Below are 288,358 nucleotides of genomic sequence, written 5' to 3' on the forward strand. Positions count from 1 at the left end.
TGAATGTGATGAAACAAATACACCAGTAGAAAAAGCAACTGAAATTAAAACAGAACATGATGAGGACAATATAAATTATCCAACAAATACAGAAAAGTTTACTGGGATTTCTGTTGGATCTGAGAGGCCAGAAACTGTTGAAGAACCATTTTCAAAACCTCTGGCAACAGAAGAAATTGAATTGGAGGCAGTGAAAACAACACCTTCCACTGCATTTGCAGAAAGGACAACAGGAAATGCAGAACATGTATCCACAAGATATCCAACATTGACCGAGGTACATCAACTTGAGAAAGGAGACGACTATAGGCCCAGTTCCACAACCATCCAAAAGCTGACAATTTTTTCAGGTGAACCAGCTACGTCTGTTCAATCTGAAACAACTCAAGGTTTTCTGATGTTACCGACGACTGAATGTGATGAAACAAATACATCAGAAGAAAAAACAACTGAAATTAAAACAGAACATGATGAGGACAATATAAATTATCCAACAACTACAGAAAAGTTTACTGGGATGTCTGTTGGATCTGAGAGGCCAGAAACTGTTGAAGAACCATTTTCAAAACCTCTGGCAACAGAAGAAATTGAATTGGAGGCAGAGGAAACAACATCTTCCACTACATTTTCAGAAAGGACAACAGGAAATGCAGAGCATCTATCCACAAGACATGCAACATTGACAGAGGTGCACAAACTTTATGAAGAAGAAGAAGACTATACGACCAGTTCCACAACCATCCAAAAGCTGACAATTTCATCTGGCGGCTCTGCTACTTCTTTTCAATCTGAAACAACACAAGGTTTTCTGATGGAGAGTACAACACTGTTACCGACGACTGAATGTGATGAAACAAATACATCAGAAGAAAAAGCAACTGAAATTAAAACAGAACATGATGAGGACAATATAAATTATCCAACAACTACAGAAAAGTTTACTGGGATGTCTGTTGGATCTGAGAGGCCAGAAACTGTTGAAGAACCATTTTCAAAACCTCTGGCAACAGAAGAAATTGAATTGGAGGCAGTGAAAACAACACCTTCCACTACATTTTCAGAAAGGACAACAGGAAATGCAGAACATTTATCCACAAGATATCCAACATTGACCGAGGTACATGAACTTGAGAAAGGAGACGACTATAGGCCCAGTTCCACAACCATCCAAAAGCTGACAATTTTCACAGGTGAACCAGCTACGTCTGTTCAATCTGAAACAACTCAAGGTTTTCTGATGGAGAGTACAACACTGTTACCGACGACTGAATGTGATGAAACAAATACACCAGTAGAAAAAGCAACTGAAATTAAAACAGAACATGATGAGGACAATATAAATTATCCAACAAATACAGAAAAGTTTACTGGGATTTCTGTTGGATCTGAGAGGCCAGAAACTGTTGAAGAACCATTTTCAAAACCTCTGGCAACAGAAGAAATTGAATTGGAGGCAGTGAAAACAACACCTTCCACTGCATTTGCAGAAAGGACAACAGGAAATGCAGAACATGTATCCACAAGATATCCAACATTGACCGAGGTACATCAACTTGAGAAAGGAGACGACTATAGGCCCAGTTCCACAACCATCCAAAAGCTGACAATTTTTTCAGGTGAACCAGCTACGTCTGTTCAATCTGAAACAACTCAAGGTTTTCTGATGTTACCGACGACTGAATGTGATGAAACAAATACATCAGAAGAAAAAACAACTGAAATTAAAACAGAACATGATGAGGACAATATAAATTATCCAACAACTACAGAAAAGTTTACTGGGATGTCTGTTGGATCTGAGAGGCCAGAAACTGTTGAAGAACCATTTTCAAAACCTCTGGCAACAGAAGAAATTGAATTGGAGGCAGAGGAAACAACATCTTCCACTACATTTTCAGAAAGGACAACAGGAAATGCAGAGCATCTATCCACAAGACATGCAACATTGACAGAGGTGCACAAACTTTATGAAGAAGAAGAAGACTATATGACCAGTTCCACAACCATCCAAAAGCTGACAATTTCATCTGGCGGCTCTGCTACTTCTTTTCAATCTGAAACAACTCAAGGTTTTCTGATGGAGAGTACAACACTGTTACCGACGACTGAATGTGATGAAACAAATACATCAGAAGAAAAAGCAACTGAAATTAAAACAGAACATGATGAGGACAATATAAATTATCCAACAACTACAGAAAAGTTTACTGGGATGTCTGTTGGATCTGAGAGGCCAGAAACTGTTGAAGAACCATTTTCAAAACCTCTGGCAACAGAAGAAATTGAATTGGAGGCAGTGAAAACAACACCTTCCACTACATTTTCAGAAAGGACAACAGGAAATGCAGAACATTTATCCACAAGATATCCAACATTGACCGAGGTACATGAACTTGAGAAAGGAGACGACTATAGGCCCAGTTCCACAACCATCCAAAAGCTGACAATTTTCACAGGTGAACCAGCTACGTCTGTTCAATCTGAAACAACTCAAGGTTTTCTGATGGAGAGTACAACACTGTTACCGACGACTGAATGTGATGAAACAAATACATCAGAAGAAAAAGCAACTGAAATTAAAACAGAACATGATGAGGACAATATAAATTATCCAACAACTACAGAAAAGTTTACTGGGATGTCTGTTGGATCTGAGAGGCCAGAAACTGTTGAAGAACCATTTTCAAAACCTCTGGCAACAGAAGAAATTGAATTGGAGGCAGTGAAAACAACACCTTCCACTACATTTTCAGAAAGGACAACAGGAAATGCAGAACATTTATCCACAAGATATCCAACATTGACCGAGGTACATGAACTTGAGAAAGGAGACGACTATAGGCCCAGTTCCACAACCATCCAAAAGCTGACAATTTTCACAGGTGAACCAGCTACGTCTGTTCAATCTGAAACAACTCAAGGTTTTCTGATGGAGAGTACAACACTGTTACCGACGACTGAATGTGATGAAACAAATACACCAGTAGAAAAAGCAACTGAAATTAAAACAGAACATGATGAGGACAATATAAATTATCCAACAAATACAGAAAAGTTTACTGGGATGTCTGTTGGATCTGAGAGGCCAGAAACTGTTGAAGAACCATTTTCAAAACCTCTGGCAACAGAAGAAATTGAATTGGAGGCAGTGAAAACAACACCTTCCACTACATTTTCAGAAAGGACAACAGGAAATGCAGAACATTTATCCACAAGATATCCAACATTGACCGAGGTACATGAACTTGAGAAAGGAGACGACTATAGGCCCAGTTCCACAACCATCCAAAAGCTGACAATTTTCACAGGTGAACCAGCTACGTCTGTTCAATCTGAAACAACTCAAGGTTTTCTGATGGAGAGTACAACACTGTTACCGACGACTGAATGTGATGAAACAAATACATCAGAAGAAAAAGCAACTGATATTAAAACAGAACATGATGAGGAAAATATAAATTACCCAACATCAACTGGAAAATGCAGAGGTATTTCTGTTGGATTTAAAAATACACAAACAAAGCAAGATTCTTTTTTAATACCTCCTGCAACACATGATGTTAACAATGTAATAGAGGAAGCTACAAGTTCCATCACATTTGGAGAAAAGACAACAAGAACTGCAGAGCTTTTATCCACAGGATATCCTACATTCACAGAGGAAGAACTTGATAAAAAGGATGGGGAGGTCCATACGATCAGTCGCACAACCAACAAAGAGGTGACAAATGTATTCATTGAAAAAACTACTCCCGTTCAGTCTTTTGCCCAGTTGATTCAGGAAATAACAGAAGGTGTTCAGAAGGAGCTTTCTACGTTACTGGCCACTGAAAGTAATGAAAAAAATACACCATTAGTAGAGATAGATGAAATTATAAAAGAGGATGAAGACAATATAAATTACATAAATTCTGGAGGGATCACTCCCATGTTTAGTGTATCTGAGAACCCTCAATTGTTTGAGCAACATTTTACAAAATCAGTGGTCAGTAACATGGTTGAAATATTAGCAGAGACTGAAATCAGAGAAAAAGAGGATGAGGACCATCAGATTGCCATGACAAAAGAAATCAATGTTTCAGAAACTCCACCAGTTGAAACACCAGAGGAGTTACAGTTTCCTGCCTTGAACCTAGAGGACGTTTCACCGCCAGAGAAGAATTGTAATAAACCTGTAAATGTACACTCATTTCAGTTGCTTCGATGTGTTGGATTAATTCAGCGTACAGCAGCAGGTCTAAAGAGATGTTTAGCCAGGATTTCTGCACACTATGAGAGCCCCCAATCTAATGGGAAAACAAATGTTTCAGAGACTCCAACAACAAAAGACAGTCAGGAGGAGTTATTGATTACCTCTTTTGAATCTGGTGCCTCTATTCCTGGACATTTTGAGATGGAGAGTACAATGATTCCACTGGCCACTGGTTGTGATAAAACAAATATAGCAATAGCAGAAACAACAGGAATTATAAGAGAAAATAATGCAGACAATACTAATTATAAGAAAACTACTATAAAGAGCAGTGTGGTGTTTATTGGATCGGAGATTCCACAAACTGAACATTTTTCAAAACTGCCAGCTACACAAGAAATTGACATGGAAACTGAATCAGAGGAAACTACAACTTCCACAACATTTACAGTTGAGTCTACAAGAGATCCACGCCAACTATCCACAGAATATTCAACATTGACAGAGACACACCAACACAGAAAAAATAATTCAAAACCAATGATCACTAAGGTAGTTGACACCAATATAGGTACAGAACTATTAGCAACAACTGATATCAGAGAAAAACAGGATTTTGAAAGTCAAAATGGCACGACTACAGAAATCAATGTTTCAGAAACTCCACCCATAGAAAAAAAACTACATGATTTACATTTGAACCCACAGTTAACTAATACCTCAAAAGAAGATGTTTCACTGTCTGCAAAGGATCTGAAAAAAACTGTTGATTCTGACTCATTTCAGTTTAATCTATGTGTTGGATTATTTCAGCGTACAGCTGCAGGTCTTAAGAGGTGTTTAGTCAGGAGTTCTGCTAACATAGAACACAATATTTCAAACTCTTTCCAGCGAAATATTCCGGAAAATGCAATAAATGATTCAGCAGCAAATATTCCAGGAAATACTATTACTGATTCGACGATAAATACATTGCTAATTAAGCTTTCTGAAGAGGATAAAAGTAAAAAGAACAGCCACTTTTATTATTTCAATGGGAAGATTAGGCAACCTGATGATTCCCAGGCAAGTTCAGAACACATGCAAGCTAAAATTGATGTAAAAAAGAGAACTAATCATAGCACAATTTTATCAATGCTTGTAGCTAACATAAGTGAGAAAAAGGGAACATTAAAAAGTGAAAAAGATGTAAACAACAGTCACTTCTATTATTTTGGCAGTAAGACAAAACAAGCTGATGATTCAAATCAAAGGACAGCTCACCCATCTATTGACCAGCCTGGGTTGAACTTTCTGGAGAGTGTTAAACAGCAATATTTCAATAGGACATTTCTCAAAGACCAAGGTGTGCCCTTTTATAGACATCTAGGAACTACAAAAGTGAAACGTGAAACTCATGAAAAGTATGATCCAAAACTTGACAAGGAAACACATATATCTCTCCAACAAATGATTAAGGTAACTAATGTAAAATTGGACACAAATGTTTGCAGAGGGCTAATTTATCATGGCAGATCTTTGGCAGAGTGTTTATGGAAGCAGTATAAAATGCAAAAACATAATCAAGAATCTAAAAAAGACCCATCCCTTATAAAATCAAAAATGGAAATATTTTTTCATGCACAAGATAAACAACACAATATGCTGGATATAGTCACTTTTAAACATGAAACACATAATTACATCAAACAAAAATTTATGGAAAAATATGGAAAACCACTCATTATGGATGGATTTAGGATTTGCAGAGGACTTGCCATTCGTGTAATATTGTCTTTAAGACGCTGTGTTGGGAGAATGACATGGGCCAGAGATGAATCTCTTTCTTGAAAAAACCCATTTACTAATAGCTTACATGGCTTTGAACTAAAAACCTTTTCAGACATGCATCACTGAGGGAGCACCCTTGGCGCCAGAAATCTAGAAAAATATCCTGCGACTTCTGCAATTGAACAAAAACAAGGCCACATCTTATCTCCTCCACACTGACTGGATTTGTTGAACAGTGCAGGAGAGAACATCCCCTAAAAGTTATTATATCATTGTCAAGATCATTATGTGGGAGATCTAGGGAGGTTAGTCATTAATTTAACAAGTGCAGTAGGAATGCAATAATGGGAGTCAACTGTAATACTTCAGAAATACTCCAGTTATCCTACCCTGCTCTGACTGGAGAGTTTACAGATATTACAGATAGACAAATGACTACTCTATGCAATAACTACTTTTGTAATTTCTTTCTGCAGTGAAAATGTATCAGTATAGAACAAACAAGCGATTCTTAACAGAATGTTAAGTACAGTATTGTCCACCTCAGGAGTGCTGCTTGGATTTACATTCTTTACTGCTATTGTACATGCTGCCAGTCTCACACAGGTTTAGCAATTGTATGCTACTGCACGCAATTATTTGTTGATTTGGATTGATTTGGAGAGGCTTCATGTCACTAAAAAAGGAAATATGCATGTGGGGTGAAATTCTGTCACTTCATTGAAATTATACCAGTCACTTAGAGTGAACTGACTCTTCAGCAAACTCCATTTGGCACTGGTAAAAATATGTACTGTTTTAACACTGAATGGTTGCCCAATATGAGTATGTTTTCCCTCTATAACTCCTACAGTAGTTAAACAGATACAATAGCAAAGTTCAAATCTATATATTGTAGTTATTTTTAGTTTTTAAAATAATGTGTGTATTGTCGCTTTCTGCACAAGAACTTACAGTACATTAATAAAGTGAACATCAATGAACAGTCTGACGGTGAGTCAATTTGCTCATTCTTCAGTACAAATTAGCAATCATTGATATTATCAAGAATATTGAAGGACACAAACGTCAACTGACAGCTTTGGCATATGCCTTTTCCTTTTCCTATTTGTTAGATATACGTTAGGCTAATAGTTGTTCATGTAGATTTGTATAGGTGAAAGAATGAATCAGGTTTAGAGGCTTCTTCGATGTGTATTCAGCAGTCATATTAGTCATGTCTCCAGATGTTACAATCACAGCTGTCAATTCCCACATGTAACAATTGACCTTGGGGTAGCTTGTATTATGAAAAAATGCCCCAAGATGGTCTGTCTAGCACCTTATTTGTCTCCATGGAAACGTAGGAACAGATATAGGTACACCCAAACACGGAACACCAAGCCCCAAGAAATAGTAACAGTTATATCATGCATATAAATTGAACTAACAAACTAACATTCCTTGTGCCTCTATGCAACAACTAGAACACCCCTTGGCTCCAACATATTATTTCCGTTGGTTATCCTTTTCATTCTCCGTTTTGTGTTATCAACCAGTCATTTTACAAGCCTTTGGTTGCGAGGAGATACTGGACAATAAGAAAACACCCAGTCAGCAGACACTCTGGGGGCAAAAACAGTAGTCCACTCGTAACTGCGGGAAGAGTGCTGCAGCTTCCATGTTGCAGTGTTCTAATACAACCAGCCTAAAATCCCCAAAAGCAAGCAACAAAATATTAAAGCACAGTGGCTAGGAGGAAAATGTACAGGGGCTCTGATATCTGTCCAGTACATTTCTGACTATGCTGGGTGGAGAAGATAAAAGTACATGACCATACTGTTACACATTCAAATGACCAGTGGATCAATATATTTGGTCATTAGCCAGTATTCACGCACAATTCAGATCAGCAACACAGTCAACATAATCAATATACATTTATAATTAACCTAGTATATACAGAAGCAGACTTTAACCAAAGAGAGTTGAGTGCCACTGCCACCTAGTGGATTGTTCTGGAAAACCACTTAAGTCTTAGTTACCTCTCCGGGATGGCTTTGCCAAGACCTTCCTCCAAGTCCAGTCCAGTTCCTGAAGTGCACTAGTTTCTTTGTATTTTCCAAGATAATCCCAGTCAGCTGAATGAGTGGCCTGGTGGTGCTGCGTCTGAGGACAAATTCCCATGTTCTTTGCCATCCTCATACTGAATACAGAAGCAGAAGAGACCCTTCGAACAAGTTTTCCTTCTAACAATGTATTGAATAGAATGACATTTTGGAATAACACAAGTACGACATCACAAGACAAGTCAACCAAGAACAACCAATGTTGTTTCATCTCCAAAATACTTGGTCATTGTGACATCATGTAAGTGATTCATCAGCAACGAGTGTTATCTGGTGGAGACATTTATAAAAGGGCACAAAAGATAGAACCAACCTTTATTTCAAAACATGAGCATTACCATTTAACTTCCAGCAATAACACAGGTAAATTCATTTTTGAATACAAGAAAAAATATTATAATAATAATTAACAAAAAATAAACACTGCCACTGGCAACTGCACATAGGATCTAAGTCCAATAGACCAGTTCTGTAAACTGTAACATGAGAAGTAAAAATGTAGATATTGTCAAAAAAAAGACAAGATGTCATTATTGTTGAAAAATATGATAAATCAATTCTAAAATCACCAAATATATTTACAGGCTCATGTAGACAGCGAAACATATTTCCATAAATAGTCTACAATAGGTGGAAATATCCACTCTAGATTCACGAGATGTTTGTGGAACCATTTCAATTCATAAAATGGAAATTCCATTCACCCTTAAAAATAACATTCTCCATTTAATAAAATTAAGCAAAATCTCTCTTAACAATATTTGCTTATGCAGCAAAATTTGAATTTCCGCATTATCATGCATATGAAGTTCAACCGCCATAAGCATTCTTTAGGCAAACACCAATTAGAGTTACTAAGGCAAAGTTGCACTTGAGGCACATGATCAGTCATTAAAGTTACCAAACCCCTCACTGGGACTTTTCAGCTGGAAAGAGGTTTCAGATACATGATCATATAACCAGAGTGCACCTTTATTGAAAAGTGAGAAAGTCCAGTTTGGACACATTCAGCATCAGTACAAATAAATACCAGTACAAATAAATTGTATTTGTTTTTAAATCCCAAACACACAAACCAGCATGTGTTTAACACTGTTTGCAGACTACACCAGTGGGTGGCACATCTGACTTGGTACCCCATTTCCAGTTTAGGGCATTACTTTTGACCAGAGACCTGATGACAAAAACATTCAGGGAGGCCCATGTCATGATCAGTGCATTAGAATTATGTCCTGTTTACCACACTCTCTATAGCAGAGTAGACTCAATCCAGTGTATATTCTTGCCTTCCCCTGCAGTTGAGTGGTCCCTCTAAACATCCATGAAATACTTTTACAGTTGATAGCCTGTGCATGGCTGACCAATAGATTCTGTAAAACTGTAAAAAGGGAATGCTCAAGAGCCCAACAATAGGCTTGTCACAAGTACCTGAGAACATTCAACCAGAAACAAATGTCTCCGTTCTGACTGGCATACAGTGTTTTGTATTTTTCCCCAGAACTCTAGAATCTGGAAGACATTCACTTTTCTGCATATGCATAATAACCTTTTTCAATGGCTTTAGAAATAATATTTTCTGCTGATAACCTTTGGTCAAAATGAAGTAATGCTTCTATTAGGTTGTTCATGTCAGCCTGCATGCCAAACTTTTCCAACCATACTTTCAATAGTTCATAGACTTTGTCTTCAGGATGAAGATGGGCAACACTATTTATAGCGTTGTCACTGAGTCCAAGATGCCGGAAGAATCTTTTATGGTGGTAAACATCCAGCTCTTCAAAGAGTTCAAAACATTTCTTCAAGGACTCATCGCCTGAAAACAAAAAGGCATGTCAACACTATATGGAGGCACAGAAGTGTGGGTCAAAGAAAAAGCTAAATATTATTTTAGGTTGCCTAGTCTAACAATATACAGGATATATCCTCACCGTTTAAAGGAGCAAGTTTTCTGAGAAGATGATCATCCTAGAAAGATAAAAGAAACATGTCAGGCTCCTAAATGAAGGTTGAAGTACCTCAACACCAGCTCTGGGTTTCTTGTTCAAGCTTTACTCCCAACTGTGTAACATCCATTCACAACAAATAATCATAGTATATAGACATCTGAAAAACAATGGCTTTCAACAAACATTACACAGGTATTTAGCAGAAATTGTTCCTTTAGAAGTCCTAAAAGGAATAATGTTAATGTGGTTAGGAAGAAGCTCAGGGAAAGGTTAGCATGGGCATGTCCTATGCTGCTGCCCTCACCCTAGCCACAATGTCAAGCCGCCTGTTGGCCAAAGGGCTGGAAAGCAGGGAAGATCTGGGAAGGGGAGCTGAGGGTATTGCAGACAAACTGGACTGGGAGGAGTTGGCGGTGTTGGGGAGGCTGTCGCCCAGTCCATTGTCCTCATCGTCAGTGGGGGGGGAGACATTGGCACCCACCGCCTGGGTCTGCCCCAGCAAGGGGCGGAGATGTTTACCATCCAGCAAAGCATTACTGTTGTTTTGCTCCTCCTCAATTGGACGGCTGTTTTTATCGTCCTGCAAGATATGAAAAGTGATACCTAATCTATTGAGGCACACAGGTTTATGTTCAGTTAATGTTTTTCCATGTTCTTGCCATTTTAATAAGTTCATCCCAAACAATTTTAGGAAATCACATTCAAAATGCAGTGCTGATTAAGTCTCAATGGGAATATAAAAATCACTTGAATTAGACTAAATAACTCACCACCACAATTACCAGTGTCTCCCTGGGATTATTCAGACAGCCTGTAAAATAGGAATTGTGACTTAGACTGGCACTTTAATTTCAAGGAACAATATTGAAGTTCTGTAGACAGATTTAGAAAAATACTAGCAAACAATACAAGGCTGTTTGAACAAAACACACATGGATCAATATTAACCCCCCCAGCCTAAAGGCTACTGGCACAAACTGAATTTTAACATGCCCGGACAATGTCTCTTATTTGGGTCAGTCTACTCTATTCTACAGCTTCCAAACTTTGTGAGAATATATGGGTGTACTAGTATATTATTCATGGCACTTCTGATACTTTCTTTAACAAAATAAATAGAAAATTTCTCCAAGGCTGTCAGCTTCTGGAGTTAAGGAAATCACTGTAGTAAGTAAGTGGCAAAGCATTCAGGTTTTGTGCCCTCTGGATGGCACCTCTTCCACTTATAGTGCACTACTATAGTTGTATAGAACACAATTACATTTAAGTAAAATAAAGAGACTTTCCATTCACCTTAGCAACACGTTACTTACTCCACACCATTTGGTGACACACACACATCGTTTTAGCCAGACTACTGACCTTGAAAGCGAATAAAATCACGGACAGTGTTTTTTACCTGGTAACAAACATGCCACTCACCGTCAAACAAATGCTGTTGCTGGCTTCCCAACAATAAAATTACATTATTTCTGTTAATTCACATAGCAGGAAGGACTTCAGAAACAGACTTTTTACGAGAAAAAATAAAGCTAGATAGACTTATCTTAATTAGCATAATTTCCATAGCATCTGAGTTTATACTGTCATGTTCGAGACGTAACATGCAGAATTGAGTGATGTGTGCGCACTGCACAGATACTACATACAGTTCCAACACAATTGTCTTCACACTTGCAAACCTCCGAGGGGGGGGGGGGGGGGGGGGGGGGGGGGCTTTGATCGAAGAATGTGGCACACACTACCTTGGAAGGTGGCATCTCAAACTATGGATATCTGCCAATTTACTCAACAATATAATCCAGCATCTTCTGGTCTTCAATGTCTCAGAAAATGTATTGTAATGTAAATAAGCCCATAGACCCCAGGAGCCACAGGGAGTATCGAGCAGAAAAGTGGGCCACACTACCTTGGAAGGTGGCATGTGACAATTAAGATTATCAACCATTCACATGATTAACTATTTTATTTGACTAAAAATGCCTTTACATATTTTGTTATTTAAATGAAATTGTGTTCAACAAAAATTGAGGTCATCTAAATAGTCTATTACTAAAAGTACTGCACAATGGAAAAGGGTGACATTTAAAAGAGGTAATAATAAAAAATGTAAAAAGTTTACTTACCTCTCTTTTTATAGCTCTTTTGAATCTTCCAAAAGACACCAGCAATTACAGCAGTACAAATCAGTACTGCCCCCACAATCAGAACTGCTGTTTCAAAGGAGACAAAATGTTATTAACTTGGGGTGCAACACTAGGCCTAACACACAGAGCAGGACATATGTATCCGACAGTCTCTGGAGATGAGTTTCTAAGGTTAAGAGGCAACACTATACATTGTAACATTTTTGACATGCGTTTTCCTGGATTTTCTTTTGTTATTCTGTCTCCCACTGTTCAAATAAACCTACCATTAAAATTATAGACTGATAATTTCTTTGTCAGTGGGAAAACATACAAAATCAGCAGGGGATCAAATCCCCTTTCCCCCTTACTGTATAATAAAATAAAGCTTAATATGAAAGCACGGCACAAACATTGTTTTACAATTATATTGTGTGGGTAATACCGGTTTGCTGAAATAGATCGGACAGGGACATTTGTAACATGGCTCGAGCACCTTAAAAAGGTACTCAAACCCTCTAATCTCAACCACTGTCCTGGACTACACCTGCAGCTATATACACCAGCCATTGACAATTTCTTTAGCTCCATTAGACTGATGCTAAAAGGTCTGCTTAAATGCATTATGGGGATGAAGTTGTGTTCTTTCTCAGGGTACATTGATACTGGGGTGATTCAGGTGTTGACATGTTTGAGGTGTTAGCAGCTGTGTAGGCTACTTGTGTCAAGCAATGCCAACTCCACCCACCGTTGCAGTCAACTGGAAAGCCAAAAGGCTGGCAAACTGGAGATTTAAACAAAGTTGGATGATTCTACAATGTTGATTTTTGAATACAACCCACCATTGTAGAATAAGCTGTTCCTCTTCGAGTTTGTCTTACAAAAGTTAGAAAAGCTCAAAAAATTACTATAATTTTGATTGAAACATGTGCAAAGGCTCTCATTTAAACTGAATAGAAAGCAAGGTGTGACTTTGTTTGTTTGCCAAATAAGTCATAGGGTGATTGTAAATTGTAATTTCAAATGGTTTCTTAAAATTCGGAAAAAGTAATTTACAAAAAGCATGCAACAAGAATAGTTTTAAGCCAAAAAATAAATCAACTACATGAATAACCAAAGACAACAGTGCATGCAGCGATGTAATGTCTGCTGCACCTTGGCTTGGTGTTGTACCGGAGATGGTGCTTGATGTGGCCGGCTGGGTCGTACAGATTGTATTGGATGTACTGTTGCATTGGCTCTCCAGAACCTCATTTTCTTTACATCTGGGGGAAGAGGGGGTTTTAACAAAAAGCTTTCAATTTTCTGTCTAATTATAAAACCATTTTGCAAAATGATAAATTTTTCACTTTGTTTTACACCATGCAATAAGGACATTCTAATGAAGCTCAACGGTAAGTACATTTAGTTGGAGAGTCTCAGCGGGATACATTCTCTCGACGACGTACCTTGAGCACTTTTTGCACACCTCACAGGCTTCGTCAGAAGCACAGAATGACCCAGGTTTACACTGGCACTCTGTGTCCTGAGTGATGGTGCATGCCCTGTTGGTCAGCTGATCTGAAAGAAACAGTTTGACATTTTGAATTCATAAAGCATCTCGGAATAGGTCTGCTTAAATAGAGTAGGTTTTGTCACTCATTTTAATATATTTTGTTAAGTTTGAAAAGGCATCGTTTTAAAGTGAAACTAAATTTACCTGAGCGACATTTAGTGCACTTTAAGCACTGTGGCAGTCCATTTTCATGTTCTGTGTATGTGTCAAAGTCACAGGTCTCACACACTCCTCTCTCAAATGCACGTGTGCAGGATTCTTTCACATATGTACCTGGGGCCAGAAACAACAATTACTGGGCAATCCGAACAAGTGTCTATATACTATATAAGGCAGACTGTTGACATTCAGCAGAATATTCATTAGTGTAGCCTTTTACCCATAGTCATTAGAAGGCTAAACCTGCTCCAGTAGTTTCCATGATTGATTTCCACATATGACACATTGGATGCCTGCTAAATCACACACTATCTTAGAATGTTAACTACTTTTGGCCCAAGACCCATAGAGGCACTATAGAGGGAGGCATACACTGGGGTCCCAGTGGACTGTGAATCTTAACTCTCCATTTGGCTTACCAGCTGGACAGTATAAACAACAGATGTTGTCATGTAGGTACCCCGGTTGTTTTTGGCATGAGATGTCCCGCTGTGTCCTCTTCCTGTCACTGCCTCCTGTTTGTGACAGCTCAAGGACAGATTGAGCTACTGCTGTAGAGTAGAGCTCCAAGATAAGGAGGAAAACCTTAAAAGAAGATTAACATATTAAAAACATACTGTTATGCAGATCCATTTTTTTTCCATTAAGGTTTTCCCTTGCTTACTTTAGACACCCATACCATCCACTTAGCAACAAGTTAGGATGACAGGCAAAAGTTTGGTCATTTTCAAGAAAACCTCATTAACAATCGTGCTCGTTATATTTAGGGAGAATTATTGTTTTAATGATCTATTTTACTTACTGCAATAAAAATAAAAACTTGAGAATTATGTCTTTTAAGATCAACGGAAACACAGGATTAGTTAGCTTGGATGACATTCGTTTGATGTTTAAAGTGAATCGAATAATAAAAATATAATTACAAAAATTCTGCATCTCATACTATTGACAGCTATTGGGCAGTGATAACAGCAGTAATTTCCATAAACAGTTAAGCGCTAGAGTACAGCCGGTGGGGAGCAGGGTTGGGCTCAGACAGTTTTCTCTGGTTTTTTTCATCTTTATTGCACATAAACTCCCACCTCCGAAAAGGTATTTACAAACCAAATATAAAAAGATGCATACTGATAAATACAGAACATATAAAAGTGTTCGGTGGAAGTAGCACAGATTGTATGTTTATTTGATTACATGTACAGTGTAGAACGGAGATAATCATCTATAACGTTTTTGAAGAGAGAATTGAGAGAATTGTCTCTTACTGGGTGGGCATCAACGATCACTTTTTATTGCGGGCTGGCTGAACTAGGCTTGCCTGGTTTCTTGTTCTTAGAATATGCCCCCAAGTTTAGTCTCCATAGAGGAGGAACGCTTGTCACCTCTCAAACAGGGCCAATTACAAGGCTCACAAGTAGGCTATTGGCTTTTTAGACACGGTTCCCAACCAACACTAAATCCTTTTGAAAAAAAACTAAAACAGCTGGCACTTCAGAGCCCACTGAATGTCCATCTTATGTCGCTAACAAGTCAGCTTGAAACAATGACCTAACTTGTGGCTAACAGGCATACGACAACAATTATCTCACGTGTCGGACAGAAATACACAATGTTAACAAATGTTTTAAGCAAATGCAAACATTGTTTTCATATTCCAAAAGCACCAACTTATTGTAAATTTGACAGTGTTGACCTTCTCATAACACGCGGAGTCAAAGGAATTTGTCCGTGTGTTTACACACCCCACAGTCGGTAAACTCAGCATCACAACAAACAGGAGGGGCAGACACCGGTAGCTATGTCGAATAATAATGTATTCATCTCCATGTCATTTGACACAAACACGTCTCTGGATTGCAGCTCGAGAATCGGGATGTTAGATTTACTAATCGGGATTTATTTTTTGTTAAAATGTAAAAAATTGATTAGAACTTTGTTACTCAGCATTTTGAAGGAAGCTTGCCCTATTTAAACCTAGCGTACAAGTGGAGGACATTTAAAACAACTGCCAACATGCCCAGGACTGGCTGTCCAAGCAAGTTCACTCTGAGAGCAGACCACAAGATGCTAAAAGAAGTCTCCAAAACCCCTAAAATGTCATCATGGGACCTACAGCAGGCTCTGGCGACTGTTGATGTGAAAGTGCATGCCTCTACAATATGAAAGAGACTGGATAAGTTTATTCTTCACAGGAGGTGTGCAAGGAGGAAACCTTTACTCGCCAAGAGAAACACTAAGGCCAGACTGAAGTTTGCCAGAGAGAATGTAGACAAAGAACTTCTGGAATAATGTTCTTTGGACAGATGTCTAAAATTGAATTATTTGGACACCAGCACAGAGGACATGTTTGGCACCCACCAAATACAGCATTCCAGGAAAAGAACCTCATACCAACTGTGAAGCATGGAGGTGGAATTGTCATGGTTTGGGGATGCTTTGCTGCAGCAGGACCTGGCCAGCTCACCATCATAGAATCCATCATGAATTCTACAGTGCATCAGAGGGTGCTTAAGCAACATGTGAGACCATCTGTGAGAAAATTAAAGCTGAAGCGAAACTGGACCCTGCAACATGACAATGAAGTAAATCCACCAAGAACTGTCTGAAAACTAAGAAATGGAGAGTCCTGGAATGGCCCAGTCAAAGCCCAGATCTTAATCCCATTGAGATGCTGTGGGGTGACTTGAAACAGGATGTACATGCAAGAAACCCCTCAAACATCACACAGGTTAAAGCATTCTGCATTGAGGAGTGGGGCAAACTGATGTCAGAGACTGGTAGTGGGTTACAAGAAGCGTCTCACTGAAGTTATTTCAGCCAAAGGGGGTAACACTAGGTATTAGGGGGTAGGGTGTCCTAACTTTTTCCTAGAATATGCATTTATGTTGATGTCTTTTGTTGAATGAGTAAAACTGTTATTTTTTGCTGTTAACTGCAATTAGATCACTTTCTTTTCCAGAGATGAATAAAACAAGATCAGACATCGATGTGTGAACATTTCTTAATGAATAACTCAACATTTAATGTCCTAATTTTTTGACATGACTGTATTAATATAGGTGACAACTGAATTTTTAGTCAAATGAAAAGACGAGAGTATCGTGTAACCAGCGAAGTGTTTGTCTATCCTGAACAAATCCTAATATCCACCAGAACTGTTTTATTTTAGGATCCTATTTATTACATAGCTAGGATGTCGGACCGTCCTGAACAAATCCTAAGGCATGATGTGTTTTGACTGTGAGGGGAGTCAAACGCAGGCCCTGTTCTGTAATCCGCGTCTCTAACCACTACACTATTTAAAAAAGGGTAGTCAGTCTGTCCGTCAGTCAGCCAGTTGCTCTTCTTGGCCGGCTCCGCTTAAGCGGTCCGGCAATAATAATAAACCAGCCCAATTAATTTCTGCGTACTTCTAACTCGGATCTTGTACCTGCGTACATGAACAGAAAATTGCGTAGTTGGTACACAAAATGCGTGCTTGTTGACAGACCTGCAATACGTAAAAATAATTATAATAAAAATAACTCTGAGTCAGTTATTTTATTCAGTACACCTCTGTTGTAAGGAGCTGTATTGTGGCCTTTCATGACTTCCTGTTTCACTGGGGTATAAAAATTCAACAAATTAGAAAAGTCATTACAAACACAAAGTAAAATTATTGCTGACCTTCATACATTTAATACAATACAAATCTTCCCACAATAGGGCCATAATTAAATGTAGCTCTACAAATTGAGGACGTAAGATATGTCAAAACCTGTCCTTGTTACCACTAAACCATAAGTGAAGCAAGCCAAGTGATTAGTCTGAACTACTGTCATTTCTAGAGTTAAACGAAACATTTGAATCTGTTCTACTTAAATGGTTTCAACTTGTTCTTAAAGTAGAAACACTGAATGAATAGGGTCACTACTGGGAATGCTGCCAGTGTAAACTGGAGGTGAAATGTTCCATTGCTTAGGTCTTTATCTGGTAATAGTGGGTGTGTGTTTATAAACTAGTGACAAAGGGCACTGTGATGCAATGTCCTCACTAATCCCTTAAAAACATCTGAGTCACAAAATATGTACCATGGGCACACCCAATTCAGTAACCTGTATTCACCTGTACAGTAGAGTATGTCCATATATGGGCCAGCCTACAAACCTAGTGATGAAAGAAATAGTGTCGCTAATGATAACAGGCTGTGTTACATCATGACATGGCGACTGATCCACAAATAAAATATGTAGTAACAAACTGTAGGCCTAAATGTTTTTAAAAATGACCAACAGCCATTTAGGTTAATGATCATGAATGCAATTCACCTTACTGATATGTCATATATGCAAAACAGGATAAAGCCCCATATGTTGGGGGCATTTCCATAAAAATATCCTTAAAATAGTTGCTAATATGTAGAATAATGCAAGAGGCATATTGCATTTTTTCACCTTTGAGTATCCATTCAGAATAAGAATATCCTTAAAATAGTTGCTAATATGTAGAATAATGCAGGAGGCATATTGCATTTTTTCACCTTTGAGTATTACAATGATTACATCAAATTCATAATTAGGTATTTCTGTATAAAAGAGATCAAGCACGCAATATATAATTCTTATGTAATTCCGTTACCAGGTTTTTACCTTTGCGTGAAAGTTGTTGAGCAGGAGAGTTTGTCTTTAAGACTAAATGCGCTCAATCTACTTTTTAATCTGAGGGATCAAGTGTGTAATCTTGGTGTTCTGATAGACCTCACATTTAACGGTCATATCAAAGTGGTCCCCAAAACAGCATTCTATCATCTAAAAAAATATAGCCAGAATCAAAGGCTTGGGTGTCCCAAAAAGACCAAGGGAAGCTCATCCATGCTTTTATCTCTGATAGGGTTGACTACTGTAATGGCCTCGTAACTGGACTCCCGAAAATAACTGTAAAACAACTGCAGCTCATTCAGAATGCTGCTGCTAGAATGTTAACCAGGACCTAGAGAACAGAGCACATCACTCTGGTTCTTAAATCTTTGCATTGGCTTCCAGTCAGTTACAGAATAGATTTCAAAGTGGTGCTTTAAGTTTATAAATCTCTGAATGGTTGTTTCTGATATGTTTGGAGAATATAAACCCAGCAGGGCTCTTAGATCCATGAACATAGGTCAGCTAGTAGAGTCCAGGTAGGCCTATGTTCTGCACAGGCTACTGAAATGTAATGTAAGAAAATACTGTAAACCCTCCCCAAGACTGAAATTAAAAAGCATGAGAGTCCCCCATTTCCATCCCTGTCTGGCAGGGTTGGGTAGGTTACCTTTTAAATGTAATCAGTTACAGGTTACCTGTCCGTATTTGTAATCAGTAACGTAACTTTTTGATTACTCAAACTCAGTAATGTAATCGGATTACTTTTAGATTACTTTCATATGAAGAGGCATTGAAAAACAAATAGGATAGCCTATAATCAACTGAACACCTTTTGCGGAATCAATCAATGTTAGATTTTACATCGCTGGCCAAAAATGGAATTCACATTTTACCTTATGGGTTGTGTAAGCTACATTGCCTTTGGAAATGGGTTTCTAAATCATTGCTTTTAATTTCAATAAGACTCGGTTACATCTCTACATTAGGCGCTAAAGGTCTGTCAGATATTCAGTCATTCCAATTAATCCAATAAACCTTGATCTTCCAGAATCTGACTATTTATCTGAATATAACCCAAAATCTAGTGATGCTATTTGTTTTATTCATGTTTTTAATTGCTTCAAAACATTGTTGGAAAATAAATGGTAATTACTCAAAGGGTATTGACATTGTTGTATATAAAAAATTAAGATATCTGCAGTAGTTGATGATTTACTCCACAACCAACATAGTCAAAATGTTGCAGTAAGCCCCGTACGCGAATGTATGTTCGCAATCGTGAACACCCGCATATAAAGATTTACCCGCGCGAAAGTAACCTGCGATTATTATGGCCACCAGTGATGGATTTTCGAAAGCAATAAATTGGGATTATAAATATGCACTCTTAAAGTAAATAAGGTCAGCAGCCAATGATAATCAATTAACCCAATTTTCTGATTTGCAAAGCAAGCAGAATCACATGGCCTACCTGTATGGATGGAGTTGATGTGGCTGCGTCAAATGCAAATAATCATCCTTTGTCAGAGTGCTTCCCAACACACCCTTTCTCCTCAAATGTCGCGGTAAATTCCATATATGTTTTATCTTGAAGGCAGCGCCATGTTACAGCTATCTAACAAATAGTTGCCTAATCTATTAAACAATTCCTGTAAAAGTTATTCGGTGCAACTCATCCTGGCTTTGTTGTTCGTTGCATTTGACAAATATACATTGAAACTTGAAAAAGATATAACACCAGGTAGGCCTTTTACCTATAATTTTTCTAAGAATTACAAGTAAAGTAGATAATTAAATAACATTTTATATCACTCGGCTAACATTATCGAAGATATACCAAAACCTGAGAAACGTAAACTAGCGGTCCATAAACTGGTTATGCGTCCACCTTTGCCCGCATGATGATCTCTCACACAGACACGTTTTGTACAGCCACCCTCATGGGGACCAGAAAATAGAAATGGAATGCTCCCTTGCCCTAAACCTAATCCAAAAGTTATCATAAATTATCATACAAGTGTCTGTAATCAGATTACAATATTTTTGTTGGTAACGTAACGGATTACAGTTAGTGTTTTTTGTAAACAGAAAATCCCCAACTCTGCTGTCTGGTCATGTTGAATTCCAATCTCTCGAACAGTTCAATAACTTAGAGATTTATTCAAACCTAATGTTTCACAGCTGGCAACAAATCTTTTGAGCTTACACCTTTTTAATATTAATTCAGTAGAAATGTAACTCAGTTTTGGAAAAAAGTCTGTTGGTCACAAACAGCGGGAGGTTGTCAAAAAATGTGTATTCAAATCGGGCAATGTATGATTTTCTTTTAGGCATACGATTTTTTACTTTCACGGTTCTCCCCAACTAAGTGACGTCCATTGTTATTAAGGCCCGATTAATTGCTACAACTCCCAGAGCCCTCCAAATCACATCTGATGCCGCTCGAGTTACTGTTACTCTTATCACCAGGAAGTCTAAAACGGAGTCCCTGTGGGCTAGAGAGAATACACACTCGGGTGTTCTACCTTGATTGAACTCACATGTGCCAACCAGCCACAAGAGTCGCTAAACTGCAACCCAACAAGAGCCCGCCCCCCCCCCCGCGTTTGTTGGGATATTACTATCCCAACAAACGCGGATGGAGAAGCCAATTTCACTGCCCTTCACATGGCCCCGGGCTAATCCGCAGGCAGGCTACAAACCATGGTCTCGCAAAGACAACAACGGTGTCTCATTCTGTCAATATAGGTTTGAACATGGTGAAAACATAATCCTAACCATACCATATAATATAATATCAGGTTTAGAATTAGCAGGTTTGGATAATCCTAGTAAAACCAATGTTTAGATTTTGTTTTACAAAATCTGTATTCGCTCTGACCATGAACCACATGAATAGATCTCGGAATTAAGATCTCACGGTTTGAGAATGTATTACAGGTAGAACGTGACGAAAGACCAAGTAGCCGAACACGTCATTACGTTAACTTCGTGACAACAAAAAGTAAATATCCCTATCCATTCAATACATCTCTAAACAACTGGTAATGTTGGTTTTCAACAGATGTACAGGTAATAGAAATAAAGGCCTAACTACTCAACACAGCCACTCCTTGTCACAGACGTCTTCAAACTGTGCCACATAAGAATTTGGCACCTTTACGAGGTCTTTCCCTTGACATGTTAACGCGACATTCTTTTTTGTCGTACAAATGGTCGATAGATTGAGTCACAACAACGGCTCGTATTTTAGTATACATAATAACATTAAGTGGTTATTGGGTATATAATTCAGTGTGGTTATTTACTACATAATTCTACTGACCGGGTAAAGATGAAGCGCGCGTGCCGGTGTATGTTTCAAGTTGATGTGCTTACTTACCAAGTAAAGCCGCCGCATTTTGCTCATTTTTTAATCCAGATTCGCCAAATGTCTAAAGTGGAGCAGACATTTATGCTGTACGAAACCTCAAAAAGTAGCGACACTTCTCCATGAATTAGAAATGTTATTTAGTTTAGTTGAAAATCGACGGACAGGTTTCTAGCGACTAGCCCTTGAGAGGAAAAAGTTCCAAATGACGACTGGTTAAGTCTCTGTCACGCCCATTTATTGAAACTACAATAGAGGCTCAATCCTGGGTCCCTATTTTCCCAGTAAATTAACTTGTGCGATAGATGCAAATAGAAAGCATATGGACTGAGTTAATGAATTCTTATTCCCAACGAAGAAGTTAAAAAGTGGTTTGGATGGGGGAAACCCACTCGATTTCTGGAATTAAAATTATCATAGTGAAAAACATGCTGTTTGTCTCTGTGTGTGTGTCAGTTTGACATTATCTATTTAACAGTCGTCTGCAGTACTTCGATAGCGCTGACATACACAGCAACCGTCACAGGAAAAGATAAGGAGCATTACATTGACAATGACAAGGAATTCCACCGCAGAATCCATCTTATACTATTCATTGTGTTGGTGAGTGGGAAACCTAAACATGTACATGACATTAAACTTGAAGTACTACTAACCCGACACACAATATGAATGCTTATTAGGTAAATAGGTTAAATAAAAATCATTGAGTTACACCGTCAAAAATGTTGTCCTGTTTGTTTTGTGGATGTTTTGGTCTTGGGAAAATTGCATTAAGGTCAGTAAAACACTGTAATGTGACTAAGAAGACAGCCTATGTCATGCAACACTTCTTAAAATAACATCACACATACAACACCATATCATAGTATATTCCTTCATACATTCATAGCACTAGTGAGTCAGACATGTATGGCTAATTCATTCTGTGCTTCTTGATAAGGGAGGGAGTGGCAAGGCTCTCTTAGCAGCCAATGTCTAGATAAAAGAGCAAGTACTTGTTATTGAAGGTAACTCACTGGTTTCTTTAAGGTTGCGGATTGTTCTGGGTCTAGTCTAACTTGGAAGTAGCCTAAGCAAACACTTGACCCTGGAAATGAAACTTTATAGATCAGTTGAAATGTAGATATGTTGAATGGTCTTGAACTTCGTCTTCTCCCCTCCTATTTGTCTTCTCCCCGCCAACTCTCTTACCATTTTGGGAGTCAACAGAACTGAATAGGAACTTACCTTCCTCAGTGGCAGATTTTTTATGTATTCCCATGTGTCCTTCACATTACTGATTAATTCTGTACTCTGTAGCGCAGTCTCTTGTTTGGAGAAACAACTTCCTATGTGCCCAGGATTACATGGTTGGCAATGACTGGTTGGTCAGGGTATTTTTCTGAGGTGGTGTGACAACACTCAAAGTCAAAGAAGCTACAGTCATCTTTAGAGATAGCAGTACAGCCTCAGAGTAAGAGAAGCTACTGTACATTAATGAAGAAACTAGTAAAAGAAAACAAGCAAGGAATATGCAAAGCATTGTCAAAGAAAAGTAATAAACATTACCTTGAAGTTAACCTAGTACCAAGAAAATAAGATTGTGTATGAAGTATATATTGTGTCAGAGATGCACAGGAAACCTACTCATACTCAACTTGAGACTTTTCAACTGTACATTTTATTTCCAAAAGGCTGCATATACATTTGCAAATTCTACTGTACAGAAAACATCCAAAATGTCCATAATTATATAGATACAATATACCACAAAGCTGCCCTGGCAAATACCAAACATACAGTATATGTTTAGCACTATAAAAGCTCTGCAGCCTATTCAATTATATGATTGTAAATACTTCTTGAACTAATACTTTCTTCACATGTATGTTTGTTTTTGTTTTTTTAGCCCCATCTGTACTTTACAACATTCACCATTTAAATTAGTTAAACAAGGCACAAGAATAGTGATATGAAGCCAAAGGCCATGCGTGATATGAGAAGGAGTAAGATCATATCTGTGGACCTGGGGGGTTAGTGTGGCATGACAACATTGAGCCAGCCGCCAGCTAATGCCCTTTAACACAGCCAAGTACTGTAACATCCATCCCTGATGTAAATCAGGTTGGAGCAACAGATACCAGAGTTATGTCCAAATTTTCACCCTATTCACAATTTAGTGCATTACTCTTGTGAAAAGTAGTACAGCGCACATTACTAGAAATAAGGTGCCATTTGGAATACAACCAAGCTCAGGGGACTTGAAATTAGGGGTTGAACTATCTTCAGCCAGTGACACAGCAGTAGTCTAACACAAAGCATTTACGTGTGTGTGTGTGCGTGTGAGTGTTTGTGTGTTCATGGTATGAAAGCCAGTGGGCCTAGTAACCATTTACAAAGTTAAATTCAACTCGTAATAGGTTCTAGATGACTCAGCATTTCTGGATTAGGCTAGGTTAAAATAATTCAAATGCAATGTTTTGGTTGATATGGTGTATTTTACAGACAATTGCTATCAATGCAACATCAGCCAATGTTAAGCATTACAACAGCACACCATTCTTTTAACCACTCATGCTCACATTAGTACAGGGAAATAAAATTATTTAACGGTTATGAAATCATATTTAAAACGTAATGCTCACTCAGTCACCACTCTGTTCTATTGTCAGCTGTATTGTATAATGATTAACATTTGATTGATTAAAAGACAATAGTGGATGTGTATACTAACAGCAGTGTAGGTTTCACATACAGTATAGTGTAACTTCTGCTCGTGATCCGTCCTCCATGAAAGCAATATAAACAGTATATGAAAGGACTACTATAGGTGAAACAATCTCAAACATATAGGTGAAACAGCTCAAACACTGTTTGAATACTAGTAAACCATTCAAAAGGACTATAAGGAATACTTTTCCATTTAGGAAGCATCCTGTTCATATATGAAATTGCATATAACAAACTCAGTTTTAGATATTTCAGAGGAGATTGCAAAAGGTGTAAAATAAACAAGTACATTTTTATGTAATTGGAGGAAGACCCCTCTCAGACGCATTCAAATGTTAATTTCTGATACTTTCAAATACTTTTTATTATGATTATTTTCATAATATTATACCAATGAAAGCAGTAACTACAAAGAGACATGGTCCAAGCTTAAGAAATCACCTTGAACATAACAGAAAATATGCACCAGAAGAAGTACTTGACATCCATCTCATATGGATAAGGATATGAAATAAAAAAATATCAGTTGAATTAATTTAAAGATTTTTAATACATTGCCTGTTGTTCGGATTTGTAATTTCCAACCCCGGCTTACCTGGTATATTTAAAATGTATCCAATATGTCACAATATCCCACATTTAGTGCACCACATTTCATTATAAAAACAAGATGTTAAGCAGGCCTTTCATTAGTGTACCATAAAATTATTCCATAACACATTCTACCCTCAGTCATGTCCCATGTAGCTTTGAAGTGCTGTGCCTCTGTTGGGGGGCTTGTGTGGCAGATCGATGATGTGCAGGTCTTTGAGAAGTGTGAAATGGATGGAAGTAGGTGATAAGATGCACTGATAAACAAGGCATAGTGCCAGGAAGTGATGTCTTACAGCTCCCTCCAGCTATGCTTTTCTCCCTCAGGGTTGCCAAACCATTACTACAGCATGCATGCACGCACGCACGCACGCTCACGCGCACACACCCACCCCCTTTGCAGGATAATAGCTAAGACATTTCAATATTCAGGGGTTTACTTTTAAAGATAAAAAGATTCAGGCTAGCTCCTTTAACAGCGCATTTTCTTCACTCAACCAACCACTCAACCATAGGATGTATTTTACAATGACACACTGAAAAACAAAACATCACACAACATAAGGGTTAAGTCAATTTAACCAATTGCTTAATCCACGTTAGTCTGACAGTTGGGTGCACCTTAAAAGTACAAGAAATGTAGCAAACTTGCACATTTTTGTTCACTCAACAAACTCTGCTGAAAGTGATGTGAATTCGAAATAGCTTGAGTAAAATGTATATATCATACTTGTTGGAGGCCAACACTGTCTGGTCATATGTTGTGCAATTTCACAACCCTATTGAAGTTACAATTTCACATTGAATCAACAAACTTTTTTTATTTACTTGCATTCTCCATGGATTTTTTATTGTTTGTTTCATACCTTTTTTTTTTGCATGTAAATTGATTAGCCTATTAATCATATACTACAAAACATAAATACCATACGGGTAAATGTGCCTAATATTTTGCAGAGGTGGGTAGAGTGAAAGTATTGTTTAAGAGTAAAGTGAAAGTACTATTACTTCGATTGTAATTTACTCAAGAGTAAAAAATGTGTCCGGTCAGAAAACTACATAAGCACTAGAGACAATCATTTTATATCGTATAGGGGAACAACAGTCACATGATCACTCCATTAAAAAGGCTCCTTTATAAACACACTGACAGTGTGAATTTACAGACTGAAAGAGATTTCAGAAAGGACGATAATGTGACACTTGTACCCATTTAGGACTAAATAACACAAAAACAAAAAGCCACTTATTTAGCAATCATAAAACTTAAGCATGCCAGATTGTTATTCTGCCAGATTGATTGTTCTGTTGTATGTATTCTACCAGCATTTTACATTAAATTCACTTCTTTACAGTGCCCCTCATTCATATGTACAGTATGTAATTATTACACTGGCAAAATTATCAATATAAATAAGTATGGTTAATAGTTGTATTCCTATCTTTTAGCCCATGGCTAAGACAAATTGCTCTTATAACAAATGTAATGAAATTCATAATAAAATATCCTGCATACATCATACATTTCTCCATACCCTAAGCAAATGACTATTTACTGTCCCCCATCTACAAATAAACATATATTCTAGGGTTATTTTATAAACTCATATAGCATTGAAAGAATGTTTCTCTCTCTCCATTCAGCCAAGTTTGTTTGCACCACTGGAATATTGAGGGTGTCTCTTTAAAACGCTCATCCAATCCCTTGATCCTTTACATTAACAGACCAATCGCAGATTGTGGTTCACAGTGCTGTGTCAAAAATCTTAGTAGCTCTGTTCAATGCTTTTTTAAAGATGCATTCCAGGCTTGATGGCCACTGGTTGCAAATGTGGTGAAATCGAGCCAAAACAGATCCTCAAACATTGTGTACTGTGTCATGTGTGTGCATATACATATGCCCCATGATATCAAAACCACTTGCTTTAAAACTTGGAGTTCCTTGGGTATCTGAGGTATGTGATTCTCCAAAAAGCATGCACAGGGAAACTATATATTACACATCCAGCTCAAAATGGGAAGTTAAAAAATGTCCCAGAATGCATCTTTAACAGTAGTGCTCAATGCGCTGGCAGAGTAGGAATCAGCAAGTATATTGGCGTATCGGCATATTGTACATTTATATATTTCTATGCTATATAATTAACATCACTAAACTTATTTGATAAAATGTAACTGAGTAAAAAGTTAGTTACTTCCTTCAAATTACTTAAGACTGTAAGTATAGCCGAGAGAGAGAAAATAGAAAAGTAGTCATTGCTCAAAGACTGTACTTATGCATTGTAGCACGTTCCTGCCCACACCTGGCGCTTTGTGACATTGAGATGGCTGTTCCATGATTTAAGCAGGCTCAATGTCCAACCCCGCAGTCACTCAATGCAGGTTTTGACTGATTAAAATGTAAAAGTTTAGGGAATCCCCTCAATTGACTGGGTTCTTATAAGAATTACACATTACTTTGCCAGCCATCATGGAGGTTGATTCAGTGTATAATTGCACAGCATCAAGCTACAAAAGAATTGTGTTTGCACAACAAAATGGCATGAAGGTTGATTCAATGTGCAATTCTAAGGCAACCAAATGCAAAATGATTGAGAGTTTGCTCAACATCTGAGAGAAAGCTCACAATCCTATCACAACTGATTTCCTTACAATTCTACACTGAATCCACACATTTTTTATTTCTTTTTTATAGTGCACATTTTTCAACTCAACCAATTAAATGTATTTAGAGTACACATTTGGGACATCATCTGGGGTAAATAACCTAGTATTTAAATAAAAACAAATAACATACAGCTGTCTTACGGCTTCTTCCTCAACAGTGCAGCCTATTCTCAATTTAGAGCACTACTTTTCATTAGAATTGGTGGAAACTAGTGCACTACATATGGAATAGGGTGCCATTTTGACAACCCCTGAAAAGCATTCCTTCCTGAAAAGCATTTGTGGGTCCTTAAAAGTGCAGTGCCCACTCTGTCCTGAATAATAATAATAAAGACAACACAAATGAAGGGCAGTCTGATTTAAGAAAAGCATTAAGTAAAAGCAACAGGAGGGAGGGAAGAGAGAGGAGAAAGGCTGAAGAGATTAGCAGTACATCATCAGAAAGGGGTGAATACAGTATACACACATCAATTACAGATCTCTTTTTTCTCAGTGATAATTTTTCCTAGTCCTGTTGTTTTGCTCAGTGAACAACAATCTCCATCTGCATACTGACATCTTATATAACTTTCAATCAACCACCATCAAGTTCTCCATTAACACACAGATTTATGCATTAAGCTTGGCTTTTCGGGATCTACGTAGACAGTGAATTCCTTGGGAATTCTAATGGGACTGAGTTAGCAGACTCATGATTGGTCAGTTCACCCATTCCACACACTGGAATGCCTGGGTTTCCTGTTTCTAAATGATGTACTAAGTCAGGGTCCTCCTGCCTCTTTGTTGCAGGGCTTTTGGAGTGGATCTTGTCAATTTCCTCCAGAGCGCATGCCAGAGAGTCAAGGTCACCAGTGTCTTGGTGTCGTGCCTCCCACAGGCTCAGTATGACCGCAGAGGGGCTCTGTTGCTTAGCAAAATACGACAGGTTTCTATAGGAAGAATGGACAGAGTGGTCATAGTACAATTGACAATGTCAGAAAAATTGTTGTTTGTTTAAAAAACATATTTATAGGTGTGCCTCCTATGAGATACAACTCTGTGTTTTAGCCAAGATTATTATAGGCTTAGTTAGTCTGTTTCACTTGGAAGGTTAGAGGCCATTTATGTTTTGTAGGTCTATACAGTTGTATTTTTTAAGGGGGGATGTCACTTCTTGCCAGTGGGGGGCAGTAATTCAGAAAGCAAACATGGAAAGACATGAGTGTTTTTCCTGAGAGAAAATAAGATTTTCTGGATAACTGTATCTTCAGGAAGATTCTACGTTTCTGAAAGGTTGTTGCTCAAGCCTGATGAGAGTTCACACACAAACACCGAATATTCTCTCCACGAACATTCAAGACGGACATTTCTGACAAGGTCAGAAACCAGACCAGCTACCTAATTATCCCCAGTCTCCAATTGGATTGAATACCCAGCATCCTATTGGTTCAAATTCCCCTCTTTTTTGCCATCTAATAGTCATTTGGCTATTTTTACATTAGCAGCCAACAGGGATGGAGGTCGCACTATTTGACTTTCAGGCACCTGTCATGGGGGATGGGGAATGAATTGTGCAGCAGTGCTGGGAATTCCGAATCACTAAAGTGAACTAAATAATTCAGTTTGGTTCTTTTAAAAGATTCACCTCCTTTGAATCACTGATTCATTAAGAAAATATTTTTGTCCAGTTGGTGAATTCATTTACATTGACGTTTTAGTAATTGATTAAAACCAACTTACATACGTTAGTGATTACATTCATTTAGTACTTCACTATAGGTTTTGTTACAGGTGAAGAGAGGGGATGAATGAGGCAATTAGAATCAGGGGAAGATTAGGTGGCTATGATGATATGGGATTGGAATTATAGCCAGGACACTGGGTTTATCACCCCTACACTTACAGGTGCTAGTCATAAAATTAGAATATCATCAAAAAGTTGATTTATTTCAGTAATGCCATTAAAAAAGTTAAACTTGTATAATGTATACATTCATTCCACACAGACTGATATATTTCAAGTGTTTATTTCTTTTAATTTTGATGATTATAACTGACAACTAATGAAAACCCCAAATTCAGTATCTCAGAAAATGTGAATATTGTGAAAAGGTTCAATATTGAAAACACCTGGTGCCACACTCTAATCAGCTAATTAACTCAAAACACCTGCAAAGGCCTTTAAATGGTCTCTCAGTCTAGTTCTGTAGGCTACACAATCATGGGGAAGACTGCTGACTTGACAGCTGTCCAAAAGACGACCATTGACACCTTGCACAAGGAGGGCAAGACACAAAAGGTCATAGCTAAAGAGGCTGGCTGTTCACAGAGCTCTGTGTCCAAGCACATTAATAGAGAGGCGAAGGGAAGGAAAAGATGTGGTAGAAAAAAGTATACAAGCAATAGGGATAACCGCACCCTGGAGAGAATTGTGAAACAAAACCCATTCAAAAATGTGGGGTCAAAGAGTGGACTGCAGCTGGAGTCAGTGCTTCAAGAACCACTACGCACAGACATATGCAAGACATGGGTTTCAGCTGTCTCATTCTTTGTGTCAAGCCTCTCTTGAACAAGAAACAGCGTCAGAAGCGTCTCACCTGGGCTAAAGGCAAAAAGGACTGGACTGCTGCTGAGTTATGTTCTCTGATTAAAGTAAATTTAGCATTTCATTTGGAAATCAAGGTCCCAGAGTCTGGAAGAAGAGAGGAGAGGCACATAATCCACATTGCTTGAAGTCCAGTGTAAAGTTTCCACAGTCAGTGATGGTTTGGGGTGCCATGTCATCTGCAGGTGTTAGTCCACTGTGTTTTCTGAGGTCCAAGGTCAATGCAGCCATCTACCAGGAAGTTTTAGAGGACTTCATGCTTCCTGCTGCTGACCAACTTTACGGAGATGCAGATTTCCAACAGGACTTGGTACCTGCACACAGTGCCAAAGCTACGAGTACCTGGTTTAAGGACCATGGTATCCCTGTTCTTAATTGGCCAGCAAACTTGCCTGACCTTAACCCTAGAAAAACATCTATGGGGTATTGTGAAGAGGAAGATGTGTTACGCCAGACCCAACAATGCATAAGAGCTGAAGGCCACTATCAGAGCAACCTGGGCTCTCATAACACCTGAGCAGACTGATCGACTCCATGCCACGCCGCATTGCTGCAGTAATTCAGGCAAAAGGAACCCCAACTAAGTATTGAGTGCTGTACATGCTCATACTTTTGATGTTCATACTTTTCAGTTGGCCAACATTTCTAAAAATCCTTTTTTTGTATTGGTCTTAAGTAATATTCAAATTTTCGGAGATACTGAATTTGGGATTTTCATTACCTGTCAGTTATAATCATCACAATTAAAAGAAATAAACATTTGAAATACATCAGTCTGTGTGTAATGAATGAATATAATATACAAGTTTCACTTTTTGAATGGAATTACTGAAATAAATCAACTTTTTGCTGATATTCTAATATCTTTATGGAATTAACATGACTTGTGTTCACACAGTAGTATTGATTTAGGCCTTCAGTGTACAAGGCCCTTCTGTTGGACTGTTGTGAAAATATTTACTTAGATTTTTCACTTTGTTACAGTAGACAAATTATATTTATAAAAGTATGTTTTACTGTCTTTGTTCAACAGGTATGCTAACATCAGAGGTTTTCATAATGTTGTGGCCAGAGGACGTGTCATTCACAGGAAGTATTACATTGAAAATGCCCACTGGCCAGGTGAAATGCAATGAGGAATGACAGAAAGAGAACTGGCATTCCATCTCTTCAACTTGAACTAAGGCCACCTGGCAACATCAACAAGACCCAGTCAGCAAAAAATGACATGTTTTCTCTCTTTCCTGTGATATTAACCGGACAATGTTTAATCAGGGAGGATAGCTATTTGTGTCACTTTGTGAGGAAAAGACGTAAAGTCATTAAACACAGTTTGTCAACATAAAACTGAACTGAAGTGGTATTCTAAGGCTTTTTGCAGTGCTATGCAATTGACCGTTGACACAAGGCAAACAATATAAAGAAATCCCTGAGCCTTGGTGGTTATACATTTATAGTTTCACATTTTTGGTGAGTGTAACGAAACTAGATGGGGCTATTCAATTGGTTACTTTTGTATAGCTGAATCAGTTGGAATGTAGTCAAGAAGGGCGGTCACATGTTTTGTGAAGCAGAGGACCATGGGTAATGTTTTCTGTCAGTGGAGGAAACTAAACTACTGCTAGCAATAGCACGTTTGACGTCAGTTTCATTGAGATGTCAAATTTGCCAGGAGAAATCAGACCTGTATAGGGCCTCAACAAAATGTGCATGAATCTATTTGAATCTCTGACAAGTAGATATCCCTGACAAACAATTTATAGAGCTTAGATTCTCTGTTTGTCAGTGTGAAAGTAGTCTGTCATTTTGATCCTTTAACAGTATTAACATTTTCTAAGACATGTACGGTTAATTGTTATTTTGGGTATACGGGAGTGTCACATTTTACCCAAGTGGTCAGGGAGGGTCACATGAAAAGGTATTTGGCAGAATGGCGGGCCCTCCATTTTCATTTCAGAGATATCCAACTGCCTCCAGATATCCCTAATAATAAATAATATACACTCCCATACTATAATAACCTTGCTTTTCCAAGTCATAGCAGTTAGGGACTGAAATTACACAGCACTATAACATTGACATGATCAGTGATTTCTTAAAATAAGTATAATTTCAACATCTCATTGGGGAAAAGTCAAGCATATAAGCATATGCATGTGATACACTCTGAACGGTAACTTTGTAGAATCAGCAGGCAACATGTGTACTTCACTAAGACAATAAATCCAGTGGAGGGCAGTGTTTCACTACAAAACAATGGCTCACCCCTCCCTGTGAATGCAGACGTGAACGTTCCATCAGACTCAATTAAAATCAGCTTAACATGATAAGATATTATATTAAAGCAGCTGATTGGGCTTATTTGGACCCCCAAAAGTCTCTCAAATACTTTCTGCTGTTCAAGCATTTATTGAAACAAACAGAGATATGATGGACAGTTGGACTCTGTTTTCTGCCAAGGGCTCCTGATTAAATGAAGTGCTCCAAGGGAACAGGATGTTGCTAGGGATTACAGCATTGGACACTCACATATCTAGATGGAGTTTCTGGGCTAAGAGCTGCCAGTCCTTGCCCTTGGCGTTGGCAGTGTCGAAGGTGGCACATATCCTCTGGCGGATGGAGAGAGGGATTTTGAAGGCCTTGGGTCCCGTCTGTGAAGTGATGGTGCAGTCCGACTGCATAAAAAATGGGACGGACTCCTTCTCGCTCTACAAGGGCAGAACAGACAAACGGGCGAGCCAAAACACAATGCGCCACAGGAGTCAAATATAATTATATTACATTTTTATTTCACAGAGGGGCTGTAGGGATACACAGGGCCAAGAACAAGTCAGATCTCAATGATTGAGCACAGCCCTGTTTAAAAAAAAAGAAGTACATCACGCGTCCTAAATGGCACCCTACCATGTATATAGTGCACTACCGTTGAACAGTCTTATTCTAGAGAATAGTACCACAGACTCCTCACAACAGACTGTCCAGCCAGTGCCAGCAGAGGACACTGAATTCACTGAGGTTAAGTAAAGGTTGTTTGGATTGTGGAAGTAAAATACTCTGCACAGGAAGAGGAAGAGACAGGCTCACCTGCACCACAGATGTATAGACCTGCAGAATCTGTTCGTGACCTTTGACCTGCCGCACACTGATCTTGCAGGAAAGCTGGGTGGTGGCGGGGCTGTATCTCTCCAGGGAGAAGGCACAGTGCAGGGGCTGCTGGTTGCTGCACCATACTTGGGAAAAGGAGAATTCCTGCATTCGAGAGAGAGAGAGATAGAGAGAGAGAGAGAGAGAGAGAGAGAGTGAAAGAGAAACAGCAGTAAAGGTTAGGAGACAGAGAGAAATACAGAGGAATGGAAAGAGAAAAAAGGAAAGGAGAGCAAGAGACAGAGAGAGAGATGGGAGGAAAACAAAAGCAAAACAGGATGAAGTCTGTAGGCTTCAACTGTAGAAGAATTTCCATCCTATCCTTCACGTGGGCAGTTCTCACATGAATATGAAGACAAAGTAGTCTGGTTTGAGGATGGTCTTTGAAGTAGCACAGCTCTATGCAACGACTGCATTATGCATGGAAATACACATTTGTACAGCAAGAAGGAGTGGGAGGGGATCTAAAATTGTCAGGGAAAAAAAAAACTTGCCAAATTCCCACTTAATTTTGATAATGAAAGTCAGCTTGTGAGCTAAGTATTACACACGATATCCAGAAGCGAGGGAACAACGAACTGGGAAATTATTGCCTTTGATGTATAATTAATTTCTGCGACGGGCACATCTGCAGGGAAACGTCCTTGACCTACCGCACGTTCCCTTCTTCCATCTCCGCATAATAAAGTGACCTGCAAAGGATTCACATTAATGGCTGCCATCCCAAATGGCAACATATCCCCTATATAGTGCATTGCTTTCAGGACAAGCTGACGGGTCCCCCCGTCAAAAAAAATAGTTGACTATAAAGGGAACAGGGTGCCACGTGGGAGCGTGGTGATGGGGACCCGCGCTAACAGTAGAATGAAAAGCCTGTCTGGCTTGTCTACAGAGGACTTAACCCCTTGGCTTTGATAAGCCGATCCTCCCCGGTGCGAAAGATAATGGTACGCTGGGGGAATGGAGGACGTGCGGAAGCAGGTACTCTTTGCTAGACTTGACGTATGGTGCATGCAGGAGCCATTACCTGCTCTGTGAAAGAGGGAGGTTCACAGAGGCTTGTCTCCTTTCAAAGATCCTCATGAATAAGTCCAAAGGAGATGCTTGTCTACCAGCCCGTGTGAAGCATGCCACTATTCTTCACCACACTTGCACACGTATGAGGGCAATGCATTTGGTTAGTGTGCACGCACAATTAGCAATACATGTACAGTGGGGAGAACACGTATTTGATAACCTGCCGATTTTCCTACTTACAAAGCATGTAGAGGTCTGTCATTTTTATCATCGGTACTCTTCAACTGTGACAGACGGAATCTAAATAATTTATATGCATTTTATTGCATGACATAAGTATTTGATCACCTGCCAACCAGTAAGAATTCCGGCTTTAAGAAGCCCTCCTGTTCTCCACTCATTACCTGTATTAACTGCACCTGTTTGAACTCGTTACCTGTATAAAAGACACCTGTCCACACACTCAATCAAACAGATTCCAACCTCTCCACAATGGCCAAGACCAGAGAGCTGTGTAAGGACATCAGTGATAAAATTGTAGACCTGCACAAGGCTGGGATAAGCTACAGGACAATAGGCAAGCAGCTTGGTGAGAAGACTGTTGGCGCAATTATTAGAAAATGAAAGAAGTTCAAGATGACGGTCAATCTCCCTCGGCCTGGGGCTCCATGCAAGATCTCACCTCGTGGGGCATCAATGATCATGAGGAAGGTGAGGGATCAGCCCAGAACTACACGGCAGGACCTGGTCAATGACCTGAAGAGAGCTGGGACCACAGTCTCAAAGAAAACCATTAGTAACCCACTACGCCGTCATGGATTAAAATCCTACAGCGCACGCAATGTCCCCCTGCTCAAGCCAGCGCATTTCCAGGCCCGTCTGAAGTTTGCCAATGACCATCTGGATGATCCAGAGCAGGAATGAGAGAAGGTCATGTGGTCTGATGAGACACAAATAGAGCTTTTTGTCTAAACTCCACTTGCTGTGTTTGGAGGAAGAAGAAGGATGAGTACAACCCCAAGAACACCATCCCAAACGTGAAGCATGGAGGTGGAAACATCATTCTTTGGGGATGCTTTTCTACAAAGGGGACAGGATGACTGCACCGTATTGAGGGGAGGATGGATGGGGCCATGTATCGTGAGTAAGAGCATTGAAGATGGGTTGTGGCTGGGTCTTCCAGCATAACAACGACCCGAAACACACAGCCAGGGCAACTAAGGAGTGGCTCCGTAAGAAGCATCTCAAGGTCCTAGAGTGGCCTAGCCAGTCTCCACACCTGAACCCAGTAGAAAATCTTTGGAGGGAGCTGAAAGTCCGTATTGCCCAGCAACAGCCCTGAAACCTGAAGTATCTGGATAAGGTCTGTATGGAGGAGTGGGCCAAAATCCCTGCTGCAGTGTGTGCCTGGTCAAGAACTACAGGAAACGTATGATCTCTGTAAATACAAACAAAGGTTTCTGTACCAAATATTAAGTTCTGCTTTTCTGATGTATCAAATACATATGTCATACAATAAAATGCAAATTAATTACTTAAAAATCATACAATATGATTTTCTGGATTTTTGTTTTAGATTCTGTCACACAGTTGAAGAGTACCTATGATAAAAATGTCAGACTTCTACATGCTTTGTAAGTAGGAAAACCTGCAAAATCGGCAGTGTATCAAATACTTGTTCTCCCCACTGTATACAACATCCGTTAAGACTAACTGTCTGGCTGTAACAACTAATCATCTGGCAATAAATATCTCATACCAACATACAGCATTTGCTCTGATTTGTCTGAAACACTTTAGAGACAGACAGATGAAGATAATGTGTAAGCACCTGAAAGCATAACTTTGTAAGCCAAAACCGCGATCATTGTAACTGATCGGGGGTACAGAGTTTAAAGTTTCACACTCAGTACCCCCAGTCAGTTAGACAGGATACCCATTTAAATTTAAAGAGCTCAACAGTTTAGGGTTGACCAGAGGACAAAATCTTAAAACAAGACTGACATAATTCTTTCTGAGAAGCTCAAAGACCTACTGCTGATAGAAAGACTGTCCTAACATGGCCATCATAGTATTTACATATGTAAGAAGTTAAAGTCAAAACCTGTTACCTGACAGGTTGTAAAGGGTTTGATGCTCCACAGAAACTGTGGGACATCCTGGATCGAGACCTGGAGGCTAAAGGTGTTCCCTCTGAAAGGCAGCATCTTAGGTTCCTCCAGGAGCTGTCCTCCTTTACCCTTCTCTGTGGCCACCACTCCCTGTCAGTGAAGGAGGGAATAAAGGAATTAATGGAGCGAGAGGATGCTGGATAAAGTAAAAAAAAAAAAAGCTAAGGCGACTGCAGGTTCCCAAAAAGAGAATCAACAAGAAACAGAAGCATTGCACCACTCCATTGATTGCTTCTGATTTCATTCTGTCCTACAAAGGCAAACCTAACTACACATTTGGTCAAAATAAAGTTAAATATCAAATTCAGCCTTGGTAGTATGTTTAATATTGTGTCAATGTGTCTAGGTTTAAGAGAAAATGTAGTGTGACAACTGCAGTAACTACAGAATCCAAGTTATTGCACTCTGGCTTTGTTCCAGGGTTTTTACTCCAGTTACACAGTCTACAATACAAAGGCAGAGCATTAACTCCACAAACAGTAAAAAAAAAATGCCTTTGAAGATATCTGCTGTCCAGTTAAATTAATTGTAAGTGATACTGCGCAACGCTTTTTTGTTATTATTAAGTATTGTTAAATGTATATTACCATCCTAAGATGTCATTTAGGCAACAACAACTGTTGTGACAACAACTTCATTAAATAACATTTACATAAAATATAAATACAATTTTCTATTCACACTAGCAAATGAGAAACTCTCGCTATGCCAGATGTACACAGTAAAACATGCACACGCAACACATTGGCCAGCCCCCTAACCTGGAGAGCGTACAAACATTGGAAATTCCGAACAAACACCTCAATCATCCACTTCACCCTTGGCCCTCCTTTTGCCCTATACTGCACACCTCAACCATTTGCACAAGTGTCCCAAAGCTAGGGCACAGGGGCAACGTAGTTACACCAGTGGCCCCATAAGTGTGCAACGATGCAGCATCACGAGCGAAGTGGAATCCCATAAGGCACCACGTTATTTGGAGCTTGGGCATTTGTTTACATCTGATTTCGAAAAAGAGAAATCGCACAACTGGTTCAACATGTGGGCAGGGGCGTGAAAGAGAAAAACATAAGTAGAAAAGAGATACTCTCGCACATTGTCTCAGCTTACAAGTGTTAAAACTTTAATGCAACGTTTCGGGCCAAAAGACCTTCATCAGGCAACTGACAATGGCAGCAGGCCTTCCTCATAGGCATAATGCCAAGTCATTATTCTTTTTGTACTGACTGTGATTTCAACCAGGAAGTCACATGGTCCAATGTGTGTGAGGGCATTCACCTGGTAACCTCAGCTTTGTAGGTGCTCGAGACACCTTTGTGTGTTCCTAGACCGCAATGAGACCAGGACGTCCCGCGGAGAATGCCTTTCCCGCTCCCCAAGTTATGCTGGCCATTTGCATTATGCATGCAGCTTTCCCAACCACTTGTCAGCTAGCGTCACAGTCCAGGATCAAACCGAGACCAAGGCGGGCAGTCCAGCCGGTGCTACAAAAGAGTACCTTAGATCAATGTGCCAACTGGGAGGTTGCACAAGGAAAACCTTAAATAGTTTGTTTCTCAGTTTCGTTGTTTGCAAAACTTTAAATAGTTGTGTCAGCTTGGGCCTCACGCCATACGGCAGCTGGAGCCAGATTAACAGCTCCATTTGAAGGAGATTTCCCACTGAAATTAGACCCTCAGCATTATTATCAGGAGCATCCTGACAATCTAGGTCTGTCTATTGCCAGAGCCTATACAATATGAAGCGGAGTGAGTGTGATTGTAGCCGACAGAGGCCCCAGGGACTGAGAGGAGTGGCATCTGGTCGCCAGGCTGCGCTGTAGGGACAGATTCATAAACTAAATCCAGAAAGCATTTTAAACCCAGCTGCTGGTGACTTCTGCTAAATCACAGGAACACAGGCAGAGGACCTGAGTCACTCCTGAGGCCTGTTCTGTTCTCCTCGGTTCTGTTTTGCTTTATGTCGCTTGGGGGAACTGTGGCAGTTGATTTCCCTGACGCAATGGATGATGAGATATCAATACAGACATTTGCATGCTTTATCGTATTTATAATCAACTCAGATTCACACACAGTATGACCGAATGATTGGACGTCCAACCCGTAAATGTCAATGTTTGAGGGGAATTTGATTCTTTTTCCATCTAATATTGTGCTTCATATGACTGCACAAGAGTAAACTGCAATCAGTGGAAAGAACCAACCAACCAAAGAGAGAGTGGTGGATGTAGTATGCAACCACCTGGAAATACACCTATTAGTATACAGTATTTCCTACATTCTATTACTGGAAACCCCAATATATGCCCCAAAATGGTTGACAATGACCTATATCCAAACTGACTCCTGATAGCGATCTACTTGGCCGTGAAAGGCTAGGTGGATGCAAAGCCCCTTCCTGCTCACCTGAAAGGCGTGTGGCGTGTCATCCACACAGTAGACTCTGAGGCTGTAATCCATTGCGGTAGGCCCCAGGCTGCCAAACACAGCTAGCTTCAGTCTCTTCACGGCTGCCTGGGTGAGCGGTTCACCAATCAGAGCGTATGAGCCTGGCTGGTCCAGCAGCAGGTGGCAGCTAGTGGAGTCCATCAGGCAGTAACAGGATGTTGACTCATCCTCTACGGACATCACTTCCTGAGACATGAAACAGAGAAAGCAGAACACAGTTCTGTTGGCAAAAAAAGATAACACAATACCGTATTTTTATTTTAATACTATAATTATGAACTTTGGGCTACATGTGGATTATATATACATTTTTTCTGCATCTGTTCCAGTGTTGTATCATCATGGGAGCCTTTGAAGATCTGATTACAGTGACATAATTGAAAATGTCATGATTATTATATTAGTGCTACTATAAATGGGACATTTATCTGCTCTCAGTATTCTCTGAGATACATGAAAATCGGCTAGGTGGTGACATATCTCAGAACATTGGTCAGTAATTAGGAACCACATCACATATTTTATTTAAGCAACTAGGACCAAGAGGGTGTATTATACTGTATTTGGTCAGTACAAAATGGCAAGGTGCTGTTCTTAGGCGCAACACACGTATACCACAACCCCTTTTCCAAAAAAGTTGGGACACTGTGTATACTGCAAATAAAAACAGAATGCATTCATGTGCAAATCATTTATCCCTACATGTTATTGATAATAGTACAAAGAAAACATATCAAATGTTGAAACTGAGAAATTATTTTGTGTTTGGAAAAATATATGCCCATTTTGAATTTGATGGCAGCAACATGTTTGAAAAAAGCTTACCACCGTGCGGCATCACCTCATCTTTTAACAATACTTTGTGAGCGTTTAGGAACTGAGGAGACCAATTGCTGTAGTTTTGAAAGTGAAATGTTTTCCCATTCTTGCTTGATCTAGGATTTCAGCTGCTCAACAGTTTGGGGTCTCCTTTGTTGTATTTTTCGTTTCAAAATGCGCCAAATGTTTTCAATGGGTGATCGGTCTGGACTACAGAATCGTGACTGTTTCTAATACGGTGCTATCTGGAGCCCAAAGATCACTGCCATCCAATATTGGTTTTCGGCCTTGTCTCTTGCATACAGAGATTTAATGATGTTATTTACTGTACATGATGAGATTCCCAAATTCTTTACAATTCTACGGTGAGAAATGTTATTTTTAAACTGTTGCACTATTCGCCCGCGCAGTCTTGCACAGAGTGGTGAACCCCTGCCTGTCCTCACTTCTGACAGACCCATCTTCCGTGGAATGATCTTTTAATACCCAAATATGTTACTGACCTATTGCCAGTTGACCTAATTAGTTGTGTGATATAGTTTTTTAGCATTACACAACATTTCCAGTCTTAGTTGCCTCTGTCCCAACTTTTTTGAAGGGTGTTACCAGCATCAAATTCAAAGTAGGCACATATTTTTCAAGATTTGATATGTTGTCTTTTTACTAATTTCTATTGAATATAGGGTTTAAATGATTGAATTCTGTTTTTATTTACATTGTATGCAGCGTCCCAACATTTTTGGAAACAGGGTTGTACAAATACCTACAAATATTATATACCGGGCAATTTGAATCCTGAATTCTGAATGCTGACTGAAACCTGTTGTGTTCCATGGATATGGCATTAAATAACATTTTACTATTCTAAATGCAATGGTAGCCATTTGGCAATATCAATAAAGCTTTTTGGAGGTTTGTGCTATATGTAGGCAATAAGGAACAAGGAGGAGTGGTATGTGACTTTTCCTATTTATGTTCCTCCTTTTCAATCAATGACATTTATTTATTAAGCCCTTTTTACAACAGCAGTTGTCACAAAGTGCTTTTACAAAAACACCTTTTCTAGTGTATCTTGTCAGCCTTTGTTTGGTGTATGCCTTTCGTTTCGGTTGTTCTGTCTTGTCTTGTTGTGTAGTGTTTTATTTGCTATTATTCAAGTTCTGTTATTAAATGTCCTACATTCTCTCTGCGCTTGTGCCCATGCCTCTTCAAACACGACAATACCCTAGGTATATATCATCTCATCTTCATCTCATCTCATCTTTATATCCCAAACAATATATTTTCTAACGCCAGAGAGCAAATAGGAAATATGAAAAGTTATATAATGTATACAAATGAGAAGCATTGAAGGACTAAGGCAGGAGTTTTAGTTAGTATCAACGAAAGTTGCTGTCTTTTTCCATTTTGTGTTGAACCTTTGGTTGGAGGGTGGGTTAATGATGCAAGGCTGAGCTACAGAATGTCAATTACATGCCTGTACCATCCTCTGGGTCATTAGCGTGGGGAGCCGTCAGAGGGCCAAGTGCATCCCAAATGGTTTCCTATTCCCTATTTAGCATTACATAGAGAATCTGTGTCATTTTGGGACAAACCTTATTCTACAACACCACTCTCCTGCTGCTGGGATTTTAATCATGACCTATCATATACAGTCATGGTATTGAATATAGTCTTATAGGACATTTACTGTATGTCCTTGCTGGTAATTATGATTTACATAAAATGTGTTCTGTCCTTTGACATGATCTCAGTGAAGATTCTCTATGAAGGCCTCATTATTTTCAAAAACCTCAGAGGGGTCAATCACCTCACCTTTTAATATTAGAGTGAAAAGAGAATTTTGAATTCATTTAAAGCTATAAACCTAAGTTAGTATTTTTTTGTTTTACATATATGCTTGGTTAACGTGAACAGGCAAGATTTAACATGCGGATTAAGGGTTGATTATATCATTGATGAAAATTCACCTCTCTCAGCAATCTATGTTGTAGTATAACTTTACTGATTGCTCTCAATCTAAAAAACAAACAATATGTTCACTATTACCAGTGCAAACAAAAATGGTTTATTAGACTATACAATCAGCGAAAACTGCACAATTATGACTGAAAAATATAGGAATTGTCAGAATTTGTAGACAAACCTGTTTATGAAAGTGCAATGTCTGATCTATCCTACCTTGTCAACTGGACATCCATTGGTTCTTTTTATATTGATTTAAGTATGTTACCAACAAGTGGTATGTTACCAACAAGTTTTCCAGCCTTCTGTTAAATATTCAAAAAGGTTACTGTTAAGATATTCATAATTATTTTAAATGTAATTCTTTTTAAACATTATTCTAAAGTAAAATATTGAGTAAATCGACACCAACATGTTCTTTGTATCATGTACGGTTCATGGATCACAGGGTCTTACAGAAGGTTTGTATAGATTGAAAAAGTCAATACATGTTAGAAACATCTTTGGCGGCTATTACATCAGTGAGTCTGCTTGGATAAGTCTCTAAAAGCATTGCACACCTGGACTGTAAAACATTCCATTATTATTGTCAAAACTCTTGAGCTCTGTCAAGGTGTTGAAGGTCAATGGCTAGACAGACATTTTGATGTCTTGCCATAGATTTAAAAAACAGATATAAGCCAAAATTGTTACTTGGTTTCTCAGAAATCAAAGAAAAGCACAATTATTCATTTCAGTCATACTTCAATTTCAGTAATAACATAAATGTATTCTGCAATACACTGTATATACCTCAACGGACCATAATGGATCAAGTTAGGTCAATTATCACAATAGATTTGAGACAATAATGTCAAAGAGATTTATATCCTTTTGCCATCTTTCAACTTATCAGATCAGCTCCAAAAACTCTTCCATCACAAGATCTGGATTGGGTTTTGCGGATTATAATACCAACCAGATGATGAAATACTCTTGGAAAATGTTGGACGCAATAAAGACTAAAAGATAAAGTCAACACCCACATTAAAGTGTATGGGTGATTTTAACAAATATTGATATTTTACAGAGTAAAGAGATAAACTGACAACATTCTGGTGGCTTTCCATGGTTGCAATTGGACAATCATTTTGATATCATGATCCTTCCAATGACAGTTCAGTCTATACATTTGAAATCAGTGGCATGTGACTGCTCAATAATGGTTTCCATGATGAACTCTAGCTTTACACACCACTTCAACCAGGAAGTCATGTGGTTCAATGTTTGTGAGGGCATTCACCTGATCTGCATGCCTTTTTCATTGTGTTTTTCTAAATTAACAATGGGGTTTTAGTCTCACAATTGTACATTTAACTATTGTGTTTGGTGCAGTATTTTGCAAGTAAAAAATTATATTTGACTTGTTTTGTACGCAAAGTTTGCTGGGCACCATCTGTGCCTTCAGATAAACAGTAATCACTGCCGCAGTACATCTTATGGTAGTGGGGAACCCAAACACACTACATACATTGTGACCCAGATAGGACCACAAGTCTTACAAAAGAGACAAAATGGATCATATTTACACTTTGCAGTCAATTTTATATAACCTATATGTTGCACCAAAAGTGGCACAGGAAAGTAAAAAGAAACATAAAAGTAAAACCATTATTTCTTGCTTTGACATTACAGACTTTATTGTGTTGATTAATGGCAAAAGCTGACCTCATGTTGTAACAATAAAATGTGAAAAATTCCAAAGGGGATTCCTTTTGAGTGCTTTGAGAGAAGGCTTAAGGTCAGTGGGACCTAACTCCAGTCCTGGTGAGCCCCAAACAGCAGACCATGGGGTTTTAGACCCAGGCAACTCCCCTCATTCGACTCATTTAAGGCATGCAGTTCAGCTGACAACATGAATCCGATGAGCTTGTCTGGTGAAACTAAAACTGTGTGTACAATTGGGGGTACCTCAGGACTAGGGAAACACTGATAAAGGGAGGAAAATATTTGGGACACACCTGTGAAGAAGGGCAAGGGAGAACATTTAGGTATAAACGGTCAGGAGGCAGCCCATAATTGAGACAAAGATACCTGTCACCCCTTCCCATTGTATCCTTGCCTGGGGTAAGCTGGCCGGTGATACATGCAAGGACTTCTACACCTCTTGTATAAATTACCTTACCTAGGGCACACAGCCCACTTCCATTGGTTGTAACAACATTATTTAGGTCAGATTGGGTGCAGGCAGACTGAGGCAAATCCTCTGGCTGCTGGTATTCTAAATAACAAGCCTGTTCTAAGCACTGACACAACATAACAGCCTGGAGCCAGAACTACAATATTCATTGTTCTGACCCCCTCTGTTCAGCCTGCCCAAACTCAGTCAGATGTACAATTATATAACCGCTTTCCTGAAAATGTTCCTAATTATTTTCTCTAATACTTTTCTTACAAATTTTCATGAACAAATAATTCAAACTGAGGGTGCGGATAGTGCCTGCAGAGGCTCTAGGTTGTGTATTGAACTCTTGGGAATATACGAAAACAATGCAAGATAGATTTTAGAATACTCTTTTAAGATTCAAGACCAAAAATATAAGGCAAACTATACCGTGTGAAACAATGTGCGTAGGCAGACTGGGACAAGAATTCCTACCTGGCATTTTATCCACACCTGTCCCTAATTCCCCCACCTGCATAGTGTGTAATTTCAATCGCATAGTGTGGAAAAGATCCCAAATATTTTTTGACTGTACCTGGCCTCTCGAACAAAAGTTGCAGATCTTCTTCTGAATCTTTGGTCCATAAGCTACATAAGCTTTTGCTTATGTAGTATTTTTCTAGTAAAATCATATTTGACGTGTTTTGCTGGGCAACGTCTGTGCCATTAGTTAAAAAGCAATCACAAACGATCAATCCTATGGTACTGGGAAACCAAACCAACTATTCAAACTGTATACAAGTTTTACATAAGAGACCAAAATGATCCTATTCACACTTTGTAGTCCGTTTTAAGATTAGCATACAGGCAATTTTTTATATATATATATATTTTTTTTTTTCAAATCAGTAACTCTTAAGATTCTAATGTACGTTTTTTATTAGCAGGTTCTCCCCCAAAAAAGAAGCCATTGCAAACTCAAGCAAACTTCTACAGCAGCCAAGGAGAAAGTGAAAATAAACATGAAACAAACCCTAGTTGCAGCAGTAGACTAAGGGCTTGTTTGAATAACAATCAATTTTCCCAGACAAATCAAAGAAGTCTGAAGACACCATTCCATTTGTTTGTTTGCAGATACCAATATCTTGAGAAGCCCCCTTCGGTAGCGTGCGACACATTTCCCGATTGAGCCCCCCCTGGAGGTCTGCAAGTGCAATGAGAATTGCGTCAGTACTGCATCTAGTTTCTGTGCAATGCGCATGCACATCACCCGATTTAACCCGTTAAATGACGCCCACAATCCTGCGTGGTACGTCTCGAACATGCTAGTGTAAATTAATGTGCTATGGAAACGATTATGCAAACTAAGATGATTCTAGCTAGCGTTTTTGTCTCTCTCCTGTAACGTAAATATGCCCAGAGTCGCTGTCTCTGGGGTACCTCGTAGCATAAATTCTGTAGTGTGCACCACTTTGCAGAAAGCACATGTACATATCGGCACATAATAGAATAATAACATGGAAATGACGGTACGCTACTTCCAAACAACAATAATGTAATACAATTGAGATGCCCCCATAACTAGAAATGGCATGGTAGCCTAGTTCTGGTTCTAATCCCAGAGCCAACAAGGTGAAAATAATCTGTCCCAGGGCAAAACTGTTAACCTTAATTGCTTCTAGGTTGTTGCTGTAAACAGGAATATGTTTTTAGCATATGTACATGGTAAAAAAATGTAAAATAAAAGGAACGCACAGAACATGTTCCATACATGAGCAGAATCAAGAACACCACTGGAGATAAAACATTCCACTTGAATTATGCCTCTACTCTGGGCCATCTTGGTTTCCATCTTGGTTTCCATCTTGTGCTGTCTGTCTCAGCATCTTCTCTGCTGTCAATGAGCTTATTTTGTTCTCTCTCTGTCTGCTTCAGCCTTACAGTGGATATAAAACGTCTACACACCCCTATTAAAATGCCAGGTTTTTGTGATGTAAAAGAATGAGACAAAGATAAATCATGTCAGAACTTTTTCCACTTTTAATGTGACCTATAATGTGAACAATTCAATTGAAAAACAAACTGAACTCTTCGAGGGGGAAAAATGAAAACCTTACCTTAAAATAACCTGGTTGCATAAGAGTGCACACCCTCTTATAACTGGGGATGTGCCTGTGTTCAGAATGAACCAATCACATTCAAACTCATGTTAAATAGAAGTAATTACACACCTGCCATCATTTAAAGTGACTCTGATTAATCACAAATAAAGTTCAGCTGTTCTAGTAGGATTTTCCTGACATTATCTCTAAGCAAAATTCATGCAGAGAGCTTCCAAAGCATCAGAGGGATCTCATTGTTGAAAGATATCAGTCAGGAGAAGGGTACAAAATAATTTCCAAAGCATTAGATATACCATGGAACACAGTGAAGATATTAATCTTCAAGTGGAGAAAATATGCCAAGAGACATTACCAAGAACTGGACGTCCCTCAAAAATTTATGAAAAGACAAGAAGAAAACTGGTCAGGGAGGCTTCCAAGAGGCCTACAGCAACATTAAAGCAAATGCAGGAACCTCTGGCAAGTACTGGCTGTGTGCTACATGTGACAACAATCTCCCGTATTCTTCATATAAATGAATATGATATCTTACAAAGAAAAACATCAAAGCCTGGCTGAAGTTTGCAAAAACAAACATCAAGTCTCCCAAAGGCATGTGGGAAAATGTGTTATTGTTTGATGAAACCAAGGTCGAACTTTTTGGCTATAATTCCAAAAGGTATGTTTGCCGCAAAAACACTGCACATCACCTAAAGAACACCTTACCCACAGTGAAGCATTGTGGTGGCAGCATCCTGCTTTAGGGCTCTTTTTCTTCAGCTGGAACCGGGGCCTAAGTCAGGGTGGAGGGAATTATGAACTGTTCCAAATAGCAGGCAATTTTGACACAAAACCTTCAGGCGTTCGTTAGAAAGCTGAAGAGGAAGTTCACCTTTCAGCACGAGAATGACCCAAAGCACACATCCAAATCCACAAAAGCATGACTTCACCAGAAGAAGATTAACATTTTGGAATGGCCCAGCCAGAGCCCAGACCTAAATCCAATTGAACATCTGTGGGGTGATCTGAAGAGGGCTGTGCACAGGAGATGTCCTTGCAATCTGACAGATGTGGAGCGCTTTTGCAAAGAAGAGTGGGAAAATATTGTCACGTCAAGATGTGCTATGCTATTAGACCCCTACACAAAAAGACTGAGTGCTGTATTAAAATCAAAAGATGCTTCAACAAAGTGTTTGTTTAAGGGTGTGCACACTTATGCAACCAGGTTATTGTGAGTTTTAATTTTTTCCCCCTTAAAGATTTCATTTTGTTTTTCAATTGAATTGTTCATGTTATAGGTCGCATTAAAGGTGGAAACATTTTTGACATGATTTATCTTTGTCTCATTCTTTTACATCACAAGAACCTGCCATTTTAACAGGGATGTGTAGACTTTTTATATCCACTGTATACTGTACATAATGCTAACCATATAATAACAAGCCAACCGTTTAGGTAATATTACAAATGAGTGCTTGTCATAGTGTTCACCAGAATCAACATCTACTCTAAGTATGGGTAACTATTACACAGTCCCACATTTACATTTAACCAAAGTGTCATTGGTTTCACTTTTACAGTTGATGGCTCATCACCCAATCAAGAAATGAATAGTGCTTTACTTAGCAATGTATTAAAGACTACTCAGGTATTCCAGAAATGTTTTAATCACAGCACGCCAATGCAGGAATTAAGGAGTCAAGACATTTTACGCAACTTAATCCAGTGATTCTCATTCATTTTGGGTTGCCAAGCAACTGTAGTTACCTTAGAGTTTCCAGATATCAATTTCTTTCAATAGAACTTATTTACATGCATCTTTATGTACAGTAGTATCATAGGCTAATTCCTTTTGTTCACCATGAGGAAGTGGTCACCCAAAACACATCATAAATATGTAGTGTCACGTTACCAGACATCCAAGATTTCCACACAATCCATTTGTCTTGAGTAGGCAGTTTTAAAAAGAATTGCTATGAGCCTGCTAGCAAAAAGTGACAACAATCCTATGCTCATTGGAAACATTGCTTGTTAACCAGGCACACCGGAGGAGAACACATTCCCTAGCAAACAACCATGAAAGAGCTTGTGTGTGACCAACCTACCACAGGGAGTCGCTAAAGCACAAAAACATCAAGTCAGAGCAGTTCAACATCTCCCCATTCCACCCCCGGGTGGCGCTGAGACAATTTGCACAGCCCTTTGTGGGACACGCTGACAATGTCGGCATGTTGGAATTGAATTTTATGAAGTTCTACATTCAAAACAGAGTGGATTGTTCATTATAGCGGCAGGCTCCAGCAAAACAGACAAATGTGCTGGCCACATGCTTTCATTAGAGGAATTATGAGGATAACACATTTTTATGGTTGACAAAATCCAGTTTTTATAAGCAAAAGAAAAGGATGTTTTAAGTGAAGTGACAATGGTGCTTAGTTGGATGCTTTTGTATGCCTGAAACCCTAAAACGATGAGTCAGTCTACTTACAGCCCTCCCTAAATTCTATAATTGCATCATGAGCATCCTGACCGGCTGCATTACAGCACAGTTTGTGAACAGCTCCGCACACGGCTGCAACGCTTTCAAAGCGGGTGGTGAAGAAAGCCCTACGCATCGCTGCCTTTGTGCCCCCGCCCATCTGGGGAAATCTATCTGAAACAATGCGTAAAGAAAGCGTGGAGCATCATCGCTGTTCCATCTACAGTCGTTCATCAACCAGACACACACGCCCCACCCTAAATCCCATCAATCCATCCACCATACCATCTACACACACACATTCTGTACCTAACACACATAAATGCACACCCATACACAATATGTAACTACCTATGTTAATATTCAATAAGTTTTTCATATTTGTTTTCTAGCATTGTTGTTAGGTGTGCCTCTGTATTCTGTCCATACGACTATTTAAATCTTTTCCAGAGAGGTGGCTGAGTGGCAGACAGTCTGATCCCTGTGTCTGTTTGGTGGAACATATCCTGAGCAGCGGGAGGTGTTTACAAAATAGGGCAGGCAGTTGTTATGTCCCAAATGACACCCTATTCTCTAAACAGTGCTCTACTTTTGAACAGGGCCCATAGGAAGGGGCGAACACAACAGCCTGCCTAAGGTGAATAACCCTTAGAACGCTAGAGAAAAAAAAACCCAATTACAGCTTGTAATAGCAGAGAAGACTCATGGTCTGTGTCAGTCAGACAGGGGATAACGACAGGGTAAAAGAGCACATTAGACATCGGATGTATCGATTGGTGGATTCTGGATGGACACGGTGAAATGGGTGTGGATATGAGGCAATCAGGGGAAGAGTCATGGAAATGGCCTCCCTGCTGACCTGGAATCACTGTGTGTGTTGCCAAGGGCTACCTATTGGATGCATTTGACTGTGAGCCCTGGTAAAAGGTAGAGCCCTATGTATGGATTGTGTGCCATTTGGGACATCCTTGAGCAATGCCCAGCTCCACACCCAAAGGCCTTTTCACAGTTCAGATACACATAACTCAACAGTCACATCCAAAAAGGCTCATTGAAACAATGTCCCCAATGAAAAAAGAGACACCGATAAAAAGATGGAAAGGATCGTTAGGTGTCAAGGGAATAACAACCACTTTCTGGGAATATCTTCATGCAGTTAAGACCATATTGCCCCAGGGTGCTAATCACATGGATCTCGGAATGAAAACAAATTCTGGGTCTGAGGAACTGGCACATAAAGCACAATGTTATATACATATGGTTAAAGGGGGTTTATCTTACCTCCCCTTTGTTCTCCTGTGTTTTCCTCTTCAGTTGGATGTTCCAGTTTTCAGCGTCCAGCTCAGCACAATGAGCTATTGTCATAGCAACGGGGCTGGAGAGGTCCAGGCCTGGAGGGCCATATGTGACTTCTGGTCCTAGTAGGATATCACAGCTTTCCTCCGTCTGAAGACTGAAATTCACACATAAATATCAGTTCCTTCTGAAAATACAGAGGGTCTTCTTAGTTTTTTCCGCATAGAAGAATCAATTCATTGGTTTAGGTAGAAGCCTACGTAGGCAACAAAAAGCTTGTAAGTCTCACTATGCCAGGGGAGGGGACAACAAATGACATGCTTACATGATGCTTAGGATGTTGAAGGTTAAAATTAGAACACATTGCCGTAAAAATAACCTTTGACTCCACAAAGGGTTCTTCAGATCAAAATGATTCTTGATGCCACACTTATGTCTTTTAAAATGATTATTGTCCTAACAATATGCTACAGGTAAGATGGGATAAAATGTCCAACAATAAATTGAGTTTGTACATAAAAAAAAAATCAAGGAACAACTATAACCCTGTTTCCAAAAAAGTTGGGACACCTTAAAATTCAAGTAAAAAAGGAATGCAGTAATGTGAAAATCCTTTAAAAACTATATTTAATTGAAAATAGTACAAAGACAACATATTAAATGTTGAAACTGAAAAATGTTATTGTCTCTTGAAAAATAAATGGCCACTTTGAATTTGATGCCAGCAACATGTTTCAAATAAGCTGGAAGAGGGCCAACAAAAGACTGGATGAAAAGTTGTGTAATGTGAGAAAAACCCTGGTGGAACATCTCACAACTAATTAGGTTAATTGGCAACATATCAGTAGCATGATTGGGTATAAAAAGAGCATCCCAGAGAGGATGAGAATGAGTCTTTCAGAAGTAAAGATGGGCAGGGGTTCACCACTCCATGAAAGACACCGTGGGCAAATAGTGCAAATATTTAAGAATAATTCTCAACATAAAATTGCAATATTGGATAGCCGTGATCTTCAGGCCCTCAGGCGGCACTGCATTAAAAACAGACAGGATTCTGTAGTGGAAATCACTGCATGAGCTCAGGAACACTTCTGAAAAACATTGTCTGTAAACACTGTTGCTGCATCCACAAATTAAAGTTAAAACTCTACCATGCAAAAAAGAAACCATATATTAACCAGATCCAGAAACGCTGCCACCTTCTCTGGACCTAAGCTCATTTTAGATGGACTGAGGTGAAGTGGAAAACTGTGCTGTGGTCTGACAAATCAAAATGTGATTTGTTTTGCAAATCATCAACCACGCATCATCTGAGCGAAAGAGGATAGGGACCATCCGGTTTGTTATCAGCACACAGTTCAAAAGCCAGCATCCATGATGGTATGGGAGTGCATTAGTGCACATGGCATGGGTGACTTGCACATCTGTGAAGGCACCATTAATGCTGAACAATATATACAGATTTTGGAGCAACATATGCCACCATCCAGACAAGGTCTTTTTCAGGGAAGGCCTTACTTATTTCAGCAAGACAATGCCAAACCACATTCTGCACGTATCACAACAGCATGGCTCCATAATAAAAGAGTCTGGATGCTAAACTAGCCTGCCTGCACTCCAGACCTGTCACCCGTTGAAAACGGCCGGAGCATTATGAAACAGAAAATACGATGGAGTAGACCCTGAACTGTTGAGCAGCTGAAATCCTATATCAAACAAGAATGGGAAAACATATCACTTTCAAAACTACAGCAGTTGGTCTCCTCAGTTCCCAAACGCTAACTGTGTTGTTATTGACGATTTCAGCTGCCACTTTGATGCTACCGCAACAGATTAATGAATAGAGTCGTTTTCTGCTTGCAATACAGATTTGCCATAGAAGTGCAAAAAGTTTCGATTCATGAATTTGGACGATACTAATAACACTTATTACAGACTGGGACTGAATAATGGATTGTTTGAAAAAAAAAAAGTACACTAGTATATACTATACAACTATTATGGGCCTTCTGGATTATCTTTTGGTGAGTGAACTGAATTTTGGACGAACTATCCCTTTAAATTCTAAATTGGCAAGTATTTTTCCAAAAACGTTTTACATTTTCAGTTTCAACATTTCATATGTTGTCTTTGTGTCTATTTTCAATTAAATATAGGGGTGAATGGTTTGCACATCACTACATTCTGTTTTCATTTGCATTTAACGCAAGGTCCCAACTTTTTTGCAAACAGGGTTGTACATTAACATTACACATTAAAATGTTACATTAAAATAATACTATTGAAATCCAATTGAAATCCTAATTTACTGAACTAATACATTCTTCATGTAAAGGGAGACATATTTTAGACAATGTATGGTAAGGACTTGCGTGTGGACTGGTAATAGCCTTTCAAAGAGATGTGTGCCAGGCGCTTGGCCGCTCCATGACTTTCATATTCATCAGCCTTGTGTTTATCATCTGCGAGTCATTATCTAAACTCTTCATCGATCCTTGTGGTGGTGCTGCATGAAATGAAAGCAATTAAAGGAGAAGCACTAACGAGGGTGGTGGAATGTGCAAATTCACAAAGAGCAAAAAGAGAGCAGTGTGCAGGTGTTTTGTTCCCAGAATCCCTACAAGAGACAGACTTGTAAAGAATACAATTTCCCTTCAAAGGTGATGTGTTAAAAATGGGCTGTCAATACATATGCATTATCTGCATGTTGTGTTGCTAGAAGGGTTAGGTGGTATGTCGGTGGGCGGTTGCAACGGTTTGAAAAGGCCATGGAAGATCAAGGCGAGATGCCTTCACAAAGCTCTCTAAGCTCATATCAGTCATCACAGATCAGAGATTTGAGAGCAGTGCTTTGTCAAGATTTCCTTCCCTGAATAAAGAGTGATTTAGGCTATATCCAGATCCTTGAGTGAGCAAGGTGGAAAGTTCACCGCGTTCAAATACTCTGTGCGCTGTAAAGATATACCCTAAAGCATAAACAAAGTGTTGTGGCACATAAATAAACATGTTGTTAATTATTTTGGTTAGACTGCAGTAGTGTGTATTGTCATACACAGGTTAGGACCTTGTTGATTCACATTATTATTTTATTTTTTCAGAGTCATTAACTACTATATAATGCAGACACACACACACACACACAAACACACACTTAGACTTTCCAAAAATTTTCAACATCTGAAAAAAACAGTACTTCAATTGTTAAAACATTACATTTCATAATAATAGTATTTCACTGACTTGCAGTTATACTACAGAGCAAGATTCTGAATATACTACCTAAAGGGCAAGGTAATAAATAGCAATTCAATATCTGGTTCATTATTTCTGGTTCATATTAACAGCATCTCATATACTCATCCTTTACATTTCTATATAGATGAGCGCTAACCCCTCACTGTAAATCACCAGGGGATGTTCTTTCTTTTTTTGGGGTAAATTCTGTAATCCAATACAATAGTATCTGATTGATCGGCCTGTTTTTGAAGAGTTTTCCCACATTATACCAAATACCACATATTAAGATCACAGAATCAGGTTTTTCAGTGATATGCAGAGGTCTATATTTCCCTGATCTATGCCTCATTTGTGGTGAGGCACAGATCTGGTGAAGTTTAAAAAATATTACTACAGCATTAAAAATTCCAAGGAGCTCATTATAAAATGGAAGACATTACTAGAGCAAACCATTAGGCCAAACTAACTAACTAACCAACTAACTAACTAACAGGGCAAGAAGGGCCCTGGTCAGGGAAGTGACTAAGAACGCAATTACCATTTTAACAGAGCTCCAGAGTTTATATGCAGAGATAGGAGAAACTGCCAGAAGGACAACCATCTCTGCCGCACTCCATCAATCAGCCTCTTAGATATAAGCCAGTCCTAAGTTAAAGGCATATGACATGCTGCCTAAAGCACAAGGAAAATTATTATCTGCTTTGATGAGACCAAAATGTAAATATTATGCCTGAATGCCAAGTGCTACTTCTGGTGAAAACAAAGTACTGCTCATCACCTGGATAATACCATCCCTACAGTGAAGCAAAGTGGGAGCATTATGCTGTGGGGAAGCTTCTCATCCACAGGATATCTGATCAAGATGAATGGATCAAGATCCAAAGAGGGCCAAGCAAAAAAAAAGAAAATGGATCCAGAGTGCAGGCTTTTACTCAGACTGGGGTGAAGGTCCATCTTTCAACATGACAACAACCTGAAGTACACAACCAAGGCAATACTGGAGTAGCTTCAGGACAAGTCTAAGAATATACTTTAATAGCTTGGCCAAAAGCCCATAATTTGAACCCGATTGAACATCTGTGGGAAGACTCGAAGATTACAGTTCATTGACATCTGTTTATGAAAATAACCTTTAATGTTTTACCTTCAATTCTTGTTTTGATTAAAACCACTTGAATTTTTCTGTCCTTTGTTGTGTCTCGTTACAAAATCGTAAGTGGGTTGTTGGAAAAGTATGTGTCTATAACTGCAACCTATCAAAGTAGCTTAATTATTTGACACTGTTCAATTTTACGACATATACAGCAGTCAACTTAACCAAATTACTTTTTTTAAGTAAATACATTTTTAACCTCTCCTTGGTTGTGGTGCCGTTCACCTTTTAAATCTCCTCTGAATCTAACTTCCTAGTTTAATCAAGATATTCCAGATTTTGGGGATCAAAACTTTCCCAATCACTTATTTTGTGTTTTGAAAAACACAAAATAACCTATAATCCCTGATTAATGGATTGGTTTGTCCCTATAGAGGAACTCTTGAATTACAAAATAACTAACCCTAACTAGAGGATAAGAATAAAAATGTTCTGTTTTGAAAAGAAAATATTATCTGATACTGATCAGATAACTTCAAAAAAATATGTCAGCCAGGGTGTTTTCAAATAGCAGCCCTAGATGGATTTGAATGGTCTGGCAAAAGCTCTGATTATTTGTCATCCAACAGCACAGAGCCTGATCACACATTCCACAGTAAGAGTAGCTAAGCAAAGAGCAGATTACCTGAGCTTTAAGTAGCTGCCTACCACTTATGACTGAGAGGAGTCTAGCAGCACCAGAAGCACCTAAAAGCAGAAGTGTCTCTGGCTCTTATCCTGTCGAGTCCCAAATGGTACCCTATACCCTTTAAAAGGGCACAACTTCTGACCGTGACCCACATCGCACTTGTCAAATGCAGTTCGCTATTTAGTAAATAGGACGCCATTCGGGACGCGCGCCTCTCTTTTTCAATTCCACTTGTCATCATCATGAAGGGTCCCGTGCCTACGTACGGCTCGGCTGCCTTTCTGGCCCTGGATGAGGTGCATTATTCAAAGTGACTGATGACTCACTCTTCAGGGACTGGGGAGCCGTGCAAAGTGGCATATTGGGCCACAACGCCACAGAGAGAAAGAGAGAAGTGAGGCAATGTGGGGCTTAATAAATGCGCACATTAACATGCTCCATTAGCTTTACCTTTTTTTGCTTGTACTCTCCCACCTGCCTGTCCAGCTGGGTTTTTGTCATTTTTTTTACGGTAACGCATTGGCACATGTCTTGGGAGGAAAATGGGGATGCATCACATTGGTACCTAAGGGTAAAAACTGTACATTACAGCCTCCGATTGGTTGCCCATATTGAGCCATGATTTTTATATACCCTATTTCTCTTCTCTGTCTTTCCCAACCCATCTTTCACTCATTTCTGAAGAGGATGTGGGTAAAAAACTCTATACAGCCAAATTTAACCCATAAATGTAATTTTACTAACCATTGTACTAACTTTATTCACAAGCTTAGGACAATAAGAGACACTGAGACTTTTACCTGTGGCAATACTGTAAGACCTGCTGGAGTTCAGGAGAGCTAATACAACATTTCAACAGGACAGCCAGCATACAGGGCCCATGACTGTATTCCAAATGGCATCCCATTAAAAACACTAGTGTACATACTAGTGTACAAAACAGGAGACTCCAACTTTGAAAAACAAAGGTATGCAATATAAGAAATGTTTCAGCCTTGTGTATTTTTTTTGTTGTTACTTTTTAGACCACCATCAGACTCTGTCTATACTGAGAAAGTTTGGTTGATTCTTCCCTAATAGGTTAAAGGTTTAATCTTACAAAACACAAAAAGCTTTCATCAAACAATTGGATGTCAAGGAAAGAATATCTCAAACCTAACCAAAACCAACCAATAGTCTTCAAAGGATTCCCTCAAAACCTTTGACAAAAGTTCAAAATAATAACCCAAGAAAATAAGCTTTGATGGAATTCTATTATGGTGTGGAGAAGTCTGTTGGCTGTGGATTGCTTGGTTTAGAGAGAAGAAAGGATGCAATTCTCTGCTTGCTCCTCTGGCTGGCGAGGATAGACAGTGAGTGACAGCTCTCATGATGACAAGTCCACAAACCTCAGTCAGGGAGAGATGTCTACACAGTAAACAGACTCAGCCACATAGCGCTGATTCAGTCACAAAGAGTGGAAAAAAGCCAGCTCAAAAGGAAAGACGTGGAGGACGCGGCCAGTCTGGGCATTCCACTAACTTGTCAGACCTGAAACCATCTGTACTTCAAGGTATATTTCAGGCACATTTTAAATCAATCTAACCCTAACCCTAACCCATATACTCTGAAATATTTCACCCAGTTTTGGAATGCTCTGTGAATACTTTGAAGACAATGGATGTAGTTGTAATAATTGTATGCCAAGACGACAAAACTTAGCCTTATTAAGTCCCTATCTTTGAGTTTTCCACTGCTTGCTTCCCTCACTTTGAAATGGAAGGCTGTTAATCAATAGTAACAGCTCACAAGCCTGCAGCCACAGGGGCTTTTACCCAGAGATCATGGCAGCCAGAGGCCCCCTATAGTGGAACAAGTCCACTACCTGCTGGGAATACGTATATAACGCCAGTGTGTGTATGTGTGTGTGTTTCATTTATCATGGCTAGAACCAGCATGGTTCACCTAGGGCTGCACTGTTAATGAGTTCAGAGGCTAGAAACTCCACACATCAACAGATGACTGAATAATATAGACTTTATCTCCTTTATTTCAGTAGGACTAAATGAATCAAGACAACAGTGGATAGAAATAAACCCAGCTTTCTCCACATCAGCGGAACTGGCTCTGTTGCACACGAGAGATCAGAGCTGGAATATCACATGTGAAGCTGCATTGAAAATCATCAGATTGATCTTGACACCTAAATACCTCCAGTGGAGAGCGCTAGATATGCTGTGATGATCACTGGGTCCATCTGAAAGAGCTCTATGTGAACACAGAGTGGAAAGCAGACTGGAAGGATCACCAGCATTTATACTAAGCGGTAGTCAGTACATTACATTGGTAGTGAGCTTTCAGCTGGAGGTTTTCTTTGCCTAAATTAGCTGAATAAATATTAAGCTGTGTAGAATTGTAATGGGAAAACTATATGATGTTTATAAAGAAGCTGCGTAGTTCTACTGGTGAACAATAGTAAAGTTTGCTGAAAAAAGATGAAGTAGATATGGAGGGACAGAAAGACAGTTGGCCATTAAGCGGGTCTCACCTGGATTCACCCTGATTTATCACCATGTACATCTCCCAGGAAGTGTCCTCAGCAATCGTCCCATGAGGCACCAGCAGGCTGACGCCTGCAAGACACAATCAGAGTCAGAAACTACAACAACAACATAAGCAACAACAAAAAACACTTCATATATTGGTGGGATACATGTATTATGATTAGCATAACATTCCTTCCATTTAAAATGACCTTTTAAACTGCAGTTCCTAACACAATTACTCTCGTTTTTTTGTGTTTTCAAAAAGTGACAATTTCTAGGTATTCAATTCAGGAAAAATGTCAGTAACCACCTCCGAGTTTAACCAAGGTGGCTTTACTGAGAAAAAGATTAAAGGTTAAAAGATTAAAGATAATTCAGACAGTAAAAAACAGTAGCTGACAGAAAGATTACCTTATTGTTAAAACCCATCGCATCTTGTCATTAGCCACTTCATAAAAATAATTTAACATACTTTTTTATGACTTGTACTTGTCCTTGAGATAAACGTAAATTCCTCTCCACATACATTTCTATTTGACCACACTGTGAAGGAACAAATCTCGCACTGGACATTCAGTATTATGTATCACCACACAGCTTCATTTCACCATTTACCTACTAGAAATACAATTTACCTTGTATAATCTAAGAAGAAAACACTTAAAAATTTAACAAAAACAATGCATTAAAAAGGGACTGGGAGACAACATCTGTACAGGGGATTCAATATGGGCCCGTCTATAAACAGCAATGAAAATGCTTTGTTGTCCTCCTGCCTGCCACCTGCCCTGCCTTGCAAATGAACCAGTTAGCTTTCATTAAACCAACACCTGCCATCCTGTCAGATGTTTTACTGGTGATAGGCAGTGTAGGAGCCCTCCAGGACCTCTTAAATCATCAGTGTTAAAGGGAACCTTGTAAGCTCTAAGGTATAATTGTCTCATAGGCAAAGTTTGATCATCTACAGTTAACGTCAGAAAGGAGAAACTAACGTATAAGATTGTATTGAAAACAGGGTTCGAATTACGAAAACAGGGTTCCCTAATTAAGCTTTGGTCTCCCCCAAAAGATGTAAAAACCACAGGCCGGTGGAGTCAAAACATTTATATATCGTTCTTCTCTGTAATGGTAAATATTACAATGTATTTATGATATTCATGCCTGGAAGAATCTGGTAATATGATTTCAGACCATCCATTTCTTAACAAGCTGTCCTTGCAGACGACCCCCCTCCCCCACCCCCCACCCCCCCATTGTCATTGGATAATTTGCACTCTGATTGAACGTTGTCTGTGAATGTTTTCTTCGCGTGTATAGGTGCATGTATGTGTGTATAGGTGCATGTATGCTCATGCATGCATTCACGTGTGCTTGAGTGAGTAGGATATCCATCCTGTGAGAAGAGACTGGCAGTTAGCTGTCGGCCACGTATGATTGTCCATTCAATGTTTTCAAAGGCACTGCCGGGCATTGCAGATGTGAAAGAGGGCCACTTGACCACTGTGACTCTCTTCACTCACACACAGTCAGGAGGCTGAAAGAGGCTGATTTCACTGTGCCTCTCCAACCAAGCCGAGGGCCCTACATAGTGAGGGCCCAGGAGAAAGATGTCAGAGCTACAGTTCACATGGAACTGTTGACCCTGACAACTGTGGCAGTCCTCATAGCAAACTCCTCTACTCTCTCCACCAGTAGTCATCAATGATAAGAGGCCTGACCCCTGTTTGCCTGGGAGAACTGGTGAGAATGTAGAGGAATAACAAACACCTATCCTAGCTCCCTTTACTGGATCTACTTGAGAAACAACATGGATGAATCCAACAATACTGTAGAAACAACAAGGATCAATCCAACAATAGAAGCAACAAGAATGAATTCAACAGTACTGTAGAAAGAACATGGATGAAACCAACAGTACTGTAGAAACAACATGGATGAATCAAACAGTACTGTAGTAACAACATGGATGAATCCAATAGGACTGCAGAGATAACATGTATGAATCAAACGGTACTGCAGTAACAACATGAACACTACCAATTGCTTTTATAATGCATTACATATAACAATAGCCCATAGGGAACTACATAGAGAAAATTTGAAGAATTCTATTTGAGGTGTATTCCTGTTTTCGCTAACAAAGACAAATTGATTTATACTACAATCCCACTACTTGTAATATGGCAAGCATAAGGATGTTATTACTAAACCTAGAACTTTGTTTTCCTTTAGAATAGATGCAGATTGTAAAATAAATACTATCACAAGACAGTATCCTCAGAGAGTAGGCTGCAAACAGTAGTTTCTTTATTTAACAGATATTGGAACACACCAGTACGAGCCATCTAACTGACTTCAAACAGAGCTTAGTGTAATTCGGAGTCATTAAACACATGTAGCTTACCAGTATTTGGCACCACCAACCGGCCTCCCAGATGCCCAAATACGCCTGTCGTTTTCAGCTGAACTTTGGTGGGGGAGAGCAGGCCCTTCTTGGGGCTCCGTCTCTCCACGGTGCTGTTGCTGTAGTCCCGGTTCAGCCCTCTAGGGAAGGTCTCAGGGGGCTGGCCTTTGGGAGCGTGGTACTCAGCTCGGTCGGCCACACCTAATGAAACCATAAATGAGCTCTGAACTTTGACCTTGATGTCTGGCAGGGGGTCAAAGAGCTCTTTATTGTCTATGGAGTCCTGAAAGCAGATTGGGCTGCTGTAGGTCCGGCCCACTGTCAGATCTGGCTGCAGAGAAGAGCTGAGAAGCAGTGGGTTCCCTACAGAGATGAAGAGATACATACAGCCACATAGTCATGCCGTCATCTAAAACCAGTAGCTCTGTCTGAACAGTGGCTGAAGTAAAGCCCACTGAATACTGTCCACACTCTGTTAGCGATGGAATACAGGCTGAAAACAGGTAAGCTACATTACAGGTAAATACCCAGGCCATAAGATACTGCAGCTGTCCAGGCCAGGGCTGAGCCTTAGTCACTGGTCAGAGGTAGATTTAATTACCAAGTATACACAGCTTGATCTCCATAATCCATCTGCTGGAGTTGGAGTCAGTTCCTCTCTGTACACAAAGTCACCCTCCTGGAGGACATGGTGGCTACATCACAGTCGTGGAGCGGGATGTGTGTATGTGTAAGTAAATATATGCGTGCCCCCGTGTGCAAGGTTGTGTGTGTGTGTGTGTGGCTATGAAGGAGCTGAGGTGTCTGGATGGCAGTCCATTAAATGAGGAGTCGTTCAGCTCTCATAATCAACTGAACAGTCCAAGGAGGGGGTTCTCAGCTGAAGCCGTTAGAGGCTTGGCCACACTGCCAATATATCTGGCACATTCAGACATCCGCACCACAGGACTCCCTGTGCCAAGACAACGCTGGAGTCACAGCGTTCCTGCTGCCCAGCTGCTGCCTGCGTAGGGGTAGGAGGCAGGAGGCTAATGTTGTTTTATTTTTAGGGAAATTGTTAATTACTGGAGGGCTTGCTCTGTGTCACGCTTGCATGGTGTGTTTGTTTTCTGTCGCAGGACTAACTAGAGGGTATTCTTCAATCAAGAGCTTAACCTGATAACCTCCTCTTGCAGTTTGTTTGCTTGAAAATGCATGACATGATGAAAGTGTACTATTTCATGATGTTAAAACGTATGCAAAACAACTTCGACGTCGAGGAATAAGACAACATTTATTAGTGTGAAATAACAATGATCAAAAGGTGTTTTTTGTTACTGATTAGTAATTATTTGTTCCTGATTAGTAGAGATTTGTTACCAATTAGTAGTGATGAGGTACTGGTTAGTACGGTGGCCTGGAAGTGCAAAACACATCAACTAATACAATTACACACACCCAATAAAAAGACTCCCCCAATAAATCAAAACACAACCACTAATAAGATAACAATAACATACACCTTCCCAAAACCTAAATGCATTCCCCCAAAATACGAAACAACATTAAGTCAAAATGGAAAGGGTAGGTACGTTTATGTTTGGGGAAGGTGTATGGTATTGGGAGTGTGTAATTGTCTTACTGGTTGTGTTTTGCGCTATTAGGGGGAGTATTTCATTGGGGTTGTGTAATTGTATTTTTGGTTATGTTTTGCACTATTGGGTGGAGTATTTTTATTCGGGGTGTTTAATTGTATTACTGGTTGTGTTTTGCACTATTGGGGGGAGTATTTTTATTTGGGGTGTGTAACTGTATTACTGGTTGTGTTTGGCAATTTTAGGCCCCCGTAGATGAGTAATTATCTGTTAACTATTAATAGTGAGTTTTAACAATTAATAGTGATTTATTATTATTTGTAGTGATGTGTTAATGATTTGTAGTGATTGGTAGTGATCTGTTACTGATTACTAATCTTCTGGTACTTAATAGTAATGATTTGTTACTGATTAGTAGTTATTTGTTAATGATTTCAGTACACATGGCAGGAGAACTGTAGAGAACGTTCTGCAACACGTGTCATGGACAGATAAATAATAGATATCAATGTGTGTAGCCAGTGGCACAAAATGGCTGGTAGGAGATGAGGTGAGCAATTCAATAAATACTCGAGTAGAACCTTTCAGGTTGCAGCATTATTTTGCCCTGGAGGAAAGGGAACATACAGTGGATGTCAGAAATATTCACCCCTCAGGACTTCTGCACATATTATAATCTGGAACTAAAATGGATTTAATTGGGGTTTTCTATCACTGATCTACACAAATTATTACATAATGTAGAAAGAAAAAAGTATATGATCTATTTTTAATTAACTGCAAAAAAAAAAGAGTCTTGATTGCATAGGAATTCACACACTACAACATAACGCAATTAAATATGCTGTGGTCCAGGCAACTGCCTTCAGAATTCACATAATTAGTAGAATAGAGTCCACCACAGTGACATTAAAGTTACATGACCTCAAATAAAATACATCTGTTTCTACAAGGCCCCAAAGAGCATATCCAAACAACAACACCATCAAGACCATAGGGATTTTAAAACATGTTCTGGAGAAAGTTCTAGAAGGACCCCAGTCAGGGTTGGGCTGTAAATACTTCACAGGGGAGAAACACAATGCACGGACACTGGACCAGGGTTCAGGGCCCAGACGGGCATTTTATTAACAAAATGAGAAGAGGGAGGGGAGGATAAGGAGGTAAGATTAAAAGCAAACTCCTAATAAGGGGAAGACTTGTGGTCTCTGGGCCGGCCTCCCAGATGCCGGCGATGGCCTTCAACCACCTTGGTCAGGCAGCATTGCTTGGTGCATTATCTCCATGTCATGTCACAGCTCCTTCCTCGGGCCCATCACTGCCACAGTGTTCAATGTCACCGGCCTATTAGCTGCGACTGTTCCGCAACCCTCTGCTCTGGAACATAGCCCCGGACTGTCCTGTCTTATTACACACACCTGTTCCCAATTTCCAAGTAATTCAGTGTATTTATGTTCCCTCTGTTTCTCCCGTCCTATGTCTAGTACTGAGATTTACAACATCTGTATGGGAGTTTAGGAAACATTGCTGGTTAGACTACAGACTGATGTGCTTTGTCGGTTTTTTCGGATATATGCCTGTTAAAACCGTTTCTGTTTAAAAGTTTGCTGCTTTTTAGCAGCCTCTTTGTTTTGTATAAGTGCTGCTACATGCACAGCCAATTTCTGTTCAGGAATAAATATTCCTGCACCGAAAACCGTGGGCCTGGATCCTTCCTTTGTGTCCTCCCTGACAGACGGCTTCGGCCCCAAACCATTCCTTGGGAGCAGTTAAATGTCTCCCGTGATGAGGTCCCAATGGGAGGTAGCTGTGCGAGGGCGGGCAAGGCCCTGCTGACTAACCCCTGGAAGATTCCGGAAGCTGCCAGCTGTTTTGGTGGCCAAGTTTCAGAACAAGTCACGGCTATACTGGCATGCTGGGACACTCTTCAGGCTCTGCCGAGGTGCTCGGTGGGCTCTGTCAGGGCCTTGGGATCCTTGTCAGGCTCTGCCGGGGCCTTGAGACCATTGTCGGGCTCTGCTGGGGCCCTGGGACCCTCATCGTGCTCTGCTGGGGCCTTGGGACTCTGCTGGAATGCTGGGGCCTTCGTCGAGCCTTGCCAGGTACGTTAGCTAGGTATGTATCTACTAACTAGGAACCTAACGGCTACAATTATTTCTATAATGGCAGAAGTAATATTATGATTTACATAGTCACGGTTAAATATTGACAGTAGAATATGCGTGACAGACTTCTTCTCTGCATCACAATGACTAAACAGCGAACTCAGGTAAGACAAAAGGAAGATGGAGGAGTAATTTAGTAAACAGCTGGTGCTTGACTATTAATGCTTGACTGAAGCTTTTGCTTGTCTGAGTTGGTAGGCTGCACTTATATACCCCTAAAATGATGCTTGCACTAAGACTGCACTCAAGACGTTGTGTCCACATCCAGTGTCTGGATTCCTTCTGGTGATTTTATTAAGGGAAACAGAAATCAGTATTTTCACCAAAATGTAAATTGAGCAACTAAAGGTGGAAAAATCCTAAATCACTTCTACTCAAACCATAAAAATGGATAAAAAGCCACGTCCCACCGTCCCTTCGGCACATCTGACCACAACTAAAATGTTCCGCTTTCTGGCCTCAGCAAAAACCAAAGTAGGAAATGCCAGTGATGTGCTCAATAAGGAAGTGGTTTGATGAAGATCCTCCTAAACTACAGGACTATTTCAAGAATGACTGGATAATGACTGAAAAAAACAGTTAACGAGTTAATCACAGCAGTCGCTGGCTTTAAAAATGCATCAATGCCGCTGTCCAAATAGTGACCATATTTAAATATCCAAACAAGCATTAAATTAAAATAAATACTACACAGCTTAAAGGCCAGAGCTAAATCAGATTGCTTTCAAGAAATCCTGCTATTACATCTGACAGGCCATAAAACTGTAAAAGTGTCAGTACTATGCTACCTTTGAATGCTACTACGACCTGACGCTTGTCAAATGCAAACCATCATAAACTACAAAAGGACACTCAGCTGAAAGCTTCAATACAAGCCTTTCCATGCTCGTGTCAAGGCAAGTAACAAAGAACCATACTTTTAGCACCTGCTCTTCCGGACGGACGACTATCCTCAGTGGCTGATATGAGTACAGCCTTTAAACATGTTAACATTCACAAGGCCCCAGGACCAGACGGAATTACAGGGCGTGTCCTCTGAGCAGGGACAGAGCAGCTGGCAGGCGATTTCATGGCCCCATCATCAGGGATGCTCTGGACCCACTCCAATTCGCACACTGCCCCAACAGATCTAACACTGACGTAATCTCCATTGCACTCATCCACCTGGACAGACGGGAATACTGTGTATAAATGCATTCCATCAACTAACACTCAGTGTTCAACAGCATAACACCCTTCAAGCTCATCACCAAGCTCAGGACCCTGGGACAGAACACCTCCCTACGCACGTGGATCCTAGCCAAGCTCGGGACCCTGGGACCGAACACCTCCCTACGCACGTGGATCGTAGACATCCTGTCAGGCCGGCTGTGGGTGTCAAGGGGAGGGCAACAACACGAACTCAACATGTGGGGCCCCTCAGGGGTCCGTGCTTCCCTGCCTCCCGTACTCCCCTTTCAGCCGTGATTTCGTGGCGCACGAGAACACCGTAACCAAGTTTCCTGGTGACACGTCGTTGGTTAAGCAGAGTTGGAGACGATGTGGCCTGTGGAGCTGTCGTCAGGGACCCGGCGGTGGGGTGGCAGGACAACTATCTCAACACAAAGGGACCTGTGGACCACGTGAGATGTTGGCGTGAGGTCACCCCCGCTCACCTCGACAATGCTGATGTGGAGTGGCTAGACAGCTTCAAGGTCCTTGGTGTCCACATCACCAATAAACTTTTTTACGACCAATACAAGAAAACATTTTAAATCTCCATGCAGTGGAGAAAACTATGATTATTGCTTGAGCGTGCATCTTTAAAATGGCGGCGCAAAATGGAACTGCAGAGTACGTGAGAGGAGAGGCGTTAATGAAATAGACCTTAAATTGAATACCTTGAGGGATAGGTTTGAAATTGGATCTTTGATTAAAAATCACTCATGGCCGGCAGTAATGCAGAGAGACGGGGTCAGGCCTAAAGACTCATTTACCACTCCGGCTTACACCATCTGAAGCATTTAAGGGCTGTTTTAAAGCAATTAAAAAGGCATGAAAAGCTACTGATTTCCTATTAAGAGGACAATTGAGAAAGGCTAAGTTTTTCTTTTCTACCAGATGTTATCGAGATCATAAAGAATCTACTTGACATAGGTAAAACAGGTCAGCTAAAATAAATTGTGTATTCTTTGTTTGTTATTCTTTACACCCTCTGTAAAGCTGACTGGGGGCTCAGAATAGGAGCTATATATTCTGATGGAGAGAGGAATGGGATGGACCAATGGAGGCAGGTAGAAGACAGCAGGTGACTCCTGAAAAGCTGGCCTATTTAAATAGGATTAATGGGGTGCTGGATGTCGCCCCGGCACAGTCCCCATGCCCCCCCCCCCCACACACACACACACACACACAGAGGAAAGAGGTCGGTGACATGAGTGACTTCCCAGGCCTTGGGAGGCCCAGCAAGGTTTTTCAAAGCATAGTCACAGCCAGCTCGGATTTCTCACACGTCGATGCAATGGCTATCATTTCTGCAATCCCAGAAGTGTCTGAGGTAACAGGAAGGCCTGTGGCAAGGCTGCCTGGGACGAGACACAGCCCCCGACACTGTTATGAACACAAGTTATTGCTGTGCACAACCAAAATGGAATTGATGTTCAGTGTTCCATGCTCTCACATTTATCCATCCGTGGCTATTTGACGGCAACGAATGGGGGATTGGATGCTTGACAGTCGAATGTAGGTGTGTGGTCGGTGGCCAGGTAGATGCAGGATGTGTCCATCAATGATTGATTACCTACCATCCCAATAACAGAAAAACTGGTCTGTCAAAACAGAAGGACAGATCCTTTCAGTGATTATGAGAATATAAATCCTAGGCAGATGTGCTCCATGTCTCCACAGTGCCGCCTTAACACAAACACGTACAATCAATCACCAGCAGCAGAAGCCTGTCTAAAGGGTCCTTGAACAACTCTCCGCCTACCATTTGGCCTTGTGTGCAGCAGGGCATGTTTGCTGAAAGTGAAAGGCGGCGCCGACTCACCTTGTCTTGCGGTCTTGAAGTTAAAAGACTGGAAGCCCCCGGTAAGTGCAGACGGGTCGATGACGTCAACGCCGTAGTCGCTCTGGTTCCTCCTGTACAGCATGACGGCCACCACAAGGACAGCCACCGCTATGACCCCAGCACCCAGCCCAGAGTACAGAGCCACATCGTTGGAGCTGTTCATACCTGGTACACCCACGCACACGGACAAAAAACAAAAAATATCATCAATGGATGCTTGCTTACTGTGAGCAACATATTAAAATTATGCAAGAAGCTCAACAAAGATACACTACAGATACAATGAAGAGGAGAATGAAAGAATGGTGATGGTATAGATTATAGTCACATTCTGGGGCATCTGAAACCGTTATTAAAATTACATCTACAGTGTATTGTCTTTGATGTTTTTGCTGGGGGCTTTTTGAAGAGGAGGAAATTCATTTCTGTGTAAAGCAATCCTGGCGATGATTTAAGTGCTCACCTAACAGGCTCATCTTCCTATGCTACATTATACACCGCAGAGAGGAACCAAACAAATTCAGTTAACAGTTAGGTGTGAGGGGTCTAACAGCTTTCTGATGACTAGTCTATATCCAATCAACCTAATGGAACATAAACTACATAGTATGACTAAATGGTCAATGTCCAACAGCGAGAGGAAATTATCAGAGGCAAATTAATTTAGAGTAGCCCCGTTAGCATGATCACACACCAGATGTCTGTCTTCCCCTTCTCCAACGCCACTGAATCATTTGACCCAGAATGCATTGCACACCCAGGCACCAACCACCCATGCACACAATAAGTGAGTGAGCCTGTCAGCCTAATTATGTCTGATAATAATCACTGCTGAGGCTCCAGTCAAGGTAGCACCTGACAATCATTTCAGGAGGTGTCAGACGGTATGAAAGAGAGAGAGAGCATCTGAGCTGAGACCCATCAGGGGAATACAAGTGAGGACACACTGCAAATTGGTCAAATGAGCTCGTTTGCAATAATTACACTCCATTAATCCCCTACAATATAGCACATGTTCAGCTGTCACAACCGATCAATCTCTCGCCTCAATCCGAGTAAGAGAGCACACCGTGATCTCACACTTGTGAAAAGTGGACAGCTGAGTGACAGAGTGTTGGAAGGTAACCAAATAAGTCGTGGTAATAGCAGTGCACTTTAAAAAATTAATAATACTACTTATCGGATTATGGTTTGTGAACTCTTTTTTTTTTTATGTTCCTACCTAACAAACTCGGTAGATAAGTAGTGTTTATAAACTAGTGTTGAAGAGACAAGAAATGCAGAAAGGAAGAACTCACTTTGAGGTCTAACATCATGCAGCAGCTTTCCATCTGCAAAGACAGAGAGACAGAAGAGAGAGAGAGAGAGCGAGAGAGAGACAGGTGATTAAACACCAGCCCTGACTCTGTCCCAAATTGCACCCTATTCCCTTTGTGTAATGCACTGCTACACCACAAAAGCAATGCTCTATAAAGGGCAAAGGTTGCTATTTGGGACACATCCAAAGCCAGGTGATTAAACGCCAACCCTGTCTGAGTGGGGAATCCTACTTCTGCTCTTTGTGTCTGACTCACATCATGAGCTATGCCAATGCAGACACACACTGCCTGGATAATGATGCATAGACTCATTAGCAGACTCATATCCACGTGGATTGAAGTAGCAAGGGAAGAGATTGGCAAGTACAATGACCATTACTTACAATCAATACAAGGAGGGAAAGAAAATGTCTATTTTTTCGGGGAAATTGTTTGCTTGCCAATGGAAAACGGAAGATTACTGATGCTTCTTTTGTGCCAATCTAGAGCAAAATACCAATCATACCTTATAAAACATACGACTGGCACTTTTTTCCACTTCAGAGAGTGTTTGCGTTTTTAAGATCTCCTTTTAATTAGTTACAAAGTTAATGGTCCCTAAATTTCCATCAGAGACCCTATTCTGACAATGCAAACACGGGGACTAGTTAACAATAGATCCAATTGTGTCAGTTAATATTTATTTCAAAACCTCTCTTTAATCTGATTTCTATTCAACACTTTAGTGTGAGTAAAGTAATTGTTGGATGAAAAATATCCCAACAGGCCTAATGGAATTAGCAAATTTGTTGGTAAACATTCCAAGTGGTTTTTCTGTCCTTTTTTATTTTATTACATTTTCTCCCCCTCCCAATTTCATGATGTTTAATTCCCGGTCATGATCTTCCCACTTGGTGGGAACTCCACAAAAGATGTGGGATGGAAGATCGAAATATGTTTCCCAAACGTGTTTCCCAGGCATATCACGCCAAGCCATTTTATCACCCTGCTTACTCAAGCCAGAAACCTTTAGCTGGTAAATGCAGTCTGAGTTGAGGCATTCACCAACTATGCATCCAAAATTGTTTCCAAATCACCTGACCTTAAAGTAGTGGCTAGAGTAGTACTTGGCAAGGCAGTCCGACTATATAGCTGTTCCCCCTGCAAAGCAGCGACTTAGGAGACTGCGCCAAGCAGGGCCTAACAAGATTGACAACAAAAAATAAGGTGAGCATAAAATAAATTGTGATAAATGGTTGTGGAAAATACAAATATTGACAGGACAACCATTAACTAAACCTGGAGTAATGTGATGATCTGTTGACTGGTCCGTTCACTATGATAGGAAATGGGCATAAGAAAGTTAACACAACGCATATGTGCTGACTAATGCTGAACAACAGAAAATAGATAAGATGTGGTGGCCATTACTGATAGACCCCACACACCCTGTCCATTCATCCTGTCCATACCTCCTGCTAGGAGCTGTCAACGTGACTGTTACAGGCTCTATGGATAGGCTCATTGACCATAGGTTAGAACCTACCATACAATGGTCTTTTGTAGGATAGACCTTTCTGATTGGAGGGTATTGGACCGTGTAATGGTTAGTGACCATTGACCGCCTCCCATGTGTCCTGGCATAAAATACTGTGTTAATTGTGTAATTATTGGAGAGAACATGTAAGAAATATGGAAGGTCAACATCATAGACTCATGCTGAATGTCCCTCCCATGACTTTCGGTTGCATTCATTTTGTTCATGGTTCAAAAATGGACAGAATCTTCCCATAGGCTTGTCTTGCCACATTATATCTGAGCTGTTGGCTAAAGCACACACACGTGGCAAGACCAGATTAGGTGCACCTGCAGTAATTTGTGGGAAAACCATCCATAGAATAGAACATTTGATGGATATAAACTAAAAATGACCTTTTATGTGAAATCTGGTGGAAACACATCACCATCTTGAAGCAGATTTTTAGGCTACACGCTCGTGACACAGGGGGGATGTTTCGCCTGAACACCACAAGAGGGATTACCATAGTTGTATCATGTGCTGAGAGCTCCGGCTATGTGGAATTCATTACATCGTGTGCATTTGTCCCGAAAATCCTACAGTGGCCAGCTGTTCGGATGTGTTATGACAGGTCATTTTGTGATAAAGCTTATGGAGATGATAGAGAAAGTTAAGACGGCAATGTGGAAAAGAAAGCAACCAACAAGAGAGCACACTTACTCTGGGTACACATTCCACCAGTGCAATTCTCTGTGGCATCGCCGGGCCCCTCGCACATCTTCCCTCTGTGCCTGGGTGGCGGGTTGTTGCAGTCCCTCCTACGCTGTCGCTCGCACTGCACACTGCACACTGTCCAGTCGCTCCACTCCTCCCAGCCACCGTCGACTGCAGGTGGAGAAGGGAACACACGGACAGAAGGTGAGGTGATAGTCCATTTCCAAGAGCCTTTAGTCTACATTAACCCTTGGGTCCTTCTCCCATAATGGGATCCCTCGTTCGTCTCTCTGTCGTTTCCGCTCACTCCGCAGAACGTGAAATCAACCGAAGGCCCCTGATGTACCGTGCATGTTAATCCTTAGGTTCCTCTGTCGCGTGTGTCATTTGATCTAGGAGGAACCCATCATGCTCAGATAAACTAATATTGGTAGACCATATGGTGCCGAAAGTGATTTCTTGGCAGCACTTCCCGGAGAACATAATCCGTCTCCCTGCAAAAGCTCTGGAGAAGAAGGCAATTTCTTTTGTAATGTTCCATGAGTTCTATAAGCCCTCTGCACTGCAGTCTTTCAGTGTTTCAGTGTTCTTCTCAACTAATTTAAATGCAAATGACTGTATATGTGTGTATATGTTGCAGAGATTACAGAGTATTTTGGGATTGACCAATGTTAGTGCATACATTGTGTCCTCTCCAGATAGCTGCTTCCCTAAGCGGTACATTCTCTCTCTTGTGATTGGCTTAAGAAGAAACAGTTCATGTGTTCTGTGAAAATTCACAGTAGGACCAAGAACTGTGAATTAAACAAAATATTGTCTGATGCAGAAAGAGATACAGAGAATGAATTCAGACCACCAAGGAAGTAACACGGCAGTAACAACATATGAACAATAAAAAAGACTGCATGTCACACACAGCCAGCTGTTGGTTTCTCATAGTCATAATACTGTATGCCTGACACATCAGGCTTTTATATAATTTAATCATAAAGTTGAGCATACTATATGGAGGTCCTCAAAAGTCAAATTGCTTTGCACTTTGGACTTTCACAGATCCTGGTTTTTAAAAGTTAACTAACTGGATGCATTATAAATGTATACAGAATATTCAATGAAATGCATAGCAATAGAATAAACAGATATGGTGAAGCATGGACTTGAATGGAAACTCTTGTTCGATTCATTATATAGCATTTTTATGCACGACATCCAATATGATAGGCAGTCCAGATAGTAAACTTATGAAAATAAACAGGTTTTAAATGAAAAAAACGGACTGACCACTTCAAAAAGTATTTTAATAATGTCATCTTCCAAGATCTTGATGGTCTAATGAGGCAAAGTCTAATCACCAGGTTTACTGCACTAAATAAGGCATGGCTTACTTGGACAGAGGGAATTACAGGTGATCTTCTGCACTGACATGCCCTCGCAGAAAGCCCCTCCATTGAGTGGGGCAGGGTTGGTACAGGTACGGGAGCGTTTCTGGACGCCCCGTCCACAGGGCACATTACAGGAAGACCACTCCGTCCACAGCGACCAACCGCCGTTGACTACCGAGAGAGACGGGATGAGAGAGAATGGGGGGTAACAGAGACATGGGTTTAAGAGAGGACGACGACGAGAGGACAGGGATGAGACAGACATGGGGTGAGAGAGAGATGGGGCGAGGGGACGGTTACAGTGAGTTCGGGGTGAGACAGAGATGGAGGTGGCATAGATGAGGTGAGAGAGAGATTGGGTGAGAGAGATGGGGGGGGGGAGGAAAGAGATCTCATTGACATTTTTGACATTTAGCTGAAGTTCTTATCAAGAGTGACTTACACGTTTAATAGCTGTAGTACTTTACACAAATACATGTATGTTACAGACGGGAGGACACATGAGCCAGTTATGTCATTAGAGAATGTAGCCAGGACACTGGGGTTAACATCGCTATTACCTATGGCAGAGCCATGGGATCTTTAGTGACCGCAGAATGTTCCACCCAAAAGACAGCACCCCACGCAGGGCAATGTCCCCCTCCCTGCCCTGGAGCATTGGGATTGACAAGGAATCACTCTGCTTAGATTCAGAGATGAGACAGAAGTGGTGCTTTGTGATTCACTAACCAATTTATAATTCTGAAAACATGTAGGTTTAAGTTTACTTTAAAAAAGTCAAAGGTTATCAAGGAATGGAGGAAATGTGTGAATAAATCTTCTCCAATTCCATGTCATTGAGCAAATGATTTTTACAAGGTGGAATCCATAAATAAATATGTAAACATGTTCAAAATGTAGCTAGTTCTAGAATGAAAGTTACCCAAATTTCTCTACATTTTGGTGATATCCAATTACATTTATGACCTTGTCTCATTGGAGCAAATCTATGAGCTTGAGGGAGATTGAACCATTATGCATCTGTTTTTACACTGGTCGCTTTACCAGGAGGTCTGTCAAACCAAAGCATCAGAGAGGAACGCTTCCTCAATTAAAAACCTCAATTTAGCTTGCGGCCTTCCGACCCTGAGTCACCAGAGCTTTAAAGTTCAAAGAAATCCATGCCCCCAATGACTCCCCCCTTTCTAGGCATTGATGGTCAAAAATTATACATCATCTCATGGAACTCCCAGCAACTGGCTGACAAGTGGCACAGTCAAGGTTTGTGTCATTTGTGTAAAAAGTCTTGTTAAAATTTTGGTACTGATATTATAAATGTTTATGTATCAGAAAAAGAAAATAAATCTATGAGTGTATTTTATGGTTCATATACATTTTCTGGTACCTCTGAAAGATTTTGTCATCTTTAAATTTTTGTAAAATCGGTACTTGTATGAGATTTGTGCCACTAAAATGTAAATCCTAATATTTGGAAATGTCCACAGACTTTTTAAAGGGTATGGAAACCAATACGTAATTTTGTAATTACGTGAGCTTTCCCTTTAAATTAAGGGATAAACAAAACTAAGAAAAAAATTGTTAAGATAAATTCATTTAAATAGGCCACTGCAAATTCATTGAATTGGGCACTTTAAGTCAGAATGAATAGAGGTGGTTTGGTTGAGTAGTCAAACACTGTGGTCTGATTTGTTTTCTCTATAATCTGGAAACATGAAGGCAGAATGTTTGTGAGTGCTACCCAAGCTTTAGTCGCTGCATCGCTCCAAGGCCTCTGGCAAATGCATAATTAATAAGCAACAGACTCCTTTAAATGAGATTAAGACACAGTAGTGTGTGCCCTTTCATGAAATACCATTTGATTTCAAAGTGGAGGCAGTCAATTGACTCTGAATAATATTTATAAATATATATATATATATATATATATGTATTGTTCTTAACAAAAACACTGAGATTTGTCTATTAATCAAATATGTGGGGTCTGATCTGAGGCACGTTTAACAGTCCAGACTGGATTCCCAAACACAGATTAATTATACTTAGTTCTAGATTCAAAAGCATGCTCATTGGAGACCGCTTTTTCTACGACACAGCTTAATCTCTGTCTGGGAAATCGTCCCTACCAGAAACACATGCAGCTAGTGGATCTGCCCTGGAAACTGAGCCTTACCGAAAACCACCACAGTGGCTGTGGCACTGCGTCTCTTGGCCACGATGTTGCTAGCCAGGCATGTGTAGTTTCCGGAGTCAGACAGACGTGCCTCGCTGATGATGAGATTGTGGTCAGCTCGCGTGTCAATGTTTTCATCAGTCATGGAGCTCACTAGCTCTTCGTTCTTCAACCACTCCACCTGCCAATGAGACAGGGAGAGACAGAGTCAGAGAGAGGGAGAGAGGGTATGCATGTGACACCGTTATTACAGAATCATTACAGCACCACACCCGCGTAACCACACCGCATCACCCAACAACATGACCGCAGCCATTAGCCAGTCAGAGAGCCATAACCAATTACCGGCAATAGAGACGCAGTCAGGAAAACAAATTATGAATTACAAACTTAGTGATGCTTAACGGCTCCTTCCCTGGAACATGGAGCTGCATCACTGCTTTTAGCAAATTGCACATTCACACTTTGTTGGAACAGGGCAGGTTGCAGACTGGAGTTATAGCCTGATAGATTTAATACTTATTGCACGGCACGCATGCGCACACACACACACACACACACACACAGAGACCCACACACACAGACACACCCACATGCAAGGGCCATTCTGATACAGAACCTACAGTATCTGACTTCACTGAAGACTATACCGTATGATCTACAAAGAGGAGAACTGGGAAAGCCTTTCTTCCTTCACTTAAAACAATGCTTGGAAAACACCTTCAATGGATTCCAAATTCCAAAGCACAATTAAGATACTATTTACATATATATATATATATATATATATATATATATATATATATATAGAGAGAGAGAGAGAGAGAGAGAGAAAGAGAGAGAGTTGTTTAATCCATGTAATTTTCTTGATGAGATATACAGCAATTAGAAAAGTTGTCCCACCTGGACTGTCACAGGCCCTGCCACAGGCATCCCAACGCCTTTTGTGGCACTTTAGCAATATACTGGCTGAAGGAAAGCACTCAGAACTCTGTTACACATGTTACCCTATTCCTATATATATATATATATATATATGTAGTACATGTATACGTAAGTGGGAAAGGACTGGGAATCGCCTCTAATGTCTCATTAAAACAATCTGCCACTGGATGAGAGCCGACTGCGGTACGCGGCGGTGGCATAAGAGTGTTTTCCTCTTTATGTATTTATTTCAATTTCATCAGGGGAGATATGCAAGTTGAAAGAGGCAATTAAGCACAATCCGCCCGGCCCTCACTGCTGAGCTGTAGGACCTGCTCTATATTCCCGTGCTGTCGCCTGCTAACAGCCTTGATGATATGATGAAAAGATAAACCCGGCACAAACGGAAGGAAGAAGGAGAAAAAAGTTTAAGTTTAGCCCTGTAAGTGTGTGGTGAAGGATGTGAAAGATGAATTGCCTAATTGGCACATTTGTTTAAATTAGGAGGCGGTCATCAATGTTATGGAGAGCACAGATCCAGGGCAACAGCGACATGAGGGCGTCCTGTCATTTTATTACCGTGGTGATTGAGCCGACGCAGTGAAGGTCACTCCTCCAGGCCCAAACTGCGTGACCCAGGAAGGCTGGGACCCAGGGGTATTGTGGGTAGGGCAGGACCTCTAATCTCCTGGAGCAGAGAGGAGCCTGAAACGTGGGTGGTTGGCTGACAGTAGAGTCTTATAAATAAGTCTCATGACTGTGACGTGTTTTGTCGTTTTGTTTGGACCCCAAAAAGATTATAGCGAATAAAGATAAGGATAAAATCAGGGGGAGTGAGTGCGTGAGAGAGACCTAGGGGGGGGGGGGGGGGTCCTGCTGACACAGGACAGCAGTGAAAATACTGATACATGTATTGCAATGGAGCCATGAGAGTGTGCAGCTTTTCTTTTCTGGCTGACACTGACTCCAGTGACACTACTGGATGACTGTGTCATTCTTACTCTCCCGGGCTCTCACGCTAGTTTCAAGGTGATGCACTACAGGGCCTGAACAGGTAACAGCACAGAAATGTTGAGTCATCGTGTCATGGCTGATTCTCTGAGGCGATCACAGGATGTGTCCTAAATGGCACACTATTCCCTATTAGTGCATCACTAGTGACCACAGCCTATCAAATAGGGTAACATTTGTAACGGAGTTCTGAGTGCTTTCCTTCAGCCAGTCTATGCTAAAGTGCCACAGAAGGCGCTGGGATGCCTGTGGCAGGGCCTGTGACAGTACGGGTGGGACAACTTTTCTAATTGCTGTATATCTCATCAAGACAATTACATGGATTAAACAACTCTGACAGACAAGCCCCAGGGAGATGCCATGGAGTCCCACTGAACACTGTGTTTCCAATACCGCCGCCAAGTGTGTGAGTCCTCGGCACACGAGCGCGCGCCCACAGATTGAGCCAAATCATAAGGCTTTGAACTTTCGTGCGCCCTTTGTGTGTTGATATCTTTGTGAACCCTGGCATACATACATTCAAGCAGATGCACAGAGAAAGGCAAGGTGGTGTCATAGCTATCTTCACCGCTGCTGTGTTCGCCGCTCGGGAGGTTAATCAAAAAAAGATAGGGAACACAAAGCAGGGCTGTGTAGCCCGCCCGCCTCCCTGTTGCTTCCCAAAATGCCACCTCTCCTCCCCTGAGCAGCATGGCAGCAGCACAATACCGTTCCACCCAGATCTGTCTTATCTTAGGGAAATAAATAGAGGGAGCAGTGGGCACTGCCTGACTCGGCTGGGGAATGTAATTGCTTGGCTTAATGATTACGCTCATCATTTGCTGTCTTGGAGTGCTCGCTCCGAACTGTGACGGACAGAACAGAGGGAGCAGGGCTTAGGAATTAGAAGGAGACACATGAGGGCACAGGTGGGGTGGTGCTATCGGACAGCTATATTTTACTTAGCAGCTATACAAGTATAGAGTACATTTCCCATGAGAAAATCATAGCCTCACCCATTTACATTTATTACCTTTGGCCGACGTGAGCAGCGACAAGTCTGTGTAACTTGGCAGAACTTTAAAGTAAGGAAATTATATGTGGAATGCGATAGCCGTTTTGTTCACCACAATGGAATAACACGGATTATAACAAGCTGTCTTTGGTGCCTTTTGTTCAGTTTACATTCGATTAGCTCAATTAGTCGAAAGCAGTAATACACAGCAGCATGTCACTGTTATCCCCTCTGTGATTTCGAATGCTTTTCTTGATCTGTTCATTTGTGACAAATTCCATTAGAAACCCTTGCGTGATCACCTTGTGTGACTGCATCCCAGCTGGCTCAGTGCAACCCAGGCCCTGGTCAATATTGTTAGACAGTGGGGAATAGGGTGCAATTTGAGGCCGGAAATTTACTAGTTCTCTGTGTCATGGCCCCAGTTCCCATTTCTGAGTGGGTTCAGCGCATTCCATCTCACTGGGTCTTTCATTTTATTTCCATAAATTAAGTGTGGTGGATTGTAATTTGGCTGTTCATTTCACACTTTCCTTTCAGATAATCCTGGAATGGGACTCATTATGCAGCTTGAAAGTACACCGATGGTGGCTCACTTCAAAATGTTTAGAAACTTAAACCGTATTCACACTTCTTATTCAACCACTCATAAATCCAATACTTCTGTAATACAAGAGTAGATGTGTCACAATGAATAAAAAAAAGACCTCCAAAATACCATAGTCAATTCTTTCTCACACATTTTTATTTAGTTAACTTAGCTCAAACAGCACGTCTTGAGTAATGAATTACTATCATTGTTGGTAGTCAGTTAGTGCATTCATTAAGAAAGCTAGGTGTGACAAACTCACAATGCATTAATAGTAACTACTAAGTGAAGTAGCTATCAGTAAAGTCAACACTAAAAAAATATGTAAATAGGACACTTTGCTTGCTCTTTACTCCAGCACATTTGCAATGTCTGCAGATATCTAAATGTTAAATAAATAGGGTCTGGGGAGCGTACTGAAATGTGAAATAAATGCCAACCGGCTTGTTTTCCAAACAACTTTCAAAACTGCCTCACTTGAAAATGTGTGCCTGAACAAATTTGGAGAGAAAAGTGAGATGAGCCAAGTTGAGAGCAGCGCAATAACTCGAGAGCTACGCTTCTCTTACTGTTCCAGAGCTAGGAGACACACTCAGCTTCTCCCAAAGTGTCAGGCACAGACTTATATAAGTAGTCTCAGCCACAATGATGCAAAATTGATCCAATTCTGACTCACTCAAGTCTCATTAGCTTGCTTCGACATCATTGCTGACCAAATACGTTTCCGAAAACGTTCCTCCAGAGGAATGTTTACAGTGTAGCCAAACCACCAACTCACACTCTACAGCTTCAAGGGGACCAAGAAAGAGCAGAAGCCAGCCATCCTGCCTGCCAAAGGCTCCCAGAAACCACACACCACCAGAACAATTGGAGTTGCAATCTTAATATTTCAAGCAGAGTAGGTGGGCACTGTAAGTTGGAATGTGTGAATGCCTGCTCTGTGTTCTACATTATTCATTCTGTCTCTTTTAGCTGGGCTCATCTGTGTTGACAAAAGCCTGGAGGGGAGATTCTGGGCTGTTATTCGGGATCCTCCTATTTCTAAGCCCCCACTGTGTTTTAATTCAAGGGGACCAGGACTGCCAACTAAATGACACCCTGTTCCCCAGTTTTGACCAAGGGGGGCGAGTGCACTAGTTTGGACCAAGGACCACAAGGTTTGGACTGAAAGAAGTGCACTACATGGGCAGTTGGGTGCCATTTAAGACACACACCAGGCTGGCATAACCCCGCCATACTCTCCATGCTGAATCATTCATAACACACAGGTTGCCCACAGCAACAATCCACTCAAACCCACACCGACACTGCAGAGCTTTCTTATTCCCTATTTTTCTAAGATATATTTTCAGGCCTTTTCATGCTTTTATTGAATATAGAAAGATAGAGAAGCTTTTGCTGAAAGAGCATTGGGATGGATTCAAAGCCATGTTGCAGCGTACATCTGTGCTTCAGGCAGCCGCTCGGACTCCTGGGCTACTCCAGGCCACACAGCTTTGTTTTTAGAGGTGCATCTGATGACAACAACAACAACATCAACAACAACAACAAAATTCATCATTAAAAAAAATCACAGAATAGTGTATGAGTACCACTGACATGGAACAGTCAGGGATGAAATAATCTTTAAAGGAAACAAGTCCAATCTCTCAACAGCCTGGGGTGTCTTCCTGCACAGAGGCCTCATCCTGTCCGAGGGGTGTTATGTGTGAAGGGGCGAGGAGCTGGGGTCTTACCTCCGCCGTAGGCACTCCCTCTGGGGGGCGGCAGTGCAGCACGATCATCCCTTTGATTGGCACCTCCTTTCCCTGGGGGTCCTGCTCGAAGTTCTTCCTCAGGTCTGTGTGAGGAGATAACACCCCGCTGTCAGTCCGTGCCATGTCCAGCCTGCCCTCAATCTCACCATCACTAACAGCACTTGCCACTGCCACTCTCCCTGCCTTGCCCTGCCCTTGATATAGACACAGCATCAACCTTGGGAACCATGCGGTGGTCCCCTTTCCTGTCTGCTGGTTCCCAAGGTCATTTGGAGGACAGAGTGCCCTGGTGAATGAGTACATGTATTCATGTATAATGTCCCCGTGAAACTTTATGGTAGGTATACTGTAGCGTGGAACATGCTGTTTTAGTTTTTTTCTCTTGGTTGCACATTTGCTTTCAATTCATTGACTCATGCAGTGCAGTTTTGGCCATTAGCTGTTATTTGAGACTCTGGTACTAACACAGAAATATAAGGAGATTAATTGGCTTAGAAATATTAACCCCGGCAATTTCACTCGTAAAATCATGGCATCTCTCCAAATGAGGGAGTACAGGGACACGCGTTCAACTTTTGGAGGGTAGTGTTTTCCAATATTGGTGGTTCTGAGGATCTAAAAGGAGAGCATGCTTTTGTTCTGGCTGTTGCACTAAAGGCTGTGTCACACTGCAGTGATTGTAGGCCTTGCAAACCACTTGGCGTTCGTCTTCCATCCGATTGCTGACTCCCGTCATGCTGTGTTTCGATGACAACCCACAACTAGCGTGTCATGCTTACAGTCTTGTCTTGTTGAACTGCTAGTTGCTAGCTCTGAGCTAATCAGAAAATATAAGAAATTGCTAGTAAAAGTCAATAGCAAGAAGATTTCTTGCCTGCTCACAAACTGATCTTCTACACAGCGCTCTCTTCTATGAAGTAATCATTGTAAAAGGGACAACAGCTAATTGGGACAAGGTGCTAATTCCTCTCGTATCTGAGCTCAAACCAATCATCTATGTGTGCCTGAGTCTTAAGACACCAGATTAAGCTAAAGGCTTGATGATGAGTCGATGATTTGATTTGTTGAAATAAGTATGGAAGGTCTAAAGCAAAAACAAATTTGTGCACCCCTTTAGGTCTCCAAGAACAGGATATTCAAAAGGTGCTACAGTTATGTAGGAAACTCACATGCTATGTGGACAGTGGCTTTGCGGCTCTTGGAGGTACCCAGGTGGCTCCAGGCCACACACAGACACCAGTAATCCTCTGGACCGTGGAAGTCCTCCACCTGCTGCCGGGACACGTTGATCAGTACCTCACGCACCTTCAGACCTGATGGGGGAATGAAACAGCCATTAAGTGGTGTTACTGTACGGATCAAGCAATATTTAGAAATACTATACTAACAATGTACGAGGAACATTTACGGGACCTCTGCTGCTCAGGGGAGGGGGATGGGATTTGATGAAATATTCTGAAAGACTTCCTGTAGTAAGGATCGATGGTTTCCCAAGCTTTAAAAATGACACATTATAGGGTGAGGTGACACTGTTCTAATCAGTTTGTTCTTAATGCTATTCCCGTCTCCCTTTACGCTGAGTATTGAAAATGGATCACAGATTAAAGAGCCTCACAGGACCCTCTTCTGGGATTCTATGTTGTGTCTGATTTCAAATACTGCTAACAAGAAAAAGCGCTGCCTAGAGCAACATCCTCGCCACTAACAAGCTTCACACAAGACTTGCTTAACAAGAAAACTCTAGTATGTACAGTACCTTGGTAGAATAACCAAGGAATAAGGCCAGAGGGGGCGTGGTGCATGGACAATATACCATTGCTAAATGAGTAGTGCCTGGTTAAAGCACTTAGCTGTGGTATTTTGGCCATGCACAGATCTTGAAATTCCCACCACAATGCCTGATTGTTGGGAAAGTTCTTTTCATAGTAGGAAGTGTTGGGTTTTTGCCAAACAAAGCAATTTTGATTGTGACCAAAAATGACTATTGTGGACTCATCTGTCCGGAAAATATAGTTCCAGATAGGTTTATCTAGGTGGTCTCAGGCAAGGTTACAATAAGCAGTTTCATACTTTTTTGACAGCAGACGCTTTCCTAGCAACCCTCCCATGAATTCCATTTCGAATCAGTGTTCTTATTGTAGAAGTATGCAAAGTAACCTGAGATGTAACAAGGGGGGTCTGCAAAAGTCCAGATATTAATGTTGTGGTTGGCATTTACCTGATTTATAATTTTTCTTGTGGCTCTTGGGGATATTTTTGAACATTATTTGCCTCACAATGGACTGATGGAGCTCAAATCATTTTATGGTTGTATAGTCTTCGCCAGACTGATGTGCTCTCACTTTCCTCTTTCTTATATACTCTGAGATCTCCTTTCCTCTCTGCATGGTTTGTTTTGCAACACCATATTGATCAGGTTTTTTGTCGCTATTATCAAAGTACTGCCCAAAAGCTTTCCTAAATACAAAATGGTCCTGATTAAATAGAAATTTCATGGTGAACACTAAATAAATTTATAATTGCACAAAGGATTCATATACTTTCAAGCAGCACTGCATATCATAAACCCACACAGTACCTTACCGGTATTACAAACAAAGTAATTAGAACAGTAAGCATATTTTATGTGTGATTTCTGTGGTTTATGGTTTAATATATGACAGCTTTCAGCCAATCAGCATGTAGAGCTCCACCACTCGGTTTGTGATAATACATATACCATAGTGACACAAGCACAGATCCCACAATGCAAACGCTCATACGCAGCACATTTTTAGAACAAGCACATTAAAGTGTGTCTGTACAAATAGACTCTCCCGATTCTGAAATCCTCTTAGCTGCGCAGCGCAAAACTCCCTAGCTGAAATCTTTGCAGAGCTGTCACATAGTTCTGAATTGGTAAAGGCTTCAATTTTTAATCTGAGTCATGGGCTTAGGGACCTGTCATGGGTGTTTTCTTTCCTCCTTTTCAGAGCTTCGATAGCCTGCAGGCTTCCCAAATGCAGGATTAAAGAAAAGATGCAATGTGTAGGGCTTTGGACAGAAAAATACCAATCTTTGCTTTACAATGCCACCCTATTCCCTATAAGATACACTACTATCTTCAAAAGCAATACACTACTATGTTGGAAGGTAGTGCACTATATTGGAAATAGAGTGCCATTTTGGACATACCCTAAGACTAACAACACGCCTCCCCTTCTCATCTCCTGCACACAACTACATTTTCAGCCTAATCTGACATGCTTGTCGGGAAATTACAACAACACACCAAAGGCACAGCATGCACTGCATTTCAGAGTCCTGAATAAACAACAATTAAACTCCACACTAAATAGCACCCCAAACCATGGATGGGTGGATTAATGCCATTACCTCTAGGTGAAAATACAGGAAAAGATTCAAGAGACACTTTCATGGACAGCTATCTAGGAAAACTCAGCACCCACAGCCAAATGAGCTATATAAGCACAGGCTCTGAGGACAGACTAGTCTATGAATGATGCTAACATATACATCTGGCTGCCTTTTAAGTCTCCAAACAGACATTAGAGCAAAATTGTTGTTGGAACTTGGTCACCTGCTGTCCTCTAAACAAATTCAAATTCAGCTGAACGGTTTTGTTGAAACTCAGGATAAAAACTGTTTATTAAAGGACATCTCTGTAGACATGATTATATCCTTATGGAGATGTAGATTGTGTAAAAGTTCTCCATTTATACAGCATGCCACATGGAGCATGCCGCTGGAGATAAACCAAAATCACTACAGCCAACCAGCACTTCACAGTCACAATGTGTAGTGAGACACAAACATAATTCATAATTCCCCTGCAGAGATAAGGCAATTGACAGTGTATGGGGTGAAGAGACAGGAGAGAAAATCATGACTAATGACGGCACATAATCAACCCAAAAAGAAACACTGTGGGTAATATGCTAATGGAAGCTAGCAGGTCCTTCTCTATGTAGTGGTGGAGAGGAACATTTCCTTGAGGTCTAACTGTCCACGACAGGTGCTTTACCTAAGAGACAGACCAGAGCTTTGGTACTTTGTCATGTGTCACCTCTATTTACAGGCAGAACACTGTCGACAGGACATTAAACTTTTTGATTTCTTCCACACTACTCTTTTTTTTTTTTATCTAAGTGGCTTTCCAAGTGACAAAGCCATCCAAAAGCAGTTATAAAAAGAAAGAATTGGGCCATGGCTATTGGCTGAAAAGCATGAAATAGGAATTAAAGTTAGGGTGGTGGGTGAGCCTTGCCTGAAGTCTTAAACAGAAATCCTCCATTGCATTGTTGTTCTCTACATTTCAGTAATTTAGCAGATGCGCCCTTTAAAACAATAAAAATGTTTATCAATTAGCAGACTAGTTCTTTGAAATTATTTAGCAGACTAGTCCTTTTAAGTCATTTAGCAGACTAGCCCTTTAGAAATCATTTAGCAGACTAGTCTTTTTAGGTAATAGACTAGACTTTTAAAGTCATTTAGCAGACTAGTTCCTCACTGCAAGAAATGTCTTAACAAAATAAGAAAATGTAACTATATCTGAGCACATATTTGCTTAAAATAAGTAAAATAATCTTCCCATGGAATAAGACAGATTACTTGATATTCAAGGCATATCTTCTAAAACCAAGCAGTATTATCTAATATAACTTTAGTTTAAGAAAAATGTACCTCTTATATTAAGGATGGTTAGATTTCTAACCTGAAAACAAGATATATATATATTTATTTTTGACAGTGTTTAGAAATAATTTAACAGACTTGTCCTTTTAAGTCATTTGGCAGACACCTGAGTAACTTAAAGTTTGTGCATTCGTCTGAAGACAGCCAGACGGGACAACCACACAATACAATATTAGTAAGTACACCTTACTCAACGAAGTTGCTATCAGCAAAGTGAGAGCCAGAAGGAAGGGAAGAAAAAATAAAATGAATAATACGAGGAATTGCCAGCATTGGTATACAAAGGCAACGGCGGAGAGGGATGAGAGTGACGGGGGGGCTGGAGACTTATTTTAGATACTCTTTAAAAAGGTAGCGTTTTAGATGTTTTTGGACAGTGGGCAGAGACTCTGCTGTTCTAGCTTCAAGGGAAGGAGAGGCAGTTCCCCGTGCTGCTCAGTAGGCAGGCACCATGGTTTTGTAGTAGATTCAACTAGAAGCCAGTGGAGTGTAGGGAGTGTGGTGACATTGGAAGGTTGAACACCAGGTGGGCTGCAGAATTCTGAATAAGTTGCTGGGATTTGGTGGATCATGCGGGGAGCCCTACCAACGGTGAGTTGCCGTAGTCCAGGCATGAGACAACGAGGGCCTGGATATGTACTTACGCCATTTCCTGCATGAGATAAGGACTTTCGCAACGAATGTGGCCGTGCATGAACGTGCAGAAGTCACTGCCTTGATGTCAGGGTCAGACCATGTATCTTTGCATTATGGGAGACAGGTACAACAGAGTTGTCAACCGTAATGGAGAGTTCCTGGAGCAGAGGGGCCATCACCCAGAGGAGGAGGTGAAATGTTGTAGAAAACAGAAATCCATGGTTGGATACTCTCTACCAAATAATCAGTATCAAAAGTATCTAAGCCAGTAGTTTCAAAATCTTTCTTTAACGCTTCACTTCCTGGGACCTACAGTAGACCCAAAGGAGGTACCCTGATCCAGATTCCTTGCAGAGAAGAAACGGACGTCCAGGGCCTATGCGTGTGTGAGCCTAGTTGGAAGGGACAAAGCAAGGCTAATCTGTTCCCCCCATGGCTTCTCTACTGTATGTTGCCTTGCCATGGCTCAGCTTATTGAGATGGACAGGAGGAAGAGCATAAGGACAGCCAGCATCCCACTTCTGATCTGTCAACCAACCAACAGATCTTTTTGCCAGAGATGATCAAATGAGGACGAGTCCCAAACGGCATCCTATACATCGCACTAGATTTTTCCAGAGCCCACAGATGATGCAAACCAACTAACTAATGCAACAGCTGCATGTGTCTGCCAAGGATTAGGAAACAACCTACAAGTATGTACTGGAAGAATGCATGCAAGATTCCCAAAAAGCTTGTATTAATTGGAAAGTAACGTTTTGTATTTTAATTTCAGAAGGCTTATATCCTATTGATAAAGCATGTGAAATCTGGAACAAAGAAATATCTGTATAGCGGCAAAAGGCTAGCGTTGGCTTAGACATTCATAATATAAAATGTTATCTGTAGTATTTCAAACCACCACTGTTCCCATCTATGCCTGCCTCCTACTCTCCTGCGGGTCTGGGTCTTCCCTGCGGTGCATTTGGAAAGAAGCCTTTTGACTGAGCCGCACGTCATTTCCACTGCTTCTCCGCCTGCACAGTGTGCTAGCATGTTGATGTCTTCTCTGTGCCTGCTCACGGCCTTGAACACAACATCCCACCCTCAAAGAGACAGTTGCTGGTCTCTGTCAAAGCACGTGTCTCTGCCTCCTGCTAAAGCGGTGCACAGGGGACACACTAAAGGGTTCAGGGTTAGCAAAGAAAATGTGTGTGGAAAGCTAGCTGCTTAATATACATTTTGAACACAGAGAAATCACAGCATAGGGTGATATATCTTACCATATCTTACCGCAAAATATTCATTAACAATATCCACCTCGTTAAAGAGTTCTGATTTGTTATATTTGATCTGGTGTTAAGACGGTTTATCCCAGTTGTAAGAATTTAGCTGTTATGTATAGTGAACAAATATGTTGAGGGATTGAGGGAGTTGAAGTTTGTTCAGTTTTATTGGAAGTATGTAGCACAGATGTCATCAGATGAACATTCCAGTACCTTCTCACTGTAAAGATGGTTGCTAACTAGCCTATACATTAAAGGGAGTGTCCAGACTTCACAGATAACGTTTCCACGAGAACCCCCATGCCAGATGATCAATGTAAACATTCCACATTCCTGAGGTTGGCAGAGCGTGACCTACTGAGAGTGAATCTAAACACAGATGTTTCTGTTGTTCTCATTATCTTGGCACGTTTAACTTCTCATGAAACATACATTCATATAGTCATAATACAATTAGAATACTAAAGATTCCACACAGTCAACTAAGCCACCCGAGAGTAATGTAGAAACTTTGATCAGATTGAGGAAATGACAGTTGCCCCTGAAGAAACAGCATTATCACATTAATGTCAAACTCAGTCCAGCTCATTTCCCCAATCTTCAGCTAACAACAGGTAATGACCCAAAAACAACCAAACAGGAAGAAGGATCACAAAAGGCTGGCACTGCTTATTTTTAAACACAAAACAATGACGGGGCATATGTGTGCGTGCACACACAAGCGCTTCAATGCTGCTAGACTAAAGACTGCTTGGCACATGGTTTTCCTACATTTGGGGACATGCTTTTTGATTGATAATGAACCATTTTGTCTTTGTCTATGCAGAGAGGGTCTGCTATATCCAGATGAGGCATTTGCCTGACACATCAATTAGGCCCAATGCCCACTGTTTGTCTGAATTAGAGGCCAACAACACTGACACAGCCAACTCCTCTCTTCCTCTAAACAAAAATAAATATATCAAAAGTAATGCTTCCTAAAATCAAATCTAAAGTCAGACAAAAACAACACATTCAACTAATAGCTGATTTGGAGCCATGGTATTATAAGCCTAGATAATCAGAAAGTATACCTACAGTGTTCTGGAATTACAACAGGGTGGTTGATGTGCTACAGCACAAACATGCATTCATTTCATTTGTGAAAAGTGATTTCTTGAATAAAAAGTTTTTAGCTGAACAAGTGTCATATCCTGTGACAGACCAAGGAAGTGGGGGAAAACAGTATTTCTCTGTGGGATATATGCCCTTTACAAGTAGATTTCAGCATTTTGAATTTCCGCAAGGTAATATATTAATCTGAGAAATTTACAAAATTCTAATTTACTCCAAAATTTACTCTAAATATTTTCACTCCAGGGAAAATGTTTTGACTTAAATATATGAATCATTTAATACAGTTTTGTAACAATAACATTTCAATTACCATGTATATTTTCTAAACTCAGACTTTCCTCAGTGCATCCACTCACTGGAAATATAGGAAATATAGTTCAGACTCGGCAAGTGGGTTTTCTCTCCATCTGTGACTACATAAAGTAAGAATGAAATGTAATACTGATTAAAGTGGGCACTAGATGACTGGTTAGTATATAGAATTCAGCCCCGCTATGTTTGTTTGTTTGCTAGAGAGTGTTGTCCTCAGCTGAAGTGTACAATGCCTTAATGCAGTGTTTCTTAATCCTGGTCCTGTGGACCAAAATGGGTATGCAATTTTGTTTTTGCCCTAGCACTCACACAGCTGATTCAAATTAAAGACTCGATGATGGGTTGATTAAGTCAATCAAGTGTGTATGTGGTACGGCAACATTTGAATCAGGTGTGTGAGCACTAGGGCAAAAACAAAAACATGCACCCCTTTGGGTCCCGAGGACCAGGATTAAGAAACACAGCCTTAATGTATAGGAAAAGCTGTTCAGTATGGATACAAGCACAAAACAAGTAGCAATGCATTAACTTGAACTGGTTGGATAACCTTGTTGCATTACAGCCATTCTGCCAGTCCCTGGCACAAGCTAGCAATTTAGTGGCCATGAAACCTTAACTCAAAAACCCAGTCAAGACAGGTGATAATAGGGAGCTCCAACTATCCAGTATGTCCATCATGTCCAGATGAAATGGGCAGCAGTCCATCCTAGCTGTTCTGAGAGACTTTGAAGGGAATTGACAGAGAGTGTACTGTTTGAAGATGTAAACAGTGTCACTGTCCAGCAAAGACGGATGTCAGGTGAATTTAGCCATCTGACAGACCTCAAGGTGCACTCGGTAGATATGGAATGGTTTTAGCACCTACCCAACCATTAAAATGTATTGTACAAAAAGAACACAGGCCTCAATACACCCAGTGCTGTCTGGCATGGAGGCCAAAACAGATGACTCGGTCATCAAAACATGCAAAGTTAAATTAAAGTTCTCTGTTCGGTAATAATACAAATTAAATAAACATTTACAAAACAAAGCAAAGACAGCTGACTAGCTGATACCTGTAGTGAGACCAAAACAGATAGAGAGACAGAGTTATATCCTCCATAAGGAACCTATTCTGTTTCAGATAGCATATGGTACGGTGAGGTGTACTATATTGTATTGTCAGGGCACATTCAGTTAACAACCCTATTAAGTGTGTCACAAAGGAACCCTGGGACAAAGATAACATAAATCCCCGCTTTAGTGCCCATTACAGAATGGCAAAAGCATTGCAACTCTCGTGATATAGGAGGGTTGAGTGTGAGGTTAGGCAGAGGCCCCCGCTGAGACAAGGCATAGTGTCCCTGCCAGTTTTCTGCCTGCTTGTTGTCTGTTGGCTACCTATTTCAATGACGGTTTTCTGCCTGTTTTTTTTTTTTGGGTTCCAAGCTAATGGTATTCCTCTGGCCTGGACTCTTTGCTCCAGGGGCTCTGTCTCATTCCAGGAATATGCTCCCTTCCATTTTCCCCCATTTACACTCCTCCAGTGATCCGAAGGGACTGGATGTGAAAGCAACAAAAGAAATTGTTGCTGGTAGTGCCATTCTGTATACTAACTAAGGTTGCAGTGTTTATGTTCGATACATACCCTGTCTTTCTCAAAATCCCTAAAACAATTATCAGAAATTCCTAAAACAATTATCTTGTAACCCTACTCTGATCCATGAAATACAGTTGGGATGTTAAACTGAAAATGACTGGATTTTAAAATGAAATATGCTTGCCGATATGGGTTATTTTTGCTGGGGCCATTGATTATTAACTAGAAATAGTAGTAGCTTAAAGAGTAACAAGAAAAACGGGAGCACACATTAATGTTAAAACATAACATTGTATTCATTGTCATTGTATATTAAGTCAGGGACATAATCTTGCTATGATTTTCTATCCATGTCACTCTGGTTAGTGAACAAGGGCGGAGGGGAGAAAGACAATGACAAGGAATCTGTTGGGTGTTGTTTTGTTGTGTGTTTCAGTGTATGTCTGTGTTTTGTGAATTGTGTGGTGTTTGTGTGTTTGTTTCAGGGAAGACCAGGGTTGTTTATCTGCTATTCTCAGGCCTCTTCTCCCCCAAAGAGCACAGGCCTGTCTGGACCTGCCACTCTACATTTGCCTCCAATCTATGTGGGAGAGAGCCAGTGGCTTTGTCTGCTCACTGCACGCCAACGATAACATTCACTATGCACACACTCAACAAGAAAGGTCAGCAATTTTTCTCAAATCCATTGGAATTGAGTGTGGAATATATGGGTCTATATGGGGCCTATTTGTATGTGATTTCCTCAGGCACATCAACTATTTATCCTTGAGAAAGAAGGCGATTTTAAGTAGCTTCATTAAAAACATAAAAGATGGTAGGTGGTAAGAATAATAAATTTTCACAGCATCAAAGAATTCCTTTCGTTACGTCATATGTGCTTCCCTCAGAACAAACCTTGGTGAATAGTTAGTCCTTGGTACATACGACTCCCTCTCACATAGCAAACAGGCTGCTTTAGAATCTCTAGTTATCACGAACAAGGACCTGTCCTTGCAGATCCCACCTCCTTCACTTTGAAGAGTGGGCGCATTTGTCCCAACAGAAACCTTATTCTCTATACAGTGCACTTCAAATGTAGCGCACCAAAAAGGGAGTCGAGCCATTAGAGACCTAACTAAGACAAACAATGGTTTGCTAGTCTCAGACATATTCAGACATATGGGAATGAGTGGATCCGTTTCCAACATACTGTACACCCAACCTGGGGAAAAATATATATTCCTGATTTGGCACCTGCTGAGCCTTTCCCCAGTGTGTTGAGGCAGTATCTCCACTCTATGCGGTAGGTCACTGAAAATAATAGGGAATAAAATAGGTCACAAACGAAAGGTCTCATGAAAAATAGAAAGAATGCTTGTCAATCTAATCATTTACTTATTTAAAACGAGAGCGTATGTTATTGCTAACAGTGCTGTGTGTAAATCAGAGGCCACTATGATTTTCCCAGTAATCCCTATGCTGTTAAATTATGTAGATAGGCATTTTAACCCTACCACAAAATCTATTACTGACTGATAGACATGACCCTGGTTCATCTCAAAGGCCTTAGCTCAGCAGTCTGTGGCTATTTCTAGCCATCATACCCCACTCTGAACTGAATCACTACTTGGAGAAATACCTTGGCAGAGGTGTAGACAGCCTTCTAGGTTCATTTGCTACAGTGATATTCCAACAGACATTTATCGACATTTAAACACAAATTGGGACTGAAAAGTCAATTTTCCTTTGAGGTAGGAAGGCTAATGGAAAGGAAAAGTTCCATGACCAGCACTTAGAGACAGTCCATTCTCCACATATTACTGGCTGGCGGTCTATAGTCTGTGGCCAACCACGTCAGTCTCTTCTCTCCTAGTCTCTCCTCTCCTCTTTGCCTCTGCTCATCCTAGCCTCTCCTCCTTGCCTCTGCTTTCCTCATTCTTCTGCTCCACCTAGTCTCTCCTCTCCTCTTTGCCTCTGCTCATCCTAGCCTCTCCTCCTTGCCTCTGCTCTCCTCATTCTTCTGCTCCACCTAGCCTCTCCTCTCCTCCAAGCCTCTCCTTTCCTTGTCCTAGCCTCTCCTCCTTCCCTTTCCCCTCCTAGCCTAGCCTATCCTATCTGCTTTCCTCCTCCTGTCGTCTCCTCCCTGCATTTCTCCTCCTAGTCTCTCCTCCTAACCTCTCCTCTCATCGCCTCCCTGTGTTTCAGTCTGGCAGATTCAAGGACATTGTAGTGTTGCTTATCAGTGGCTGTGATTCATCAGCTTGCTTGGTAAATAAGATATGTTATCATCACGGTGCTGGTGGCATTGCGGGCCCATGTCCTAATCAATAACATCCAATTCTTCATAGATCTGCTGCTCTGATTAGTTTGGCTTAATTCAATACACAATTTGGCAGTCCATTAACAGAGCAGGACAAAGCAACATTGAGCATGTTGCTATCACTGGTGGTTATGAGTTTAATGCTGATAGAGCTTGCTGACTACGCAGTGGGCCGAGCGTGAGGTGAGAGTAGGACAATCCCAGACAGGCTCTTTTTATTGCATATCCACTTGGGTCTCCTGACACAGAGCCAGTTGGTTTCACAGTCTTGGCAACGGTTTAGTGCCAGAGACGGTAGAAAAGGTAATCATTGTTCTCTGGGATATAGCTTAAAGGCAGAGCAAGGTGAAAAGGATCAACATTTTCAAACACAGGGCGTGCTTGAATTAAAATCAGTGAAATTGCATAGTGAGTGAGTGTAGATAATGTGTTAGGTTAAGTACCATGTGAGAATGCAGTGACTCTGTCTGGAGGGAACTCAGTGAGCAGTGTTACTCCCTTGAGAATGTGGATGAGCTGAACAAGTATTCAGCAAGTTAATGAATATCAAAACAGATTTCAAATCCTACATCAGACCTCAAAGTGGCATCAGACTACGTTTACAAGAAACAATACTCCCTTAAGGAAAAGGACAGCACATCATGTTTAAATGTCATATATACACTTATGAAATATGCAATATTATCCATTGTGGTACTGTTAAAATAGCTTTAGTTTTGAGTTTGATTAGAGAAATTTAGATGTCTCCTGTTTGTTTACTCAATATGTTGTCAGTCCTCTAGATTCACAGGTAGCCTATTCCAGCATTAAATCAACCAATTTCATCCAAATCTAGAGCAGCTATCATGCCAATTCAGTGCAGTTAATGCCATTTGTTTTGGTTCATCTTTTTGAATTCCTCAAACATTCCTGAAAGGACAGCTTGGGTTGGAACTCTGCTGATGGTATCCATTTTACAAAGAAATCACTGAATAGTTTTTTAGCTGATACATGTAGCCACAACATATTTCTAAAACATCCCAATGTGATCATCTCATTGTGACAAAATATTAAATAAGAACAACATGCACTTCACTTTTTGTTGCGGCTTGATAATGCTCTAAAAAATAAATACAATAATAGCTTGCCTGTTGCTAAGCAGTGGATGAAGGATAGAGCAAGTTTGCTATTAAAAGACAAACAGTGAACTTTTGCCTCATATTTTTCCCATGCACTGACTGACTCACACAGAGCAGAAATAATCAAAGTTCTGTCTTTCCCTGATTATCAGTCACACAACAATTTCACAGCACAGCAATCACACAATAATGAACTTCCCGAAGCAATTAAACAAGCTTTCCTGCAGAGGGACCTTCATGAATACCAGAAAGACTCCTCCTTTTGAGAAGCCACTAATCAGAGCACATTCATACGAGGTGTCACATCAGCTTTGTTTTCCCGGAAATCCCTTTAGGTAACAGAAGTGAAGTGAAGGCCTCCCATCAACACAACTTACACTAGGCCACCTCCTAAATGGTGCCCTTTTCCTTGAATACTGTAGTGTATTACGAGCTCTGTTAGAGTGTAGAGCCCTATCTAAGACATAGGTTGGCATTTGGAACAGAACCCTAATCTGCTTTGCACGTCCCTCTCTGACACAAGCCTGATGGGGCTTAATTGGACTGAGCATACCATTTCCTTTACATCACTCTACATGATTACTTCAACACAACTTTGAAAATTACCTGTTGACATTATGAGGGCGGGCTGTAGAGTTTTGTGGAGATTTGGTGCGAGGGATAGAATATGTAATCAAGAAATCCTTTTAATTTTCACTCTTTGCATATATTTAACTGTCTATGGAAACAAATAAAATAACACTGATAAGTGCCTATACTGACAAGCAGTTATGGCAGCAATATATAATGGACATTACCAAGTTTAATGGAGAAGCTATATCAAATGCTTGTGTGACATGGGTGTGTAAAATACTCCTCCTATTGTCAATGGTACCTGTTGCACTGGAGTGAGTGTAAAGTGCATGTGTGTTTTGAGTCTCCTATACTCGGATCCAGGCACGTAAATGCCACACAAAGCGCCTGGAATGATACCTTCTTTTATGAAAGCTTATAACATTCAGTCAGCTTTCACAATAAAATCAGTGTATAATAAAATGTCTTATGAATTCATTTTGCCAACAACGTATAAACTGCTAGATAGCACAATTATTACAGTCCATTTTCTCACTCATATTGGACCCAGAGTTAGCTCCCTACAGAAAAGATTACTACAATCCTATCACTGCTCCACGTGCCCATGGTTAATGTTCACAGTAAAGATGCTAAAATTGCTGCTGTAAGGCAAAGTTCACCGATTACACATTCGCAGGATTATCAGATATTATCAGTGCTGTTCTTCCTCAAAAAGCACTACACAGAGAATGTCAACGCCCACGGTCTCAGACTGTCCCGAAACCGTTTTGTTTTTTTGTTTACCCGGTTCAATAAATTTGAGATGAAAGTGTATAAGTTGTACTCTAATACCCCAAGCCAAAGCTAACTGTAGAACAGATACTATATAATGGGTGATGGAGCCGAATTGGTTTGGGGTATGAGGAATGTATGGTGGCTTCTGACAATTTCGGTTGTAATACATTTTTATTACCTCCAAGGTCTAGTAGTATTTGAACAGAATGACATGGTAGGATGCGTCTATGGTTTCTTACCAGTGTTTTGATCCATGGACTCTCGGGACACATGCTCATTCTGGTGGACCCATTCTCCATTACACTTAAAGAAGATCTGAAGAGCAGGCACAGCGCGACATAACAACTTGATTGGGTTGCTCTTGACAATGTAGGCATCTTCTGGTTCCTTCAGGAAGTGAGGCAAGGTTCCTGGGACTGATGGTAAAGAGTCTGGCGGGATGTCACCTGTAGCACCTGCAAAGAAATAGAGACTAGTTAAAAAAAATTGGGACTGAAACAAATGTTTGAAATACAAAACCCAGATGAAAGCAATCTGGATGACTGTGAAGACTGATATTCAGAACAAAACTCATAAGTATGAGAGTTTATCTAAAATGAACTTTGAACTAAAAGTGAATACATCTAGTATGATATGTCAAGAACAGAAAAGATGCATAGAAAAGAAAATACCTCGAAAATAATGATTCTCAAAGTGGCAAACGTGTAAGTATGTGTACTTTGGGCCTCTAAGATTAACAGTCATACTGAGGCAGGATTTCGGATTCACCACTCTCCCCATGTTAATATTGAAAATCTGTAATTTCCCCACAGACAATGTTTGAATATCTCATTCATCGAAAGAAAACATTGTCGAAAAAGAAGAATGCAGGGCGTACAATTTGAGCAATTCCTTTCCATTCAAGTCGAAATCAGTCTCTTCAGGGCAATTTGTGGATGAATGAAATCAGAATACACCACCAAACACAGAGGCATTGGGAGAGGACTGATTAGCACTGTGACTGTTGAGCCTGAATGCTTCTTATCACCGTCGCAAGCCCTCCTCTGTGTGCACTTAATGTCTTTGTGCAGATGCCAATATGCCCAATATGTCCCTGTGTGAGCGCACAATTCATACTAAGTTATTCCTTCAAATCAGTTTGGCAAGCAATTGGCAGAGCTGCAATTGTGGGTAAGAATGCCTCAACCACGAAACTGCCTTACCAAATCAATCTACATTGACCAGTCTTTGACACCATAGTGTCATTGTCAACATTGTTAAACCTTTCAGACAGATCAATGAAAAGGGAGTCACAGTGCAGTTTCTTTTCTATTCATCAACTGCAATTAATAACTTTAAATACAGCAGCAGCAGTGCCATGCTGTTTAAAAAAACAATTCGGATTAACAATAAGATCCAATTTTGTTTACACATAAAAACCTCAAATTGATTAGACAGAAATGTAGATACATTTTTATGTACATCAGGAACAGGCGTGGGTGAAAAATCTCAACCGTATATTTCTCACTTTGAAAACTGCAAATGCATGGTAAACTGAGACTGATGTAGTTTCAAACAGAAAATCAGAAGAAACCAAATGACCAATTTAGAGTTTGTGCTTACATGTGGTGGGGGTTTCATTTGTGGTGGATATGGAACCTTCTGATTTTGACTTAATAAGAGCTATTTATTTATTTTAAGGAACCTAAACTTTAACCAATCAGAGATTGTTCCGCTAAGATTGGTTCATACTTGGTTCTTCTTGTTTGTTTGCTTAGGAAGCTCCTAAAAGCAAATCATCTTTGGAGAAAAGGGGGTTTTGGTTTTAGGGACTGAAGTGTTTCTGACAGTAGAAGCCATATGAGTGCAGAAAGCTATGTGAGCCTGAGGTTGGGTCACCTTTACCTGGACAGGCTAGGGATTTGGAAATGTTGCACCACGTTTGGTCCAGCACTACATGGATAATCAAGTCTAACACTAACATCAGATGGGGAGCATTCCAGCGTGAAATTCTCATAGCGTCAATTCACATTGAAAGCATAGCGTATGCTATCTTTTTATCATGAAAATCCATTAGCCGGAACAGCTCCATGCACTGTGCAGATTAATGCCTACTCAGTAAGACAGCAGGAAGACTAGGCTATAGTCTCAGCAAACAGCAACTCAGGTCTGCCTGGTGTTCAACCTTCTTAAGTTCTTCCACGTCACACTGCTCCTAGAAAGACGTGATTCCAGAAATGTATATCATCTTCTACCCTGGTGCCTTTATACAAAGTAGCCAGTGGAACTAACCCTCCTTTGACACAGGCCATGCTCAAACCCTCCATTCCAACCAAGGACTTTATTTCATCAACTCAGGATTCTTGGCGCTCCCACCCCATGGGAGGGCGGCACCCGCTCAGCCGAGTCAAAGCTCTCCTCTGTTCTCGCACCCCCATGGTGGAACAAGCTTCCCCCTAAAGTACTAAAGTCAGAACAGTGCAGCCTCATCTAACCATCTTTTTGATGAAAGTCACAGTGGATAAGAGTTCGTGCTAACCATTTTAAAATGTCACAGTGTTCCCTTTATAGTGTACTACTTTTGACTAGAGACATATGGGATGTAAAGACATAGGGTGTAATTGTGGACTCCAAGACTGGACTTTTCATATGAAGCCTGTAGTTTAGGGAGATTCATCTACAGGAACATGACGCCATCACTGGGCTTTATTCCAGAATTAAACCTCAATCCCATAAAGGACGATGCGGCTGAGAAATTCAGAGCTGAAAAAGCCCATGAAAGCTATTATGCCCCACCATCAAATCCATTTTTTCCATTGAAATCAAATCATCCAGTCCCACATTCTAGAACTCCCACAAATATTGCTGTGTCTAATATATAAATACATGAATGTACACAGGCTATAGAGCACTCACCATGCAGGTAACAGACAATAGTGTAAACACAAAACAACAAATCAGAGTACAGGACTCTGCATAAGGTGGTCTTGGATTTCAGAGCCTCTGAAACAGTATTTTTGACCTTCTCACAATCTTTTTTATCAAGCCAGTTCATGGCATGAGAGAATTGGCCATGTCCACACAGGGCACACTGACCATTTAATGCAAATGGTTTTGTGAAAAAACTATTGGTATACTTGAACATGCAATGGAAACACATCAAACTTCAGAACATGAAAATGTATGATAAATGTAAATACATGTTATGTGCATATACTGTCTATTAGGTACTTCTGTTTATTTGCAACATCTCCATTTGGTAGAAAAATAACTCTGATTGGAAAATAGAAATCTTAATGCTTATTTTAAAATACTGACATGGAAAACATCACCAAATGGAGAGAAGCCTGGCTAAAGTAATGTAGGTACACAGAATATGGACAGAGACATAGAAAAAGACAAGGAAGGAAGAGAGTAGGAGAGAGGGAGATACTCTAACCCTATAATCTTTCCAAGATCATTGAGTGACAAGTTGAAAATTGTTTCACAAGCAGAAGAAGATGAGATTTTCGTTCTCTCTGCTGCAGGAGGTGGATTGGAGGGGGAAAGGGGACTACAACCTGTAGAATTAATTCATTACTCCCAACCTGACAGAAGCAGTGGGGTCAATACTGACACAGCCTCTGTAAAATTGATTCCTGACAGATTGTTAATTTCCATGTTATTTTTCTTGTTCTCTTTTCAATGGCAACAGACTGACGCTTTCCAGGAGGACATTTTGTTCTTGCCTCAAATAAGTGATTGCCTACAGTATGTGACTTACAAATTAACGTGGCATTTTACTTCAAAAACAACTTCCTGTATGTCCCAAACCAGACATATATATGATCAGTTAATTCGTTTAAATGTTGAGCAATAACTATTTTCATCTTCCATTACAAGACTGTATAGAGAATATGTCAAATAATAAAATCCATGTGGCTAAATATGTATTAAATGTGCATTTAAATGCAATATTAATCCATGCAGACTTAATGTTCAGCGACTCAGTGTGTGATATTATGACGTAGCACATATCTTTGTTCTCCATACTGGTCTAATGGGATAATTCAGGAGGAAGACTTGACAGCCTGGTGAACCATACTGTATACATCCTTTGACTTGGCTAAAGGTTCACATCCATTTGCAAACTACTAATTATGATCACTGCCCTCTTAATAACTACACACTAACCACTGTCAGTGGTAACAGATAATTAATACAAGGTGACAATGCATGCTTCATAAAACAGCACCCTGAGTCTCACTCTCGCACTTTAGGCTGACTGCTTGTGTCTCTCTCATCTCATGACAGATGCTGGTAAATATGTGGCTTAATGAAGGTAATGAGTCTTCCGCCAATAAGTCACTTATTTCCTCATTAAGCCAGTACATTTTTACACTGCCTTTTAAACGCTTCTCTCTTCTCTCCTATCTGGTGCCAGTCACTCGGTGGAGGGCGGGCGGAAGCTTTTCCCCTGACTGAGCAGAGTGCTGCCTGCCTGGATGCCGAATGGATGTGAAAGCAGGTGGTCTAGATAAATGCCATGGTGGTTATCTGTATGTGGGGAGGTTTGCAATGTCTGCTGTGGCACTGATGTTGTGCTCAGGGGAATGGGGAGGAGGGAAACAATGCCAATGAGCCAGCGGACCTTGTCCAGCCTTAAGATTTAAATGAACTATGTCTCTGAATGTAGGCTTCAGTCATTTCTGTTATTTTTTTGTAAGTGGAACAGTGCATAAAAAGGCAATCTATTGAGGTGATCAATTCAACGGCCAAATGTTGTAAAAGGAAAATGAAAACAAGGCAAAAGAAAACAACATGTCGCTCCCAGGAAATAATGAAATGTCTTCTGGGGCAAAAACAGTACTTTTGTAAAGCTGGATAGCTAAGACACAACATTAGTCCAATTTTTGCCAAAATCATGCAAGTAGAATCTTAGAGTGGGTTAGCAAGACTCAAATCCATGACCACGTGTGCCAAATTTCATCAATCCGAGCCAAACTGATCAAAAGATACATACAGTACTGTGCAAAAGTCAGTCAGGGTGCTCATGCTGACCCCTGTCTACTGCCAAAAGTGCCTACAATGAGCATGTGAACAATGGAAGAAGGTGGCCCAGTCTGATGAATCACCTTTCCTTTTACTTCAAGTGGGTGGCCGGGTGCGTGTGCGTTGCTTACCTGGAGAACACATGGCACAAGGATGCACTATGGGAAGGAGGCAAGCTAGCGGAGGCAGTGTGATGCTTTGGGCAATGTTCTGCTGGGAAACCTTGGGTCCTGCCATTCATGTGGACGTTACTTTGACACATACCACCTACCTGAGCATTGTTGCAGACCACGTGCACCCTTTCATGGCAACGGTATTTCCTGATGGCATTGGCCTCTTTCAGCAGGGTAATGTGCCTTGCCACAAAGCAAAAATGGTTCAGGAATGGTTTGAGGAACACAACAATGAAACATGTTCAAGGTGTTGACCTGGCCTCCAAATTCCCCAGCTCTCAATCCAATCAAGCATTTGGGGGATGTGCTGGAAAAACAGGTCCGATTCATGGAGGCCCCACCCCCGTTGGCTGAAATGCAACCCCAGACTATGACAGAGCAGTCACCAATTCATCAAAGAAAGTGGCAGACAGGCCTCTATGTCTCACCAACCCTTCTTCTGACATATTAGTGTCTTTTTTAACCAACAAAACATTTGGACCCATTACTCTACAAGACTTTGTACCAAATGTTGTGTCTCCCTTAATCAATGTTTTTTTACATATTGCAATCTCTTTTGATTGTGGCCTTTATGCAAGAATAACACCTTAGCTGCAAAACACCCTATAAGGCCATTTTGTGTAAGACTTCTTCTTACACTCAATGCCTACAATTTTGTGCCAGATAAATGTTGGATACTGAGCAAGCATTTCATTGGATTTCCTTATGTCTCTCATAAGGAAATCCTTTAAGTACTGTTCAGAAACAGACAGCTTTTTTGGTCTTCCACCGGTCTTTCTGCCTTCAACCTGCCCCGTTTCTTAACATTTCTTTTTAACATTTCTCCTTCTGGCTATCTCTCAAGATATCAGTAACCTAATAGACAACAAGAAATTCTTGTTACTTTTTATCCAATTCATATTAGTTTTTATTCCATATGCTAAATAATGTTTCTACAAGCAAATAAACAGTTACTGCCTAGATAAAAGGATGTAAAAAAAAATCTTAGATGACCTAAGACTTTTGTACTGTAGTGTACTTTCTTGCTAAAACAACACCATATGGTCGAGGTGTATATGAAGACCTTGCTTACTGTGTAATGAGTCTTGACAAATAAAAACAACTGTTTTATGTGCATTCATGAAACAGTACACACAGTTGAATGTTTGTCCACACAACAATTCTACTTATGGTTCTTATCTGAAAGAAAATTGTCCATCGATGCAGCATTTTATGTTTCATGCAGATCCGTCATTTGGTGTTTCCATACAAAATTATGGATTATTTCACTATTTTCAAATTTGATAAAAAAACTAACATTTTGGTTTGATACTAGTCAAAGAAGATTTGGCCACAATCTTGTAAAAAAATACACAGAAAAAATGTATTTCCTAAATGTTTTGCTGTGGCTAAAGCTTGTAATGTCTTTAAAGATAATGGATAATGGAACCATGGATTACAGTTTATCTTGGTCCATAGACTAGGTTCTGCGTGAGGAACCGCCTAACTTCAAGTTGTAAAATAGTGAAATTAGTCCTTCACTAAATATATTCATTTTTTATACCTCTCCTGGCAGCAGTTCACCTCCCACAATGAAAGTAAATGAACAGCAGGAGAAGTAGTCTGCCTGTATATCCAGACAACACAGCACTCCACTTAGACATCACTTTTTCTGTCCGCATGCCTTTCTGACTCAGTTACACATTACTGTTTCACAACTGCCTCTGGACCCAGTGTCCTTTAAAACTCACACTTTTATTCTCACACCCTGAAGATCACTAGGGACTTTCTTTTGGATTCTTTTTTTTACAGGTGTTGAGATAGGTAGAGGGCGAGGAAGAATACTGTTAGACGGTGTGAGTGTAGGCTTTACATGGTGAGCGCCCTCTCGGATTTCAGCAGGAATCCTCTTCATTTGAAAGCCAGGAGTGTCAGGCTAAGGTGTCAGGCTAATCCAACCACAGGCTTTCAGAAGAGGAGAGTGGATGAGCTAGGAGGGAAAGAACTTGCATTGAGGAAGGTGTCTGCACTCTGACTTTTCTGTTCTCTAAAACCCTCCCGTCAACTCCAGGGGGAAGAAAAAAGCAACAGAGGCACAAGCAAGCACACTCACACTGTGGCCAGACAACCAGACATCCTACAAAATAACTGACCAGAAAAATACTAAAATGCTGTTGTCATGCTGCCCTTGGTATACTTATTGAAATTAAAGTGTACAGTATGAAAGGGTCAAACTAGCCAAGTTTTTCCCAGATTAGGTGTCACATTATTTTATAAACATAAGCAGTTATAGCAAAATGTGTTACAGTTACAGTAGCCATAACAGAGTGTCTTTAAATGGGGCTGATTAACAGTAGAAATATGCTGCTATTATTTTCAGAGACCAATCTTTACTGTAAAAAAAACATTTTAGACAACCTAATGTAGCTGATTAAGAAATGCTATTTCTTAGAAACTAATAACATGCTTCGTGTTTGCATCTACAACTCGACCCACGTGTAAAGCTGTTCTTTTTGAGAGGCAAGCTGAATATAATTCCATATATATGTTGCCCAGCTAGTTATGGAGGTGCTGTTGAGTCCTCTTCATGCTCCAAAGTTTTAAGTGCCTGTGTTTGGTGACTGACTGAGAAATATGCCTGTCAGTTATTGACACACTACTACTACTGTGTACACTCTGTGATGGGAATATCTGCAATAGAAGAATCTATGGTGTATAGATGTTTTGTAAGTCAACAATTGGAGAAAGGAGACGTATGTATTCATGTCTTATATGTATAGGAAAACGAGAAACAGGTGTTTTCTTATTATTCTCATGGTCTTTACATGAATGTACTTGATGGTAGGTGATCGATACATCCTATATAGGGTGCATTCCATTTTTCTTTATCCTTGCTTGTCACGCTATCTTGGTGGAGTATACATCTGCTTTATGCCTTAGAAGGAATGATTCAGCGAGGTGGCATTATGCTGTGTAACTCTATTTTCCCTCAGAGCAAAGAATAAAAGAATAATTGTCTCAGAGAATCATTGACTCATTGAATCATTGACTCGCCTATATTCTTTAAACTAGAAATATCCACAACAATTTCTCCACAAGGGCTGGTAGAGAGTAGTGAATAGAAATGCTGGCACCCTGGGCTCTAAAGTGCAATCGATTTGGATGCATATGCAAAGTATTTTGCTGTGTGACCTGGAATATTTTTGGGGGACACCAGTTCAATAAAAAATAAATGCAATGTTCAATATCATAACATTTGATTCAGGTTTCTGCTTACCAGTTCTCAAATTAGAGAGGCCAGGCTTTGTTGATTGTTTGCAGTGTTCCTATTATGTGGGTGAGGGAGGGGGGTAATTTACCTCCTTCTAACATTGGAGGGGAGAAGTCTTTCTGTCCCAATCCTGCTCCTAAGCCATTGATTGGAAAAAAAACTAATATATATATATATATATATATATATATATAACAAATACTTAATAGTTGTTCATTTTGGATCCTCTCATACTGCTACTTCAAGTTTCTAGGCCACAAGCACCAAGCTCCGCCCCCTCTGCTATGTTTATTTTTTCCAAAACAACAGCAATGCTGCTTCCCACATTGCTTCTACATACACAGAAATCTTAAAGATACGACTGTAACACCTGTTCCCTAATGGAGGGAACAAAGGACAACACAGCGTCACCTCACTGAACACATTATGCAATCACTGCTTGAGAAGGCCAATGGAAGGATCAATCTCACTAGAAACCTTGCCTTTCAGGTGCTAGAAATTATGGCACAAATTTAAGTCCACTCTTTATCGCAAGCAGACGGCACTGGTTGAACAGTTGTTGTACCTTGTTCCCATCCTGAGGGAGCAGGTGTTACAGACCTATCTTTCTATTGAAATGATTATTTCTCTAGCATTGTTGAGTAGTAATCTGCAATTAATAATGTACTTGTACAGTTTGAGTTACAGTTTTTTTCTCATCTGTCAACAGCACTCAAGATGATAGCAACCATTAATTTGATAAAACCACAATGCATTCCTAAACGATTTCACTCTTTTCTCTATGTGCCTTTCGACACAATGTGCTGACAACATCAATCTGATGGTATGTGTCAACGGTAAGCTATCCCAAATCAGGTCTAGTACTACCAAAGTACTAAGATAATCATACCCAACTGTTACCAGTCATTGTGTTCAGTTAATACGTTTTTCACACCTGTTGATTCAGGTCGGGTATCATTTCAAGTTCATCTATTCCGATTCTGCTTATCAAATCCGGTTCTTATCGAATCCCGGTTCCGATTCCAATATTTTGAGAGAGAAGAAAAAACGTTTATTCTTTGCACATTTAGGATATAATCAGTCAACGGTGACAGGATTCATGAATGATCAACAAAAACAATTACAAACCTAAATTATTCAAATAAATGATATAAAAACATATGTCAGCTCATCTGTGTTAGAGAATGGAGCAGAGGGATCCATGACATTGTCTAACTAAACTAATGTTACTGTGTTAAGCGCACTTTCTAGTTTTAAAGAAAGAAATGACTAGGTGACATTCATTTACCAACAGACCAGTTAGTAGGTAATATATAATATAATAATAATTATGATATAGGGTAACATGGGGCAAAACACCCCCTGGGGTAAGATGACCCTCCCATGCCCCCTCCCTCTCACTCTCACAAAAAACACAAAATGTCACCATTCTTTTTTTCAAAACCTCCTCTGGCTGCCACTAGTCTTGATCAACTGCAAATGTCCTCTGTATCATCACACCTTCTCAGCCAACTATTAAAAATGTTTTCTTCTGTATCTCATTCTAAGGACTGCTGAATTTTAAAACATTGCCTTATTTAAACAATAATACGTTTAGTTTAACTGTATGAAATGGCGCGTAACGAAAATGCAAGTGGTGTATAAAAACAGGGCCAATATATAAAAAAAGGAATGATCTTCCATTTGGATAAGATTCCCCAAGGGGGCCACCATGGTGGGGCATGTTACCTCAGTAGCTGGAAAAACGCCTTTCCTAAAAAGATACATATTATTAAATACAAATCAATTTGTCAACTGTAGCCATTTATTTTATTTATTAATCCATTACCATAAGCATAGCCATCTTGAAGTTACAAAAAAAATCGCAACTTTTCTTTGTTGTTTCTGTAAATAGATTTTGGCTATTTATCATTTAAGCAGAAAACTTGAAAACACTGGCATTATCAGTTTGTCATTTCACTCATTTCATAGGATGCCTACTAAAATGCTATTTAAAGTTAAAAGTGTTATCTCTATATATAGAGATATATGCATGTACCTCATATCTATTTAGCCTATCTATACAGATGGTTACCTATCTTTTTCCTCAGCTTTTTCCCGCTGATATCTTGTGAATTTCACAAGCACACTAATAAGCTACCAGCAGAAAAAAGCAGGTAAAAGATAGTCAAGACAACCGATTAAAGATAGGAGGCAGCTGAGCAAAGGCACCTGATCCAGAGGGCCAGAATGAGACAATGGAGGATTTCAAGGCTACATCATTTGTTGGCACTTGTCATGCTCAGTGTAAGTGATGGAATGGTAACCAAACCATTTAACTTACGTTGAAAACCTTATTGGAAACCCCACCCATCTCATGAAGTAAATGCCTTACTGGAGTTTCTTATTGGCAACTGCTTGTTTCAAATTCCACAGGCTGAATCGGAACAGTTTTAAAAGGTCCAAATCTTGGACCACAAATGGCACAGTATAGACAATCAACCATTTCACAATGGGTTAAGGTGTTTAGAATGATCAGCTATGAACATTTATAAACAACACAATGTGGAATTATGGTCTAAAACCTTTTACTGAACAAAATCAAACAGAGTTATTTTCACAAGATTGTGAATATCCATGCCTGTAGCATCCTGTGGCTGTCATCACCCCATTTCAACACCCTGTAGCTGGTTGGGCTATTTACTGGACCTACATCCAAGGTTGCCAACACACACAAACACACAGTGAGCTCCAGACTTGGACTTATACATGATGAAAACAGACCTTGGCAGTGGACTTAAATAACACAGTAAATAACAGCATTACCGAATCATGTACATTACAGTATGTATGCCACCATGATGTGTTGAGGCCCGCCTCAATGGCCACCACGCCAAGGCAAGGTGCGTAATCGAGCGCACGTTTGGTGCCATTGATCTTGCCCCATATGTTACCCTATATTATAATAAACTAGATAGCTTGGTCTCCATGTATGTTAGCGTAGTATGTTCACGTTAACTCGCTAGCAAAGTTTGCTTGCCTGTAAGTACCCTCCATGTTGACTAGCTCACTGTGGTTGCTATTGATGTCTAAATGACAATAAGTTGAGCTAGATTTGAGGATTAATATTCAAATATAATTCCAATATTTAAAATAATAAGGAATAGAATTTGAATAGCGTTATAGAGGATGATTGTCAGCCCTATTGTGTTTTGTGTATCTGAGTGTGAGATTATGCTATTGTTAGCTGTATTTGGGGCGTTATTGTGGCTGGAATTGGGAGACCGCAACACATGGAACACGGTGCATTCCTTCACATTCACGTTGTGTTGAAGTAAATGCTTCATCATATTGGAAGTGCTTCCTCCCTTGCACAATATATTTTTACTGCAGGTTTTACATTTTGATGTGTCATTAACATTTTTGTGAAGCTAAGCCAAACTTTCGAGCATTTGCTGTGGACAGCCATGGTCCAGGATGTAAACTGACGTGTCTCTTCTCAGTTCTCACGTGCTTGCTTTGTTGACAATTACTTCGTGAAATTACGTGACATTAGGTCCGCTGTCCACGTAGCAGGTGCTGGCAGATAAGTGCAACTTTTATGGACTGTAAAATGCGCAACTGAAATGCAAACGTAAAGAGCCGAAGCAGAATCGAAATGCACGTGTCTTTTCGAATCCACAGTTCTTGGAAATTTGGAACCGGTTCATGATACCCAACCCTACTGGTGATTTCATGTCTGATTACCTTCCACACCCAACAAATGAAAGAAGCTGCTTTTTTATCCTCTCAGAATCACTTTCTAAACTACTACAACCAACAAAAAGATTGGATCAAATCACAGCACTGTATTCTAAATACTGATAAATGTATTATAAATAAGACTATTAGGCCATTAGGTATTAAATGCAAGAATTGAGCTGCAACTGCAGAGCATTTTAGAAATGTTCCAAAATGGAAATGTTTGCTGAGGCTTAAATTGAATATTTAGGTGGCACTATATGATAATTAGATTACTGCCTTTCAGTACAATGCCACAAAACACATAATTGGTGCCAAGCCCTGGGAGCCTACTCACTCCGCAAGGCAGTAAAATGCACCTTCTAATTTCTACCTTTGAACACAGCCACTTTTTGATTTTAATCTTTTAATCATAAGGTTAACAAAACTGCCATACCACATCCCCCCCATAACCTACACTTTCAGGCATCAATATTGTTAACAATTGTTTCAATCTCACTTGCAGCGAATTTGCTATTTCTCATATTTTTGGCTGAAAGCCATGCTTGTGTCAAGTATAGTGAAAGTGTCATGTCCTCCATTTAATTTAAGACTAGATTAATTGAGGCACATTAAGTCACCACATATGGTATATTTTAGGCATTAACAGGTTTGGTCTGATTTATAATTGGAAAGTTATATTTATTTGACATCCCCAAGTAAATCTACATATTTCTTTGACATATGTAGTCTTTCCAAATATGGCATATGCAGATAACAAGCAACAGCAATAAAGTAGGCCTGTAGTGTTTTCTTGCAAGGGTGGCTTGGGCTTAAGAGAAGCCTGTTTCTTGTTCGACCAAATGGTTGGTTGGAGTCTACACTGGAGACTAAATGAGTTTCATCACTCTATCAACAATAGCAAATGGCAAAGGCATTACTACAGTTCTTTCCCAGGTACATTTAAATTGAAGGACCAGAAACTAATTACAAACTCTGACTGCATGACAAAGCTCCATTTCTAACTCATTTTGTCTGTCAAACAAAGATGGAAATCTAACTTAAAATGGCTTATTTCCCCCCCTCCCTCCTGACCTCCCAGCACACTTTCTCTCACACTATCTCCCTTATACTGTCCTGATGTGAAAATCGCCTGCAATGGCTCAGTGGTTGTGAGGTAAATTAAATCTCCAAAGAGGGAAGCCTTGTCGTCAGGGCTGATTTATTTACAAGGTGGCTGATGTGGGATACCGTAGGCCTAGAGTTGGATCGAGGGGAAATGGCCTTGGAGTTGAGGCCGCAGACTAAATCTTATTTAATACCACCATGCCACAGACTACTAAGCCAACTTCAATGTGTTTAAATTCTGTTTAAGTCTCCGAATTATCAGACAACTCCATGGGCAATTACAAACTAAAGTCGGATAGTATGGTCTGTTTATAGTCCTGAATTGTATTACTAATAGTTCTCAAAACAGTTTAGTTTATTTGTTTCATATAAGGCAGTGAATGTCTAAAAGACAATGGGTGGTTGACATTCAAAAAAATAAGTATAAATACAAATGGTGGTATGCAACAAAGTCTGAATATTTAAGAAATGTAATTGGTCAGTGGTTTCAACATTCTACATACGAGACAGAGGGGAGTTCATTATTTTGTATCTTTTTTTAAATGTACGTTTGAAATTTCGGAGATAGGCCTGGGACAGTCACACCATAGGACACTTTACACATTTAGAGTAAACAGCATTATAACATGATTTATTATATACAGTATAAGTCTGCAGATGTTCCAAAAGGAGTACCTTCTTAAATGCACAATTAAGAGCATTTCCAATTTAATTACATTTCTGCATGTTCTTGACATACAGCTGCGGCACTTCACACACATTCCAGCAGGTTTACTAAAGAAGCAAACTGTAAAATAACAATTATGGCTTAAAATTTCAGTCCCGTTGTGTTTGATCACCAGTACAAGAAATCATACATCTGAACGAAAAACTAAGCAAAAATTATTAATAGGTGCATACTGAAGACTGGACAACCCCACAAGAGTCACCAAAATCCAGCATCCAAAATTCCAGTGCACATTCTCCAAGATATGGAGTAAATATGTTAAATGCAGAGCACTATAATGAGGCATTTGCCTTTCAGCTGTCAGATCCATAACATTGATTTATGTATACATCATTCAGTAATTGATAGGGTGGTGTATTTGACCTCTCCTTGTTAATATTTCACTTGACCTCTCACCAATAGGAGCGGATCCTTTTTGACAGATTACTTCAGTCTGGGGAGAAAGAGATTGAGAGCGTGAAGTCCACGCTGAAGCTCCCACGTGGTTTCTTTAAAAATGCAAAAGCACAGTACATACCTGAGGCTATACCTAATGAGGGGAAACTACCATAAACTATACCTCACCTGGGAGTCCTATACATATAATATATTATATTTCTATGAGCTCATACATTATACAAGCTCAAACCAATAAACATCAACATTCATTTTTACATGCACAATTATACCGATTCCTGACGTAATTTAAAGCGAACTCCACGGGGCTTTGCTTATTGTATCCCTGGATAGCCAACGATGTGAAACATATTCTGATGGAGATGCCCCTGGTGACTGCTTTGGATGTAATTAAATGCACATCAAATTTACATCCGTATGAGTTTAAAATTATTTCATGCAGTGAACACACGTAGGGTAATGTGATTAAACAAAATGTGCATTTACATGGCATAAGAACAATGCAGTCTTTTTGCATTCTAGACTGGCTTTAATATACCCTTCAAAGGGCTTTGCACACTTTGATACTGGCATTACCAGCTATTATTATCTGTATGAAAAACAACGTCAACATCCAGCACTGAGGAAATGGCCTATGGAAGATTAAGAGGAGTGAGCAACAGAGCAGGAAGAGGATGGCAGCTAGCTAACAGCTGAAGTGATAATATCTACTTGGACACCACCAGCAGCAGTAGCAGTGTGTGTAGAGCCAGAGGAAGAGGACTCCCTCCGATCTTCAGAGGCACAAGGTTGGAAGCATAGTTGAAATTGATTTACTGAACAGCCCCAATCTTTGGACACTTTGCTCCTATTGATTCAGACTTCAAATCAGCAATCCGAACCAAACTCAGTCAGGGATTTAATTAAAACTCTAAAGGAAGGGAATGAGTGACATTACGGACAGGGTGGTGGTAGAAATCAATTGCAGAATGCAAATTAGTTTTAAATCCCCCCTTTATCCCCTCTGGGGTGCGGTGCTCTTTCTCATCGTTCACTGCATTCCTAACCAGAGACTAGGGAGAACGCATGGCTCCAAGGTTCCTTCTTGGCCAGCAGTTAAGAGATAAGCAAATGTTTTAGAAGTCCATTATTAAGCATGCTATTACCACAGGATAGGGGTTAGTAACAGATGCATTGCAGGCCTAAACTGGACTGCCCTTAATATTTATTGACCCCAAAAGCTTATATATATATAAATTATATATAAATATATATTTAATGCTGGTATGCAAAATGATACAAACGCACTGGCTCAAAAACAAGTGACTCCATCTGAATTATGTTAAAGCTGAATTCTAATAGAACTGTTGAGAGAGAGTGCAGAAGACAGCAGAGCTACTGATAAGGCAAGCAGTGGACAGCTTTGTAGTGCTGAAACATGAACCAGCAGCCATGGCATCATCAAATGGAGGTGGACAGCATGTGGTGCTGGAAGTAATTCATTTCAGCAATTTACTTATGTCGAGATTGCCATGTTACAGTAGGGACTATATCTTCCTATTTAAAACACATGCTTAGATTTACAAAACACATACGATGTAATCATTAGCACACAGCGACAAGACCCTGGTTTGACATTGGAGAAATGTAGAACACTAAGAATATTCTGCGTCCAGTGTTTCCCAAAACTATTTTCTATTTTATTATCCCCATTTGTTTTTAGGCTTTGAGTGCAACATTCTCTTGATTGCAAACTGATTTTCTCCAATTATAGTATAATATGCTAACTGGATTTGTTAAAAACCTTGTTCCATTTGTTGTGATATTATGGTAATTATCTTCTGCCCTGACAGCTATTAACTTGAAAAAGTGTCCCAAATCCAAACCTTGTTGTTAACCCCTTCATCTGGTCCATATTCAAATCCCCTGGGGTGTACTCAGTTCTATGTGTGCCAGTAGGTACGGTAGGGTTCTAAACTGCTAGAATTTCAAGTACTGACACCACCAGTACTGACACCACCAGTACTGACACCACCAATACTGACACCACCAGTACTGACACCACCAGTACTGAAACCACCAGTACTGACACCACCAGTACTGACACCACCAGTACTGACACCACAAGGTACTGACACCACACAGTACTGAAACCAAAAGTACTGACACCACCAGTACTGACACCACACAGTACTGAAACCAAAAGTACTGACACCACCAGTACTGACACCACCAGTACTGAAACCAAAAGTACTGACACTATAGGTACTGACACCATAGGTACTGACACCAGAGATACTGACACCAGAGATACTGACACCACCAGTATGCACCCACAGCAATGGATCAAGATACAGTTTTCTCATGGATTATCAAATGTAGAAACAGCTGAATTTACAGTCAACCTCTCCCTTTCACAATAGGATGTCCTCACCTGCTTGTCCACCATTGTTTCAGACCATAAACATGACAAGGTGACTAAGTTAATGTACTCACTTTTATCATTGTAAAGCGCTTTAAGAGGCAGGTCAACACCCCCACATACTCCTACCCTGGACTTTACTGCCCCAGCAGAGCCACAGAGGACACCATCATAATAATGCCTTGGTCCTCTACCACCTGGACAAGAGCAACATCAATGTGACAATGCGGTTCACCAACCCACGTTGGCATTCAACACCCTAGTGCCCTCAAAGCTTGTCAGGAAGGGGAAAATGTCCCTTCAGAGGTTGGGGAGGTCAAGCGACCACACCCTCCAGGACACTTACATGATGCGGCATAAAGGCCCCAAAGATCCTCGTGGATCTCTGTCACCTGAGGTACGGTCTGTTGTGACAGCGTTGTTTCCATAGCATCATAACAGCGCAGAGAGTTTAAAAGAAAGGTCTACCCCAAGGCCCTCCAACTGTTACACTATGCCCTGTATTCTGATCCACCACAAAGTGCTTGTGGACAAAGAGACAAATTCACGCACACTCACTGCCGACACACTCGTGCACCTTCTTTATGGACACAAACAGCCTCTCACACACACACACACACACACACACACTCTCACAAACCCACACACAACATTCAGTACATACACGTTTACCCACACACACACACACACACGTGTAATTTGTACCTATGTGGATTTTTCTTGTTTTACATTACAGTCACTCCATTTAACTGACTGAATTGTTTAGGAGCGGATACACAAACATTTTGCTACACCTGCAACAACATCTGCTATAATGTGTATCCAACGGTAAAATGTGCCGTGAGACATTGCATGAATCCCAAACAGCAGATTTAAAACCATTAAAACCAAGCTGATTAAAACCATCCGTACATTTCCAATCTAATAGCCGTAGCTTATTGCAGGTAATAGTTGGTTATTCAAAAGGGCCTTGTAGAAAGGGTTGAGGAGGAGCTTTATCTCCAAGCATATTTTTACGAGTGAATCCCGCTGAGTGAATATTATGGTGTTACGCCAGCCTTGAACCCTGTCACCTTCCCTGAAGTTAACAGGGCATAATCATTGATAATTGGCAGTTGGCAACATTGACAAGAGTAGAAGTGATTAATGCTAATTAAGCCTGGGCAGAGTATGTGTGTGTGTGTGTGTTCATGTGTATGTGCGTGTTGTGTTCATGTGTCTGACCTTGCCTGTTTCTCTCTCCTCTCTCCACTTGTTCATGCTGCTGTAACCTAAAATAATTTTCTTCCCAAATGGCACCATAAGCACTTTATAGTTCACTTCTGTTGACCAGGGGCCATAAGGCCCCGTTTAAAAGTAGGACACTATATTGAAAATAGGGTGGCATTGGGGAATAGGCATTTACTGTATGAGTAGCTCAACCCCCCTACAGCCAGATATGATATGAACGTAATCAAATATGCTCTTTCAAAAGCAGGCCTGGCTGCTGCATTCTCCCTTCTCCTATGTGTCCTGCTGAGAGAGAGAGAGAGAGAAAGAGTGAGAGAGAGAAGAAAAAGGGGAAAAGATAGAGACACGAAAAAAGAAAAAGAGAGCTGACACAAAGTGTGAGCACAGAGGGTCCGTTTTCACATTGAGTGCCCCTGATCTCTTTACATTATGTGTTGATGTGTCTGCTTGCAGAAGCAGAGATGTGTGGAGTCAGCAGAGATGTGCAGGAAGTCAGGTTAGGTGTGAGGCAATGTTTAAGAATACCAACTAATTTTGCCTGCTAGAGCTATGTTCAAAACGGCACCCTATTCCCTTTAAGGTGCACTTGATCGCACTAAAAAGGGAATAGGCTGCCATTTGAGCCAGAACCTAGATTACTACCAGTCATGTTCCCTTATGATCTATGTGACCTTATCCATGACCAGCCAAAACTGCATGGGGTTGTGTAGAATGCAAAAATGTGTAAATGAATGGGTTCATTATTATGTGAGTCAGTGACAACCGCTGGGGCAGTCTTGGCAGACTTGATGTTAATATTGAATTTTAGATTAAGTTGGGCAAGCAAAGCTGATTTGGGAATAAGTGGATCTGATTATTAACTTTACATTTAAAAAGCAGGTACAAATACAAAAGGAGGTAAAACTGGATGCAACCAATTGTTGTGCCATAAATGGATAAACCTTCAAACACACACAGAGTCCTTCTTTCAGTACCATTCGGCAGAACATATACCCTGTGCTTCATTCCACTATAGAACTTTAGAATGCCAATAATGAAATGGGTTCTGAGATCTCAGCAATCTGATTGGCTTAAATTAGGTTATCTGCACATTCAGGAGATAAATTAGGTTATCTGCACTGAACTAGTGGTGACGTAAAAGTATCAATACGCCAAATCTGAGCAGGCTGACCAGCATTAACACTAGATGTGTGCGATACCACAACATTTGGGTTTGAGCCAATGCCAAGTAATACAGGGCCAGAAACATCGATACCAATATCAAAACCTTTTATTATTAAAGGTGGCTTATGTACTTTCATGTAGGGGAGAGCTTATAATATGCAGAGCTCTTTTCGGAATCGTTAGGTCTATAGCCTATGAAAGACTACATGTTTAAATTTTTCAGGTTTGAGGTATATATTTTCAATTCCATAAAAATAAGTAATTTAGATAATTTTCAATAGGCTGAATATATTATTTGAATGTCTGAATATAGTCTATATTTAATCAGTCTGCTAAAGAAACAGCTAATGATGACCAATTACAGTTAGTAATTAATGTATGTAACATTAATTAACAACAATAAATACCTGGATATTCCTTGCCTTTGTGAAAAGACACTGCCAGTGAACTCTGTCTCTGTGTTGGGTGTCTGTCTGATTAATTTCCCTCCCTTCTTTTCTGTTGCAGCTCAGAGTCCTCTCTCTGGTGGGTTTTCATATGTTTAAACAAATTGTTGGTGTTGCCACAGTAGCAAACAACCTTCCTACATAGAGCGCAGTTCACAATGTTTCATTCACAGCTGTAAAATAGCCTGTACACGATGCACTGTTGTTCAGCCATGGCATTCATGCATGCAATTGGCGTTTGGCACCGGTTTCTAAACAAGAGAAGGATCCAGGCAAGCCTAGTTCAGCTGGCTTGTGATTAGAAGGGACGAAGGTTGCTGTCACTGGATTTGACAGGTTGTGTCTTTAAAAACTATACCACGAAGTTATACGTGTGCAAAGCAGTGATGCCGACAGGGGGGGCAACTGTGAATGTTGTCCTGGGCCCAGGCCTGCAGGGGGAGGCCATTTGGTTGGCTTAAATATAATATGCAGTACTATCGAGAAAGTTACACAGTTATTAAACAGAAGAATTGCATTGATGAAGGGATTCATGGTTTTTCTCTTTGCTGTTTTTTTTATACAGCGTTATGATTATTTTCTGTAAAAATGGTTTGTTCTACCAACAGCCAATCAGTGACACCCAAACACCTACATCCAATCAGAGTGATACCCTAACTCCAGCGCCAACCCAACTTTGATAAAGGTGCACTAGGTAGCATTTCTTAAGTAAAAAAAATTACGGCAATTATACCAACATTTGCTTTGTCGGAAAATCTTCAGAAGTGATTTCATAGACTTATGTCTGCCCTAATAACTATTATACCTATATAACTGTTATACACTATACCTTATGTAATGTAGCTAACTCTGTTGAGTTGAAAGTTTTAAGTTTTAAGGCAAATATGTGTTGTAACATTTCAAATTTCATGTCTTCCAGCATGACAACGACCCGAAACACACAGCCAGGGCAACTAAGGAGTGGCTCCGTAAGAAGCATCTCAAGGTCCTGGAGTGGCCTAGCCAGTCTCCAGACCTGAACCCGATAGAAAATCTTTGGAGGGAGCTGAAAGTCTGTATTGCCCAGCGACAGCCCCAAAACCTGAAGGATCTGGAGAAGGTCTGAATGGAGGAGTGGGCCAAAATCCCTGCTGTAGTGTGTTCAAAGCTGGTCAAGAACTACAGGAAACGTATGATCTCTGTAATTGCAATCAAAGATTTCTGTACCAAATATTAAGTTCTGCTTTTCTGATCATCAAAATACGTGTAGCAGCTAAGTAATGGCTGATTGTGACTGAGAAGGTTATGATTTGAAATTATGTGAAATAATAAATTACCTGTGTGGAAATCAAAGGGATTTGAAAGGCATAGCTTTGAGATAAAAAATTCTAGTTTTTTGGACAGTAATAATATTTATATATATTTTTTGGCCGGATGTTCGGGTCTTTAACATAACATTTTGTCCCGGCAACCTTGGATTCCTGTCGGCGTCCCTGTTGCAGAGTATCGGTATACTTCTCCATTGTTAAACAAATTAGTCGAAACATGGCGGGTTAATTTCTTTAGAATCACTCCATGGCTGGTTTGTTTCTTTAGAAAACAATGACTGTTGAATAGCCAACCACTACGATATGTGAACTACAATGGAAATCGAAAGCAATGACTGAATCTCAAACAGAATATTACGTACTTCGCAGATGATGGTGAAGTACTGTTTTGTATATAATAAGCTAGAATGCCAGTATTGGGACAGAATGGGACAAATTATGGCACGTTTGAATATTTAGCTAGACACCATTAAGCATTGTGTTAAACTGATTAATGTTTCTTATTAAATTTACCTCCACAACAAATAGCCACTGACCGTTTTAATAGCTTATTAACCAGTGATAGGTTTACTAGTATCTCTACGTACTACTTGGAAGAGTCATACGAATTGAGCAATTAGTAGCGAGACTGAAGATGAACTTTACACTGCCAAAGCTATTTCATTTCATGGCACTACAATGCTCATTTTCCATTTGTGAATGACATTGATACAATAACTATTAATATAGGTGATGATAACTGACTTTTTCGTCAAGTGAAAAGATGAAAGAATTGTGGAACCCCTCTTTCACTGCGCAAGGGGTTGTGATCTATGTTACCTCAAAAAGCATACTTCGAAAATCCTCCATAAATAGTCACAATATAACGTTTTATTTTAGGCTTAATGTAATATTAAGCTACTGAAGTATTTTATCTATCCTGAACAAATCCTAATGAATAGTTTGTTTTGTTAGCAGCAAGGATTGAACAATGGTCATATGTATGGAAGTCAGTGTCTCTTACCACTACACTATTTAACAAAGGGGTAGGCTGTCAGTCACTCACTCAGTAAGAGACATTCACTCTTCTTGGCCGGCTTCCCTTAATCGGTCTAGCAAAAAAATCCCTTCTAAAGTGATTTCACCAAAAACACAAAAACATGTTAACACACCCTGAATATTCGTTGTGTCATTACTACTGTGCAGTGACATTTCTGTTGCCTGGAAAATATAATCATTTTTTATTGTAAAATGGTGTAAAATTTATTTTAAATGTGTTAATATGAGGGCATGTGTCCTTAATCTAACAAATACAAAATATTGAACTTGCTTGTGGCAGGTAGATGCAAAGTGTTCCCAAAGACGTCTAGCAATTGTGCTACGCTAAACTTCTACTTGTATCTATGCTACTTCGAACTTCTACTTGTATCTACAAGTACGTCAGACACTAAGTAAGAAGACCAGCAACAATGTGGGGTTTGGTTCAAATTTATCCGGGTGAGGGATTGGCTTCTGTTACAGCAATATTTTGACAGCTGTAGTAGGACTGAATTTGCAACGTGGTCTCAGGGAACTACGTAGACTATTTTACGTAAATCCATGGCACCCATTTTCATATGATATGTAATATTATGATATGGCTACATTACAAATCACTACCAAAACGTACAATAAATTACAAATTGGCTACAATGTAACATATGTTATGAACGCTATTTAAAAATATAATATGTTACGAACACTATTAAAATGTATAATATGATAAGAACACCAGGCAAATGTATCATATTATTCCAGCGGCACAAAAAATATAATTAATTACTAATTTACACAAAATGTATTTCAGAGGACAAGTAATGGTCTTACCAAGGTTGTTGCAATAATGTAACGAATGCATTTTAACATTGCAGTTAGGTTAACATTAGGGTTAGATTTCACAGAACTGGGGGTAATGTTAGAGTTAAGGTTTAGGGTAAGGTTAGAAAACAATAAAGGTTAGGTTAAGGTTAGGTTTTGGGGTTAAGGTTAGGTATCACAGCACTGGGGTTAAGTTTAGGGTTAAGATTTGGTTTAGGGTTAAAAAGGAAATCACATGTAACATATTGACGTTGTAATACTACTACTTGCCGCCTCCATCAGAAAGTTCCTAATTGGAGCCGTGGGTAAAACACCTGTTGGTGGAGTGGAGGGTCCCAGGTTTGAAATGTGGTCTCTTACTTTTTTTCTGGATTATTACTTAATTATTATTACTAACGTTATTTTACCTAATGTAATATATATTACGAATTTGGCTGTCAAAGATTTACGTAAAATAGTCTACGTAGTCCCCTGAGTCCAGGTTGGAATTCATGACTGAAAATTAGAATGAAATTGCAAAAATATCCAATCTAAATAATTGTTCCATGGCAACTGAATATATCCTAAATGTAAAGCACAGTTAGTTCTGAATTTACCTGAACTTTCTAGCAGAACAATTGTGTCATTGCAGACTGGTTTTCTAATCCTGATCACAACATACCGACAATGCCTGGGGGTCTAGCAAAGAGCGGGGCAATTTGTCTCAGCAGTGCCCAGGATGGTTAGCTAGAATGTTGAACAGGGCTGTCACATCCCCCCATGCTCTACCATGAGATTACGGTCAGTCGGACACATGCAGACTCCTCAAATGCAGGTGTAGTAGCAAAAACGTCCTTGTTGGGCGAGTAGTTTCATAAGAATCAGAAAGTCTTAGCAAGATGTGCTTGGGAAAGCTTGTCTTGATTTTCAATTGTCCCACACCTGCTGTTGAGTTGTTGCAACAAAGCAACACCATAATCACAAATTGGAGATATATAAATAAGTGGGAAACATGGAAAAGTTGTGCTTCTTAGAAAGTTGATGAACTTATAAACCTACTTAAGAGAGCGAAAGAGAAGATGCCTGATTTCTGTTGCGATTTTTCACAGTTGCTACAGATCTCTTCTAAATGTATGCCGATTTAACATTGTTCACCCCTTCTAAGCCTTAGTCCTAACAATCTATAAAAAAAAATCACATGTAAATGCATGTGCGTGAGCATGGCATTGTCCCTTTAAAAGTAGTCTCTCGACTTAAATGTTCTCCCTCTGAGCTTCGTAGATACTGTAAGCTTAATTCAGGGCAGCAATTTTTTTGGGGAGCTGTAGAAACACACAGTTGTCCATGGTTATGTATCTTTTCAAATAATCTGTTGTAGCAAAGATTATCTACGCAGAACAAAATTGTAAATGCAACATGCAACAGTTTCAATTATTGGTGGATGGATTATCTTGGCAAAGGAGAAATGCTCACAACAGGGATGTCAACAAATTTGTGCAAGAAATTTGAGAGAAGTAATGTTTTTGTGTGTTCAGAACATTTCTCTGAACTTTTATAGCCAGGAAAAAGTGTCTCTTTGGCTAAACTATGCTTGTCATTTTAGTGTTTTATTCATATTAATACAATAAGGCACATTCAAGCATTTAAAGCACAAACAAGCCAACTTTAAAGTAGGCACTAGTATTTAACTAAGATCCTGTACCCAGTCATAGGATCATAAATAGAAAAAAATAAAATTGAGGATTTTTATCTGGTACCATCACCCTCAAAAAACTGTCACATACTAGTCACGTTGTTGTCAGAAGTCAGCATCTCAAGGCAATCAGGTCAACGGGGGAATTCATCACACACTCCATCTCTGCAAACACAATGAGATCAACAGAAACTAACCCTGGTCAGCATCTAGCAACACACACAGCCAGATGAATAAAAGAATACACTATGGCTCTCATCTCTGGCTCCATGACTCTACTTCGCAGACAAGAGATTCAATCTGCTGACTGTTCGTTGTGCATCTATTTGAAAGAAAAGAGAATTTACTTTTCTCCTTGCATGAGATGAAACCTCCCCCTGCAATTATATACTCAACTATCATGTACTCACAAGAGAATGCATACAGCATAAATCATTTTATAAGACATTTTAAATAGCATAGATTAAAATACACTTTTTATAGATTAAATATCTTATAGACAAATGCATTATACTCTTCCTTGCTATTCCAAAAATATTTCACAAGAAAACAGATATAAAGATAGCGGGAATAGGAGAAATACAAGTATACTGGTACACTTGTAATTACCTTCAAGAATAGGTACAAGCATTGACAGATTATGTACCATCGATACAACAGACTTATTAAAGAGAAAATTTGTTTCTTCGTATTCATTAAAAAGGCCAGCTATCATTATTCATGATAATACTTAGCGCTGATGTTACATGAATAGCATTACAACCATTCTTTGTCTGTCAACACTTGCTCTGTTTCTGTTAAGTTTCATGGGAAATTATCAGCAAACCCCTTAATTCCCTCCTATGAATGTATAATGTGTTCAACCTCTGATGAATCAAATGTTTGTGCTGTACTGACTTAACAGATTAATACATGTCCTGTTTATCTTAATGATCACAAGATAAGTCAAACGCAATATGTGTACATTATCCAATTTAGAAAGTGTTGCCAGGGCATTCAAATAAATGCCAAAGTTAGCCTCTACCCCAACCCAAGGAAAACACGGCAAAGGCAGAATAGGAGATGGAGCTCTCTCTTTTCAGAGGAGTGGGCCTCTGATCCTTGAGCTGAAGGAGCTTTGCTCTCCCCAGACACACTTCCTGCACACGCAGCACCACCAGTGAACTCAAGCCTGATCGGAAAGGACAGGCTGGCAGACAGAGCAAGCCAAATGAGAGGATGTAGCTCAGGACGCAGTGTACGTTCACTCGGCTGACATTCCCCTCGCATCCTGTCAGGGACACTAGTCTGCTGGGTGCTGGCTGGACTGCCCTGGCGGCAGAGACAAAGGCACCACGCCTCACTAGCTGGCTTCGACAGCAGGCTAGGTAACATGCCAGGCCTGGACATGAAGACTTGGGGAGCACAGCCAGATAAGTGGTTCTAAGATACCAACAATGAGATCTGAGACTTAAAAGACACCTCTGAATATGTTATCGCCTGCTCCAGCAGTTTAGTCATGTCTCCGGGCAAAACATCTTCCATGGTAAAGCTCTCCGACTAGTGAGGAGGGACAGAAAGACAGACAAGCAGTCAGTCAGTCCTTGTGCCGCCACAGAGCAGAAGACACGGTCAAAAGGAAGGCTTGACACAGTGCCTTTGAAGCCTAATGGCATTAGGGTTTCACCAGGCAGCTGGTTATATGGGGCAAGGGGGAGCAAGTGAGGAGCGGAGTGCATTATTAAGTGTAATGAATGTCAGCTAGTGCATCCAAGTTGTCTGACACATCAGGTGCCAATTATATCGGCAGGCCCAATTTCCCCTCTCTTCCACTTTGTAGCTTTGAGGAGCGTCTCCTTTGGCCTACCTGACATCTGCCTCATTAGTGGGGACAGACAGACAGAAGGAGCAGTATGGCCGCCATGCTCTTCGCCCGCCCCGGGCCTCCCAGTTCCTTCACAGGGGTGCAGGGACACCATCTACTTTCTCAAAAGATCTGCCACTTAGCTGAGCTCCCTTACCTATTATTGATGAGTTGAATGAAATATGTGGTGGAATATGAATTGGAAAAAAGATGGAGTGGAGTGGCATTTGAGAAGATTCTGTATTTCAGGGCCCTAATCAAATGGGCCCTGGTAAAATGATGTGCACTATATTAGGTGCAATGTTGTGATGTAGCCATACTGGCATGTGCTGTCCTTGTGGCAGTCGAATGGTTTGGTTTCATAAGCATGGCTGGTTGACCATTCGTTGTCTAATAAGCAGGGCAGGTCAACCTTAAGTCTTTTTATGGAAGGACGTTAGACTATCCCCCGCAACTTTTTCCATTCTTTTTAAAAACGTTTTACCTTACACCTGAATCTTTTTCTTTAACCCTTTGTTTGCCCTTGCCATCTTTTTATTTTGGTGGTTGTTCATTTTTTTCTGATCAAATATGCATAACATGCTATATAAGGCATTAATGGATATTGTCGCCTAAGGCCTCTCAGAGAAAACATTATTGACTTTTTGAAGATCTCGAAAAATAATGGTCACAGATATGTCGAGGCATTCATCAGAGTGTCTCAATGAGCTCAATAAATCTGCAATGCAGTGGAAGGCCAATTTGCTTTTCTCACTCCAATTGATAATCATATCATCAACTTCAGGACAACTGGTGACTTATTATGCAATTCATGTTTCACTTCTAAGCAATAAAACAAGCGTGAAATTATAATTGCCAAACTCATATTTAGCTTTTACAAGATATAACCTCAGTAACAGTTAAACATTACATTTATTTTTAAATCAACCAAGGAATGATTCAGAGCCAAAAAGTAGAATGCTCCTGATTGGCCAAGTAAATCACCCTACCTGAATCCAGTTGAGCATGAGCTTCACTTTCTAAAGACAATAGCAAATGTGTAAGTTTCATTATTATTTCTGCTGGCTTACTGTAATCATGCTCGAATAATCTGCAGTAGAATCATCTTCTAAATATTCAAGCTAGGACACTATCTTCTGCCTCCACCTGATGTATACTTCCTCCCTGTCTTTCCTTACTCATAGCAACAAATATTCTAGAGTGGTTTGTCTACACCCCAGATGATACGCAATGAACTCCTTCACCATTAAACAGTACTAGCACCTACTGTCCAATAGTATGGACTTGCTTCACACGATGGCACTCAAGACCAAACCACATCCCTCTATATTAGGACAGTAGATCACGGTTAACGACAGCCTGCTAGCATGACTATAGGGTCTTTTTATAGAGCTTCTTTGTAAAGCTTTATTTGAAGAGATAAAACAGGACAACTCCAACGTGACTAGGTTTATGTCCCAAATGTCACCCAATTTCCTTTATAGTACACTACATATGACTAGCCCAGAGTTCACCATATGAGCAACAGCCAGGACTCAGACCAATACGATACAAAACCAGATATTCACCTAAGGAAGTAGACAAGGGGTGTTAAGAAAACGATGTGATGAATGCAGATAAAACAAAAGAAGGGGAAAAACATCCTTATTGTCGCATACAGTAGTTATGCTACTCCACACATTACTGCTGGACTCACAGCTCGGGTTGTTGAGACCAGGTTGCATCACAGCGCCACAAATGACCGTCTTGGACCAGGTGCAGCCAATCAGTGCCTGGCCTGAGGTAGAACACTGAGATCGGGGCTGAGCCTCAGAGGCAACCACAGCATCATAAGAAACATGAAGAGGAACCCTTGGAAAGGCACTTGTTGCTGTGCTATTGTGCCTCTCCAATCCATACAACACAACACCAGCAAGCAGATACAGGCCCTCAGCCCTGCACACACAGACACACACACATAGCTATGATGACAAGGGTTCTTCCCCTCTGTTTTACTGGTACTGTATGGTCCTGCCGGTCCAATTAGGTAGCTTCACCTGCTCCCAGAGGTATGACTACAGAGCCCCATCTGTCAGTCCCATGCCCTGCCACTGTCATGTCAGCTGCAACAAATGGCTAATGAGAGACCACTTTCAGTATTTAATGCCGTTACACTTCATTATCTAATATCTGTTTTCAAACTGTCGTCCGGCCAAACTGTAAGCACGTGAGATACAGACTTCACCAGGTAGCCACATTACTGGATATGCTATATTTTGAACATCTTTGACATTAACAGTTATTTGCAAATTTGTTTTGTGGTAACAACGAGTACGGGAAACACATGATGTTAATGGAGGTAATTTTTCTCTAGGCCTACATGGTCTAAAGTGATTCCAGGTATGGCCTACGGACACAACATACTAGTGAGAGCTCTCTCTCTCTCCCTAGGGGTTGTCGAACAATCCTGTCTGGTGACACATTGATGTATGATTTTCAGTTTTGCTCTCTCTCCCCCTCAGCTATAAGCAGCAGATGTGCTGATCAGTGCCACTTGATCTGTCAGTTGGATGGACAAAAATAGCCTTAGAGATTGAGCAGGGAGTGGGACTCGACTTATGTGCACAGAAACTGAATTGACATTGAAAACCTCTGCAAGGTTCTTGACCACTGAAAATGAGCCAAAGTCTTTAAAGGTCAATTTTCTGAACAATGCCTTTTCAAATCTCTATTTCTTAGGAACGCAACATTTATATTTCTGAGGGGTAAAAGCGCCACAATATCATCCATCTTAAATATCCTAACATTGGACAAGTCCTACCTTGCAAACAAATCACTGGTATAGAAGACATAATAAGAGTGACAACCGACTCTAGCCCATAAAAACTGAAAGAGCAGTGCATCCTCTAACTGAACCTTATGACCTTATCGTTGAGAACAATTCATGTTCAGTCAGTTTTATAGCAAACACTTGCTGCATCAAAAAAAGGGGTACTTTGAATAGATCACAACAAAACATAATTATAGTGACAGTTCAAGCAATAATCAAGACAACACTGCAGGTGAATGAGAACACCCATAAATCTTCAGTCAGAAATAATATCAATGAAAAACTAGTCTACTATAAACGGGCACAGATGGCAATGGCCAGTCCCCCGGCTCATCTATGACGGACATCAGTTTATAAAGCAGAAGAATCCTGGAGACCACAATGTACCAACACCGTACTTAGAGCCTATTTGGAAAAAGCAGTCCTCTCCATCCGTCTAGTGAAACATTTTAAAATCTGCTTACTACTCCAATATGCCTCCATTTTACTGTCAGATTTGCTTGGTATATCCTATCTTCTTGAAGCTGTAGGCTCTTCAAAAAATGCATAACTTTGCAAGTTTTGGAAAGTTCATGATCAAGTGGGATGGGGGGGGTGGAGGGCAGGGACTATAACATGAGCTTGAGAAGAGCAGAGTCAGCGTGTTGCACTGTGATGAAGCTGGAAGAGATCTCTGCCAGGCATGTGAATAGTAAAAGCTATTGCTTTTCCCACAAGGATGCCCAGAGTTATTACCCCAACCGCATGGATGTCGTGTGCCTTTTTCCTTAAGTTTAACTAATCTGACAATGCCACCATATTACTTTCATAATGCACCACTTTTCACCAGGGTTATTGTGAAAAGGGCTCCATTTTGAAATAGATACTGAGCACTGATCATTCACTGAGGAATGGAGGGGCAGGCAATGTATGATATGGCTGTTTGTTGATCATAGTCCCTTTCCCTCACAGTTGAAAGTAGAATGAATGACATGGATGTTAAGGACCACATGATTAAGTGCCCTATTAAACCCAGGTCAATTACTTTTGTAGCTATGATATCTCCTCTGTCTCTGACTGAGTTCACTTTTAATGGGTGATTCTCTCATTTACATTTTCACTCAACACAGTCAGTCCTTATCTAACTTTGTTACAGGTGCGAAATGTGGTGCTAAAAAGAATCATGTTTCATTAGGTAACCACTTAGGCCTATGCAGATTGGTCCCACAGGTACAATTCCAAATATTGGAGCTATTATTATCATCCTGGTCATCACCATTTGCATTAAAGCAGCCAGAGGCCATTTCCCACTGAAGTAAACACCTGGGGAACAGAACTTAATGGCTGATAGAAACATATTCATCCTCCATGGCTACTGCTGGCAGGGGTGACTGAAAGGGGTCCTTTCTCTTTGACAACTGGGATGAAACAACATTTCAGAAAGACCAGGCAATCGTCATGTGGCCGGTAGTGACATTGGTTCACTGTAGTGCTATATTAATAGCTGCCATGAAGAGGAATGCTACTATGCGTTTATTAAGCAGTACAAGACAAGTATATGCTAAACCTGACTAGACAGTGTAAACATTTGACACTTTTGATGATTTTTCGTGGACATCCAGGAAGATGTGTGAGAAAAACAGTTATTTCACACTCAGGTAGCCTAAAACATGCCTTGAAAATGGTCCTCTAAATATTATATTAATGCTTAATATTGCAATAATATATTACAAGTTTGCTATTAATTACTTTTGACTACAGTAGTCACATATCCAGTTATTTACTGCTGAACCTTATGCATACTGGTACTGCAGGGATGACAGTTTTCTCTAAGCACAAAACACAACAATAGTGGATAAATTATATAATCTTGGATTTCATCACTCAAAACCGTGCCTATAGCCAAAATCATTAAGAATGAATGTATGTTACAGTGACTTATTAACAACGTTCTGATATAGATCATTTTGTTTCCATCCCTACAATCATAGCATAGTATGCCTGTAACTCCTTGAAATCCTTTTTAATTACAAAATATTTCTTTAGGGTAAAATATTAGCAAATTCTGACATTGATATTATTGTGATTGACTGCAGAATTTAATGTGATCCTTCACAATTGTTTCAATCAAGACATTCTTATTATTCCTACATCAGAAGTATTATTGGTGTTCGAATCCAGTCTCAACATTTGATAAAGAGAACATGTTTATCACTTCCTTGACTGATACACAATCTGACAAGCACATATCTGCATTAGTCAAAACAACACACCTGAGAGGATGAGACATTTAAAGATCTGGAATTATTAAAATATATTTAACCTTAAGCAATAGGCCCGATGAAATGAAGGAAAAGTTTCATTGTGTGGTGAAAAAGTGAAGAATCAAAGCATATTTCTGAGATCGGGGAAAAAATAAATTAGAAATGACTGACAGATGCTTATGTGTTTTGCACTCCCACTAGTCCCCAGCTTTTCAAATTCACTGTAACATCATCATACCACAGCTTTAGATTTATAGACAGTTTATTCATTTTGTCTGGCTCCAACAAACACCTGAAACGCTCAATAGCTTTGGAGAGGGAGGAGAATGCAGAAATTCCTTTCTAGGAATTAATTAGCTGTCAGAAATCTTTTTTTAGACTGTATGCAACAAAACGTCAGCAAATGTAAGGATAATATGCTGTGTGGTTACATAAGCATTAATCATACGGCATTGACACAAACTATATGCATTTTCATAAAAGAGGGAATTTAAAGCAAGCAAAATAAAAATACTAGGGAGTAGCTTAATGCTAAAAAAAAAACACACACACAGCAAGCATCGGAGAATGGCACCGTGTCGAATCAGAGGAAAGGGGGAAGCATTTAACAAGATAATCCAGTATGTTGAGAACAGATAGAGATAAAACAGGAAAAGGAGGACATTTAATCTCCAGAGCTTTTTCTTTTTTCAGAACAAAGCCAAGCTTTTGTCATCTGAGGGTTTCCTGGCAACAAGTTGGGTAAATCAAGTCCAATAGCCTCTTGTCTCTCAAACAGCCTCTTGACAGTTGTACTGACTATGCAGAATAAGTCATCATTTTACTCCTGCTTAGCTGTACCTGTCTGAGGGAAAATATTTTACAGGTATCATTTAAATTACTGTCAGGGGAACCAGTATAACCATAAAATGACATACTTTCACTTTATAGTGGACTATGTTTGTCTAGGGCCCAATTGACTCTGGCATAAAGCTTCTACACTTGATAGGGAATAGGGTGGCACTTGTGACCCAGAGAAGTCTGAATTGAAGTATGAGTAGCGTGATCTCTGCAAACAAATAAATAAACCAAACATTGGCATTGAAGTGGTCCCTCTAACTTGCCCTGTCGCTTGACCCCGGGGCTGGACCAGGAAGAGCAGGCCTACCAGGAACGGTTGGCCGGCCACCAGAAAGTGCGATGGGCTGTGCAGAGCGGGAGGCTTAGGGCTGTGTCAACCTGGTCCTAATAGAGTACCTGACCTAAGTTTCAACCTGAGTATTATGACTGGCCAAAGGAAGTGTCCAATAAAGGGAATATGGTGCCATTTGTGACACAGTAATAGAGTGCCCTACTTAAGATGTGACCTGTGTTTTATGACTGGCCAAAAGAGGTGCCTTGTAAATGGAATAGAGTGCCATTTGGGACACACAATAGTGCCCTACTTAATGTCAACTTGGGTATTATGTCTGGCCAAAAGAAGTGCCCTATAAAGGGAATATGGTGTCACTCAGGACACTATTAAGCTAGGTGGCTGTTGGACACAAGGTCATGTGTGATTCATAGCTCTGATTTCTACTCTATGGCCTTTACTCTCCATATATCTTCCTTTCTATTGAGAAGACAGTGTGTGTGTGTGTGTGTGTGTGTGTGTGAGAAGAGCGGCCTAATCTCAATACCATCTACCGGTTTAATAAGGTACTGACATTGCTGGTAACATTTGCCCTCTATTGATAGACCATTAGAATGAAATTACTACAAATTACATTTTGATTTAATGTTGATCACGTACCCGCGCAGATGAATGACAAATCATGTCACCTCGTTCGGATCACATTATCTCTTTAAAATAATCTTCATTCACTGACTAGATCGGGGCATGTACAGCAGGGATATGTTGCGCATCACCCTATCCCATATATAGTGCTTTCATTTTGCCCTCAGCCCTATGAGGATTGGGACCATCTGGGACACAGACAATGTCTTTGACATCCAGGTGTTAACTGACAAGGTGGAACAGATACTGAAGCAACCCCAGGTAATCCTGCCTTGCTTCCCTTCATGTTCCCCTGTGTTTTTCTTTTGCTTTCTGTTACTCAGATCCCAGAGAAGAACGTCTCACATCCTGTATCTGGGCAATTCCACGTGGAGGTTAACCTGAGCTATTAAAAAATAAAATGACATGCACCATAGAGGGATAATTTTGAAATGTATCCTTAATGCCAGCTTTCATCAAAGAATTACACTATCTACAATAGTGTCTTTCATGTTCAGTGACTTTAGCGTTATGATATCCATAACACAACGGTACACAACATAAAACAATGTAAAATAGTAAAAATGGGTTTTATATATTTTTCTCTGTGTAATTTAAAGATTTCTATAGGGATTGTTATGGTGTATTAAGCAGGAAAGTAGTAAAAGAGAGATATAGGTGCATTGAACAGTGAACATTGAACAACCATAAGCCATATCTTATCTTCATAAAGCTTATTACAGACACTTCATTTTGAGAGTCCCATTTTCCATCTATAGACATTCTGTAGATGGTAAGATATACAACACATTATTTGTTGATACTGCTAAGGTTAGGTTTAGGTTTAGAAGAAGGTTTGGGGTAAGGGTTAAGGTTAGGTTTGGGATAAAGGTTATGGTTAGGTTAAGGGTTAGTAGATAGTTAATATGTTACTGACTGTCAGTAGATAATCTGCAGTGCATCTACAGGCACACTTCTAGGACTTGCAAAATAAAATGTTTCCAAAATGTTTTGTAACTCAAGATTGTCATGGAAAATGTGTGCTGAAATACATTTCTCATACATGCCAGTACACATTTTAGATAGAAGGTAAGATGGTTTATCAATTTTCTGTCTATATATATATTAAAAATATTGTGACTGCCCAGTGTCCAGAGAAGTAGATTGGCAGTAAAGTCACATGAACAGAAGCTATATTCTCCAATTCAGAAAAAAAAGATATTTTGGTTATCAGCCAACCTATTTTTAGACCCAAGACTTTGAAGTCAGCATAGTCATATGTTCAGGCTCACCAAAAACAAGTCTATGTCATTTCAAGACTGTCATCCATAAAATGTAACTGCTACGTATATCTACATATAAGTGCTATATGCAGATATTTTTTTTAGATACACATACCTAATGGGGTACTGTAGACACAATCAGACATCAAAAGTAGATTTTATATTTTGTTTGTCCATTCTGTGAGACCCTAAAGGTTGTGATTTTCTATATAAATGTAATGTGCATAACAGTGGAACCACCCATTTGTCCCAGCTATAAAACCAAAAGGCACCTAATGTGTTTTTCATGCTCTCCAATAAGGCCTTGAGATAATAAACAAACATACCTATTCCCTAAAGAGAGAGAGCCAGTGGGCCTATTCACCGGCAGCATCTCCTACTTAATATCAGGGCACAATACCAGGTTGTTGCTGTTCATCCATTACAGATCTTGGTCAAATAAAAGTAATTTCTGAAGCATTTTATTTTCCAGTTGTATGCTATTACAGCAGCTATACTGCTATAGAGCACAATTTCAATTTTCTCTACCCAAACAAATCAAACTGCTTTATTTCTGAAAAAACAACAACATCTAACTCCAGGTTGAAGGCTATTGACATTCAGCAAGACAGGAACATCAGAAACATAATCATCTTGCAGACAAAAACACTCATTTTCTCTTTTCTGACAGTGAGCAGGAGACGATTCTCAGCCTCATTAATTATTCATTGCCTCTGATGTCCGAAACATCTGGTCAATCACTGCAAATACTCCATGGATCACTGAAGTCGCCCGCATCACACCAGAGAAATGTACGTGCCCCTGAGCTTTCTGGAAATCAAATGGGTTACACAGATTCACTGCAGCTCTGCTCTGCTTGGATTGCACCAAGCCTCTCGGTTTATCAGCATTCATTCAAGGTATTTGTGCTGTGGATTTTGCAACAGCCACACCACATACACTGGAAATCATGCAGTACAATGTCAATCTGTATGGTAATGCTAATACACTCCTCTTTTGAAGTAAACATTCCCACTGGGGTGTCTGGTATTTGGAATTCTGGGTCAGCTGTGTCTGTGGGAGGTAGCGGTTGGTAAACAACACAATACTGGGTTTACTCACTAGTGTGGAACTTTCACAGTGTTGCAGACAAACAAACATGGCATATAATGGAGGCTGTCTTTTATTTATCACTTTTCTTTCTGCATCTCTCTGAACATTTCACCCCATTTAATAAGCCCCAATTGGATTAACTCTGACCAGGCTGCTCAAAAAACACCACGTATACATGACATTTCTAAAAGAAATGAGAGAACAGGAAAGTCCAAACACTTTTTATAAGAGGGTTAAAAAGTAGCTTTCTGAGTAATTTCTAAAACTACATTTCCCAGATGCAAGAAAGATTGACAGAAAACTGAGGGCGTTTGCACAACAAAAACAGACCAGCCAGTACAAACATTTTCATCTCTATCTCTTACTCTCAGACTGGACCAGCTGATGAACAAGATGAGTTTTGGGTCAAAATTCTTATTGTATGTTCAGTCTTTCCACCACTCCCTGGCCTGACCTGGATAACCGGTAAACTTTGTGTCCCAAATGGCACCCTTGTTTCTATTTAGTGTACTGCCTTGTGAAGACCATATGGAATGAAATAGGGTGCCACTAGGAATAACAAGTCCATCTTCCAATGGAATGGCAACAGGAAGAGGCAGGTTTGACTGCAGACATAATCAGCTAAGAAATAGTTAAGGTCAAAGAAATCGAAACTATTCTTAAAAAATGAACCAGGCAGAGGTTTACTCAACTCAAGAAGGGAATACATTATTACTTGAGTGGCATTAAATATGAATTGTAAGGTAAAATCCTTAAAGGATACTGAGAACTTAAATATTATGGCAAAAAATTGAGAGAAGTAATCTGGTGGACAACTGTTAGTTATTTCTAAACAGCAGAGCACTACACACACAGTACATTTAAAACAAAGGCATGCTTATCCAATGGTTAATCTCCGCCATGGCCTTAACCTAACATTGAGAGAATGGGCTTACACCCAGTAAACATTGTTTAATGCTACTGCTTTAGGCTACTGAATCAATACCACGGAGATCTGGTTATAGAAGAACTATATACCATGTACTCTCTTTTCTATTTGCAATTGAACACAGCAAGTATGGATTTTATTCATGACTTTCATTATGTGGAGCACAGCATCCGCTCCCCCCCTCCCATGTGCAACCATTTCTGTTATGAATGACCATGCAGGGCTTTGCTTCACTGTTGCCTTCAACTGGAACATTGGACATGGTCTTTCTCAGCTATTTCCTAGGCTTTATCACATCCACCAAAGCTGCACAAAGCATATCCAAAGCTAATTAAGGTCAAAGAATAACATTCACTTATCTGAGGACTGGGCAATCTAATAAAGAAGACAGTTATCTGAAATGTATATGATAGAATGTCTTCACTCACATTATATTCACACTCGGATCTTGGCAAAGTTTCAAGGGCATTATTAAGTAGCACCAGTTGTATTGTGTAAGGTTACCATCCAACGGGTTGCAATTCCAGTGTGGGGTGCCACTGTTCAATGGGGTGAGTGCAGGGACCTTTTAATGACAGTTATATTAATAGGTAAAGGCATTCATTTAAGTTCCTCCACTAAAAGATATACCCTGGACAAAATCTGGTTGTCAGTAATTAGTTTTTTGTCATGTTATCACTGACTTTCATGGTTGCTATGTAAATGGGCTGAATATCCGTTGTATCAAAAGTGGTTGCTATGCAGACTGGCAAACGTTTGTGTCACTAGCATCAGTAGCTTACTGACATTTTGTCAAGACAAAAAAGCAACGTTCAGCATTTCTATTAGAATTTACTTGGATGTACAGTATACAGTGGATATAAAAAGTCTACACACCCCTGTGAAAATGCCAGGTTTTGTGATGTAAAGATTGAGACAAAGATGAATCATGTCAGAACTATTTCCACTGTTAATGTGACCTATAATGTGAACAATTCAATTGAAAAACAAACTGAAATCTTCAAGGGGGAAAATGACAAATAAAAACCTTAAATGACCTGGTTGCATAAGTTTGCACACCCTCTTATAACTGGGGATGTGGCTGCCTTCCGAATTAACCAATCACATTCAAACTCATGATAAATAGAAGTCATTACACACCGGCCATCATTTAAAGTGACTGATTAATCACAAATAAAATTCAGCTGTTCTAGTAGGATTTTCTTGACATTCTCTTAGTTGCATCTCAGAGCAAAAGCCATGGTCCGCAGAGAGCTTCCAAAGCATCAGAGGGATCTCATTGTTGAAAGATATCAGTCAGGAGAAGGGTCCAAAATAATTTCCAAAGCGTTAGATATACCATGGAACACAGTAACGACAGTCAACATCAAGTGGAGAAAATATGGCACAACAGAGACATTACCAAGAACTGGACGTCCCTCCAAAATTGATGAAAAGACAAGAAGAAAACTGGTCAGGGAGGCTTCCAAGAGGCCTACAGCAACATTAAAGGAACTGCAGGAATTTCTGGCAAGTACTGGCTGTGTGCTACATGTGACAACAATCTCCCGTACATCGCGTGGCGGTCGGGGACAGTGCCTCTGGGATGGCAGACCGGGGTGGTGGTCCCTCTTTTTAAGAAGGGAGACCGGAGGGTGTGTTCCAACTATAGGGGGATCACACTTCTCAGCCTCCCCTGGAAAGTCTATGCCAGGGTTCTGGAGAGGAGAATACGGCCGATAGTAGAACCTCGGATTCAGGAGGAACAGTGTGGTTTTCGTCCGGGCCGTGGAACACTGGACCAGCTCTATACCCTCCACGAGGTGTTGGAGGGTTCATGGGAGTTTGCCCAACCAATCCACATGTGTTTTCTGGATTTGGAGAAGGCATTCAACTGTGTCCCTCGTGGCATCCTGTGGAGAGTGCTTCGGGAATATGGGGTCCTGGGTCCTTTGCTAAGGATTGTCAGGTCCCTGTACGGCCAAAGCAGGAGCTTGGTCCGCATTGCCGGCAGTAAGTCAGACTTGTTCCCAGTGCATGTTGGACTCCGGCAGGGCTGCCCTTTGTCGCCGGTTCTGTTCGTAATTTTTATGGACAGAATTTCTAGGCGCAGCCAGGGGCCGGAGGGTGTCAGGTTTGGGGACCACACGATTTCGTCTCTGCTCTTTGCGGATGATGTTGTCGTGTTGGCCCCTTCAAACCAGGACCTTCAGCATGCACTGGGACGGTTTGCAGCCGAGTGTGAAGCAGTGGGGATGAGAATCAGTACCTCCAAATCCGAGGCCATGGTCCTCAATCGGAAAAGGGTGGCTTGCCCACTTCAGGTTGGTGGAGAGTGCCTGCCTCAAGTGGAGGAGTTTAAGTATCTAGGGGTCTTGTTCACAAGTGAGGGAAGGATGTAACGGGAGATTGACAGATGAATCGGTGTAGCTTCTGCAGAAATGCGGTCGATGTATCGGTCTGTCTTGGTGAAGAAAGAGCTGAGCCGCAAGGCGAAGCACTCGATTTACTGGTCAATCTAAGTTCCTACTCTGACCTATGGTCAAGAGCTTTGGGTCATGACCGAAAGGACAAGATCCCGGATACAGGCGGCCGAAATGAGCTTTCTCCGCAGGGTGGCTGGGTGATCCCTTAGAGATAGGGTGAGAAGCTTGGTCACCCGGGAGGAGCTCAGAGTAGAGCCGCTGCTCCTCCACATCGAGAGGGGACAGCTGAGGTGGCTTGGGCATCTCTTTCGGATGCCTCCGGTCCCGGTCCCGTCCCACCGGGAGGAGACCCCGGGGAAGACCTAGGACACGCTGGAGGGACTATGTCTCCCGGCTGGCCTGGGAACGCCTCGGTGTCCCCCCGGAAGAGCTGGAGGAAGTGTCTAGGGAAAGGGAAGTCTGTGCATCTCTGCTTAGACTGCTGCCCCCGCGACCCGGCCCCGGATAAGCGGAAGATGATGATGATGATGATGACTTTCAGCATATAAAACCTTCAACCAGTTTTATAGCAACAAAAATTGTAAATCTGTGTAATGAATGTAATGCACATGGGAATACTTTTGTCTCTGACATTCCAAAGGTGAACTAGAATTTAGTCGAAGAGTCAAGGACATTTTTCATAAGTGAAAAGGGGGTCCCCTGGGAAAACAGGTTGGGAACTCCTGGTATCAGTATTATTTTGGGTAGAGTATCTCCCCTGGTGTATGTTGTTGTTTAATTTGAAACTATGTGATAACCAGTCAGAGTTTATGCATTGCTGTGTTTCAAGGTAAAACACACTCCCACCAGCTGGGCCAAGGTTGATGGTTTGGCTGTAAGGCTTAGCGCAGCAGGGAGCACTGTGTACTGTGATGAAAATGAATAACTAAAGCCTCATACAGCCTACTAATTGCTATAAGCAGCCCTTCCCCTTGACAAGGGAAGTTTGAAAAGAGAAGAGACAGTTGCATAATTGGCATAGAAAAAACAAAATAAATGGAAACGTTTAGTAGCCTAACCCATACAGTAAACTAATCCAGGTGCCATTTGTGGTATAAGGAGCAAATTGGCTAGATGTAAAACTGATGTGTCTGTCTATGAAAACATTTATTTGAGGGATGATAATGCTTGCTCCTTGGTATTGCTACTGCTTACAGTTATTATCATCCAAACTGCCACAGAAAACCCTAAGTTATAAAAAGTCACAATTTCATGCTTAGATCTAGCTGAACATCCAAAAATAGAACGTAACATTTTCCAATCTATATTTTTTCCATGTTATCTAATGCAATACTTTATCGAAAGGAAGGCTTATAGATACCATACACTTCTAGGCATTGTAATAAAGAGAGTTAGTAATTACGCTGGCGCTATTCAGCATGTTCAGTTGAATGGGCTGGAAATGTAAAATAATACAAATGTACATTAAATGTAAAATACTATGTAAAATGTAAAATCCAAATGTAAAACACTACAGAAAATGTGTGTTTGATTTTGTTTGCTTGTGCGTGTATGTGTATCTTTTAAAGGGGAAGTTCGCCCTTAATCATATGGCCTTTTCACTCATTCTGTTCTGATCTCCCAATGTGTTTATGATTACAATAGCAATGACCAAAAAAAGCTTTCTGAAACCTTTGAGGCTCGTGTCGAAAAACATTTCATTACTCAAAGCTTTTAAACACAGTGCACATAAGTTACATCTGCTGGTATAAAAATAAATACATATTCCATGTTTAATGTATTTATTGACGTTTTTTTGCTGAAATGTTTAATCAAATGTTTGTGGTCCAATGTTTAGGTTTTCATATTGACCATGGAAGTATGTTATATTGTGGGTTCACATTCCGAATCGCTTTTGCCTACCTTAATACATATTTCTGATGAAAAAGGCAAGAGTTTAATAGTATACACTAAATGAACGTATACTATTAAAACCCTACCTGCTACACTACGGCCCACACGGAAATGTAATATATGGCAATATACACCGATCAGCCATAACATTATGACCACTGACAGGTGATGTGAACAACACTGATAATCTTGTTATCGTGGCACCTGTCAGTGGGTGGGATATATTAGGTAGTAAGTGAACATTCTGTCCTCAAAGTTGATGTGTTAGAAGCAGGAAAAATAGACAAGCGTAGGGATCTGAGTGACTTTGACAAGGGCCAAATTTCAATGGCTAGACATCTCCAAAACTGCAGCCCTTGTAGGGTGATCCCAGTCTGCAGTGGTCAGTACCTATCAAAAGTGGTCCAAGGAAGGAAAAGCAGAGAACCGGCGACAGGGTCATGGGCAGCCAAGACTCATTGATACATGTGGGGAGCGAAGGCTGGCCCATGTGGTGTGATCCAACAGACAAGCTGCTGTAGCTCAAATTACTGAAAAAGTTCATGCTTGTACTGATAGAAAGGTGTCAGAACACAGTGCATCACAGTTTGTTGTGTATGGGGCTGTGTAGCCGCAGACCAGTTAGTGTGCCCATGCTGACCACTGTAAAGTGGCTACAATGAGCATCGGAACTGGACCATGGAGCAATAGAAGAAGGTGATCTGGTCTTATGAATCATATTTTCTTTTACGTCACGTGAATTGCCGGGTACGTGTGCATCGCTTACCTGGATAACACATGGCACCAAGATGCACTATGGGAAAAAGGCAAGCTGGCGGAGGCAGTGTGATGCTTTGGGCAATGTTCTGCTCGAAAACCTTGGGTCCTGCCATTCATATGGATGTGACTTTGACACGTCCCACGTACATGAGCATTGTTGCAGACCATGTGCACCCTTTCATGGCAACGGTATTCCCTGATGGCATTGGCCTCTTTCAGCAGGATAATGCGCCCTTCCACAAAGTAAAAATGGTTCAGGAATGGTTTGAGGAACACAACAATGAGTTCAAGCCAAGGCATCCAAATTCCCCAGATCTCAATCCAATTGAGCATCTGTGGGATGTGCTGGACAAACAGGTCCGATCCATGGAGGCCCCACCTCGCAAATTACAGGACTTAAAGGATCTGCTGTTAACATCTTGGTGCCAGATACCACAGCAACCCTTCAGCGGTCTAGTGGAGTCCATGCCTAGACAGGTCAAGACTGTTTTGGCGCCAAAAGGAGGACCTACACAATATTAGCAGGTGGTCATAATGTTATGGCTGATCGGTGTATGTATGTAACTTATATGTCTTATATGAGCACATATGTTGTAAACATATATTTGGTTTGTTCAATTCACATGAACATTTATGTCAAAATATACAAGACATGGCAGATTGATATATGTAATTAACATATATGATCATGTATTTTTAAATATATGTTAAGAATGTATATGGCCATATTCCGTATGGGGGCTGAAGATACATATGTTCTCTTGTGGCTAAATTAAATTAGGTTAAATTAGGTGTCCAGTAGAGGTGGGTGTATGAAAGCACCTTGACATCGGTGGACTTTGGAAGGCTGCGTTATCTTTCAGAACAATAATGACCCGACAACCTGTAAAAAGCATTAAGATCTACTGGAGGGTAAATCTGAAGATGGAACACTCACATGAGGCCACCTTAGAGTCCCAACCTCAACATATTTGAACCGGTTTGGGATCCATAAGATAGGGAAAAGAACAAAAAACTGCCAAAGTCAGAAGATGAGTTATGGCAAATCCTACAAGAAGTTGGAAGAATTTGAACAAGAAAAAATATAAAAGTCTCCCCACCTTAATTGCTTAATTTTATCATTCTAAGGAAGAGCATTCAGAATTATTGACTGTTACTTTTCATTACTTTTTGGGTTAAATTACTTACAAATAAACACTGTATGCTCAGAAAAAAAGGCTTCAAACTATTTCCTCAGGTGGTCTAAGACTTTTGCATAAAATCTGAAGTCTTATATTTAAGTTAAAATAATATTACAAGTCCTATATTTAAGTTAAAATAATATTACAACTCTGACACCAAACACTATGGCACCATGCACAGGAGAAAAAGCCAACTTAAACCCACTTTCATCAAGGTTTTACACATCTATAATCGGGTGCTCATTTTCATTTTTCAACATCCATTTTCCCATCCATAACGTTTGTGGATATAATGGAATTACATTGAATGTCATATACAACACACAAATCAAATGGAATTACATTGAATGTCATATACAACACACAAATTAATTAATTAATGGTTTGTTTGTCAGTTCAGGGTTTTGGCATGCAAATGAAATTTCCAAGATACATATTGCTTGGACTGTTGGTGTTGAGTTGGATTAGTCTTATCACAGCAAGTGTACAGCCAGATATTTCTTGAAATGAACTCTGTGCCCCGATCTGTGGGAGGTCACTACACAGCCATATCAATAATTCAGTTGGCAGCTCAATTCCCGTCTCTGTTATGAAACAATTCTTGTTAGCAAGTCCTGCCAAAACACTCTGGTCTCTCAAAAAAAAATTGCTCATTTGTATCATAACGTGTGGTTTGGAGAGATGATAAAACAATAAATGTATACATTTGTAGGGGAAAGATATGGAACCAAAAACAGATACCAACTTCTGAGGAGGGTGTTTTTCGCTACAGTATGTATTCTGAAAATGATCCTACAGCTATGGTATTGTATAGTACCTAATCTGCACAGTATAGGAGATAAGGGATCAATGAGAGGCATCATCTTTGAACCATACTGAAAAAGTATCCACAGTGTCACCTAAAAGCCCATCCTATGGATACAGTGAAGTGTACAATTTGCATTTTCTAGGTCTATAAGAAACTGATGACACAGAGACCCAGGCCCTCTGCTCTTGTCGTAGCGATATGCCGTTCCCTATATCTGTCTTCAGCTCATTCCCAAACAGCCAGGAGCTGTCAGTGGAACTGTAGACGGTGGGGGTGGGGGGAGTGGGTGGGAGAGGCGTGGAAGCGGAAACACTGCTCTACTCTATGTGCTGCTCTGATAAGATCCACGGAGACCTCCCTTCTCCTCTCCAGACCGCTCAGTTGGAGGTGGAGGACAACGGTAACCTTTCATGTCAATGCAGCGCAGAACATAAATATTATGTACTACTGTATAGCTGCTTCCGAACGAGCGTTGTTCTCCAACTTCTTCCTAAGGAGGAGGAATCAAGGCAAATGTATGACCATTTCATTTTTATGATCCAAGTGCAATTAAAAAGGTGATTTTCTTTAAACTATGATGAAGAAATAACTGACATTGTGAACCTTTTTTGAGAGGCTTAAACAATGAACAGGAAGTTGTGCCTGTTAAGGTGGGATGAAAATGATGGCCAAATGTTTTCACAAAGTTGATCACCCACCATCATCCCTCTCTGCTCCACAAATTATCAGGTAGGCGTGCAGTACAAATCAATCATGACCAAAACATTTCACCACCTTAACAGTTTCTCTGTGCCACGAGCCTTTAGCCACCGGCAACCTGACCCCTGAAGACTAATTCAACTCTGTTTACCTAATTAAACCACCTCAGAACTTTAAACTAAATAGCTGCACTATACTTATACTCAAAGTCCATAACCCCGCATTCAGAAACACATACTATACTGACACTGTAAATGTAAACTCTCTACTCCACGTAAATGTAGATATATTATGTATTTACTGGTAATAGGTCTTTATATCTTTTATGATTACAACCCTTTTAAAAATAATTGTGTGTGAATGAGTTGCCTTTTTATATTCTGTCAGTGTATATTGTCTACCACTAGCGGCATCATTACACCAAGTACAATACTAAGGTTGTGCAAATGTACTTAGTGAATATACTATCCATGACTATCCTATTTGGCAATCAGGGCTGCATATGTAAAAATCTGATCCGAAAAAGGCTTAGGGATAAAAAACAAAATTACAAACACGGTTTTAAAATACTGGTCCAATGTAACCTGATTCACTTTAGCTGTGTGACTATGTACATTAACTGAGAATATGGCATGTTTTTTTTTGTGACAGAGGGAAAATAGAAATTGATATCTAAATGGGTTTTGATGACAAGTCAACGGCATAAATGAACGCATTAAGATGATGGATGCGCAAATCACATATCGTCTAACTGATAGCAAGATGGTAAAGGCCTATCTGAGTTTGAGAAATTGCATCGCAGCTCTTATGGGAACATCCCACACATTATTCATGAACAAACATTTCAAACTATGTTGGAATACCTTGCTGTTTGCCTTTCTGAATTTCTGCCTTTTCCTGGCCAGTTCGCTGCGGGATCAGTCAAGATCTTTAGCCTGGACATCTAGGCACTTGTTATGCCAAATAACGTCCCCCTGACAAATAATGCTTCACAATGGGATCCGTTCATCAGATTAATCTGTTGATAGGGTTGTCGTATTCACTTGCCATATTCTTACCCAGTTATGTAATAAAAAACACAAATGCATACAATTTGTTGCTATGCTGACTACTATGTTCTTATCCTGAAGAGTGCAGAGAGATTGTGTTGTCAAAGGATCAGGAAATGCAATCAGAGTTATTCATCTACAATGTTATTAATCTACGATGGAAAGGTTTTTAGCCTTAATTCTCACAGATAAAGTAAAAAATATAATCCATGTGTGCTCATCAATATCGACTGGATTGCAAAGCTTTACTTAGCTATCACGAGATGACACAAACAAGCGTAGATGTCATGCAAACAAACTTACTTTGAGTTGAGAAAGACCACTTTTTGAAATCTCCTCATGTAGCCAGCAAGCTAAGAGATGTTTTATATTGTAATAACCATCTGTTATCTGATTTTGAGTTTTTATATAGTAATAACCACAGTTATCTGAGTTTGAATAAAACCAACTGCTTTAAATAGTTTGTTATCCGTTATTAATAGCCTATGACAAATGATGTTGCATGTGCTATGGAAAGGGTGAACTCCCTAATTAATCTGTAATGATTAGATTGTACGTGGGTCAGTTACTAGAGAGGCTGATTTCAGACGACATCTTGAAGGGCTCAGAAAACAGAGTCAGAGAGAGTCTGCAAGGACCACTGCTCTGTGTGGTCCACCTACTCCAGCCAGTGTTAGTAGAGATGTGAGACAAAGAAAGTGTTTTAGGTAATGTTTTGGTCCCTATGCCAGGAAAATGCATAAAGGGAAAGATTATTAATAGATCATAAGTATAATACAGAAGTACTGTATATATATATATATATGTATATATATATATATATATATATATATATATATATATATATATATATATATATATATATAAATGTACATTTACATAGTAATTCTGCAAGTAATTTAGCCAGCACTATCATCCAGAGCTATTATGCAACCGGAGTGGCACGACATGTAAAACAACAAATGAAACTCCAATTCATATCATGTTCCAAAGCTGCCAGTGCTAACATCCTCAGGCCTAACCTTGACAGATTTTGCCTTCAGCATTAATTAGAAATTCAGCAGTCATTCATTCTTTAGTAACTGCGTCCACAGCGTTTTGTTTGGTCATGCAGCGCAGTGGGTTTGCATGGACGTCCTGCCTGTGGTATTTATAAATGAGTGGACGACGGGTCACGGTCAAGCCAATCATTTCAGTTAAAAGAGAACCCACCCATTCCCCTACTGATTCAAACATACCCAAACTACAATCTAAAAATAACACATTTCAGGGTTCCTGTATTTTTAAATATACAATCTTGGTCAAGAATTCGACAATCAGCATACAACATGCCAAGGGCGGACAAGGTGAGCAAGGATGTTCGTGAGACAATAACCATATAAAAATCAAGAGTGATGCGGTTAGTTATCAGCAACTGAATGCACAAGTATGTAAATTGTGACACATTGTGAATTTTTAAACCTCAAGCAGTATTAATTAGTTCTATATACAGTGGGGAGAAGAAGTATTTGATACACTGCTTTGCAGGTTTTCCTACTTACAAAGCATGTAGAGGTCTGTAATTTCTATCATAGGTACACTACATTTTTATCATAAGTAAAACAAAAATCCAGAAAATCACATTCTATGATTTTTATATAATTATTTGCATTTTATTGCATGACATAAGTATTTGATCACCTACCAACCAGTAAAAATTCCGGCTCTCACAGACCTGTTAGTTTTTCAGGGATATAATTGTAGACCTGCACAAGGCTGGGACGGGCTACCGGACAATAGGCAAGCTGCTTGGTGAGAAACTGTTGTCGCAATTATTAGAAAATGGAAGAAGTTCAAGATGACGGTCAATCTCCCTCGGTCTGAGGCTCCATGCATGAAAATGCAAATGAATTACTTACTCCATGGAAGTTTGCCAATGACCATCTGGAAGATCCAGAGGAGGAATGGGAGAAGGTCATGTGGTCCGATGAGACAAAAATTTAGCTTTTTGGTCTAAACTCCAGTCGCCGTGTTTGGAGGAAGAAGAAGGATGAGTACAACCCGAAGAACACCATTCCAACTGTGAAGCATGGAGGTGGAAACATCATTCTTTGGGGATGCTTTTCTGCGAAGGGGACAGGACGACTGCACCGTATTGAGGGGAGGATGGATGGGGCCATGTATCGTGAATTCTTGGCCAACAACCTCCTTCCTTCAGTAAGAGCATTGAATATGGGTCGTGGCTGAGTCTTCCAGCATGACAACGACCCGAAACACACACCCAGGGCAACTAAGGAGTGGCTCCGTAAGAAGCATCTCAAGGTCCTGGAGTGGCCTAGCCAGTCTCCAGACCTGAACCCAATAGAAAATCTTTGGAGGGAGCTGAAAGACCGTATTGCCCAGCGACAGCCCCGAAACCTGAAGGATCAGGAGAAGATCTGTATGGAGAAGTGGGCCAAAATCCCTGCTGCAGTGTGTGCAAACCTGGTCAAGAACTACAGGAAACGTATGATTTCTGGAATTGCAAACAAAGGTTTCTGTATCAAATAGTAAGTTCTGCTTTTCTGATGTATCAAATACTTATGTCATGCAATAAAATGCAAATTACTTAAAAATCATACAATGTGATTTTGTGGATTTTTGTTTTAGATTCCGTCACTCACAGTTGAAGAGTACTTATGATAAAAATTACAGACTTTTACATGCTTTGTAAGAGGGAAAACCTGCAAAATCTGCAGTGTATCAAATACTTGTTCTCCCCACTGTATAGGTGTCCTGCTGAACCACCTATATCCTTCCAGGTGCCTTTTTCCCAAATTCACTTTTTGCTTGTGTTCTCCGGGATCTGGAGGTTCTGCCATTCTCAGAGAAGCCAATCGGATCAAGACAACCATTTCATTGCCCGATGTCCTCACATCCTCTCTTCCTGATGTCTGTCAGTGGTTTAGGAGACAATATAACCAGCATATAACTAGCATCTTTATGCCCATTTGGGATAAGTGAGATGTTGCAGAAATAAATAGGTTAATGCTAGGTGGGTAACTTTGAGCAACTGTCTCCTGAAAAGGTCTGTGTACAACCCTGCACCCCAGCTGTGTGAAGTAAAAAAGTAAAAATATGTTGATGTGCTAGATGTTGTCTAAATTTAAAAGAAAAGTACATTATTTATTCATTAGTCTTTAGACAATAAAGTACTATATATAAACCAGATACATTCTGACTTTTAATTAAGTTGAAAAGACTACAGTTTTACCTAGCCTACAATTGTCATTTTCTATCCAAGCAATAAGCACAAGGGGATGTTGTATATGGTCAAGATACCATGGCTATGAGCTGTTCTTATGCACATCACGGTTTGCCTGGATACAACACCTAGCAGTTGTGTATTCGCAATATACAACATAGCCCTGAGATGCCTTACTGCTATTATAAATCAGTTACCAATGCAATTAGAACAATAAAACATTATGTGGTGCTATATTTGCGGTATATGCTCTCATCTTACATGGCTTTCAGCCGACCAGCATTTAAGAACCAACCATTTAATAATGATTTGTTCACTGTAGTATAATCTCAGATGGGCCAATTCTGCACGTTAAAATGTGTTTGATGTCTGCTTTCAGCAACTTACTCAAGTACAACTGGAAACACTTTCTTCTCCCTCTCCCACACACCAAAACCAAGCCATAGTAACATCACCCACACTGTACTACAGCCAAGACCCCTGTAGAATCCTCCTCTCTCATGTTATACACCAATCAGCCATAACATTATGACCACTGACAGGTGAAGTGAATAACAGTGAACATCTTGTTATCATGGCACCTGTCCGTGGGTGGGATATATTAGGCAGCAAGAGAAAATTCTGTCCTCATAGTTGATGTGTTAGAAGCAGGAAAAATGGGCAAGCGTAAAGGATCTGAGAGACTTTGACAAGGGCCAAATTGTGATGTCTATATGACTGGGTCAGGGCATCTCCAAAACTGCAGCCCTTGTGGGGTGTTCCTGGTCTGCAATGGTCAGCACCTATCAAAAGTGGTCCAAGGAATAAAAAGCAGTTAACCGGTGACAAGGCCAAGGCTCATTGATGCATGTGGGGAGCGAAGGCTGGTCCGTGTGGTCCGATCCAACAGACGAGCTACTGTAGCTCAAATTGCTGAAAAAGTTAATGCTGGTACTGATAGAAATGTGTCAAAACACACAATGAATCGCAGTTTTTTGTGTATGGGGCTGCGTAGCCACATACCATTCAGGGTGCCTGCTGGGTGTTCTGCTGGGTCCTGCCATTCATGTGGATGTTACTTTGACACGTCCCACCTACATGAGCATTGTTGCAGACCATGTGCACCCTTTCATGGCAACGGTATTCCCGGATGGCATTGGCCTCTTTCAGCAGGATAATGCGCCCTGCCACAAAGCAAAAAAGGTTCAGGAATGGTTTGTACATAAATGTCTAACAATGGAAATGCCCCAATTATAATCGCGTCTCCAGAAGAGGTGTGACAAAAACAGAATTTGGAGGTATGGCTATGCAGCACTACTACTCCTGAAACTTTTATTAATCATAAGGAAATATTTATACATTATTTATGTCACACTATATACCCTGCCTCACACTCCATCTCTGTCTAAGGAGACTTCTTAGTTCACTCAGTGTGTAACTTTGAAACTGATCAATGATTTTCTTTGTTGTTGGAAGTCTTGATAAGCCAAGAATAACATACGCTTCATAAAGTTTTATTTTGAACTTCTCAAGTTAGAAGCTTCCTGTGATGTCATTCAAGAATGGAGGCAGTGTGATGCTTTGGGCAATGTTCTGCTGGGAAAACCTGGATCCTGCCATTCGTGTGGATTTTACTTTGACACGTACCACCTACATGAGCATTGTTGCAGACCATGTGCACCCTTTCATAGCAACGGTATTCCCTGATGACATTGGCCTCTTTCAGCAGGATGATGCACCCTGCCAAAAAGCAAAATGGTTCAGGAATGGTTTGAGGAACACAACAACGAGTTCAAGGTGTTGACTTTGCCTCCAAATTCCCGAGATCTCAATCCAATCGAGCATCTGTGGGATGTGCTGGACAAACAGGTCCGATCCATGGAGGCCCCACCTTACAACTTACAGGACTTAAAGGATCTGTTGCTAATGTCTTGGTGCCTGATACCACAGCACACTTTCAGAGGCCTAGTGTAGTCCATGCCTTGATGGGTCAGGGCTGTTTTGGTGGCAAAAGGGGGACCTACACAATATTAGGCAGGTCGTCATAATGTTATGGCTGATTGGTGTATACCGTACTTGTCATTGCTTTTCTCAAATAAGTTCTATTGCATCTTTAATGTGATGAATTTAGCATACAGTAGACCCATTCATTTCAGTCTATAACTGCCAAATGGGTACTACATAAAATAAATAAATGACACACATGTTCAAAACAAATCTTGCCAAGTAGATTTTCACAGGTATTAATTTAAAGGTGATAAACAAAGTTCTCATTATCTAAAATTGCTGAATTACATTTTATTTATTAATTAATGTCCTAAGAAAAAATGTGTGTACTTGCAGAAAACTTCCCTTACATGACAACACTTTATGCCCAATGGTTAACGGCATAGAATTTCAAGGACTATTTTATTTTACTCAAAAGCAATACAGCAAGTCAGGTGCTCCCCAACCAAATCATGCCCTCAAAGCCCTCAAAAGGATAGGGCCAGCCCTGGGAGTATGGTGCCATGTGAGACGTATCCCTTGTGCAAGTTTAAATGAAATCCACAAGGGTAAACCAGGTCTAAAAGATCCCCCTATATTAGCTTGTTAATTAAGTCCCAGTGTGATGCCTTTAATGAAACCATCCAGGGGGCCAATTGCCCATAACTAATTATCATATGGTAATCGACCAACCAAAGACGTGGAGAGAGCAGAGGACTGATCTTATTTTTCTCTGGTTTTTAATTTCTTATTTCAGTCTGTGTGCACAAAAGTGATTAATGTTTGTAATTAAGGGATAAATCTAATATTCATTTAATGTGACTGCTACATGTACTACTCAAAAACCTGGTGATGTCATGGGCAGGAGGTAGCTACCAAAGGGTAGAAACCTGATATTAATCGGTGACCCAGCGCAGCATGTCAATCCTGGTGTAAATCAGTGACCCATCACAGCATCACAATCCTGTCACGTCCTGGCTATGCCCCTAGCCATCTCTGCGCTGGGCTGGGGCCATAGTCAGGACCAGACAGAAGGTGGAGGCTCTAGGCACATCTATCCATTTTGGTCTCCCCAATTGGAGGCAGGTGTAGATCGTTTCCTCCAATTGGGGATCCTACTTCATGTTCAATGTTCAATGTTTGGCCACACCCGGTGTGGATCATTTGTGTGGCTTTGTGTTTGTGCTTGCTGCCCAATGGCATTGGTTGCTGCTATTGTTTTGTTTATTTTCATTAAAACCATGGATTTCATCTCTGCGCCTATGTCCTACCTCCACAGCCGTGACAGAATGACCACCATCCAGAGACACAGCAGAGACGAAAGGGCGGTTTTAATGAAAATAAACAAAATAGAAAAATAAAAACTCACAATAACCTGGTTGCATAAGTGTGCACACCCTTTAATACTTTGTTGAAGCACCTTTTGATTTTATTACAGCACTCAGTCTTATTGCATGGCATGGCACATCTTGACTTGGCAATATTTGCCCACTTTTCTTTGCAAAAGCACTCCAAAAGCACTTCTTGCTGTGCACTCCTGTGCACAGCCCTCTTCAGATCACCCCACATATGTTCAATTGGATTCAGGTCTGGGCTCTGGCTGGGCCATTCCAAAACGTTAATCTTCTTCTGGCTAAGCCATGCTTTTGTAGATTTGGATGTGTGCTTTGGGTCATGCTGAAAGGTGAACTTCAGCTTCTAATGGACGCCTGAAGGTTTTGTGCCAAAATTGCCTGGTATTTGGAACTGTTCATAATCACCCTGACTTCCGGTTTATATATATTTATACTTATAAAAACTGGATATATATATATATATATATATATATATATATATATATATACTTCCGGTTTATTATTTATTTATTTATTTATATATATATATATATATATATATATATATATATAAATAAAGCTTGGGACACACAGACTCATTCAACATTTTCCCTATTGTAGAATAATAGTGAAGACATCTAAACTATGAAATAACATATAGAATCATTCAGTAACCAAAAAAAGTGTTAAACAGATCAAAACCAAGGCTGTAGGAGTGAGTTTCATATTGGGGACACATTTAAAATGTGTGCAAAGTGTTCTTATTATTAAGAGGGGGCAATTTATTGCCTTCTAACATGGGGGGGTATTGTGCCCCTGTCCCCCACTGCTCCTACCCCCTTGATCAAAATACGTTTTACGTTGTAGATTCGCCAATGTAGCCACCCTCTTCCATGTCTCTGTTGTGCCATATTTTCTCCACTTGATGATGACTGTCTTCACTGTGTTCCATGGTATATCTAATGCTTTGGAAATTCTTTTGTACCCTTCTCCTGACTGATATCTTTCAACAATGAGATCCCTCTGATGCTTTGGAAGCTCTCTGTGGACCATGGCTTTTGCTCTGAGATGGAACTAAGAAAATGTCAGGAAAATCCTACTAGAACAGCTGAACTTTATTTGTAATTAATCAGAGTCACTTTAAATGATGGCCAGTGTGTAATGACTTCTATATAACGAGTTTGAATGTCATTGGTTAATTCTGAACACAGCAACATCCCCAGTTATAATAGGGTGTGCACACTTATGGAACCAAGTTATTGTAAGGTTTTTATTTGTCATTTTCCCCCTTGAAGATTTCAGTTTGTTTTTCAATTGAATTGCTTCACATTATAGGTCACATTAAAAGTGAAAATAGTTTTGACATGATTTATCTTTGTCTCATTCTTTTACATCACAAAACCTGGCATTTTCACAGGTGTGTGTAGACTTTTTATATCCCCTGTATGTATTAAAGCAATGAAATTTGACTTTGGTCTGAGGAACAAGGCAAGCAGCCTAGTCCCTAAAGAAAATTGGCAATCCTTTGTGGAAATGTATGCACTAACTACTGTTAGTTGCTCTGGACATGTCCATGCTAAAGCATATGGCAAAGCTACACTTTAGTGCGGAAATGGCACACCAAAATTGGCCTTGTAACTGCTATGGTGTGTGACTGACAAAATTGAGATTCTATTGGTTCCATGGGACTTGTTGACAGGCCTGGCCAGGACAGCCCAATAGGCACAGCTCACATTCCACCCGGCTTTGCGGTTTGTTGTTTATAAGCCTCTTGTTCTTTTTCAATTTGCAAATGCATACCATCTACATACATAAGTGCCTGCTAAATGAGCATATACAAGTGTCCATATTACATTTTCCACATTTAATATGTTCATTAGACTAATGCATTTTTTTATGGGCAATCAGCTTCAGAGGTAGGACAGAGGTATCATGCCGCATCTCCATTATCCCATTAGTGTATACGGCCATTAGTTAGTTAAAGCTGGTTGGGGCCCAGGTTGTTGTTTGTTGCACTGCAGTCAGGCACAGCCAGCGACTGCTGCTTACACAACAGGGAACAAGAAATGACTCCCAAATTTCACCATCTTTCCTATACAGTGCACTAGATTTGAGCAGGCCTCATCGAGCTCTGGTAAAAAAGTAGTGGACTGTGTAAGGGAATAGGCTGCCGTTTAGGCCCTCCAAGGATTAAAAACAATCCAGGATCCTGATGGGCACTTTACACTTCACAGTCACACTTAAGGATGGGTATACTCCAATGTTAATGATCATGAAACACAGCAGCTCCTTTTAGAAAACATAATTAGAAACAACGTAACTGTTCTTGCGGAAAGCACATACATAATTTGCCCAGCTACCGAGACTGCTTGCTCTGGGACAAACATTAAGCCACACCCACAGATGTTTATTTCTTTTCTGCAAAGAGTCTGGATACATGACAACCTCCCTGAACTTTAACTGAATGTGGACAAATTTGAGGCTGCCTGGTTGGTTCCAGAAACGGATGAGTTTGGCAAAGCCAGAACACACGATGGTAAAGCCGAAGTTATCATTGGCTTGTACACTGGTTAGAGAAACTCCAATTGCTAATGACTTTGTTGTGTACATTGCCCTTTGTACCCCTGGTCACAAAAGGGCCTTTATTCATAGCAGGTTTAGACTAGTTTTGTGTGAGACATCAAGCTAAAACTTCATTGCCTTGTAGAATAAAATACAATAGCTTTTGTTAATTATGGTCAACAGTCTCTTTATGGATGAGATAGTGATTTATAGTTTGAAAATAAAATCTAAATCTCAGCATCTTTGATTAACTATTCATTAACTTAGAACGAATAAACCATTCTGCCATGACACCACTCAGCCCTTGATTATAACTATACATAAAAAAGCATTCAGATTGGATTATAAAGCTGTCCATAAACAATATTTGTATCAATACATAAACACAGCTATAACTGAATGAGAACATAAAACAATGGAAGCCAAGTGAGTAAGCCTAATGTAAAAAAATAAATAATAATCAGATCAGTGAAGTCATAACACAATCTGTATTTAGGTTAGTTATATTGACAGTTCACAAGTAGAGTACACTAATATTGAATTGAGCTAAAATAGCTTCCTACAATGAGCGGCAGCCAAGTATAGCTGTCTTGACAAATAAAAAGACATAGGCCCACATAAAAAATTTAAAAACTTGCCACTTCAGCAAGAAAAGCCTTGACATATTAGGACAATATTTCAACAAAATTACGATTTAAGCAATGTCAGCCTGGTAGCCTCCTATAAACACATTTCCAATACATTTCGATATTGACAAACACAATTGTTGACAAAGATAAGAAAATGTAAAATGTTCAGACAAATGAGTGCAAAAGAGTTATACATATTGAAATCGGCAAAGATGATGGCTGTCAGACGGAAATTGCACATTGTCCCTAAAACATGTCAAGCCAACAGCAAGCAAACAAAGCCAGAATGAACAACAGACCGACAATAAGTCTGATGTGTTTTCTACTTTAGCCAAAATGTGAAGCATAGCTGGTCGTTTCTGGGAGCAGTATTGACTTATCAACCTGAGAGGGAATTTTTCAGGCAGGTTCCTGGAAACTGAGAGCTAAAAACATCCATCACCCTGGGCCTGCTTCAAATGCAGACATCAAAAAAGTAACCTTTTGGAATGATCTTTGCGATCATATAATGGATTTCCACACTGAGACTGACGTGTGTAATGGGTTTCTACTACACACTCTCCCTATCAGAGGGACCGTGGCACTGTTGGTTCCTAAGGATTCCTTCCCAATGGAGTGTCAGTGGTCCATGCATTTGCCAGTGGCTCCTTTAACCTGCTTTTCAGAGGGGCGGGGGGGAAATTTGGCCTCAGACTTGCTCGAGGTATAAAATAAATACAAATAAAACTAAGAAATTCTGAGAAATTTAAATGATCCAATACTGCGCATTCACATTACATCTCTTTCATCGCACATGCTGTCTTATCCTATTGTCCTTGCTAAGAAGTAGAAATTGATTTTGCTTCGGGCTTTGAAGTTAATCGCTAACCAGCACATTCATATTGACATTTATATTCACTGCATTCATAGGGTCTAGCCATCAGGGCCTCTGATTTCAGTCAGACTGTTTAGTTTGGGAACACAAAATTGTTTTAGGTTGTTGGGCTTTGTAACTGATTGGTTCCACATCCGTTCAAATTAACCCAAATTGGGCAGGGGCACATGACAGAATTGTCTCTTCTTTTTTTGAACAATTTCCTTCCAACTGTGATGAGTGATTTTCCAGATAAGCAACTGTCTGGGGAATTTGTTCTGTTTCTAAATCTAGCAAAGGAGCGAGCAAATATTTCAATTAACTCATCAAATAAGCCAGGTGACACATGCACCATGTTCACAACATCGGTAGTTTCACATTCTGATACACCGAATGCACAAGTTGTGTGTTAGATCATAAATTCATAATACATTTTAATCAAAATGTAATCATGAAAATGAAAATGCCCAAAGTCAAGGGAAACTAAAAAGACTGACACATTATATCAACACAGAAAATATTCCATTTATCAAAGATATCTAAACTGGGAATCGATGCAATATTACAACTGTAACATCAACATATATTTTCTTGACTAACTAGCCATAAATAATTTCAGTCAATTGATTTGCAAACCTTAACTTTTCTCAGCGGTCACTAGACATGTCCAAATAACCATGAATTTGTTGTCAATATACATTTTGTTATTATATTGTACCTTTTATTACATATAGAAATGACACAATTCAATGTACTGTAGTTTTTGTATGCATTCATGTTTGCCAATGTTTTACTTAAACCCTTTCAAAGTTTAAAGGGATATTCACCCAAATTACAAAATTCTATTTACTTACCCTGTAAAAAGTATATGGGCAGATAGCATTACATGTTTTGATAGAATTCTATGTTTCCACGACACTTTGTTAAACTCATATTTGGCAAGCCACCAGAGATGACAGCATTCATGTCCTGAAACACATATGAGCACGCTGGGAAACTGTTTTTCAAATAAAATTTAAAAAATACAATAATTTGTATTTACTATTTCCTGGCATGACGTTTTGTCCAATTGCTCCGCCCCCCATTGAGAACCCTTGACTAAATATTAAAAATGTCTCCCACGAACATTGACTACTTGATTGCATTGTAAAGTGATGTTCTCCTAATGAACACATCTCATCCGTATTTGTTGTTAGAATATCTATGCTTTGTGTGTTGGTTTGTTAAGTGACTTCAGTGCTTGAAAAAAGCCAAGGGCTATGTTTGAGAGAATGAAAAAGACTGCACGTGACTGCCAACTGATTGATCTCCAAACTACTTTGCATCATACATAAATAAAACCACTTGATATTCTTAGTACCTCAGTTATTTAGAATATGCCCTTGTGTTTAATATGTAGCTCAACGTTTATGCTATTTGATATGTTTCTCTTTTGTTCTATAAAAATCTATCTGGATTGGCCTGGTTGTGAATATGACACAGGAGTATTAGCTAAGATATATTATACTGGTTGGCAGAAGGCAGAAGTAGCTACCTTTTCCACAGAAAGACTGGACTACTATAGTAAATTAATTAAACAGTAAAAGTCACACTTAGTTTTCATGTAAAACCTTTTTTGATGTCCTTTGATTATTTCATAGAATCACCTGAGGCACAAAATCTATTTCAACCCTTTCGCATGCGTGGTAGGGGAGAATGGCTTAGGATGTCTGAGGCAGTCTGATTTATTTATTTATTAGCTGAAACATTTTCACTTAATCTCAAAATGCTTCAAGAGTAAAAGCAAAAGGCCCAAACATGATGCCACAATTTAGAGTGGACAGCGGTCAACCAAACTTGTTCAAGACATTATAAAGAGAAGTGGGTAAGGACAAGTCATAGGAATGCCTAGGTCTATTGTATGGCAAATCTGCAAAACATTGCATTTAAGGGTGACAATTTGGTAATTGAGCCCACTGCTGGAGGGTGGTTGTACCAAAGGCTGTGGCAACATTTGGTTGGCTTGCTTGTGGAACATTCTTTTTTGTGAGGCTTGCAAGAGACAATCCTTTGCTCTCTTTTTGCCAACACTGCCTTTTGATGAAGCTTTTCTTCAAACAGTATTTGTAGGCAATTGAGCTCCATGATTTGCTCCCAGTAGGCGTGGTCTATGGACTCCTTTCCACTCCCCCATTGGGGCTGTTGCCTAAATGCCTTTCTGATATATAATACATTCTGCAAAAAATTGAAGGCATGATCTAGTTACAGTGATTTGGTCTTAGTATAAAAGGGATGAGACTTTGTTGAGCTACTCAATGAATTTCAGATACTTTCAGGTGTTTTGGACAAGTCAGAAAAGGCTTATAGGAATACAAGGACATAAATTGGATTTGTGCTAAACTTAAAAAATGTAATTATGAAACCTTTCCAGGGAAAATGAACCAAAGCATGGATTGCTGTCAAAGCTTGTCCATAGATACCCTTAAAGAGCAGGTTAACAAATACATACATTTGTTATTTGGATGAGCTATTCATCAGTACACCATGTGGAATAAGCAAATTCATAACTATTTTTTAACACCTTAAAATAAAGTTGCTTTATAAAATAACACCCAGTTATACAATCTGTTATGTAGACACTTATGTAGCATATCATGGCATAAGTTATCAAGCCAAGTAGATAATAAGTTATTATAGGAGTTGTACTCCTTCTGCCACTTAACATAAAGGTTAGACAGAGGAGGTCAACAGCTATTTGCAATACAAATAGGCATACACTGTACTGATAGACAGTCATTGTCAATACATATCAGTGTGCTTTTCATATTTTAAAATGCAATGCTTTTAATCAGACCAACTCATTTAAACTGTTTTGTTGTAAGACCAAATGGACAGTGACATTCTCTGACTAACCATAGAAAGCAACATCGGAGGGTGGTTCTAAAATTAGTAAAGTATTTAATACACAGAACTAGTCAAAGGTTTGGACACACCTACTCATTTAAGGGTATTTATTTACTATTTTCCACATTGTAGAATAACATCGAAGATTTCAAAACTATGAAATTACACATACGGAATCATCTACTAACCAAAAAAATTTGAATAAATCATAATACAATGACGTTTTCAGTATCCACCCTTTGCATTTGATAGGTTTGCCAACTCTTGGCATTCTCTCAACCAGCATTCTGAGGTAGTACCCTGAAATGCTTTTCCAACAGTATGAAGGGGTTCCCACATATCCAAAGCACTTGTTGGCTGCTTTTCCTTCACCCTGTGGTCCAAATCAACCCAAACCATCTCAGTTGGGTTGAGGTCGAGTGAGAGCAGGGGCAAGGTCATCTGATGCAGCACCATCACTAATTGGTTAAATTGCCTTTGCACAGCCTGAATGTGTGTTTTGGGTCCACAATTTCCATTTCTCGTGTTTCTTAGCCCAAGAAGATCTCTTATTATTATTAGTGTCCTTAAGTTGTGGTTTCTTTGCAGAAATTAGACCATGAAGGCCTGATTCACGCAGTCTCCTCTGAAAAGTTGATATTGTGATGTGTCTGTTACTTGAACTCTGTGAAGAATTTATTTGGGCTGCAATCTGTGTTGCAGTTAGTCGCCCATTTCTAAGGCTGGAAACTCAAATGAACTTATCTTCTGCAGCAGATGTAACTCTCAGTTTTCCATTCCTGTGGCGGTCCTCATGAGAGACAGTTTCATCATAGCCCTTGATGTTTTTTTTTACTCTACACTTGAGGAAAGGTTCTTGACATTTTCTAGGTTGACTAACCTTCATGGATGGACTGCCATTTTTCTTTGCTTATTTGAGCTGTTCTTGCCATAATATGGACTACTACAGTACAGACATGATGGTCCTCTGTATACCCACACTAACGCATGAACGAGGAAATAAATTTCACAAATAAACTTTTTACAAGGATTACCTGTAAATGCATTTCAGGTCTCTACCTCATGAAGCTGGATGAGTGCCAGGGTGGCTACATCGGCGAATCTACAATGTAAAATGTATTAAGGGGGTAGGAGCAGTGGGGGACAGGGGCACATGCCCCCCATGTTAGAAGGCGATAAATTGCCCCATCCCAATGATAAGAACACTTTGTGTACATTTTAAATGTGTCTCCAATATGAAACTCACTCCTACGGACTTGGTTTTGATCTGTTTAACACTTTTTGGTTACTGAATGATTCTATATGTTATTTAATAGTTTAGATGTATTATTCTAAAATAGGGAAAATGTTGAATGAGTCTGTGTGTCCCAAGCTATATATATATATATATATATATATATATATATATATATATATATATATATATATATATATATATATATATATATATACAGTATAGATACACTCACCTGTTCAATTTCTCATTAATGCAATTATCTAATGCAACCAATCACATGGCAGTTGGTTCAATGCATTTAGGGGTGTGGTCCTGGTCAAGACAATCTCCTGAACTCCAAACTGAATGTCAGAATGGGAAAATAAAGGTGATTTAAGCAATTTTGAGCATGGCATGGTTGTTGGTGCCAGGCGGGCCGGTCTGAGTATTTCACAATCTGTTACTGGGATTGTCACGCACAACCATTTCTAGGGTTTACAAAGAATGGTGTGAAAAGGGAAAAACATCCAGTATGCGGCAGTCCTGTGGGCGTAAATGCTTTGTTGATGCTAGAGGTCAGAGGAGAATGGGCCGACTGATTCAAGCTGATAGAAGAGCAACTTTGACTGAAATAACCACTCGTTACAACCGAGGTATGCAGCAAAGCATTTGTGAAGCCACAACACATACAACCTTGAGGCGAATGGGCTACAACAGCAGAAGACCCCACCGGGTACCACTCATCTCCACTACAAATAGGAAGAAGAGGCTACAATTTGCACAAGCTCACCAAAATTGGACAGTTGAAAACTGGAAGAATGTTGCCTGGTTTGATGAGTCTCGATTTCTGTTGAGACATTCAGATGGTAGTCAGAATTTGGCGTCAACAGAATGAGAACATGGATCCATCATGCCTTGATACCACTGTGCAGGCTGGTGGTGGTGGTGTAATGGTGTGGGGGATGTTTTCTTGGCACACTTTAGGCCCCTTAGTGCTTATTGGGCATCGTTTAAATGCCACGGCCTACATGAGCATTGTTTCTGACCATGTCCATCCCTTTATGACCACCATGTACACATCCTCTGATGGCTACTTCCAGCAGGATAATGCACCATGTCACAAAGCTCGAATCATTTCAAATTGGTTTCTTGAACATGACAATGAGTTCACTGTACTGAAATGGCCCCCACAGTCACCAGATCTCAACCCAATAGAGCATCTTTGGGATGTGGTGGAATGGGAGCTTCGTACCCTGGATGTGCATAACACAAATCTCCATCAACTGCAAGACCCTACAACATTACTCCTTTATTTGCCTCGTTTGCACATCTAGCATTCCATTAAGAAACTGCCATTTGTACCCCAATAACTACGATCCCAATTGTAACACACCTAATACTTTCTGTCCTCTATTTGCCTTAATCTCACATTTAGTATTGCCATTTGCACTGCATTTGCCTTCATTTCACATCTGCAAATTCCACTTTTAATATACTGTACATATACTTTCTACTTGTAAATACTTACACATTTAAAAGAGTTCTACATTGATTGACTATATATTGACAAATGTTCCAGAAAAATATATGGTAAGTGGGGCATTTCCGCCAGATATCAACAATCGTCCGATTGTATGCATTAGAGATGTCAGATTTCCAAAGGCCAAACAGCATTTTTGTGTACAAGCTTTTTTACAAAAGCTCTCCTAAAGTAATCTTGACTGCATTTCAGCCATTCCAGAGGCTGAAGTAGCACCATAATTTTTGCAACCGGGTCTCTTTGGAATACGTAGACTATTTTACGTAAATCTTTCGTATGATATATTACATTAGGTTAAGTAACATTAGTAATAATCCAGAAAAAAGTATGATAGACAGGCAGTGTTTCAAATCCACCGCTCCGCAGACTACCAGCAAATCCAAATAGGAACTACCTGTTGGGCGAGGCAAGTAGTGGTGTTACAAGGTCAATATGTTACAAGTGATTTTCTTTCTAACCATAGCCAAAACCTTAACCCTGACCTTAACCCCAGTGATGTGATTTCTAACCCTAACCAAACTTTTTTCATTTTCTAACCGTACCCCAAACCTTAACCCTAATCTTAACCCCTGTGTTGTGATACCTAACCTTACTCAAACCCTAACCCCTGTTCTGTGAAACCTTATGTAAACTTTAACGTTAAAATGCATTTACTACATATTGTAGAAACTTTGCTTAGACCATTACTCATCCCTCCACATCAGTTACCCCTCTGTGGAGCAGTGGGTAGGATGCCTGTCTGCAGAGCTGAACGTTGCCTGCTTGGATGTTTTGTGAACATGTGTAATGCATTATACGTTTTAGTAGCGTTCGTAACATATATGTTTTCATACCAATCGTAACATATGATACACTTTAATAGCATTCGTAACATATGTTACATTTTAGCCAATTCATAACGTATTATACATTTTGGTAGTGTACTGTAATGTTACCGAACATAACTTAACATATAATGCGAAATTGAGTGCCATGGATTCACGTAAAATATTCTACGTATTCCAATGAGACCAGGTTGGGTTTTCCACTAATGTTTTTATCATGGAGGGATATTAGGACTGAAGTGTTGGACTTCTATTATTACAGTAGGAGGGGGAAGTTGTAATATTGTGTATTAATATAGTGGACAATTGTACGGTTGGGAGTAGAGGAAGGACAGTATTGGGATGGAGCGTTTTATAGGGGTTGTTGTAATATTGTCTTATCATTTTTTTTATTGTTTTTGGTCGGACGGGAATATAAATGTTGTTTAGGTCTATGTAGGTGTGGGACGGGATGTTAAGCATATGCTGAAGTAAGGGGCCATGGGGCAATCATGATTGGTGGTTTTGTTTAGTGGTCTGCTGGTTCTCCCACTAGCCAAATTATACCTTCGGGTGTCACTAAATGTGATAGAGTGTAGTGTAACTTAGTGTGCTCTTTCACTGAGCTGGGAAGTTGGTCTTTAGACATGCAGTGATTATGACGTGTGTCCAGGGTTGCAGGGTGGAATAAGTATATTACTGAAATCTTAAGTATCATTCTAAATGTCTGTGGCTGTGGGATGACTAGTGACTACTCAGTTGAATCCCATCTAGTTCAGATGGTCCCAGAAAAAGCAACAACAGCGTATGCCTATTCATGTCCTCATATGTGTGCCCATGAATTCACAATAAAGTTTATTATATTGTACTGGTGTTGTCTGTTGTTTGCAAATACAAAATAACTAGGTGGCGTCACTGGCTATTAATATGGCAGTGGCAAAGATTTTACCTCTATAGTAAATAAACAAGCCCCTTATAATGACGAGACGACTCAAGAACAGATCCAATCTCTGGTTGAATTCCAAAGTATCTGAAGCTATTCCTGAAAAGAGGTCCTTAATTCATTGGTAGTTGTAGACACTAAAACCATAGGGGCAGAATTGCTAGATCCAGGCCTGTTGGTTAGTGCTGCTCCAATTATCTCTGGAGCTCTAATGCATATATTTAATTTAACATAGATTTTTGGGATTATCCCACTGCATATTTGATAACTTTTGCCCTATCTTTAAATTGTCATCCCTTACTAAAATCCTGGAGGCACTGGTCAATAAACAGTAACATCTCTTTTTATCAGAAAAAATTCAATTTGAACAGATTTCAACCAGATTTCAGACCTAGGCACAATACTATCACAGCAACTACACTGGATGTAAGTTATATTGTCAAAGCCTTAGATGAGATATTAAGATGTGTTGTGCTGTTTGTTGACCTGTCGAAGTCAGTCAATACAGTATATCATCTTATTAAAAAGCTGTCTTCATTGGGCCTGGCCAAAGAAACTTGTCTCTGTTTTAAAAATTACTGTAGTTAGAAAAAACTATTTGTAGTGATGGAATTAAATATTTATTTTTTTGTAGACCACAAATGAAATCTTTAACTTTAAGAAATTGTGCATTTCATTTTTATGAAGATGATGCAACACTATATGCTATAGCTCCCTCTCTTGAACAAGCTGTTGCCCATGTGCAGTCAGTAATTTACAAAATTATAAAATAAAATAGTAGTACAAAAGGAAAATAAAATAAAATCTGCTTGCTGTGGTGCCTGGTATGTCTGAATTTGTCTTAAATAATGAACCAGCTTATAAGTTGACCTGACCGTTCTTCATTGTAGACCTCTCTACTTTTAACATAAGATGCAATCCAGAATGATGGGTCAGTTTTTATAAACTGTTGACATCAGAACACATGGAAACAGGATGAAATGCAGTCCATAACACCCATTATATGCAGTTACTCGTAATTAGTATTTATAACAGCTTATGACAAATGTATTTTGACAGAAAGCTATTACAGTGGGGAGAAAAAGCATTTGATACACTGCCGATTTTGCAGGTTTTCCTACTTACAAAGCATGTAGAGGTCTGTAATTTTTATCATAGGTACACTTCAACTGTGAGAGAGGGAATCTAAAACAAAAATCCAGAAAATCACATTGTATGAATTTTAAATAATTAATTAGGATTTTATTGCATGACATAAGTATTTGATCACCTACCAACCAGTATTCCGTCTCTCACAGACCTGTTCGTCTTTCTATAAGAAGCCCTCCTGTTCTCCACTCATTACCTGTATTAACTGCACCTGTTTGAACTCGTTACCTGTATAAAAGACACCTGTCCACACACTCAATCAAACAGACTCCAACCTCTCCACAATGGCAAAGACCAGAGAGCTGTGTAAGGAATGTGTCAGGGATAAAAGGACAATAGGCAAACAGGACAATAGGCAAGCAGCTTGGTGAGAAGGCAACAACTTTTGCAGCAATTATTAGAAAATGGAAGAAGCTCAAGATGACGGTCAATCTCCCTTGGTCAGGGGCTCCATGCAAGATCTCACCTCGTGGGGCATCAATGATCATGAGGAAAGTGAGGGATCAGCCCAGAATTACACGGAAGGACCTGGTCAATGACCTGAAGAGAGCTGGGACCACAGTCTCAAAGAAAACCATTAGTAACACACTACGCCGTCATGGATTAAAATCCTGCAGCGCACGCAAGTTCCCCCTGCTCAAGCCAGCACATGTCCAGGCCCGTCTGAAGTTTGCCAATGACCCTCTGGATGATTCAGAGGAGGAATGGGAGAAGGTCATGTGGTCTGATGAGACAAAAATAGAGCTTTTTGGTCTAAACTCCACTCGCCGTGTTTGGAGGAAGAAGATGGATTAGTACAACCCCAAGAACACCATCCCAACCGTGAAGCATGGAGGTGGAAACATCATTTTTTGGGGATTCTTCTCTGCGAAGGGGACAGGACGACTGCACTATATTGAGGGAAAGATGGATCCCAGCTGCAGTGTGTGCAAACCTGGTCAAGAACTACAGGAAACGTATGATCTCTGGTATTGAAAACAAAGGTTTCTGTACCAAATATTAAGTTCTGCTTTTCTGATGTATCAAATACTTATGTCATGCAATAAAATGCAAATTAATTACTTAAAAATCATACAATTAGATTCCGTCACTCACAGTTGAAGAGTGCCCATGATAAAAATGACAGACTTCTACATGCTTTGTAAGTGGGAAAACCTGCAAAATCAGCAGTGTATCAAATACTTGTTCTCCCCACTGTATGAAGGAATTCTTCATTTATTAATTCCTTATAAATATTAATATAAGAAAAGATAAAAGAACCTACAGTATGTCACATATATATATATATATATATATATATATATATATATATATATATATATATATATACTAATATAAGAAAATTATATAAGAAAAGCTACAGAAAAGTGTCACCAAATGACCCCATAGTTGAGACTCTATCATGGTGACATACTGTAGGTTCTGTTTGGGTACATATCAATCAGGAGGAGGTTGGGAGTGATTGGGACAACTAGCTAGCTGGATAAGCAATAGTGATTAACGTAGTGCTATGTACAAGAGATCGTGGGTGAACATTCTGACATCAGACACATTTTCAGACAACTGATCATTGGAAAAAAGGATTTCAAATGTTATTATTATGACAGTTATTTTATCGAACAGTCTGTTACACGGCTAAACATCTTCATTACATAGATAGAAATGTGTTACATTATACTGAATATGGAATGAGGGTCAATATTGGACTAACAATGTCTTGTTTCATCGATTGGGGGCAGGCAAAACAGAAGGGTCAGGGCAGATGACGTGCGTAGCAGCTCCAAAGCCTCCATCACTCAGCATTCATTCACTCAGTGTGACCTTGACATGGCAATGTTGAACCAGCCCAACGTCTTGCACACTTTGATATGGGCCTTGACAAGCCCTGGCTTGCTCTGCCTGCCAGCCTATCAACATGTCGAGGCCACAGTGTGGCTGCCAGGGAGCCTGAAATGTTATACAGCTGCCACATCCAACCACATCTCTGAACCACTGGGAGTTGAGGAGATAGAGAGGGGCTGAACCAAAATCACATGTATATTCCCTATATAACACAGGCCAAAAGTAGTGTACTTTATTTATGAATTGCATGTCATTTCTGACATAAAAAGGTGGGTAATTAGGTCCAGGACTGAGGAGTATCATGAATAATAAACCACATAAATAAACTGTGGTAGTGAGATACAATATTACTGTCCTGAGGAGTATAAGCTGGCTTTAGACACACTGAGAGACTGCAATTGTCTGTACACTCATTTAAATAGATCTCAAAGCAGTAAGAAACTACTGCTGGGACTGAAAGTTTGTCTCCCATCTTTGTAACCAAACATGTCCTTTATGTGTAGGAGACAATATTTGAAAATTGTACTCAAACACTTTTGCTGTTTCAAAAAGAATTTTGCAAGTATACAACTTGACGTTAGATGTGGATATAGTCTGTGTGTCATGGTAAACTGTCATCCATGGTTCAGTTTTCTTTAAACAGCAAGTACTAAACCATGGGTAACAGTTTCTCTTGGCCTGTATATCAATTTCAGGTTGGGGAAGCATTTAACATCAAGTGGTAAAATAGTGACATTTTTAAAGAACTCAAACTGCAGACGGACCTGAGGAGTGTACAAGGTTCTGATTCCACATTAATGTGAGATCCCCCAATGTAGCAGGGTACGACACACCTGATTGAGGAATAGGACTGTGTGGAATCTATTTAGCAATGGACTCTTACATCCATTCAGCTAATAGGGCCATGTAGTAAAACAATCAATAATGTATTACTTATTACATTCTGGATGTCATGGGGTCATGGTGTCCTCAATAAACAGATTGAGTCCCAAACCCACATTTTCTATTTACTGCACTATCAGGCCCTTAGTTCTCTGATCTACAGTAGTGTGCTCTAGGAAATAGGGTGCATTTTGGGATCCAGACAGACAGGTTGCAACCACAACTAAGAGCCTAGATAAGCTACAACATACAGAGGTTCCCGTTTACTAAGCTTGAGAGATCCTCAAGTGATCCACAACAAGTATTGATTATCGAGAGCATTAACTGAAGTGTAAATTTCCGAAAAGCTCACGTCTTGACCGCAACCTCTGAGCCTTTTTTCAGAAGCCACCTCCTTTAAGCCTGAGATACGCTCTGAGCATTGCAGTGTAAACAGAACAGACTAGCTGAGCAAACTGTACCTAGAGTACATTTCTTAATAGCAGACCAAGTATATATATATATATATATATATATATATATATATATATATATATATATATATATATATATATATACTCACCTAAAGGATTATTAGCAACACCTGTTCAATTTCTCATTAATGCAATTATCTAATCAACCAATCACATGGCAGTTGCTTCAATGCATTTAGAGGTGTGGTCCTGGTCAAGACAATCTCCTGAACTCCAAACTGAATGTCAGAATGGGAAAGAAAGGTGATTTAAGCAATTTTGAGCGTGGCATGGTTGTTGGTGCCAGGCGGGCCGGTCTGAGTATTTCACAATCTGCTCGGTTACTGGGATTTTCACGCACAACCATTTCTAGGGTTTACAAAGAATGGTGTGAAAAATGAAAAACATCCAGTATGCGGCAGTCCTGTGGGCAAAAATGCCTTGTTGATGCTAGAGGTCAGAGGAGAATGGGCCGACTGATTCAAGCTGATAGAAGAGCAACTTTGACTGAAATAACCACTCGTTACAACCGAGGTATGCAGCAAAGCATTTGTGAAGCCACAACACACGCAACCTTGAGGCGGATGGGCTACAACAGCAGAAGACCCCACCGGGTACCACTCATCTCCAATACAAATAGGAAAAAGAGGCTACAATTTGCACGAGCTCACCAAAAATGGACAGTTGAAGACTGGAAGAATGTTGCCTGGTCTGATAAGTCTCGATTTCTGTTGAGACATTCAGATGGTAGAGTCAGAATTTGGCATAAACAGAATGAGAACATGGATCCATCATGCCTTGTTATCACTGTGCAGGCTGCTGGTGGTGGTGTAATGGTGTGGGGGATGTTTTCTTGGCACACTTTAGGCCCCTTAGTGCCAATTGGGCATTGTTTAAATGCCACGGCCTACCTGAGCATTGTTTCTGACCATGTCCATCCCTATATGACCACCATGTACACATCCTCTGATGGCTACTTCCAGCAGGATAATGCACCATGTCACAAAACTCGAATCATTTCAAATTGGTTTCTTGAACATGACAATGAGTTCACTGTACTGAAATGGCCCCCACAGTCACCAGATCTCAACCCAATAGAGCATCTATGGGATGTGGTGAAACGAGAGCTTCGTGCCCTGGATGTGCATCTCAAAAATCTCCATCAACTGCAAGATGCTATCCTATCAATATGGGCCAACATTTCTAAAGAATGCTTTCAGCACCTTGTTGAATCAATGCCATGTAGAATTAAGGCACTTCTGAAGGCGAAAGGGGGTCAAACACAGTATTAGTATGGTGTTCCTAATAAACCTTTAGGTGAGTGTATATATATATAAAGAAAAGGATATAAGTATTTTTTTTAGAAGCTAACAGTAAGAAGCTAACAGTATCAAAACAAGAAGCAGGAAATTATTACTTTACATTTTCTGTTGCAATGTGCTTTAACTTCATATAAGATGAAGCATGATTTGTTATTATGCAATTTCAATTGCACAGTGTAGGTCTAAGGCAAATACTGGCCTTCCAAAAAAGATATGCAATTTAAATTCAAACGTGCTGTTTCATTTGCTGTCAAATCACGGAAGGCTTTGGGGCAGTGGTGTCGTTTGGTTCCAATCTGATCTATCTATAACTCTGAATGCTGATTGTTTCAAAGCCATGGTATACCACAGGTATGACAAAACATACATTTCTACTGGTTTAAGAACAGCCATTAGCCATGGTATACATTATTTCACATGGAGATGTGGGATGCTCAGAACGTCTTTGCTAAATTAACTCGGACACACTTTTGCTGCCTTGTGAATGGGAACGGGAACAGTGAAGGTATCACATTACTAATTAGTTTCCAATGCACCAAATATCAAACTCCACCAATGCATATACTGGGCCCCAGATCTATCAATTTCACCCTGTTTGACAGGTGAAGTGACTAATACTGATAATCTCGTTATCATGGCACCTGTCAGAGGGTGGGATATATTAGGAGGCGAACATTCTGTCCTCAAAGTTGATGTGTTAGAAGCAGGAAAAATGGACAAGCGTAAGGATCTGAGTGAATTTGACAAGGGCCAAATTGTGATGGCTATACGACTGGGTCAGAATATCTCCAAAACTACAAACATTGTGGGGTGTTCCCGGTCTGCAGTGGTCAGTACCTATCAAAAGTGGTCCAAGGAAGGAAAAGCAGTGAACCAGCGACAGGGTCATGGGGGGCCAAGGCTCATTGATGAACTTGGGGAACGAAGGCCATGGCACCAGGATGCACATTGGGAAGAAGGCAAACCAGCGGACGAAGTGTGATGCTTTGGGCAATGTTCTGCTGGGAAACCTTGGGTCCTGCTATTCATGTGGATGTTACTTTGACACATACCACCTACCTAAGCATTGTTGCAGATCATGTGCACCCTTTCATGGCAACGGTATTCCCTGGTGGCATTGGCCACTTTCAGCAGGATAATGTACCCTGTCACAAAGCAAAAATAATTCAGGAATGGTTTGAGGAACACAACAATGAGTTCAAGGTATTAACTTATCCTCAAAATTCCCCAGATCTCAATCCAATTGAGCATCTGCGGGATGTGCTGGACAAACAGGTCCGATCCATGGAGGCCCCAACTCGCAACTTACAGGACTTAAAGGATCTGCTGCTAATGTCTTGGTATCAGATTCCACAGCACACCTTCAGAGGTCTAGTGGAGTACATGCCTCGACAGGTCAGGGCTGTTTTTGCGGCAAAAGGGGGACAAAATTAAGGGACCATTTTCCAAAAAAGCTGAAAAGGTTTGAGTGAGGAACATAAGCGTTCAATTTGCAGTGGTCTCTTAATTTTAACCTTTCTGTTCGTCACTCAAAACCTTCCTTTTTGAATTTTTTGGAAAGCAAAGAAAAAGGTGGAGTGGTCTCTTAATTTGTTCCAGAGCTGTATATTATATATATATATATATATATATATATATATATATATATATATAATCTTAAATTTAAATAGATATGGGACTCAAGCTGTTATTAGTAAAACTACTTGACAAAAGTGACAAGAATAAAACATTTTTATTGACAAAGAGTCTTTGATTTGATGGCCCACACACATGCATTTTAGTACAAAGCAACCGTTGAAATGACTGTCTTTTTACGCTTTGGCTTAGGTAGCTAATGCTGCCATTACTTCGTCTACAAGCATGATCGAGGATCGCCTCTGGAGAATTACTTTCTGCGTGTATTCATATTAAACCATATTTAACCTTGTTCCTTTTCTTTCTGATTGAAAAACATGATTGGACAAAACTCCTATTGGAGTTGGACCAAATTGCTTCCTATTCCACAGTCCAACACATTAACTAGAGCCTTGTTAGTCCTGGTTAAACACAGTGCAACACATTAACTAGAGCCTTGTTAGTCCTGGTTAAACACAGTGCAACACATTAACTAGAGCCTTGTTAGCCCTGGTTAAACACAGTGCAACACGTTAACTAGAGCCTTGTTAGCCCTGGTTAAACACAGTGCAACACGTTAACTAGAGCCTTGTTAGCCCTGGTTAAACACAGTGCAACATGTTAACTAGAGCCTTGTTAGCCCTGGTTAAACACAGTGCAACACGTTAACTAGTGCCTTGTTAGCCCTGGTTAAACACAGTGCAACATGTTTACTAGAGCCTTGTTAGCCCTGGTTAAACACAGTGCAACATGGTAAGTAGAGCCTTGTTAGCCCTGGTTAAACACATTGAACTACGTAGAGGATATGATGTCATTGGGTGCTCATCCTCTGTGTTCTGTGGTGCTACTTTCTCTTCCTCATTAGCCCCCCTTCAACATGTTTCGGTGTCGGTGGTCCATGGGGTCGGCATCCTTCATGCTAAATTAGGAGACTGGGAATGACTTGCAGCTAAACCAGCTTTGATGTTCCATTTAAAAGGAGCCAGCGAGAAAGTGAAGTGACACCGAAGTGGAAGAAATCACGCTAATTTGGAATATGTTAATTAAGCCCAAAGGGTTCATTTCTATTCCTTTATGGTTTTGGAAGACTTTAATGTGTCTCTGGTTGAATATGGTAGGTGCATGGTGGACGTATCTGCCAAAGCCTGAGCGGCAAGCCATGCCAGTGCTTTAAAATGCTTAGAAATAATCACTGTGTGTTGTGCATTTGGAAACATTACTTTTCCTTCGTTGTAATTAAAAGTTGCATTAATCCTCCCACACAAATGTAATTGGTGACAGTTCCACTGCCAAGGAGAGAGAGTTAGAGGGAGAGAGACAAACACACACAAGCTGCTGCAAGTTGGCCACACCCCAAATGCCACACTATTTCCTATATAGTGCCCTACTTGATTTTGCTGTAATCATAGACTACCTTAAGCCATACAGGAACTTTTTAGGGAGGCATAAAAAGACACATAATATATTATCAAAGGAGATATTTTTATTGTCCAGAATTCATGACTTATTTTAAAGGCATAATATCTGATACCACTTTATATTTAGTTGGCAGCTGAGGAGCGGGTTTGGAAAGGTTGTAAGAGACAAAAGATTCACTGGTTTAACACAGTTTCGATAGGCCCCCCTCACACTGCAAGGTAAAAAAACTGAATCAACAAAGTATAGGCTACCAACCACTGTCCATGGTAGGAAAAAAAACGGATTACCCATAGCCTCCCGCTGCGTCTGTCTCATTAACACCACTCCGCCTGCATTAATTGCAGCCAACAAAACACTTCGATCTGGTCTCATGGACCTCCCCATTCTGTAAGGGCTGCGGGAGGCTCTGGTATGCCAGCAGAAATGTCACATCATTTCCAGACAATCTCTCATTAATTGAATGTTTCATGGATTTTGTAATGATTTTGAAATATTTTCTGACCGAAAAAAGGGCTAACTATTTTGCAAGTCAGCTACCAAGTAAGTCACGAAACCTTGGAGGCGGTGGATGTCTATAGGAAACACCTCTCCCCCAGAGCTGTTAGTTTGGATAAATCATTAATAATCATAGGGACTGTCATCTCCCAGAACCTCAAGTTAGAGGACAAATTTACTGGGATTATTAAACCAGAAAAGGAACCAGGCAAGATTAGTTCAGCCAGCCCTTGATTAAAAGGGATGAATGTTGTTGTCCCTGGCTGGTTTTGATCTGCAGTTTTCTATGTGGCAGACTGTGTCTTCACTCATTACGCTATTTAAACAGCAGAGATGCAATTTTTACCTCAGCCATACAAATGTTGCTGAAATAACGTTAAGATTTATTAACGGAACCAAAGTGTACTCTTGTACAAAGATTACTGTAGATGGATAGCTAATAGCTATACAGTACCTAATGTATAATGAAAACAATGACTCCAATCACTCCATGGCTGGCTCATTTCTTTAGAAAACAATAACAATATAAAAGGGTCACGTAGTACAATTATTCTTTTAAGTATATAACTTTCAAGTTATAACAGAGGGGATATATTGTTGTGCGACGGCTGAAAAGTACAGAGTGGATAAATATTTCTGAGAGACAAATACTGGAACATCTGTGAGGTGAATTGAACCAGGGTCAAAATATTGACGGTTGGGGATGTTCCCACAAAAGCACGCGGCATGCTCAGTTTGGTACTCAGTTCAGCTCTGTCTCGCCTCCAAATGTGACTTTTACCCCAAGCCATTATATTTTTGCTGAAATAACAAGGGCAATAAAACATTCATTAATGGAACTAAAGTGGAATCTTGTACAAAGATTACTGTAGATGATTGTCCATACAACATCAGTTGAAAAGCTAACCATGATGCTATGTGAACTATGAGGAAATTGAAAGCATTGGCTGAATCTCAAATCGCATACTGTACTACATAATATGAACTACAAGTATGTACGTTGTGAATGATGGTGAAAAGCGTACTGTTTTATATATACTGTAGAAAGCTACTGTAGTATGCCAGTATTGGGAACGACTGGGACATACTACCTCATCAGAAAATTGTGTCTCGACATTAGATCATTTTGTCATGCCAAGTTTGAATATCTAGCTAGACACCATTAATCATTGAGTTAACTGACGAACATTTCTTATGAAGTTTACTTCCTCCACAAATAGCATCTATGAACTGTATGGCTTTTATTAGCCAGTAATAGACCTACTAGTATCTACTTACTACTTGGAATAGTCATAAGAAGCTAAATCTAGTGAGACTGAAGATGAACTTCACACGGCCAAAGCTATTAAATTTCATAGCACAACAACGTTTGTTTTTATTTCATTCATGAATGACATTGATACAATAACTATCTAAATAAGTGACTTTTTCGTGAAGTCAAAAGACGAGAGAATTGTGGAAACCACTCAACTTTGTACTTCAAAAGACTCCAGAAATTGTCAGAAAATAACCGTAAACAGTTTTATTTTAAGCTTACTATAACATAGCTACTGAAGCTTGTAGCCTGCAATGTTTTTGTCTATCCTGAACAAATCCTAATGTGTACTTTGTTCAGCCCGTGGCGTGGATTGAAATCCAGTCACCCACTTCACAGTCTGTGGCTCTAACTACTACGCCTCTAACCACTACACTATTTAGTCAGTCAGTCATTCACTCAGTAAGAGACATTCACTCTTCTTGGCCAGCTCTGCTTACGTTGTCCAGCAAAAAGAACATCATTGCATGGAATACTTAAAAAACTAAACATCTCAATCAATCATACTGTCCCTCTCCACTTTCTCCATCATTGTATGGTTTGGGTCTGCGTCTGCATTGTACATTGTACATTGTACATTTTCCAGCAAGGGTTATATGCTGAAGCCTGACCTCCATTGAGGTCATGACTGCAGTGCAAGGAAGGTCAGCATCATTGCCAATCCCTCCCACCCTGGCCCCCCAATGTTCCAGGAGTGCAGGGCAGGGCAGGTGAGAAATACAGGTCACACTTGATCAAAATAAATTCTACTACCTGAAATATTTCTTTCCTCTTGCTGTATCTTTCAGCCACAGGTCATCTGCCTCAATGAGTCAAATATAACCCTGCAGCAAGAGACAGTACCTATAAAGTAAACTAAATAGCTGCAGTACTCAAACTCTTTCTCTAAAACGCCTCCCTTTCTCTAAAAACAGTATACTACTGATACTGTTAATATGTATATCAATTGTAAATCCATGTATATTTACGGATTTTGTGTATACTGTCCCTATATTGTTGTATACCACCAGTGGCAAGTATAATACTGAGTATGTGTAAATGTACCTACAAAATTAAGCAATTTTTATTTGCTAACAAGCTACATTTAGGTCTGGAAATAATTGGACACTGACACAAGTTTTGGTATTTTAGCTGTATACCAAAATATATTCAAGTTAGATTTAAATAATGAATATGGGCTTAAAGTGCAGCCTCTCAGCTTTAATATGAGGGTATTCACAGTTTAAGAGTTTTAAGGGTTTACAGCTCTTTAACATTTAGCCCCCCCCCTTTTCAAGGGACCAAACGTACTTGGACAACTGACCTCAAAAGCTCTCAATGCAAGTGAAACAGGCCATCCTTAGGCTGCAAAAAGAAAACAAAAAAAAACATCAGAGAGATAGCAGGAACATTAGGAGTGGCCAAATCAACAGTTTGGTGAGAAGAAATTAGCTCTGCAACACAAAAAGGCCTGGATGTCCATGGAAGACAACAGTGGTGGATGACCATAGGATCCTTTCCATGTTAAAGAAAATCCCTTCCACAACATCCAGCCAAGTGAAGTACACTCTCCAGGAAGTTGGCATGTCATTATCCAAGTCTACCATGAAGAGGATTTCACAAGAGTAAATACACAGGGTTCAACCCCAAGGTTCAAACCATTCATAAGCAACAAGAATAGAAAGGCCAGATTTAACTACGCAAAAAACATCTAAAAAAGCAAGTCCAAATCTGGAACAGCATTTTTTGGACAGATGAAACTAAGATCAACCTGTACTAGAATGACAGGAAGAAAAAACTATGGAGATGGATTGGAATGTCTCATGATCTGAAGCATACCACATCATCTGCATACCACATCACGGTGTAGGCAGTGTGATGGCATGGGCATGCATGGCTTCCAATGTCACTGGGTCACTAGTGTTTATTGATGTGACAGGAGACAGAAGCAGCCAGATGAATTCTGAAGTGTATAGGGATATATTGTCTACTCAGATTCAGCAGATGGACAATGACCCAAAACATATTGAGTTTTTTAAGGCAAAGAAGCAGAATATTCTGCAATGGCTGAGTCAATCACCTGATCTCAACCTGATTGAGCATGCATTTCACTTGTTGAAGACAAAATATAAGGCAGAAAGACCCATGAACAAACAACAACTGAAGACAGCTTCAGTAAAGGCCTGGTAAAGCGTCACAAATTATGAAAACCAGTGTTTGGTGATGTCCATGCATTCCAGACTTCAAGCAGTCCTTGCCTGCAAATAATTCTTGACAAAGTATTAAAAATAAACATTTTATTTATGATTCTGTCAATTTGTCCAATTACCTTTCAGCCCCTGAAATAAGGGGACTGTGTATGAAAATTATGAATTTCTGTCAGTGTCCAAATATTTCCTGACCTAACTGTATATTAGCCAGTGAGAATCCTAGGTAGACCACTTTAGGTTATCAACCTGTGAAAGTACATTTTACAACTAGTTGCAATATTTTATAACAAAAAAAATACCTTGATAATGAAATTCAGTATTCATTTTATGGATTTCATATTAGATTTATTTGTAATTTTATTTTTACAGTAGGGCAGCACGATGCATTTTATTTCTACTAAATAAAGTAGGTGGTCGGTTGTGGCAGAGCATTTTCTGATTATTTCTATGCAGAACCTAGGAAATGCCCATTTATTGGTGCTTCGAAACAATCTTCAGAGATCGTTATGTACCCTTACATATATACCGTAACCAACACGGTTTCAAGGCCCCAAGAGTTAATGTGTGGAAAAGGTAACAACATGGTTGCATTTCCTAGTCCTTCAGTCTTATTCAGAAACATGTGAGGAGTATGCTTTGTTATTGATTAAACTGCATTGTTATTGTTTCAAAAAGTTGAATGGAAAATATTTCTCCTGTTTCCTTATTTCTCATGTGTATTTTCTGAAGAGCTTGTTGCCTTATGCCTACAAATGTCACTTCACACTACATTAACCCACGCACATCCGTAACATAAATGTACTGTATACTGTGCTTTGGGATAATTGTTCTTGAGCTTATTGACCACAGCGTTTGTCTACAATACAACGCTTTCATGTAAGATCTGAGAAAGAGAGAAAACCGTGTAAGATGACTCTCTAGTCTCCAGTGAATTGCAATGTATTTTTTTTACACTGGATGTATTATTTTTATTAAGGCAAAAATGTATATACCAACAAGTATTAACATCTTATCATTTGAACATGCATTCACAGTACTTGATTCATGAAATGTTAAGAAGACTTAAAAGATTAATAAATGTGTAAAAGTACATAAACAGACAAACTTTTTTCAAAAGTTCTTAATCCCAGCTTTCATGGACACTGGAGGTAAAATAATTACAATATTTCTATGGGTGGGTGTCTGGACACATTTATTAAATATGTAGACATAAACTATCATGAATGTACCCCAAATTAATTTATTTTGGGTTAGGGCAATTACAAAACAACATTGTAATTGCCTTGACACAGCGCTTATAACATAAAACCGCTGAGATGCCTTAATGCTATTATAAACCAGTTTCCAAAACAATCAGAGCAGTAATAAGTGATGTGATATCTTACCTGTGGTATACGATTTCATATACTACTGCTATCGGCCAATCAGCATTCAGGATTTTAACCACCTGGTTCATAATACAGTTAAATTGACTGTTTATTAAATTGTTTATTAGTCACATGATGATCAGATGATAGTAATTGATTGATAAAAGCTTATTTATTATCCCTGATATTACATGCAAATGTAATAGTAGTGGCACCTTGTAGTAACAAGGTCATATTTGGGTACTGATAGGGTAATTGATTAAATTAGTAATTAAAACAACAATTACATAATGGAAGAAGATAACATGCAATAACATCAGTAGTTCCACCTTCGGAATAACATTTAGTACATTTGTGTAATTAAATATTCCTTGTTACGTTTGTGAAATAACTAATTCTACAATAACCATACAGTATTATCATGTATATACAAACAATGTTATTTCAACTTACTGTTTTAGTTACAGTTCCTAGTAATACTTATACATAAGTAATTAATTTATTACACAGTTATTACTGTGTATGTTAAATTGTAATTCTGGCAACTTACTAAAAAGTGTTACTGAATAAGTTAATAAAATCAAAAGGTCAATGTAAAAGCAATAAAAATGCTGTGTTGTTGTTGCAGTGCAGGGACCAATGGTTTTGTTATCTTTTTCTGTTGTCGTTGCTGTCATGTCACTCTTTCATAAGTTGAGCAACTGCAGGCTATTCATTCAGCATGGGCCCATTATTTCCCCTGCCACTGGAATTAATTCACGTGCCTGAAGAATGTAACATACATGCTGTGAAATGCAGCCAATGTGTGCATTCCAAATGGCACACTATTCCATACAGTGTACTCGTTTCTACCTGATGATAGTGTGGTGCTATGAAGGGAATAGGGTGCCATTTGTAACATAGGCAGTGTGAATGACTAGCATGGGTCTCACTACTCAAAATGAGCGATGAACACTGTAGTGACGTTCTAGAAAAAAGGAAAGTATGGGTCCTCATCCAGTATTTGTTGACACATTGAAAAGATGAGCATGGCAAGAATGTGATGAATTATACAGTAATTGGTACATCTGGAGATTTTGTGTGTGTTTGTGTGTGTGTGTGTGTGTAATAAGGTATGGTTGAATCCTTTACACAGAAAGAATCTTTTAAATAAACAGAGGCAGTGTTTGTGCGAGTCACACCCGGCATTAGTGACAAGTCACTCATGAACATGTGCATTGTGAGTCACCAGAACCACCTTACTGAGGATGCTTTCGGATAAAAATGCAAATGAGCTACGTATAAAGCCAATAAAATAGAGACTTGTTAATATCATCCAAAAGTATTTTCATATCAGGAGGCCTGTGTGTGTTGGGGGCGATCCAGAATAACAAGGGAATCAAACAGACAGCTTTGAGCTGCAATAAAAGAGAAGGTCAACTGCTCTATTATATGAAATCATTTTATACAGCCTATGAAAACAAAGCCCCCAGAGCACTCAAAAAGATTTACACAAATATTCACACTGCCTCACAAAGGACTGACAGACTTACATGGAGTGAGGGAAAGTGAGGGAGTAACAGAGGGGGGGGGGAGACAAAGATAGAGAAAAGTGATAGGAAAATGTTAGACTGTATGTTTGTGTACTTTAATGTGTTGCATTTTTAAGGCATCTAATTGGTTTTGTAGTGATGTTTATTTGCAGCTTCAGAATGGCAATGCAGAAAAATACTGCCAGGTCCTAAAAATAACAGTAAACAGGGAAGGTACAGCACGTCCACCTTTCAAAGTTAATCATCAGAAAACATCACAGTGCAGTGGCCTCTTCCCCCTTAGCAGGCTGAAAAGATTTTTCTTTTCTGGGGCATCGGGCATTTTAAGGGGATCTTGACTGTTTGCATCACCACTTTCTATGGCAAAGGCACCATCCTCAAATGCGAGATACTTCTGAATCAAGCTCCCCACCAACCAGGGCCTCTAAAACAGACAGTGTCTACTAATGCCCTAAAAAAGACTCAGGCAAACTAAGTTACGGACTATTCTCTATAGCAGGGCTACCCAACACTACCTGTCCCAACTTCAAAAAAGTTGGGACAGGGGCATGTTGACCACTGTTTTGCATCACCTCTTCTTTTAACAATACTCTGAAAACGTTTGGGAACTGAGGAGACCAATTGCTGCGGTTTTGAAAGTGCCATTTATTCCCATACTTTCTTGATATAGGATTGCAGCTGCTCAAAACAGTTTGGGGTGTCGCTTATGGCGTATTTTCCATTTCATAATGCGCCAAATGTTTTCAATGGGTGCCAGTTCTGGACTGCAGACAGGCCAGTTTAGCACACGGACACATTCTCTACAGAGCCATGCTGTTGTAATACGTGCAGAATGTGGTTTGGCATTGTCTTGCTGAAATAAGCAAGGCTTTCAATGAAAATGATGTAGTCTAGATGGCAGCATATGTTTCTCCAAAACCTGTATATTATTTGCCTGCACAGTCTTTCACAGAGTGGTGAACCCCTCCCCATCTTTACTTCTGAATGTCTAATCCTCTCTGGAATGCTCTTTTTATACCCAATCATGTTATAGACCTGTAGCCAATTAACCTAATTAGCTGTGAGATGTTCGACCAGGTTATTTTTAGCATAACACAATTTTTCCAGTCTTTTATTGCCCCTGTCCCAGGCTTTTTGAAACGTGTTGCTGGCATCAAATTCAAAGTGGGCATATATTTTTCAGGAAAAAATTACATTTCTCAATTTTAACATTTGAAACGTTGTCTTTGTCCTATTTTCTGTTCAATATAGGGTTTACATGATTTGCACATCACTGAATTCTGTCTCTTTTTACATTTTACACAGAATTCCAATGTTTTTGGAAACAGTGTAGTACATCTCTTGAAAAGTTGTCTTTAATTTATAATGATAACCCAATTTAAAATATCACACAAAACCAATTTCTTTAAATGCCCTAAAATTTGAAACAGGTGCCCCAAAACAGGTGCAAATTATTAGAAAAATAATTACAGGATCATTGGAACCTCTACAAATGGAGAAAAGTCAATCTACATAGGATAGGTCATCCCAACAAATTCAGTGCAAGAGTAAACTAAAAGTTGCTCATAGAAGTGTCTAAGAACCCCAAGGTAACATCCGGCCTCATTCACCAATATCTTTCTATGTTTTTTGTTAAATTTGTTCTTGAGAACATATATAATGAGGAGTCCCCATGTCCTCGTAAATTGGAAAGGAGTTCCAGTTGTTCATTATTAGCATAGGTTAAAGTCCTGCCAATCCCCATAAAAGGGCATGATTCTGCAGGGCTGTGTATGCACACAGAATTCACACACAGAGGCTGAATCTGAAATCACATACCATGTAGTATGCTAGATAAGAATGCAGGAAGACTAATATGTCCCAAATCATAGTACACTGAAAATAGTATGCCAAAAGTTCCCGGATGGTCTACAATTTTTGGTGGAATTTCAAAGTATGCATCTGTGCATGCTTTTTGGGGCAATATAGACCACAACTTCAATACAATACCAGCTCATTTTCATGATACTCAATACCACCTTGATACCATGAAAAAAAACATCTGAACATGCAAAATAAGAGAATGTTGCTTTATTAAATGCAAATAATCTTGACTGTAGATCAAACGGTGCAAGTGCAGTAACGTAATTTGACCCATTTGCAAACTTAATTAGAATAGAACTTCATTTCTATTCAACAAATTTGGAGGAAGAAAATAAAGTTGTGCAGAACAGGGTGCCCTGGCATCTAATGTTCATCTCCTCATCTCATCTCATCGCATCTAATGTTGTCAATTGTTAATACATGCTTATGGTGTTTTGCTGATTTATTTAAGCTTTTTCACAATCTCTAGGTTCCTTGAGAGAAACACAAGCAAGTCACTGTTGTCTTGGGTCAGTCTTGATCATCTCGGACTGCAAATTAACCCAGAGGTACTGAAAATGCGCTCAGATGCACAGTTTGAAGCTGACATGCACAAACACAGGCAAAACTGAGAGCAGGCAAACTGAGAGCAGAGGTATACTTTTATAATTTGTTCTCTACTAAGCCAACGACTATGACTGACTGACTGTCCCTTGTTAAATAGTGTAGTGGTTAGAGACGTGGACTTCGGAACAACAGTTCCTGCTTTTGCCCCCCATCACAATCCAAACAAATTTTGCCTTAGGATTTGCTCAGGACAGACAAAGATTTGCTGGCTACACAATTCTCTTGTCTTTTCACTTGACGAAAAAGTCAGTTATCGTCAACTATATTGATAGTTACTATATCAATGTAATTCACGAATGGCTAATAAGTTGTTAACGGCCATTGGTGAAAGAGGATTTGTTCAGGATACTACATGATACTCTCGTCTTTTCACTTGACAAAAAAGTCAGTTATCATCACCTATATATATACTGTAGTTATTGTACTAATTTCATTCACGAATGTCTAATAAGCTGTTAAAACAGCCAGTGGCAAAAGCCATACAGTTCGATATTTGTGGTGGAATAAAATTTCCTAAGAAATGATAGTCAGGTGAACAAAATGCTTAATGGTGTATAGCTAAATATTAAATCTTGGCATGATATTAATGTGTGAAAAGATTATCTAATGTTGAGATGCAATTGTATTGCATAGTATGAAACTGTAGAAATTAAATAAACACAATAACTAATAATTTGGGCCAAAAAATATTTTGCCAGACAACACCTGGGTAAATCACAAAACTAATGGAACGATGTGCTCTGAAGCCAAGGTGGCCACAATGCCAGAAACTATGTGTGGTGAAAACGAAACACTGTCTTCGAACACAAGAACCTCATACCAACCATAAAGTATAGAGTCAGTGGGATTATTGCCTGTGGCTGCTTTGCTGCCTCAGAGACTAACCAACTTAACATCACTGAGTCAATAATGAATTCCATATTGTCCCAAAGAATTCTATAAAAGAATGCGAGCACATCTGTCAAAAAGCTGAACCAAACAAGGATCTTACAACAGGACAATGATTCCAAACATACAAGCAAAGCTATAACAGAATGGCTCAAAAAGAATAAATGGAGGGTTATGGAATTTCAGAGTCAAAGCCCAGATCTCAATCCTGAAATTCTGAGGGGATTTGAAGCAAGCAAGGAAGCCCTCGAACATGACACAGTTGAAAAGTACTGTAAAGGAGTGCGGGGAAAAATCCTCTCAGTCAGTGTGAAAGACTGACAGTTACATGAAACTGCTACATGAAGTTATTTCAGCAAAAGGGTTTAGCACCAGCTATTGAAGCTATCGGTATACCTTACTTTTTGGTTGATTACTTGATTTTTGATGAATAAATATTAGCTAAGTATAATCTTTTGATCTGATTTGTTGAATTAGTATACCTTTATCAGTCAGTAGTGTCAAAGTGAAAATTACATATACTTATGTCCAAATATGTAAAGAGATGGACAACTTTCCAGGGGGTGTACTACATTTTTCACATGACAATATTATTTTCTCTAAATTATGGCATGGTGGGCATCAGTGCCTCAACTCTGTAACTAAAGGGGAACTGTACAGTACATACTGTACCCCTGAGCCATAACACTGTTAAACAACACTGTGAAATTATTATCGAAGGGCTAGCCAGGTCTCAGGATTTGTCCCCCTTTTTGCACCCTCTTTAGTACAGACCATATGGACACCAACTACCCTACCAATACACACACACTTAAGCTCCGAAAAATGTGTGATAAATGCTGCTCAAAATAGAATGCCTGTTGGGGAACTGATTATTCCTTTTCCCACCACTGCCTATCACTGTAATATGGTTAAGCAGTCATAATTTGCACCTGTCTCTTCCTTTCAATTCACTCGGGCATACCCTTAGAGTAATGCAATCACAGAGCATAACAGTAGGTGGCAACACGGCTTCTGACTCAGCTAAAAGAACATGTCTCCTTCAGTCACTTCTGTTTAGAACAGAGTTAGATTGAAGTGTTTTAAAAGTCTGGCGCACACGACGCACTGTAAAGGATGCACACCCATTCAACTTCCATTCAAGTCACAGCTATCACTTCAACAACAAAATAAATTCTGATGGTTGTCATACTTGTTGATTATAGTTTGAACATTCACTAAGATTACTAAGTATTTGGTTTTGATGTTTGCAAAATACATGTTTTGGATGAAGCAGTTGTTAGAATGCTGTTGCTTGTTGATACAGGCTGTTGCCAAAGCAACCCAAAGAGACTTTACTGGTTGAAGGGGTTTTATGTATATAGCAGTTGATATGCAATGATTTACACAAACATACAAAACAGGACATTCATTGGAGTCTTACAATACAATTATAATCCAAAGGTTAAATGAAATGCAACATTTAAATGGTTTCTTCATTTCTGTTGACCAGTGAGCAACTACTGTAGGTTGTAAACATCCCTCAAATACAGAAAGAGGTCTATCTATGGGTAAATCCCGACACACTAGTTTGTTATCCACTTAGAAACAGGCTTTGTGGATAAAATCAATACAATATTGAAAGTTTTAACAAATGACATCAGGGGCTCTATTGTTGTCTAGCGTTTAGGCACTGCTATTGTCAAACTCACATTGGTTTGCATTTTTTACGTGTTCCCAAATAGCATAAACGTCCTCACACAACAACTATAACCCCATCAGTATGTGGCTTTTACTTTCACTTCACTTTGAGCATGATTTTCTTGCAGTATTGGTTATTCTTGTCTTTGCTGAACAACAGAAGAACATGAAAAACAAACTATTTCTCTTTTCTGTAGATTGGAAGAACAGTTAAAGAGCTCCATTTGCTACTCACTACAATGATGTTCCAAGGGTCAAAGAATAGTCCTGTACAACTTCCTCCTCACCTTGATTTTTTTTACATCAATCTTGCCAAACTATTGCTGGTGATGCCTCTCCAGGTAGTGTGCTCTTCTTAGGTACATATGTTATCTCTTTGGTCAACTCTTTTCCTTCACCCAGATGTCATGGGACAGAAAAAAGGATGCTTGCAATACTAGATCGATGTTGAACATCTGCATATTTGGACCCAGGTGGTTAATGTCAAAAACCTCTGAAGAATATTCTGGTGTGATAATTGGATCCACATTGGGTTCTCTATTAAGGTTTGCCTCGTATTCCTTTTGTGTAGTAGCTGATTGCCTTTCTTGTTTTTGATTAACGGGTTTGGCTTGAATCAACTGCCACATTTAGGAAAATGATTTGAAGACTGACAGACACATTTGCCATCTTTCTCTGGATAGGCCCTTTGTCCCTTCTCACTAGCTTTTTGACAGCTATGTTAATTTTGTACTCTTCTTACAATTTCTGTTTGCCTTTGCAATTTGGCATTTGTTTTCTTTATCAGGTCCATTCTTTCAATCGATTACAATCAGGCATCCCATTCCTTGTGTTGTCTTCTCCCTTGTACTAAGGCTGTTCATCTACTTTCACTGTAATCTGTAATCAAATGTTCTTACTTGCTATATTCTCCTCAGTCTTAACATCTTCTGTTGTTTGCAGGGGCTATTATGAACTATTTAAGGTCTACTGATGGATGGCAGCATAACAACATGAATTATTGGTGTTCTCTTTGATGGTGTTCCCAAAAGTTTGAGCTTAGTCTGATGTAGGCAGTCAATTGCCACATCTGCCTCCATTCACAGCTTGATGTTCCTCAACGAGTTTATTCACTGTTCGTTGATCCCGGCGTCCCAAAAATGTTTCAAAAGTTTGTTCCTTTAAACTAATGTACAGTTTGGTTTTCACAACCCTTGTATCTTAGGCATTTACTGGTGGCAGTCGTACTAGTCATTCTATATAATAATTCACTTCATTTGTTTGAGTATTTAAAACCAGACTGAACAGAGAAAACACTGAAAGAAGAATCAGAACAGCCACACAATGCCAATGAAAAAAGACCAAATGTAAATTAATACAACATTCTTAATTTCACCGTTTTGTTTAATCTGTTTACAGTGGGTAATTTTATGAGGAATTGCTGGAGGCGCTTTCATATTGTTATATCATAACCTTTTAGAGAGTAAATGGCTAAATGGCTGGGTTTGGCGATGCTAAAACCTGGCCAAACCCTCTTAATAGATGGCTCTCATACCACTAGATCAGAGGATTGTTTTCCTAACCTCCAGCTAAACTGTCTTTACTCCAGTTTCACAACTATTTGGAGTAAATCCTCTCACATGAACAAGTAATGAAAGCCTAGAAATTGAACCATCCTCCTACAGCAATGCAGGTTTAATAAAGCCCTCCCGGTGAAACAAAGCAGGCAAAATTAAAAGGACATGTAATGTGTTCATGTCACTATGTCAGCCCAGGGCATGCTTCAAATAATTTAAAGCATAGGTCAAGAGGTGGCTCTCTATGTCTCTCTTCTTTCTTTCTCTCCCTTTTCTCATTTCTTTCTTCCTTCTCTTATGAGAGACCAGTTGAGATAATAAACCAAACAAGGCTCCAGAGGAATATTAAACTAATGAAAAGCCCCCTTTTTTCTTGGCTGTTGGCCCATCCTCTGTACTGCTCCAATTCCTCAGTATGGATCCTGTGAAATAGAACTGAACGGGAAAACAATAAAGCAACCAGCCGAGGATGGTGGGAGATCTGCTCAGCTCTCTGGGATGAATGCATTGTGTATAAAAGATAATTTTAAGAAGTAAGTCAAATGTCCTTTTTACAATTCTAGTTAAGCATAAAGCATAATACTGCATGTACTCAATAAAAATAAATACACATTTTCTTTAGAAAAAGCCCAAGTAAGGTATCCTCAATGGCACCCTATTCCCTATTTAGTGCACTTACTATGACAAAAAGTAGTATAGACCCCGGTCAAAAGTAGTAACCTAAATAGGGTACTGTGTGCATACAACTAAATCAGTCCATTGTTAAATTATTAAAAAGCAGATAGTTGCTGTTAGCATTTAAGTTATGGCCCAAACTAAACAGAAATGTATTCAGTATTAAACATGTTCTACTTAGTGTAGGGATTAAGATTCCATTTTGGAAAAAAGCCTCGCTGTGATGGGAATGGCATGATGACATGGAGGGTGATTCTAAATGAAGGGACAGAGCAGGTTCACCTGGACGGGAGGGCAAAGGAAGAGAGAAGCCAAGGATGACTCTTATCATCATCTTGTCAAATGTGATCATCACATAAGGAACAGAGAACCACTGAAGTTGTTCTGGGGCCACGGTTACTGTAAATGACATCTGTAAATGACAGTGCTACATAGTAACTACACCTGAGTCAAAAAGCTAGAGGCATTTATTTGTTTTCACACACTGTTTAATACAACTTACTTTCCCAGGTCTGGTCCATGGAGGACTGCCTGCCAGTCCATTGTATATCCCTCATGAAATCCCACTGATTGTATTGATGCTTCCTTCATAGAACTGGAGATATGCAAGAACCACAGATATCCTCTATATTTAGAGATTGGCACATAGGGAGTGCTTTCTAAACATTTTACTCTAGACATTGAATGATTTAAGCTATTAGCTATTCAATTAAATGCAGAATCTCAGGAACAAGAATATGTCATCTGTTTCCGTCTTTGGTGCTCAAAACCTGTGTAGGACACATTAAAAGGGACCGTTTCAAGTCGTATTTTAAAGGAATGCATGTCTTGTTTTGCACAGTCATTTGTCCCTTGATGACCTTCCCTGACATTTCCATGTAATAACAAATACCATTCTGATGCATGGCAGTCACCCCACAGACCTTAATTCTTTAGACTTCAGACAATTTTGTTTACCTACTTTTGCATCTTTAAGTGTGATATTCAACTTTATGAGAGTACCCTAAAGGCCATATATATATAAACACATATGCAAATTCCCATGTATATACCCATGTTATGTAGTCTCTTAAAACCAGGGTGGAATGGATCCTGAATACTGATTGGCTGATAGATGTGGAATATGAGCCATCAGCCTACTATCAGCCACTTAGCATTCAGAATTCAAATCATCCACGTTAATGAACATATTGCAATGGGCAAGACACAGGGAACAGACATAGAGGGTGTGTTCAGGGCCCTGGAGGGAGTTTTATCAACACAACTAGAAAGGTGGGGGGAAGAGGTGAGGAAGAAATCCTACTCAAAAGAAAAAAAACTTTTATGGGCGGCGGCATCATCGTGGCGTTGGCTTCTCATGGTGGTCTGGGAGGAATGGGCACCAGTGTTCATCATTTTGGCGGCCTGGCACCCAACCACCTCCTGGCCATCTTTATCCTCTGTCTTGTAGCCATATTTTGTCCTTTTTTGTTGTTTTGGCCTCAGTGCTGAGCTGCTCCTTAGATACCTCCACTGACAAGGTTTCATGAGGGGGCGATGTGTATGGGTAGGGATGGCCCAGGTGGAAGCCCACATAAGGTTCCTGAAGCTGCCAGCAGTTTCTGATGAGGCGTGGTGGCAAGGGCTGATTGGTGGGGTGTGGGCTTATTTGCGTCACAATGTACACTGCTCAGATAAATTCTGAGAACACCTAAATCACACATCGGGTCTTGATGAACAAAATATGCTAAAGACCAAAGTCTTTACTGTACATTGTGCAATTTGTAGAGAAAAAAATGATGTAACAATGCCAATGGTAGCCTCTAAAAACAGACCTAGAATGTTGATCTGCTCATTTGTTTGCGAGGAGGAACAGGAGGTACACTGGCAGAGCCCTACAAAATAACCTCCAGCAGGCTACTGGCGTGCATGTTTCTGACCAAACTGTTAAAAACTGAGTCAATGAGGGTGGCATGCGGGCCCGACATCCTCTAGTAGGACCTGTGCTCACAGCCCAGCACAGTTCAGCTTAATTGGCATTCACCAGAGAACACCAGAATTGGCAGATCCGCCATTGGAGACCTGATCTCTTCACAGGTGAAAGATGTGAAAGAATTTGGAGACACCACAGTGAACATTATGCTGCCTGCAACATCATCCAGCATGACCGGTTTGGCGGTGGATTAGTGATGGTCTGGGGAGGCATATCCTTGAAAGGGTTGCACAGACCACCATGTGCTAGCCAATGGTATCCTGACTGCTGTTAGGTATCAGGTTGAAATCCTCAGACCCATCGTCAGACCTTACGCTGGTGCAGTGGGCCCTGGGTTCCTGCTGATGTAGGAAAATGGCCGGCCTCATGTGGCCAGAGTGTGTAGGCAGTTCCTGGATGACGAAGGCATTGATGCCATTGACTGGCCCTCATGTTCCCCAGACCTGAATCCAACTGGGAACCTCTGGGACATTATGTATCGTTGCATCCGACACCGCCAGAAGCTGTGAGGCGTGTCAAGGTGTTGTCTGGCATATTGTAACCAGGCTTTTTTGTGGCATTGGCGCAGTAAAGGCTCCTTTCTGGCAACTTGACCATTGAGCTCATTTTTGTTCAAGTATCGTCGTATTGTGCTTCTTGAAACAACCACACCGTCTTTTTCCAGAGCAGCCTGTATTTCTCCTGAGGTTACCGCTGGGTTTTTCATTGTATCCCGAACAATTCTTCTGGCAGTTTTGGCTGAAATATTTCTTGGTCTACCTGACCTTGGCTTGGTATCAAGAGATCCTTGAATCTTTCAGTACTAACTGGTATTTGCAAGGCTTTGGATATCTTTTTATATCCTTTCCCATCTTAATAAAGTTCCATAACCTTGTTACGCAGGTCTTTTGACAGTTATGTTCTGCTCCCCATAGCTCAGTATCTAGCCTGCTCAGTGCATCCATGTGAGAGTTAAAGAAATCCTTGATTATTTATAATTGCAATTTTAAAAGCCACAAGGTGTGGCTTTTGTGGAAAATTCTGAGGACTTTTGTAGACAGAGGACAGAGGCCTTTTGTAGAAAATTATACATGGACACCAAGGATGTCAATAGCTAATTCCTTAATTATTACATGCTGCATGGAAATTATACCCGGTTGCTAGGCAAGTTCTCATGACCAGTACAGGGGTAGACTGTCCTTTATATCAGGACGTACTTCAGAACAATGTAACTTAGTACATAATTTGCCCCCCCCTTGGCACAAACAAGTTTGAGAAAGGCTGAGACATCACACGGTTCAAGAATGCTGTCATATCCACAAAGGCCAGACCTTGCCTTGTCTACAGTTTAGAGAATCTGATCTCCCATCAAGGCAGAGACTCGCAGCTTTAGTAATAAAACGACCAAGGCTGCAGTGTTAATGTGAATAACAGTTCCCCATCAGGAGTAGAGGGAGAGTTGCCATTGTAATGCATCATGTCTCACATGCAGGGTATCATTCCTGAATCTCTGTCTCTGCAGCAGCTCAGTGCAGTGTGGAGGACTGCCTAGACGGCACTGTGTGCTGGTTTATTAGGAATTATCTGCAGCCCATTAATAAATGGGGCGCTAGCTGTGTCCCACAGGATGTGGGACTAGACAACCAGGTCCTGATAATAGAGGGGTATTCATCACATCTTCCTGTCAGACTACCCAATCTACCACCCAGGCTACCATGAATGGCCCAACACAGTTACAGCGATTAAAAAAATCTATGTATGTTCCCAATACTGTAAGTTAATTAGTTAAAGGTGTCTACTAAATGGCATATCTAATGTTATTATATTTTTCATACATTGGTATAGCTTATTATAACTGTAGACACATGTCTCTAAAGTTGGAATAAACATGATCAATGTATAATCTTTTGTTAGACTCATTTTTGACCAGATATATATCTTTGTCAAACAGACTGAGCTCTCTCCAACTAAGCTCAGCACCATTCTGTCTAATAGAATTGCCCAATATTATTGTTTCTGATTTGGATGGCAATCTGTGAGTGAATGAGAGAATTTGTTAATGATGATGAAAAGGATGATTTATTTGGACAGCTGTAAATAAACAGCGTTACTCCTTTGTATTATTCCTCATCAACTACATCTTGACAACAAAGTAAAATACACTAGTTGCTGTGGCAACAAGCAGCAAGCCTCGCTGCAGTCAGAAAAATGTCACAAAAACACCTTAGCGTGCAGCTTCAACAACTGCCAAAGTGCAATAGCGTAAGACAAATAAAATATACATTTAAAAAATATCCACTCATGAGGAAGATAGATATACTCAAACTGATTTGCATAGGTCCTTTTTTTCACCACAACCATGTCACAACATAGGCAGATTTGAAAATGATTTGGGAAATAGTGGGATTTTATTAAATGTAATAGTTGTAACAGCTTTTATTTCATAAAGGACATGTATTTCCATACTAAATCACAGACAGGATTCAAATGCATTGAAGTCCTCCCTTCACACAAATGAATTCAGCTCAAATCATCCTAGAATTCTCTGAGGACATCAATGGAGCAGGGTGTTTTTTTGACACACCATGGCATGAATAAAAATGAACCGAGGTTTTTGAAACGGACGGTGGCCTTCTGCAAAAACAGAAAGCTCAGCGCTTGCTCGTTTTCCCCCAGTGCTCCAGTAATAGGCCAGTAGAAATAAATGTAATCACCACACTGTTCTCCCCAGTGATATAATTTATTATTATTACTTTTCACCTCATCCGCCTCTAAGGCCACGATCAGAATCTCATTTTATTGTATTTACATTGGGTTTAGATCCCAACGATGCTGATACTAAAAAGCAATTACGGTTTGAAGTCGCATCCAACCAAAAGAGAGAGACATTAGATCTCTTTGCAGAACAGGAACATGGAGGAATAAAACAGCTCTCTAGTTTCAACATATTCTACTGGCACTTTTGCAAAAACATATTTCCTTAAAGTAGTGTTCAGATGCAAGGTATCATAACAGAATGACCATATAATTCTTGCTTTTTACAACTTATTCCAAAAACTGGTAACGATTGGCTCGATTGATTTAAGATTAGAAAAATGGGATGTTGGCTAAAATTTGTTAGAATTTTTTTTTTACTTAATTTGTTATTTAATTAAATGAATGTAGATCAACACCTGATGATGGTAAAATAATGAAATTATGTGTTCCTGCTCTGTGTTACAAAGAAATATATGTTATAAACTCACTGTGTAATACCCATTTGAAACTGTATGATTTCTGTAAGATTTGGTTCAATATAGTCATGTCCCTTATTCATTAATACATTTGCATTCATTTTTGCACCATTCATTCATTCATCAGTTCTAAACATATACTTTTCTTCTTTAATTGTGCCTGCAAAAAAAAATATTTGTTTGTTGAATCTCTAGACCCACTTAGCTGGAGGTTCACGAAGCAATCCTTTTCAAGGATAAAAGACTAAACCAATTCATAAAAAATAAGCATGAACACACATTTTTGTACAAAACACTGTTTCTACCATTGGTTTTATTTTAATAGTTTAATAATACTGTGACCCTTGTTAAATTGGAAAAGGTTCCTCGTCTTTGCTACTAAATGCAGTCTTCTGGCTTAATGAACACACGGTTGGAAAGTGAATGTAGCCCTGAAGGTCTATCAATTTGTGGTAAGAGCAACACAGGGTGCAAAAGCCAGTTCATTTAATTTATATATTGGTTCCAGTTTGCTTATATTAACTAGAGCCAAGGCTACCTGTTCCTTGAAATGGGGTGAGATGGAATTTAATAATGTGGTTCAACTTCTTTACCTACTGTTTATACACTCACCTAAAGGATTATTAGGAACACCATACTAATACTGTGTTTGACCCCCTTTCGCCTTGAGAACTGCCTTAATTCTACGTGGCATTGATTCAACAAGGTGCTGAAAGCATTCTTTAGAAATGTTGGCCCATATTGATAGGATAGCATCTTGCAGTTGATGGAGATTTGTGGGATGCACATCCAGGGCACGAAGCTCTCATTCCACCACATCTCATAGATGCTCTATTGGGTTGAGATCTGGTGACTGTGGGGGCCATTTCAGTACAGTGAACTCATTGTCATGTTCAAGAAACCAATTTGAAATGATTCGAGCTTTGTGACATGGTGCATTATCCTGCTGGAAGTAGCCATCAGAGGATGGGTACATGGTGGTCATAAAGGGATGGACATGGTCAGAAACAATGCTCAGGTAGGCCGTGGCATTTAAACAATGCCCAATAGGCACTAAGGGGCCTAAAGTGTGCCAAGAAAACATCCCCCACACCATTACACCACCACCACCAGCCTGCACAGTGGTATCAAGGCATGATGGATCCATGTTCTCATTCTGTTTATGCCAAATTCTGACTCTACCATCTGAATGTCTCAACAGAAATCGAGACTCATCAGACCAGGCAACATTCTTCCAGTCTTCAATTGTCCAATTTTGGTGAGCTCGTGCAAATTGTAGCCTCTTTTTCCTATTTGTAGTGGAGATGAGTGGTACCCGGTGGGGTCTTTTGCTGTTGTAGCCCATCCGCCTCAAGGTTGTGCGTGTTGTGGCTTCACAAATGCTTTGCTGCATACCTCAGTTGTAACGAGTGGTTATTTCAGTCAAAGTTGCTCTTCTATCAGCTTGAATCAGTCGACCCATTCTCCTCTGACCTCTAGCATCAACAATGCATTTTCGCCCACAGGACTGCCGCATACTGGATGTTTTTCCATTTTCACACCATTCTTTGTAAACCCTAGACATGGTTGTGCGTGAAAATCCCAGTAACTGAGCAGATTGTGAAATACTACCGTCTGGCACCAACAACCATGGCACACTCAAAATTGCTTAAATCACCTTTCTTTCCCATTCTGACATTCAGTTTGAAGTTCAGGAGATTGTCTTGACCAGGAACACACACCTAAATGCATTGAAGCAACTGCCATGTGATTGGTTGATTTGATAATTGCATTAATGAGAAATTGAACAGGTGTTCCTAATAATCCTTTAGGTGAGTGTATGCAGTCTTAACATACCCAGCGCTCATTTAATGGCTTTGGTCCTGTTAGAATCAGATGCAATTGGCTGCTTGAAATAGGGCTGTCACAATATCAGATTTTCACTACATGATTATCATGGCCAAAATAATTAATGGTAACAACATTATCATGGTATCTATAGAACATTTTAAGAAAACAAATGCTATCAAATCAAACGTCAAAATGTCAAATTCATCATCAACTTTAATGTGTTTTCTTTTCTCTTTTTTTGGCAAATTAATTACACTCAAAATACGAGTGTATGGAGGTGGAGAGAGTCTGTAACCATAACTGAACAAATAAAAAAATAAAAGCGCACAAAAAGAACAATTACACTTAATGCATAGTGAAAAGGCAAACAGATGAACTGCTAAACAAACTATCCACAAGGCCTAACACAGAGAGAATAATTTTCACGTTGTGAATAGGCTATGAAAAGGCATTAATTAAAATGCTAGTGTGTAGGTCCAGACTCGTAGTTTAAACACATTAATCGTTTGTCCATGAATAAGCCATGGAATAAAACGAGAGGAGTTTTCGGAAAAGTACAACGTCCTTTTATCCATGTTGTTGAAGTATGCTTGTTTATGTTTAGGTAACAAAAGACCAATGGGCTTATGTGTTTTCAGTTTGGGATGTCTATAAAGGTAAGGACAACCGGAAGTTTCTTTGAGATTGAGTGAGATGAGCTCGAGCCTGTAACATCATGAACAACAGAGTATCGAATGCTGCAATAAATAATTGAATTATTCTCTCCCTTGATGACTAGGTACGCCGTCATTATTTCAACCACAATACGAACAACTGATTTCTAACAATGTGAATAGGCTACAAAAACAGCGCATCTTTGCGGATCTCTCCTCGGGATTCTAATGGGGCTAACGAGTGGTTTTCATTGCCAATGCATAGGTCCCGTCTCCTTGTTTAAGTTCATGCATTGTTTGTCTATAGGTCACATGAATAAGGTATCGAAAAACCGAGAGGAGTTTTTGGAAAAATACTACTTTAGTTTCACCTAGTGAATACGATCTTATCATATGTGTATTATTAACATGATATCAATATTTTTGTTTTTAAATATCACGGACATCGTCAATCCCGGTATATCACGACACCCATAATTTAATGGGAATTCAACAAAGCTGTGTGTGGAAAGAGTAACTGAATTTTGGGTAATAACTCCACCAAATTGGGATGATATCTTTTGATGACATCTTAAAGAGCACCATAGGGAAAAAAACACGGAGAACCTCTTTCAAAATCCTCCTATCCAACTATGGTAGTTTTATTTGACTATTGTCACAAAGATAATTTCATCTAGTCTCGTTTTTGTCAATCAAAATGAAAGATAATTTTTGTTTAGTTTTTGTTTTTTCTGTTTCTATTTGATCAGTTATTGTCTCGTCAACTGCCACAAATTTTTTTTTTTTTATTAATATTTGCATCATTATTTTTGTTGACAAAATTAACACTGTATTGAACGCTGAATTCCAGATGTTGCCACACAGCGGATTTGAAAGACCGCGGTGCCTCTTCAAATTTGCCTCTCTTTGTCTTGCTAGCGCTTGTCATTGGCACATTGGAGCTGAGAGAGTATTTGTTTTTAGTTTCCCCTCTCTTCATGGGGCCCCTTTGAGGAGGTTTCCTACTAAGATGTCATTGCAAATAATACATTGTTTTTTTTTATCAGTAGGACTGTGAATGGGAATTGGCATTTGAGTTTGTAATTAAAACAAACCTGCCATTTTGAAAGCTACACCCTTCAATTACTTTTCCTAAATAGGCATATATTACATTGTTCCATTGTCAGAATTCTAAACTTACAAACGGAAAACTTTTTAGAGACAATTTACCCGTTTCTTTTACCCTGATTTCCAACTTAATCAGCCAATAGGCCACGGCATTTTAGCGTTGATAGCCAGGCAGCCCGCTGATGGTACCCAGGCGCTAATCACGTCTCACTGAATGCATGACGTCAATGGATGAATGCGCGATACTCCCAGATTAAAGATATAACTGACGCTAACAGCGTTTAGTTCACAATGGCAAACATAACCTGGCGATTCATCACCCTGACAGCATTGCAGATGCTTCAAAATTTAAATGAGATGGAGTCAGAAATAGATCCCCAAATCGACGTCTCGGATCTGAATCTGATAATGAGCCTCCTCCACCAATGCCTGAGCCTTCTCACCAAAAAAACAAAAAAAAAACAGGTGTGCGTAATAGTGGAGAGTCTGGGGTGTTCTGTGAATGCAGTGCTACTGTAGCAATCAGAAGAATGGACGGTGGTGGCTAATAGGCCGGCGACAGGGAGCAATGTAGTTGAGCTTTCCAGGAGGGTGGCACTGTGACAATGTAGGCTACTGTAAATCATCCTTTGATCATCCTTTTACTCTGCTAATCCAATGTATTAAAAAACATATAATTGAATGATATGCTGCAATGTTTTTACTTGAGTGGCTACATATCCTTGGATCTATCGATTTTATTGCTACGAATAGGCTGTAGCCTATGTGTTATTCATTCTTTGAAATGTATCATGTTTCAAGCAACCATGCTTTAGGCCTATGCATGGCTATTCATGCGTATATACTTTGATCGTCGCAAACTGGTCGATAATGTCTCTTATGCCGCATTTCCACTGGTACTTTACCCCGGTACCAGGGCCCATGATTTATGCTAATGTTGGCTCTAGACTTTCCTGTTAGAGCCTTGACTATACATATGGTACAAAGGAGGTGCTCAGGTGGGGAAGGAGGAGTAAACTATCAATGCGATTTGGTTTTCCTGTTACAAAAAAAAAAGGCAATATTTTTCTGGTAGTCTGGTTGTTTACAATACAGCATTTAGACTTGAGTAGTAAAACTAATTTCTTCCTCAAACTCCTGTGAACGGCTCCTTCTCCACCTACATTCATTACACTGCAACTGTAAGCCAGTGTATTCATTATTTAGTTTAATAAGTATTTTGTCAAAACAATCTACCTTTAATCAAAGTGTTTGTGTGAAAAATGTTGTATTGTTATAGGTTCTGTAGACTATGTCAGCGCTTCATTTTTCTATTGAGTCAATGGCATCGTACCACCGTCAGTCATTCAAACTCTTTCCGTTTTTGAGTCTTTGCTTCCCTGTACTGTTGCTATATTTTCTTTAAGCTATTTTATCAGGGATCTGTTTTTTAGATCTGATGAAAACCATTACAAAAAGACTAAAGCAAATGATACACAGGCTATTTGAATAGAAAAAACATGCCGTGTTTTCACAGCATGTAACACGTCAACCCGCAAACCCCGCCCTAAGTCCTAAAGTCCAGGACTTGGCACCAAGTGAGAGCCGGGCTACTCAGCAGTAGAAACAGAAAGATGTCTGGACTTCAGGGTAAAACACCAGTATTTGTCACTAGTGGAAACAAGGCATTATTTTACCTTGAATATCATCAAAATGAGATCAAAATAAAAGACTAAATTCTAATGGATGTATCTTTTAATTATTTAAGGTTTTTTTGTACATTTGTACATTTGTAAGGCTTAATAAATGAATGAAAATTCTGTAGACTATGTTCTTAGAAACAATTGTTCTATGTATTTTTTTTTTAGTCTTTTTTTTTCATATGATAAGAGCTTCAATACAAACACATTCTTGTATTTTTTCAAATTCATTAACCATTTAAAACAAACAAATTCTGTAATCTATGATTTTTTTTTGACTATTCTATATAGTTTGACGACCTAGTAGATGAACTGATGCTCTGGCTGGATGGTATGCTAATAGGGCCGATTCTATGCTAATGACAAGAAACAGTGTCCCACTCTGACTGATACTGTCGGTCAGAAAGGCCAAGCGGTTCTAGTGTTAAGGGGGAGGGGGTTGTGGTCACTGCGATTGCCACATTTTGAGACATTGCTGTGGAGTAAAGTTTGTCAGAACTTGGGAGCCCCCTAACGGCCTGGGGCCCCAAGCAGTGGTCTGCCTTACCTGTTCACAAGCTACAGGTCTGGTTCTGTGGATCTGAATCTACAACGTGTGTGTAGTCTGCCGTGCAATAAGCACGTTTTGGAAATAATAGGAAAATGACCAGCATATTATAACTCCACGGTTCATTAAAAATAAAAATACTACCCAAACACTCAAGCAACAATGTTACAGCATTAATTAGCAGATTTGACAATGTTATGAAAACGACTATGTACATGTGTATTCCATATTTTTGTAATTTTGTTGCTCTAACAGAACACTAAAATAAATTAAATAGCTGTTTAAATGTTTTCATTTGTTACATTGTGGAAACAGCTGTACTTACGAAGCTCCTGTTAAATGTACAGTATGACCACATTAGAGACACATACTTCCCCCAATTTAAAATCAAACATGGATGAACTCCTGTATCTTTAAGTCAAACATACCACAACGTCCAATAACAGCAACAAGATTTGTGCCTTGATACCTGAGAGAAAAAGGCAACCGGTGGAGCACAAACAACATTGCGAACGTAACCAATATTAATCTGTTTATTTTCCTTTGTCATTCATGTTTGCAATTATTTGCACATTATAAAAATACAATAGAGCGTAAATTGTACACATTTTTCCTCATAAAAATGTTGTCTGTGAGGTTTACATTTCAGCTTTTTAGATTATTTGGTTTTCAATTATTTTGTTAATTTTGTGCATGCAAATGAAGCCTTTTAATTGAAAATGAGACGAAGAGACAGCGGGGAAAAAAATTGCATGTAAGAGGGAAAGATACTGTACATAAAGAAATAGAGGACATGTGTGAGAAGGAAAGTGAAAGTAAGAGAGACAGATCTAGAAAAGGAAGGAAAAAAGAGACAGAAGGAGAGGAAGTGTGTGAGAGGTAAAAAGCAAGAAAAAGTGAGAGACAGAATGGTTGTCAGACTAGAAAAGAGGGCAGCAGAATAATTTAGCTGCTAGTGAATGTCTACATACCCCTTGCATTGTCTTCATGTTTTGCTTAGTTAAAATGCAATACCAAAAAGGAGTAGAATTTTTATCAGCAAAATGTTTGATGGTGACAAACATACATAACATGATGTTGTTAGATAAGTACTTACAGATATTAAGGGATCATATTCACTCCACAAAACTTGCCCGAGAAACAAAATAAATATCCAATTACAAAACAGAATGATTTAACATTTGTAACTCAGCAAAATATATATCTGTGTCACCTGGAGGTGACACAGATTTTCTTTTTTTATAAAACGTGCTCTCGTTTTCTAAGAACTAGCTCTCATTTTTTAAAACGCTCTCTTTTAAAAAACGAGAGCACGTTTAAACAAATTTGAGCATGTTTTATAAAACGAAAGCACAATTTAAAAAACAAGAGCACTTTTAAAAAAACAAAAGTAATTTTTATTTTAAAAAAATCTCATTCAATGTTACCTCCAGGGATCTGTAAAAATATAATAATTGGTTTAATGCTTTTTAAACTTGCATTATATTACATCTATTTTTGTCATATTATAAAACAGAATAATTAAAAATAAAAAACTGAAATATCATCAATATGCCATGTTAATACTTGGTGAAAGCACCTTTGACAGTGAATACGTTTGCATCAGGATTGGTCTCTAACTTTTCACACCTAGATTTGGCAATATCTTAACAAATCCATTCAAGTTCACTGAAGTTCCTTGCGGAGCATCGATGAACTGCAATCTTCAAGTAATTTTCGATTCAATTTAGGTCTGGACTCAAACTGGGCCACTCAAGGACAATTACGGTTTTATTCCTTAGACACTTCACTTAAGCTTTGGCTGTGCTTAAGGTCATTGTAATGCTGAAAGGTGAACTTCTATCCCAGTTGCAGTATTCTTGCAGAGCTTTCTTGTAAGTTGTTTCTTGGGTCTAGTGTGCTTTTTGATGAACCATTCGTTTGTTTTACTTGTTTTAGGAAATTAAGAACCATCACGTACTGCTGGAATGGCAATGTCTTTTCAAAAGTATTTTGTGAGAAATTACATTAGTCACAAACACATGAATGAAGTATGTATAAATAGCACACACCAAATGAAACCCTACTACCATTTATTGATAAACAAAAATGTTTTGTTGTGTGTATTTAATAATCGGGGGTTGTTCAAAAGAATAAAAGTTATATGTACACTACAGTTCAAAAGTTCGGGGTCAATTTCCTAATTAATTTGCATTTTATTGCATGACATAAGTATTTGATCACCTACCAACCAGTAAGAATTCCGGCTCTCACAGACCTGTTTGCCAATGACCATCTGGATGATCCAGAGGAGGAATGGGAGAAGGTCATGTGGTCTGATGAGACATAAAAATTAGCTTTTTGGTCTAAACTCCACTCGCCGTGTTTGGAGGAAGAAGAAGGATGAATACAACTCCAAGAACACCATCCCAACCGTGAATCATGGAGATGGAAACATCATTCTTTGGGGATGCTTTTCTGCAAAGGGGACAGGACGACTGCACCATATTGAGGGGAGGATGGATGGGGCCATGTATCGCGAGATCTTGGCTAACAATCTCCTTCCCTCAGTAAGTATTGAATATGGGTCGTGGCTGGGTGTTCCACCATGACAACGACCCGAAACACACAGCCAGGGCAACTAAGGAGTGGCTCCGTAAGAAGGATCTCAAGGTCCTGGAGGTGCCTAGCCAGTCTCCAGACCTGAACCCAATAGAAAATCTTTGGAGGGAGCTGAAAGTCTGTATTGACCTGAAGGATCTGGAGAAGGTCTGTATGGAGGATTGGGCCAAAATCCCTGCTGCAGTGTGTGCAAACCTGGTCAAGAACTACAGGAAATGTATTATCACTGTAATTGCAAACAAAGGTTTCTGTACCAAATATTAAGTTCTGCTTTTCTGATGTATCAAATACTTATGTCATGCAATAAAATGCAAATGAATTACTTAGAAATCATACAATGTGATTTTCTGGATTTTTGTTTTAGATTCCGTCACTCACAGTTGAAGAGTGCCCATGATAAAAATGACAGACTTCTACATGCTTTGTAAGTGGGAAAACCTGCAAAATCGGCAGTGTATCAAATACTTGTTCTCCCCACTGTAGACATTGTTAATGTCATTATTTCTAACCATGGTCAATTACTATATTTCCTATTCCTTTTGCTATATTTCCTATTCCAATTTCCATTTCATGTATTTTCTCATGGAAAACAAGGACATTTCTAAGAGACCCCAAACTTTTGAACGGTTGTGTATGAGTAATACCCCAGTTAGAAAATGTATTCAAAACACTACGTTTACTACAGTTTTTGATGTTGAGCCTATTTTGTAATTACATTGCACCAAAGATATGTTTCACTTTCATGAACAAATTTCAAATAAATTACTGTAGATGCCAATAATCTTTGGGCCATGATAGGTTGTACTGTTGGTTTGAAGAAATGCTTGGCCTTCATGTTTTAAGTGAAGTCGTGTAATCTGGTTTGTTTAGCCAATTAGAAAGCTTGTTATATGTGACACTGAACTCTGTGCTGGGATTCAGCTCAAAGCTTTGAGGGTCACTTAGGGGAAACTGAGTTTTAAAAAGTAAAAAATAAACACATTTAAAAACGTTATTTTTCAGTGTAGGTGTCCTGACAGGGAATTAAATATCACATAATTTAGTGAAACCAAATGAAACCAAACATCTAGTGAAAACAAGAAAGAAAAACTAGGCAAGCCATCTTTGGTGACAGAGAACTTCTTACTCTAAAACTCAAGAAAAACAGAAATGCTAATTTTAGGACCCAAGAAACAAAGAGCGTTGTTAGCAGATCTCACTGAGAACCTCGATGGCTGCATGGTCGTATCCCAAAAAACTGTAAGAAATCTCGGCGTTACCCTTGACCCTGATCTCTCCTTTGAAGAACATATAAAATGTCTCAAGAGTTGCTTATTTATATCTTTCGAAACATTGCAAAAATCTGAAACTTTCTATCAAAAACTGATGCAGAAAAACGAATCCATGCTTTCGTTACTTCTAGACTAGATTACTGCAATGCTCTTCTTTCCGGTTACCCTGACAAATCAATAAATAAACTTCAACACGGCTGCTAGAATCCAACTTTTTTTTACACATTACTCCTGTCCTGGCGTCCTTACACTGGCTGCCTGTTAGGGTTAGGGCTGATTTTAAGGTTTTACTCTTAACCTATAAATCAATACATGAACTTGCTCCTACTTACCTTGCTGAAATGATCCATCCATACATACCTACACGTAACCTACGATCGCAAGATGCAGGCCTTTTAATTGTACCTAGAATTTCGAAATAAACAGCCGGAGGCAGTGCCTTTTCTCATAGAGCTCCACTACCGTGGAATGATCTGCCAATTAAGGTTAGAAATGCAAACTGTGAAAGTGTCTACTAAAAACTCATCTCTACAGCACGGTCTATGATTAGGTGTAGCCTGGCCCGGGGGCGTGAAGGTGACCAGAAGGCTTGATACTGTCCACCCTTGCTGTCTTGCCAAGTGGGCTCTCGTCGCCACTGGGATGCCCTCCCTCCAATGCCTTTCGGGGGAAGAGTCACTGGCTTGTTGTTGTCTCTCTGTTGCGCACTTGTGCAATTGGGCTGTACTCTGCTGGTAGTACTCGGCCCTCATTCAGGGTGGTTGTGGTTGGTGGTTGTCCCTTTGGTTGATGCCTGGCAATGTGGGTGGATTGATTTCCTGCGCATACCTATACCTAGTGTAATAAATTCTGCCAATAAATCATTATTCATACATTGTTGTTAATACAGTTGTTAATATGTATTTACATTGCAGTTACATAGAAATAAGTGTCAACAGTGTTACCCACATTTCTTTGTACCTGGCCGGATTCGATACTCGGTAACCTGTGTGGTAGACTGCAACTCTAAGATCAATGCTATTTAACAATGGGTAATCAATCCGTGAGAGACATTCGCTCTTCTTGGATGGCTCGCTTACATTGTCCGGCAAACACAACTCAAGTGTAATGCTCACGTAAGTAAGGCATGTACAACCTTTGACAGGAAATTCTGATTAGATCCTATAATCGCACAGGATTTGTTGTAATGGGGTAGGTCAGGTAATGCAATTACTGCATATGCCCAACAGCAAATCACCACATCTGTCATCAGTTTGTGGAGAAAAATGTTTTTTATAGGCTGATGAGTAATTTGTTACAGGAAATAAGCAGTGCCATCTGGTGATGTTAGCATAGGGCTCTGATCTGATGAAACCCACTATACTGTGGAGATAAAGGAGACATTGTAAAAGTTCCACCATACATAAGCTGAAACATGCTAATTATTTGAGATATTGAGCAAAAATGTGACAAGGAAAGACATTTGACAAGGAATACTTCGCAACTAGTTTGTTACAGTCTTGGTCAATACTGCACCATCCAATTAGCTGTTGTATATTTTGGTCTAGGTGTTGTGTAGCTCCCCTTGTCCCTGGCCCCACATTCTTTAACAATGGCCACCCCCCTTACAGTACTCACCCCAATTCCTGCTCCAGCCAAAGAAAAAGGAAGTGAAAATGGAAGGGAAGCATCCTCTGCCACCATGTTATAGCAACACACAAAATGAAAGAAAAAGATTACCAGTCCCAAAGAAAATATAGTGCTGGAGAATATTCAAATAAATCTCTAGCCCAGTACACACATGCAAAAAGCCTTCGTATGCAGTGTAGATTAGGAAAACAAAATCAAGACCAAACTTTTTATAAAATTAGCAAGACATCCAACCTAGCTGTAGGGGTTATCTAACTCTTAATGAGTTTCATGTACAGACTCTGTGTTTATGTTTGAAGTCATGGTCTTGATGTTTAATGAAGCGCTGTCTAATGAATTTAGAAGCATTTGCTTGTACTTTTACAAACAATACGTTTCTGTACACTTCAGAATTCCTTCTGTTATTGCCGTTAAATCATCAACAAAGAAAAGTAAGCAAATTCAGGCATCTTTAAATTCCCAAGCCATAATAACCCATTCATCATTTCGCAGATGGTATACTGTGGATTGTGGCTAATTTCTGTTTTCTCCTCTTTCCTATTCCCTTTACTCTGGAACATGTTAATATTTGTCTCATTTACCCACATCCCAACTTTTTCCACAGCACTGCAGGTCCTTTATGGTACTTTTTAGCAAATGAAACCTTGCAGTATAGCGTCTAGTTCTGTTGACTGGCTGTCTTCAACAGATAGTGCTGGCTGACACATCCACTCCTACTTTCTGGAGATTGAGTCATCCAAAGTGGAGGTTTTCTGTTGCCTACCAGGCAGTTTGCGATCCCTGCGCTCCACAGTGCTTTCTGTCTTTTTAATGATGTCCCAAACCAATGTTTTTGGTAGCCAAAGATTTTGGCTATATTTCAGATTTGTTTTTCACTTTGTTTTTCACAGACACCAATAGCAGATTAACACAAAGTGTAGAATCAAGATGAGACTTACAGCTTTAGCATACTTTCACAAATGATGGGATGCAACCCTACTGACTGACCAAAAAAAAACTTCCCAGCAACTGCCATTTCTGTGTACAGAAATGTACAGAAATAACCACAAATAAAAGCAGAAAGATCTATACATTAATCTCATAATAATAGTTTGATTTCAAATCCTAATTTAGAGAGAGTTGAGTAGAGTTGAGTACAGAGACAAAATGAAAAATAATGCTTGACTGTCCTAATAACCACAGAAGGCACTTTGCATTCGTTCCTCTGCAAAACCTGAGCCGCCATTTTTTGTTCCATTTGTATGCATATTTTTGTAATAAATTTTAGATAAATGCAGAGATGACTGCAATGGGAACAAAAGCCGAATTTGTTGAATTTAAAAGTTTAAAATCAAAGAGTTAATGACAGTTGTATTCCATTTCATTTTCAAAGTGTTGGTCTACTCCTATTCTTTCATTTTCCCCTGTGGCTGAGAGACAGTCAAAGGCAAGCCGACGATTAATCTAGAAGGCCATTGAAGTGCTGCACATTTTTATATAGGTCTCTCTGCTTTTCTCTATTGTCCAACGCAACTGTCTGCAATTACCATTTTGTTTCACATCAAGCCCTAAGGATTACTCATTACTCAGGTTGCAGACAGTTGTTTTTTGCTCAAATGAAGTCAAGCCAAAATGTACATTTACAGGGTTTAACACTGCTGTGCAATGGTTGCATGATATCCTCCGCTGCCAATGTATCATCATCAGCTCAATGGCCTGCTGCAGTACACAAGCAGTTTCCTCTAGATAATACTAGCATGTTGTCAGAACGAATCAGCTAAGAAAGTTTGAGATTTTGTTCCCCCTCCGTTCTCTATCTTCTCAGATTTGCCTAATGTTTCCATTTCATATTTAATAAATGTCTGAATCCAAGTTGGTAATTATTCAATGGAGTGTGCAGGTGTGCAGCAGCGCACCACTCCCCATAACCTGTTAACAGCTAAATCAGCGGGCCTATTCATCATCAGTTGGATTTGGAATGAACAACAATTGGTGATTAATTATACTATATTCAAAGTTTATATGAGAGTTTATTGATAGCTCTCATATTTACACAGCAAATATCATGGCCTGATAATACAATTGCATAATTAATGTTGATGTATCCATTACATAAATGGCACCAGCTCTGATGAGTTCATGCATTATAGTCACTGTAGGATACAGCACCAGTTTTTCTCCTCAGATCTAAAAAACTGAACAGTGTATTCTTGGCTTTGCAAGAGTATTGATGTTAAAAGCTTTTTACTGTTAGGAGGTGATTTCTACCCCCTCCATGAGGGATAGTTTACTTTCAGACAGGAAGTGGATGGGTTTCACATGCCCTGGGATACAACAGGGCAGAACCGGCCCCTATAAAAAATGAAGACGGCTCTTATCTCAGTGTGTGTCCTTCCACAAAGAACATTACATTAAATCACTGTGGGCTTCAATGCTTCCTGCCTCAGAAAGACAGAGGACACCGGGCTACTACATGGTACGCAAACGACAAGTATAGCCAGTGTTGGGGCGTAACGGATTAGACATACTAACGAGTACAAAATAAATTGTAATCTGTTACTAGCAAACTGTAAAGATATATTCAGATATAATTTACAAAAAGTGTGAATGGCAGCAAGGAGTTTGACAACAGCGTCAGGGGCAGGATACATTTCCAGTCCTCCAGCTCCATGCCTTGATCAACGTTTGTTTAGGAAAAACTCCAATGCTTCAGGCAGCATTAGAAAAGAAACCAGAAAAGGAACCTAGTTCAGCCGGCCCGCAACTAAAAGTGATAAATGTTGTACCCTCATTGGATTCAAACCCGGGTCTCCCACATGAGAGGCTGTGTCTGTAAGCACTACGCCACAAAGCTATATGGTTGCTGAGTGTTGGTATGGCATCTCAACATTAAATAATTTTGTCATGCATTAATATCACACCAAGTTGGAATATTACGCTATGATACTATAAAGCATTGTTTTAAACTGACTTGCGTTTCTTATTAAGTTGACCTCCACCACAAAACAGCATCTATGAATGGTATGGCTTTTGTCACTGGCCGTTTTAACATCTTATAATAACTTACTACTTGGAACAGTCATAAGAATTGAGCCATTGCTAGTCAGACTGAAGATTACACTGCCAAAGCAGCTAAGTTTTTGTCTATCCAGATCCAAAAAGCACACACAGATGCATACTTCGAAAATCCACCAGAAATAGTCGCAATATAACCACAATTTTAGGCTTACTACAACATAGCTACTGAAGGCTGTAACCAGTGAAGTTTTTGCCGATCCAGAACAAATCCTAATGCGTATTTTGTTTTGACGAGATTCAAACATGGAACCTATCATTTGCAGGTCTGCTTCTCTAACCACTACGCTGTTCAACAAGGGGGAGTCAGGCAGTCAGTCACTCACTCACTCACTCACTCAGTAAGAGACATTCGCTCGTCTTGGCCAGCTCCGCTTATGCTGTCTGGCAAAAATATACCTGGTTACAACTGATGTCTTGATACATGGTGCAATAGTTCAGCTTAATGGAACAAAAAGATCCACAGCCACCTCTTAAAAAACAATGATTTAATCCCAAAAGATGTGTAAAGTGGCGGGACATACACCTTGTTGCAACTTGTTGAGGGAAAAGGATCTGTGCACATGCCCATCTACAATCACTGCAGGTTGCAACCAAGAAACCTTCAAGAAAGACCTACAGGAACAGCTGATTATATTTTTGGCTAATTAGAATCGCTTTAACTGATGTCAAGTGATGGCAAATTCCCTTTTTACATGATATTTGTTTTTGTTTTCCCCCAACAAATCACCAGTTTGTTTTCACTTTCAAATGTTGGTTACAAGGTTAGAAAATCACCTTGAGTTTTCTATAAAAACAGAAAGTAACTGAAGCAAGCTTGAACAATTTGGAAAGTAACTGAAACTAAACTAAATTTGAAAATTTATTTTTAAACCTAAAATAAATATAAACGCAAAAACACAACTATAATAACACTGCATCATATATCTTCAAAGAACTTTATAAATGACCTTGGCGTGTGGCGTGAATACTGAATAAAACCAACAAAGCTATAACGTGCCTTAATAGGGCAAGAAGAATACACGATAAACCCACAATGGAACTGACCCTCAAGAAATGTTTAAGAACAAAATCTGTCTTTGAAGGGAAAAACTCAAAAGAATGCCTTTGAGGCATTAACAAACAAACAGTTACTCATCTTGGAGTACAAGACACTTCTCATAAATACTATTTCAGGTCAAATAGTAACCAGTAACTGCTGAGTCATATGAAAATCAATAAAAGCAACCACAGATCAAAGTCTACAGTTGTCCACCTCCTACACATACTCATTAAAAAGAAAAAGTGATATTACTAGATTCAATAATAATATTATCCTCATCATCATTAATTATTTTGCAGAGTCCATTTCCCAAGCTCATTGTGGACAAGGATAAAAAGTAATACATATGAAAACAAGAATAGGATGCTTTTAAAGGTACTAGCTTTACTGAGAAGTGCAACAGCAAACTTTGACGGATATTAAGAGGATTTGAGAGCCTTCTAACCAAGACCCATGGCATCATCAAGATGTAGCCTTGTGGGAGACGCTCTCTTCAAGTGTTGTATTATTATGTTTTTGACATCTGTCTGAGGAGCAGTGAGGAGTTAACAACAGCTGTCTAAAGTCTTCACCATGTATAGCGTCTGCCACATTATCCTGTCCAATACTTTTGCTTGAAATATGCTGAAAACGTCTCTGCTCCTTGTAAACTGATGCCTGATGTGTCCGCCCGTGTGACAACTTTTAAATGTGTTTTTGTATTACTCTCCATTTCACTGTAGCCAGCACCCTTGAGGCTTACTCTGATCATTCATCAATTCAGTTCAAACTTACAGTGAGTGATTTTATATGAAAAGGGAGGATAAGATAGGTAGGGAGGAACAGACTGTCACAAGAAGGTAGACCATAAAACAGATAAGCATAAAACAAAGAGGGCTTAGCGCGAAGGTAGTGCATTGTACAGACAAGGAAGTAAGGAAGTAAATACACCCTCAGAAATGCTTTGGCATTTCATGGATATTTTATCAAAAATGTAACACTGACAGTTAAAATGTAACCTAATATAACAAAATACACAATAAAATATCGTAACAGAATTTAGTACACCCTTAGCAAATTATTTAGAGGGTATCACAGAAAGCTAAACATAATGACCAGAACAATGGTCTGGACTGGTTTGAACATAAAGTTGTGTGGTTACACGCCCAAAATAAAAACAGACCAGGGGTTCTTATCAGAAAAAAATGTGCATTTAACCTTTATATTTACGGTGAATTAAAGCTGAGAGACAGGACTATTTCACAATTGAGCCCTGTATTATTATATACACAGTGCCATCCAGAATTATTAGGTAAATATCAACAGAAGGGCTATTGAGAAACAATTGTTGTATATCACCTTGATCACACTGCAAAAATCACAAGAATGTAACCTTAAATTGACTGGAAATTGTTGAAAGGTATCATCAAGAAATAATAATTATATTCAGAAATAGATTTTTTGCAACCCTGCATTTGTACACCCTCCTTTTGTCAAGAAAAACTGCACATAATTGTCTCATAATGTTTGATGGCATAGGGGAACATATAGGAAGGGATTTAAAACCATTCCTGAACACAGAAACTGTACAGATTTGTCAGAGTCCTTGGTTCTCCCCTGTGGATTTTCCTCTTCAGCTCATCGCACAGGTTTTCAATGGAATTGAGGTCAAGGGACTGTGATGGCCATTGCTATGATCTGATGAAGATATGGAAGCTTGATCTTCAGGCCAGTTAACCATTTTCATGTGTATTAGAAGGTATGCTTTGAATCATTGTCCTTCTGGAAGATTCAATGACAACCTAGTTTTAGCCTCCAGGCAGAGTCCATGTTCCCATGTATTCTAACAACTTTCCCAGAGCCTTTGGAAGTAAAACAGCCAACAACATCATAGATCCACCACCATACTTCACAGTGGGTAATAGGTTCTTTTTCTGCATGACCATACACCAAACACCCCTGGTGTTAGTTGCCAAAAAGCTACATTTCTCCTCAGACCATAGAACCGGGACCCAATCAAAGTTTTGACATTTAACTAACTCCAGGTGCTTACATTCCATACTGAAAAGACAGGCATGATTTGTTTCAATAAAAAAAATCTTTAAAAAATCTTTAGGTTGTTCACTAACTCAGTAAAGTGTGTTTAAGAAGTCATATTATATCTAACCAAATTCCAAGGTATTTTTCAGTGGGGATACGTTCCATAACAGAAGGTACTTGTTTCAGTCAATGTAACTAAGGATAGGACACATTCATTTGTTATGGTTGATCTGGATAACTAATTAACAGGATAGCAACCTTGATCAGGATTCAGAAATTGGTCTCATAATTCAATCAATAAACAGGACATGATGAAAACAATCAAGGTATATCAAGTCAGATGACATACCCCTAAATTAGGCTTTTTTAAGAATGGGGGTATTAGACACTCCAAAACCATGAATCTGGGAAAGGCTACGCAAACATTTCCAAGAAAATGGAGAAGACTCCAGACTAACTGTAATCTACAACAAAACTGTCTAATCAAATTCAGCCCAAGAGCTGAACAAATTATGCCCAAAGAATCCTTTAAGATTAGGTTAACACCAAGACATATATAGGAATGATTTTGTACAATAATGTTGAATTGCATAGAACAGCTCTTTAATATATAAATGCTCAATGGAAATTTCCAGACCAGCCGAGTGAAAATTAGAAAAGAAGATGTCCTTTCAGTAAATGTTTGAGTATTTATGTCATTGGTATTTGTTAAATTATATTAGCTTTTTCTGTCAATATCCTTAAATAAAGATAAAATATCAATATATGCAAACGCAATATGAATAAGAACTACAAACCATGTCAGGGGTTACATATGCTTACTCACAGAACTGAAGGTAATAATGTGCCATGTTTGATGCACGCTGGTAGGCTGTGGATTGAAAACGAACTGTGCACTAGACAGCAATATGTCGGTACTGAAGCAAGCTCAATGCTGAGCAAAGTAGAATCTTGATGGTTACTGCAACACTACCCATACATCTACATTGCGTATGGGGCAGTGTTTCTCTCTGCGCTTTAACTACGCATGTAAGTGCACCCTATATAAAACATAAACATATTAACAACATGTAAAACATTTTCTAATTTAAAAATCTAAACAAAACATGATAGTTATTGTTACAATGGAACGGAAACAATGGAACAGAATCCTTTATGCATCAATTAATCAAATGTTATAAAGCCCTTTTTACATCAGCAGATGTCACAAAGTGCTTTTATAAAACACCTGGCCTTAAACCCCAGGGAGCAAACAACAGTAGTGTTGAATTTCAGTGGCTAGGAAAAACTCCCTAAGAATGCCAAAATTTAGGAAGAAACCTAGAGAGGACCCAGGCTCAAAGGGGTGACCAGTCCTCTTCTGACTGTGCCAGGTGAACATATTAAGATTACAATTTTAATAATGAATAAATTCATGTGGGCTAGAGTCTAGAGTCTATTTAAACTTAGTCCAAGTCGGAAGCATGACCAGATGGACAAGTAAAGGGACAACACGGGGGAGGTGTCACAGTGGCAGCTGAAATCGTCAGGCATCATCTCGATCTGCAACACAATGTGTAGAAGTTACTGAATATTATACTCCATGGTGCCTACAGAGCTTTTGTTTTCATTGTGTTACTGTCAAAACACTATTAAATGCCTTTTTAGGCTATCCAAATCAATACTGTTCCCTCTGCAGTAGTAAATAGAATAGAAATAACAGTGCAGGTTCATGGGATGGCCCAATGCAAAGATTTACAGAGGAACCTCTCTCTATCAAAAGGGCCATTCATTTGAGATCGTCAAATATAGATTTCAGCAATGCACTCATACATCAATATGACATGTTTTTCAATAATAACATTTAATTATCTCCCAACAAAATGGAAGATGTGGGATCTCTTTTCAAATGACTGTATCTACATGGAGGCTTATGGTCTGGTTCAATCAGACACCTTCCTTAGAAGTGTTTGTTGACACTGCACCCCACCTACAGCCTGTTCTGTAAACACATGGGCTAAATGCCACAGCATGAATATTAAACTGCATGGTGGACTAAAGTGTGCCCTTTGGACAGATCCATTTCATATCTAGAAACGTCTTATAAAATGTTCAACCACTCCAGTGGTTTGTGTTTTGTTTTGCAGGAGAAGGATAAGAAAAAAGGTTTTTCAAAAAGCTGTAATTATTCTCACTGAAAAATATGTGTGCTTGCATGTTTTAAGTTAGGTTTAGGGCTACAGGTATAAATACAGTCACCTAAAGGATTATTAGGAACACCATACTAATACTGTGTTTGACCCCCTTTCGCCTTCAGAACTGCCTTAATTCTATGTGGCATTGATTCAACAAGGTGCTGAAAGCATTCTTTAGAAATGTTGGCCCATATTGATAGGATAGCATCTTGCAGTTGATGGAGATTTGTGGGATGCACATCCAGGGCACGAAGCTCCCGTTGCACCACATCCCATAGATGCTCTATTGGGTTGAGATCTGGTGACTGTGGGGGCCATTTCAGTACAGTGAACTCATTGTCATGTTCAAGAAACCAGGCCGTGGCATTTAAACAATGCCCAATTGGCACTAAGGGGCCTAAAGTGTGCCAAGAAAACATCCCCCACACCATTACACCACCACCACCAGCCTGCACAGTGGTAACAAGGCATGATGGATCCATGTTCTCATTCTGTTTACGCCAAATTCTGACTCTACCATCTGAATGTCTCAACAGAAATCGAGACTCATCAGACCAGGCAACATTCTTCCAGTTTTCAACTGTCCAATTTTGGTGAGCTCGTGCAAATTGTAGCCTCTTTTTCCTATTTGTAGTGGAGATGAGTGGTACCCGGTGGGGTCTTCTGCTGTTGTAGCCCATCCGCCTCAAGGTTGTGCGTGTTGTGGCTTCACAAATGCTTTGCTGCATACCTCGGTTGTAACGAGTGGTTATTTCAGTCAAAGTTGCTCTTCTATCAGCTTGAATCAGTCGGCCCATTCTCCTTTGACCTCTAGCATCAACAAGGCATTTTCGCCCACAGGGCGGTTTTTCCATTTTCACACCATTCTTTGTAAACCCTAGAAATGGTTGTGCGTGAAAATCCCAGTAACTGAGCAGATTGGCACCAACAACCATGCCACGCTCAAAATTGCTTAAATCACCTTTCTTTCCCATTCTGACATTCAGTTTGGAGTTCAGGAGATTGTGTTGACCAGGACCACACCCCTAAATGCATTGAAGCAACTGCCATGTGATTGGTTGATTAGATAATTGCATTCATGAGAAATTGAACAGGTGTTCCTAATAATCCTTTAGGTTAGTGTAAGTTTGTGGTTAAGGTTAGGTTCAGGAAGATCATGTTTGAATGGGAAATAACTTCAAGTCCCGACAGATTAATAACGGGTGTGTGGTTTGTAAAAGGCTCATCTGTTGCAGGACCATCTTGAAACACTGATATGGAAAAGTTTGTTGAGCAAGTAAAAAACAAACTGCCACCACATTTGGATGACATGCTCCAATCAATGTGTTAGACACTTGTATTATCAGATAACAACCATGATGACAAACAATTTCAGCCAAATGTATATTATTCTTACAGCCCACATGACACACACACCTACCGTGTTATTTGTTTCCAAGGTGAATACAAATATTATTATTAGCAAACTATTGCAAAGTAAAATGTGCATAACAGTAAACGGAAAATGTAATGTTGCTAAAAGGATAAAATGTCATGTAGTCAATAAGCAAAACAGTCAACGATCAAACAATATTTTATTATAATTAACAACGCAAATAAACACAGCTGACAATTACCAAACTACTTTTCAATATACCTTATTTTGTGTGTATATGCACTAAAAAAAATTCTAAAATGTTTCAACGTTTTGGAGAAAACGATTGGGGGATTTAAGACCATTCCTGAATATTATCAGGTCCAATACCCTTTGTCTGATCTTTTGCCCTCCTCCTTTTAAAGCACAGGTTTTCAAATCAAGAAAATGAGATGGGCAATGAAAATGTTTAACTGTGTGGTCAATAATTACTTCTGTGTGGATTTTGATTGTGTGCTTTTGGGTATTGTTTTGATGGAAGATCTACCAGCCTTTTATCAGACACAACCAGGTTTTTAGGTAAAATGTCTTATACTCGGTAAAGTAGCCCCTGGGACAGTGGATGAAAAATAGCTCCATGATATCAAACATCCAACACCATATTTTACAACAGGTATTTTTGCTAGGCATAAACCTGAACCAGCCCAAAATGTGCGGCCCTAAATGCACAGATGAAAGGGGTTAGGAATCTAGAAAGTTTCTGTAAGAAAAAGTGGTCTAAGACGACCTCCAATGTGTTCTCCAATCTCATAAAATATTTAAGACATACAATATAACAATGTCATTTAGAACCATTGGCCCTCCTTGTAAAGATGAGCAGAAAACGTTATGAAGAAATTGTATTGTTATTTATCAGCTTGACATTGAACAATTTAACCTATAAACAGGGATGACACTAGAAATTAATGTATAGGGGTCTAAGCCTCAGGTTGGGGGGTCTGAGCATACTCCCTTAAACATATTTTCATCATGTCTTTTGAGAGTAGCAACATGTGTAAAATATATCAAAATAAAGTTATTTTTGGTCAAGGCTGGCTAAAAGTACACCTGTCTCATAGTTTGTGTTAGACATCTAATTACTTAAATTCTATCCAAGTAAAGAAATTAAAGTCCACTCAATCCAACACCCACAAAAGGCACAAAAACTGCCAAAAATACTTTTGTCAACTAGCCCTACATACATACATACATATTCTGTTTCTAAATGTGGTTTCTCTGAATCATTTCAAAACAGATTTAGTCATTAACCTATTCATCTCGGAATTAAGTCATTAAAAATTTCATCATGATAAAGAAAAAGAAACATTTAATAACTGGATCTCCCTTCCTCTGAACAGAATACGTTGAAATATGTTAACTTCAAACACAAACAAACATAAATCTGTGAAAAACGCACAGTTTTGTTACTGTGTTCCATTGAACCCGAAGAGTTTAACTTAAGAAATATCGTAGAACATCTTCTTGTACCGAGTAATCAGTGATTATTAGAAAGTTGTAGCTAGAATACTTGCCTTCCGATAAAGAAAAAAAGACCGATCACGTTGATAATTCATGATGTCTGGTCTGTCGTGCAAGTCGAATTTCACAAATTGCAACTTCTCTAAAACATTTTCCATACATGACATTTTTTTTATGTCAAAAATGTTAACCTCCATACATTTCTATAAAAATGATAGTGGGTTAACTGAAAGGGTATATTGATTAGCTAAACACACCATTGCTTTCCAGTGCATTTACATTTTGAACTTGAAAAGGATTTACTTATTGGACCACTAGAAATGGCTGATAATAGGGGTGGCCAAAGGTAGGGAGACGTTAGCTACTATTCACAGAAGCGAGGGCGCTTCAGATGAGTGAGTTACGTTCAAGCATCACATTTCTATACAATTGGTAAGAAGTTTAAGATGCGTTGGAATGTGTGACGGAAAAAAAGAAATCACTGAGAAAATATATTGATTATATTGATTTATTTAGGGGGGCTAATTAATAAATTAGGGGGGCAAAAACTAAGTTTCAAGGGGCATTTCACCCTGGGGGACACTTAAGTGTTTTTTTTTATCATGTTTGAGAGATTTCTAGATCAGTGAGATTTGTTTTTGAAATAATTGTCCGGAAGGAGCGCAGGGATGGTCTTTGTGTGCACAAAAACACACTCCAGAACAGGTACTGAAGTAGTAATGATTGTTTGTGTGTAGGACTGGTTGTCCATGTTTGATATTACCAGTGGATGTAATTCAGTGATGAAAGAACCAAAGTAGCCTAATGAAGAGGATCTAAGAGTCAGTGAGAGCTGGATATTCTAAGTGCATCAGCTCTTTTCTCCTGCCAATATCCCACTGAAACGTATTCAAATACAGACTGAAGAATGCATTTACTAATTGCATTTGGACTAAAAAGGTTTTATCAGCACCAAGACAGCAAATAAGTTAATTCAATTGATTTGTGCTTGGCTTACTGGTAAACAAACAGTGGTCGTGGGAATTAATTTACAATTAGGATTAAAAGCTACAATAGCTATTCATACAGGTCTGGAAAACATTCAGAGACCTCTGCACCTTTTTCTTTCCTTTTCAGAAAAGTCGAAAAGGAGGGTTTGAGTGAGGAACAGAAGGGTTAAAATTAAGAGACCACTGCAAATTGAACGATTCTGTTCCTCACTCAAAAATGTCCTTTTCAACTTTTTTGGAAAGGAAAGAAAAAGGTGCAGTGGTCTCTTAATTTTTTCCGGAGCTGTATCTATGGCTATCAATCTTTACTGTAAAACATTATTTTTCTTAAAATGGCAAGTTTAGTACAACATTGGAGTAAGCAGTATTTTCCTGCATAACCATGCTTGATAGATAAGGGGCTTCCACTCTGAAAGAGGCAAGCTCAGACAGGGTCTTGAACCGTGACAGCAGTGAGAAGACCCCCGAACTCGCAGATATTTGTCTTCATCCGGGGCACAGTCCCATGTTGTCATGAACTGTGATCATTGTTCTACACCAGGGGTATTCAAATCTTACCCTACGAGATCCAGAGCCTGCTGGTTTTCTGTTCTACCTAATCATAAATTGCACCCACCTGGTGTCTTAAGTCTGAATAAGTCCCCGATTAGAGGGTTAAAATGAGAACATGGAGTGGAACTGGCATCGAGGACCAGATATGAATATCCCTGTTCGATGCTATATACTGTGCATATGTAATCAAAATATAATAGAATCTACAGGTCATAATATGTATATTTGATCATAAATGAAATATTGATTTCACTGTATTTCTACCAGTTATGTCAGTTTCTTTTGGAATGAGCCAATGTAAGTGGAGATTGGGAAACATTTGCACAACATTTGGAATCCTTGGTACAGTAAAGTTAGCCCTCATAACTCCAGATAATCAGACACCAACATCAGGTCCTCCATCGCAGACATGACAGGTTGTTTGCGAACCAGCATGAACCCTGTACACTGTACGTGATTTCCCGCCATACGATGGTGGTAAGACGCAAAAGTTTAACCTAATTCAACTTCGGTGGCATTGCCAAATACTGTGTGTGCTCCAAGGCTTGGCAGACACTTTGCCTCCTCCTGCCACTGCCAACTTGCATACAGTGAAAACAATAGATGTGTGAAAGCTTCTATAGGGATCTGTCTACCTGTCTACTGTATAGTGTACATGAGCAGAATTGTTTTATTGGTATTTCTACAGCTTAATCAAATGCAAATTCAGTAACGTTGCTGTTTTTCAGGCTACTGAACATTTAGTAGAAAAATACAGTGGTATAGTGGAATGAAAGATACGTGTTTTGCAATGTTGTCTGGCATCTCAACTCTGGGGGGCATTCTAATTTCAAACAAATGACCCCATTTGCTTTCGAAGAGGATGGTAACTCCCCATTCAGATAACAAGAACTAGGTGTGAATACAGACAAACTAACAGAAATTTAAAAAGGCCCTCATTATAATAATTTCACCAACCAATTCAAGGGTATGTCTTTATTCTTACTTTTTCCATATTGCATTCCAAGTTTTTCACATAATAGTGACGACTTCAAAACCATGAAATAACACATAATGTAGTGTTAAACAATTCATGAGTAATTTACATTGTAAATTCTTCAAAGCAGCCACCCTTTTCCTTGATGAAAGCTTTGCACACTCTTGGCATTCTTTCTACCGGCTTCATGAGGTAGTCACTTTGAATGCTTTTCCAAGAGTCTTGATGTAGTTCCCACATATTCTGAGCACTAGTTGGCTGCTTTTCCTTCACTCTGCAGTCCAACTCATCCATAACCATCTCAGTTGGGTTGATGTCTGGTCAATGTGGAGGCCAAGTCATCCGATGCAGCACTTCATCATTCTCCTTTTTGGTCAAATGGCCTTTGCCCCACCTGGAGGTATGTTTTGGGTCATTGTCCTGTTGAAAAACAAATTAAAGTCCCACTAAGCGCAAACCAGATAGGACTGTGTATCCCAGCAGAATGCTATGCTAGCCATGCTCATTGAGTGAGCCTTAAATTCTATATAAATCACTGACAGTGTTATCAGCAAAGCATCTCCACACCATCACACCTCCTTCTCCATGCTTCACTGTGGGAAACAAACATGCGGAAATCATCCAGTCACCCACTCGGCGTCTCACAAAGAAACAGCAGTTGGAACCAAAAATCTAAAATTTGGACTCATCAGACCAAAGGACAGATTTTCACCAGTCTAATGTCCACTTCTCATGTCCTGGCCCAAGCAAATCTTTTCTTATTGGCGTCCTTTAGTAGTTGTTTTTCTGCAAGCAATTTGACCATGAAGGCCTGATTCACACAGTCTCCTCTCAACAGCTGATGTTGAGATGTGTCTGTTACTTGAACTCTGTGAAGCATTTATTTGGGCTGCAATCTGATGTGCAGTTAATTGCCGATTTTTAAAGCTGGTAACTTATCATTTGCAGCAAAAGAAACTCTGGATCTACCTTTCCTTTGGCGTTCCTCATGAGAGCCAATTTCAACTTAGCGCATTATGGTTCTTGTGACAGCACTTGAAGAAAATTCTTGAAATACTGTGGATTGACTGACCTTCATGTCTTAAAGTAATGATGGACTGTCATTTCTCTTTGCTTATTTGAGCTGTTCTTGCCATAATATCGACTACCAAAGTACAGACATAATGATGGTCTTCTGTATACCAACCCTATTGTTCCTTGGCACAACACAACTAATCGGTTGAAACGCATTAAAAATAATGAAATTCCACAACTTAAATTTCAACAAGGCAGACCTGTTAACTGAAATGCATTCCAGGAAACTACCTCATGAAGTTGGTTGAGAGAATGCAAAGCAATCAAGGCAGTTGGTGGCTTTGAAGAATCTACAAAATGAAATGCATTTCGATCTGTTTTTATCACTTTTTTGGCTGCTTCATATTTCCATGTGTTACTTCATAGTTTTGATGTCTTCACTATTATTCTGCATAATTTATATTTTCTATATGGAAAATGAGGTAGGTGTGTCCAAACTATTAACTGGTACTGTAATTTGTAGTACACATCATAATTTTTTTTTGATGATGAGAAGGACATTGAATATTGCTTGTTTGTAATTATGTGATGCATATTAACATTATTGCTTGATTGAAATAATTGGTAACCAATGTCAATCCTTGTGTTTAGATCTAACAATAATTACACACACATACATATGTCGAAGCAAACTGACATGACATCCCTATGTCTGAACCTGCTACACAATCAAATGACATCTGTACTTAAACAATGCCCGAACATTGCCAGAAAACTACATGTCATTATATTGTCCAGGGTGTGATGTCAAAAGTAACTACTTTGTGCAAAACCAAACCGGCAAGTTATGGTTACTTATGACAGCCTATATTTACAAATAACATGGAGTCATATTTAAGATTTTAAAAGGGTATATTCTCCTGCACTAATTTCCTACCTGTCTCCTCGGCAATGTGAGGCACTTTTCCAAAATAACTCTGGTTGCGTCCATCATAGAACTAATGACCATGTGTAGTGGGAAGAAATGGTGGCCGCCGTCATACTGTAGAACTAACAACCAGATTTAGTGGAAAGTTGAGAAAGCATTTGTTTGTCTAAATGAAATTATCAATGGAAAAAAGTTATTACTACAGGTACATTTTGTTGTTTTTGGCTACAGAGAAGTACTGTATTGAGGTACTGTACATCTAAAAAATCTGCTTGCATGGAATTATTACCTAGACGAAGAACACAACATGGGCATGGTCAATGTTGATTAAAAAAAAAAATATATATATATATATATATTAAAATGTTTCTAATTCATTGTATGTATTTTTGAACCAAATCTATCATTACAAACATTCGCAAATTAAATAGGTAAGCTGTGTTGAAATTTCCCTTTCAGTTTTATCAAGACATAAAAATCTGCACCTAGACTTTACTAAACATATTGGTTTCTGTATTTGTACTGCCTGTTAAGATTAAGGGATTAAGGGATTGTTCACAGACAAATACATTCAGGCCAGTCCAAATAAATGTGTGCATGAAAGGCCGCTGGCCTATCCGTGGTTTGTTTGATTATATAAATAAGCTCTATAAGATCTATTCACCTATAATTCCGATCGTGCATTATGATAACGTTTGCATGTTGGCCACTAGCATGTGCTTAGAAATGTTCTTCTAGCGAGTACATTCAGAACCCTGTGATCCTAGCAACGCCTCTGAGGGCAACCACAATCAACACTTTTTATTGCGGGCCAGCTGAACTAGGCTGGTTTCTTGTTTTCACAAAATATATCTAATTACATATGAGGTTCATTTCAAACAGCCCTTTTTGCTCTTCTTTACCAAGGGGTGCCAATAATTTGAGGTAACGATACACACAGACATAAACGCCCCCAAACACACTCCGCCACCCCAAACACACCCATTAGAGTTAGTGGGTGCAGGCCCAACATAGGTTGGAATAATGAAATAAAGCCGGCAAACTCATATGCTCCACGATGTTCCTTTCCTCACAAAAAAATATATTTATCTTTGCAGGACTAAAAACAGCAGTGGCAATATTTGGTCACTATCTTTTTCAAGAAGAAGTATTATAATAAAACAAAATCTCTAAGCAATTTTACAAGCATAGAAAGGGGAACATTTCGAGCATACAATTTCAAAGAGTAAGGAATAAGAACCAGAGTATTTTCATGTGACACAGTAAATCATTACTTAAGGGCTGTTGTCAGACAGTGGGTCAAGAAAGAGCCCTTTAGAAGAAGATATCACATGATAATTCCCAGGCTGAAGTGCCAAAGTGCTTTTAGAACATCTTGTTTTAAAGACAATATTTTTATTAAAATGGTTTAACGAGTAAATATATTTAAGGATCAGGAGGATCTGAAGTTGCTAAGCAAACAGTCTGGCTGTTCATAGTTTAGATCAGTTCTAATCATTTCATGTTGCTTTACTAAACAAAGCTTTGGAATGCAGCTAGGAAGAAAAGGTTCAGTGATGATGAGAACTTCTATAAATATAAAAGGCAACAAAATAGTAAAGCAAAAAATAGCAAATGGTTGGCAAGCCCATATTAATATAAATCTATCAAATATTGTTAGGTAGGCAAACTTTTATACCATGATTGACAGTAACCTGATTATCCATAACACTGATGTGTCTGGGCACCATACAGATTAAGCCAATGTTTCAAAAGTGAAACATTGATTCTGAGGTCAGAGATCACACTTTATTTTGAGAGTCCCAATGCCCATCTATAGATGTTCAACAGATGGCATGACAACCAACAAACTACAATAACTCTCAAAAGTAGCAGCTTGATAAAGCAAGTTTAATTAATTCGTTTAATTAAGATTAATGGTTAGGAAAAGGGTTAAGGTCAGGGTAAGTACATAATTGAACTTCCTAATTCACAAACTGACTGTTGTCAATCTAATTCATTAACAAAGGACTTGGGACTGTCACTGTACGTCTCAATTCAAATCTGCATAATTTCACCCTTGGACACTGATAAATTAAGCAATATTATTAACCGTGTGTTAACCAAGAACGATTTGCAAATGGGTACTAGGGTGTCCTGTGTTAAGCATTGGCTGTTTAGTTCTAATTACATTTTAGTAGGAAGTACTATTTCACACTTAGAGAGTATGAACTTGATAAAGGAAACATGTTATTATATACCTGTACATGAACTATTTCTAAATATAAATGTACACTCACCTAAAGGATTATTAGGAACACCATACTAATACTGTGTTTGACCCCCTTCCGCCTTCAGAACTGCCTTAATTCTATGTGGCATTGATTCAACAAGGTGCTGAAAGATTCTTTAGAAATGTTGGCCCATATTGATAGGATAGCATCTTGCAGTTCATGGAGATTTGTGGGATGCACATCCAGGGCACAAAGCTCCCGTTCCACCACATCCCAAAGATGCTCTATTGGGTTGAGATCTGGTGACTGTGAGGGCCATGTCAGTACAGTGAACTCATTGTCATGTTCAAAAAACCAATTTGAAATGATTCGAGCTTTGTGACATGGTGCATTATCCTGCTGGAAGTAGCCATCAGAGGATGGGTACATGGTGGTCATAAAGGGATGGACGTGGTCAGAAACAATGCTCAGGTAGGCCGTGGCATTTAAACAATGCCCAATTGGCACTAAGGGGCCTAAAGTGTGCCAAGAAAACATCCCCCACATCATTACACCACCACCACCAGCCTGCACAGTGGTATCAAGGCATGATGGATCCATGTTCTCATTCTGTTTAAGCCAAATTCTGACTCTACCATCTGAATGTCTCAACAGAAATCAAGTCTCATCAGACCAGACAACATTCTTCCAGTCTGCAACAGTTCAATTTTGGTGAGCTTGTGCAAATTGTAGCCTCTTTTTCCTATTTGTTGTGGAGATGAGTGGTACCCGGTGGGGTCTTCTGCTGTTGTAGCCCATCCGCCTCAAGGTTGTGCGTGTTGTGGCTTCACAAATGCTTTGCTGCATACCTCGGTTGTAACGAGTGGTTATTTCAGTCAAAGTTGCTCTTCTATCAGCTTGAATCAGTCGGCCCATTCTCCTCTGACCTCTAGCATCAACAAGGCATTTTCGCCCACAGGACTGCCGCATACTGGATGTTTTTCCCTTTTCACACCATTCTTTGCAAACCCTAGAAATGGTTGTGCGTGAAAATCCCAGTAACTGAGCAGATTGTGAAATACTCAGACCGGCCCGTCTGGCACCAACAACCATGCCACGCTCAAAATTGCTTAAATCACCTTTCTTTCCCATTCTGACATTCAGTTTGGAGTTCAGGAGTACCCTAACCAAAAACGTACCAGTGAGTATTTGTTTACTGAAGTCAGTGGCTAGATTACAGATGTGTGGAGAGATTCAGTAAAGACCAAAATACAATCATCATCTCATTCTGTTTCTCAACAGCACAGTGTGAAGGAGTCCTACAAGCACAATGTTACAAGCTTCAAGCACATTAGGTCTTTAATTAGTCTCTACAGAGGCTTCATATATAACAGAAAATAAAATGATCCTTCTAGTCATTAAGTGTCCGCTCTTCTCTCTGATGCTTTTTTCTCCTTTCCATATTTTTCAGTCTGTTAATGCTGGCCCTTTTAGGGTTCTGGAATTCATGCACTCTTTTCTGTGGCAGTGAACTTGTGTGAAAGTGCTTCTATCTGATATGAATAAAAAGGATCAGGCTGCAAGCCACGGTGTTAGGGCTCCATGTCGACCTGAGCCATCGACTGTGTGCTTGCATGAACATCCCAAATGGCAAGATATTCCCTTTGTAATGTATTGCTTTTGACCAGAGCCCCATTGTCCATGCTGACAGTGGGAGAAAGAGCTCACTCAAAACGTTACACCAGGTGATGTGATCAAGTTAGTCCACCTAAAACACATTTTCCCTAAGCAAAACAGCTATATTAGAGCTGGACACTGCAGCACATTGTCACAAAAGCACAGGAGAAAGAGTAGTGAACCCACTTACTGGGCTGTACAATATGCTTATACAAAGAATCATCAATTGAAATGATGCCTGTTTTGTATGTAATACTCTTGATGCACAGAAAGAGGTGAGTCATAAAAAACCTGCTAAGTGCCTAAACGACACCAATCTCAGGCAGTAGCCACTAGCTGATCTATCAGAGCAAGGGGGCTGTGCTTTTATTACCCGCACCATTACTGTATATCACATCTGAATGTACAGCCATTTGGTTTCATTTAAATGTAAATCTGGTCACTGAACTGCACAGTGACACACCCGGCAGCCAGATTCTCAGGATTCATTCTAGAACAGAAAGCTGTTGGAAATATCACAGCCCCATTCTCTATCCGAGTGAAAACAACCGACCTGACCTTCAACGCGTTGTTCCAAGAAAAAGAAAAAAGACAGATTTTAAATATTTAGATTAAAAAACAATGTAAGTAAGGCAATTTCAGAACCAAGTACATTCTTTCTCTTTTTTCATTGTGTCAGTTCTTGGACCAACGGTGTCAATCAATTTCAGGACAGCAAACAGAGAGAAGCACAATAAGCAGCCTGGTTCACGGGGGCACTGATCTATGAAGCAATTTGATGAGTCCATGTCAAAAGTCTCAAGGCGGGAGTGGGAAAAGAAGGGAGGGCAGCGTAGATTGGCTCATCCATGAACTGTAGCCCACCTGCCTGACCATCCACCTGGGGATCTGGCTGTAAAGCTGACAACGATCAGCATTTGAGAGAAGAGTGCAATGTTGTTTAAAAACAAAAGCCTAGGATGAGGGCTCAGATAACATTTTAAATAAATGCATTTAGGTGCTTCTGTATTGCTGGCAGGCAGAGACCCTCAACTCAGAGAGCCAGAGGATAATAAGGCTGAACAGAATAATGCACATGTGTGAGGAATTACGCCGCTTTAGTAATCAGTTCTCTCTAACTGACTGAATACTAACACCTAAAGAATACTCCAATGTATTGTAAACACAAATCAATCATGTCTCAAACGATTTCAAATGAATCTTAAAAATATATTATACATGAGACAAAGAATTCACTGCACTTCATATAAAAGAGATATATACGACGTGTTTTCACCCACCTTTTTATACATATTGTTGAGCTACAAAATGGGATTTAAATCCATTTAATTGTGATTGTGGAAATGTGTTTGTTGAGAGCAACCAACAAAAGGAAGCTTACTTACAAAAGACTTTGGCACCTGAATTTGAAAGGGATGCTAAGGTCAGGTGAAATTAAAATAGAGCCTTTTGGCAATGCCAGTAGTGGGTTTGAAGAAAATACAGAAAAGATCCTCCTATCTTTTGTGGTTAGGCTTTGATGTAATGCCTGTGTTACAGTCAACAGCACCACATACTCCACCAAGTATCGGGACATTTATTCCTGGTTGCCTCGGAAAATAGGCAGAAACCTTGGGTGTGCTTGTAGTGTGTCTGTGTGTGTGTGTGTGTGTGTGTGTGTGTGTGTGATTGAGGATGTGCCAGACCAGGTGAGTGTGTGTGAACGAGCTTGGGTATGTGATTTTTTTGTGTGATTTGTTAGCAAATGTGTGTGAATGTTCAAAAGGGCATGAATATGAAGAGGTAAATAGAAACATGACGATCCATTTGCGATAAGCTAAAAATCTTGTTGATGTTACCATAATATGGATTTTATGGGGATTGATTGGTTTGTCAGATAATGAATCCAATATCAGCATTTGACATTGTAACAACAGAATGCAAATAGATTAGTCATTAAGTGGAATAAAAACATTTCAAATCGCAGGTTGGCTGGCGGTTCAGAATTTTAATTTTGTGGGTCGGAAATGTTTTATATAAAGACTGTAAAGACTGTGGGAGGCGAGACAAATCAGCTGTCACAGAGAAACAAAAATGGAGCAGCAAATGCACCCTACCCCACGTGAGAATAGTATATGTTACGTTAATGTGTATACAACATTAAGTTGCTATTCTCATACACACATGAGCAATTGCATTAGTGTAAAATATTTCCCCCCACATGTTTAAGCATAAAAACTAGTTACATTGTTAGATTAGATTAAACTTTATTGTCAATAGTACAAGTACAGCACAAGTACAGTACCACAAAGTAAGTTTGCTTCTAACCAGAAGTGCAAATAGAGGAGGGTAGAATATGTACAAGTATTAAGTATAATGTAAGTTGAGTGGGTACAAGTGGCAATTCTCAATTGCATCTGATTGTGCAATCAAGGAAAACTGAAGGAGTAGGGTAGCATGTGCAAATGAAATGTCATATCAGCAGTAAGGTTCCAGAGGTAGACGTGTATGTAACAATTGAAAATGTAAGTACAGTGACAGTTCTAAATGTGCAATGAAGGCAGTTTTATGGTGTAAGTCGTCATGCAACACAGGAATAGCAGCAATGACATGTACATTTAGACAACTAAAAAAATCCTTATAAGGCAGAGTCCAGTAGTACAAAGGGTGGGTGTGGTTAGTGATGGGTCACAGAATTCATCAGGGTTATAGTAGATGGGAACAAGCTATTCCTGAGCCTGCTGGTGCGGGACCAAAGAGACGTACCGCCTGCCTGATGGGAGGACGGCAAAAAGTTTGGGGCATGGATGTGAAGGCTCCCTGGTGATGCCAGGCACCCTGCGCAGACACTGCTTGTGCTGGAGGTCTACGATGGCTGGGAGCTGGGTACCAGTGATGTGCTGGAGGTCTACGATGGCTGGGAGCGGGGAACCAGTGATGTGCTGGAGGTCTATGATGGCTGGGAGCTGGGTACCAGTGATGTGCTGGAGGTCTACGATGGCTGGGAGCGGGGAACCAGTGATGTGCTGGAGGTCTACGATGGCTGGGAGCGGGGAACCAGTGATGTGCTGGAGGTCTACGATGGCTGGGAGCGGGGAACCAGTGATGTGCTGGAGGTCTATGATGGCTGGGAGCTGGGTACCAGTGATGTGCTGGGCGGTTTTCACTACACACGTTGCAGGGCCTTTTGGTTGGCTATTAAGCAACCACTAAACCACACTGTGGTGCAGTTTGTCAGAATGCTCTAGATTGTGCAGCGATAAAAGTTCACAAGGATCTTGGAAGACAGACGGGCTTTCTTCAGCTTCCTCAAGAAGTACAGGCAATACTGCACCTTTTTGACCAGGGCTGAGGTGCTGTGAATGCAGCCTTTAGATTTCCTGTAATCCACAATGGGCTCCTTTGTTTTCTTTGCATTGAGTCCATTTCCTGTGTTCTGAATCTCAAGCATTTCATTACACCCATGACATCTGTGGTCACAATAAAAAGTTGAAACATGATGTTTTCACAATTTTTCCTCAAAGAAGAAAATGGTGTGGAGATTTTTTTTTTTACACAAACACACTGTCTGAACATGAACATGCTAATTCACCCCGGAAAGGGGGCGAGCAGAACACAATCATATCCTTCAGTGAAACATAGGAACTGTGAATCCCAGACTAGGTGGACACAATAGGAAAATCCTTTTAAAGCTTAAAGTAGTGTTGCACAGGAGGAACCTCCGTTCATGACCCTTTGCGTGATTTTCATTCACGGCGGATAGGGCTTTTCCGCATCTCCATTGATCCTTAAGAGCTTATGTCTGTTGAGTCGTGGCAGGGACCAGGGGTAAGGTCCCAATGCTTCAAAGGCTACCGTGTTGGTGCCGTTTGGTTAATAGAATCGACCGTGTGAGAAAATGTGCGTGCAACACCTGTTTTGACCTCCTTTGAGAGTAATGTGTCACACGCAAGGAACGAGGAGGAAGGGAAGGTTTCTCCTCAGAGCAATTAGGCTACTGCAGTAGGCCTCGATCAGAGAACGCATTATCTGAGTCACAAATGATACCCTATACATTTTTTGGAAGTAATGCACTATCAAGAGAATAGGATCCAATTTTACTGCACTATAGGATACCATTGGGGACAGAGCCCGAGCCTTGCATCCGATTTGGGGAAAAAAAGTGATTTTCTTTCCACTTTCCAGACGAAGATGCACAATAACTTAACCACAACGATAGTTTCCTTGCATGGTAGATGCTTTTGTGCAATTGAACCGAATGGTCTCATATCAACTTAATGGTTTCTCCCCACCAGGAATAGGAAGAAAAGCACAATTTATGCCCACATTTGCACAAGGAAAATACATTTAATATTTTCAGTAAGTGATAGCTGACAAGCCGATGCAGCATGTCAGTCAGTGCACAACATCTAAAGCAGGGTGATTCCAGCGTTACGGACATTCCATTTGCATGCAAAATCATGTGACATTAAGTGATGAACTGACAAAGAAATATATTGATTTAACTTTGATGTGTGTGTCTTTGTTCCATTTGGGGTTCCAGTGGACCAAATCTACACTGGCATGTTGGGGCAATGTAAAATACTGTGAGTCTTAAAAACAGGAAATGTTTCTTCATTAAAGTATCATACACATCACTCCATCACTTTTTAAAGACTGATAATAAATACTCTCGTAATCTTTAAATGTACAAAAAAGTACAGTAATGTATGAGAAATGCTTTTTGGGGCAAATTTGCCAAGAGACTCTTAACTAGAACACAACAGATATGTATGCTACAGATCATAACTCAAAGACATCTATAACTAAAGTTACTAACAACAAAAGAAAAAGTGCTGGAAACATTCATGAAAATAGACTATATAGAAAACATTTCAAGATACTCCCATATAAGGTGCCCCAGAAATTTTATTTCTGAATTCTCAGATTGACCTTCTCGTACAATTGTCCATTAAGGTTATATAATTATATTTGGGATGCACCCTAGATTAAACTGTGAAGCAAGATGAGATGACAACAACAATGACTGTCATGGTTGTTTTCCAGTTACTTTGAATGCATGCTAAAAATCATTAATAGGTGTCTAATTTCAATGAATGAATGAATGTGTCAAGAAATAGCCGATTCCTAGTGGTTTCTTCCCTGTTCATACTTCAGGAAAGAAATGCAGCCAGTGAGGTATCCCTCTCTGGGTCATCTCTCTGGATTGGAGCAATATGCACACCAGGCCCTGCCTGGTGAAAAAAAAAGTTAAGGGGGCAGGACTTTGAGTGGGATGTTTCAGGTTCTCTGCAGTCTCTGTCTCTAAACTGCTCATTCAGTTCATGAACCTAGTCAGTTAGGTGAGTTACAGGCAATGACTTTTGCATCTAATGATATGCAAAAGTGCATATTATGTTTTTCTTTCTGTCAGACATTGTCATTATATAATTGTTTGAAAGATTAATGACACACAGTCAGATATCCTGTCATTTTAAATCTTACAAAAATTATGACAAATCATACACTTTTTAATCCTTGCCAGTATCTACAAGTTCAAATCCAAGCCGACAAGGAGAAAAATCTTCCGTCTTTTTTTCCCTTGAGCAAGACAACTGACCTTAACTGCTCCAGGTTCACATTCACATGAGGCCTGATCCCTTGGCTGTGATCCCACAATATTTTTTTAGTTTAGATTTGGCTGATTTTAATTTACATTTTTGTCAGCTATCTGATGCTTTTATTCATTTATCTGAGTGAAATAGCGATTTCCCCTTTAATTCAATAACTGTTTAATATTCAATAACTGGTTGTGCCACCATTAGCTGCAATAGTCGCAACTAAACATTTCCTCCAGAGGTTGATCATTCTGTAAGAACAATCGAGCAATCTCTGGAAATGGAAATAGTGCCATTTTGGAAGGAACCATTAATACTCTGTATTAGTGAATTTCTAAAGGAGATTTCACATGGCTTCTCGGTTAAATCTGCTCCACAGTGGATACTGGATATCAACAGTCAGTAGCAAGCACTTCAACACAACAACGTTGTTCATTTAGGAGCAGCATTTTGGCCAAAACCGTAATAACTTATTTGATGATACATTTGTACAATTCTGTGTACAAAAAAAAGGTGTGCTTTCAAGAACAAAATGGCTACTACATTTTGCAACCCAAGTGAGCAGGTGTGTAAAGTATATGAGAGCTAGAAGCTCCAGGCATGAATAACATTGTCTGTTTGTTGCACATTAAATTACAGAATTGAACAGATTGACAACTCGAGTTGGGACAGTAAGCTAGTAAACTAGGTCATCCCAGATACCATCAAGCTAACTACCTAGTTTATAACAAGGTTTCTAATGCCATTTATTTTAATCAAACAATGATCCTGAATAATTATTTGATCTTTTCAAATAAGCTGTCAGTTTGGCCATATTTATAATGTGTAGATGATGACAGCAACAACAACAATAAGGTATGTGTGATGTTCAGGTCAAAGAGGCAGACAGCAGGGTAATTAGGCAAACCCCAATTGTGGCACACCGAATGATAGGCAAGTAGCATGGGTAAATGTTCTACAGGCCTACACATCATGTTTTTGTCCAGGGAAGAGGACAAAAAAAAACTGCTTGATGGGCAGTGGGATAGTATATGTGCATTGGTTCTAATGGAACAGTCATCACCTGAGGAATGTGAGGATTCTGATGAGTAACTCCCAAGTATTAATCAATGAGCATCTACAGTACCAACCTGTTTTATAATCTATCATTACCAACTGGGTTTGATCACATATAAAAGCAGTCTCTAACAGGTTTATTACCACAGATTGTTTTAAGTAGCTCACCAAATATTTTTGAACACAGGTGACCCAAAATTAGGGTTTCCCAAACTATCGTGAATCAAATATCACAAGGATCAGACAATTCAAGCTTCCATCTACTATCTAACCAATGGAATATTGGCATTAGCCCTCCCCTTTTCAGCCATTAATGCATAAAAAAAGAAATACTAACACTACCACCAAATGGAAATGAACTTCCAGTAATACTGTCCCTGTCTGTCTGTGTGGTGTGTACTATTGTTGGTCTTTCTGTGTTCTTGTGGGTTGTCAGTAATACTTCAAGCTTCCTCAGAACTTTCTCAAAACAGATAAGTACATCTGGTAAGTAACGTCTGTTACAGGGTAAAGTATTTGTATTTATTATTTGTGATTATTGCAACCTTTGCCATGCAGGAGCTGTACAGAACCATTGCTAGACTAGTAAATTCCTCTTTTGCTAGATGCACAATTAAAAAACCATATACTATATTTTCAAAGTATAACTGCTCACAAACTGCTGCAGCAGGCCACAACGCTTACTTCGCAAGTTCAAGAGTTGAGCAGAGGCTGTTGTGTAGCCTATATTTTGGTCCTACAAAGCTGTGGCCATTGATAACATTTAATAATCATTTAATTGGAGTCATTCTTGCACCATAGGCAATCAATTATCAGTTCTAAACATGTATTGTTTCACTCTATGCTTAGACTGCCTCAGACAGTTGCAAGTCAGTCTCTGGGGCCACTGTTGGAGGGGCTGGTATTAATCCTGCAGAATAATTAATTGCAGCCAGCAGGTCAAGCAAATGACTAAAATGAATGAGCCAATTCTGGAAAAACAAGTATTACTCTTGAGTCTAAGAGTTAATGAATAATGACTAATGACTTGTTGAACCATGTCACTGTTCTGGTTTGAAGTCCAGGGAACAAATATATTGTGTTCTCTTCAGTTGCTTTATTTACTTTGGCATTCATGCATTTTCATCAGAAAACTTGAACACCATCACCACTTACCAAGGCATATCAATAGCTAAGTATGTTACAGTAATGTACTGGGTAGTTTACCAATGAGCTGACAGGCTATTAATAGCCAAGTACATTTGTAAATTGATGTCTTTTGATTATTAGCTAAGGTTCTCACCGAACAAGTGTTTGCTAGTCTGCTACAGAATGTAGACATCTACTGGCGAGCTAACAGCTACGTTGCAAAGCAACATCGCTTTTGACCTATAATGTTTCAGAACTCAGAAATCTTTGCCAAAAAAATAGGATAGCATTATTTATAAATGCTCCCAGATGGTAACACTTCATTGATTTCCTATGTGCAAAAGCTGGCATGTGATTGTGATTAATTATACACCTAATAACTCAAAAAGTGAAACTGTTACTTTAATAAAAGCGTGGCCAAGTTAGTAATTGTGACTCAAACTTACTTCAAATTTAAAATATCTCTGCCAATTGTATAGGCACAACCCCCTCTGTATACTTGACATTTCCTTAATAAGTATATTTACACACATGGGTATATTTTGATATCACTGTTTATGCATCATATAGAATATTTGTTAGGTGATGGCTGAAGTTCCAATGAATTTCCTGTGTATGGTTCCGAGTACCGTCACAACAGCTCATGGCGAGTGGTGTGATGTGTAGCTCCAATCAAACTGATCTGCACATTTTTATGGAAATTATTGTCATATTGGCTTAAATGTGTGAGCATGGAGATTTTAATTTAGCATTGAGCTTCAATCAAAATACATACACTGTTTTCATGTAATGACTAAAGGCGTCACAACCATAATGTTTTCATGTAATGACTAAAGGTGTCACAACCATAATGTTTTCATGTAATGACTAAAGGTGTCACAACCATAATGTTTTCATGTAATGACTAAAGGTGTCACAGCCATGGGTAAGCTGTGAAAGAAACATACTTGCAACAACATGCCTCAATAAGTTATACTTTAAAATTAGGTAATCCAACATACATTACGACTTTGCTAAATTATTGTTTATTATTTACATTCTTATGTCATCTGACTTTCATTATTTGCCTTTGAACGACATTGTAATTCATACTTTGCAATGGTGTAAAATAATGTAACATTATCTGCTCACTACATGCAACAGGCACTGTGATGGTGCCATCAAAATCAATCATCTCGATTATGATGGCATGGCACCTTTATAGCGCCTGTTGCTCAGTCACACCACACATACATATTGTTGTAAAGCGCAAAACAATTCAACCAGCTCAATATGACAGAAAGCGTGAGGGAGGAGGAAACGATGTACATTTTGGGAAGCAGATTGGGGAGTCAGAGAAGATAGAATTGTTGGAAAAGAGATCATACAATTCAAATGAAAATAACCAGATGTATGACTCATGTCGACATTACGCGCAGTGTAAAAATGACTGAACCTGTCAGGCTACATACATTGTAGCTAAGTGGTGCAAAGACGTTAATGATCAAACAGTGCTCACATTTTTAATAGTGTCCAACACATTCATACAGATTCATACAAGTCATTCAGAGACACTGGGCAAGGCATAACCAACTTGAAACGGATGGGTAAAGTGAGCACAACTAAGAAACAACACCTGTTCACTAACTAGACTCAATATTGGAGACAAATCAAGCTCACAAATCATTCACACATTGGGATAGAATGAGTATGTATTGTTTGTAATCTTACCTTTCGACGTTGTGCACGTCGTGCAAAAAACAAGGAACACGAAGCCCAATGAGAGGTAGCGTCCCTTCGTAAGCGCACCCATACTGTAGCAGCTGCTTCACTTTCCAAGTGGATGCGCTGAACAGGGACAAATACCCCGTTTTCACCCTCTTCTTGGAAGCCCTGACAAGGTGCTGCCGGTAACGGGTTCCTGCGTAATTATCATGGACCAGGGGACAGTCTCTCTCGCCAGCTGGAACGAACGTTGCGCTAGTACATGGGAGAACAGCATCTTCACTTTCTACCGTGTCAACGAACAGACGTCGAGGGGTACAGCTCGGACTTTTCTAACACCTTTCATGCCACTGTGCGTTATGACAGACCGGTATTAACCAATGGCACATCATGGTGGGCGGAGAAAAAAGGAGTCGGGCGGCGACGCCCGGAGAGAGTTACGCAGTTGAACAAATAGTGTCTGGTGTTCTGTAAGAGGGTCGAGTCCATCTGTTCCGATATAACTTTATTGCTGAACCCAGTTTGATGTTACATTACAATAAGGTTATATGTGCCACCCCAACCCCAAGGTGAGGATATTATTGGGTCATGAAGAATTCAGAAAAACATGTTCGAACGTCTTGAATGCTCCATATATTCGAACCCGGATTTGTACAGTTCTAACCAGTAATTCCCAAGGTCTTGAACTGCAGCACTTAGCCTACAAGTCAGACATTCGAAATCCCCTATGTGATCTTTGAATATCTTTATAACCCTAGTTGTAAAACACATGAAGATTAATATCGCACTCAAGGTTGAACTCCCTATATCCTTGATTTTCATCAGTTTCATCACAGCTTCCCATTAAATTTGGCAGGGACAATTCCCATTGACGCATATGTGTCACCAATACCTATTACATTCGGGGGTACTGTACGTACCAGCACTTCCAAACATTGGCCAGCCTTTTTCATCACACTCAAGTTTTCAGGCTTCATATTGAGTTGTCTAAAAAAGGAGAGAAAAAATGACCCAGAAATTACTCAAAATACTAATTTAAGATGCCCTCTGTGCTTCTATATCAAGCATGACGGACTCTCCTCCATCACAGTCTTACCTCTGCATGTCTAGTAAATGGGACTCACATCAAGGCACATCATCAAAGGGCATCACTGAAAAATGAAAATGTTCAGGTTAATATCTTAAGAGGTTGGATAATCAGTTTTCACTATAACACTTGCATTTTGTGAGATCATAACATACTTCATTGTACTTTTAATTATAACAAGACACACCTTGTAAAATATTTTGATATTTTCACAGCACATGGGAAATGAAAAACATGTTGGCATGTAATGAAATAAATAATTTTCATCGGTTTTTCTGTGCCCCGTATTTGAATTGCAGCAAAAGCAATAATATATGGGGGTACCAAATTATTGAATAATAGGAAACATTTTATTTAAGGTGATGTAATTTTTGAGGCAAGAAGAAGCGTCAAAATACAATTCTGAAATTTGAGCCTTAAAACCCATGCAATCATACATTCTTTAGATTATTACATTGCCAAATATAAATCACAGTCAATCGGGAAATAACAACTAAAGATGAAAATGGGACAGTGTTACATTTACATTATACATGCAAGTCATTTGATCCAGAGTATTCTTAGTAGTAAGTGCTTCCATTTTCATACTGGCCCCTGTGGTAATTAAACCCACAGCTGGCATTTGCAAGTACAATGCTCTGCTAAATGAGGTACACAGGACCAGATTAGAGATTTAGTTACGAGACTGTGAGACAAATAACCTCACAGACAGACAGATAGACAAACAGAAAACCACGCTTACAGAAAAAGAGACAGTCAGACACACAAAGCCAAAGAAAAATATACCCTTAGATGGACAGACTGGCAGACAGATAATTTTACAGACAGTCTAACGGACAGAAAGACAGACAAATACTCCTACAGACAGAAAAAATGACAGATTTGTCTGAAAGACAGAAAGACGGATGCACTCGTAGACAGAAAGTCAGACTAACTGACTGTGAGTCTATATATCTGCTGTTTGTTTGTCTGTCTGGATTCCAGCCGCTCTGCTAGCCTGCTTGTCAGTCTGTGTTTCTGTGTATGTTTGTCTATCTGTCTGCCCAACACACTGCCTGTTAGTCTGCCTGCTTGTCAGAAGATCTCCAGCAGCCTTCCCACATTCCTGAATCTAGAAGGAAATACATAAAGTGCTACACTGGAGAGTTGAGTGTTGTAGGTTCATGACCATCAGAGCAGAGTATGGAAAATATATTATGTGAATCTCGTTCTAGTTCTCTAAGTGAGAAAAAAAGGCAAATATGCTTGTCTCTCTCACCACCACCACAACAAGCTTCGATCTCATGGAAACAGGGCTGTGCCAATCGTAAGCTTGGACCAGACTAACCTGCACAGCTCAGCTGTACTTTTATTCTAATGTTTACACTGCAAACATTGAAAAACAAAATAGCGTGCCAAAATTGAGATGTGCCAGAGAGAATGATGAGAGACTAGCTTTCTCACTCTCAAGGAATATGTTGTTGCATTTATCCGTGAGACACATGCCAACCCTTGGTACAGACGGACGACAGTGCTTGAGGCCAATGTGGCGAATTGTGTGCAGTCCCCTGTCGAAAAGAAAAGACAACGCCGGCTGGTTGACAAAGTGCCTGGACTATTCCATGCCTGTGTTGTTATTCTTCTTCCACTACATAAGTCAACTCATCCACGGTGGGAGGTCTTATGATACCACCCGTGTCCCAAGGATTATGCTCTTGACCTCCTCCGAAATCAGGGCACATCTGCCTCAAGAGTGCTGTGTCCTTGTTGTACCCCAGATCATTTCCACCAGCAGGATAACCAGGAAGGTCCTCTACGGTGGAGTATATGGAGCGGTTCACTCCATTTAATTTCAGATTCTCCAAACCTCCTAATGTTACACTCAAAAGCGGAGAGGTTGAGCATTTTTCCAGTTCACTCTATACCGTCTTAGATCATTTATTTATTACTGTAGCCATTTGTCATTCTTGTGTAATACGTAACATTTATTGCTGTGGTATGATATTGCATAATAATGTTGTATTGGCTAATCAATCACCTTCCAGTGTAAAAACAAACAAATATTTTTCTACGGGTGAATTATGGTGTGTATAAAATCATCTGTTAAATTATGTGAATGTAAATGCAATAAAATAGGACACAGTTGGCAAACCACGTGCGTCTGGGCTAATGTCACTTACACACATGCAAGCCAATGGTTATTATATCAGAAATGCCGGCATGCATTTAGGCCTGAGTCCATTCAGACACCTGGTCAAATGTTTGTTTATTAGGCTAGTTCATTCACCAATATTCTTCTTGTCAAGCTGTTTAAATGATATAATCCTTCTTGATTCACACCTAAGTCAGTCTGATTCAGACCTATATCAGTGGAGGTTTTCATTGAGGAGAGCACAGGTTTGTTAGTGTAATGCACATAGTAAAGGAGGCAAAGAAGCACCAGTTAGTAACGGAGGCGGACTAATTCAGTTTATCCTGTTAGTCAAAACAGCACACTACACACAGCAAACCACACAAAGGACAATAACCCACGAGGGGGTGGGCAGAAACAAGGCAACTTAAAGCAAAGTTTATCGAACACAACAAGACACAGGTGTGGGAAAGGGGTGCTGCTGCCATCGTTCCCACGCTGGCGGTTACAACACCGTTGAGGAGGAGCAGGACAGAGAGGTGGGTGCTGCCACACCCTGGGACAGCACCAACATGACATAAAGTCTATTACTCAAAGCCAGAAAGGTGTGTGTAACCGTTCCTCAGCATTGGCGTGAAAAACCTTTATGCATGTCCTGATCAGCATTTACAAAGTCTTTGTATAATTTCACATATTAAACCTATGTTTATATTGTATATAAAAATACAGTTTAGCAATCTACGATAGACTTAAGAATATAAGTGTAATATGCTGAGTGCCTAGCATTCTAAGATGACGATCTGCCGTAGTACACTGGTACATTGTGAATGTAAGATGAGCGTGCTGGGAGTGGAACTCCGGCCCCTCTATATTCTATTAGTTATACGCTGCAAGCCGGTGATCCACTGTTAACACTCTGCACAATAGCAGACAATGACAAACGCCTGTGTAGCAGGTGTGTTTGAAATGTATGTATGCATAGTATAGAAAATATACATATTATAGGAATAGGCAAATATAAAATGCCACCTAGGGACATATATACAATGCCCCTAGGCGGCAGGACAGCACTAAAGTAGCTCTAAAGATAGGATGACTGACACCCATGAAGAAGAGGTGAAGCTACCAACAACAAGCCAGTTATAATTAGTGGCAGACATATTTCCCAGGTATTATAACAGCATGAATGGCGAATGGCTACCATGAGGCAAAAGGGACCCACCAGAGTACATTACATGCATCAATTAACCAGGAATGTGAACTACACATTGAAACTGTACTATTACAATGACCCATCAACACACTTTGAATGGCAAACAGGAATGGAAACAGAAAACTAGTACGAAGCTAACGAGATTAAAATAACTTGGGAGATAGCGCAAGGAGGAGAGTTATTGTTAGTTGTTGTGGCAATATATACCAGAGACATAATGCAGTCAGATATGATGACGTTTAGAAGAGTAATGAGGGAAGAACACAGTAGATATCTGTGAGGGGAACAGCTGTAGCTGCAGGTGACCGCTGACCCTGTTGCTGAGCTGGAAACTAAGGATGAAGAGCACAAAGTCTCTCACCACCAGTCATCCAACCCCCCAGTTCATGACTGGAGCCGCGGGGAGCTCTTCAAAGCAGCTACCACATTTGTAAAACGGTAAACACATATTTCCCTGCTGTCAGCGTTGGGAATAGCAGTATAGTGGTCAAGGCAACGCAGTGGGGAGAAAACTATATGGCCCATTTGGGAGAGACTTAAAGTGGAGCATGGAGGTGGTCAGGGGATGTGGTCTCTGCTGGATGTGACCACGGTCGATGCTAGCTGAGAGTTTAGACAGACTGTTGGGGGCTTTCTTCCATCTGGATAACAAAGAGCTGGGTGAATGTTTGGCACCTTTGGCCATATGCAGGTTGTGGTGAGACAGAGAGCAACATATGGGTACTGGACGGCAACTGCTAGAGCCTGTTGCTCCAGGGTTGAAAAGGGGCCCTCAGGGTTGGAGGTGGAGAAGCACCCAGAGCTAGAGATGGTAAGGAACACACTACAGGAAGCTGTATAGACACACACAAACAAGGAACTGCATAGACAGCAAATATTACAGAGAGGCACAGCTATACCTGCACGTGACCACTTGCAGTGGTTACAGAGCTGGAAAATGAGGAACTCTCTCAGTGATGTCACACCCCCAGCTTGTGACTGAATTGGTCACAGAGTTCTTCACACAGAATCTTTTCCCGGTCAACACTGGCCAACCAGAGAAAACCAGGGGTGAGACTTCAGGAAAATCCATGTCAACCAAACAGTCTTGTCTAAACCTGAGGACATTTGATGAAGAATAGGAATAGTGTGAAGTAACAGAGTATAAGAAAACAGTTAAAATGGAGCCACGCGGAGCAGCCGTCACAATTACATTGATTGGTGTGGTTCATTGGTATATTTACATTGGTTATTGTGTCTTCTTATGTTGAAGGCCGTGTGGTACTGCCTTTCTTTTGATAGGAAAGTATAGAAACATTGTTCATTGTGTCGTTGTTGAAGGCCGTGTGGTACTGCCTTTCTTTTGATATGAAAGTATAGAAACATTGTTCATTGTGTCGTTGTTGTTTTCATGTTTTCCTTTTTGCCTCACTTTTACGCACCCGCTACCCTCGCACCAGAGAAACTATATTCACATGTAAATGTGATTAGCCTGTGTTAGACATGAGGCTTACATGATGCAGTCGCTTGGCCTAGACATCATGGCCCCACAAATAGAGAAGGAACCAATTTAGTGGACAAAAATGGAGAGTTATTGAAAAAAGAAAATTACAGACCAACTTCGCAGTTAGCCTGTTGTTTAGAGCATTTGCCACCAACCTGAAAATCTTAAAATGTGCCTTTGAGCTAGGTGCACAAATCCAAATGTTCTTGAAAGCAATCCTAGATAGAGTATCTGCTAAATTCATGAAAATCCAATGTTCTTTGTTGGATAGGATGTGATCATGTTTCACTGTGTACATAGTAAAATATTGCATACAATGGTCTACAACAGGTCAAACCTGATCTACTTGGAGCACATTTATGAGTAGCTTGAGAAACAATTCTGAATATACAGCAAACTGTCATATCTCACATGTATTAGACACCACAGGCTCCCATCTTCTATCTAATCAGTGACCCCACCAACAATGTCTGGCAATTATCAGGAAGTTGCCCGTCTGTCAGTGTGGAGCACACATTCTGTAACTCCGTTGCAAATAATGATAAAGTTTGCTCTAAACTGCAATGTAGGCTAATACCTGGCAGAAATATACAATACCAGTAAAATGTTACCCATTTGGTGTGTCAACATTTTTGACTGGTACTGTATATCAAAAGAAACAGCCTACTTTATTTGTTATTTCTATGAAATAACAGCAGCTGTAGGTTACAGATTCATCCAGGACAGCATATTCCCCTTAGTTGGATGAGTAATTAATATAGCACCAGATGTGCTATTAATGGGGATTTATTTTTATTTATCTTCCAGACTAAGGGGGAAAAAAATATCTTTGGATGTGATCTCATTTTTGACATGGATTTAGAACTTTAATTTTAATAAATCATTTTGAATCCTTTTATAAAGAATACAAAAACAGCTATCCACTTTTGAGAGGGCATAGCTTTATTTATTAACATTGATAAGAGAATCTAGTTTAATCACAATTAAAGAAATTTCCAATGATTGACATGATCTTAATGTCTGATTAATAATCCTTGTAGAAAAGCGCCAGAGCACGTAGTAGAATACTTTTGAAATAAGAGACAGCATAAAATTAGCTGCCTTGGACATTAAAGGCATGCATGCTTTTTGCAACAATTATTTCCCCATAACTCCTCTTTGTCAACAGAAGTTTTAGACCACAGGTATGAAACCCATTCCATGGAGGGCAGTGTCTTACATTTTTGGATCGCAGATAGCTCAGATTAAAAGGAAAAACCCAAATCAGCAGGTACAAGGTTATTTGTGGATTGAGTTTGACACCCCTGTTCTAGACCAGCGAAAGGACAACTACCCTGAGACATGGTTTGGTATAGCCCACATCACATACCAAAATGCAGCACTAAGCTGGACAAAAACAAGACCCAACCCATTTAGGTCCAGTGTGGCAAAAAGGCTGACATGATGTGATGCACTCTCCTATGACAGCATGGGGCATTTGAGAAAGCCTGTGACTCAGTCCCGGTTACAGGATTGGAGAAAAGGTATCCCAGTGGATAGAGGGGAGCCAAACATTCACGTTCAAACTCCTGACTACACTTAATCTTAGCCCCTACTGAATAGAGCCTTAATGGCTGAGACTGACATGGCATCTCTCACACGCATCGGCAGATCAATTCACAGAAATGTAGCTATATGACAGGGCTGCTCAATCCTGTTTCTGGAGAGCTACCACCCTGTAGGTTCTCTCCAACCCTAAATTTGCACACCTGATTCTAATAATGAGCTGGATGAAAGCTAAGTCAAGTTAGTCACAACTGGTGCTGGAGAAAAAAAACTACCTGTAGGGTAGATCTCCAGGACCAGGATTGAGCAGCCCTGCTATGAGTTAAAGCCCTTTCTCCAGCTTCTCCAGTTTAGAAATACTAGACAAACAGCTGGAGTTTATTTTAACAGTAAGGAGGCCTGCGTCTTGTGACATGATCACTCATTACATATGTAACACCCCTTTACTCCTAACCAGGGGGATTTCTGGTGGTAAGGGATAAATAAGGGGTGGCCTGGGGTCTAGATAATTACCCTTTACTTTAATCGAACAAACATCAGAATATATACACAAGAGAAAATGTCATTTGAGGACTGGTATTAAAATGATTGGACAACGTATCATCTAATATAATGAATCACATAACTGTACGATTCAAACAGGATAACTAACAGTATGGCGACTAATCAATAACTAACGTACAGTAACTTATTGTTTTTATGAAATTCCTTTCACTTAAAAGCGCACTCGGAGCAAATAAATTATAAAAATTAAACCCAGAGTACCCCTATTAAAGAAATAATCTCAATCGGAGCTCTGAAATATATTGGTGCAGGCCTGTGCAAATTGCATCAGAAGAAATGACAGTACGATGCAATATTCGTCGATCTGTAATGTGTGTGTGTGTGTGTGTGGGGGGGGGGGGGGGGGGGGTTCCAAACAGTAGGACAGTCCAGTGCAGCGGAGGAACACAGAGAGCTTGCTATTTGTTGGTTAGCCGGAGATTTCTTCACCACTCAGGAAACCCTAGGATTTCCTGGTATGTAGGGTCAGGCCCGGCGCCACAAGGGGGCAAGAGGGGGCTTAGCCCCCTCAGTTGAATTATCTGCCCCCCACACTTTACGTTTTAAATACTCTATAGAAATATTGCCATTATTTTCTGCCCCCTCAGTCACTTGGTCCTGGCGCGAGAGTAGGGTCGCAATATGAGTTTGCCAAATGGTTACTCACAGGGTCTTGAATATACCTAAGTTAGGCCTCTTATGGCGAAAGGTGCTTAGGTTGCTATGGTAACTTTATAGTGTAAAGGCTAGCTAGCGGCTAACCATAACAAACAACCTGAAGTCACAGTATATCACAGACAAAGATTACTTTGTGCACATCTTTTAAAAATAGACTTCCAATGATCCTAATAATAATGTTTTAAGGCACATACGTATGATTCATTTCCACTAATGTACCATTTGATATTTTAGAATTATTCAGAAACATCTATCTTAAAGCCTACACATTTTACTTACTTTTTTTAAGGACAGCCAGGGATAAGTACAATAGATTTTATTATAAATATAAATATCACAATTTGCATTCATTACCTTTACTGACAAATGTTAAAAAAAACAACAATGTAATAGTCCTTTAAGTAAAAACGATGATATTAATTAGGAATGCTGTGAGTCCATAAATTGTCGGCACAGTGGGAAATGATAATTCAACTTTTCAGTTTGCAATATTGTATAAAGGTTGGTGTGCGACAGACATGTCCTGGGATGTCCTCTGATCTCCAATGAAGATCTTCCTCTTAGCATCTAGCTATTGTTGTGTTTTTTTTAACTTCATAGAGCAACATAGAGGAAATTTAAATGTTCCCCAAAGTCATTATGTTCAGCATGCCTGTGTGGTTGAGTATGAGACATTCCAAAGAAATGTATTCCAAAGAAATTCCAATTAAAAGAAAATTCAATTTTCTCTCCTCTGTCTGCTCCTGTTTAATGAAAGCATAAAAAGGTGGAATACATAAATAGGCCTATATCATCAATCAGTATTTAGGCAATAAACCTTTTCATTTCTGAAGCATTTGATTGTGTGACTGTTATACCTAAAATATTTTTTCTGTATTTTGATGCTGTCTTTTATGTTCACTGGTTTTAAAAGACTCTTAAAAACACCCATATTCAGATTAAAGAACCACTTCTAGATTTTCTCAGTGCTATCATAACACAGTACATTGGGTTTACATTCAGGTTACATGAACTACTTTTCATAAAAAAATCATTAAAGTTATTATTGTCACTTGCTGCTTATTCTTTTAAGAGTGCTGCAGTATAATACCCTTTATTGAGCCAGGCATGAGAGTTGGTTTCTTATCATATCCTGGAGGGTATAAAATGTGCACATCTTTGATGATGTTATGATTGACTGATTGTATGTCTTTATATTTATTTATTTTATGCACGCTATGAATTGAATGTAAGTCTAGGTAGCTAAAAAACTCAAGCCAAAATGTCACCGTTCCAATTTCGGCAACCTATTCCCTGCATATTTCTTCCATGGGACTCAAGTCAAACATAGAGCACTACATAGTGAAGATCGAGCCATTTGGGACAAATTCACTGTCACTTTCACATCAAAATTATTGAGTGTCTTGTAATGTGTTGCATCCTGCGGGGATCAACATTCATTTCTTCAAGGGTACATGCCGAAAATCCATAAACAAACCAGCAGTGAGTGTGTGATAGCTGGGCTGCCTGAAGGCTTTGTCTATTGGAAGATTACTGTAGGTAGCCACAGGGGAAGCGGTTACAGATGAGGTGGCACTCGCATGCATACAGATGTAGCACTGCTGTAAGTGTATCAAATCTCAAATAGCGCAAGCTACAGTACATTATATAAATACTGTGCTTACCAGGTAAATAGCTATGTACAACGCAAAACTTTACTGGTATGGACTGGTCCTCAGTTGGTTGCAGATCTTTCCTTGCTATGTTGAATGTAATGGGTATTTTATTTTAACAGGGACGTCAGACTATGGTCATCCAATGAAGTTGCAATGAGCACTCAAATATTTTTTTATAATTTTTTATAACATTGAGGATAGAGTTTAGCCATTGACTCAGTAGCTTACAATAATGTATCAACAGAAGACAACATTGTTCTCACTGAGATTGACTTTGATTAGGAGTATGGCACACTATTCTATTCCTTACTATTGGAATAGCCTGTCCCTTATAAACACAAGTGCAATGGCTTTAAACCCGCTGCCATGGTTTATTTTGCACAGTTTCTCAGATTGATATAAAGCCAGTGTGTCTAAGTAAGCTTGAGACAAAACAGTATACATTAAACAGTAACAAGCTGGAGGACATAAACTCAACAATGAGCCTCCGTCAGTTATGGAATGGATTACTATCAGTGGTCCTAAATATGACAGAACATATTGAGGTAGGGAGATGTGAGGACTGGTGGGGCTATCGGGACCCGCCGTACCGGTTCTCGCAGCCAGCGCCCCCCGCTGCCCGGGAGCCGCAGCCAGCGCCGCCAGCGCCCCCTGCTGCCCGGGAGCCGCAGCCAGCGCCCCCCGCTGCCTGGGAGCCGCAGCCAGCGCCGCCAGCGCCCCCTGCTGCCCGGGAGCCGCAGCCAGCGCCTCCAGCTGCCTGGGAGCCGCAGCCAGCGCCTCCAGCACCCCCTGCTGCTTGGGAGCCGCAGCCAGCGCCCCCCGCTGCCTGGGAGCCGCAGCCAGCGCCGCCAGCGCCCCCTGCTGCCCGGGAGCCGCAGCCAGCGCCCCCCGCTGCCCAGTGGCCGCAGCCGCCAGCTCCTCCCGCTGCCCAGTGGCCGCAGCCGCCAGCTCCTCCCGCTGCCCAGTGGCCGCAGCCGCCAGCTCCTCCCGCTGCCCAGTGGCCGCAGCCGCCAGCTCCTCCCGCTGCCCAGTGGACGCAGCCGCCAGGTCCTCCCGCTGCCCAGTGGCCTCAGCCGCCAGCTCCTCCCGCTGCCCAGTGGCCGCAGCCGCCAGGTCCTCCCGCTGCCCAGTGGCCTCAGCCGCCAGCTCCTCCCGCTGCCCAGTGGCCTCAGCCGCCAGCTCCTCCCGCTGCCCAGTGGCCGCAGCCGCCAGCTCCTCCCGCTGCCCAGTGGCCTCAGCCGCCAGCTCCTCCCGCTGCCCAGTGGCCGCAGCCGCCAGCTCCTCCCGCTGCCCAGTGGCCGCAGCCGCCAGCTCCTCCCGCTGCCCAGTGGCCTCAGCCGCCAGCTCCACCCGCTGCCCAGTGGCCTCAGCCGCCAGATCCTCCCACTGCCCAGTGGCCTCAGCCGCCAGCTCCACCCGCTGCCCAGTGGCCTCAGCCGCCAGCTCCTCCCGCTGCCCTGTTTTCGCCGCCACCAGGACCCGCCGTGGACTGGCCGCCGCCCGGGCCCGCGGATGACTGGCCGCCGCCGCTCGGGCCCGCGGATGACTGGCCGCCGCCGCCCGGGCCCGCGGATGACTGGCCGCCGCCGCCCGGGCCCGGGGATGACTGGCCGCCGCCGCCCGAGCCAGCGGATGACTGGCCGCCGCCGCCCGGGGCCGTGGATGACTGGCTGCCGCCGCCCGAGCCAGCGGTTGACTGGCCGCCCGAGCCCGCGGTTGACTGGCCGCCTTGTCCCGCAGCGCCTTCACCTGCCCAGGAGCCCCCGCATCGTCCCACGGCGCCCTCGCCTGTCCCGGCCTCAGCAGCGCCCTCGCCTGTCCCGGCCTCAGCGGCGCCCTCGCCTGTCCCGGCATCAGCGGCGCCCTCGCCTGTCCCGGCTCTCCCTGTCCCTCCGCCGGCTCTCCCTGACCCTCCGCCGGCTTCCCCGTCTCCGGCTGCTTCGCCGGCTCTCCCACAGGGTTCTGACCCTCCGCCGGCTCCCCCGGCTCCTGCTCCTCCACCGGCTCCTAATCCCCCGCCGGCTCCCCCGTCTCCTGTTCCTCCACCGGCTCCCCTGTCTCCTATTCCTCCGCCGGCTCCCCCGGCTCCTATTCCTCCGCCGGCTCCTGCTCCTCCACCGGCTCCTATTACCCCGCCGGCTCCCCCGTCTCCTGCTCCTCCGCCGGCTCCTGCTCCTCCGCCGGCTCTTCCGCCGGCTCCTGACCCTCCGCCGGTTTCCCCGTCTCCTATTCCTCCACCGGCTCCCCCGGCTCCTGCTCCTCCGCCGGCTGTCGACCCTCCACCGGCTCCCCCGGCTCCTACTCCTCCGCCGGCTCTTCCGCCGGCTCCGGACCCTCCGCCGGCTCCCCCGGCTCCTGCTCCTCCACCGGCTCCTATTCCCCCGCCGGCTCCCCCGTCTCCTGCTCCTCCGCCGGCTCCTGCTCCTCCGCCGGCTCTTCCGCCGGCTCCTGACCCTCCGCCGGTTTCCCCGTCTCCTATTCCTCCACCGGCTCCCCCGGCTCCTGCTCCTCCGCCGGCTGTCGACCCTCCGCCGGCTCCTGCTCCTCCGCCGGCTGTCGACCCTCCGCCGGCTCCCCCGGCTCCTGCTCCTCCGCCGGCTGTCGACCCCCCGCCGGCTCTCCTGCCGGCTCCTGTCCCTCCGCCGGCTCTCCCGTCTCCTGACCCTCTGCCTCCCCGGCCTGTCCCTGCGGCTCCGCCTCCCCGGCCTGTGCCGGCGGCTCCGGGCGCTGAGCCTCCGCCGATCCGGGTGTGGTCGTCCCGGTCTTGCGGTCGGGAGCCCGCGCCTTTGGGGGGGGTACTGTCACGTCCTGGCTGTGCCCCTAGCCATCTCTGCGCTGGGCTCGGGGCATAGCCAGGACAGGACAGGAGGTGGCCTTTAGCCACCTCTACTCCTTTTTTTGGTTTCCCCAATTGGAGGCAGGTGTTAGTTATTGCCTCCAATTGGGGACCCTATTTAAGTTTAGTTTGTAGGCCCCAAGGCGTGGTTCATTTTGGTTTTGTGTATCCTGTGTAAGGAAGACCCACGTCACTGGTTGCTGCCTTTTTGTTTGTTGGAGTCCTTCTTTCTTTTTTTGATTAAACATGGATTACCTTCCCTACCTCTACTCTGTGCCTGTGTCCTTTCCATCCCACGACCGTGACAGTATGCCCATGATTATATTAGCCGACCCACGGATAACTTGATTTTTATATACAATAGCCTAATTTCAATACACTTTTTGAGAAAATGCCATTAATTTTTTAACAGTGTTTTGAAGCAACATAAAAACATGAACAAAACACAAATGGGATAACACATCCTTAGATTTTGGGTTATGTTTAGATAAATACAGATTCAAGAAGATGAAGGCTTATTGGATAAATTGGAATGACTGAATATCTGACAGACCTTTAGTGTATAATGTAGAGATGCAGCCCAATTACATTGAAGTAGTAAATAATGGTTTAGAAACCCTCTCCAAAGGCACTGTACATAACCCATATGGTAAAATGCTAATTCTGTTTTTGACCGGCTATGTAAAAAGTAACATTGATTGATCCCGCAAAAGGTGTTCAATTGGTTATATTCCTATTTGTCTTCTAATGATTTAATGAAAATAATCTTAAAGTAAATTTTAAATTTAAGTCATCCGATTACTGAGTTTAAGTAATCCCAAAGTTATCTTACTGATTATGTGGACAGGTAACTTGTATTGTAACGGATTACATTTAAAAAGTAACCTACCATTTACTAATGAAACAAAGGGACAACAAAAAACAGCAGTTTCTGCCTAATGAAACTTCAACAAGAGTGCATAGTCCAGCAGCATATACAAAATTAAGTCACACAGCAGTGCCACAAAATTTGACCACTTGAAACACGTTTCCTCAAAAGACAAAAAAAAAGATACATTTGTACCTGAGAAAATGTATTTTCTATTGTCCATGTATAACAATAAATAACGTAATTTCCCCTTTAGCCTATACCCAGATTTTGAAAACATTTTCAACCACAGTGGTTAATATACACTCACCTAAAGGATTATTAGGAACACCTGTTCAATTTCTCATTAATGCAATAATCAAATCAACCAATCACATGGCAGTTGCTTCAATGCATTTAGGGGTGTGGTCCGGGTCAAGACAATCTCCTGAACTCCAAACTGAATGTCAGAATTGGAAAGAAAGGTGATTTAAGCAATTTTGAGTGTGGCATGGTTGTTGGTGCCAGACGGGCCGGTCTGAGTATTTATCACAATCTGCTCAGTTACTGGGATTTTCATGCACAACCATTTCTAGGGTTTACAAAGAATGGTGTGAAAAGGGAAAAACATCCAGTATGCGGCAGTCCTGTGGGCAAAAATGCCTTGTTGATGCTAGAAGTCAGAGGAGAATGGGCCGACTGATTCAAGCTGATAGAAGAGCAACTTTGACTGAAATAACCACTCGTTACAACCGAGGTATGCAGCAAAGTATTTGTGAAGCCACAACACGCACAACCTTGAGGCGGATGGGCTACAACAGCAGAAGACCCCACCGGGTACCACTCATCTCCACTACAAATAGGAAAAAGAGGCTACAATTTGCACGAGCTCACCAAAATTGGACAGTTGAAGACTGAAAGAATGTTGCCTGGTCTGATGAGTCTCGATTTCTGTTGAGACATTCAGATGGTAGAGTCAGAATGTGGCGTGAACAGAATGAGAACATGGATCCATCATGCCTTGTTACAACTGTGCAGGCTGGTGGTGGTGGTGTAATGGTGTGGGGGATGTTTTCTTGGCACACTTTAGGCCCCTTAGTGCCAATTGGGCATCGTTTAAATGCCATGGCCTATCTGAGCATTGTTTCTGACCATGTCCATCCCTTTATGACCACCATGTACACATCCTCTGATGGCTACTTCCAGCAGGATAATGCACCATGTCACAAAGCTCGAATCATTTCAAATTGGTTTCTTAAACATGACAATGAGTTCACTGTACTGAAATGGCCCCTATAGTCACCGGATCTCAACCCAATAGAGCATCTTTGGGATGTGGTGGAACGGGAGCTTCGTGCCCTGGATGTGCATCCTACAAATCTTCTTCAACTGCAAGATGCTATCCTATCAATATGGGCCAACATTTCTAGAGAATGCTTTCAGCACCTTGTTGAATCAATGCCACATAAAATTAAGGCAGTTCTGAAGGCGAAAGGGGGTCAAACACAGTATTAGTATGGTGTTCCTAATAATCGTTTAGGTGAGTGTATGGGTGTGGCTAACAGGGGTTTACAAGCTTTTTCACACGATTGCTTGCTATGATCACCAAGGGCACCAAAGTGGAGGCGCCTATACCAGTTTAGTTTAGTGACTGATGAGGCGCTAGTTTACACAGCAAAGAGCTGCACTGAACAAATCAGACAGGAAATGTTTTTGATTAGGCAACAATTTGTTAAATAGCTGTAACATGGGGCTGCCTTCACGATAAAACACAATATGGAATGAATCACGATATTTAAGGAAAAAGGGTGTGTTGAGAAGAACTCTGCCCCGAAGGATGATGATTTGCATTAGATGCGTCCAGACAGATAGGCCATGTGATTCTGCTTGCTTTGCATCTCAGAATATTGCATCCATTGGTGATCATTGGCTGCTGACGACATTGACTTTAAGCCAAGAGTGCAGATGTATGATCACAGTTTATTTCTTTTATTAACTTTTTGAAAATCCATCGCTGGTGGCCCTATAATCACAGGTTACGTTTGCACGGGTAAAACGTATTTGTGTGCGGATGTTCACGATGTTACTGCACGACTCTCCTCGTATTCAAACGTCTTTGTTACAGTGAGTTAATCTCACACCCGCGCACCTTTCAGATTTTACCTTCCCAACTCATAGGCCGTTTATCAATCCGCGTTTTTGTCCGTTCTTGTGAACTCGTTTGACATCATCTTTCATGGCCCAATCCAAAGAACGGAGGTTACCAAGAACGCCTAAAATTCCTGGATGTGTACTTGATCCCGCCTCTTTTATCCAGGATGCATGGGTTGGTGACTTGTTCAGCGAGAACGCATCTGATATCCCAGAATTAATTTCAAGTTGTCAGGAAAAGCATACGGTATTGCTCAGTAGCCAAGTACACATGGATCTCAATCTAGGTAGGTGCAGATTTGTAAATGTAAGTCAACACTTTTAAATGTTAAACAACATTTGTAAATGTTTTACAGATTTGTGTTTTATTTGTGAAATATGTTTTTACATATTCACAATTTTTATTTATATTTTTGAAACATGTTTACATATTTACAGATAATGGTTTTATTTACAAAATCTATTTTTTTTTGTGAGTTGTGATGAATATACGCCCAGATTTATTAGAGATATATACGAACATCCAACTCCATTCAAGTAACGTTATAATCAAGGGACATTTCAGTTTTGTTGTGTAGTTTCAGGTTAACTTGCTTCAAGTGTAAGCTGGTAACGTTACGGTAACAACCGCCGGCTAGCAACGCAGAGTAGCCTTTTTTATGTCGCGCAAGTAGGCGTTGTTTCAGCAACCAGGCACCTCAGCTGCGCCCACGTCCCACCTTTGCCCATTTTTGGTTATCCGGAAGTTAGTCCGAGTGACGGCAAAAAAAATTGCTTCCAAACTGGCACCTATGGGTGACATCACTGTTACTACGTCCTTGTTTTTTATGGGTTACACCCACTTTCCAAGTTGGAATTCTGACTTGAGGGGGCGTATTAAATTATAATTTTAAACATTCCTTCACACAGAGATAAAGAAACAGTCGCGGAAGAAAAAGAGCACAGTGGTGCAGAGAGGATAGAGGTTGGTTTTTTACTAGTGTTAATTCATGTTTTGTTGGTAATATAGGCCTTACTATTTTTATCTAATCTGTTGAAGTGGGAACATTTATATTTTTGGGTGGAATGTGTGTTTTTTATTTTTTTGGTTTAATAACTTTATTAATTACCTACTCTAGGCTGTCCGTTTTAGTAGACTACCATTAAATGCATTTAATTGGTACTGTTTAAAAATGTAATACATTTTTGATTGTATTGATGTATGATTTGTCATATGAAAATGATCCAGAGAACTTTATACTTTACCCACCTGTTTTTGTTTACCACTATATCACTGTAGCTAACTAACATTACACCATTAGCCTGAACAAGTAAAATTGGATAGGCTAGAAAAATGGGAAATCCAAAACATGTTGGCTAAATTTCCAAGCCAGTTAGCTGTTATCTTGCTCACTCCTAACTGCTAAACTTAGGAAGCTATGTCTGTCTTTTGCCACTACCCCAGACATGTAGCTCTACAAAAATAATTGTTTGCGTGGTTATCGTTGACCTGGTACCACAGAAAGGATAGGCTGTAAAAGCAGTCATTTCAAACCAAAGGCTGCAGTTAGATTGTTTTTGTATAGTTGGCTGATAAGGTTTTTGAGTTGTAAATGCAATGTTTCTGCTGTTCTCCTTGTAGACTCTAGGGAGACAAATTTAAAATGTTCTCCTTTAAATATAGTGGACATTTAGTAGGTTCAGGAGAATAGACTGCTAAGTGTCAGAGATTACAAACTGACTGTCAAAAGATAGATTCAGTGGTGACTAGGATGGGAACAGGTAAGTTTAAATGTTGCTCTGCTTTTTTGTCATATAAATTGGCCTAACAAAATCGACAAACCCCCTAGTTATATCACACCTGTAGTTATATAATCCTACAAAGAATGACATAGGCAAACTACAGTTGGCACAGAACAGCCCTCAAAATCTATATGAAATGTAAATGTCATGCATGTCAAACTGCTGTTTTAGTGGAGAGAAGAGATTGATTGACATTGATTAGATCAATATAGTTTTTCTAAGTAGTGATGATGTGTTAAAGGTAACAAATTGTTCTAACAGTCAACACAGCTCAGGATCCCATCAACACCACACAACACATGTCACTAGAAGTGTCTTCACAGTCCCCAAGCCCATACAGAGGCTGGGAGGCACAAAGTACTAAATAGAGCCATGACTACTGTCTGCAACCCCAGATGGGCTAGCAATAAAATCTGATTTACCAAACCGATAAAACAACACCTAGCAGCATGACAGGGACAGTGAAGAGACATACATTATTTGGTGTAATGCTTTCTGTTTGTATTGTACATTTTATTATGTGGTTTTGCTATGTGTAATGCATATGTATATTACATCTTTGATTGTGATTTGATTTATGTTTGGACCCCAGGAAAAGTAGGCATTGCTTAGGTCCTGGCTAACTGGGAATACTAATGAAAAAGACTGTTTAGGCAGACAGACAGAGAGCCTCACAAACTCTCCAGACTAACAAGGAAGGTGACAACAAAGTGATGTTGGAGGTATGACTGAATGAGACTTGGCCCTCAACTGTCAACATAAACCTAATCCATGTATCAGTTAATACATGAATGTGCTTCTGGCTGGTGTTCCTTGAAGGAATGCAAATTGGCCAGCATTGCATGGGGTGGGGAGGTTCCCAGGAATTTCTTTCTCACGGTCGTGGGATGAGAAGGACACAGGCGCAGAGTAAAGGTACTGGAGATAATCCATCTTTTAATCAAAACAAAACTTAACCAAAACAACCGGCAGCAACCAGTGACAGGGGTTAACATCAAACAGGACAAAACCAAAATGAACCACACCTCTGGGCCTACAAACTGAACTTAAATAGGGTCCCCAATTGGAGGCAATAACTAACACCTGCCTCCAATTGGGGAAACCAAAAAAAAGGATTAGAGGTGGCTAAAGGCCACCTCCTGTCCTGTCCTGGCTATGCCCCGAGCCCAGCGCAGAGATGGCTAGGGGCACAGCCAAGACGTGACACTTAGTACTTGGTGGCAAAACCCTTGTTGGCAATCACAGAGGTCAGACGTTTCTTGTAGCTGGATACCAGGTTTGCACACATCTCAGGAGGGATTTTGTCTCACTCCTCTTTTCAGATCTTCTCCAAGTCATTAAGGTTACAAGGCTGATGTTTGGCAACTCGAATCTTCAGCTCCCTCCAAAGACGGTGAGTTGAGTTGATGACAAAGAGCTTGATTTAGGTCTCATCTGACCACAACACTTTCCCCCAGTTCTCATCTGAATCATTCAGATGCTCACTGGCAAACTTCAGACGGGCCTGTACATGTGCTTTCTTGAGCAGGGGGACCTTGCGGGCGCTGCAGGATTTCCGTCCTTCACAGCGTAGTGTTTTACCAATTGTTTTCTTGGTGACTATGATCCTAGCTGCCTTGAGATCATTGACAAGATCCTCCCGTGTATTTCTGGGCTGATTCTTCACCGTTCTCATGATCATTGCAACTCCACAAATTGAGATTTTGCATGGAGCCCCAGACAGAGGGAGATTGAAAGTTCTTTTGTGCTTCTTCCATTTGCGAATAATCGCACCAATTGTTGTCACCTTCTCACCAAGCTGCTTGGGGATGGTCTTGTAGCCCATTCCAGCCTTGTGTAGGTCTACACTCTTGTCCCTGACATCCTTGGACAGCTCTTTGGTTTTGGCCAAGGTGGAGAGTTTGGAATCTGATTGATTGCTTCTGTGGACAGGAGTGTTTTATACAGGTAACAAGCTGAGATTAGGAGCATTCCCTTTAAGAGTGTGCTCCTAATCTCAGCTCGTTACCTGTATAAAAGACACCTGGGAGCCAGAAATCTTTATGATTGAGAGGGTATCAAATACTTATTTCAATCATTAAAATGCAAATAAATGTATAAAATCTTTGACAAGCGTTTTTCTGGATTTATCTGTTATTATTCTGTCTCTTACTGTTCAAATAAACCTACCATTGAAATAATTGACTGATAATTTCTTTGTCAGTGGGCAAATGTACAAAATCAGCAGGGGATCAAATACTTTTTTCCCTCACTGTAGATGGCAGAAAGATCAGCCTTATTTGAAGACCTACAGTAGCGGTTATGTACTTTTGAGTGACATCGCCAGAACTGCCTAGATGCACCAATCATAAATGGAATTATTCAGCCGACACTCTGACCATCTGAAATGAAATCTTAAAAGGTGCCATTTGTCCACCATGTAACAGTAGAAAAGTGACTTTGAAGAGGTGCTAATTACTTTTAAAATGACACTGTGGGGTCTTGAAAATACTATGACTTGTTAAAATTGGCCCAGATTTAGTGGAATTTGCCATGATCATTTCATCTAAAAGAATAGATAGCCGAGTCAGGATATGTTTTAAATTTTTTTTTTTTTTAATTGCCAATGACTCTAAAGTTATCCATAAATGCTAACAAAGTTAGCTAGCTAGTAACATTGAGTAAGCTAATGTCGGAAACAATCCTTATTATTAGCTAACCTTACTGCATCCAAGATCAATCTGGTGACATGGACATTATAACGAATGTGTTAACTTTTAATAATTTCCTTATTTAGAAATGGTTTCATGTTTTCTATCCTCAGCAGCTGATGCATGCTCAGTAGTTTTTTCTCTGTTTTCATTTGTTTCTACAATTCCACTTCTTGATCAGATCCATATCATGTTAAAAGGTATTTTGCTATCATCTGACAAATTGAAGACATTCTGCCGTTCCACCTGGCCCAAAAGTACTCGCCTGAAGTTTTTGAGGAAACCTGATCTATTTTGTGCAACATCCCACTTTCTCAATTTATGTCTACTTGGCAACATCTACATTCTCAGACAAAAAAAACATGGCAGAATTTTTGACATTACATTAATGACAATTATTCAAATTAAAAACTACCAGATCTGCCAGCGGCCTGAGCAGATTATTGCATTCCTTGTTAAGATGGTGTTCTAGCGACTTCACGAATGATAAATGAATGCACTTTTCTGCTAACTCAAAAACAATTGATAAATTTAGGGTGTGGCTTGTTACATTGTTGTTTTTTTTTACAAGGTCCTAGTGTATTTATGGACCCTGCTATTACATGTGATTTCAACACTGGCACCTTTTAGTTAGATTGAACCATGTCACATTTTGGGTTACCTTCATTATTTAACATGTAATTTACAAGTAATTAAATGTGCATTTCCTGTAGTTACCAAATACTACCTACATAGTTACAGATGTAATTACACATTCTCATTCTGAATGTTATATTACAATTATGTCAAACTGATCCTGCCAAGCCATGTCACTACACCTACTGTGTTCTTACTACAGTTATTAATATTACTTTAAAGTAAAGTGTTAACCTATTTCCTAAACTTTATGGTGTAACCTACAATTAGGAACAGGGTAGCATGCAACTTCTGTGACTTCATAAGATGACAGACAAACAGATCCTGTTAGAGCCAGTGAATAGCAGCAATTCATAAGTTGTCAACTGGGCATTCAAGTGTGTGCAGTGAAGTGTTAACCTACTATAATGTAGAGTTTTATAAAACAATAGTTCAACCTTATCATGTGCTGAAGCCTTTAAACCTTCAGGTATAATCTTCCTCAAGGTTTGGTTTAGGGATGAACACAGTCTTTTGTATGAAATGACATATTGCTCATAGATGAAAAGGTGAAAACCTTAGAGAATATAATTTATCATGATCCTACCCTGAGCTTTAAGTACAACAAAGAATTGGCTTAATTCCTGACATTAAGTGTATAGAAACTGCCTTGCTTGCAGAGATACAGTAGCTAATCTATAAAAAAAGATGGTACTTGGCTGATCATTGATTATTCCCAACAAAATCATAAAAAGGTGTGTTTTAGCCCCTTAATCAGTCAATCCAAGATTATAGGGGAGGTGACAAAAAGACATATAAACAGATGACCAACCATACATTGGTCCTATACAATTATTCTGTAAACATTTAATAATTAATAACATAATAAACATGTAGTCTGTCATACAAAAAGTCAACTCAAGATTTTATGTGAGTTGACCAAAAAAAGGGAAGAATGATTTCAAATTCTGAATATAATTATAATCATGTTTACAGAAGCAAAGGTATAGCGCGGGGTGAACATTATATTTATATAATCCCAATTCTGTGCACTCCAATTCAAGATTATGATCTTGCCACACCACAGAGTTACATTTGTCCCCCAAAGCACATATTCCCAAACTGTTATGCGTCTTATCACACTGCTCGCCCAACCAGGAAGTATTTTCTCACACCTACATGTTTGGAGGAGTATGCATTACAACAACAACGATTAAGCTTTGCAGGTGCCTGGGCTGCCAATCTGTGTGACACCAACCCCATAGAACCCTGGGCAGTGCTGAGACAATTCACATTGTCACATGTGGATACAATATAGTTATACATTTCTCCTAGGAGAAAAATAAGTGACATTCATCTCTTTAAACTAAACCACAGAAACACAAGCAAAACAGAGGAACAGCGACATTGACACTGGTGGAACTAAAATGCTAGGATTATGCATACAGTATTAAATATGATTAGAATTTTCTAGTAGTTAAATATATCACATTTATGTTTTCCTTCATCCATGGCTAGTACAGTATCTTGCCTCTAGGCAAAGCATCAAAATACTATAATCCTCATAGCAAAAGATTTTGAAACTATATACAGAAGAGATAGCTCACATTACCAGAAATGTATATAGAGGCATAATATAGATTTTATATTTACATTTTAGTCATATTGTAGCTAATCATACACAAATCAACTTTGTGCAGTATTTTACAGCAGTCACACATAAAAAATCATATGCATGTCACATATTTCAAAAATGAAGTGTGTCTCTTTCAGAAAACAAACTCTTATAATGTGTTGGATTTATAGTGATACGATATATATACAGTTCTGGAAAAAATTCAGAGTTTCACTTTTCATAGGTATGTGTTCGAGTTAAACTAACATTTTTGTTTTATTCTATAAACTACTGACAACATTACACCCAAATTCCAAATACAAATATTGTAATTTAGAGTATTTATTTGTAGAAAACAATAACTGGTCAAAATAACCAAAAAAATATGCATTGTTTTCAGACCTCAAATAAAGCAAAGAAAACAAATTTATATTCATTTTCAACAACAAAATGTTAATGTTTTAACTATTAAATCAATATTTGGTGGAATAACCCAGATTTTTTATCACGGCTTTCATGCACCTTGGCATGCTCTCCACCAGTCTGTCACATTGCTGTTGGGAGACTTTATGCCACTCCTGGCACAAAAATTCAAGTAGCTCGGCTTTGTTTAATGGCATGTGACGATCCATCTTCCTCTTGATCAAATTCCAGAGGTTTTCAATGGAGTTCAGGTCTGGTGATTGGGCTGGCCATGACAGGTTCTTGATCTAGTGGTCCACCATCCACACCTTGATTGACCTGGATGTGTGGCATGGAGCATTGTCCTGCAGGAAAAAAACTATTCTCAGAGTTGGGTAACATTGTCAGAGCATAAGTAAGCAGGTGTTCTTCCAGGATAACCTTGTACTTGGCTTGATTAATGCGTCCTTCATAAAGACACATCTGCCCGATTCCAGCCTTGCTGAAATATCCCCAGATCATCACTGATCCTCCACCAAATTTCACAGTGGGTGCAAGACACTGTGGCTTGTAGGCCTCTCCAGGTCTCCGTCAAACCATTAGACGACCATGTGTTGGGCAAAGCTGAAAATTTGACTCGTCAGAGAAGATGACCTAATACCATTCCTCTACAGTCCAATCCTTATGGTCTTTTGCAAACTTCAGCCTAGCTCTTCACTGATGAAGGGCTTTTTCTCTTGCTTCGCACGATTTCAGCCCTGCCACTAGGAGCCTGTTTCGAACCGTCCTCGCCGTGCACTTTACCCCAGCTGCTGTTTGCCATTCTTTTTGTAAGTCACTTGATATCATCCTATGGTTGTTGAGTGACATTCTAATGAGTTGACCGTCATCTCGGTCAGTGGACAGTCGTTTTTGCCCTCAGCCAGTCTGTAGCTTTGTTGTCCCCAGTGTCTGTTGATTGACCTTGTTCTTATGAACCGCATGATGACATTTTCATGATGGAAGCAACCTGATGCTCACTGTATCCCTCTGCCAGTAAAGCCAGAATTGATTATTTTCCTCACTCAAAGCTTTTCAACTCTTTTGTCATGCTGAATGTTATTTCTTTATTCAAATTACCTTTGAGGTACTACTTGCACTATTTTTGCCATTCAGCTGGTCCTATTGCATGAGGATAGTGATGACCACAGCAGTGATTTTTACACTTTTTCTCATTAAATTAGATTTGGTTCAGGTACTCACCTAATCAATATCTCATTAAGTCCAGAAAAAAATATTTGAACAAGTATTTGATACACTGCCGAATTTGCTGGTTCTCCCACTTACAAATCATGTAGCAGTCTGTAATTTGTATCATAGGTTCTCTTCAACTGTGAGTGACAGAATCTAAAACAAAAATCCAGAAAATCACATTGTATTACTTTTAAGTAATTAATACAGAAACCTTTGTTTGCAATTAAAGAGATCATACGTTTCCAGTAGTTCTTGACCAGGTTTGCACACACTGCAGCAAGGATTTTGGCCCACTCCTCCATACAGACCTTCTCCAGATCTTTCAGGTATCGGGGCTGTCACTGGCCAATACGGACTTTCAGCTCCCTCCAAAAATGTTCTATTGGGTCCAGGTCTGGAGACTGGCTAGGCCACTCCAGGACCTTGAGATGCTTCTTACGGAGCCACTCCTTAGTTGCCCTGGCTGTGTGTTTCGGGTCGTTGTCATGCTGGAAAACCCAGCCATGACCCGTATTCAATGGTCTTACTGAGGGAAGGAGGTTGTTGGCCAAGAACTCACGATACATGGCCCCATCCATCCTCCCCTCAATACGGTGCAGTCGTCCTGTCCCCTTTGCAGAAAAGCATCCCCAAAGAATGATGTTTCCACCTCCATGCTTCACGGTTGGGATGGTGTTCTTCGGGTTGTACTCATCCTTCTTCTTCCTCCAAACACGGCGAGTGGAGTTTAGACCAAAAAGCTACATTTTTGTCTCATCAGACCACATGACCTTCTCCCATTCCTCCTCTGGTTCATCCAGATGGTCATTGGCAAACTTCAGACAGACCTGGACATGCGCTGGCTTGAGCAGAGTGACCTTGTGTGCGCAGGAGGATTTCAATCCATGACGGCGTAGTGTGTTACTATAGGTTTTCTTTGAGACTGTGGTCCCATCTCTCTTCAGGTCATTGACCAGGTCCTGCCATGTAGTTCTGGGCTGATCCCTCACCTTCCTCATGATCATTGATGCCCCACGAGGTGAGATCTTGCATGGAGCCCCAGACCGAGGGAGAATGATCATCATCTTGAACTTCTTCCGTTTTCTAATAATTGCACCAAAACAGTTGTTGCCTTCTCACCAAGCTGCTTGCCTATTGTCTTGTAGCCCACCCCAGCCTTGTGCAGGTCTACAATTTTATCCCTGATGTCCTTACACAGCTCTCTGGTCTTGGCCATTGTGGAGAGGTTGGAGTCTGTTTGATTGAGTGTGTGGACAGGTGTCTTTTATACAGGTAACGAGTTCAAACAGGTGCAGTTAATACAGATAATGAGTGGAGAACAGGAGGGCTTCTTAAAAAAAAACTAACAGATCTGTGAGAGCCGGAATACTGGTTGGTAGGTGATCAAATACTTATGTCATGCAATAAAATGCAAATTAATTATTTAAAAGTCATACAAAGTGATTTTATGGATTTTTGTTTTAGATTCCATCTCTCACAGTTGAAGTGTACCTATGATAAAAATGACAGACCTCTACATGCTTTGAAAGTAAGAAAACACTGCCAATTTTGCAGGTATCAAATACTTGTTCTCCCCACTGTATATCCACAAGCAGTGGCATCGTTAGCCCTGGGCGTCTGGAGCTATAGCTCCAGTTCTTTTATGAATAGCCCCGGATCCCAAATGTAACAAAAATAATAATAATAAAAAATAGCCCCTGATCTAATCATCTATAATTCTGATTGCGCATTGTGTGTGACGTGTAGGCCGCTAGCGTGCACATCGTCAATTTCCACGTGTACATTCAAAACCCTGTACTTTCTGTCCCGGGTGGGGCGGGAGGGTAGGCTAAGCCTCAAATGTATTGTGATCCTAGCGACGCATCTGTCCACAAGTCTTAACATGATAAGCTCTACAAGAAATATATATTTTTGTAGGGTGGAGAAAATCTATGCAGTGTTCCATGTCAACTGCATTATATTTTTATATCTTGGAGTCATTTAATATATTTCTAATCAGCAAAGCAACAAATCAGCATGCAGTAGTTTGGAGAAGTGGCGAAAATCCATGTAGTGTATGTCATCTGCATTATGTTTTACATCATAGAGCCACTGGATTTATTTTTAATCAGCCAAGCAGCATGCAACAAATGGAAATAGGGGGCCTTCACTCCAGCTAACGTAAACTGTGGATGACAATTGGATTGTCAGATTTATATGACATTGTGTGAAGATTGCAAATGGAAAGCAAATAGTCAATATACATACTTAAAATATTTCCCTTACATTTTTATAGCAAGGCTCTCAGATGTGACTCACTTGGCGTCTCAAATGGCAACCCTTCCATATAAGGCCCACCACTACCAGTGCACTGTATAGGGAAAAGGATGCCATTTGAGAAGATTTAAGTGAAGGTTTCATTAAGCTGTCCTGAGCTAATTTAAAGATATACAGTACTTGAGGGTTGTCAAAAAATCCCAACCACACGTTTCGAAAGTAATGCGCATGATCCAAAATGGGACAATGTTTTTTGTGCAGTAAGTAATTCTAATTCTGTACTATGTCATACATTTAGTAAAATCACGCAGGGCATTTTTAAGGTTTTTAAACCCCCTACCCCTAGAGGTTACTTTCTAATGATCACTGTTTGAAATATACTGTAGACATGTACATCGTTTTTTTGATCATCATTAAAAAGCATCATTAAAATAATTCTGATTCTGATCAATATGTAAGTATGATTAAACATTTCTTAAACTCTCAGAGTTACTCGTTCGAAAAAGTAACAATGAAGTCTTGTCAGAACATCAGTATTATGAAGCCATCATTTGAAATAATGCCATTGACCTTCATTCACTGCCATGAGATCATACCATATCCAATCAATATTCAGGAAGGATCAACGTGAGTGACGTCTCTTTTTTCTCTTTCAGAATCTGTTCCTTTTTTAGAGGAAGTGCAGACAAGATATTTGATACTAAGACCTAATTATAAAAGTATGGGCTTTGATAATCTGATATTGATTGTCAAATAGGTTGTTAGACTGACCTCAACTATAGCCCCAGTGCAACAACATGTTTTTTTATGCACCAGTACTTGTCAAGTACATTTGTATTCATTCTTCTATTATGTATTCTGTTTTCAAATAGTTTTGAGTTGAATTTGTCAAATTGATTGGAATTGTTTTCAGCAATTTGAGCTAAGTAGCTCGTCCGTTGGATCGGACCACACTGGCCAGCCTTCGCTTCCCACGTGCATCAATGAGCTATGACCCTGTCGCCGGTTCACCGCTTTTCCTTCCTTGGACCACTTTTGACAGGTACTGACCACTTGGACCACTACAGACCACAAGGGCTGTTGTTTTGGAGATGCCCTGACCCAGTCGTCTAGCCATCACAATTTGTCCCTTGTCAAAGTCGCTTAGATCTTTACGCTTGCCCATTTCTCCTGCTTCCAACACAAACTTTTTTTTGGACAGAATTTTCACTTGCTGCCTAATATATCTCACCCACTGACAGGTGCCATGATAATGAGATTATAAGTTTTTCTCACTTTACCTGTCAGTGGTCATAATGTTATGGCTGATCGGTGTACATATCTTAAAGAATTGTATTTTTCAATAAAGATGATGACATGAGAAATATATACATTAAAATAATGCAAAGCACACATAAATGAGTTCTAATGATATACCAAAGTAAAAAACCCTGACAGTGATAATAATTAGTGATAATATTATCTTTGAAAGCTGCATTGTCCAAAGACTTGGTAAAAATAAATTAGGACAGTCAAAGCACAGACAGGAGTAGAGGGAGGTGTATGACAGTAAGTTAACTCAGACCAGTCAGAACACAGACAGGAGTAGAGGGAGGTGTATGACAGTAAGTTAACTCAGACCAGTCAGAGCACAGACAGGAGTAGAGGGAGGTCTGTAATAGACAGCAACAGTAAAAGTGGTGGTCCTTGAGAGTTTTATTGTTACAAGCAAAAGTATTAACTGTTTCGCAAACGATTTTGATGAAATAAAAGCATTGCCCATTCACCCTACATTATTTAGCGAGACCTATCTAGACTGAATATATTATAACTAGGATTGAAAACCATATAGTTTGATGGAGATCTCCTGAGCCTAGATTCAGATATGGTCAGAACCAGAGGATCTAGGATCACAATACATTCAGGGCTCCAGATGTTTGTTTGCAAAAAATCAAGTCTGCAAATATCACACTGTTAGCATCCTGCATGACAGAAATATTAACAGAGGAATTACCAGGGCTTGAGTTTAAACATACATTACCAGAGCAATAACCGAAATAAGAATAAGTATTTGTGCATGCAATGTTGAGTACGAGAGAGGCTTAATAATGATAGGCATAGTGACTGTTTCGGTACTAGAGGAGACCGATATGAAGCATACGGGATATCCCAAATCAGCAGCATTAGACACAGCTAAATCAGGAAAGAAACATTTTCCTGATGGTTAACATGAGACTAACAGATTTAATACCCGAATAAGGGTTGGGACTGTCTTGAGAGGCAAAGGCAGTTCAGATAGCGGGGTAGCGTTAATAGGCCCTTTACAGAAAGGGTAGCATGAAAATAATACAAATGTTGGTCCACCTTATAGAGTAAGTACCTATACACAGACTTAAGACTATGTCACATAGCCTCTACAAAACACCACAATTATTCTAGTTAGTTAATATTCTGTATATAATTGTAAAATCCTGGCTCATAGAGAGGCTTGTAAAGTCTGCAGAATCCCCAAGGAATGGTTTGATGGATGCTCGTAAGAGGAATCAATGGTTCTCCCTAGTGGCAGGTCAGCCAGGAAACAACTGGGAGACCAGGGCAGACAGTGTTGGGATAACAAAAAACTTCGCATGGTGAACCTCGAGAAATTAGCAGACGCTCTGCGGGAGACCAATGATGAAGCATGCATGGACCGTGGGATCCCCAGGAAAAAGTACAAAGCAGGAGGAATCAATGGCTTTTTCTGGCACCTGGTAAGGCAAATAACATGGAAAAATCAGTAAAGACAAGAAAAGTACTAGTTCAGGTCTGGAGATAGGGTCCGTAGTCACATAACATAATGCTTTTGAAATAAATGTTAGGTTTGGTCTTAACAAAACATTTAACATTTTAATTTTGTTTGTGTGATAATAATTTGAAACTGAAAAGCATAATATGATGTTTTGATGTTATTATTATTTTATATTACATGGCACAGTTATTTGTTTATATTCATTTATATGGTGGTTTCATTTAGTATGCTGTGACCTAGGTACATGAGTGATTAACAGACCATAGAAATGTATAGAACTTTGGACTCAAGACTGATTTTCTCCGGGCCGCGTAAGCAGAGCTGGCCTAGAAGAGCGAATGTCTCTTACTGAGTGAGTGCCTGACTGATTACCCTTTTTTAAATAGTGTAGTGGTTAGAGACCCGGGCTATGGAACATCAGGTCCCGCGTTCGACTCCTGTAACAGTCAAAACACATTATGCCTGAGGTTCAGGACAGACATAAACTTATTAAAGTTACAGTTAAAATATATTAAGGTTACAGTCACATAATGAATATGCGCTTAAAGTGCAGTCTCTCAGCTTTAATTTGAGAGTGTTCATATCTAAATTGGAGGAATGGGTTTAGGAATTACTGCTCTTTAATATATAGCCCCCTCTTTATCAAGGGACCAAAAGTAATTGGACAACTGACTAAAAAAGCTGCTTCATGGACAGGTGTGGGCTATTCAATCAATCAGTCAATCAAATGTATTTATAAAGCCCTTTTTACAACAGCAGTTGTCACAAAGTGCTTTACAGAGACATCCGGCCTTAAACCCCAAGGAGCAAACAGCTGTAGTGTTGGATTTCAGTGGCTAGGAAAAACTCCCCAAGAAGGTCGAATTTTAGGAAGAAACCTAAAGAGGACCCAGGCTCAGAGGGGTGACCAGTCCTCTTCTGGCTGTGCTGGGTGATATATTAAGAGTCAAATTGGAATAATAAATACATTTATCTGGGCTAAATCCAGAGTCTATTTGATTTTAGACTAGGTCAGAAGTATGACCAGGTGGACAAGGACAGGGACAGCAACGGGCCCCCCAAACCAGGTAATCCGCAGTTGTGGACCAGGACCTCATCTCCTCCTAAAATGTAAAAATGGAGGAGACTGAAAAAAAGTTAACAGTGCATTCCTCATATCCCCCAGCACAATAATATAGCAGCATAACACCTTGGAACTGAGACAAGGAGGTCCGGTGACACTGTGGCCCTACCAGGGGGAGGCCCCGGACAGGGCCCCAACAGGCAGGAAATCAATCCACCCACATTGCCAGGCTTCAAACAAAGGGACACCCACCAACCGCAACCCCCCTGAATGAGGGCCGAGTATTGCTAGCAGCATACAGCCCAATTGCACAAGTGCGCAACAGAGAGTCAACAACAAGCCAGTGACTCTTCCCCCGAAATGCATTGGAGGGAGGGCATCCCAGTGGCGACGAGAGCCCACCTGGCAAGACAGCAAGGGTGGACAGTATCAAGTCTACTGGTCACCTTCATGCCCCCAGGCTACACCTAAATATAAACCGTGCTGTAGAGATGAGTTTTTAGTTGAAAGTTTGAAAGTTTGCACTGAGTTTGCATTTCTAACCTTAATTGGCAGATCATTCCACAGGAGTGGAGCTCAATGAGAAAAGGCCCTGCCGCCAGCTGTTTGTTTAGAAATTCTAGGTACAATTAAAAGGCCTGCATCTTGCGATCTAAGGTTACGTGTAGGTATGTATGGCTGGCTAACAGACACCTGAAGGTTTTGTATGGCTATTCCTTTGTTCTTTTTTCATCAATTAAGCAGGTAATTAAGGTCTGGAGTGGATTCCAGATATGGCATTTGCTTTTGGAAGATGCTGCTGTGAACACAACATGCAGTCTACACACCCCTGTTAAAATCCAAGGTTCTTGTGTTGTAAAAGAATGAAACAAATGAGATAAATCATGTCAGAACTTTTTCAACTTTTAACCCTTTGGCGCGTACGATCACACTGGTGTGATCAATCTAGAGTGGTCCCTGGAGCGTACGATCACACCGGTGTGATTAGAACGTCATGTTTAGAACGCACCATTAGCATACCTAGCTACAAGTAACGTAACAATGGCTGGTAAAACCGCGCTATTATTTACTCACATTTAGCTCAAACAGTGTTTATAACTTTATTTCCTGATTGTAATTGTTTCAAGACCATACTATGATATTAACCAGGTAGAAAGCATTCAAATCGGGACAAGAAGTGTTAGTTACGTACCAACAGACAGCCAACACTAATGCACAAAAACGAATTATATTAGCGACTACTACCGATCAAAACCATTGCAAAAACTTTCTAGAAGTTACGTTCCCCGTTGTATGCATTTTATATAGTTTATTCATTTTCACTGCACTGAATAACTGGTCACAATTTGTTAGCTAGCGGGCAGCTGACGTTTGCTAGCGGTTAGCTGACGTTTTCTAGCAAGCTACAGTAATAAATCAACCAACTTTTGCAGCTCTTAGAATTCGAGTCAACGAGAGAAGCTTGCAATGCAATGCATGTAGTGTTCCTTACCTAGCAAGGTGACTGTTCAAAGGCTGGCGTGAGTTCAAATGCTGCAGAGTACCGAAGTCACGTGCAAAAAAACTCACGCTGGGGGGTCGGTAAGGAATATTTGAAACTCACGCGTGAAAAGGTTAATGTGACCTATAATGTGAACAATTCAATTGAAAAACAAACTGAAATCTTTGAGTGAAAAAATAAATAAAAATACTTACAATAACCTGGTTGCATAAGTGTGCACACCCTCTTATAACTGGGGATGTGGCATTCAAACTCATGTTAAAAAGATGTTATTACACACCCTCCAAAATTGATGAAAAGAAGAGAAGAAAACTGGTCAGGGAGGCTTCCAAGAGGCCAACAGCAACATTAAAGGAACTGCAGGAATTTCTGGCAAGTACTGGCTGTGTGCTACATGTGACAACAATCTCCCGTATTCTTCATATGAATGGGCTATGGGGTAGGGTGGCAAGATGGAAGCCTTTTCTTACAAAGAAAAACATCCAAGCCCGGCTGAAGTTTGCAAAAACAAACATCAAGTCCCCCAAAAGCATATGGGAAAATGTGTTATGGTCTGATGAAACCAAGGTTGAACCTTTTGGCCATAATTCCAAAGGTATGTTTGGCGCTAAAACAACACTGCACATCATCCAAAGAACACCATACCCACAGTGAAGCATCATGCTTTGGGGCTGTTTTTCTTCAGCTGGAACCAGGGCCTTAGTCAGGGTCGAGGGAATTATGAACAGATCCAAATACCAAGCAATTTTGGCACAAAACCTTCAGGCGTCTGTTAGAAAGCTGAATATGAAGTTCACCTTCAGCACGACCCAAAGCACACATCCAAATCCACAAAAGCTTCACCAGAAGAAGATTTACATTTTGGAATGGCCCAGCCAGAGCCCAGACCTGAATCCAATTGAACACCTGTGGGGTTATCTGAAGAGGGCTATGCACAGGTGATGTCCTCGCAAAATGACAGATTTGGAGCACTTTTGCAAAAAAGAGTGGAGCAAATATTGCCACGTGTGCCATGCTATTACACTCCTACCCAATATCACTGAGTGCTGTAATAAAATCAAAAGGTGCTTCAACAAAGTATTAGTTTAAGGGTGTGCACATTTATGCAACCAGGTTATTGTGATTATTTCTTTATTTTAAAAATCTTTTCTGAGAATTCAGTTTGTTTTTCAATTGAATTCTTCACGTTATAGGTCACATTAAAGGTGGAAAAAGTTCTGACATGATTTATCTTTGTCTCATTATTTTACATCACCTGGCATTTTAACAGGGGTGTGTAGACTTTATATGTCCACTGTAAGTCTGTGAGGGTTCAAGGTTTGGGGGGGACATTGGGATTGGACCCTAGACTTATTGTGTATCAATTAGGGGTGCCCCGAGTTCTCTGGCATGAGCAATTTTTCGGATATGGATCCAATTCCTTTATGTCATTATTCATGATCAGATAAAGTCACTAAAAACAATACATTCTCAGGTGAATCACACAGCGTAGAATGCTAAGTGTTCAATTGGATGATTCGGCTGTCAGTAAATACTAGTGATGCAACTTAAGCCTGATTTATGCTTCTGCAGGTCTGCGTTGTTAATTGCATGTGCATGTGTACGCAGATGTGCTCAGCATTCATAGTTGCGCGTCTTGTTGGGTAGATAGCCATTACACTTCTTAGCACTAGGCGGCGATGTCGCGCAAAATGTTGGTTTGTTCGCTTGCACATCAGGAAAGCTTCACAGAAGTAACTACAGTTGGCAAACAATATAATAGGTACCTAGATTGGGGAAGACGGATTCTGGAATGGCGTGTTTGAAAGAACTAGTACAATTAAATGAATTGGAAGAAGAAAAGAGAGAAGATGCTTGGCACCTGGTTTGTTCACAGGAAACCTTCACACAATAACTTCTGACTTGTAACTTAAAGTCAGATAAATGCCTGTGCTGCACTGCAGAACTATCTGGCCTATACAGATGCTGCCAACATACCTGCAACAAAGTACAGGTGCTGGTCATAAAATTTGAATATCATCAAAAAGTTGATTTATTTCAGTAATTCCATTCAAAAAGTGAAACTTGTATAATGTATACATTCATTCCACACAGACTGATATATTTCGAGTGTTAATTGTGATGATTATAACTGACAACTAATGAAAATCCCAAATTCAGTATCTCAGAAAATTTGAATATTACTTAAGACCAATACAAAAAAAATATTTTTAGAAATGTTGGCCAACTGAAAAGCATGAACATGAAAAGTATGAGCATGTACACCACTCAATACTTAGTTGGGGCTCCTTTTGCCTGAAGTACTGCAGCAATGCGGCGTGGCATGGAGTTGATCAGTCTGTGGCACTGCTCAGGTGTTATGAGAGCCCAGGTTGCTCTGATAGTGGCCTTCAGCTATTCTGCATTGTTGGGTCTAGCATATCGCATCTTCCTCTTTACTGTGTGCAGGTGCCAAGTCCAGTTGGAAAATGAAATCTGCATCTCCTTAAAGTTGGTCAGCAACAGGAAGCATGAAGTGCTCTAAAACTTCCTGGTAGACGGCTGCGTTGACCTTGGACCTCAGTGGACCAACATCAGCAGATGACATGGCACCCCAAACCATGACTGACTGTGGAAACTTTACTCTGGACTTCAAGCAATGTGGATTATGTGCCTCTCCTCTCTTGCTCCAGACTTTGGGACCTTGATTTCCAAAGGAAATGCAAAATGTACTTTCATCAGAGAACATAACTTTGGACCACTCAGTAGCAGTCCAGTCCTTTTTGTCTTTAGCCCAGGCGAGACGCTTCTGACGCTGTGTCTTGTTCAAGAGTGGCTTGACACAAGGAATGCGACAGCTGAAACCCATGTCTTTCATACACTGACTGCAGCACTGAGTCCAGCTGCAGTCTACTACTCTTTGTGAATCTCCCCCACATTTTTTTATGGTTTGTTTCACAATCCTCTCCAGGGTGCGGTTATCCCTATTGCTTGTACACTTCTTTCTACCACATCTTTTCCTTCCCTTCGCTTCTCTATTAATGTGCTTGGACACAGAGCTCTGTGAACAGCCAGCCTCTTTAGCAATGACCTTTTGTGTCTTGCCCCCATTGTGCAAGGTGTCAATGGTCATCTTTTGGACAGCTGTCAAGTCAGCAGTCTTCCCCATGATTGTGTAGCCTACAGAACTAGACTGAGAGACCATTTAAAGGCCTTTGCAGGTGTTTTGAGTTAATTAGCTGATTAGAGTGTGGCACCAGGTGTCTTTAATATTGAACCTATTCACAATATTCTAATTTTCTGAGATACTGAATTTGGGGTTTTCATTAGTTATCATTTATAATCATCAAAATTAAAATAAATAAACACTCAAAATATATCAGTTTGTGTGGAATGAATGTATACATTATACAAGTTTCACTTTTTGAATGGAATTACTGAAATAAATCAACCTTTTGATGATATTCAAATTTTATGACCAGCACCTGTATATACCACCTAATTTCAAATACTCTTTTGAACAATGGCGAGGCACAGTCAGGGAGTGGAGAAGACTGGTCACAGAGGGAGGCACCTTGGCTGATTCATGGTGTGTTAGCGAACCGTTCGCTACGCCCCCTAAGTTCTAATACGCACACGTGAACCGCGGAGTTACAATATGCTAGTAATTTTCCTATAATTTCCAAAACTTGGTTATTGCGCTGCAGACGCATATTCAGATCAACAGAACCAGACAGTGGACAGTTAAGACAGGCAACTGCTTGGAGCCCCAGGCCGTTAGGGCTGACAAACTTTACTCCACAGCCAAGTCTCAAAATGTGGTAATAGCAGCCTCTTCCTTAAACAATCAATGGATGATTTGCAATGACATCTCATTAAGAAACCTCCCTACAGGGGCCCTATGAAGACAGCGGAAACTTAAAAACGAATATTCTCTCAGCTCGAACGTGGGCACTAGCGAGACAGAGAGAAGCACATTTGAAGAGGCACCACAGTCTTTCAAATCCTCTAAGTCGGAAACAAACAGCTACTCTTGGTGAGTTAAAAGTTGCTGCTATAAATGCAATTATTAGCATGTTTGGTTAAAATAAGGGTTATACAAATTTTACATTTGAGTTTTCTGAATTGTTTTTAAACAATATGTTTTGAGTGAGTATAGGAACAGAAAAGAAGAGCAGAAAGGCCTTTGCTGTTGTGCACGGCACAATAATTACAAAACATATTGTATGTAATTGTCAGAAACCTGTCTTACCTTCAAAGTAACCTAGCCAAAAATATTATGAATCCTTCTCTAGTATTCTCTTGGTTTTCCCATCAACTTTCTTTTGGCTGCCAATATTATGCTTGTCATAGGCGCCGATTTATGTTTTCCTCCGTGGGTGCTCATAGGCGCACGCCATTTATATTATATATATATATATATATATATATATATATATATATATATATATATATATATATATATATATATATATATATATATATATATACATACACACACACACACACACACACCTATATATACATATATATACACACCTATATATACCTATATATACACCTATATATACATACATAAACGCACTACGCACACCTATTCATTTACTTATTAATAAAGCCGTAAAGTAGATCTTTCAAAATTTACCACTTATCACAAATACAGGATTGGAGATGAAAAGTTTAACTGACACATAGGCCTAACCGCGATCAGTTCGTGGGAAATTCATGTTTTGCGCTATTATCTAAATATCGATTAAAAAAAACGACACATATAGTTTCTGGGAGTTTCTCCCTAATTTCTGCTACGAGTTTTTGATAGTGGCATTTTTTCATCTGAGAAACGCTGTGATTGGTGGATAGGGAGCACCCGGAGCAGGCGACTGGTAATGTCGCTGTCACTAACATCGACATAACCAATCACAGTGTGACAGACGCTTTACATATCACCAACGGCAAGTTTAATTTCAAATGAATGTAGCCTACTGGCGGACTGGCGGTCTGGCACACGTGGGTGCTCGAGCTCGGTATTTTCGTGGGTGCTCGCTATTTTCCGTGGGTGCTCGCTATTTTCCGTGTGTGCTCGAGCCTCGGAGCACCCACGGTATCGGCGCCTATGATGCTTGTTCTATTCATGTTGTCCGATTTCCAAGAACGAATTGCCTATGCTATAGAGCAGTGTTTCTTAATCCTGGTCCTCGGGACCCAAAGGGGTGCACGTTTTTGTTTTTGCCCAAGCACTCACACACCTGATTCAAATGTTGCCATACCACTTACACACTTGATTGACATAATCAACCAATCATCAAGTCTTTAATTTTAATCAGGTGCGTGAGTGCTAGGGCAAAAAGAAAAACGTGTACCCCTTTGGGTCCCCGGGACCAGGATTAAGAAACACTGCTATAGATGACACAGTCGGCATAATGAGAGAAATAATAACACGATTTAATAATCTGATTGCAAGTGAAAATATTATAGGATGAACAATTCCATGCACATATGCTGATCATTATGGTACTTGCTGGCTACCTACAGAGATACTGTCCACATATGACTCTCTTAAGGAATTGTCTGAATTGTAATAGAAAGAATTTGAAAACACATACACCTAACCACCTGAAATGACCTATCAAAGCCACTTGCACTGCATGTCATTCATTCATGCAAGAGTATCACTTATCTTACTTTGCCCAAAATGTATTAATCTTGTCTTTAAATTTTTATAATTTCTGTACAGTAGGCATATCAAAACCAATGTGGACCCATGTGGGAATTAAACCCACAACCCTGGCATTGCAAACACCATGCTCTTCTAACTAAAATTCAACACTACTGTTGTTTGCTCCTTGGGGTTTGAAGCCAGGTGTCTCTGTAAAGCACTTTGTGACAACTGCTGTTGTAAAAAGGGCTTTATAAATACATTTGATTGATTCTAACTGAGCTATGTGGAACACATGATGTCCATGATGATCAACCTTTAGTTGATTTTTCTAAAACAATGGGTTATGTGCACACTAAATTTCAACTGTAGAATACTTCATCTAAAATGTGTACATAGGATAACAATCTATTATTGCAATAAAAATGTTCTGTCATTATGGTCTGACTGTCTCATAGTCAACCATATCTCACAGCAATTACTTTCATATACAGTGGGGAGAACAAGTATTTCATACACTGCCGATTTGGCAGGTTTTCCCACTTACAAAGCATGTAGAAGTCTGTAATTTTCATCATAGGTGTACTCTTCAACTGTGAGTGACAGAATCTAAAACAAAAATCCAGAAAATCACATTTTTAAGTAATTAATTTGCATTTTATTGCATGACATAAATATTTGATACATCAGAAAAGCATAACTTAATATTTGGTACAGAAATCTTTGTTTGCAATTACAGAGATCATACGTTTCCTGTAGTTCTTGACCAGCTTTGAACACACTGCAGCAGGGATTTTGGCCCACTCCTCCATACAGACCTTCTCCAGATCCTTCAGGTTTCGGGGCTGTCGCTGGGCAATACAGACTTTCAGCTCCTTCCAAAGATTTTCTATTGGGTTCAGGTCTGGAGACTGGCTAGGCCAAATTCAGGACCTTGAGATGCTTCTTATGGAGCCACTCCATAGTTGCCCTGGCTGTGTGTTTCGGGTCATTGTCATGCTGGAAGACCCAGACATGACCCATATTCAATGCTCTTACTGAGGGAAGGAGGTTGTGGGCCAAGGTCTCATGATACATGGCCCCATCCATCCCCAGACCGAGGGAGATTAACAGTCATCTTGAACTTCTTCCATTTTCTAATAATTGCGCCAAAACAGTTGTTGCCTTCTCACCAAGCTGCTTGCCTATTGTCCTGTAGCTCATCCCAGCCTTGTGCAGGTCTACAATTTTATCCCTGATGTCCTTACACAGCTCTTTGGTCTTGGCCATTGTGGAGAGGTTGGAGTCTGTTTGATTGAGCATGTGGACAGGTGTCTTTTATACAGGTAACGAGTTCAAACAGGTGTAGTTAATACAGGTAATGAGTGGAGAACAGGAGGGGTTCTTAAAGAAAAACTAACAGGTCTGTGAGAGCCGGAATACTTACTGGTTGGTAGGTGATCAAATACTTATGTCTGCAATAAAATTATTAAAAAATCATACAATGAACCGATGGAGGCAACCGGTGGAGTGCCTCCTCCGGGTAGGGAATGAGGGGTTACCCCAAGTAAAGGAGTTCAAGTATCTCGGGGTCTTTTTCGCGAGTGAGGGGACAATGGAGCGGGAGATTGGCCGGAGAATTGGAGCAGCGGGGGCGGTATTGCATTTGCTTTACCGCACCATTGTGACGAAAAGAGAGCTGAGTCGGAAGGCAAAGCTCTCAATATACCAGTCAATTTTCCTTCCTACCCTCACCTATGGTCATGAAGGCTGGGTCATGAAAAGAACAAGATCGCAAGTACAAGCGGCTGAAATGTGTTTTCTCAGAAAAGTGGCTGGCTTCTCCCTTAGGGATATGGTGAGAAGCTCAGCCATCCGTGAGGAACTCGGAGTAGAGCCGCTGCTCCTTTGCATCGAAAGGAGCCAGTTGAGGTGGTTCGGACATCTGGTAAGGATGCCCCCAGGACGTCTCCCTAGGGAGGTGTTCCAGGCATGTCCAGCTGGGAGGAGACCTCGGGGTTGGCCCAGGACTAGGTGGAGAGATTATATTTCAACATTGGCCTGGGAACGCCTCGGGATCCCCCAGTCAGAGCTGGCAAATGTGGCTCGGGAAAGGGAAGTTTGGGGTCCCCTGCTGGAGCTGCTGCCCCCACGACCCGATACCGGATAAGCGGATGAAGATGAGAGATGAGAGGCAATGTGATTTTATGGATTTTTGTTTTAGATTCCGTCTCTCACAGTTGAAGTGTACCTATGACAGAAATTACAGACCTCTACATGCTTTGTAAGCTGGAAAACGTGCAATATCGGCAGTGTATCAAATACTTGTTCTCCCCACTGTACATCTCATTTGTAAACTGCTAAGTTCAGTATGTTATATTATATTGGTTATAATATAACATACTAGTTATATTGGTCCTGAATAAGTAACTGTTACATTGGTGCTTAACACTTCGCTATTATGTTGGTCGTTAACATAACTGATTCAAAATGAAAAACGCCATGTTACGAATAACATTTTCGGTAAGGGTTAGGATGAAGGTTAATGGTGGGGTCACAAAAAGCACAAAAAAATGCCTGTCTAAACAACACAATTCCACCCCAAAAAATTGTCTCTTGCTAGAATCAAACTCGCAACCATCGAATTTAAAGTATGTTGCGGAAACACCCTTGCAAATAGCCACTCTAATTTTATATACGTTCATACACTGCCCCTGGCGGCTGGTTTCTGATGGTAGGTAAATGGCATGTTGTTACTGAACATCATCACGAATCATTATGAACAATTACTGACATCAATAATACTGGGACATGTTGATATGGTACGTAATAGCACTGTTGATATGTTCATTCTGAGCGTAATCGCCTTTTCCAAAATAGTTGCATACTTACGTAATTCCTGCAATGCTGTGTTGCTTAAAGCACAGTTGGTCTCCTAGCCTAAATGTCAAATCACATCCTATAGACTACACACTTTAAGTACTTTGCGGGTGATGGTGAAGTATGTCCTGTTTAGTATATACTCAGCTAGTATACCAGTACTAGGACTGATTGGGACAAATTACTTCACCATAAAATTGTGTCTCTACATTTTTTGCGCATTAAAATTACACAAAGTTTTATTATTTATCTAGACACCATTAAGCATTGTGTTTAACTGAGTGAGTGTTTCTTAAGAAGTTTACTTCCACCACAAATAGCATATGAACTGTATAGCTTTTGACACGGGCCTTTTTAATAGCTTACAACCCAGCAATACTAGTATCTTACTACTTGAAAAAGTCATCATAATTGAGCCCATGCTAGCAAGACTGAAGACAAACTTTACACTGCCAAAGCTATTTCATTTCATCGCACAACAATGTTAGCTTTTTACTTAAATAAGTTTACATCAATACAATAACTATAAATATAGGTGAGGATAACTGACTTTTTCGTCAAGTGAAAAGACGAGAGAATCGTGGAAACTCCTCTTACTGTGCAAGAGGTTGTGGTCCATATTTCCCCAAAAAGCATGCACGGACACATACATTGAACAGTAAAAGAACAGTAAAATGAAATGCAGTTTGCGTCTAACCAGAAATGCAAATAGAGAAGTCCAGAAAAAGTATTAAGTATATGTATATACAAATGGAATCTATAGGTGTGCAATTAATGCAAATGCATTACATATGGCAATTCTAAATGTGCAGTGGAACATTCAGAAATGTACAGACAATTTACAGGTATTAAATATAATGTTTGTACAAGTGAGATCAATAGTTGTGGCAATTCTCAATGGCATTCTGAATTTGCAGTCGTGGCAAATTGAAGGAGTAGGGTAGCATGTGCAACTGAAATGCAAGGATTGCAGCAATGAGGTTCCTGAGGTATACGTGTATGTAACAATAGAAAATGCAAGTACAGTGGCAGTTCTAAATGTGCAATGAGGGTAAGGTTTCCAGTAGGCTACGGAGCAACCACCAAACCAGACTGTGGCACAGTTAGTCACATTGCTCTCGATTGTGCAGTGGGAAATGTTCACAAGGATCTTAGAAGAGAGGCGGATAGGATAGCATCTTACAGTTATTAGGGGAGATTTGTGGGATGCACATCCAGGGCACGAAGCTCCCGTTCCAACACATCCCAAAGATGCTCTATTGGGTTGAGATCTGGTGACTGTGGGGGCCATTTCAGTACAGTGAACTCATTGTCATGTTCAAGAAACCAATTTGAAATGATTCAAGCTTTGTGACATGGTGCATTATCCTGCTGGAAGTAGCCATCAGAGGATGGGTACATGGTGGTCATAAAGGGATGGACATGGTCAGAAACAATACTCTGGTAGGCCATGGCATTTAAACGATGCCCAATTGGCACTAAGGGGCCTAAAGTGTGCCAAGAAAACATCCCCCACACCATTACACCACCACCAGCAGCCTGCACAGTGGTAACAAGGCATGATGGAACCATGTTCTCATTCTGTTTACGCCAAATTCTGACTCTACCATCTGAATGTCTCAACAGAAATCGAGACTCATCAGACCAGGCAACATTCTTCCAGTCTTCAACTGTCCAATTTTGGTGAGCTTGTGCAAATTGTAGCCTCTTTTTCCTATTTGTAGTGGAGATGAGTGGTACCCGGTGGGGTCTTCTGCTGTTGTAGCCCATCCGCCTCAAGGTTGTGCGTGTTGTGGCTTCACAAATGCTTTGCTGCATACCTTGGTTGTAACGAGTGGTTATTTCAGTCAACGTTGCTCTTCTATCAGCTTGAATCAGTAGGCCCATTCTCCTCTGACCTCTAGCACCAACAAGGCATTTTCGCCCACAGGACTGCCGCATACTGGATGTTTTTCCCTTTTCACACCATTCTTTGTAAACCCTAGAAATGGTTGTGCATGAAAATCCCAGTAATTGAGCAGATTGTGAAACACTCAGACCGGCCCATCTGGCACCAACAACCATGCCACACTCAAAATTGCTTAAATCACCTTTCTTTCCCATTCTGACATTCAGTTTGGAGTTCAGGAGATTGTCTTGACCAGGACCACACCCCTAAATGCATTGAAGCAACTGCCATGTGATTGGTTGATTAGATAATTGCATTAATGAGACATTGAACAGGTGTTCCTAATAATCCTTTAGGTGAGTGTATGTACCATTTGTAAAGAAAACATGAATGAGCAGGCAAAACACGTCTTATTTCTTAGGGTTCCACAATCTACTGTAGGTCATAACAGAATGGCACAATCATAAAACAAAACATGGCATCAATGACAGCGTGGAGGCTTTTGTAATAGTTGTCTATGAGGCCCCAAATTCTTGCAGGTGGTAAAGCTGCCCATTGGTCTTGCCAAAATGCCTCCAGGTCATGCAAAGTCGTTGGTCGTCTTGCATGAACCGCATGTTTGGGATCTCCCCGGAGTGGCTGGATGATATTAAGGTCAAGAGACTGTGATGGCCACTCCAGAACCTTCACTTCATTCTGCTGTAACCACTGGAGGGTCAAATTGGCCTTGTGCAATTTTCACAAGATTCCACATGCCTTTAGAACTCACACACCCCCAAAACATCAGTGATCCACCACCATGGTTCACCGTGGGGAAGGTATTCTGTACACTATAGGTCTATGTGACCATGAAGCTCTATTTTGGTCTTGTCACTTCAAATGTCTGTCAAGGTGTTGTCTGGTATATTGTAAGCAGGCTTTTTTGTGGCATTGGTGCAGTAAAGGCTTCTTTCTGGCAATTCAAACTTGTAGCTCATTTTTGTTCAAGTGTCGTTGTACTGTGCTCCTTGAAACAACCGCACTTGTCTTTTTCCAGAACAGCCTGTATTTCTCCTGAAGTTACCTGTGGGTTTTTCTTTGTATCCCGAACAATTCTTCTGGCAGTTTTGGCTGAAATCTTTCTTTCTCTACCTGACCTTGGCTTGGTATCAAGAGATCCCTGAATTTTCCACTTCTTAATAAGTACTGGTTGGCATTTGCAAGGCTTTGTAAATCTTTATCTTTATATAGTTCCATAACCTTGTTACGCAGGTCTTTTGACAGTTATTTTCTGCTCCCCATGGCTCAGTATCTAGCCTGCTCAGTGCATCCACGAGAGAGTTAACAAACTCATTGACTATTTATCCACAGACACTAATAACAATTTCAAAAGCCACAGGTGTGGGAAATTCACCTTTAATTTTCATTTTCACCTGTGTGTCACCTTGTGTGTCTGTAACAAGGCCAAATATTCAAGGGTATGTAAACTTATGATCAGGGCCATTTGGGTTTAAAAAGGAGACAAACAACTATGTGATAATTAATATGATCACTATCTTTAAATAAGTCATAATGTGCCTACATTTCACAATTTTTGCCGGGGTATGCACACTTATGAGCACAACTGTACCTATTGGGTTGCAACACTTCTGGTATACTGGTTTCTTCATTGTTTTTAATTTCATTTTTAATGTCATCATTTGTATAATATTCTTGGCCCAGGAAGGGAGGCCTCTGCAAAGAAAAAAGTTTAACCATTCCCTATAGAGTGTTTTTGTTTCGACTCTGATCAACCAGTATCTTAAATAAACTGTAAATGTTCCACTTTGTTTTATAATAAAATTATTATATCATTATTCTGATGAAGAAAAAGCAGACTTGGTGAGGAGCTACCCTAAGGCTGCATTAGCAAACCACACCACCAGTACAATAGTGATTGGCTTGTGATTTGCCTTGTCACTGGAGGTTAAACCAACTAGACAAGATGAGATACATGTAAGATTCTCTAGGAGAATTTCATCCAACGCACACCCAATAGGATCCTAACATGCTCTGACTTTTAATTCACATAGAAGTGACTTTACTCAATGCCATTTAATTTTTCTGATTTGCCTAACCACAAATTACTTTTAACACTGGACATGTAGCTTGTCAGACTTGCTGAATAACTAACTGGGACTCACTGTAGAAATTGTGACACCTGTCATCACACTTTCTGTAGGAATAGAGTCTTGCTATAACCATGCCACTGGAATGGACATGCACAGCAGTGTTGTTGGTATATATCCAACATATGGCTAGTTTAGCATCCGCACCGGAAGATGGTCAAATTGCAGAGTTGTTAGTTTGGCACAGCTGATTGGCAAACATTTGTATCAACATTTCAGACATTTAATGGAGAATATTGGAATATATTATTGATGTTATTGTGATAGTTCAGTGGCCAATGCAGGGAAGCGTTGCGCTCTCGTACTCAGAAGTCAGGTACTCATAGGACCGCCCATCCGTTCACAGCTGTACCCACTAATCACCTGGTGCCCTCTATTTAGGTGTGACTGACAATGACTGCAGGGGTTGTTGACATCATGATATGGGAGGAGTGAAGAGCTGTGTAGGTTTATTTTATTTTGACTTTACAGTACAGGAAACCCCAGAAGAACCTTCATTATATTTGAATTTCTGTTTATTTTGACTTAACCAGTGGTGTGGTGGAAACTGCATGAAGATTCTTGTAACCAAGTGAGGAAAGAAAATAAGAGACACTGTCTCTTAACTGAAAATAAATCCCCTGAACTCGTCTCTGGTCTTATCATTTTTGCTTCTAGGGGTGTTTGCCGGACTGCGTTAGCGGAGCCGGCTAAGAAGAGCGAATGTCACCGACCGGCCGCCTGTCCGCCCCTTGTTAAATAGCATAGTGGTTAGAAAAGTGGACTGGTGAACTATAGGTCCCGAGTTCATATCTCCTTGCTGGCGAAGCGAAGTACACATTGTGAATTATACCGTATTAGTGAAAACTTCGCTGGCTAAACCTGAAACTGTATTCGGTTATATTCCGACTGTTTCTGGCATGGAATAGTTAATCTTCAGTCTCGCTAGAAATTGCTCAATTCTTATGATTTTTCCTAGGAAGTTAGCAGATACTGGTAAGCCTATTACTGGCTAATAAGCTGTTAAAACGGCTAGTGGAAAAAGCAATACAGTTCATAAACGCTATTTGGGGTGGAGGTAAACATAATAAAACATTTTAGTCAGTTTTATACAATCCTCAGTGGAGTCTACCGACTGCTAAAATGTGTAATGGTGTCGCGTAGTAGTTAAAGACAGTGCCTCCCATGTGGAAGACCTAAGTTCGAATCTATTGAAAGCAATGACATTTAATAATTATTTCTGGTAGATTCCACTATTCTCTCGTCTTTTCACTTGATAAAAAAGTTAATTATCGTCACTTTTATTGATTGTTGTATAAACGTAATTCCGGAAATGAAAGAAAAAGGTTTGTTCTTTTTCCATGAAAGAAAAAAATATATTATGCCATGAAATTAAATAGCTTTGGCAGACTCGCTAGCAATTGCTCAATTCTATTCCAGTAAGTTAGTAGATACCGGTAAAGCTTATTACTGGCTAATACGCTGTTAAAACGGCCAGTAGCAAACGCAATACATAGCCGCTATTTGTGGTGTAGGTAAACTTAGTAAGAAACGTTAGTCGGTTTAACTGTATCAATGTCATTCACCAGTGGCCAATTAACTATTAAAATGGCCAGTGGCAAAAGAGGATTTGTTCAGGATAGAGACAAGAGGTTATACTGACACCAGACAAATGTACTGCTCTATGGTATAGTGGTTAACGACACAGCCTTAAATTTGGGTGACCCGGGATTGAATCTTGAGAGCATCACTTTCTATTGCGGGCCAGCTGAACTAGGCTTGCCTGGTTTCTTCTTTATGTCAGCTCTTGTTATAGGGCACTAATGTTAACTACTGTAGCTCACTGGCAAAGTAATTGCTAAAGTAATTATCTAACCAAATACTTAACTAGCTACCCTTCTTTATCCTTCTAGCTGGCTTCCCTATAAATGTTGCCATTGCAAATCAAACCAAGCATTGTAGCTAGATAGTTTGCTGCTAAGGCTATTTAGAGTTGTAAATACATTGTTTCTGCTATACCCCATGTAAACGCTAGAGGGAGGAGTTGGAATTTCTATTTTTTTAACATTGAGATTCAACCAATTGCTAACTCCATACATTGTGATGCAAACTGTGATTAGGCAAAGACTGAATGATTTACCAAGTGAATTCAGCATCTAAAAGGGTTGACAAATTGTTTCAACTTCACTGGGTGCCTTTTCCACATTGATGTCCAAAGTCAGCCAAGTCCTTGTAAGTGATTATGTTGTGTTTGATCTTGAAATCTTACCTTTTCTCAATGGAAATGTATTGGGCTGGCTTGGTTTTCTGTTTATTTGTATTCCTCTTTTTGTCAAGTTGGTGATCAAGACTACAGATTCACATCACTTAAGTCTTATTTCATTTTTCTCAGAATGGTTCACTGTGAAGAAATGCCAGAACACAGACTGCGAACTACAGTCATTGCATATGTCATTGTATACCAAAATGTGCTGAAAGAGCATGAAAAGGGTTAAGAAATACTGTATAAAAACTGTCAAATAAATAACTTCACGCTGCTGTGAACTGATTTGTTATAAATTGCAATCAATAGTACTTTCCGCCACAGCAATTCATGACAATTGCAAATAATGACCATTGAGTGGTTTTAATAATTGGACTGTATGTGGTATGGATTTGACATTACATTTGCCAGCCTGCCTGCTACTTGTTTTGCATGCCAAATGGAACCCTATTCATTTAAATATACACTTATATTAACCTATGCTCTGGTCAAAATAGATATGTTAGGAATATATTTTATATATTCTGGGCCAAGAATATATAATATAAAAGGAATACCAGGTTATTTGGGATGCAAAATTTTGGGATGCAAAATTGTATACCTCAATTGTCAACCTTACAGCATGTTAGAAATTGATTCGTGAAACTGCATTTCTGTCCTTGAAGAAAAACTGGCCTGAAAACTGGCCAGTTTATAAACTGGGCTGAAATTATAAATGTAGCAGGTGCCAATATTAACAAAATGTATTCACTAGATCGGCATTTATGGTTTTAACACTCTTCTAAAGTACAATAATAAATTCCTAATTCCTAATGGCTTTGTGAGGGTACTTTTTGTTGTACTCCTCTGCTCTGCATGACTGCTGGACGAAAGGTGAGTGATTTATGAGGGAATGTTGTGATAAATCAACACTTTCTACAACCTTCTTGATTTAGATAAATGAATACATTGGTATTCAATGACCATCTGTTGTCTCGGAGGCAGAGGTGCATTCTGGATAATAAGATATGGCAGTTAGAATTCAACTGATACACTCATGCACAGATGGGGAGGGTTCAAACTTTTAGCTACACAGTATCTGACAATTATCAATTTCTTTTCCAACACCTTTCTGGATATCTATTAATATCTGACTTTAAATAATGTTGTAACTATTAGCAGTTAGACTGTGTAGGTAGCACAGTTCATTGCAACATTAATTCTGTTGCCAAGGCGATGCCACTGACAAAAATGACAGCCATGTGTCATTGTGATGCATTTCTATTGGGCTAAATGAGCCATCACTTCATAATCCAAGGTCAAACTTGTCTTCCAGCTAAAGTTTGTTGGACTTTTCTGGAGAAGTATTATAGGAATTCTAACCATCCAATTGTCTGATGTAGAGGTTACGAGTCTAAAGTACTGTTTTTATTCCACAGATATCTGTAAATGTGTCAATTTACTATCATGTGATTATAAATCAAATTTTATGAATAAGACTGTCTTCTGCTGGACCAAAGTTATCCTGTTATAATGCCTCTTTCTTTTTTGCATTTAGTAATCGGAAGAGCCATACTGCGTAGCAATAGACTGTGAGTGTATGGAAGTATTATGTGTATTTATTCTCCTAGATATTTGTCAGCTTTAGATGTTTAGAATGCATGTGTGTTGTCTGTGTCATCACTTGTCAGAACATACCAAAAAAAGCAATGGACTTTGATGGCATTAGAGAGTCTAAAAGACATGAAGAAAGACAGAGATTTCATCTTCTCCACTGCTAATACTTCTTTGAGAGGAACTGCTTCACTTCTCTACGCACCTGTTCATTTGTTGACAGGGGAAAAATGCATCTTTGGAAGCTAATTAGCTTCTCATTGCAAACTCATACTGCCTCCTGTCTCTGTTAGCTTAAGAGCTCTTTAGGGGATTTTACTCTGAGTTTATTTAGAGTTTATTTACCCAAATCTAGTGAATTTAGGATAGTATACATGAAAGAACCTTCCCAAAGAAGCTTCCCACTCCCTGGGTGCATCTCAATTGGCATACTATTCATTCCCAAATCAGGTCCAAGTGGCACACTATATATTGAGTTGGGTGCAATTTGAAATGCATGGCACATTTATCAGCTTGTCCAGCCTTAGCCTGTCTACAAAAAGCCACTTAAAAGGGACTAAGGTGGTGTAAGTGGTGGTGAGGAGTGCATGCTGGGTAGGTGTTGCAGCTCCAACAGCCTCAGCCCCCCAACTGTCTCTTATCATGGTTGATCAGAGGCCCCCGGCTGTGGTGACCACTGGGCTGCAGTTATCAATGCTGTCAGATGTCTCTCTCAGTTAGGACTACAGAGATGAAGTAGCTCATACCCTTTCAGCATATCACTCCTCTATAATATTTAAATTAGTCATATGCAGTTTCAAAGGCACTACATGGTACCTTAGACATGGATTACTACAATGAGCCTCTATAGTTACTGTGAATAATTATAATATTAAGACGTTACTCAGTTATGGTTGCCTGAAAATGATGTGAGAAGCATGTATGTCCTCAGTAAGACCAGACCACAGTTTTGAGACCCTAGTGTTATGACCAGTGAACGGAACATCTCTGGGAACAATTTCTCAGGGAGATCATTACTCCCAAATTCTGTTTTCAGGGTTGTCTAATCCTGGGAAAAACGGATGTTTCAAATGATGCTACATTTCGGTCGGCATTCGAAAATTGTCTTAAGTAATGGATCCAAGATCTGTTTGAAATCTTAAAACAATTTAATCAGTCAGTGCAGGATAAAATTGCCATGTTTTTTTTTTCTGATTTGTTTGTATGCTTATTATCTGGATGACATAATGGCCTTTGATTTAGCAGCTACTTCATGGAGAGCTAATTAGGAACATAGAGGGTACTAGGGAGTCGCTATATCACTCTGAATAAATGAAAAACTAACCTGTAACTATTTAGATTATATTGAGATGTTGCCAATAATCAGTGTGGTGTTGTGTTCTGAGTGGGTCTAAAAGCCTGTGGACTGCTCCAAAATTACTGTATTTGTGTTAAAAAGCTAATTGTGGTAGGCCAAGAATACTTTTGTCATTGATTGTTTTTCTGTTGCTTTTCTAAAGACACTACACAGTGTTATGTGAATTCAAGGGAGTGTGCTTAATATATTGGGGTGTTTGTATATTGTTGATAAAAAATTTACAGTATGTAACTATAATCTGTCCATCAATTGTTGAAACTGAGAAATGTTATAGTTTTTGGAAAAATACATGCCCAATTTGAATTTGATGCCAGCAACATGTTTCAAAACAGTTTTTACAGGGGCATGTTTACCACTGTGTTGCATCACCTCTTTTTTTAACAATACTCTGTAAGCATTTGGGAACTGAGGAGACCAATAGCGGTCGTTTTGAAAGTGAAATGTTTTCCCACTCTTGCTTGACTCTCTAGAGTTCGGGGTCTACTTTTTTGTATTTTTTGCTTCATAATGCGCCAAAAGTTTTCAATGGCAGACAGGTCTGGACTGCAGGCAGGCCAGTTTAGCACCCTGACTCTTTTACTGCGGAGCCATGCTGTTGTAATACGTGCAGAATGTGGTTTGGCATTGTCTTGTTGAAATAAGCAAGGGTTTCCCTGAAAAAGACGAAATCTGGATTGCGGCATATGTTGCTCCAAAACTTGTGGAACCAAATTGAGCTAAAATGTATTGACTGTAAGAAAATAAAAAAAGTAATGGAAATATTTTATAGTATGAAAAAACTAAATTCAATCATATGAAAAAAATAGATTCAAGCGTGGAAAAAGTGTATGCTAAAACCATAAAATGGTTCTTCGCGTCCGGTCTTAAAATGTCTTCGCACAAACACGTTTTTCCAAGTTCGCTTCTTCTTACGATTACATTTCTTCCTACCATTCGAGTCATGTTTTCTCAAAACTAAGTTTTGAGCCTCTATTTGGTGTGGAGGCGGGGCTTTATCTGGGCATTTAATTCTCGCACCCAATTAGCCATGAATCACACCATTATAAGGTTAAAATCATAGCCTTTCCATGCACTGCTTGGAAAGAATTGTATAAACTAGGCTAAATGTGTATATTTAAACAGAATAAAAAACTGTTATCCACAGGTTGCATCGACATCTCTGTTGCCATGGTCACAGACACAGATACTGATGAAAGTTTAAAGCTGAAGATGAAGAGGAAGTTCACCTTTCAGCACGACAACAACCCAAAGCACACATTCAATCCACAAAAGCATGGATTCACCAGAAGAATATTAAGGTTTTGGAATGTCCCAGCCAGAGCCCAGACCTGAATCCAATGGAACATCTGTGGGGTGATCTGAAGAGGGCTGTGCACAGGAGATGTCCTTGCAATCTGACAGATTTGGAGTGCTTTTGCCAAGAAGAGTAGGCAAATATTGCCACACCAAGATATGCCATGCTAATAGACTCCTACCCAAAAAGTGTGCTGTAATAAAATCAAAAGGTGCTTCAACAAAGTATTAATTTAACCCTTTGGCGCATACGATCACACCGGTGTGATCAATCTAGAGTGGTCCCTGGAGCGTACGATCACACCGGTGTGATTAGAACGTCATGTTTAGAACGCACCATTAGCATACCTAGCAACAAGTAACGTAACAATGGCTGGTAAAACCGTGCTATTATTTACTCACATTTAGCTCAAACAGTGTTTATAACTTAATTTCCTGATTGTAATTGTTTCAAGACCATACTATGATATTAACCAGGTAGAAAGCATTCAAATCGGGACAAGAAGTGTTACTTACGTACCAACAGACAGCCAACACTAATGCACAAAAACGAATTATATTAGCGACTACTACCGATCTAAACCATTGCAAAAACTTTCTAGAAGTTACGTTCCCCGTTGTATGCATTTTATATAGTTTATTCATTTTCACTGCACTGAATAACTGGTTACGATTTGTTAGCTAGCGGGCAGCTGACGTTTGCTAGCGGTTAGCTGACGTTTTCTAGCTAGCTACAGTAATAAATCAACCAACTTTTGCAGCTCTTAGAATTCGAGTCAACGAGAGAAGCTTGCAATGCAATGCATGTAGTATTCCTTACCTAGCAAGTTGGCTGTTCAAATGCTGGTGTGAGTTCAAATGCTGCAGAGTACTGAAGTCACGTGCAAAAAAACTCACGCTGGGGGGTCGGTAAGGAATATTTGAAACTCACGCGTGAAAAGGTTAAGGGTGTGCACACTTATGCAACCTGGTTATTGTACTTTTTTTTTTCCCCCTCGAAGATTTCAGTTTGTTTTTCAATTGAATTGTTCACATTATAGGTCACATTAAAAGTGGAAAAAGTTCTGACGATTTATCTTTGTCTCATTCTTTTACATCACAAAAACCTGGCATTTTCACAGGGGTGTGTAGACTTTATATATCCACTGTACACTTTTTCCACACTTGAATACATATTCTTTTTTTCACGATTTAATTTAGTTTTTTCACACTATGAAATATTTCAGCTATGTTTTTCTTTTCTTACAGTCAATACATTGAAGCTTAATTTGGCTCAATAAAAACCTGTATATATTGTTCAAAATTAATGGTGCCTTCACAGATATGCAAGTCACCCATGCCATGTGGACTAACTGTGCGCTGATAACAAGACGGAAGGTCACTCTCTTTAGTCCGGAGGCTGATGTGTCCATGATTCCCAAAAATAATTTGTCAGACCACAGGACAGTTTTACACTTCGATGAGCTTGGGCCCAGAAGGCGGCAGCGTTCCTGGATCATGTTTTTATATGGTTTCTTCTTTGCATGGTACAGTTTTAACTTGCATTTGTGGATGCAGCATTGTGTGTTCACAGACAATGGTTTTCGGAGGCTTTCCTGAGTCATGCAGTGATGTCCACTTCAGAATCGTGTCTGTTTTTAATGCAGTGCCCGCTTGAGGGATTTTGAGGAACATTCTTAAATATTTGCACTATTTGCCAGCACAGTCGTTCACAGAGTGGTGAAACCTTCCACATCTTAACTTCTGAAAGACTAATCCTCTCAGGGATGGTCTTTTTGCTGGACAGCATAAGCGGAGCCGGCCTAGAAGAGTGAATATCACTTAATTACTGATTACTCCTTGTTAAATTGTGTAGTGGTTAGAAACACATTGTTTGTTTAAAAGCTTCAATAGCTACAACCTTCAGTAGATACGTAATTGGAAGCCTAAAATTAAACAGGTGGATATTAGGATTTGTTCAGGATAGACAAACAATTCGCTGGCTACACGATTTTCTTGTCTTTTCACTTGACGAAAAAGTCAGTTATCATCACCAATATTGATAGATCCTGTATCAATGACATTCGCGAATGCCTAATTAAATGTTATAATGCCCAGTGGCAAAAGAGGATTTGTTGAGGATAGGCAAAAACTTAACTGGCTACAACCTTCGGTAGCTATGTTATAGGAAGCCTAAAATCAAACTGTTTACTGTTGTATCGTGGCTATTTCTGGTGGATTTTTTTGTCTTAGGATTTGTTCAGGTTAGACAAAAACGTTGCAGAATACACAATTCTCTCGTCTTTTCACTTCACGGAAAAGTCTGTTATCATCACCTATATTGATAAGGTAGTTATTGTATCAATGTCATTCACGAATGGCTAATAAGCTGTTAAAACGGCCAGTGGCAAAAGCCATACAGTTCATAGATGGTAAAAATAATAAGGTAAAAATAATAAGAACTGTTACACAGTTTAACACAATAGTTAATGGTGTCTAAAGAAATATTCAAACTAGGCGTGATGTTAATGCATGAAAATAATATAATGTTAAGAGGCTTAACCAACACCCGGCAACAATGACCAACACCTTTTATTGCGGGCCGGCTGAACTAGGCTTGCCTGGTTTTTTGTTATACCCAATCATATTACTGACGTGTTTGCCAATTTACCTAAATAGTTGTGAGATGTTCCACCAGGTTTTCTTTTGCATTACACTTTTTACCACTTTTTCCCAGTCTTTTGTTGCCTCTGTCCCAGCTTTTTTGAAACATGTGGCTGACATCAAATTCAAACTGGGCATATATTTTTCAAGAAGAAATAACATTTATCAGTTTCAACATTTGATATATGGTCTTTGTACTATTTTCTATTGAATATAGGATTTAAATATCATTGCATTCTATTTTTCATTTCATTTTACACAGCGTGTAAATGGTGTCGTATTTCACTGTTGAGGTACGTTTCTCAGAACCAAGTAAAATTTACCTCAGAAAGGTGTCTGTACTCTTTTATAACATTCCATTTTCATGAACAAAATCTAGATTAGAAATTCTTATTTAACAACACAGATATTCTTACAGGAGAGTCCTCCTCATGGTCCTGGGGATATTTGGACACCAGAACAATATATAAGTATAAATGAGAGAGTGAGACATGTCTTATAAGTCAACCGTCATGCTGTAGGTGTCTGTAGTGATAAGGTTATACTCATTTTCTCACCCATCATGTATGCATCGCTCTCTCCATTACAGGTTCATTTGAATGGAATGATAATATATCCCTACCTTCAATAAAGGTCATTGATTGAGAATATGTTTGTCTTGAATGGGGCCCAATTCCCTCTTATGTTAGGGACAGGGACTGTCCCTTATTCCCTATATGATACATTATATTTAACCAGGGTTCCTAAGCTGAATGGGGAGGGAATAATTATCTTTGATTTATGTTCTTCCTGGAATCTTTAGGTTTGCTGGCGTATCACACGATACAGTTGTAGTATTCAGTAGAACTTATCAAAAATATTGTGGGGTTCAGAAAGATCACCTCTTGTCCCCAACGCAAACACAAATGGACACACGTTTTCAATTCAAACCGTTCTACTTCCTCCCACCTTTTATTATGGACTGGAATATAGGTAGAGCTTTAAACCATGCAGTTAGAGGAAATCATGTCACTGATGATTTGATTCAGCTCAACGTGGCAGCTCACCATTTCTAATGCCAGGGAAGCTGTATAGTGAAGTGCTGTCAATTGACCAGCTGTTGAGTGCATGGAACCAGTATTGTCAGGAATGATGGTCCTGTGGTTCAATGCACCTGGCTGTTGGTGTGGCGGGGGTTAATCAAATCAACTGTGGTTTAATATCTGCAGCCCACCCCACAGAGGAGGATTAGGGGGGTTTCTGCAGCCTCTCTATCCAGATGGAGAGCAAAACAACCGGTGTTTCAAACACAAGTTCAAGGTTTCACTAGCACCATTAAATTGTTCTAGTGAAGTAGTTTTCTTTGGCATACATTTCACAGCACACAGAATGGAGATGTAATGCCAGTATAACGTTGGTGCTTGACATGATCATTCAGTGCCTTCATTCATGAATGTTTGAGCATTAGGAAGCTCACACCAGCGCTCTGGTTCTGTCCGGTTGAACAAGCTCACACTCAGTCTAGTTGCTATTTAACCTTACTCGCACCTTCCCATTCAGCCCCATGGACAGTGACTGTTGAAGGACATTCAGACAATGCATACAGTAACAATATGGTATGCTCCCCAATACCCTCTTATAAATTAATGTACCTGCCATTAGGTGCAGTGAATTCTTGTGCAAATACCCCTAAAATAAAATATGGGCAAGAACTGAGATTCAGAGAAGAGCACTGCTATATATAGATGATAATAACATACTGTAGGTCAATTGAAGACTTATGCGTGTGTGTGTGTGTGTGTGTGTGTGTCGTGAAAATACCATTGGTAGGATCATGCCAGCAATACCAATCAGCATGAAGGACACAAGCATTTGATATACACCACACATGCTCATATTTTCCTACTTCCTTGACTATTACCACCATTGACTCATACTTATTTAAATGCACTCCAATGATGCCTGGAATATAGCTTGTATTCCCCTGAGCTCCTTTTATTAACTTGACAAATCTACCACCATTCCACTGCATGAACACATTTGATTATCTCTCATAGTAAGAAAGCCAAGAATATTTGGCCAAATCGTGTCCTATTCCCTTCATAGAGCACTACTTCTGACCCAAACTTAGCGCACTACTTTTGGCCTCAGGTCAAATGTAGTGCAGTGTTAATTGAACGGGTTGCCATTTGGGGCACACTCCATGTGAGACAGAAAATATAAATCTAATGGAATTCAGTTATTCAAAACTTGGTTATCAGTAATGTTCCCCTAGGAAGAGCATCCATTGCCCTATAGAGCTCGGTGTTAGGTGACATTAGATGGCTACAAGCTCAGCTGTTTACCACTGCCAGATTTATATCCCAAGATCTGAAGGAGGTTGGTCAAGGTCCCTTGAATGTCAAAAATATTCAACCTCCCAGTAAACTGGTTGTTGCTTTTCATAATTATGGTAGTGATAGTATTCATCAGATCAACTATACAGTACAGGAGAAACCACACAGATGTTTGTCAACAAACCCGAAATACGTTCAGTCAGGTAAATAAAACTGGCAAATGTTAGTCTCACATCTCTAAAAGCAGTCAACTCGAGCCTGCAACATAATTCCAGACCTGATTTAACTCTCTGTGTAAGATTCACACAGAAACATAAGGCACAATGCCTTCTTGTCATCTGGCTTTTACTTTGAGTATGTACAGTATAAATGCATGCTCTCACAATGATGGAAGGTCTGCTCCACATCACTACAGATGAGATACTTTGGATGAATGGCCTTTTCATAAGACAAATGTTCACTGCTGGTCTTGGGTGCACTGCTGATGCAAATCTAGTCTAAATCAGCTCTGTACAGGCTACCGTCTATACATTACACTTTTTATGACAAATCATGTAATTGTTTACACTAGTAAAGGATTGTAATGTTTAAAATTTAAACCCTAATAGTACATTTACAATGAATCAAGATATTCAGTTGGTGGGATACAAGCAAGGGAGTTGCATATAAATGCAGCATTTTGCCCTAGGCTAAATTCCTTCTCAGTTCCTAAAGATTCTGTAGATAATATCAACACCGGGTGAGAGTAACTGGCAAAACATCAACACCCTCAGGACCGGGATTTAATTTCTAACTTTGTTTAAGAATTTTTTTTTATGAATGTTCAAAGGTAATGCAATTTTACCCAGCATATTCCCAAAGTATAAAAATCTAATTTCAGAAGGTAGTTCTGCACTCCTTTATTGCGAGGAGATCAATAAAGGTGCTACCATTGCTCCACTGGTGCAAGGACAGGCAGGCAAGCACTGTTTACTAGAAAAAGATGGGAACTATTCACAAATATTAGGTATGAGCAGCATTTATGTCATGAATATAGAGCAGGCCTTGAGGCCTGGCATTTAATAAAAGAAGGTAGCAGGAATTGGAGACCTTCAGAAAACTGTTTAGAGGTGGCAAAGAAAAGCACATCCCCTATGTTTCCAACCTTACTACAGTAGATGACCCTCAGATAAGAAGCAATGCTGATAGTAGAGATACACAGTGCATCCCAAATGGCAATCTTATTCCATATAGACAGGGTAGCCTAATGGGTAGGAGCATTGAGCATTTAAATGGAAGGTTGCAGGTTCTAATCGCTGAGCTGAAAAACACTTCTATCCCTGAGCAAGATAGGTAACCCAAATTCTAGGCAATTACACTTTTTTGTGGACCTGACAGGAAATAGGGGGCCATTTGGGACTTAAAAGGTATCTAAATTTAAACTATTTTAAATAAGTGTTGTTAATTTTTTGTAAACAGCATTTATGCATTTTTATGTACTTTTCCAGCATACATTTTGGTAGAAAGTACGGGAGAAATACTTTTTATTTTGCACTTTCAATTTTATTTATATACATTTATGTATTTTGTTTGCTTAAATGCTAATTGAATACTAGTACAATGGACAATAAATACATAAGTACATATTGCTATTACTTTTTTTCAGTATAGATTACTTTAACAATGTGTAAATAAATAACAATCCAGCTTGTAACTGCATCTAGATTACTAAAAGACTTGGTGATTATTGACTGATTGTTACATCAAAGTACTGGCTGACGGCTTCATTTAATTTGACAGACAAAGTCAGATTTATCTGACAATAGGCCATCCATTAAAACACAAACAACCGTAAGCATTATAGGTGTAATGATAGACTTCCAACAGAGGGTAGATATCCTCAGGCCCTGTAACACAATTAGTAGACAGCTGCTGCGTCTCTGAGCAATGCAAATTCATTTTTGAACAAAAAAGTAATAAATGTAACTTTTTTCTTCATGAATAATGGAACAACATAAAGAACACTGTTTTCCTTCTGTGCTGACAGGTTCAATGGAATACTAACTTTGTATTTCATGTTTATCACAGCCTCTCATGGCAGTAATATAGTTTTATTGTTTTCAGGGGAAAGTAAGTCCCATACTGTCTTTTAAAGCTTGTTCAAATTCTGCAAAGTTAGTTTTTGCAAGAAACCGTATGAGATGGCTACGCAGTTAGTGATGTGTGCTGGAAGCATTTAAATTGGTGACATCACTTGCTCTGAGACCTTGAAGTAGTTGTTTGCCAGCTGCTTGTGTGGGCTGATGGTAACAATGCTTTGACTTGTTGATGTGTAGAGAAGATCACTGGTTTGAAAGTATGTGGCAGTCGGACACTGGAGGAAGCTATAATGTCATATCGTTGCTGGGACCTGGATCACTGGAGTGAAGTGAAAGTAACTGGTTTGAAATGGCTAGGCAATTAGTGTTGCACACAAGCAGCATTTGATTTGCTGAAGGCAATTGCTCTGAGACCTTGAAGTAGTTGTTTCCCTTGCTTTGCAAGTACCACAGCTTTTGTTTGGAATGTTAATGGAGTTTTGTGGGTGACTGTTATCAGTGTTTTAAAATAAGTGTTTATTCTAGCCCAGTATGGGGCAGACAGACAGTGGAAGATACAATATTAATACACAGTACTGTAGCTGTGTACATACCCTGAATTAGCAAATGGAACAGGACACATAAGAGTGTTGATAGAATATGCACAAGAACAAACAACTGAAGTACACTAGGAAGCAAACAGATACCTTTTATAGATTTTTTGGAAATAAAATTTACCAAACTTTTTACACTGATTAACACAATTTTGTTACTTAAAAATAAAGGAAATAGTTGTAAAAGTCTTGAGAATTTCAAGACATTATACATACATACATACATACATACATACACACAAACACACACACACAATGAAACTTTACAAAACTCACACTCTGAAGCTCAAGTTTGGAAAAATCCACCACTAACTCAACATAAATCACTGATCATATACACTGAACAAAAATATAAAGACAACACTTGTTTTTGCCCCCATTTATCATGAGCTGAACTTAAAGATGTAAGACTCTCTATGTACACAAAAGGCCTATTTCTCTCAAATATTGTTCCCAAATCTGTCTAAATCTGTGTGAGTGAGCACTTCTCCTTTGCCGAGATAATCCATCCCCCTCACAGGTGTGGCATATCAATACGCTGATTAGACAGCATGATTATGGCACAGGTGTGCCTATGGCTGGCCACAATAAAAGGCAACTCTAAAATGTGGAGTTTCACTGTATTGGGTGGGTCCGAAAACCAGGCAGTAGCTGGTGTGACCACCACTTGCCTCACTCAGTGCAACACATCTCCTTCGCATAGAGTTGATCAGATTGTTGATTGTGGCGTGTGGAATGTTGGTCCACTCCTCTTCAATGGCTGTGCGAAGTTGCTGGATATTGGCAGGATCTGGGACACGCTGTCGTATACACCGATCCAGAGCATCCCAAACATGCTCAATGGGTAACATGTCTGGTGAGTATGCTGGCCATGCAAGATTTCTCTCATATATTATTCACAAATCTGTCAGTGAGCACTTCTCCTTTGCAGAGATAATCCATTCACCTCACAGGTGTAGCATATCAAGATGCTGATTAGACACCATGATTATTCCACAGGTGTGCCTTAGGCTGGCCACAATAAAAGGCCACTCTAAAATGTGCCGTTCCATCACACAGCACAAAACAAAGTTTTGAGGGAGTGTGTAATTGGCATGCTGACTGCAGGAATGTCCACCAAAGCGGTTGCCCGTGAATTGAATGTTCATTTATCTACCATAAGCTGTCTCCAAAGGTGTTTCAGAGAATTTGGCAGTACATTCAGCCAGCCTCACAACCGCAGATTACGTGCAACCACACCAGCCCAGGACCTCCACATCCAGCATCTTCACCTCCAAGCCACCCGGACAGCTTCTGCAACAATTGGTTTGCATAACCAAAGAATTTCTGCACAAACTGTCAGAAGCCGTCTCAGGGAAGCTCATCTGAATGCTCGTCGTCCTCATCGGGGTCTCAACCTGACTGCAGTTCGTCGTCGTAACCGACTTGAGTGGGCAAATGCTCAAATTCGATGGCTTCTGGCACTTTGGAGAGGTGTTCTCTTCACGGATGAATCCCGGTTTTCACTGTACAGGGCAGATGGCAGACAGCGTGTATGGTGTCGTGTGGGTGAGCGGTTTGCTGATGTAAATTTTGTGGATCGAGTGGCCCATGGTGGCGGTGGGGTTAATGTTATGGGCCGGCGTGTGTTATGGACAACGAACACCGGTGCATTTTATTGATGCCATTTTGAATGCATAGAGATACCGTGATGAGATCCTGAGGCCCATTGTTGTGCCATTCATCCAAGACCATCACCTCATGTTGCAGCACAATAATGCACTGCCCCATGTTGCAAGGATCTGTACACAATTCCTGGAAGCTGAAAACATCCCAGTTCTTTCACGGCCAGCATACTCACCAGACATGTTACCCATTGAGCATGTTTGGGATGCTCTGGATCGGCGTATACGACAGCGTGTCCCAGATCCTGCCAATATCCAGCAACTTCGCACAGCCATTGAAGAGGAGTGGACCAACATTCCACACGCCACAATCAACAATCTGATCAACTCTATGCGAAGGAGATGTGTTGCACTGAGTGAGGCAAGTGGTGGTCACACCAGATACTGCCTGGTTTTCGGACCCACCCAATACAGTGAAACTCCACATTTTAGAGTTGCCTTTTATTGTGGCCAGCCTAAGGCACACCTGTGCAATAATCATGCTGTCTAATCAGCGTATTGATATGCCACACCTGTGAGGTGGATGGATTATCTCGGCAAAGGAGAAGTGCTCACCCACACAGATTTAGACAGATTTGGGAACAATATTTGAGAGAAATAGGCTTTTTGTGTACATAGAGAAAGTCTTAGATCTTTGAGTTCAGCTCATGATAAATGGGGGCAAAAACAAGTGTTGTCTTTATATTTTTGTTCAGTGTATATGATCAGTGATTTATGTTGAGTTAGTGGTGGATTTTTCCAAACTTGAGCTTCAGAGTGTGAGTTTTGTAAAGTTTCATTGTGTGTGTGTGTGTATGTATGTATGTATAATGTATTGAAATTCTCAAGACTTTTACAACTATTTCCTTTGTAATACTTTAAAGTCTTGTTTTCTCTGCTGCTTCTTGCATGTCTACTTTAAGCGATACGCTTTGAGGGACAAGTTTTGTCTGGTTGATGTGATGCTGATTCCACTTGTGATTATTGATCCAGGTGTGCTCACTGGGAACTCGAAAAAATGTGTGCACTTTATTTTGTACACCTTTCCTAATCTATGCATGTTTTAATTTCTCTAAATTCTGTAACATGCCCTTTAGTCTTCATTTTCCTTCAAATGCACACCCTTTGTATCCAGATTTGTACCCAATGTCACATTGTGGCAAGATCTAACACCCTTCTTCCTCATTTAGTGTATTTCTGATCACTGTCACTATTGAAGTTCCTCCTTCCCTCTCCTATCTTGTCGGTCATTGTTTGGATCCCTTTCCTTTGTAACATTGTTCTCTTTTGTTTTACTGTTCTATTTCAATTTTGTTTCATCTTAGTCTTTTTACTAAAAGATCCCCATTCACAACTGCAAAACTAAGGACTTCTTAACTTCCTTTGTTGTGTGTAGTCTTGTTACTGAATGCAATGAGTCATTGATTCAACATATTGTTGAAAAGAACATACATTGAGCACTCCCAAAAGGGCTATTTGGATGTGAAAAATTATCACATGCTGCATTTTCTATAGGCCCATTGTTTCCTTTTGTATGACACTTTAATATCTCTTGTAAGTCTACCTATTAAGCCTACCGAAATCTGAGTTAGGACATTTCTAAGATATACTGACTTATTTTTTCTAGCAAAAATCGAGATAAAATGAATGATTCATCTCTGATTTTAAGTTGTATGACTTTACTTACATCACTGTAATGTGAGATAAAGATATTTGACCATATGTGAATAGTCTGGACTATGGGTATTCCAAATAAGCCCACCTCGTTATTTCGATTTACATTGTTTGATTTTATTTGCAAGTATTAAAAATTATTTAAGGACATTTCATTACTAAGACAACATTCCAAACATCTTAATTATTTTAATTGGTAATCTCTAATGTTATGGAAAATGCTCATAACACATGCTAAACTACTGGGAATTCAACGGTACAGTGGGTCCAATAAAAACACACATTATAATGAGCACTATGCTAGCAGGCAATGTATTTCTATGGTGCTGCCATATAAAACAAACAACTCAATGCTAAATAAACAAAGCACATTTAAAAACACAGAGCTATCTTATAAAACAGACCTGAGTCACCAACAATCTCCACCATCTTCCAATCCTTATTGCGCTTGTACCCCGCTATTATTTGTTTTCCTTCCAGTTAAATATTTCACGGTTGCAGACTCTAATTCCATTGGATAAACGCTTCGCATTAGCCAGATTCATTTGCATAAAATTCACCATGGCCCAACTTTTTTAAACGCTGGAAAAGCTCAAACGGCCGTGTTGCCTTCCCGAAATGCTTTGCGCAACCGTAAACAACGCCTTGACGCTATTTATTGAAATGTAATTGTATGGCCCAATCCCAATGTCCACACTCACAGACTAAAGAGCGTTCTTGATAAATCTGTGAGGGTTTAGGGTGGTCCCACTGTCAAATCATCAAGCGTGCGAGGGCTCTCTCGCAGACATTTTGAACCCTTTATGAACCCTTGTCGTAAGTCCACATTTCTGCTGACTTTGCCTGAGGGAAGCGCCCACAGTTCATTGCGTTTTGACGAAAAACGGGGCATACCGGGGGAAGCCGGCAGGCGAGAGAAAAATCCCGGCAAACCCGCCTTATAAAAGAAAGAACCGTAAACTACGTTACACTAACAGGGATATAAGATGGCACATTGAACACATGAAATCCGGGGAATGTACATGTGCTGGTCATAAAAATTCGAATATCATCAAAAAGTAGATTTATTTCAGTAATTCCATTCAAAAAGTGAAACTTGCATATTATATTCATTCATTACACACAGACTGATATATTTCAAATGTTTATTTCTTTTAATTGTGATGATTATAACTGACAACTAATGAAAATCCCAAATTCAGTATCTCTGAAAATTTAGACCAATACAAAAAATTTTTTTCTTTGAAATCTTGGCCAACTGAAAAGTATGAACCTGAAAAGTATGAGCGTGTACAGCACTCAATACTCCTCAATGCTCCTTTTGCCTGAATTACTGCAGCAATGCGGCGTGACATGGAGTCGATCAGTCTGTGGCACTGCTCAGGTGTTATGAGAGCCCAGGTTGCTCTGATAGTGGCCTTCAGCTCTAATGCATTGTTGGGTCTGGCGTATCGCATCTTCCTCTTCAAA

At 39.9% G+C, this 288,358-nt stretch overlaps 2 protein-coding genes across 8 annotated transcripts; both read right to left on the bottom strand.

The window, feature by feature from the left end:
* Positions 1–8,368: 8,368 nt before the first annotated feature.
* hdr (hematopoietic death receptor) lies at positions 8,369–22,286 on the bottom strand. 4 transcript variants are annotated; one of them, XM_020052801.2, is made up of 10 exons: positions 21,855–22,286; positions 14,276–14,441; positions 13,842–13,970; positions 13,591–13,702; positions 13,316–13,407; positions 12,143–12,226; positions 10,787–10,827; positions 10,321–10,596; positions 9,999–10,035; positions 8,369–9,883 (listed from the first exon to the last, which is right to left on the bottom strand). In XM_020052801.2, the coding sequence occupies exons 1-10, from the start codon at positions 21,879–21,881 to the stop codon at positions 9,591–9,593; spliced, it is 1,257 nt and encodes a 418-aa protein (XP_019908360.2). In that variant the 5' UTR covers positions 21,882–22,286; the 3' UTR covers positions 8,369–9,590. The 4 variants fall into 4 exon arrangements, with proteins under 4 accessions (XP_019908360.2, XP_019908359.2, XP_010874957.2 ...); XM_020052800.2 differs by having other exon boundaries at positions 12,143–12,229; XM_010876655.4 differs by having other exon boundaries at positions 13,298–13,407.
* Positions 22,287–23,486: 1,200 nt separating this feature from the next.
* unc5db (unc-5 netrin receptor Db) lies at positions 23,487–225,176 on the bottom strand. Of its 4 annotated transcripts, none has more exons than XM_010876659.4 (17): positions 224,863–225,176; positions 93,679–93,894; positions 80,242–80,385; positions 79,052–79,155; positions 73,798–73,978; positions 71,631–71,798; positions 70,252–70,416; positions 68,013–68,045; positions 66,694–66,879; positions 59,927–60,127; positions 57,525–57,609; positions 49,965–50,136; positions 39,134–39,361; positions 36,669–36,818; positions 33,481–33,645; positions 32,926–33,104; positions 23,487–28,741 (listed from the first exon to the last, which is right to left on the bottom strand). In XM_010876659.4, the coding sequence occupies exons 1-17, from the start codon at positions 224,942–224,944 to the stop codon at positions 28,450–28,452; spliced, it is 2,751 nt and encodes a 916-aa protein (XP_010874961.1). In that variant the 5' UTR covers positions 224,945–225,176; the 3' UTR covers positions 23,487–28,449. The 4 variants fall into 4 exon arrangements, with proteins under 4 accessions (XP_010874961.1, XP_010874959.1, XP_010874960.1 ...); XM_010876657.4 differs by having other exon boundaries at positions 59,927–60,289; XM_010876658.4 differs by lacking the exon at positions 68,013–68,045 and having other exon boundaries at positions 59,927–60,289.
* Between the last annotated feature and the right edge of the window lie 63,182 nt (positions 225,177–288,358).

This window comes from Esox lucius, chromosome 13 (genome assembly GCF_011004845.1).
Source record: "Esox lucius isolate fEsoLuc1 chromosome 13, fEsoLuc1.pri, whole genome shotgun sequence".
Classification (NCBI taxonomy): domain Eukaryota; kingdom Metazoa; phylum Chordata; class Actinopteri; order Esociformes; family Esocidae; genus Esox; species Esox lucius.

What these genes read in the sequence shown, in the direction of transcription:
- hdr (XM_010876654.3), bottom strand. Translation starts at nt 21,881, where the DNA reads ATGAGCAAAATGCGGCGGCTTTACTTG. An exon ending in CGGTACAACACCAAGCCAAG is followed by an intron (nt 12,230 to 13,297) that starts GTGCAGCAGACA and finishes CCTTTGAAACAG; the next exon opens with CAGTTCTGATTGTGGGGGCA. An exon ending in AAAGAGCTATAAAAAGAGAG is followed by an intron (nt 10,828 to 12,142) that starts GTAAGTAAACTT and finishes CCTATTTTACAG; the next exon opens with GCTGTCTGAATAATCCCAGG.
- unc5db (XM_010876657.4), bottom strand. Translation starts at nt 224,944, where the DNA reads ATGGGTGCGCTTACGAAGGGACGCTACCTCTCATTGGGCTTCGTGTTC. An exon ending in AGCCACTGTCCACATAGCAT is followed by an intron (nt 79,156 to 80,241) that starts GTGAGTTTCCTA and finishes CTCCTCACACAG; the next exon opens with ACCTGAGGAAGAACTTCGAG. An exon ending in AACCCTTTACAACCTGTCAG is followed by an intron (nt 33,646 to 36,668) that starts GTAACAGGTTTT and finishes TCTCGAATGCAG; the next exon opens with GAATTCTCCTTTTCCCAAGT.